At 42.6% G+C, this 286,345-nt stretch overlaps 15 protein-coding genes and 1 long non-coding RNA gene across 22 annotated transcripts; 9 read left to right on the top strand and 7 right to left on the bottom strand.

Moving 5' to 3' along the window:
• Positions 1–60,363: 60,363 nt before the first annotated feature.
• On the bottom strand, positions 60,364–66,170 carry fbxl15 (F-box and leucine-rich repeat protein 15). Its single transcript, XM_035402031.1, has 6 exons — positions 66,113–66,170; positions 64,383–64,520; positions 63,570–63,729; positions 62,807–63,309; positions 62,110–62,349; positions 60,364–61,765 (listed from the first exon to the last, which is right to left on the bottom strand). The coding sequence occupies exons 2-5, from the start codon at positions 64,406–64,408 to the stop codon at positions 62,160–62,162; spliced, it is 879 nt and encodes a 292-aa protein (XP_035257922.1). The 5' UTR covers positions 64,409–64,520; positions 66,113–66,170; the 3' UTR covers positions 60,364–61,765; positions 62,110–62,159.
• An 81-nt stretch (positions 66,171–66,251) lies between these two features.
• gpx9 (glutathione peroxidase 9) lies at positions 66,252–69,423 on the top strand. Its single transcript, XM_035406672.1, has 5 exons — positions 66,252–66,994; positions 67,261–67,354; positions 68,228–68,358; positions 68,745–68,875; positions 68,977–69,423. The coding sequence occupies exons 2-5, from the start codon at positions 67,282–67,284 to the stop codon at positions 69,032–69,034; spliced, it is 393 nt and encodes a 130-aa protein (XP_035262563.1). The 5' UTR covers positions 66,252–66,994; positions 67,261–67,281; the 3' UTR covers positions 69,035–69,423.
• A 1,568-nt stretch (positions 69,424–70,991) lies between these two features.
• On the top strand, positions 70,992–73,610 carry ndufb8 (NADH:ubiquinone oxidoreductase subunit B8). The gene is made up of 5 exons (XM_035403055.1): positions 70,992–71,144; positions 71,637–71,763; positions 72,218–72,317; positions 72,753–72,908; positions 73,457–73,610. Exons 1-5 carry the CDS (start codon positions 71,054–71,056, stop codon positions 73,547–73,549), a joined length of 567 nt encoding a protein of 188 aa, XP_035258946.1. The 5' UTR covers positions 70,992–71,053; the 3' UTR covers positions 73,550–73,610.
• A 1,762-nt stretch (positions 73,611–75,372) lies between these two features.
• On the top strand, positions 75,373–94,217 carry sec31b (SEC31 homolog B, COPII coat complex component). 3 transcript variants are annotated; one of them, XM_035405347.1, is made up of 27 exons: positions 75,373–75,523; positions 76,889–76,991; positions 77,097–77,220; positions 77,688–77,883; positions 78,286–78,381; positions 79,389–79,529; positions 79,881–80,023; positions 80,152–80,251; positions 80,602–80,763; positions 81,174–81,326; positions 81,542–81,775; positions 82,148–82,222; positions 82,358–82,450; positions 82,950–83,040; positions 83,445–83,623; positions 84,204–84,330; positions 84,780–84,925; positions 85,059–85,232; positions 85,988–86,149; positions 86,641–86,827; positions 86,942–87,331; positions 88,236–88,274; positions 89,655–89,716; positions 90,531–90,656; positions 91,084–91,203; positions 91,768–91,839; positions 91,960–94,217. In XM_035405347.1, exons 2-27 carry the CDS (start codon positions 76,913–76,915, stop codon positions 92,137–92,139), a joined length of 3,651 nt encoding a protein of 1,216 aa, XP_035261238.1. In that variant the 5' UTR covers positions 75,373–75,523; positions 76,889–76,912; the 3' UTR covers positions 92,140–94,217. The 3 variants fall into 3 exon arrangements, 2 of the variants coding, with proteins under 2 accessions (XP_035261238.1, XP_035261239.1); XM_035405348.1 differs by lacking the exon at positions 88,236–88,274; XR_004764032.1 differs by lacking the exons at positions 91,768–91,839; positions 91,960–94,217 and having other exon boundaries at positions 88,236–88,308; positions 91,084–91,105.
• A 2,473-nt stretch (positions 94,218–96,690) lies between these two features.
• Positions 96,691–107,690, top strand: LOC118220956 (acyl-CoA desaturase-like). Its single transcript, XM_035405454.1, has 6 exons — positions 96,691–96,861; positions 97,076–97,343; positions 98,539–98,669; positions 101,410–101,615; positions 102,144–102,376; positions 103,967–107,690. The coding sequence occupies exons 2-6, from the start codon at positions 97,109–97,111 to the stop codon at positions 104,164–104,166; spliced, it is 1,005 nt and encodes a 334-aa protein (XP_035261345.1). The 5' UTR covers positions 96,691–96,861; positions 97,076–97,108; the 3' UTR covers positions 104,167–107,690.
• Positions 107,691–112,726: 5,036 nt separating this feature from the next.
• On the top strand, positions 112,727–120,021 carry LOC118219098 (dnaJ homolog subfamily B member 12-like). Its single transcript, XM_035401983.1, has 8 exons — positions 112,727–113,149; positions 113,582–113,738; positions 114,934–115,079; positions 115,323–115,496; positions 116,519–116,598; positions 117,311–117,420; positions 118,593–118,765; positions 119,438–120,021. Exons 1-8 carry the CDS (start codon positions 113,017–113,019, stop codon positions 119,557–119,559), a joined length of 1,095 nt encoding a protein of 364 aa, XP_035257874.1. The 5' UTR covers positions 112,727–113,016; the 3' UTR covers positions 119,560–120,021.
• Positions 120,022–122,313: 2,292 nt separating this feature from the next.
• On the bottom strand, positions 122,314–124,421 carry ddit4 (DNA-damage-inducible transcript 4). Its single transcript, XM_035398965.1, has 3 exons — positions 124,263–124,421; positions 123,793–124,033; positions 122,314–123,636 (listed from the first exon to the last, which is right to left on the bottom strand). Exons 2-3 carry the CDS (start codon positions 123,980–123,982, stop codon positions 123,143–123,145), a joined length of 684 nt encoding a protein of 227 aa, XP_035254856.1. The 5' UTR covers positions 123,983–124,033; positions 124,263–124,421; the 3' UTR covers positions 122,314–123,142.
• A 3,688-nt stretch (positions 124,422–128,109) lies between these two features.
• anapc16 (anaphase promoting complex subunit 16) lies at positions 128,110–132,640 on the bottom strand. 2 transcript variants are annotated; one of them, XM_035406702.1, is made up of 4 exons: positions 132,365–132,640; positions 131,596–131,752; positions 130,026–130,100; positions 128,110–129,361 (listed from the first exon to the last, which is right to left on the bottom strand). In XM_035406702.1, exons 2-4 carry the CDS (start codon positions 131,735–131,737, stop codon positions 129,252–129,254), a joined length of 327 nt encoding a protein of 108 aa, XP_035262593.1. In that variant the 5' UTR covers positions 131,738–131,752; positions 132,365–132,640; the 3' UTR covers positions 128,110–129,251. The 2 variants fall into 2 exon arrangements, with proteins under 2 accessions (XP_035262593.1, XP_035262592.1); XM_035406701.1 differs by having other exon boundaries at positions 131,596–131,757; positions 132,365–132,638.
• Positions 132,641–132,862: 222 nt separating this feature from the next.
• Positions 132,863–150,146, top strand: ascc1 (activating signal cointegrator 1 complex subunit 1). Of its 3 annotated transcripts, none has more exons than XM_035406699.1 (10): positions 132,863–133,187; positions 133,486–133,585; positions 133,701–133,798; positions 134,079–134,257; positions 134,510–134,643; positions 134,903–135,022; positions 135,702–135,826; positions 137,028–137,101; positions 139,306–139,451; positions 149,326–150,146. In XM_035406699.1, exons 1-9 carry the CDS (start codon positions 133,067–133,069, stop codon positions 139,420–139,422), a joined length of 1,068 nt encoding a protein of 355 aa, XP_035262590.1. In that variant the 5' UTR covers positions 132,863–133,066; the 3' UTR covers positions 139,423–139,451; positions 149,326–150,146. The 3 variants fall into 3 exon arrangements, with proteins under 3 accessions (XP_035262590.1, XP_035262591.1, XP_035262589.1); XM_035406700.1 differs by lacking the exon at positions 149,326–150,146 and adding an exon at positions 140,948–141,667; XM_035406698.1 differs by lacking the exon at positions 149,326–150,146 and adding an exon at positions 140,945–141,667.
• Positions 150,147–152,495: 2,349 nt separating this feature from the next.
• spock2 (SPARC (osteonectin), cwcv and kazal like domains proteoglycan 2) lies at positions 152,496–193,812 on the top strand. 2 transcript variants are annotated; one of them, XM_035406696.1, is made up of 11 exons: positions 152,500–152,901; positions 172,790–172,798; positions 174,088–174,133; positions 180,647–180,761; positions 182,182–182,287; positions 183,287–183,401; positions 184,671–184,790; positions 186,212–186,430; positions 187,529–187,591; positions 188,714–188,851; positions 189,418–193,812. In XM_035406696.1, exons 1-11 carry the CDS (start codon positions 152,713–152,715, stop codon positions 189,564–189,566), a joined length of 1,269 nt encoding a protein of 422 aa, XP_035262587.1. In that variant the 5' UTR covers positions 152,500–152,712; the 3' UTR covers positions 189,567–193,812. The 2 variants fall into 2 exon arrangements, with proteins under 2 accessions (XP_035262588.1, XP_035262587.1); XM_035406697.1 differs by lacking the exon at positions 172,790–172,798 and having other exon boundaries at positions 152,496–152,901.
• A 4,766-nt stretch (positions 193,813–198,578) lies between these two features.
• On the bottom strand, positions 198,579–200,401 carry LOC118221303. Its single transcript, XR_004764085.1, has 2 exons — positions 200,275–200,401; positions 198,579–198,746 (listed from the first exon to the last, which is right to left on the bottom strand). It is a non-coding gene; the product is annotated as an uncharacterized LOC118221303 (long non-coding RNA).
• A 1,356-nt stretch (positions 200,402–201,757) lies between these two features.
• On the bottom strand, positions 201,758–213,724 carry ppa1a (inorganic pyrophosphatase 1a). Its single transcript, XM_035398787.1, has 11 exons — positions 213,507–213,724; positions 212,531–212,595; positions 207,443–207,496; positions 206,084–206,203; positions 205,714–205,800; positions 204,817–204,943; positions 204,432–204,559; positions 203,314–203,399; positions 202,850–202,919; positions 202,397–202,436; positions 201,758–202,211 (listed from the first exon to the last, which is right to left on the bottom strand). Exons 1-11 carry the CDS (start codon positions 213,565–213,567, stop codon positions 202,180–202,182), a joined length of 870 nt encoding a protein of 289 aa, XP_035254678.1. The 5' UTR covers positions 213,568–213,724; the 3' UTR covers positions 201,758–202,179.
• Positions 213,725–215,846: 2,122 nt separating this feature from the next.
• LOC118219897 (neuropeptide FF receptor 1-like) lies at positions 215,847–221,996 on the bottom strand. The gene is made up of 4 exons (XM_035403388.1): positions 221,677–221,996; positions 220,516–220,836; positions 219,837–219,936; positions 215,847–217,627 (listed from the first exon to the last, which is right to left on the bottom strand). Exons 1-4 carry the CDS (start codon positions 221,681–221,683, stop codon positions 216,835–216,837), a joined length of 1,221 nt encoding a protein of 406 aa, XP_035259279.1. The 5' UTR covers positions 221,684–221,996; the 3' UTR covers positions 215,847–216,834.
• An 8,989-nt stretch (positions 221,997–230,985) lies between these two features.
• On the top strand, positions 230,986–252,601 carry LOC118221957 (zinc transporter 6-like). The gene is made up of 15 exons (XM_035407432.1): positions 230,986–231,169; positions 231,764–231,810; positions 233,297–233,383; positions 234,837–234,921; positions 243,071–243,113; positions 243,359–243,424; positions 244,178–244,258; positions 244,421–244,456; positions 244,714–244,808; positions 248,088–248,136; positions 249,534–249,653; positions 249,849–249,951; positions 250,404–250,451; positions 250,678–250,746; positions 251,032–252,601. Exons 1-15 carry the CDS (start codon positions 230,986–230,988, stop codon positions 251,554–251,556), a joined length of 1,638 nt encoding a protein of 545 aa, XP_035263323.1. The 3' UTR covers positions 251,557–252,601.
• A 13,298-nt stretch (positions 252,602–265,899) lies between these two features.
• On the bottom strand, positions 265,900–267,731 carry LOC118221623 (forkhead box protein G1-like). Its single transcript, XM_035406853.1, has 2 exons — positions 267,602–267,731; positions 265,900–267,220 (listed from the first exon to the last, which is right to left on the bottom strand). Exon 2 carries the CDS (start codon positions 267,180–267,182, stop codon positions 266,145–266,147), a length of 1,038 nt encoding a protein of 345 aa, XP_035262744.1. The 5' UTR covers positions 267,183–267,220; positions 267,602–267,731; the 3' UTR covers positions 265,900–266,144.
• Positions 267,732–274,306: 6,575 nt separating this feature from the next.
• On the top strand, positions 274,307–284,917 carry LOC118221292 (acylphosphatase-2-like). Its single transcript, XM_035406236.1, has 4 exons — positions 274,307–274,491; positions 275,411–275,427; positions 275,681–275,790; positions 283,514–284,917. Exons 1-4 carry the CDS (start codon positions 274,329–274,331, stop codon positions 283,626–283,628), a joined length of 405 nt encoding a protein of 134 aa, XP_035262127.1. The 5' UTR covers positions 274,307–274,328; the 3' UTR covers positions 283,629–284,917.
• Positions 284,918–286,345: the final 1,428 nt, after the last annotated feature.

Here is a 286,345-nt window from a genome sequence, read left to right as displayed (position 1 = left end):
GTTATTACTATTGGAAGATTATAAAAATGATCCTTTTTAAGTTCAGTGAGCCAGTCCAAACATTCCTTTTATGTTAATAAAAAGAAGGGGTACTCATAAAAGGAGTACTCATAAAAGTAAAAAAAAAAAACACATTAATATCTGCAAAATAAATAATGACCCTGGAAATTAATATTGAAGTTTATTGTGAATTGAACAGTATTAAGAACCGCTCGCTAATAAATATTATAATCTAAAAAGGTTAGCATAGGCAGAATTTGTGCAGTTCCCTTATTCTTTTTTCTGAATGATCAAAAAGACACATTTTTCTTATTTTTTATTTTAATGATATATAATGCAAAATAAGGGTGTTTTTCTTTTCAACACAGCTTCACAAACTAGTACAAAAAGTGCATAAATATCAGTAACAGAGTTAACTTCACTGCAGCTTGCTCATAGATGCTGCCATGCTCCACGCCAACAGACATCCTCCCTGAGCTGGAAATGAACAATTGACCCTGCCCGCTCTTCAAAATGGTGCAACGTTGTAACCTGAGGGAATGTGTTGTCATCCAAATGAGATAAGTTTATTTTCTGAAATTTAGCATTTGTTCCATCAGGCGGGGAGGCTATAAACCTCAAGAAGGATCAGTGGGGAGTCGGGCTCAGCACATGTGGCGAGAATGAGGAGCCATGGAAAGGTTTGGCCACCGCCCAAATCTCTGCCTCCACCTTCTGTGCGGGCCAGCCTTGGAGAGCAGGAGGCGGCAATATTGTGGAACAAATTTCCACTAATCTGAGCCTGCTGGTCTGTGGCTCCGGTGGGGCCCCTCCTCGCCGCTCTCCGAGATCGGCCCGCGTTTACCCTTCACACTCCGACATGCGGCGCGACGGAGGAGGGGACCGGGGGAGGTGAGCGCCGCGGGGACTCCCTGCCGCTCCTCGGCTCGCCGCGGCGTTCCCGTCTGAGCGCGGCGGCGAGCCCGGGAAACGGAGCGGGCCCCGAGTTTTCGCGAAGACGGCGAATCCGCCGCACGCGGGTCCCGCGGGACGTGCCCGCCGTTAAAGTGCCTGCGCCAGGGGCCCCCGGTTATACCCGCCGCGGTTTGGCGGTTTGGCTTCGCCCGCGTACGGCGCGACTTTCCTGCGCGTCTGTCGAGCGCTGTTCGTAAAAAACGAGTCGAGGGCACGTTTTCGAAGACCTGAAAAAAAACCTTGAAACGGCGGTTTGGACGCGCGACTTCCTGCGCCGCCACCGCCGCCACCGAAACGCCGCGGGCGGTGAGAGAGAGCCGAGAGAAAGCCGATGTCCTTTAATCCAAATAACATTAGACAGTGCATCTCGGAAGTCGAATCCTACAGCTCCCCGAGGAGAAATAGCAATTACCGACACTGAGTTAACACATTGCTAATGTAGGCAGCACAAGGTATTTCAGAGCTCTCCCTTTCACTTGTTTGTGTCTTGTTCGTTATGAGCTCAATGGTTTGAAACGACGGAGGGGGGGTAGAGATCGGCGCTTTCCGAATGCACAAAGCAAAAGCGTGCAAAAAAACGTGCGTTTTTCTCCCCTCTCTACTGTACGATTACCTTCCCTTCCCCCGGCCCCCGAAACCAGCTGCGCGGCGTATCATTTACAGTCGCGGACAGCGTGTTAATTTTCCCGCGGTCGCGGGTCGAACGTGGACGCAAAATCGAGAATTTTTTTTTTTTTTTTTTTCCCTCCGCGGTCCCTTCGCCAGGGGGACGGCAACATCTTGATTATTGCGGGGTCCCTTCCCCTTCCTGGACCGGCAGGGATAAGCAAGCTATCCCGCCGTCGGAGTCCCCGGGTTGGAGAGGGGGCTGAATCCATCAGCTCGCAGTCATTTTTTGCCGCAGCGAGCAAAACCCCTCTCCAGGCCAAGGATTGATAGAGACGGGGAGAGAGTGGGAGTGATGAAATGTATCATGAAGACATAATTATTCAGCGTGATGTATTGCGTTTTATAGAACTCTTCCAGGCGCTCCGGCTTCCGCCTCATACTTCATCAGGGACACGCCGGCGCTGAGTGGCTCCTGCCACTCGTTATTAATCGGAGGGCCTCTCCGTTCATAAAGGAGGGAAAGGTTTATAATCAGTGCGAGCGCTAATGGCAACCTCCATTTTATTAAGCGTCCTCCAGGTTATCGGATCAACAAGTGCATTGTCCCCAGCCGTAAACGAGCGCCACTTATTGGTCGATTCTTGGGGCACGCCTTCTCCCTGATATGTGCTACATTGGCTATGGACATGGATGTAGATAGTGTGAATTAATTAGCCGTTTATATGGCGGTGCAGTGGTCGAGTTAGCATGGCACCCAGTGAATATAATTCTGTACCCTGATAACATCCTCAGCTAATAAATGTGTTAATTCCCCAAATAATTGAAATCGTAATATGTTTTTCCATTGTTCATACGAACAATATTCATTCGAATGATGTTTTTATAGTAAGCCTTATTAAAATGAATCGTTGTGCATATCTTGGAACGTCTATAAACAATGTTTTGCTATGAAAATAATTTTAATGGATGCGATGTTGGTGTTTTCATTTAGACACAAACAAGTACAACCAAGTACAACTAGCACAGCGCATGGGCCCCACCGAAAAGCGAACTTCTCCTGATATAATTTCCACTGCTATATTATAAACCAGAGAAAATCAATCTTTATTTATACCAATCACAATAAACTCAAACATACCCTGAAGCCATTTTGCTGCTTCTCTGCATAGAGGCCGTGCCATCAATTTTTTCTGCGTTCATTCAGACCCCTACAATAGACGTCTACTGAAAGACTAACATACAATGAAAAAGCACATTAAAACACTCTTCATTATGTGTTGAATGTTACTAAAATATTTTAATTATGGTCATAATGATCATAATCACAATTAGAAATCTGCAGTAGGAGGTGTAATAGTTGCGGTTTCAATAGCAATATTGCTCTTATAGCTTCGGCACAGAAGGTGGCACGCCCATAAAAATCTAAGAAAATAATGTAAACAGAAAACATAATACAGCAGCGAGAGGGCCATACCTTGACTGTTATTAATTAATTATGATCCATTTTGTTTTTTTGTTTTTTGTGGCCAAGGATTTCCAGACAAAGCACAGGAGAAGTGATTTAAGGCTTTCAGTAATGTTGTAGTACATGGGCATTAATTCCCTGCAGGCAAACCATTTGAATTATATTACCTAGACAGGACCTGGACAATGGAAACAGGGGAGGGGTAAAATAAAAAAACAATGAAGGCAAAAGCTGCACTGAATGAGCGCCCAACAACAGGAGCATTTTTATAACGGGGCGAACTGTGTCTGAAGACACAGTATGATTATCAGGGCAAAATTCATTTGAAGCCAGTAAAACAACCATTAAAACCATTCCCCTGTGCTTACAGTTTTCCCTTTATGTTTGGGATAATTGCTAATTGTTTTTTTTAATCTACTTCCTTGAATAATTCAGTCGGAATTGTTAATCACAACAGCTCCCCTGTTTGCATTGTTATTGAATACATGGGGTAGCGGCCTTAGCAAATCTGGACCCGGGAAAGTTTTATAATTGTCAATTTAATATCTCGCGAATGTTTTCGACCATATGATGAACATTATCCCCTTGGTATGCTCAAAGAGCTCAAGTTCACAGAGCTTTGACCACTGACAAGAGGTGTTATGGGGTTTGAATTAAATTAAACAAAAATTGTTATTTGATGCTTGAAGACTATAGCCCCTCCCTTTCAGTTTTGTGATTTGTCCTTAACACGTGATACAGTACATGAGTTGAAATGCTGTTAACCTTGTTCTTATTAATGACAGTTAATAAGTCATTCTCACCAATGTGCTAAAATGGCCTTCCGTCCACATGATTTCAAACAGATTCACTGTTGCATGTTAGTAGGTGCCTGGTCACAGCCAAAGTCACTAATGGAAGTAAGTAAATGGAAACACTGGTGTTGGAAGCTTAATGGCCGATATGCACTTGACAACACGGTGGTTTGTTTCCTCTTTAACCTCTATTGTCCTCCGTCTTCCCTCCTCTATCATTCTTTTCAGCAGACAATGAATGCTCTCCACCAGAATCACTGCATATTTACTGCTGAGTTGTGCACTTGTTACTCGTTGTGCTTTATTGCACACTTACCACTCGGGCTTTGCAGAGACTTTGGTTCGGTTTGCGATGAGATTTCCTCCGTCCTACCCTTTTTCCCCTGACCCTCGACACCTCGCCTGTTCTGCATATTCTGCGCAGATTGGCTGGAGGCATTTTTCAGACATGCTGCATGTTGTAAGCCCTCTCTGCTGTGTGACTGTAGGGTTAAGTTCACCTTTTTTCCATTAATTTAATGCCAGCTGAGAGTGCATTCACGTGAAGGAAGGAGGTTAAAAAGATCGCAGGGGTGGGGTGTCTGTGTTAGAAGGGAATGTGTATGCGTTTCCCCAGTTTCTGAACTGTTGGATCTTTCCTACTGTGATGTACACTCCATTCATATTCATTCAGATCATAGAAATAAAAGTATTTCAAAAATTCAAATGCTTCATTTCTTTTTAAATTTACTATATTGTCTGTATTTACTTTAATGCAAAATATTCAACAAGGAACTATTTTTTTATTGTGGAGCTATACTTTACAGCTACAGATTTTGGTTGTGTTTTCCACACCAGGGACACAAAATGTAATTTAAGATACTTATAGCATCTTTGCATGTATCTCAATTTTCAATTTTCGATGTCTTTTAGAGTGCTAAAATGTTAACACTGCCAACAAAAAACAATTATTTCAGTATGTTGTTTTGCCTATTTTATGAAAGCAATGTGTATACAATGCCTGTTTTTCGTTATTTTTTTATGTTATGTGGCTTGTTTTTAAAATTGAGCCCGTTAAACATGTGTATCTTGAAGAAAAAACAGATTAGATGGAAAGCAACTTTAACACTTCATTGCTTTAAGTGGCACACAGTATTACATAGAATATGTCATATTATCATACAAAACAGTGGCCGCATCACTCTTTAAACCAATAAAACCAATGCACCCTCGAGATGGCCCGGAAAAAAACAGAAGTTCGACTTGTTAACATGGCTGAATTTGCAGATCATTGTTTTATGTCAAGTGAAGACCGGTTTTGTCATTCGAGGTGTCTGGGCCAATTTTATGCTAGGGGGATGAGATTACCATAGCAACGGCCCGGTCCCCCAGCTGTCAGGCCGGTGTGGAGATGGGTGCTGTGTGCATGGAGACCACTTAACCTCGGCCACACTTCAACTTAGGAAGTTAAGAAGCTGTTCGAAATCTGTACGGAGCCTGGCTTGATATGTAGACAATAGACCTTGGTGTTAGAAAAAAAAAAAAAAAAAGAATGCCTCTGAACCAGCCAGGGAATACATGATATATGTAAGAGCTCTTCATGCTTAATGAGCTATCTTATTAATGGCTTGAACGTCATCTCATAAAGCGTGAGGAAAAACAATGACTCTGTTCAATTAAATCCTCTTAATATGCTGCGGGTACCTCTTGAAATGCATTAAATGGGCGCTAGTGACAGTAGAACCCCTGCCACCGGTACTCGGGAGCCATGTTTCATGCTCCCGATGACTGATTAATCAACGGAGCCACCTCACCGACCGCCGTTTGGGCAAATACAGTGCAGCTCCAGTCTGCGGCTTGTGTTTGTGTCTTATCTTTGCGCCTTTTTCGGTCTTGGCTGATATTTCAGCTGGGCAGCCATGGCTGTTAACAAAAATAAATATGATGCCTGCTCGAGGATGTAGAACAGGTTCAAGCAAGGATGGGGTAATTCAATCTGTCAGTTACAGTATGTGTGACTTTAATCTTAACACTGGTGTCTTTGCATTGGTGTCTTTTAGTAACAAATATCGTTATTAATAATAATTATTATTATTATTATTATTATATGAAAAAATGTATAACAAAGAATACTAACATACATTTCTCACACAATTTCAGTTGTGAGACAGCCTTTGACTGACTACGGGATCAGGGGATTCTGATCGAGTTTAACGATACTTTATGGTGATACCTTAATTATATATTTTTGCAATTAGAATTTCTTTGTCTTTCAGGCAATTCTGTGGAAATACACAATCCTATCATGTAAAGTCTGTCTTCTCAAGTATTTTCTTTAAGATATGGCTGTAGGTAGATTTAGGTACATTGAAGGAGCCCCTAATTTGGACAATGGCTTTTTGAAACTACATACTACAAACCACCACACATAAATCAGAGTAGTGTATTAGTTTTTCTGGATGTTTTCTGTATAAATAATAATGAACAAGTGCAAATTATTTAACAATGTTTTTTATAGATATTGTTAAGTACTGTCGCAAAATGACTATCGTGTCTCTCAGGGTTGCGGTCAATTGCATTTCAGTTCTTCTAATTCAGTAAATTAATTGAATTCAATTAAACGAAAAATCCCCATAATGTTCTATGAGGATTTTTCTGAACAATGAATTGAATTTCAATTAATTTCCTAAAGTGACTGGAATGAAACGGAATTCACCCCAGTTCTCCCGTGTCTCTGCTTGTGAACACAAAATGTTTTTCCTGTTTTGACTGATTAGAACACGGGAGCGCTCTTAATGACAAGCCAGACAGTCGCATCAAACTTTTGTTCGCCAAAACCACCTGACCCAGGTACTAAATGACTGATGCTCCTTAAGTGATGTCACGGACCCAAAGGCGTAACATATGGGCTCCGTGGGCAAAGCAAGGTTACAGAACACAATTTAAATATGACACCATGATGCATAACTTTATAGCAGCGCCGCAATTGGTATTCATTGCTATTTGCAAAACGGCAAATCCGGACCTTTCTGCGGAAGGTCATCTCCATATTAATCGCAGCAGGCGACGCTCAGATGAGTGACGGTGTATTCCAAATGACCAAGGGGAGCGGTTGGGCTCGGCTTCAAAGAGGTTTCGCCGCTTTCTGCTGAAAATATTGAGCTAGTGTTTCTTTCTTTCGTCGTTCTTGAGATATGCAAGTGATGAAACCATCTTGATTCTGTTTGTTGAAGTCAAGGAAAAGCCACAGATTAGCCCCTCCCTCCTCATGATTGCTGTAGTATCCTCCTTTTCCATCCTTTCTTGAAGCGCCATAAGACTGCGTTACAGGGCAACTGAAGGTCAGGGTCACAAGAATGATCACTTCCTCATGTAAATAGGAATTATAACTCTGGTGAGGGAAAGCGAGTCTCAAAAGACACTTCTTATATATAAGCCGCAGCAAGAACCAAAAAAAAAAAATGAAGAAAGATCATCTCCATTGATATTTTTCACAGACATCTTTGTCTGATGGGGGATATTTGATGCTGGCACTTTGTCTTCTGACCCTTTTCATTTTTAATATATTTGAGTAAGCTGTCTTCATGCTTTGAGCGGAAATGTGTCTCTCGCCTGTGAGTCACTGTGACTGGGCGTATTATCGATTGGGTGGCGTAATGAATATTTGCCGCGCAATCGTCTCGGTAACGCGTCCGAGACGAGACGGAGCTGGCAGTCACCGCATTCGACGATTAACGCGGCGTTCTGGTCAACGTCCAGACGAAGAAGAACTCGCGTGGATACCCTTTACGTTACGGCGTTGCAAATCACATCGGGGGAAGAGCATTTGCTAAAAGAGCGTAATGTAAAAGAAAAATCTATTTAAGCAACGTCCCTTAAAAAAAATTGCTTTGGGGGGTGGGGGGTGGGGGGGTGCAGGAAGAAGAATAAAGCAGTCTTGCCATGACTTGTTTCAAGGACCCGGAGTGTATGTGCAGAGAAAAATAAGCACATCAAGTCATTACGAGCTAAGGAAAAGCTATTGACGGTCATCTCTCTTCCCGCTCACAGTCATATTCTGTGAGCGTTAGGAATAGAGAAGAAAAATGAGGTTTGTGCACAGGCCCACTTGCACATTCAAGGCACGCTTTACGAAAGGCAGAGGCAACCAAAACAAGCTCCTCTCCGGCTCCTGTTTCCTTGGCTGGCTTGAATTAAAAAGAGGAAGATACAATTTTGCCAGCCTAGTAAATACGTTTAATCTCGTGTTTCAATTAACAAATTCAAACCAAATGTGTCGATGGTTACAAATAACTACAGTTTGCGGCAGTTTTTTCCCTACCGGTAAGTAAAAAATAAACAGATTCCTGCCCCCGCATCGAACATGCGGCACTGAACGGCTGTCTTTTGTCGCTTTTGTTTTTTTGTGGTTTTTCTTCTTTTTCTTTTTTCTTTTTTTTTTTTTTTTTTTAGGGGAGGAAATTTCCGAGGGTCGCCCTTATAGTGACACATATTGTGTGTGACAGAGGTCAGACGGGAGTGCCCCGGTGTTTTGAAAGGGAAAACGCCGCATTGTCCCCTCCGAGTCCCTTCTGGGTGCGAGTCGCCATCCAATCAAGCGTCCCTTTTCACTGCAGCTGGTTTACAGCGTGCGCGGAGGCGACGGCCTGCCTCCCCCCGCCCCCCCCCCCCCCCCCCCCCCCCCTACCCCCGCCCCCCTCCCCCTGCTGTCCTCAGGGACCCTTCAGTGGGGCTTTAGAGGCCAAATGAGGTGTAAGTCTATTAAAAGGGAGTTTGTGCGGCGTTCCCGGTCCCTGTGGGGGCCTCAGCCGTGTCATTCAGGTGTGGCTAATTTCCCCTCTGTTCCACACACGCGGGACGCCGCCCCCCCGAGCCAGGCTGAGCAGGGTCGGGCCGGGCCGGGCCGGGGCGCAGTCGGGAAAAGGGAGAGCCTTTTTCGGACTGCCTTTTTCTCCGAAATAATCCGTCTCTTCGCACGAGCCGCCTGCCTCTCCTCAAACCGCCGTCTGAGAGGAGCCAAGATGAATCAAGTGTCTGTAAATAGCTTTCGCGGAGTTGCGGCGGTCGACGCGCGCGGCGAGAGAGGGAACTTAAGCGAGCAGAACGCACCCCTCCGCGCCCGCGGTTCTGACGTTCGCCGGTTTTACGGCGTGTTTAATAATAAACGGCCCCGTTGTGTCGCCCCGGCTCTGTGTTGCAGGGGGGGGGACAAAGGGAGTGCTGTGTCAGCGTTTCCGAGGCACGCGGGGAAAGTGTGTCCGCATGGCCCGCGTACGTGTTCCCCGTGCACATGCGTGTGAGAGGGCATGCAAGCGCCGGAGCTCTGATCTGAATGTTCACGTGTGAAAAATGTGAGACACAAAGTTCTCCTGATATGTGTCATGTGACTGGACCTGGGGAACATGTATGTCTTTGTACCGTTTTGTGTATACAGCCAGGCAGCATTCTCAAGAAGCATGATTAACTTTTGTTTGAGTCATCAGCATTTGAAATACCTAACTTCTATTCCTTCTTGGGTTTACAGTATATATTTCAATAACCAGTTTTCACCATATGATAAAACCTATTTAAATGGGATGTAGTAGTGCTTATCAGATAACAGTCTTCGCAGTGTAGCACATTGGAAGAAAAGCAGAATGAAATTCAGTTCCAAAAATATGATTAACGATATGACTTTCTGACTGCATACTGAACAATTTTTCAGTGCAGCTCTTGTACTGTGTCAGCTACTCAAGGTTATGATAGTTGCCCTTACAAGCATCAACCAGCACTTAGATTAAATTTCTGGCAAAGACAACCTTCTGTTTGTTGGTTCTCCGGTGCATAGGTTTCAAGGGCTGCCAACCAACCAAAAATGGCTCCTGAGTCACTCAGCCTGTAAATTTGCTTGCTCTGACACGGATAGTTTGAACTAGGCTAGGTTATTAGCATCTATGACTAAGCGTCTGCGGCAGCAGAGCCCATTTCCATTTGTCACGCCGATAAAGGTAGGCTCAAGTTGACAAACAGCTCCTGCGTATAAGAGCTCCTCTAGCAGCACACCAGACATCCACAGGTTTCCAACTGTCATCGGAAATAAGCCTGTGCTCCATTTATGGATAGCTGTCCTGTACTGTGCTGTGTGGATGGTAGTGTGGAAAATAAGGGTTATCAGTCCACTCTCACTCACTGTGTTCCCTGTGCAGGTACAGGTTGGGGATATGAGATCACAGTGCGGGTGTAGGTAGCATAGGGGAGGTGCTGGCACACATAACAGTTTCAAAATGGGACAAGGTGGGATAGAGGAAAATAAAGTAACGTGCCAGATGCTGTTTCCTGTAGAAACGACAACAACGAGGCAGAGTGAAGAAGCGGAAGAGACAGTAACACAGAAGAACAACAACATGGTGGAGGGAAAAAAAAATTTTTTTGATTGAATTGTGGCGAGAGTAGGAGGAGAGTTTAATTGATCCCCCAGAAGAGATCAGTGGAAGTATAGGAAGAGAGAAGTGGCTCTGTGGGAATGGTAGATAACTCTGGACGGCCCTCGGGCTGAAGTGATTCACACAATCATGGACAAGATGATGATAAGGGGCATTAATATCATTAGTCTTTCTTGGTTTATGAGTCTCGCAAATGGTAGAGCAATTGCAGGTGTAAAATCATATGATTTGTTTTTTTATTTATTTTTTGTAGGATAATTCCTGGCATGCAAATTGACGCCTCACATCGGCTGCATTAGCATTAGAATTTTTTTAAACGGAAATTTAACTTTATTACACAGTTTTGTGGGCAGTGGAAAAAAAGATTTAAAAACTAACTGTGTTCCAGTATGGCGTCGGCCACATTTTCCTGCCTTGGTTTGGCTGCACTCATACCCTTGGAAGGCAAGGTCAATGGCCGCCATTGCTTGGTACTGAGTGATCGTCTTCACACAATGCTCAACCAAAGCATTCCATTCCTTCTGAAAGATTATAATGCCCCCACCCAGAGAGCACCAATCGTTGTCCAGTGGCTTAAAGAGCATGACACTGAGGTTTCTGTACATGTCATGGCCTTTTCAGTCATTAGACCTGAGCCCAATCGACCGTTTATGGGGTATTCTCAAACACCGCCAGAGAAAGGGCCTTCCACTTCCATCAGTTAAGTGGGAATATGTTGACTTTCTTTTAGGAAAATGGTACTGTATTCCTCCTCCAGAACGGGTGGAAACTCTAAGGTGTATACAGACATTCAGGCAGTACTGGCCGCACATGGTGGCCCAACATGCTTTGAAGTGACTTTACTGGTGTTTCAACTACTTGTTCAGTTCCTACCTTTGATATTCAGACATATCATATGCCACCCCTATTTTAAAAATGGTTACTTGCATGTTTGCTAAAATAATATATCTATATTATCAAAAAAGCAGGCTTCATCGTACAAAGATTTTGCATTGTTATTAATATTAATTCAGTCATTCTTCTAGTTAATATCCTTGAAAGAATGTCTTACCTCCGCTATATTTTGTACGGCTGTCCCCTTAATCCCCAGAAGCAAGAAAAATTATTTGCAATACATCATCCCATATATTTAATTTCAGTTTGTACTATATGTATTATAAGAGAGAGCTTGGAAGGTAACAAAAAAAGGTTTAATTGCAGTGTACACTCTGCCAAGTTTCAATAATTCAGATAAGTTTGTAAAGTAAATGGGACCTATACTTGACTAACCTTGAGTAACACTGGACTTTAAAATGTAATAAAAGGTTGCAGTTTAAATCTGCAGCGCTGCAAGTGTCAGGGCTAATTATTTGTGATTCTGAAAGTGAGCTTCGGAGCTTAAAATTTTAATTTGCTATTGATTTGCTACTTAAAACACCCAGCTCCTATTCATGCCATTATTACATGGATGCAGTACTGCCAATACCCTGAGAACACAGGCACGTCTAGGTATGAATCCTGACAGACTTTCATTACACGGAGAAAATCAGCATTCATTTTTATAAAGGACAAATCCATTGGACAAAGGGAGATTATTCCACGTAAGCCCCTACCTGCCATTTCTGTTCCTATGTGTCACCAACCCTGTGTGTGTACATTTGGCGTCCACATTTGAAAGTTAGGTTGGCTTCCTTATTTCTATACCTCTTCAGTGTTAGTGTGCCCAGTAGCCATTTAGCATTATGTTGCCAAGCTGAAGACTTCTTGTTTCCGCACGCAGACGCTGTAAGGTAGAGCTGGGACCGAGGCTCGCTCGCTGAGGTAGTGCGCCAGAGGCTCGGAATTCTTAGCCCATAAAACGGAAGCCAGCGCTGAATTGGGAGTGATTTGTTGAGAGAACAATAAACCTGAGCTGATAAATATTTTGACACGCTGAGTGCTGTTTATCAGAGGGGCGGAAAGGGAGAGAGAGAGAAGCAGATCATGACTGGGAAAAAGGGAAATGTTTAAAGATAAACAGAAGGGAACGAGGTGGAGGCGATGCTTCAGTGCCTGTGAATTAGAATTAGTGGCATAAATTGATTGAAAATTGGGAGTAGGCAGAGCGGTGTAATGTTACCCCAGTCAGGGTGATCGAAAGAGGCCTGTTCATCACTCGTCGCCTGGCATTTTCATTCCGTTCCTACACCTCATGGATCCCTTCCCACAAAACCTGCCGCTGTCTACTGTACATAGACATCCAGTGTAATATAAACGCTTTGAAAGCAATTTCAATTTACAGCAATAATCAGCCATGTTCGCCAACTAAGACGACCCCAGACATAAATTTGGACAGGTCTACCTTTTAAGCGGCAATTTTGTACAAGCACTTTTTTGATATTACAGATTTTTTTTTTTTTTTGAGTAAAGCTTTTCAAATGATCCATGTTGCCATAGCATCTTATCGGTATATCTGCTCTGAAGCGAATATTAGGCACATTAGAATAAATCTAATGAAATGGCCCGCTACAGGACCCCGCAGAAATAAGGTGATAAAACGGAACCTTTAATTCATTCAGAAGCATCCAAATTTTTATTAAAAAATGTAAATATAGACAATGTTTTGTGGTAGGTTATCCATTCAAGGTGCTCTAAATGCTAGAATACATCCAAGAGATGGTTTTCAGGAGCGGCTTCACAGAAATATGGTTCTACTGAACAGAAGCAGGTTGATTACATTTCTATAAAACCTGACCAGAACAGCTAGAAAAATATCAGAGTGAATGAGGATGCTGTTTAAATGCAGTGCCACCCATACCCACTACATAAATGGTACCCATATCGGGGTGACCCTCACCATTCGATACACATGACTACTTACCAAAAACCTCCCAAGGATGAATTCCGCACATGTAAATTTTCAACGCACTTTTTTGTCACCTGAACTAATTGAAAAAATAACACGCAAGGTCACAGAAGCCCTGCGAATCCCAGCACAGTTTCTTTCATCGAGATCTGTTCCTTTTCTCAGAATAGAGTGCAAGTCAGAAGGCTTCCACTTTTCTAATGTGAAATGGTATGGTTTTTTTTTTTTTTTTTTTAGAGCACAGTGGATTATGGGAGGGGGGGTGGGCGCCATGAGATTACAGCTCTGCGTGTCACAGCCTGTATGATATTTGTCAGAAGTGACTGAGGTCACCAGACCAGCGCTGACCTTTGAGGGCCCATTTCTGTGATGGGCATTTGTCACTCTGTGGAGGGCGATATGCAGTAATAGATTATTGACCAGCTCCCTGCAGTCTCAGCACGCCATGTGGTCTGGCTCCTGCTGACCTCTTTATTGCACCAGCAGGGCCCGCGCCGCAATCAAGAGGTCAGGACTCCAAACAAGGACAGGACTGCACACTCCCAAATGTAAACTCTCTGAGTATTCAGAAGAGAGGCCCAGCAAATGGATTATTCTGTACTTGTGAAATGATACTAATATGTTATGTAATATCCTACTACTACTACTGCTACTGCTACTGCTATTACTGCTACTACTACTACTACTACTACTGCTACTGATGCTGCTGCTGCTGCTGCTGCTACTACTACTACTACAAAAAATAATAATAGTAATAATGATAATAATAATAATAATAATAATAATAATAATAGTAATAATAATGTCTTTCAATAGTGCTGATTATAGTAACTATCATGCAGACATAAACAGAAAGTTCGTCTTTAGTTAACTAAATTAAAAAAAAACATTTTTCCGATCTGTTTCGGAAGAACTTGTGATTTTAGGGCAAGGTTGTTGGTCTAATTTAATTCAGGGTGAGACAGTCAACTGCGTCTTATGCAAAACGGCCCCATAAATTGCATAGAAAGGAAAGCATGTGTGTTTTCAACAGTCAAACAGATGACAAGAAATTATCGACGTTACATCAGTTAATTGACACTTCGTCAACATTTTGGCGACATACCTAATTTGACCAGTTGGATGGTGCCTTTTGAGCCCATGTGGTAACAAAGCCAAATTAACCTTTTTAAGACTGAAGTACCAATCTGGTACCTTAATCACAATCACAGTACAGCAAAGTACTGAATTGGGCATTATCGCAATAAAATTTAAAAAAACGAAACAATAAATAAATGTCAAAGGCTTCCATTGACAAAGTTCCAAAAAACGATATGAAAAAAAACTGCAGTAAATTCATCTGTAGGCTTTGTTTTGTTTTTGGCTCAGCCTGGGATTTTTAATTGTTTGATAATTCATCTCGGCGCACTAATTTACCCCCCGTCGTCAGCTTTGTATGTCGTACCATTTTGTGAAACATTCCGCGGAATTTTAAATGAGCTGGTGGCATAAAAATGCTCTCATCCAGCTAAAGCACCTATTTATGGGCATATTTGTTTGCTTTTTCATCAACATTAACCCTTTGGGCAAATGAGTGCCCATATGTGATGCTTTCTGACCAAGAAGGATTTTCTGCAAGTCTGCAAACAAAGTGCATTTGTTTCCGCAGCATGTTTTTTACTGCCTAAAATATTGTGAAAAATATAGGTTTGCTGCCCTAATTATTCATTTGTGCTTTCGTTCCATTTTAGTTTATTGTTAATTCTGCTGTGTTAACAATTTTTAACAAAGTTTTATTCATATTCTGCTCCAGTTCCAGGGGCTCAGTTTATATGTAATAATGCTGTCATTCTACATAAGCTTCAAAATGCTAGTCTTTTGCAAAACCTCTTTTAATGCCATGTAAAAATTCTGTTTCTGTTCTTCCTTAGTTCATTAAAGGTGGACATAAACCCATTTCTACCATGCCTTGACACAATCATCTGTTCAGTTAGCTCAACTCATTTGAATGCCAATTTGACTTCAAATTCACATTCGTAATCAGCAATCTGCAGAACATCAACCACAAGATGCCGTGAAAATAAATGCTAAGGTACAATGCTCAAAATGCACTGATTTTAAAGATTAGCTATTGGCCAGTGTCTTCTGACTAAAGTGGCGATGTGGTGCTTGGCCAGTCATGAATGTCATTGAATCAAATGGGCATACGTGTCGGTCACATGTATAGTCAATGTGCAAAATCTACAAACATTCTGTTGGTTAATCCAAAATACTGAATGGGGCACCAAAATAGTGGGATAATAAATCTCTGTATTGATGAAGAGATGGACTCTAAATTCGTTAAAAGCAAGAAAGTTTAATTACACAGCTGGTCACAGGAGCACAAGCATGTTACTAAATGCTCAGCAAACACTCATTTTAGTTCTCTATTATACAGATTTAACAGGTACATTTGCACTGGATTGTCCGAGGAGGTGAGGTGTTGGACCTTGCCTGATCAGTTCTGAAATATTATTGTTGCAAGACATCCCCGTAAAAAGCCAGACATTATAGCATTGTCTACATAATTTCCAATATGCAGACACACAGCATCGTGTCAATGTTTTCAGACCAAATGTTGTGCTCCTGTAAATATATACTACAGACTCACAATACTAACCCAAAATTTTGTTTTCAGAAGTAGAAAAGCACATGTGTGAATGAATGATATGAATATGGTAGATTTGTTTCGTATTTTGCCTAATATGGAATGGAATTATATTGTCTATACCAGCAGCGCTGAAAATGTGTAGCTTCGAGTTTTAATGAACAGAACCACGTCCATGATGGCATTAACTGTATAAACCTGTAAATATGGAAATATATAATATTTGTTCAGTCAACTGTCGGACCCCAAATTTTCAATGTTCAAAAGTATACGTTCGATTCATATTTTTTACAGTCTTCTTTTAAACTAAGAGTCAAACGTAAATGAATGTAGCGCGCTATTTTCCCAGCTAAAAGTAAATGAATGCAACCCCTGCCGTATTTTTGGCTCGGTGTTGCAATTCAGTGTACCAAACGTGCCTTTCCGATCCTCCTCTAACTGCTGTGTGAGATGTGGCACACTAGGTCCCCAATGTGTCCCTCTCCACCAATTCATATAATAACTACCTGCTGTTCTGATACTTCTGGCCTGCCTGTCAAACAATTCAGGGATGTTTAGTATTATTGTACACCCTCGCTTATTTCGCCCCAGGAAGCCTATTCATTTCAGAAGAGCCTTTTCCTCTTCAGAGGCGGGCGATGTAGTGAGCAGATATGCTTATCAATGGACAGAGAATAACGGCGGCACTTCACTGCTGACTGTCACACACGTTTACACACGCAAATCCAAAGCGCAGGAACAGGTGTACAGTATGTTTATAATAGACGTAATGCGGATGAAACACCAGGCATTCTCATTGCTGTAATTAGTGGATTAACATTGGCACACAAGATCATATTTTTTTTTAAGGAGTATTGTGCTTTTGAGTGGCATTTTTTAAATTAATCTTCTAAATTCAGCTTGGGGTCAGGTAGATAAAATGTCAGATATTAATACTCTTGACACAAATGGGTTTGAAACCTGTTCTGGAAATACAACTGCCAGGATTTGGACTGTGTACTGGCATCAGATGGGCATGGATATTCGGGTCCAGTTCCATTTATTGTGTACCAGAGTAAAATGTTCTGTATGTGTCCAGAATCTAAAAACATTGTGTCCACATCAGTTAAAAGAACTGAAGTAATAAATAATAATAATAATATAATATCCTTACATTTATATAGCACTTTTCCAAATGCTCAAAGTGCTTTACAGTGAAGGGGAACTGACCGCACCCACCACCAATGTGTAGCACCCACCTGGGTGATGCACGGCAGCCATTTTGCGCCAGAAAGCTCACCACACATTAGCGTAGGAGGAGAGGGAGAGAATATTTATTTAGCCAATTATATCTGGGGATTGTTTTGGTGGCAAGTTTTTGCAAGAGCCAGATCTGGGATTTAGCCAGGACAGCGGGGAACCCCCAACTCTTAGCGATAAGTGTCATGGGATAAAATAAGAACTGGCTTACTCTTTGTGTTTACTGTTACTACTGGAACTGAATTGCTTTTTATTTACATATAATAATGCATGGCAACTCAATAATATTAAATAATCTTGTTATTTGTCAGCTCATTTTACAAGCTACTTATTTAGTATCTAGTAATCTAGTTAACCACATAAAGGATTAGCTAAGCAATTACAATTCTGTTCCAGTTGTCTGAAAGTAGCACGATATTAGTTGCAAATGATCTTCAGTGAATTTCTGATGAAAAAAAAGTTGCCATCCGTAAATAAAATATGAGAGAAAGATAAGGACTTTATTTACCATATTAAAAAGGGTTCCCTGCTGGGAAAAACAATGATCTTGCTCTTTATGTATTTCTTTGAAACTTGTGAATATAATCATTATAAAACTGTTTTCAAGAATGCTGGAAATTTTTAAGTAGCACATGTCAATATGTGACTAGAAAAGGCTTGGATAGGATACTTTTGTGAGATATTTCACATGTATGTACAAAAAAAAACCTCATACCTAATACTTAAAATGACATGTTAACTAATTCAGAGGCTTTGTAGAGGCAGCACCAGTAGAATAAATCACAGAAAATTAACCCCTCTCGCTGCTCGGCATAACTACCAGATGGCAGATCATATCCGTGCACAATAACAGCTGTCATTTTAAGGTAGCGCCTCACTAGTTGATTTTGTCTTTTGGCACTTCGGGATAATGAGAGGATTTTCTAAAAACATAATAACAGAACTGATGTGTTCTTTAAAGTCAGATGAGCATGAGGCAGCCTGTTGTTTCTTAGCCCCTCTCCGCGAGCGCTAAGGAAGTGTTCCAGCGGAGCCTCAGTCAGCTGAGTATTGCGCATGCTACATTGACTAGGAGCGCTCCTCCGCAAACCCGAGGTGTCGCGCAAACAGCTGAGGCTCCCCCTCCCTTCCCGGCGTCCTCCAGGAGAGGTAAGTGGAAGCCGCGAGACGGGAGTCCCTGGTGCCTCCTTCAGCTGCCATTCCTTTCAAATTAGAACTGAGTTCTCCAAATAAATTCTTCATTGCGGGCCCGAAAACGCGGCAAAGTTGCATTTTGCCCAAGTGCCGGCTTGGGAATTCCCACTCCTCCCACATTTTATTCCCGCCATTTGCATGATAAAAGGCAAAGTCTGGGGGATGAGGCGCAGAGCTCGCCTGTTTCCATCCATTTATTTCACCGCTGACATCACGGGGGCTTCCATCGGAGTCAGCAAAGGGAAAGCAGGAGGCCCATTTAAATCCCCGGGAAAAGGTGGCGGCTCTCAGCAGCATCTACCGGTATCGCCGCCAGAGGAGCTATCGCTCTCTGCGAAGCGCTAAAGCGACAGGGAATCATTCGTCCCAACAGGCAAAATACCAATGATTCCTTCATCAGTCTTATGTCTACTGTGGAGCTACATGTTATTGACTATTGTTGCACGGCTAATTTACAAATTAAAGAGTGGTGTTCCATATCCATACTTACTGCATAGGTTCTCATTCAGTTAGGATGAATAAATCCATTTGGAATTCATATAATACATATGGTGTTGTCATTGGCTCTCTTCTCTGTTGCGTTTTGCTTATTAGAGCTCTGAATATTTGGGAATACGCTCTAAATAATCTAAATACTAATCTGTAGGTGCTGTTTTGTGGCTAATTGTTTGTGGCACTGTGATTTAATCTACTATACCTGTATGGACTGTGTGTGGCAGCCTCACCAGGGGGTACGTTGGTAGTTGTCGTGTTACTCAGAGAGGAATGGGTCCAGCTGGCAGGGTTTGTTGTGGTATCCTAGTGTTGTAGTGCCTCCTCTGGTCAGTCAGGGTCCTGCGCCCATGAAGTGTACTCCTCCATCACAACGACTGCGCAGCTCAGCTGGTGGGCTTCATAGTGGAGAGGAGAAATGGCTCACAGCAGGAGCACCAATGTGTTTTATCAGGCATCACGGAATATTAGTCAATTCAGGTATTAGCGTTTTGGGATAACCGTGATGTGCACAGATACAAGTAACCCAAAAAACTGCAACTTTCCCTTTAGAAAAATATGCTGTATACATTTTTAAAGGCTGCCAAAGACTGCTCAACTTTCAGATGTATTGTCATCTGCAATCCTGTTAGCTATGGAACTAATTTAACAAACGAGGTATGATCTCCCTCCTGCACAACGTTGTACGTTTATTATTATTGTCTTATGTGTTTGGTAACCCCTGAAAATCTGAAAGAAAAACTGGGTTTTTTGGGGGGTTTTTTTGGTTATTTTTAAAGGCACGACAAGGCGCCAGCCATTACATTCACATCAATCAGTATTTCTGCAGTATGCCTAAACCAATTACAAAGTGGAATGCTTCAAGCCAAAATTGATCATTGAAACACCTTCCATCTTCCCTGCCTACTCCCACACATTAAGTCAGTATTTCAAGAGTTGCAAATTCACCTGAAGTGAAGCCATTTCGTGAGGATCGTCCCCCAACAATGACCTGGAGATGCCCTCTAATACAGTGCGGGCGACAGCTTTTCCTGGGCAGCCCCTTATACAGTTAGTAGGCTATGAACCTGTGCTCCTTCAGAATAATGAACAGAGTTTAAATGCACTTTAATTGCATGATGTCCAATCAGACCAGTGTAAATCCCAACTGCCTCATTTACCAACATTCTAATTCAACCTCACCTAACCAATAAAAACACTCAAAAATGAGGGAGTGCTTCAGTTAATTATAGATGGAATTAAACACAATCAAAGTAACAATTTGTTTTAATTTTAATGAAAGTGAACGTTGTTTCCCTACATAAAATGTATTATATGGAGTTATTGTGTTATTAATAAATGCAAAATTTGTCTTAATCATTCAGCTAGCTTACTGGTGTTTTCCGAATATTCTTTTTTTTTTGACTGGATTTATATATTTAAGATTTATATATGCAAGGACCCATTAACAGCAGTACATTTTTATGTAAACTAGTTTGCTAAAACAGCAGTAACAATAATATCTAGCTAATCGTAACCACAGTACATTCTCAGATTAACTTGTATTGGCTGTTGGACAGAAACTCGCCAAGTTGGCCAGTGCTGTTCAATACATTAGCTAAATCAGCTGGAAAATTAATATTTGCTGGTGTATAAAAAACAGGGTCCTGATGTTTCCCTTTCAAAAAGGGAGAGACCACATCTCAAATTTGTTTTTAGAATATGAACACCCAAACAATGCAAAACCAACCATGAATGTCAACCACCTGACCCGACTGAACGACAGAGCTGGGTGTAACTTAAGAATATTAGCATAAATCTATTTTTTAAAAGGCTGATTTTCATTTAGCATAGCTTACATTTTGGCCCTAACATACTCTCTAATATACCCTCCTGTCCTCCCCCCGCCATTTATTTTAAATGGTATCCTCCCCCCTAAAGATTAATTGAAGCTGGAATAAAAGAAGATGGCTCCCAGGGGGTGGCCCACTGTTTGTTATTCATGTTGGTCTGAAAACGGCAACAGTAAATCCTCTAAGTTGTTGTTAAGCTGGGGGTATTACCATATGTGTGCCATTTCCATAGAGTGACAGACCCTCTGGATCAACTGGGGACTATTGATCCTGCAGCACTCCATTTCAAGTTAATTGTGCTTGAAATGAGGTGCACACGCTCAAGCATACCTGCACTGGGAAGAGGTTTATTTATTTATATTTGCCAGACTGTTGATGTCGAATAAACTGAAAATATTCAATTCTCATGTCTTTTTTAATTTCCCTCAAAAGCAAGTTCTGCTGAAGTACATTGTATTGCGATCGGCCTAGCTTTTCTCTCACTTTCAGGCTGTTAGGAGGTGTGTGATTGCTGATCAGCGATTTGTCAAGGATCCAAGAGAAGACCCCATGACAATTGTTATTCACGGTGCAGCCAGTTCGTTCTACTAAGCAGAAAGGCATTATGTTACATCCACAAGGCTCTGCATGGGCCACATCTAATGTCTTAACATAGGAAAACATTATTAAAAAGCGCACAGCAGGGAACAGGGAAGTGTGTTGAGCAAAGTTCTCCCCTGGCTTTGCGTTTGATGATGAAGGACCAGTTTGATGGCATAAGAGATGCCTTTGGCCTGGACGTTTGACTTGGTTTGGATTGGTCAGTTCTCTATAATGTTGTTGCTGGAATCTGCAGTCTGTCGTGACTTGTTGGCTGAGTGAGCTTTATGGGAGGCTGGACTTCAGTAATGCTCTGTGAGACAACTGTAGACCGAACAAATTGCTAACTATATTCAATTTATGTTCAGAGGCAAACACTTGCTTCAAAGTGACCTGGAATAATTTGAAAGAAATTTTGAAGAAATTCATAAGGGTTGAGGATGTAGCAGATGCTTCCTAGTGTGTTGTGGAGGTGATGTTTATTATTTTATGGTCTTGAGGTATTACTATCAATAATCACTAACAATTTTAGTGATCTAATAGGCATATCCGTGAAATCTGATCAATTAAGGATCAGAGTATATAATTTGATTTATTTTTTATTTTGACTTTATAGTGGTAACTTCTATTCTAATGTGATTGCAGGGCATATGCCAAGTACCTCAGCAGACATGGGCCTAGGAGAATAAACAGCTCAGGGATAGATTTCTCTGGGGTCTTCAACAGCAGTTATACAGTAAAACAGTTATACATCTTTGTAATTGACTTTTATTTGTTTATTTGGCTGGCTACCTTACAATTCAGACATTCACAAGATTGTTCATGTTACATCATCTTTGTAGTGGTAGGTTTTAGTTATCTATTTAGGTAAAAATGACCTCATGCATCGTAAGCAAGTGTTAACATTGTGTGAATCAATCTGACTTTCAAATGTTTTCTCCTTTGATTGCAATTTGTCCTCGAATGGAAACTGCGTCAACTGCTGATTGTGATCGAGAAAATATCACATCGGCATCACGGCGTAATTGGCAAGTCCCTCAAACGAGTTGCTAATAACAAGCTAGATATAAACTTGAAATAGAAAAAGTTTAGTGTCCCACTTCTGCAGAGCATTATGGTCAAATTTGTATGGATTTGCCTTATTTGACAAGGATACACTGCAGAAAGTTAATCTTAAACTGAAAACTATTGGGAAAAGTATTAATAATGTAAATAACTCACTATTTATTATGCAGACATAGCCTACTCATTCTCTTCTTCAGCTTAATTCAATTTGAAAATGGGCATGTTTTTAGATTTGTCCACAACAGGACATCATATATATATATCTACTACATATGCAAGCATGTTTTGAAATAGTTACATGCCTTTTATTACTTTCCCAAACATATATAACATACATTTTGAACCACACATCTGATTCACCCACACACTTCCACTTCCCCATGCAGACAGAGGGAAACTACTTCGTAAAAACACTGTGCAGTGAAATTGGAGAAATACCTTCTCTTCACACCCTTGAGGTGTTTGTGATATCGTACAATTAGCCCATAGTATTTATAAACCTAGGGTTTCGCAAGTTATGCTGTACTTATAACACCAAGTGAGCATAATTAACAGTTCTGTCAATGAATTGAGGTCCCGTCTCCGCATTCCGTGTCTATTGGGGTGTTTCCAGGCTGTAAATAGCGCTAACATAAACTCACAGGTTACGCGGGGGTCATTCTAGCCGTGAATTATCAGTTCAGGAAGGTGTGATGTCATGGAGTGCTCCTCGTCGCTAGCGCTAATGTACTGTGACTGCCCACTGTACACGAGGAGCTGGTGCTTTTTGAAGCCGTTACCACAATTTATGGCACGCTCAACATTCTTGTGGTCATTCCAAGGTGTTAACTTGTTCTCTCCAGGAAATTATTGTCATACTCAGCCATGCAGTCTTGGCCCGGACAAAAGTGGCAAATGACCATTTGTCAACCTCGTACCTACTCTAATTTCTTATTGGATATAGATAAGACACCCTTCTTTAAGCAAGAATCAGTAGCTTTTTTTTGTTCTGTTAAATTGATAACTTGTGCATCTTGAAGATTGTGGGTAAATGTTGTGGCTCATGGTGAAAAATACTGCAGTGAAGTCAGAACAATGCAAGAAGCTGAGGACAGTAAGTAGGGAGTAGGCCTCCACTAGGCCTCCACAGAGAGTCAGACATATCCAGACCACAAAGAGTTGATGAACATTCTTAACCAACATATTACTAGGCAAACAGAAGTCCCTATGGGAGTCAATCCGGGGTTACCCAAAAATACAAGACACCAGGTAACATTAGTACTTCCATGGCAAACTATTTATCTGGCACAAACAAGAAATGAACACTCCACTGATATAACAGGGGAGAAATGCATGATATATCATTGCTCAAATGTGTGTAATTTGCAGATATCATAAATATTGATGTAATCACTCTGGCGATGTAAATTCTTAAAGATTTTTTAACGGTAAAAGCAAATTGTGAGACTGGGAACTTCTACTCAAGCAGATTTGGTTTATCTATGTGAGTAACGGTTTCACAATACTGTATGCTCATGAAGTATTCATTTATCTTCAAAGATCCGAAATGATGTTTGCCAAAGTATATGTATAGAAATGACCTTCAGTCAGAACAGTGCATAAATCTTTAAATCTATTATGCCATAATAAGATGATGATTTAATGATACATTATAATATAGTGAAACATAATTGATATAAGCTGTAGAAAAGCTTGAATCAAAATTAATTAACTGACATCAAATTCACCAGCAGCACTGGTGCTCATCTCTCAGTTAACTTATGGAGAAATATAGTAATATTTACTGGAACACTCAAAAGGATTACTAGAATAAGGAACAAATGCATTTATATCCTTTCAATGTTTGTGTGAAAGCCCAGTTCTCTTAATTTAAATGATTTCAATGCAAATTAGCATCATTCAATTAGCCCCTTGTTGTTTTTCAAGGCATGTCTTAAGTCATCAACTATGTCAGTACAATAGAATTCATTAGCATTATAAGTTACTAGCGTCCCTGTTTCTTAATGAGGTGTATATAATACAAGCGATCGGTGGCATTGTAGTGCTCTTGACCAGCCCATATTACGAGGGATAATGTGAGGGTTTTCATCATATAGCAAGCAATACTGTCTTAATTTGCAGCATCCCATAGCAATTATTTGATTTTAAAAATTGAGACAATCACAATGCTACCAAGAGTGAAGAGTGATAATTGTTACATATTACAACACTAGGCTGCCCTCGGTCTGTGTGAGAAACACAAGCATTCAGCATAAATTACGTTTATCCAAACAGCACCACCATTTGCTAGGAGTAATTTCCAGTCATTGTCATAAATGAATGACAGCATCTTCATGTTAAGATTAGCATGCAATGGGTATTTAAATAATAAAACGTTATCATCAAACTATCGTATCTAAATATTGGATATCTCAGATTCTGTTTTCTATGCATACATGCCCAAAATAGAAATGTTGCCTTTAATCACATTTTCATGACACAAAATAACATTTTAATGGAGAATTTCTCCTCCATTTAAAGTAAATTGGATTTAACTAATATCTTATTTGAGATGTTCTTACTGTAAGTAAATAAACACAAACAAAATGTCTATTTCTGGGTGTGATGTGTGGTGCTCTCCATAGAGTGGCCAACATTTTTTGGGCCATATATTATTACCCCTGCGTGGATGGGGGTTCGATTCTCCATGGCATCTTCTGAGCTGTGACCCCCACTCTACCTGTTACACTCTCCTTTCTATTTGTCTGAATAAAGCTAAAATGTGAAAGGATTGCACTGTCTGCACTCTCATAAAGAAAAAGAACTTCTGCCGCAAGATCCCATTTAGAAGTAAAAGAGGCTTGGCTGCTCTTTTCAATTTATGTGCAGTGTGTCTGTATACACAATACTGAGTAATCATGGATCAAGCTTTTTGTTGCAAAAGAAGTCTATTCATTTTACCCAAAATATATTTTCTGTAACGTGTTCACAATTTTACCTGACTACCATACTGAAAGTTCTAGATAACAAGATCCTACATGGAATAATTTGGTATTTTAAATGAGATATATTTAATTAAAATAATACTTTTGAGCACTGATGAACATGAAGTGAATGTGAATGCAAAATCTTCATGAATGAAAAATGAAAATGGAAGTCTTAAGATTCTTGCTCTCTTCAAGCATACCAAAACCCGAAAAACCTTTCTTTCAATTCAGGTGTGAGTCTATTGAGCCATCTTCTGAGACACTGTGTACTTTTCCAGGGATAATGCCGCTGCTCTCTTCTTCAGTGCAATCTGGTCTGAGAGAAAAATCCAATCAAAAGCCACTGATTTCTTCCTTCTAAAATGTTGAGGGGCCTCTCATCAATCACTGCTTTACAGTGTTGATGGTTACATTTTTTGTCATTTAATTAGCGAGTTTGTAGCAAATGCTACAACATTAGAGTAAAATATTATTTTACTGTAAAGGTACTGTCAGAAATGTAAAGTTCAGAGGTTGCAGCTAACAATTTCCGATTGGTTCTCAGACCAGGTCTGGAAAGTTGTGGCAAATGTTGCTAACACACACATTTGTCATAGCAGGCAGGGGTATACCATTAAGAATGTTATTAATTTTCATTATTTAAGTTCAAATTGTGGCTACAGGGTGGCTCATCCTATTAAGCCTCTGTTCTAGTGTGTGGATGAGTCCCACAGGCGGTTGTTGAATCTGAAAAGTGCCAGTGATGGTGCTTAATTGGTCTTAGCTTTGCCTGTGGAGAAAGGGCTCTCAGTTGTACTGTAGTGAGTGTCTGCGTCTCATTGCATTTCTGCTGAAAAGGTGCACTAGTTCTTCACTGAGGTCAGTTATTAAATTCTTTTTTAAATTCTTCTGCATTGCATGTTTTTCTCTTGTTGTATTTATAGTCTCATATGCACATGTTCGTCCTCTACATCATGATTACTTTTTTATGAATAGTTGACATTGCTTATTTCCGTTATTTACAGTGCGTTAGCATTTTGTTGGTGTCAACAGTGCAGCATACTGTGAGTGGAAGTTGAGACAATCACAATGCACAGAAGAAAAAAAAAACAAGGTCCCTCAACCATCTCTCTGGGGAGATCATCTAATATAATATGGCAAAGAAGAGGAGCTGACAGAGAGTACATGAGCAAGGATGTTACACTAGGTGAGCACAGCCAGGACAAAGAGTACGATGAGGAGGAGTGGGATTATAATGGCAGACTCATAAACATATTTATACATTTTAGCAATTCAAAGCTCTGAGCATATATCAACGATTCAGGAAGCTAAACATCACCGTCGACATTAGCCTAACATTTTTTATTTTCTTTTTTTTTAAATCAGAATGTGCGAGAGACGCCAGTTAATATCTGCTCTGGAAGCTTTCCAATGTCTCTCCGGACTCTGTATGAATTCCCTCGCTGGTATATAATCATGTCAATCTGAAGTACAGGCAGTGAATCACGCCGTTTTTCAGTGCTCAAGCAAATGTGAGCTCGCATGCTCAAAATATTTCCGAAGGGGGAACATAGCCTTTCGATGACCCCGTTTCCCCTTGACACTAACAGAGTGGGTTCCAAGCTAACCAGGCATGAAAAAACTGGCAGAAAAGGCCAAAAAAAACTGCTGAGAAGTCCCGATCAGGCATTACACTACCCTTCAGCATGTTTGTGCATTAGCTTATGACTCAGCCAAAGCTCCCTCTTCAACAAGTCATATATTTCTTCAATGAGGAACAAACAACACGGGCTAATTCAGCAAAAACAAGGTGAAGCACAGTGCAGACATTTATGTAACCATTCAAGAGGATTATTCCACATAAGCCAATTTCTTGGCCAATTTGAAACTTGTCAGGGTATATGCAAAGCAGCATATGCTTAATCATCAATGACTGGGCATTGCTCTGGCCAATAAAAATAAAATAAAAAATAAAGTGAAAAAAATAAAATGAAAGTAAAATGAAATAAAAGTTGAAAGATGGCACACTGTATCATTTCTATCAAAAAGCAGACAAATTCAGTGTATGTTGCACACACTGCATAAGTGCCAAATGACTGTAAAATTAAAAAAGATATTAGATAGCAAATTATGACCATATAAATCAATCTGTTCATGTCAAGTGGAAATGTATTAGTGTATATTATAAACTGCATCTACAGACAGAAATGCAGACAATTATTAATATATTAACATGCATATACAGTATAATCCCTTTTAATGTCAATACATTTAACAAACATAATGCTCATTTGGCTGACAGGTATTTGTACAAATGTAGGTTGCATGTTTGTTTTTAGATATGTCTGTACGTTTGGTGTCACACCACCATCATCACAGTACCAACCTGGGCTTTCCCCAAGTTACCTGACTGTCCACATTCTATATATTTTGATGTATGTACTATATGTGTACATACTGCATATGCAGGTTCTATACACAAATTTTAAAAAATGTTAACTTAGTGTACAAGCTGGTTTTTATTTACTAAGACTTAATACTAGTCAATTCAGAAATATGCACATAAACACACTGTGAAAAAAAAACACTAGAAGAAACTAAACATTCAGACTGCACATCGAGTGATAAATGTTCACTTTCTAGTAAAAAAACGTAATGGTCTCCGGTATGGACCAAAAGAGTGGCGCTCTCCGATTACCAGCGAGCGTGGCTGCCAGTTCCTAATCCTGCAGAAATCTCTCTGACGGAGAGCGGCAGCGGCAGAGCCGAGAGAGAGAGAGAGGAGTCAGCCTGGCAGGGAATGTGAAAGAAACGTTCACTGCTCCCTCCTCTGGAATCCGAGCCACTCTGCAGGGGAAACGGACCAAACGGGGGGCCCCCCAAACAAGCCTCATCTTTCTAAGTAATTACTTTTCTCTTCTGCGGGCCCGGGCCCTTATAAGCCCATTTCTGTTACAATATTAGATATAAACAAGTAAAAGGGTGTAATGGATCACATTAAACAGGCCAGCATATTGAGGCAGGATTTAATTTGCATGCCAGATTAGCCTGCCATTGGTGGGGGCAGCGCCTCGGGGCACCCACTTCATTAATAGGATCTAGTCTCTTAAAATCCATTAAGTCAATTGAGCGGACCCGTATATAATCTGATTTCAAATCCAGCATGAAAACGCTTAACCGGTAGCCCCCCGCTCCGGCCTGGCTTCCGTCTTCCCCCTGCAGCTGCTCGCTGCTCTGAGGGAAAGCCAACTGGTCTGACAAGCCACCAGAGGAGGGGATTTCACTCAGGAGGCCCACACGTGACAGCACCCCCCCACCACCCCCCCTCCCTCCCTACCGCCACCGCCACAATCCACCACCGCCCAACAGGATAACTTTCCTCCACCCGCCAAACCCACCGCACCCCGCCTTGCCAAAAAAAACTAAAAAATCAGGCATTAGTGTCAGATTTAGAACAAATGCTCCTGAAATCTGGAAAAAGAAAAAAAAACATGGAAACAAAATCCCAGTGTAGGTCATTAGAGTTTATTTCTGTGCACATTAAGCCACATTAGGGTCAGTTTTAATTTCTGGGAAATTGCCATGGAGATTTTAACGAGCGCAAGTTATTGATTTAAAAGGACCCAACAAAAACCGCAGTTGGCTAAAAAAAAACATAACTAAGTATATAAATAAATAAATAAACAAAAAATAATTAATAAATAAATAAATAACCAAAGTGAGAGTTGCTCTCTTGCAGTGACCGCATAGAACAAATCAAAATTTGTGGAGGGAATTAAAGTGGGGGGAGGGAGAGAGAGAGAGAGGGGGGGGAGAGAGAGAGGGTGTCAGGTTGACCTAAATCCTTGTTTGCGCGCCGGGGCGAGTTGCGGGGAGCACTCTGCTGGAGGCGTTTTGCTGCCGCTGCGCGCTCGGAACACACGGCCCGACATGGTCAGCGTCACGCCCGAGCGACCCGGCCCGCCGCAGATAAACACAGCGTACACACTCACAGCTGGGGCCGGCGGGGAAGGAGCATCCACGCTACACAACTGTAGATTTGAGGCGAGCGCTGGGGGGGGGGGGGGCATGTTGGGGGAGATTCATACGGTTTATAATTGGGAGAGAGCCCGGAGAGGGATGAAAAAGGACCTTTGCAAATTCCTACAACAGCCAGGGCTGGAACTGAGGGCTGAACTTTTCGTGGTTTGGCCAAGGTGGAGGCTTGTGCTGCTCAAATGATATGGGAGCAGGTACTTGCTCTCTTCTGGCAATTTGCGCCATTCCGTGTTACAACGGTAGGCTGCACAGTTTCTTCGGAGAACGTTATCGACATTTTCCTGTTTTCCTCTTCTGTGAAGGAGCTTCATCGCGGGAGCGGATGTGTTTGAGATTTCATTTCTTTTCCGTGTCACCACACTGATTCCAAGTGTGACCGTGTTCTAATGAACTAAGATGCAAAATTATTGCAATTCCAAACAAGGCCGTTAATCTGAAATGAGTTTTCAAAGTCTTATTCGATTGCGATTGTGAAAACATGGTACAGTGATTTAATGCTGTTTTCTGCACCCCTGATTTATTACTTGCATCAGCCAAGCAGTGCTTCACCTCAGTGTGCTGTGGTAATGTCTTTGAACCAAGAAGTATTTGTCACATTCTGAAAGACAGACTTCAAAACCAGTCTCGGAGGAGAAAAATACAAAGAAACTTCTTACAAGTGTGAAATAATACTGACCAGCAACAACCTTGGTTCCACATGGGAAAGCAGCTCATAGTAATCTTTATCACAACTCACACGTAAGTTGGAACACACACACATACGCACACACACAAATATATTTTTAAAAATTCAGTAAAATTATGTTACATTTTGAATCCCAGGGTGTTTCAAATCCTGGGGTCTTTCTTTGTGGAGTTGGTATGTTCTACACGTGTCTGCATGGGCACGAAGACATGCAGGTTAGGCCACTTGGAGAGCCTAAATTGCCCATAGGTACTGTATGAGTGTGCGAGTTAACTGTGTGTGTGCCCTGTGATGGAGTGTGTGTGCCCTGTCCTGTCCAGGGTGTATTCCTGCCTCTCGCCCAATGCATACTGGAAAAGGCTCAAGCTCGCCCATGCTGCCCCCCACCCCCACCCCCCCAGTCCTGTCCAGGAATAAACGGGTTAGATAATGGATGAATGAACCATGTCCCATTAATCGTTTTGGTGAAATTACATTTATAATTAGTTTCTCTAGTGATTTTTCCTTGCCAACAAGTCACCTCATTTGATTCAAATGAAATCTTATCAACATTTTGGGTTAAGTTGAGCATTCCCCAGAACAGACAGTGACAGAAAAATGAAGTTTCGCATTACCCTCCACATTTTCTCCACATTATTTGCAGCAATAAAAAATACGGCAATAAACCCTTGAGGAGTTCACTGATGTGGTACAGGATAGTTTCACAGAAGACAACAAACAACTATGTCCATCATTCCAATGTGCAATAAAAATTAAAGTTCCAAATTCAGAATTAACCTCAAATCGTCCAGGCATCTGGATAAAAATGTCTAAAGCTAAAAGTTTGTAAATTAATAAAGATATAATGTTATCTTCTGTAAATCAAATTCAATGATGTTGTCAATGTTGAAGTAATTGCATTGTCTGAGTTCACCTGAGATGTCCTTTAGTGTTTTTCAAGTTGATTTTGTTGGATGCGCCTTTTTTTTTGGTAAATTGTAAATGGACTGCATTTATATAGCACTTTTATCCAAAGCACTTTACAATTGATGCCTCTCATTCACCAGAGCAGTTAGGGGTTAGGTGTCTTGCTCAGGGACACTTCACCACACCCAGGGCTGGGATCGAACCGGCAACCCTCCGACTGCCAGACAACCGCTCTTACCTCCTGAGCTATGTTGCCCCCATCGTACTGTTTGTGTGATGTAACCGGATAAGTATAGTTCATATTATATCTAAATATATTATACTGCAACAAAGCCAGATAACATTTAAATAACTGAATAATTAACTTTAACAAGCTCTCCTGTGTAAAACAACTTATACTTTCCTGCTGTTGCATTTGTTTATTCATTTATTCACATATTTATTAATATTTTATTTATGCATGTGTCATTTGGTGGGATAATTGGAAAGAATGAAGAACTGTCGCTGTGACAACTGGTTTTTTGCTGGAAAAAGTATGTCAAAACTGAAATTCTTGCTTAGACCCGGTAGGCCAACATGAAATCAAAACATACCCTGTGATCTCAGCAAGCCTCTCATCCAGAGTGCTCAGCTACTCGATTCAGCCATAGTTTTGCCAAATGGAAGATTCACTGATGGAAGAAAAAGAGTTTGAAAACGTCTCCTCTGTGGCCATTCTCTCTTCGAATGGGCCCTGTCTGCAGGAGACAGATTAACCAGAATGGGCCGGGGAGGGCTTTGAAAGAGACGGCGGCGCTTGCTTTCTAAGTGGGCTGCGTCTTACATCTCAGTGCACCCGTGATCACGGTGGCCGCGGACCGTAACTGCTTATTTTGCTTAAAGAGGGGAAAAAAGAAAAGAAAAAACTCGGTCCCTTAAAAAAAAAGTGGATGGGGGGTATGAATGACATTCCCTCAAAAGGTGAGGGAGACTCATCCCTGTGTAAAGTACGCCGCTGGCTACAGGTCACTAGCCACTGTCTCCACTCAGCTGTAAATACCTAGGCGGAAGCTTAACAGAGAATGTCCTGGGGCCCATTTTTGGCCCTAAGGACATCATGCAGGGCCCACTGCCTAAATTAATTTCACACAGGGCAAGATGTAAAGGCAGTGGTGACTGACACACCCTTTCTGTTTACACAAGTTTTTTTTTTTTTCTGTCTATTTTGGAAATTGATTTTAAACGTAAAATAGTGCTCACCTTCCTCCTTGAATTAATACACATCTGCGGTTAAGGCACACTTGTAATTCATACTTAGTTCCCCTGGCATAGACTGAGAAGTGCTGTGTGCCCGCTCTGATTAATATTAACAGATTAAGCTGGACACTCTTACTTGAATTGGATTATAAGCAGCGGTGTCAAAATATAGGGCTCTGTTTACTGTAAGAACGAAATAGCATTTGAAAGCTAAAGCCGCAGGAGTTTGGAAGCAATAATAATTAATCATTTTGAATAAAAGGTGCTATTCAGAAAAGTATACTGTCAGGCTACATAATTATTTTTATTTGTTTGACGACTTTTCTCATACAGCCCACCATCCTCTGTAACCACTCAGTGTTGGTGGTGGGCATCCTAAACGCTTGTCTAAGAGAATTTAAGTACCAAACCATGATGTTATAAGTGAAACGTTTTGACCACACATGAACTGCCCAAGGTCGCAAACTTAGCAAGACCTAAGAGGAGATTCCCGAGGTTGTCTATGACACACTCTCTCAGAAAAATTGCCTAAAAAGGTAGAAGGCTTGTCACCAGGGTGGTACCTTATAGGTACATACAACTGTACCCCTAGCCATGGGTTTAACAATTCTATTTACCTTTTTTGATTGTAAGGTACTCATTGGTAGCCAAATAGAACATTATAGTACTTTCAGGGTACATTTGGGAAATTTTTCCTAAGTGAACAATGATTTTTTGATTTTTGAGAGTGCAGCCCAGGATGACACTAAATTTCACTTTGTCACTTATTGAAATTTGATGAAGTGGCATTTTCAGCGTGTGTTTGTATAGTGAACAGTGACAGCATTTTAAGTGTATATTTCTGGGCGTGTGACATCGAATCAGTTTGTAGTCATGTAGTTTTAACACCTGATATCTTTTTTCATCCTTGCCTGTGCTTCCCTGCTGTCATCTTTACAGTAACAGATCTTTAAAGAAACTGATGTTGACTCTTCGTTCTGCCTGTGTTCCAGTCACTGCGGTGCTTGAGCTTGGAGGCCTGCCTTGCGTTGACACACAGGGGGGTTTCATGTACTCCGTTGTTCCAAATGATATGCTCCCAAACGGGGTGTTAAAGCAAGAGAACGATTCCAATACGGGGACCGCCGTCCACTTCCCTGCAAGAGTGCCTGTATTACCTCATGCCCATCACTGATTAATCAAATATCGGGATATCCTCTGACAGTCGCTGCTGATCTGTCATCCATAGAAACACGGCTGTGCAAACCAAGGTGCAAAAAGCACATTTTAAACACACGCATCCCTGCCGCCAATTGCAGCTTTAATTTAATTTGTAAAACACCTTTGACAAAAAAAAAAGAAAGAAAAAAAAACTATAGGAGGCAATTAGCCGGATTTCTTCCTCAGGACTCCACTTTTTCCTAACCTTTTTGGAATGGTTATGTCAAAGGATTTATCCCTCCGCTGTGAGGTCCTCCCGGCTTTTCAAAAATACACAATGGGAGGAGAGTCGGGGGGGGGGGGGGGGAATGAAATCCGCTGCTGAGGATTTAGGCACTTATATAACTCCCAATTATAAAAAGTTCTGCGAGCGGCCTCACGGCTCCCTGCTCTGTTTATATGACTCACAAATATCTAATACTGAACAGTGCGTAATGCCGGCGGGCCCACATGACTGCCGAAAAGGCCCTTTCGCTTTCTGCCCCACTGAGTCGGGCATAATGGGCGGCTTGAAAGGCCGCGAGCTTAAACCAGCGACGCTAACAAAGCCTCGGTGACTTGCGGCGAGCGCCGCGCGTTCCCAGGAAGTTGCCCGAAAAACTCGTTTTCGGGAGCGCTCGGCTTTCCCTTTAAATCGCCTTGACACCCCCCGCCGCGCACCGCAGTTTAGACAACACGTCACGGGGGGATTTGCCGGCGATCGAAATAGAAAACAACCGAATAAAAGACGTTCGGGATGTGTTGTACTCCGAGCACCGGGGAAAGAACACAATACAAATGAATAATTTAAGAAAACGTAGTAACGAACCGGCAGCCAGTTAAACTGCACACCTTTACAATTATTCCAGTGACAAATTTCAACAGTTCTTGACGCTTTTTTGACGAAACACTTTTTTTCACTTTTGTAGCTATTGTGGTAGGTTAAGACATGAGCTGTGCTAACCCAATTTCAATTGCTCCTAAAAAAAATTGGAACAAGATAAATATATTTTTAACACAGGAATGTGAGTGGGGGCTGGGGGGGTGGGAGTTTTTGTTACCTTTGATTAGCACAATCAAGTGTATTTTATTTGCCTTTTTATTTCTACGCATTTTTTCATTATGTTATAATAATAATGATAATAATAATAATAATAAGAAGAAGAAGAAGAATACACTGTGTTTCAGATTTAAAAACCTGGCTTCACAGCAATTTCATTGAACGTCCTTTGTGTCAGTGTTGTAAACTTCTTTTTTTACCACTGCAGTCAACTATTTTAATGAGTCTGTGTAGGTTTTTCAGAGCAAATGACTGGCGTTCTTCTGTAATAGAAAGTTATAGCCTATGGATCATGGTTCTTATGATGTATTTTACTACTTGTTTATTAATCTTGAGGAATAAATACTTTTTTCACCTACTGCAGATTTTATGCCCACTTCTCTTGTTTTTTTTTTTGTTTGTTTTTTTTTTTCTTGGACTGCAACCATGCCAAGATTACCTACAGCCCATGGAGCCTCTTGAATTTTGTATTTTATGTCTATATTAATTTCATGTTTTAAACATGCTTTATGCCCGCTGCTGTTGGCAAGATGAATTTCCCCGCCGTGGATCAATAGAGTATATTCTATTGTGTCATGATCTAGTACTGTATTAAAATCACGTCGCAGTTTAGCCAATGGCTTCTCTTTAGCATCCTAAAAAGCCTCCTCTTCCCCAGCAGGTCCGAGCCATGGGGCTGAATGTTGGAACATATATCTAAAAACGGAGCACGGCGTTACCTGGGTTTGGCTACGAATGTCATGCCTAATAAATCCAATAAAGTAACAGGCTTCTTGTATGACAGTAAAATCCTGAGCTTAAAGTCCTTAGAGAAGAAATGAAGAGGTTTATTAGTTTATTCTGTTTTCTGCTTTGCAAATCTTTGTGTGAATATGCACGCTTAGCTGCAGCAACATGGAAAGTAGTTTACTAAAATAATAACAGTAACATTATTTGTTAGTAGTTCAAAAACATGTCAGAGGGCAGAGATTATTTTGTTGTTCACTGTAAACAAACTGAAGGCCAAAGCATATACTCAAATGTTAGAGCAAATGTATTTTGCTTAATAATACACGAAGACCCCCCAGACATCAGAAAAATACTCTGTTCTGTACAGGTCAGGGTACAAACTTGATACACCTGAAGTATCCTGTGTGGAATTTCTGGCATTTGCCTGAATTTAAACCCTTGTTCTCTTAAAAGAACTGCGAGATACATTTTATAATTGTGCCACACTGAGTCATTGAGAGAGGCTGCCCTCTACCCCAAAGCTGTCTCTGTGTCCCTCCCTCCCTCCCTCCCTCCCTCCCCCTCCCCTTCTCCTCTCAGGCCCACCTTAGCGTACCTGTTTACCTGACACTGGGTGGTCCCGGGCCCGGTTGAAGCCCAAGCCCCTTTCCCCCTGCAAGATGCAAGTGTAGAGTAGCTGTTAATCCGATTTCAGGAAACGGCCAAGGCCTGCCTCTGGTTTCCAAGTTTATATCTTCACCGCGGTAAAGAGGGGGTAAAAGAATGGGCTGAGGGGTGGTCGCAGGGGGGCATCAGTCAGCGAACGTTCCTAGCCAAGGCTCTGAGACCACCTAACCTGTGGCTTTTATTGCCGCCCCCCCCCCCCACACCCCCCACCCCAACCCCCGTAATGAGGGGGAGGAGGTGGGGGGGGGGGGGGGGGGGAATATTACCTTTTCACCGACTGCGCCTACCTAAATACGCTTTGCCCCCACGGAGACATTACAGTGGCCAAGCATAAAGCGGGTTTTCATGGAGCCCTCGCTTATCTGGCCTCTGAAAGTATGTGAGACATGCCTGGGAACAAAGGCCCGTCTCTGAGGCGCGGAGCGGGGTGAGGGGATCTCTTTCACCGGCCACAGATTGCCCTGTGTTTCCTTAATTGACAGACCCTGGCCGGGTTTGACAGAAATGACATGCAGCTGGCTCGGGCCCTGGGCCTTCCAGGTAGACCACCTTTCAGCAGGAAAATTGTCTTCAATCCACCTCATGCGGAGGTCCCGTGGAGGTCTCTCTCTCTCTCTCTCCCTCCTCGCCCACTGTGAGCGCCAGCTCTGTGTATTCTTTCGGGCAGGGAGCAGTGACATATTTTGATATGGGAAAATACTGGAAAAACTGAAGTGCTCCACCGTTATCAGCATCCATAATAACATACTGAAAGAAGTGGGGGTGGGGGTGCTCTATATTCAAAAAATAGGCATAGGCTATATTGTTTCAGTGTTTAAAAAGAAATTTTGTGGAGCCAACCTGGAGTTCACCCACAATCACCCCTATGCCAGCTAGTGAAACCCACTCCCTTTCCCCTATAGGACCCTCCAAGCGATACATTTTACCCCCAGTCAAATTTACCCAAGCTACAGACCAGGGACAGTTTCATTTTTACTATGGAATTTACAAATACATGAATGATTCTGTATTATTTTGAACATGGAAAATATTCATTATGAACCTACAGTGAAAATGAATAAGAGTCCACGCAAATGCACAGTTGTACACAGTGACCCAGAGCACAGTTGTGCACAGTGACCCAGAGCACAGTAGTACACAGTGATCCAGAGCGCACAGGTAGTGTGTGAACCGTGAGAGGGGAGCGGTTCTTGAGCAGAGCGGCCCTCTCTGAGGAAAGCATGGCCTCAGCTGGTCACACACAGTAATGCAACACCGCCTCCGCTTTCTCTTTTTTTAAAACCGGTGCTCGATTTCAAACAGTTACTGCCCTTCTCTCAGACATATATGCCACCTTCAGAACATCTGTACTATTATTCCTGATTTTTTAAATGATTACTGATTGCTGCAAATAATGAGAATTGTAATTAAATAACTGTACGTGAAATTTTAAAAATTGATTAGAGAAAAAGGAAACCAGAAATATTAGACAGCATAGATGTGGACACAAAAAAGTATGACTCTTTCTTGCAAATGAAATAGTGTGTGGATGTACAGCACAGGGACACAGGACCTTGTATGAGGGTGCTGTGTGACATGCTCTGCTTCCGCCATTGTTGCGATTCCCCCGGTTCGCTGCACGACTCCGGCCAACCCAGAGGCTTCGGCTCAGCGGGAAGCGCCATGGACATATGGCCGCTGTCGCCGCGGCTACCATCATCCCACGGAAGTGGCTTCCGCGCCCAGCCCGGGAGCGCGGGGATCGGAAGGGGGCAGATCGGCGTGTTCCCACAGACACGGGAGGGTCGGGGCCGCACGTGAGCCACTTCCTGTCTTACCCCAGAAAGCACAGCTTCCTGATAAGAGCCGCCCGGCTCCTCGGGGTCAAAAGAAAAGCCCCCTCTTATTGTCATGGACCCTCTCATTTACGCACACCGAGTCATCATCGTCGTTCTCTTCCTGGGCACGAGGTGACCTTGGTCCAGTGCTCTGTCAAACAAGGAGAAGCCCCATAAGTGGTCATAAAGGGGGTCACTTGTTTGTAAATGGGGCCTTGCCTGACAAAAAAAGGTAAATAACAGGGGTCTGAGAATGAGTGGTGGGTGTGAGTGAGGAGAATTTATTATGTCAGCCCACCATTATCTGAAAGGGTAACGGTAGCTATTTAGAGCTAACGTGATAAGTAATGTGACCTCTGACCTGCAGTCCAAATTGAGCTTTATTGTATTAAAATTAAGCTGACAATCAAAAACTTTGATGACGTGAGGCCAGCTGTCACAGAGGAACAGGTAGGTGTTGGCCCTAAACAGTATCTATCCTTCAGTCACTGCTCTTCTAATGCAGTCACTTATTTGAGCAGTATACATTAATGGATTTATTCAACCTTCATTCGAAAGACAGGGCTGCAGGGATCATTGTCTGCATTTCTAGCATTTAGAAGTACACCCAAGGACACATTTAGTTTACACACATACACTTCTCTCTTATGTTGTAGGACGTGGAATTGTCATTTTCCTCTGACAACCTCCTTTAACAGGAAATATGTGGTAAAACACTACTGGCTCCCAGCACAAATGGAACATTATTTCATATTTGCCAAAAATGGTAACAGAAGTGCTCTGACCAGAAATCAGGTCTTTATCTGCTACATAGTAGCACGACCAATCTATAATATCCTGCTTTATATATTGGCCTGGAGAAAGTACATCCCTTTTCAATTCTGATAAACATTACTTGTAGGTCCTTCAAGCAGCAGATATGTAAAATATTTTCCATCAAAATCTCTGTGTACTGTATATGTAAAAATGAGCATAAAAGCTGAATAAAGTGACATTGACTATGTATTTATTCTCCAGGAAACAAGCGAACCCGATTGAAGTACAGGTCCATTAACATGTTTGGAGCTGTATTAGCTCCAGTCACTCTTTAGTCAATGTGGACCTTTGGGGGGTATTGACCAAAGCAAACAGCACACTCAAATGTCCTGCGCAACACAGCGGACTTATCAATAGAAAGGATTTCTTTTTTTCTTTCTTTTTCTTTTTTTTAAATCGACGTGCAGGAGGCTCGCGAGACGGCCTTTCAGTGCCATTGTGTTTTTAGCGCGCGGAGGGAAGGGGGCGGGCGGGGGCCTTCGCGGGGGCGAGGCCGCTTAAAGGACCTCGCTGGTTTTTCTTTGCGTCTGCGCTCACGCAGCGGAGGGGCCGAAGCCGGGCCGAAAGCCGTCTCTTCGCCCAGACGACGTCAGCGGCTCTCGAGCGAGCGGCCTCCCGGAGTAAACAAGCGCCGCTCGTTTAAGGCCCCTCGTTATGCTCCAGATACGAGATCGGAAGAGCGACTCTCGTCTCAAGATCGTAAAAATGCCATTGTGTTCTCAGGAACACACAACCTAAGTGGAGGACGATCCCATTGGCCGGTTAAAAGGTTATTTTGTCCCCAAGTTTCCCGTGCGGCAGCACACTCATGCAAATGAAACAACAGTGTGGTAATAATCTACCTGTTTGTACTTACCTGGTTAAAGAATGACAGCAAGTGATTTTTGCCTGGCAACGGCATTGTGTACACTTATTGTATAACCGCATCCCCTCTCACAAATATTAAAGGTATTAATTGCAACACAGTACAAAATATTTAATCAGGATGTTCTGCAAAAAACACTGAGTGAATTTTTTTTTTATTTCTAATTTCCTCAACTCTATCAAAGGCTCCATTGGGGAGAGAAAAAAACAAGATTAAGAGCACACAAATGTTGTGGAAATTGCATAATGTGCCTACAGAAGTTAACAAGTTTGACGTAAATATATGATTGAATTTTTCCCAATGGCAATTGAGTTTTTCTGTATTCTCCTTTTGTACCGAAACACTGATCTGCAGACACACAGATTGTAGAAGAATCTCACACACCTCTTTTGTATCTGATAACCTAAAATCCGTGTCGCTAAAGAGCCACGTTGCATGGAAATATAAAATCAGCCTGAACAACTGCTACCCCCAAACATCTCTGTGAGAAATCCTGCATGGTGGTTTTATTACAGAGCCATATGTCAAACATGTCAACATTTAAATGCAAGATTTTGTAAGAGAAACTTGGGAATTCACAGTGAGTGCTCACCACTATTTTTTGGTATAAAATTAATAATTAACAATTTCCATACAATTTAAAAATATGTTAATTTGAATCAATATCCTCAATATAATATATATAGAATTTATTTCAAAATGCAGTAAGTAGGACTATTTAGCACTGATAATCTTCCTTTTGTATTTTAAAATAATAAGATGACTGGCACGGTGCAAGAGTGCAGTACTCTGCATGTAATGTGCAATGATCAGAATCAATGTCATTTTCAGCTCGGTTTTCATACAACTATATAACTAACTGCAAGACACCAATCTAGATCATCCTCCATTAAAGCATTGCAGGAGAGCCTGCTGAGATGGTCCAGTTCTTCAATATAATTAGCCAATGGCCGGCTGCTGGCTGTGTTTTTACCAAGCGTTAAATATTACTTGCTCCGTTACCCGTTGAAATCAAATGGCTAGTATTTTTCTCTTCGCTGAATAGTTAGTGGGCTTCGCTACTGTGTGGTGACACTGGGGGGGGGGGGGGGGTGCAAAAATGGAAAGGTCAGGTTCTGTTTTACTAGTTTTATAAGATTGTATCTAGCTTGCTTGTCAATTATCAAGAATATTCAAAAATATATATTATATTATAATTATCAGAACTACTATGGTTTAAGTGTATTATTAATTCTGCACAATTCTTAATTGAGCTGACACACCTCAATGATACCTTGCTTATGGGAGACACCTTCCTATGCTTTCACAAGCATAATAATCGCTTATGTCAAACTTTATGAAATATTTCAAAAACATTATATGTGGCTGTAGCGGTTAAAATCAATATGTAGAACTATATTATCAATGGAAAGAGCGCCCCTACATAATTTTGAGACTTGGTGCTTATGTAAAAACACCTTAAAACATCTTTCTCAGGCATCAGTTAAATGTGTTATTTTTTTAAACCATAGCCTAGTTCACAAGACTTTCTTAGAAATCAGCATTATCATATGTGTGGCAGAGCCTTCAGTATTTCACAGGAAAGAGGCCAGGGCTCTGATTCCTTAGTGATCAAAGAGCGAGCAACACTCCTCCCCCTGACCTGGCACTGGACACTCATTTTATTATTCGGTATCGAGAGCACAAAGTTGTGCTGTTAAAGTTGGGTAAAGATATAGCCGCTTTATTTACGCTATGCTTTATTTTGGCTCTGGTGGTTCGTAACTGTAGTTGAAGTGCAAATGCGTAGGGAGAGGAAGAGTTAACCCTGGCTGTGGAGGGTGAGAACACAATGGCGCGGGTTCTGGGGTCTGAAACTGTAGACTTTAATAAAGGCACTGATGGCAAATAAGGAGCTGCCATCGGAGTCGGGTTACCAACAACAAGAACCTCATTATACTTCGGCCTGTTTATTACTATATGAGAAAACCAATACTGTGAATTAAAAAGAAGGGAACCACCGCCTGCTTTTGGAAATATAACAGTACAACCTGTAGTGCTGGGCTTTCAAGAGATCAACGGAAACAATAGGTTTACCTAAAGGAGTAAAAATTAGCAGTCCAATGTGCAGGTAAAGCATGTGAGATATAGAGTAAAAGTCTTCAAGAGTGTGGCTGTAATACAGAATTTTAGAATCCATAGAATCATTATCTGAACATGGTGCTTTTCATAATCTTTGTGGTGTGTTCTTAAGTATGGATAGTTATCATTCATATTAAGTACCCTCGGACATTACTTAGCAAACATACACCAAGAATAAACCAACATGCATAAAAGCAACATGATATAATGTTACATCCATTGTAAGCCCTAAGCAGGTTGTGCGTCTAGATCCAAGAGACTAGTATTGTTTGTCATTAAGACTTTATGTCTTGTAAAGTAGGATGTCTTTACTCCATCAGTAAATCTTTTCTGAATATCATTTATCCAACATACTATACACCAGCAACAAGCATAATACAAACAAAGATGAGTCATACACAAAGTTTCATGCACTATACATTTCCTATAGGAGTATGAAACAGACCAAGAAGGACGGCATGCAACCAAAACCCTGTCAAGTGAAACTAAACAAAACACAGCAGAAAAGGTCTCTGTGGTTCCTGGACTGACATAGCTGAGATTCCTGGACAGGGGGCTCACTGCCTGATGACCATCCCTAAGCTTCGGCCTGTGAACAAAACAAATGAGTTGTCTGGAGAAGTCCTCGTCATCTTGGTTTGGTGCCAGGACTATTCCTTCCCAGCCACCTGTCTGCATACAAGTGCAGACACACACACACACACGCACACACACATGCACACACACACACACACACACCCACACATACTCATGCATCCGCACACAACACACACACACAGACATGCACACACCCACACACACACACACATACACACACACACGCATGCATGCACACATACACAGACACATATACTCAAGCAAACACACACACAGTGGCATACATGCACATGCACACATACTGACACCCACACACACACACACACACACACACACACGCACTCACACATGCACACACACATGCACACACACACACACACACACCCACACATACTCATGCATCCGCACACAACACACACACACAGACATGCACACACCCACACACACACACACATACACACACACACGCATGCATGCACACATACACAGACACACATACTCATGCATACTCACATATACTCAAGCAAACACACACACACTGGCATACATGCGCATGCACACATACTGACACCCACACACACACACACACACACACATACACACACACACGCATGCATGCACACATACACAGACACATATACTCAAGTAAACACACACACAGTGGCATACATGCACACGCACACATACTGACACCCACGCACACACACACACACGGCGCACTCACACTTTCTCTCTCTCACGCGCAACAAAAAAAGCAAAGTTTGGAGAGCCGCTCCTGTGGGCCTCCCGTTTAGGCGCAGGACGGGTCACAACCTCCCTCTCCATTTTTTCCCGAGGCTGCCGGGCTAATGAAGTAACAACAAACTGGGCCTGCGGCTAATTTGGAGTGGCACATCCTGGCCCCTCTTGGCCCACGGAGATGTGTTTCATTTTCTCTTATCAGTGCTTCAGTCATGTGGCTTTCCGCTTGGGCGCCTCTGTCTTCCCCCATCGCCGCGCTAATGGAAACTTCGTTAATGTCATTAATCTGCGGACCAGGACATGTACTAAACACACATTGGGCTGTTTGTGCCGGCTTTAGGGAAAAATGCCAGGAGCTGTTTAGATTTTTGTGGTTTTGCCGGGAAACGGGGATGGTAGGGAGCGTACGTCGTATCATTTCTTAGTATCAATCATAGATTGTCAGATGCAGGTAATTTGTATTGAGCAGTTACGCTCTGATGCAAATAATATATGTTATTGCTGTGAATGAGCCACTTACTGCATAATATACAGGACAAGATTCAAAGACATGTTGGCATCCATGACTGTAAAAAGCCCAGGCGGATTATTAATTCAAACGACTGTAATACGGGTGACATTATAATTGACTCTTGTGGGAATTAACACATGATAGCGAGGGGGTCCTGAACTTTCGAATTATACTGAAGTCCCCAAGAAGCAGAATCTCACCAACAAATCATTTAGACTGGGGTGAGCGTGTTTGACAACTCTAATGAGGGTTCGGAACAAATATTCAAAACAGTTCAACAGTCAGTGCAAAATACAAATAATTAAATGTTTGATTTGTATGAGAAGGCTAACCAAGAGCTATGTCCTGGTGTAATCATATCACAGAAATCACTTGCTGATTATTATTTGAAATATAGTTTCTAAAAAAAATAAAAAACGAGATTTGGTCCTAAAAATATAATATTCCATCTATATAGTCCCAGATTCCTGCTGTAAAATAAATGAATAAAATGGATTTATGTAGTGTGTGGCCAAAAATGGCTTGTAAAGAGGACAGCAAACTGACCCCTGCTTCCCTTAAATAAAAAATGAAAAATTCAATTCCTTTGTAAGAGAAATCCTGAAAATGCATGCTCCAGTGAAATTCATATTCAATAATTTATGTAAAGTATCATGCGCACGCTGCTAAAGACAGATGCCAAAGCATTTGTTGATGGAATAAATTTCTTTTTGCATGATTACTGAAGTATCGCATACATCACGCATCATTGTGTTTAAATTATCGGGACAAATACTGCCGCAGCCGGGGAAAGCAGGTCCTTGCTGTAGTGCGGCACAATGCAGGAGCTCACCTGTCAGCGGAAGGCTTTTAAGAGACGCGCCCATATATGGTGATTTGTGCGATTTCGTTCACAATGCATTACCCGACCATTTACCCCGGCGTGGCCTAATATTGAGGAATGCGCGTCAATTATTTCTCCATTCAAATTCGCCGGGCGCAGCGGGAGCGCGCAGTCGCCTGTAAATTAAACAGTTCCGAGGACGTCTGAAAAATCGTAATGGAACTTGAACTTTACAAATGGCGGCCTTTGGCGGGGGGTGGGGGGGGGGACTGTAGCGGACACCTTTGAGATTAGCCTTTGTTCAGCATGCAGTTGGGGGAGGGGGGGGGGAGAAAAAAAGAAAGAAAACTTTGTACATAATAGGGTCTCCTCCATGATTGAATCTGGCTGCTGAACTCTGATCCTTGCTTGCTGGAGGACACAGGTTCAAGACGTACTCCATTTAAACAAGCCCGGGGAGCACAAAAGGGAGGGAGAGGAGAATTCTTCACCCCGCTTTAATCCTCATCAGTCCACACCACAAGACAGGATTAGACCCACATGCAGATTAGATTTAATTTGAGGCCATACATCACAGCTTCCTTATGTTAACACTGGAGGAAAACTATTTAGCGAACATTTAGTTTTTTAAACTCTTAAAAATGATATTTTTTACAAAGCGTGTGCTTTATAACAACATGTTTATCAGCTTCAAAGAAACAAGCTGGTATTTTTCTTTCGCACACAGTGAGATCCGATGAGGGACAGCAGTCGGCAGCAATATATTTCAGTTAGGAGATTGAAAAAGCAGTTGCATGAAATCAGATTGTAGCTTCCAGCAGGGAAGGCTCCCGAGTCTCTTAATGGACGTAAGGGTAAAGGGGCTTTGTCTGGTTCGCGGCGAGGAGAGGGGAATCCGCCCTCCGTCCTTCTGGGTTTGCTTTTGGCCGAGGGAGCAGGACCGAGCTCCACGGTCCGCCGTCCAGGGACGCGTCACGTCCAGGAGTGTTTACACTGCGCCGAGACCGCTCAGGCATGCGGTTCTAAACATTCATACGCTCATTGCCACAGAATGTCACTCAAGTGTCATTTACCTCTCCTTCACTGACAGGGCGACTAAGAATATTAGGCAGGCTCTCCGCATTGAAGGTGTATCAAAGAAAACAAGTGGGGGGGGGGGGACATCTGGAGAGCCGTTAAGCCCTCCTTAGAAAAAAAAAAGAACTCCCAGTTCAGGAGTTACAAGTGGCCACTTTGAACGCCACAATGGAAAAGGAACGTTCATGTCTTACTCGTGTGGTGTGCTGCGCTGCGCTAGTTCGCATCATACACGTTTTTTTGTGGTTTTAAAAGGAAATGGTTTCTGGACATGGAATATCAATACATGGGGGCTTGGCTTGAAGTGAAAAGTAATCGTTGCTCGGTCTGAGAATTGCAAAGTTTTAACATGGAAGTACAAGTTTACATTTTTTGTGTTATATTTTGGATTTAAAAAGTTTATTACGCTTACACCTCTCAGAATCTGGGGGGCACTTTATGCATAGTGTTGAAGTGTACTAAGCAAAAAAAAAAAAGAAGGAGATGTTAAAAAGATCTGACTCCAAGGCCATTCTTCAGATATTAATGTTTCTGTATTTCCTGTCAATTGTGAAATAGACATTCAGTTTGAGAAATCAACAAGATACCTATTAGCCTTTAACTTTTCAGGGGTCTCAAAGGAAATGATCATTGAAAAATGGTTTTCCACTTCCGTCCCCCGTCTAAAGTCTCTGTGGAGGTTCTGTGGGTGGCGAGAAGGGGGTCCGAGGGACAAAGGAATGATCCTTTCACCCAGAATTAAAACAAGGGGCCACCAATAAAGCAGCCTTAATGACCGGCCAGGTGACTTGCCGGGGCCACGCTAATTAAAGGGCCTGCATTCACCCTTTCTGCCAGCCCAGTGAATAGGCACTGTGAGCATCAACTGTCATAAAGTTTCATTCATAAAAAAAAAGACAACGGGAGGGGGGAGAAAACATCTCGATGAAGAGGGATGGGTAACCTATGGGACGTTTCCTTTTGTGCGGCGCTCAGCTTACAGGGCCAAATGGCAGCAGGCTTAGCCTCGGAGCTGGCTGCCCGTGTGGTGTGTTTCCCCCCCGCCCTGGCTTTCTCCTTCCTCTCAGACCGAGTAATTAGGAAGATCTTAATGGTTTTGAAGGTTATTAGTGTCTAAGAAAAGCTTCAAATGTCAGTTTAATTAAGTGGCATTCAGGGGAGCTCTTGTGTGGCTGTGTCACCCATTCTCTTAAACCTTGTTGGGGCACAGGAAGAAAAATGGTCCCAGGCATGAATGTGCACAAAGAAGGGGGACTTCCGAAAACAGGCCCGGCCCGGGACCGGGTGTCTGGAACGACCACATGACGTGACCCTCAATGAGCACGGCCCCGACTGCTTTAAAATACCACACATGCACCCAAATGTGTACACACATATGCCCCCTACCCCCCCCCCCAAAAAAAAACGGCTTCTCCAAAATAAATATGCCCCTAAATTAAATGTTTTTGGACAGAGTGATTCAAAACATATCTAATGCTTATTCATGCAGTGTGTAAAATCCCAGATTATTTCTTGCTTGGCTAATCCACATCCGGTTGCCGCGTTCACAAAGCCACTCTAATGTTCTCATTAGTTATGCTTCTCTGGTGGCCAAAAGACTGATCCTAAAGTCCCAGAATCCTATAACTGTAAATGTGAATGGTTGGAGGAGATAAAATGCATCACGTAAATTGAGAATAGGCTAGTTCATCGAAAGGAACACGGCAGGAAAGGTCTGTTAATTAAAAATATGAAAATGAACAAAAATCTCACATATCTACATTTTTTTCTCACCTTTTAAACTTTTCAAAAAGCCTCTCCAATTTATTTTCTCCCCAAATGGGTGTGCTTGACTGTTGTGTATATTCATGGTGTAATGCATACGAAGATTTCCACTGTCACAGTGAGCATGAAGGACAGTTTCTGTGTCTTCAGTGGTCCCAGATTTTTTATTGAAGTATTTAATTATTTACAACATAAACTATGATTAAATTTGAATTATGTCAAAATATTTTGATAATGATAATATTTGATATTGCACACAGACACAAACTCTCTCACACACGTACCTCATTGTAAAACCATAAATTCTGGTCTATGTATATGGAATCTGGATGCATTTTGTAGTATTTTAAAATAATTTTTAAATTACACATTCATTGCACATATGCATTATTGCTTTTTGTCTAATAAAATGTAGTCTACAGCATAGCCGTTTGTTATGGCACACAGCATTAACAAAGTGTTACACTAAGGCATGACAACAAGAGAGCTATAGTACTAGAGTTTCTGATAATACTGAGCTGTGTGTGGGATTTCATTGCAAAGGTCATTCCAAAATATTGGAGCCTATTATCCAAGTTATTTTTTAAAACATCATAAGCTATTTAATTCTAGTAAAGTTGCCATTCACTTGAAATGCTGAATGTATGTATGCCATCTCATAATATTCAAAGATTGGTCAACACTTGACAATATATGAATATAGATCAATTAATAAGGAGTAGGGCCTTCACAACAGACTCAGTCGTATTTGGAATGCTGGTATTATTTTTGAACTGTGTGCAGTAGGACATTGGACTGTTTTTCAAGAGGAAAAGCCTCCAGTTCCATGCGGGGTGAAGGAGATAGAAATTGACTTTGCACTCGAGTGCACCAGAACTTCCCATAAAGGTTCAGTAATGTTTAGATCTGGTGATTGTGGAGGCAATGGAAGCCATTTGACTTCCTCCTTGTGTTCACGAAACCCCTCCTGAGGTAGTGTATAAGGGGGTGCCTTTATCTTCTTGGAATATGGGAACATCACGAGGCAACGGTGTTTGCACCATAGAGTGCACCTGGTGAACTCTATGGTGCCAACCAAAAATTTTATTCTAAAAACAGCAAATGAAAAGTCATTCAGTAAATGTTTATTTATGCAAACAGTCCTTTCTCTCCTGTTTCTATAAAAAAAGTGTTGTTATGCAAATGCAGATTTTTCCACGAGACATATTTTTAAATGTGACGTAAAATGGCACAAACAAAAAAATTTTATCAATTTGTCCATTTGTCAATGGCACTCTTTTGAAATATGCTTCACAATTCCTTTACCTATACATCATACAGTGGACAAAGCCCTTGAAAAATGTTGTTTTTCTGACATCTATGTGATGCATGCCAACTTGTTGCAGGGGCAACATTTTCAAATAGTACTCCTTACACCATTGAAGTGTACCTTGTGTGATGAAAAGCACAAAAATATTTTCTACCTTATGGGAAAAACATAAAGACTGTCAAGGGCATCCGTGTGAACAAACTTTGAGCGTATTGATTTCTCTGTCAATTAATTCAACTAATTAACTGTAATTGTTAGCTGCAGTGGATGTCATCCTGACCTATCTAGCAAATGTTAGGTGCTATCACTAATATCAATTTGTCATTAGTCTATTACTCTATAGCAGTCATTATCAAATTGAACAGCATCAATCATGCTGTTAATCACATAGATATTTCCAAAGAGATTGATTACCAATATAAAACAACAATGTGTATTTTGGACATTTTATTTATTTGAACAATGTATGTAAATAAGCTAAACTAAGTTTAACTCAGCATTAAATAAACTTTTAAGTTTAAGTTGGAAACCTAAAGTTCAGTCGTCAGTGAAGGCAGGTTTAAAGATTGCAGCAAATCATTCATCGGTCAGTTAGGTTTGTTGACTGCAGTTAACCAGAACACATCCTTGAAAGCTATCAAAACAAGTGCACAATATCCTCCATGAAGAGACAATGCTATCAATATTGAGTAAATGCCATTTTGAAACCATTGAGAAGAAGCTGGATTTCTGAACTGTTGCAGCTTTTGAGAAACAAAGGGGTGGTTTTGGCACAGGTGTGTGCAGGCGTGGGACAGGAGAGTAAGGTGATCTGATTGCCGAAGGGAAACAAGTGTTTGTGTTGTGAGGCCAGTGAAAAGGGACAGGCACATGTAATAAGCTGTTCTGTTAGGTGTCAATCTGCGGACACAATGAGCTTTTCAGCGCGACGGAAACTCTGACTGAGCCTGCGGGGGTTTCAAAAAAATGTACTAAAGCCACCGGACTTTCCGCTGCGTATTACAAAATAGCACAACAAAAACGATAATGCCCAATAAACAGGTCAACAAATACAAAGCTTTTCATTAAGCTTTTCATTTGCGTAATTCATATATTCCCGTATTATTTTATTGATTCTGAAGTGTTGTTCTTTTGTGCTATGGATTAAAAAATAACATCGCCTCCAGAGTCATACAAGTTAAAAATTGTTCATAGTTTCTTGTTCTCTCAGATTGCTTCTGGCACCATCTATGAGCAACTCTGCAAGCTCTCTTTACCTCAGACAGTACCATCAGAATCTGCTGGGCTACCTTTGGCAAAGCAGCCCACAGCTTCATACTTCATTTAGGGCAGGTCAGTGAGTGGAACCAAGGCCGGAAAGCGAGGGACTCCGGCACATAGAAAACACTCAGAGCAAAGAGAGAGAAAGAGCTAAACAATCACAGAAGCCCCTTCTTTAGTAAGCATCTGAAGCAATCGACATTCAGAGATAAGATCATGTAAAATGTGATGTGACCATTTGCTGTCTTCCTGTCCTTTAATAGCATTTACACACACATAATTCGATAACTTCTACCTGCCCACCTGAGACACAGCCATATACAGAGGTTGGGAGGGGGGAACATTACAACTTTAACTCAGCCCAATCTGATCCCCCAGAGCTCCCCGGTCCAATTAGAACAAAGGATGCCCCGGCATTCGTTAAAGTATTAAGCGCTTCGCGCAGATTGAATTGTTTTTTTGTGTTTTTGGACGTCTGTTTGCTCACCGTGATGCGGCCTTATTTATGGATGGCCCGAAGTGGAATTGACATACTGTTCCCTTGTTTTGACTGGACGCTAATGTCTTGTGTAGATGAAGAATTACACCGAGGTCCCCTTTGACAGGAGACAAATGGCCGCTGACCTGAAGATGTAGAAAGGTGAGGAGCCTTTTGGCAGTGCAGAAAGTTGAAGACACCGAAGACATTTCCTGTGTGGCTTATGAACCGTGCCGCGCCGGTTATTGGCAAGAGAGTATCGGATAATGACAAAAAGTTCACCAGCGTTTCCAGCACTGACAATTGTCATAGAATATATGTATGAACAACTAAAGAAATTCATTGATAAAAAAAAAACTCACTCCAATTCCTCATTAATCAAATATTTAATTGACAGTGTCTTATAGCCAAGGGGCAAATATAATAGTCACTTTTAATGTGAATGTTATATAGAGATGAATTCATTTCAAGTACCCTTTATTCATGGATGCGAGGTGTGGCAGAAACAGTAATCAGTAAGATTGTGCTATACATTTTTTCTGTTTGCGTCTACAGAGATACTTGTAATGCATATACATGTAATCCTGGAAGTTGTTAATAAATGTGTTTCTTTGGTAAAAGCAGCTAAAAATAAATAAATTTTAAAAAAGCTATAACAAGTTCTTTTTATTTCAAATGGCAGGAGTAACTTAAAATTTTAAAGAAATTGTTAAATTTTTCAGTTTAAACAATATTTTTTATAAAAATAATGATGTCTTAGTTTGTGGTAAAATACAAAATTAAATAAATTTCTGTGTTCTGTGAATTGACAGACAGCTTGAAGGCTGAGAACAGAATGCTGTGGGAAGCTGTTTGGCCTGTTATTGCCCTGGTGTTTCCCCATAAGTCGCTACTGAAGTCGCACTTTTGGAAAGGAATGACACCATCACGCAAGAAACTAACTGGGAGTAACCTACATAACGCAAAAACAGATCAGGGGAACAGAGAAGGCTTGTTATTGTTTTGGTAACCTACTGTAGTTCAGCTTACTGAATCCAGCTCAAATTTGTGAAAATCCATCATTTTAATATATTTGGCCAATAATGATATGGACATTTTTTCATTCCTTGGTTTTGGCATTTTTTAGTTGTATTGTCATTTCTGAATTTCTAAGTGAGTTGGCTCATTTCATGAAAAATACTAACACGTTTACATTTGTGTGATATCATATGGTGCCACAGTCTTTTTGATCTTCTCATTATTAACTCCTCGCATGTCCACTCCCAGCTACTGTAGTGCATTACTCCCCCAGTTGCTTCGTGTTGAATGCAAATGTTCTTGTTCTGGTTTTATGTGATTATTATTATTGTAAAAGAAAGAATTGTGGTTCGGGAAACTACAGTATAGCACTTTGAAAGCCCTTCACAAATCAAATTTATAATGTATATTGTTGGTGATTAAGTACTTAATTATAATGAAAAAGAGAATGTGATCCATGTCATGTTATTTACAAGTCCTTATTTGAACATAAATTGAGTTTCCACTCACGTGCCGATCAGCTATATCTCACTAAAGCAAGTGACAGAAGTATGTCAGTTGAGTCCCCTGCAAATGGTTCATTTGGATATAGCAGTGCATGTCACTTTTTTGGAAAACTCAGGACAAAATATCAGGAATAATGTCACAAGCCATTTTAAAGTACAAGATCCCCAATTTAAATAACACACTCCCTTTCTCCCCTTTAAAATCTTTTGCGCGCCCCTTTCACCCGCGTGAGGTGAAAATAAAGGCAGAGTGTGTGACAGTGTGTGACACAGGAACCTCAGAGCGGACCACATAGCAAAAGCTGACAGCCCTGCCACCACAACAGATGTGTTTTTCCAAGGGGAGTCTCTCTCTCTCTCTCTCTCTCTCTCTCTCTCTCTCTCTCTCTCTCTCTCTCTCTCTCTCTCCCTCTCTCTCTCTCTCTCTCTCTCTCTCCCTCTCTCTCTCTCTCTCTCTCTCTCTCCCTCTCTCCCTCTAGTTGGCCACACTCACAAGAGGAACTTAGGTGCCTTCGGAAAACGTCCAGAAATCACAGAAATCAGGCCATTAAACAAGAAGCGCCATCTTTCAAATCCGGCTTCATTATATTTCCTCCGACCGAAGTTTAAATAAAAGAAAAGGAAAGAAATAAATAAAAGTTCGCCGGGAGCAAAATTACATCTTCAATAAAAGAGAACCAACTTCATTATGCCTTAACATAAAAAGATCAGCTGCTATTGATCCATAATTTGGACAAGTGCCACACTATTGACAGGAAGACAAAATATGTTAGAGTGACCATGTTTCAAAAATTCCTCCTGTACACTCAATCACTGGAACAGAAATTGCTCCATGGTATATAATAACACCACCATGTTCTTTATTTTCCCCGTAGATCAATGCTAATGTGACGAGGGCTCCAGAAGATGGATGTGGCCTGTAACATTTTTAACCCTTTGACTCCCGAGCTGAGCTAGAGAGGCAGAACAGCACTTTTTTTCCTCCGCACGTTGTCTGTAATGCTGCGACTAAACTGCACAGCACTGCTGAATGCTGCAGCTGATCATGTGCTGCTGCACTGCAAATGCGGTTCTGTGGAAAGTATCGTAGGTGAGATAGTTCTTCTTACAAACATGCTTTGTGTTCTGTGGAACTAGAGGTGGTACAAGGTACCCTTGCATAACTTTTGTTTTGCTGCTTTGTTCATTTACCATGGTCAGTGCTTTTTTGTGTTTTATCCCATTGCAAAAATAGTTGACAATAATGATGTTAGTTTTCAGTGAATTTAAAAGCTATATCCTGGAAAAAGTCAATGTAAAAACAAGAAATAAATAAATAAGTAGATACACAGACACACACACACACACACATAAAGACACACCCACACACACAAACACATACACATACAGACACACACACACACACACACACAAACACACGCAGCACAGTCTGTGCTGACATTATCAGGTTTTGCAACTCAGAGAATATCAGCATTTCACGCCATAATTTCAAATTCCTCCCTGGGCCTCAGATTTTAAAAAAAGAGGCGCGTTTTACAGCGCGGCGCGTCTCTCTGTACACTTCGGAGCGAGGCTTTATGGTCCACCGTAGCATGATTGGCAGTAAACTGATGTTGCGCCGTGAATCAAATCTGATGCGGAATAATGGCCAGGTCGGCCTAAACGACTGCATTGTCTACGGTCGTATTTCTTCCTCACCCTGACTTTTCGGGGGTAGGGGGGTAGAACAGAAGCCGCCCCCGACGCTCCCTTCCCTCAGACAGGATCTAAACGGGCGCCAGACGGGAAGGCGAGGCTTCTTCGCGGGAGGCTGGAGAAATCTGTTCTGATGGCTTGACACAGCTCCAGGCCCGGAGCCTGGTGTCCTGGCCCAGTAATTCGGGCCAAAGCTCCGCTACGGCTCTCCTTAAACGCTGTGATAATGTGCTACCCCTCTCCGTCCTCCGCGCTGCCTCCCAACAGCTCCGCCGCGATGGTTATTGTTGCCAGCCGTGCTCTCGCTCCTACATTAAGCTCCGGCAAACAGAGATAATGGCGAGCCAATAGCAGAGCAATCTTCTTCAGGAGTACACTTTATATAGCGCATCTTTAGAGAGGAAGTCATTGTGCACTGAGCAACCAGTAAGGAGTCATATATACCAAAGAGCTGTTTTTCTTCGGCATAGCAGGGCATGTTTTATTTTTTAGAAAGTGAATGTCCAACTTTCGCAAATATTTTATTCATTATATCCCAAGTGATTTATGCACATTAAAAGTATCCTGTATGTCATTGTCATTGAAGCTGTTACCTGCCTAGGGATGAAATTTAGCTTGATAGCTACTTCTGGGACAGTCAAGTGGCTGCCCACTGACCCTATCACATAAATTAAAAATAAATAAATAAGCTGAGACAATCCTCAATGATCAAGCTAGGAAAAATTTGACTATTAATATAGGAGGTGAGAGTATATTATATTTGTATACAATTACATTTTTTGTTTGTTTGTTGTTCGGATCCACTTTTTAAAAAATCAAATTCCAACCTTCACAAGGTTCTTATTAATGATGTCACAGTGAATCAAACAAGCCACTACTTTGTTTGGATCTTTGTTATGGCAACCTTCAGAATTCCGATGTTTAGCAGTAGACAAGAAATTGTGCATTGCACGGTCCGGTTATTATAAGACCCTTTTTCACATGTACATTTTCCACTATTGCTTTAAGCATCAAATATGTACCATGGCAAGTTAATTTTTGTTAACTTTTGTTGAAGGTGTAAACAGAAGTGTAAATATTTTCTCACTAGAAATAGTTATTATTATTATTATTATTATTATTATTATGATGAAGGATTACAAAAAGTACACATTTAGGAAGCCAAATAATTCTGACATTTCACAAGAGTCAAAATTTCTTATGGTCCAATTAATCCCTAGAAGTGCACAGTACAGCCAGTTCTACCTCACTATGCACAGTTCAGACCAAACTAATAATTCCACTTTTAGCTACAGAGTAATTTCATTTGAGATATTAATTACATAAAGCAATTACATTTTGCTGCAAACCACATATTTGATAGGAAAATACAATAGAGCACAAATGAGAAGCCACTATTCCTGAACCGACAAATCAAACATTAATAAAAACTGTTCCACAGACAGCTCATGATATTACTGTCAAAAAGTTGGGTAAGAGGTAATTAAGGCAGCAATAAATAATTCTCATTGTCAAAAGAGAATTTAACAAGGGAGAGGAAATGAGAAATCAAGTCTCGGTCTCTTCCCATTGTCTCTGTTAAAATAGCTAAATCCTTTCAAAAAGTGAGATGTGTTCGTTCTTCTATGATATGCATGACTTCAACTCAAGGTATAAGAGCTCTAAACATACTCTTGAATTTGAGAAATCAGAGTGCTGATTCTTTTCCCACATGCAATATTTTATATACTCTTGGCCTTTTTGAGATAAATGGAACAATGCTGTTATATGACTTAACAGTGATTATACATCAAAAATGTATTTACCTTTGCATTGAACCATCTCCAAAGCTTAAATTTGTCATTTATAAAAGACATTTGTATCAACCATGTGGAGCAAATTATGCATTATAAGTGATAGAGGACACTTTCCTATACTATAATTTGCTAATATAATGTTTGTATGACCAATGATGAAAGCAATATAAAACTACACAAAGTATGTCAAAATCTTAGAACTATATCATATACTTTACAAATCAACTTTATCATTGAACTGATCAAACATGCTTTTTTCCCAATACAGTAACGCACACTTTCATACTGTTTACTTTACCCCAATACCCAGTTCCTTAAAATAACAGGAATCCAACTTCAATAAATTGAAAGTCCCATTAGTGCAAAATGCATATACTACTCCAGATACATAATTGTATTGCTTTAGATCAACAAAAAATAAAATATATATGGTGAAAATATGCAACAAAAATTTTTTTTTTCAATTTGCTGAAATGTAAACAGTGCAATATAAATCAGCAACAAAATGCCTGGCCCCTGTGATGGAACAGTGTAACGAAAACGAACAGATTTAATAAAGAATTGCGCAGAAAGAGACTGCTCCACATCTAGATCCGGGAAAGGTCCCTGCAGCCCTCTTATGAATATCTCTGTTGGTGCACCTTGAGCCCCTGGTCGCCACCGCGGCAGATGGAGCAGACCGTGCCATGAAGTGGAAAATAGATCTGTGTTTGTAATGGCAAGGAAGAGGACTCGAAGCAAGACTCTACAGGCTGCCGGGCTCGCAGACGTGAGTGAAGCCTTGCCTGCCGGTGACATTGTTTAATGTGGGGGAGAACGGCGTGCCGCTCCTCTGGATATGGTAATGCAGGTGCGCGACGGTAAACCCGATGTAGGGCAACGTAAACATCCGGTACGTGACAACCTGGGGGTTTCAGAAACCTGCCCGTTTGGAAAAATGACACTATGCAATAGCCGAAGAAAGGAACTACCTCCGCAAAAGAAAAGCTACAAAAATGCATTACATTCTATGCCAGGTGTAACTTTCTAATACGATGGCCTTTAGGTGAAGAAAGTTTCTCTTTGAAAGTGAAGAATCCATTACAAATATAAAGTAATTTAATGTGTACTTTGCTTTTAGATGTACTCTGGTAAACACAACTAATTCTTTTTTTTATGTGAAAAGACTTTTGAAAACTATCATCTATCTCATACATATTATGCATTGTGAGGGACCGACCTCCCAAATATTTTTTGCATAAATGACACTATAACTCAAGGCTGCCATCTAGTGTTTAGGTCCAGGTCCACAAACACATCATAATTACATTTCACATGAAGTTACATAGGGCCAGGATCGAACTCCTCCTTCGCAATTTTCTGAGAAAAGTCTAAAGTGCTAAAGTATACCAAATAAAATAATGGCATGCACTTTTAAGAACTGAGGATTTCATCCAAGTAATCAACTCAAGTCAAAATTTTTTACAGAAGTTAATAGCTAACTCCTTAATCCTGCAATGTGAAATATCCCTGTGCCTTTTTACGCAAATTCACCATACCTGTTTTTTTAGCTGAACGGTACAACAATTTATTTCAGTCTAAAGCAAAGTCAGATTGTTTGTACTGCACTGTAAAGCTTCCATTTTTTCCGCTGTTAAAATAATGTGTTCTCTCACAATAGATATAGGAGATCTTGAAAGTTTATTTAATTTTACACTCTCATTTCACTTTTTGGCTTGACATTTTTTTTTATGACAAACTTTTTGCATGGTATATGTAATAACAATTGAAAACTGTAGTGATTTGTTGGCCTACATTAAATCAAAATGCACTTTTAGTTTGTAGATGCTAGTGGTCTCCTTCCCTCTGTATTAAGTTTGATTTCTATATAATATGATGCTGATTTTCAGAGCAAGATGTTGCTTTTCATGGAGAAAACATTCAAATGTCATCACAGTTTTAAAAAAATGTTATCTCTTAATTATACCCTGTAAACCTGCAAACTGTGTCTCAAAGGACTTATTTTTACGATAAAATTATTTAAATGGCTAACAGCCAAACAAATTACTGACCTTCCTAAAATTATTTTTTGTTTTCCACTCACAGTATCATTGTTCTTGGGTAGGAATCAGTTCTTGTGCACATGTTCAGTTCTAAAATTGTAGATGTAATTTCTTTATTTTCAATGGAATATTTATGCCCATCTTTTCTAGTCAGATTAGGGTATGTGGTGATACAGGAAAAGTAGACACAGGGTTTTCTTAATGAATCAGAGTTTAAACATGTTTTACTTGTCTTGAAGTTACTACCTGGTGAGTCCACACAGGATATTTAGTATATTAAGGTATTTTTGCACACATTAAAAGCACAGCAATGAACATTAGACCAGGCATACTTAATGGATTACGAAGTCAGAAGGTATATCAAATGATGTGAATATTAAAAATGACAATGATTCTTTTAAAATTAAACCAAAATTCACATCACAAAATTGTTTGCCAAATATGGTTTGAGGCACTTGGGACAAAAGCAGCATTTTTACCAATTTAAAGCAGAATATTTGAACAAGCGACTGCATGAAAGGGTCAGAATGATCTACCGGAGACAGAGGATGTTTCAACAGTTTGATTCCGGAAAAGAGAGAGCAGAGAACAGAACAGCACATTGGCAGGTACCCGGCAAGAAAGAAAAATTACTGGTCTAAAGATTTTTTTTTTTTCACCTGACCTACAAAAGCCGCTCCTCTCTTCCCAGGTCTTAGCGGTATTGAGTGTTCTGTCAATGAGCCTGACTAGATGGAAAATTGTGAAAGCTGCCTGGGCAATTCGAGTATGCGCAAACCGTAAGCAGATAGCTGCTGAGCACTGTTTTTTTCTTATTCTCCCTATTATGCCAGTATCATTAAAGATCCATCTTCCCAGAAAATATATAATGCTCTCCCACCACATGTTACATGTTACTAAAGCAACAGTGTTTCTACAATGTCACAACAAGATTGTAAAAATTTTGCTTATTAATTTTACCTGTGAAATCATAAAGTTATGCAACACATGTTAAAATTATCCAGTTACTCTGCTGTTAGGACACACATATACATATAAGTTTATTTACCTGTCAAAACATATGATCAGCTTGCTTATGAATATTCAAAACGCCACAAGGTCACTTAAGAAAGAAAAAACATAAGTATTCAAAAGATTTTCCATGTATTATTTATTATGTAAGTGCAGACTTAATTCATCTTTTTTAATTGCGCCCATTGCGATTTGGTGACTGGGGAATGACTGGCTTTATACAGTTGGTGCTGAGATATACGTTTGCAATGTGTCTATTTCCTCTGAAGGTTTGGTGATGCTTGCTGTGCGTGCTTGCAGGGTAGTCATAAGCCTCTTGAGCCAGTCACTAAATATAGCCTGATAAACAAGTACAACATTTGGATGGCTGCATTTCCCTGGACATACTGTGTGTGCTTTATTTTGATTTTGGAAAATCTATTGCATTTAAGGAAGGAGACATATTTTGTCTACACATTGAAAAAATACACAGTATCTAATATTATAGCTATATTAATATTAAAATACATAGACATGGTGCTATGGGAAAATGTCACCACTGAAAGTGTATTTCAGTGCCTTGACAAAATCTCTCTAAAAATATTTTATTTAAATAAGAATATATGAGTTCACAAAACAGGGCCAACAAGTGCATACATCACCATTTAAATGCTTACTTTTTTGTGTATTACTAGTTTTTAAAATATACATTTGTATCCATAGGGAAACAGGTTCAAAATAAAACTTCAAATGTATTCTCATATGAACCGAAATGATACTTTGTATTTGAATATTATTTTAATAATAATGATAATAATAATTGAACAATTGAAATTATCGTTCGCGCAGAGTCATGCATTTGTATTGACTGGCCAACAGATGGCGACATCTTGCCATATGATTGGTGAAATTCTACGATCATGTGTTGTGACAGGTGAAAACAGAGGTCATCTGATTTTATTGGTGAACATAGATAGGTTACGTCCAGGCATTTTGCATATAATACATTGGCTCCAGCATTTTAACCAGGAGGTCTGGTTGGATTTAAATTATTAAACCCATTTGCAAGTAATAAACATTTTTGGCAAATAATGCACAGATATGTGCTGCTGAAAATTAGTCCAGGTTTTTTTTTTTTGCATACTAAGCTAATGAAAAATTGACTTGAGTTTGTGCCTGTAATTACCATGAATTTACCTGAATCTACATATCTCCTTGACCTTTGCCATCATGAAGGCACACAGAATGTTTCTGTCTAGTATCGGTCTGCAGGAAGACCAGGATCCAGGCAAGGTAGAACTGCTGGATACATCTGTCTCCAGTTTATCACATTGAGGTACCAAAATGTAAAGGTTAGAATGGTACTGAGTACATCCAATGATTTTTTCTTTCATAAACAATGCTCGGGCAAAATATGCAAATAGCCTAAATGTGAAATATAAACACAATAAGGGCTGCTGGGTGGCTCATCTTGTTTAGACATTGTTCTAGTTCATGGATAAGCCTCATGGTATGGCATTGCAACAGCACCCAGCAGCCCAGGGAGGGCAAGGTTTCAGTCAGCTGGGATCAGAGCCTCTCATTGCTCACTGGTGACCCCTGCTGGTCACTGCAAGTAAGCTGGTTGAGCTACATGTGAAGAGTGTTCCTCCAACTCATATCCGTGCAAGCCTTACCGAACTGTGCTGCAACATCACATGCTTCCGAGGAGAAAAATGCTCGTCTGAGCTCTCCCAAATCAGTAGCAGAGACTGGCAGTCAGTGCTGATATGTATACAAAACATTACGAAGAAATCATACTGTAATAGGAGTTGCAGCTGAGTAAATGTTATTCTTTATGATCACCTAAGCTTAAACTGTTTGACCTAAATTGACTGTGCTGGAACGTACAGACTAATCCTTGTCTTAGCATTCATATGTCTCAAAAAATCTAGGCAACACATAACTTCAAGGTTGCAACGATACATGAATGAAATTGGACAGGCAGTGATCACATGTGGAATGGGGGGGGGGGGGGGGGTGGATATTTGTTTTCAGAAAGGCATTAGTAAATTGGGCTGAAGATGTTGATACTTGATGATTCATGTTGCCCGATAATGGCTGACACCAAACGTAGAGATAAAATGGGGTGATAAAATAATGTTCCGGAATAGATATGACGATTGCAAATACCCAGAATGAGAAACTCCGTTCTATAAAAACATGATAGATCTTGAACATACTTTTTTGTTCAAATTAGAAGGCACTACATTTGGATGAATGAATTGCTGATTAAAAGGTAAACCTTGAATTTTTAAATGTAAAAATCTAAAATTGACTGAATCTTCTAGCACTCCAGTAGGAGCGCTGGGCTATTCAATTAGTCTGTTTTGTACCTTCAGACAAACGTTTCATTATGTGCCAGGTGTGAGTTTTGTAAGGAGATTATCTCACTAGTACAATTTTCTAATGAGAGGGTTTAACCTATTAACAAAGAACATGGAAACAAAGGAATGCTCTGTTCTCTGATACACAGAAGAATACCGTTGCACTGAATCAATGGTTTCCTAAAAAGCCATTCATACTATTGTTTCTACAATGGCATATAAGTAATTTAGAAAAGACACACAAACACAGCATATCGTGGTCATAAATAAGACAGTTTATGATCTCTCATACAGCTCATTGCATATGAAGTATTGCATATGCCGTTACATTTGCTCTCATTCTTCCAATTCTGAAAACCAAAAACAGCAAACAATGTCATGGTTTAAATTACATCAACTTTGTCAATAAAAAAGACAATTCATATAATGCACATCATAATATTTACAATTTTTCCAAGCAAGTATTTAAACTAAGACATTTATTCTGAAGTATGAAACAGTGAATGTGTACAAGGAAAACCGGGTCCTCGTTCAATAAAAGAGAAATAATTTTTGAATAATTTGCTAATTAAATAATGTCTAAACAGGCCATTATCATTTTGTACCACTTCCATAGTCCTGCAGTGTTAATCCCAACTCTTACTTTAAAAAAATATCCATAAATCTCAGTTGACAATAAATTATACCAACGCATTTTCATTTAGGTCCAACAGGTTAGAGTTTTTTCTGAAATTGAACATCAGACATTTTCTTCCAAAAGGAAAAACTGAATTGTAACACCTTTACAAATAAAGCTAACCTATATCAGTTCCGAAACAATGACTAGGGTGATGCTAACAGTCATAAAGAGGACTACAGGGATATAAAGAAATATTAAACAGGCATCAGTCCTCTTGAAGTTTATATTGGTGTGTCTTTTAGAAACGATCTTTTAAGACTGCACAGAGGGATGCTTTCAAACGAAACAAAGAACACTGCACTTAAAAAATGATATACAATACACCTGTCTGGCTTTACACATTGTTCAAAACTACCTCTTGACCTTCACCTCAAACATAAGTCGAGGTGCCCAGGGTTCAGTTTACTTTTCACTCTCAAAATACAAAACCCCTAGGGCACAGTTTGAAGTAAAGCCCAAGTGCATCTAAGAACTTAAACCATGTTTCAAGATGCCTCAATTTACAGACGAAAGACTGCTTTCAATGCTATCGTGCTACAGAATACACTTAAGCAAACTAGCACTACAGCATGCTTCTCTATGACTATACAAAACAAATGGACTGTACTTTGGTTGCATTTGCCCTTTTTTAAAAAAAATGTTTAAATTCCTATTTAAAGCCATGGATAATGGTTTGTGTCAATACTGGTGAAACTATCTTCTGCGTTGTAATACACAAACTCACATTGGAGTTATTCTGGGAAAGTGATTCTTCGTCGTTAAGTATTAAGTCTGAAAATATATCTAATATGTATCTGTTAATATTACATATTTGATCTAATGCTGCATTTCTACAACAAGAATAAATAATTGACACATTGTACAGTGTGTTTTCTGCACGTGTATTTCCTTATAACATGTATTATAGCATTCCTCTTCTGGTGTGCCAGCACACAGGATGTCTCTGAAGTAGTACCGTCTGCAGTATAGGAGAAAACCTGCAAGTCAATGAAGCAGCGGGGTCAGGAAAAATGCACTGGGGAGCACAAGCGTGTAACACAGGAGTTAAGTGAGGTCAGGGACACTAGCTGGACTCGTTTGTAAAGGGATAGTCTGAACTCGGTCCAAATGTTTTGAACACATGTCAAGTCTTCCTTGAATCCCATGTTGACGACAGTGTCCAATTTCCTCATGACGTAGATGATCATTTGTGCACGTGTACTACAAAAAAAACGATCCGGTACTGCCAATTGCTTTCAACTGTGAATGTTTGGAGTTGTTAAGACCACCAAAGCTGGCAGGTCACCCAATCTTAAGATTTCCCCGCTACACCCGGACTTACCTGGTCAGTGTTGCTAGGTCCGGTGGGGCAGAGATTTGGCAGGCCTCTGGCTAGATCTGGAGGTTGATGAAGGGGGCGAAGCCCACCACGTCCTGCAGGAGAACCAGCGCCCTCTGCAGGGGCGGCTCCACGTCTATCTCCACGTTGCGTTTGCGCAGGACGCCCAGGCTGGACTCGGTTACGTTGTGGCAGTGGTTGACCTTCAAGGACTGCAGTTTGGGGCAGTACTCCGCCACCGTCCTAACCGAGACAGCAGGGACAGCAGGGACAGAAAACGTGAGGAGTGTCTGCCAAATACAGCCGGTCACATGCAGCACCCCTCCAAAACGTCTTTATCTTTTGCAAAAATAGCAACAAATCTGCAATTGAGTTTTTAAAACTTTTAACATTTTAAAAACTCAACAACTTCAACATTTTAAAAGGGAATACGTTTAATATCAAATCTTACTTATAAATTTAATGTATCTGAAACAGATTAGCAACACAACTGTTGTGACATTCTTGGCACAGTGTCAGCCAAAATCCTAATCAAAATACCACATTTTAGTGATGTGCCCACTGTCCCGCTACTCGAAATGTGATTTCTGAGCAGAAATGACCCATTTTTGCCCAGTGAGACCGAATGAGATTCGCGGGACTAGGATTGGGGGGGCGGGGCCTGCAGATGCGAGGCAATTAGCCAGAGGCGCCGCCGCACCTGATAGACTCGTTGCGGACCCGCAGGCAGCCCGTCAGGTCCAGCTGCTCCAGCTCCCGGCAGTTCTTGGCCACCTCCTCCACGGACGCGTCGGTGATGTTGGCGTTGACCGCCACCGACAGGGACCGGAGTCGGGGGCACTTCTTAGCCAGGTAGCAGATGGCCTCGTCCTTGAGCTGCCGGCAGGCGGTCAGGTCGATGGACTGCAGCCCCCTGCAGTGGTCGGCCAGGCTGCGCAGGGACAGGCTGTCCACCCACTCGCAGTGCGCCAGGCCCAGGTGCCGGAGGTGGGAGCAGCTCAGCGACACCGCCACCAGGGAGTGGCGGCTCAGGCACACGCAGCCCCTCATGTCGATCCGCAGCAGGTGCTGGTTCTGGCCAATCACCGGCAGCAGCTCTTTGTCCGTCAGCCAGTCGGAGCAGTTCTGGAGCGCCAGGTTCTGGAGAACTTTGTTGTCTCGCAGCATGGAGCAGAAGGCCTCCTTGGGTATGCTGTGACCAATCTGAAAACACCGGGAGGCATGCCATAGCAGCCTTTATTTTAACCTTCTCACCCTTTTTACTAATAAATCCGAATGGTTTCAGTCTAACCATCTGCAATAGGTAAGCTGTTCTCAACAGTATAAAGACTGCAACAAAGACAGAACACTTGCTTCGTGCTATGATAGTGTGAGTAATGTAGCCCATGTGTTGGGCTATGTTAGGACTTCATTGATTTACCTAAGTTACAATATTAGTTATGCCACACGGACGCATCCATTACCTGGGTGAAGTCAAACGTACGACAGTTAGCCAGATAGACCTGGATGAGCGCATGGAACTGCTTGCTCACTCTCTGTAGGCTAATCAGGTGGCGTAGTGGAAGGTAGCAGAATATGTGGGTCACCAGCACATCCTCCCATGGTAGATCCAAGAGCTGGTACCTGGAATAAATTGCCAAATGTTAACAATTCTGACACCCCTGATTTCTTGATGAAGCAGTAATATATTTCTCTGTGTATATAATGCATTATGTATCTAGGAGTCTATATCATAGATAGCTTGATAGCTTTAATTGCCGGCTCTTGTCTATGTGTCTGAGAATGTACCCTGAAATACATTATTTGACTTAATTCAATCAAATGGAATATCAGTTAATTAGATTAGCCTCAGCTATGTACAAAAGTACAAAAATGTACAAAGCAACATTCAATGTACAAAGCTAAATATTTTTGGCTCATAGAGGAGTATTGGCAATGTACAGCTTGCATTCATTTCCATTACAGTAGCTAGCCAGCCCAATAGATGCAAAGCTCAGACAGTTGTTTAATTAATATTTAACGTACAAATGTGATCTGATCTACTTTCCCCTTAGAGCGAGACAGCAAAATAGGTAGTTAGTTTGGCCCTTCTCACTTGCTGGCTAGCTTGTTAGTTGCCAATAAGATCAATAATCATTGACAAGCGTGCACCGACTCAGCCCAATTAAGGAAAACACAATAACACGGTAAAACACCAGACTAGCAGGCGAAAAAATAATGCGTATATCACAACTGATCAGTGATAAGCAATGATAATGTTTAGAAAGGCATCGTACTTGCGCCCCCCTATTCCCTCTTCCATTTTTTAACAATATAATTTTCTAGTCCGCAGGAATAAGCTAGCATGCGATCTGACTTGTTAGCAGCAGCGTTCAGCACCGGTAAGATCTTGCCAGCTTGTACTACTGACTCTCAATAGGCTTATTTCACGTGGCCGCCATTTTGAAATTTTCCTATGCGAAAACGAGGCTATGGTGGGAAGTGTTCTAGGAGCGGTGCCTACATGAAGCAGAAAAGCGATTTGAGTCGGTGATGCTACTATGGCATATTGTTGTGTACCACGCTGTAAGTCGTATCAAAGACGAGAATGTGATCAAGGCTTGTCTTTCCATCGATTTCCGAGTAATCCGGACACCCGTCGCCAGTGGATTGCCAAGATAAGGAGAGATGTTGGACCTTATTTTCAGGTAATGTAACGAGCTAGCTAAGCTAGCGTCTAAGTTAGCTAACTTATCGTTAGCTTACCCTGATAATAACCTCCAAAAGTTCGTAAGATGAATTACACGTCAACACTCACCTTAACACATCTCTCATCTCAGATCACAGACAACACAAGAGTGTGCTCCAAACACTTTTCCAAGGACTGCATATTAAGATCGCTTACCGGTTTGGACAAACTGAAAAACGGGAGTGTGCTGCCTTTGTTTACATGGTGTCAGCCCAAGACCAGAAGGACAATTCAACGCTTCCAGAGGTAACTGTCATCTGACATTAGCCAAACCATTTCCGTATCAGCATGAAAAAGATAATAAATGCATTTAGATCAAACCTACTAGACTATGCGTAAAAAACGAACTTTCATAAATCTCTCTCAATTTGTGTGGACAGTGCTGCGACGAAAACCGCGATAGATTTACCCACTAGCCACAAATGTTCAAAATGTAAACAAGGCAGTTTTCACGGTCGGGAAAAATTTTATGACACCGTTTGCTGATTAGCTAGCACGCCGGCACAGCCTACGGATGGCAAAATCGTTAACTTACCTTCGATATCAGTAATGTACCCCTCTATCCAGTTGCTGTATCCTTTCAACAGCACTGTCGACACAAATTGAGAGAGCTTTACGAAAGTTCGTTTTTTAAGCATAGTCTAGTAGGTTTGATCTAAATGCATTTATTATCTTTTTCATGCTGATACGGAAATGGTTTGGCTAATGTCAGATGACAGTTACCTCTGGAAGCGTTGAATTGTCCTTCTGGTTTTGGGCTGACACCATGTAAACAAAGACGGCACACTCCCGTTTTTCAGTTTATCCAAACCGGTAAGCGATCTGAATATGCAGTCCTTGGAAATGTGTTTGGAGCACTCTTGTGTTGTCTGTGATCTGAGATGAGAGATGTGTTAAGGTGAGTGTTGACGTGTAAATTCATCTTACGAACTTTTGGAGGTTATTATCAGGGTAAGCTAACGATAAGTTAGCTAACTTAGACGCTAGCTTAGCTAGCTCGTTACATTACCTGAAAATAAGGTCCAACATCTCTCCTTATCTTGGCAATCCACTGGCGACGGGTGTCCGGGTTACTCGGAAATCGATGGAAAGACAAGCCTTGATCACATTCTCGTCTTTGATACGACTTACAGCGTGGTACACAACAATATGCCATAGTAGCATCACCGACTCAAATCGCTTTTCTGCTTCATGTAGGCACCGCTCCTAGAACACTTCCCACCATAGCCTCGTTTTCGCATAGGAAAATTTCAAAATGGCGGCCACGTGAAATAAGCCTATTAACACAACAATGAGTCACCAAGCACAAGTTTCCGGGTTCATGTGTACCCTTGTTTTGGTTCCGAACCGTGTGTAAGAAACGCACCCCCTGTTTCCAGTCGTTCCACTTAACGTAAAACGTAAAACAAAATGTTACTCCAAATCTGTGGCACGTAACGAAAATGCAGCGAAACAAAATTACCTCTTGGGGATGGAAAAGCCACTCTTTTTCGACATTATTCTTTGTATTTTGTTTTCGTCCGTGGTATAGTCGTCATCATCGGCAGTGATTAAACCTACATGTTTTATAAAATGGCTTTAAAACATATTCAACTCACTCAGCCTATTTTTTAAAAGATTCTACGTTTATTTATTTATTTATTTTACTTTCCACATCATGTAACGTTAGGTATTGCAATCTTTCTAAATATTAATGTTTTCTGCTGCAGTAACAACTTAATTGTTGAACAGCAAGTCTTCATCTGGGGAAGAAATATTTTAAAACATTAATATTAAATATATTACCTGTTCATTGAAAAGAAGTGAAAACACGAGACCTGTCAGATTTGCATACCCATGCTAATGCTTGAACAAATGGCCATTCAGTTCCAAGCAGAGACACAAAGGAGTAAATCATGCTGAACATTTGCTGACCGAAGAGCTATGGATATCTGAATGAAGAGGGGTGACAGGGTAGTGACTAGACATGTTCTACTGACTAAAATGGCTCTATCTGCATGTGCTGGACCCCACTCCCAGTGTCCTATAATGGCGGGCACATCCATCTATGATTTCACTGTTGAGACCCTTGAAGGCCAGCCTGTTTCCCTCAGTAAATTCAGAGGCAAGGCGCTGCTCATTGTCAATCTGGCCACCTTCTGAGGATCTACAATAGAAGAGGTAATCATTCTGTGCTGTTTGAGAGTAGTGATTTCTGTTAGATCTAAATGTAGCTTGTGTCAGTGAACACGCTACTGCCTTTTTAGTTGTATAACCATATTCCATTGTCACTAATGTTTTTTTTGTGTTTTTTTTTCTCATGGCTAAATGGATTGGTATAATTGCTATGTCAAGTTACTCTTTCTAAAGTTACATTATTTGTATGTTTGTATTTGTATCTCCACACTTAACTGAAATCTGTCCTGCTTTTTTGGCACATTGTCTAGTATCACCGATTGAATGCACTCATGGACATGTATGGTGATCTCAACTTCACTGTGCTTGGATTCCCCTGCAATCAGTTTGGTCTCCAGGCACCTGGTGAGTGCCCGCTGATGGTGAAGACATTTTCACTGTAACAGTCTGTTTGGCTACCTGGCAGTTGATATTTCTATCATTCAATTTTTATGTATCTGTAAAAGAAGAGTAACTTCATTGAACTGTGATTTATGAAAATAGGCAATATACTAACATGTCACTTAGTAACATATTGCTTTTTATATTTGCACTAGTGTGCGGGATGATTATTAAATGTTTAATTCTTAGTTATAACAGATGATCTAACAGTTGGGATAGCAGTACAAGTGGCATAAACTGTAAGATTGACTTTATTCATCTATGAGTTTCTAATTTGGCTTTAGGGTAAGAATTAAATACATAGACATTCTGGCATTCACCTCCAGATTTATTAGATATAGTTTCTGGTTTTCAAAAAAATCTGAATGCAGTCAGCAGTCCAGAAATCAGAAAATGTAATTTTCAGATGAGTTAAAAGTATTAAACTCAGTGGAACAGATAAATCAGTCTTAATTTTTGGACTGAAAATATTAGCCGATTAAAATAAGGAAACCACAAAAAAATATATTATTTTGATAGATTCCAGTATGTCTTGTTGTTGTAGCCATGATTTGTCTATGTTCAGTATAATTTTCTGTGATATTAATCAAATTACATTTTGTCACTAATATCTGCTTTGGTTCTGTTATGGTGACCAAGGGTAACAATGATAGTAAACAGTGAACCTATTTTCTCAACAAAAAATGACAAACAAAAAGGCAGTCTAAATATATATGTTTAAAAATATCTTCACTTATCAGTCTGTATTTCTGACCCTAAATATCAATTTTACATGGCTGCATAGCATATTTTATATATTGCAATAATATTATTTGTATATTGCCTCCTTTTCCCCAGAGGGAAATCATGAAACCCTCAATGTTCTGAGGTGTGTAAGGCCAGGTGGAGGATTCATCCCAAATTTCCCCATATTTGGTAAGCTTGAAGTCAACGGACAGAATGAAGACCCTCTCTTTACATATCTCAAGGTATTTATTCCATTGTAATTTCACTGTTCCACTCCATGTTACATGTCCTACACATAGTGTGTGTCTTGGACCATACCACCTACAGTTCGGGGTAAAAATATGTCCTTTCCTTTAATTCCAGGAATTATTAATGGGATACATAAACCATCTTTTTTACTTGTCACTTGTCATGTCTTTGGTATCCAATGGTAATGAATTTAGTTCAATGTGCACATATATGATCTGCTGCTAATTATCCTCAGCAGTCAGTTTTACTGTTATGAGCAACAGTAAATCTCAGTGCTGACAGTAATTGGTTATTAGTTGTTACGTTCAAGGTGAACTCACATAGGGTATTACTTTTGCATTCATTTTATACCACGGCCATTTGCATTCTTTCCCTGCAGGAGTCACTACCTTACGTCAACCCACTGATTGGAGACATAAAGAAATTCTATTGGTCGCCAATAAACGTCAACGACATACGCTGGAACTTTGAGAAATTCCTCATCCATCCTGACGGCATACCGTTCAGGAGGTAAGATACATAAAACTGGACAAATAAATAAATGAATTAACATTTTGTTCGCCCCTTGAAATAATGCTTAACTGACGCTGCGGATCTTCTGTTTCTTGTAGATATGAGCTGCACACCCCAATCACGGAGGTGGAGAAAGATATAGCAGAGCTTCTGTAGGGTCCCGCCCTCACTGAAGAATGTTCCGAAGGTCACCGTCTTCACCCGGGAGAGGCAGTGTGACGATCCCTCAGCAAATGCAGATGTGCACCTGAGCTGGATCAGATGGGATGGGGAAGAGCGCTCAGAGTTTCAGTGCATTCACTCGGAGCACTTGTCCCGCCAGCCTCTCACAGTGATGGGTCACCTTCACATGCTCTTCCTGCTGTTCTTTGGGCATCCATTTTGGATGACTGATTGACAGATCTGAGTAAACCCTTTCTTAACAGGAAAAAATACTGTATCATCCATGTGATTTATTACAAAATGTGCTGTGTTTTTTTACTCCAACTAACTTCATTCATTCATCTAATCATTTTGGACTGTGGTCTCAATCATTTTAGCATGTAAAGGCACATAGAGATTGTGATAAAATAAAGTTTTTAAAAACCTGTGTGAATAGTCACTATTTTGACATCAGCCTTGTAAACACCTTTGACTTCTTGTGTTCTACAGTAGAAACATCCAGTGAAACCAGAAAGGTCTATGAGTATGAAATTATACTCAGGCATATTTGTTGAATGATCATGGATTGAACATTTCCGTGCCTCCTTTTTTCATATGTGGTACATTTTTCAAAGGTCTCTTAGGAGTCCAAATTTAAATGTAAGTTACTTTTTGACAGATCATAATATCTCTTCCCTTACCAGACTCATTCTACTGAAGGGCTTTAAGGACAGAATAGAAACAAAGAAAGTAGGATTAATTGTATTTCAAAAAGCATGAACAGTTACAAAAAAATATTAAATTATTTATAATTATTTATATAATTTATTAATTATTATGTGCAAAAATGTTAAATATTAAAAAATTAAATGTTGATGTTTATACATCATTTATGCATTCACACACAAATGCTTATTTGATAAATAGAACTGATTTATTTAATAGTTCAGCCTGTAAGAGCATATGCTACTACAATGCATCATAAATGTAGTCAGATATATCACTAGCAGAAATGCTCATATAACCACTTGGTACATTTCTTTCTGCTTTCTTACTTGTTTTAAACAGCAGCAGTAATTAAGAGATGTAAATGGTTACTACCCTGAAAACTACTGTATAATTTGCCTGTTCTGATAGAGAACTGATAATGGATCTATACAGGATTTAGCCGCAGAGCTATGAAGTGTCTTTAAAAGACCCTGAATTGCATTTGTGGATGTAGAACTACAATGCACAAGAGCTGCAACAAAGCCCTTCTCAGGTCACATCTGAGACAGAAAGAGAGAGAGAGAGAGAGAGAGAGAGAGCAAGGGAGAGAAGGAGAGACAGAACGGAAATAATCACATGGGCAGCCACAGGGAACAGGACGAAACACAGCCTCTCAGTGTGAACTCTGTAATATTAAGCAGTTGGTTGGCACCATTTTCCCTCCTACTTGCAGGAGAAGTCAGGAGTCGGTGGTGTGGAAGAAGAGGCAGTCATGGCTGGATCCCTCTGACAGTCCCACAGCCAGATGCTGGGAGAGGCTGACAGTGGGCATGTCTGGGATGTTGTTCCTCTTACAGAGGCCTGTACGGCTTAAAGGCTAAATAAGGTCTACATATTTTGTATAACCGACTTGGGTCTTACACCACTCTCACAGTGTTACCAAGAACAAAATATTGACAATTTTACTTTCGTAATTCGACAAACATTATGGTGCCCTGAAATGGGGGGCTATTCATAAAAAGTCCTGCCATTTGATTTAATTTTAAAAGCTGTGAATCTTCACTTTTTACCACATGTGAATTGTTTGATTATAAATCAAAAATTGTACAGGGTAAAAAATAAAAAATATGTCTTTGTCCCAAACATTATCAGGGGTGTTGTATGTGTGTGCGTGCGTGTGTGTATTTTTGTATTATTATTATTATTATTATTATTATTATTAACAATCAGCCATTCAAGATTCAACTAGTCTCATCTGCCTTGCTTTCCGTAGTCTCTGTTTTTGCGCATGCGTCCTTCAGGCTAGTTCAGAACTGTTGTTTCAATATGGCTTCGCTCGGTGTCCGCCGGTGGGCCCGGGCCCTTACCAAGGGGAACCGGCAAAGTATTACAGCTCTTTTAGCTGGGGCAAGGGCAGGTCTGTCAACTTCTTTATGTTACTTCACAAATTAGTTGGTTTCGTTGTTTCATGATAATTCTTCGCTGAGTAAAAAGTCGGTTTGCGCTAACGACCAGGAAGGTTTAACCTTGGTGTGTACTACTAGCTAATGCTAGCTAGTTTGGTGGCTCAGCTGCGTTGGTTGTTATTCTTTATTACATAGCGTTACCTACAGTTATAAAGCTGGCAAATGTTACTACAAGAAAACAGCTACCAAGTAGCAAGATGCTAGCGGGCTCGATAGCAGGGAATTGTGCATTTTAAAGAAAACTGAGGCTCTGCTGTTCATTGACGTCAGATAGCTTGCTACTGTTATTTATCAAACAAATAACCTGTTTTCCTCCGTTAGCTAGGCAGGTGGTTTCATTCTTGCCTTAGACTACCTCGTAGGTTTCTTGATATGATAGCTGGCAAGCAGGCTAATGATGATACCGGTCTAGGGTGTAATATTTTGTTTTAATATCATTGTAGCCTCTGGAATCTCAAAAGACACGCTGCCTGGCCCATACCCCAAGACCCCTGAAGAGAGGGCTGCAGCCGCTAAGAAGTACAATATGACAGTTGAGGATTACGAGCCATATCCAGATGAGGGCATGGGGTAAAATATTAATCCTCTTTCCAGGAGCTAGCTGTGTTGGTCTACTGCTGATAGTTGGTTAGTAGGGTGATTGTTAGATATGGGGGTATTTTTGTCTCAAAAATAAATAAATGTAGCTGATTCACAAACAAAAGCAACAGATCCACAAATTAATGTAGCTGATCCACAAATAAATGTAACTGATCCCAGAATAAATGTTGGTGATCCACAAATAAATGTGGCTGGTTCGCATTTGTGCATTGCCTGTCATTTGCATTTATTTGTGAAAGAAAGGCACGATTTGCAAAAAATTCTGTTTTTTCTTCTAGTCCCGCCAATCAGATTTTAAGACATCCTTTCGCTAACACCCACACTACTCCAAAATTTATTTATTTATTACAAACTACAGTTTTGTAGTCTATTTCACAGGTTGCCTGTCTACTCATAATCAAATTTTATTCATATTTTTCTATAGTTTTGGGGATTACCCGAAGTTGCCTGCGAGATCCCAACAAGAGAGAGATCCTTGGTACCAGTGGGACCACCCTGACCTCAGGAGGAACTGGGGAGAGCCAGTATGTGTGAAGATTTGAAACCATGATATTGCTTGATTCAAAACGTGGGAAATTCAGAGTTGGGAATTTGCTTAGACAACTTACAATATGCATAGAGTGCTTCAATTTGTTTTGTTTTCTGTTGGCTTGTGCATTTAATGGAATGTCCTGTGTTTATTGATGTACTTATCCCATACAATGAAGTCCAGACTTTGAGTGACCAGGTTTCAGTGACTTCAGCGTGTCACTGACAGCATCCAATTTCGCAGTTAACCAGTTAGATTTTAATAGTAGAATTTTTTTTAAGTGTATATCCTGTTAACTGTTTGTGTTATCAACTGTATGATAATAAATTACAGATAAGTCCTTGAAAACATTGAAAATTACCCTTAAAATTAAAATTGTACTTTCCCAGAGTCATCTTGAAATCAATGAATATGCTTTCATTTTTTACAGCTACACTGGGATTTTGACATGTTCATAAGGAACCGTGTGGACACCTCCCCCAGCCCCGTTGACTGGCCAACTATGTGCAAACACCTGTTTGGCTTTATTGGGTTGATGTTGTTTCTGTTCTACCTTGGAGAGAAATTTCCTTCCTACCAACCTGTGGTGAGTGTGAAACATCAGTTATGAGGCATTGTATTTAGGTGCATTTGAGGGATTGGTACTTTGTTGGTACCAAACAAGGCAGTATACCAAAACACAAAATCCCATGAATTACAAGTTAGCCCCACTTAATGTGTGTCTCAACAGATGAGGGGGACAAAATACAGATGTCTTTGCTTACCTGTCAGTGTATTAAATGATGGGCACTCCATCTTAGTTAACATAAGATAATAGAAATGTAGAATAAAATGCTGAATTGCAGATTATTCAATGTTAAGTAAAGTTTTTTTAATGAATTCAGTAAAGAATTTAAACATGCTCACACACTAGTGAAACTAAAAATATTATTTCTTGCATTACAAATCCAGTGTTGAGTATGAATGGCATGTAGTCATCCATTCTTTTTCTGTATGTGTGTAGATTAGAGAACCACAACTAAATCTTTGGTCCTTGGCTGTTTTAGCCTGTGACACAACTGTATGATTTCTGATTTCTTCTTTTTTTAAAAGCTGGAAAATTCACCAATTTAAAAATTACTTTCTCTATTTCAGGCTCCTAAACAGTATCCCTACAATAACCTGTACCTGGAGAGAGGAGGTGACCCTGAAAAACAGCCAGAAGAAGTGAAACATTATGAAATCTAACAATTCCCATCCCTTTGACTCTGTATATGTGTTACTTTAATAAACGACTTATGACCAAACAGTACCGTTCATTTTTGCTTTCTGGCACTGATTCCGGTGATGCACTGTAACCTACATAAGAACTTTGTCATAAAATCACCTGATTTATGCTAATTTGGTCGCATAGTTTTCCTGAGGAAATCCATCATGATGACCACATTTGGGGATGTATGTGCCCCTGATCAGGCACTTGGTGGTGCTATAACACTGAGAATAAATGAAGTGTTTATTTAGGCCAGTGGTTCCCAACCTTGGTCCTGGGGACCCCTTTTTTATGCTGCTTTTTGTTTCAGCCACAATTGCATTCCTAGAATTTTAACAAGCTGTTAGTTTTTTCTTAATTAGGTGTTTAGAGGGAATATTTACCCTCCTAAGACACATTGTCAGAAATAGCTATGCATGCCATGTTCACATTGCGTTAAATAATAATAAAACTGATCAAATTAAAGGCTTAGGTGCATTAATAAGCTTCTAATTAGTGAAAGTATGGACACATCCACTAAAACGAACCTTTTGGTAGATAATGAAGAATATAATGACAAAGCAAATGATAATGAGCCAAACCTTCATTGTGGTAATAAATTCAAGATAAAATAATATGAAAGAACTTAAAATGTGTGTTCAACAACCTAATTAAAATCCTGTTGATTCACCTCAGTCTTTAATTTTATAGTTTAAAATGTTTAGCTCTGTAAGAAAAATCCATTACAATGGCCACCTTTGGTATGCTTATATCATTGATCAGGCACATGGTGGTGCTAAAACTGAAAATAATTAAAGTGGTTCAGTGGTTCCCAGTCCTGTTCTTGGAGATCTACTGTCCTGCAGGTTTTCACACCAAATCCTATAGCATTCAGTGACTAGAGATGTTGTTGGGCTGCTGATTAGTATAATCATGTGTGCCAAACAAGGGTTAAACAGGATTGGGAACCACTGATTTAAGTGTTTCTATAGTGTATTTCCCTGTTAGTCAAATCACGGTCCTTGAGGGTGAAGAATTGCTAGTTTTCCACATTCTCTTTACCTGGGAGTCAGGTGTGAAGACAGTCTGGGAAATAAGAAGCACAAATTGTTCTGTTAGTGTATTTGGAGTTTATGGCCAGATTTGAGTATCCATGGTGTATTTATTGCATACATGACAAACTGCCTTGCAGAGGTGGAAAATCCATGTACAGAAAGTAAAAGTCATCCCCTGCATTTTGCTCCAATCACATGGGTTTACTAATTAGCACAATTCTTCAGCCATGAGTTTGAACTAAGTAGTGAAATCACCAGGCCGAGTTCATTGACGGGAGAAACACATGGCAGGATTTTCCACCTTAACTGCCTTGTAGTTATTATTACCTCAGAGTCAACAAAATAACTTAATATTTTAAAAGTAATTTATTGGTTATACAATGTGACCTCGCACCCAAGTGGTGTAGTGACATTAGCCGAGTATTTAGTTTTTCCTAAAGTGAACGATCCCTTTCAGTTCCCATATGAGGTAGGGACCGTGTATTTAGCTTCAGTATAGATCCACCTGTAAAATTTTTACAATGTTCATATGAAAGCTTTGTAAATAGTTCAAGTTAGACTACTCAGTCATAACACATACATTTAAAGTGCGCACAGTTTCTAACACCTAATTGAGGACAGAATAACGCCAAGATACGAAACAATCCCGTTCGTCACTTTGGTCCATGTTTCCTCATTTTGCCACGTCAAGAGAATGGTGTGCATGTTTTTTTTACATCTGTTTCGTTGAGGTGTAACTGGGTGAAACTGACCGGCTTTTGTACGACCGTGCCGTACTAACCGTGCGGCCACCGTAGCGAAAAAAACAACACATCCTATCGACGTTGACGTAGGAACTGCCGGCGTATGCCTTTTTCTCCAGAATACATAGTGACAACGAGCTAGCCATATAGCTGACTACGATCCCCCACCCCAACTGTGAGTATTAATACATATTTTCAGAAACAACTAGATGGCTCATTTGTATTTACAGGTCTACACGTATATACGCGTACTAAATGTATCATTACATTAGCTACTTCGGTTGCATTTAGTTTGGGTGCGCAGTTTAGCATAGCTAGCCATCTAGGGTGGAGACAGTATCAGAGATCAGATAGATTTGAAGGCCCATATTATTTCCACACATTACTCAATATTTCTAAAATTGTCTAAGCGACGGATGTACGGTCATCGTGTATAGCTGCCTAACTGAAACTTTCTAATATATTCTCGGTTAGCGATAAAGAAAAGCTTACACCTATACCTACTGTTAACAACGCAACGTTGCATAGTGAGCTCTCGCTAGCATTTCAAGTATTGTATGTGTGTAACGCTAGCTGGTTGGCTAGCTAACTGACTAACTTTTCTTGAACCCATCCTATCTACGGTTGTGAGCTAAACTCCACGTAGTCTAGGTCTGCTTGCCAAGTTACACGTTAAACTATAGCAGCTACAGCGTAGCTATCTCGACAGTAAGTTCAGCTGGTGTTTGTAGGTAGCTATTAACCAGACCAAAGCCTGTCGGTAACTATTATTTTAGTTAAGTTCCTGAAATCCGTTGCCAGGTGGGGATTTGCTAGCCACATGGCTGGCTGCATTATGAAGTTATCAAAGTGTTTGTCTACCTGGCAATCTTGTGATCATCTTCGTGAACAACTTAAAAATAAAATGTTCACTGTCACTTGTTTAAATATGGAAAAGTGTTCGAATATGTATCTTACATAGTGAGAAGTCATATTGTTCTTCCATGCTTTGGTTTATTGCTTGCTAAAGCTAAAAAGGTTAGCTTAACAGACAGCATAGTATTATATTACGTTATCTAAGTTACCTTGATTTGTTCATTATGGCTATGTTTCATGTCATTGGAATGTCAAGTTGCCATGCGAGCAACTTGGCTAACCGTGTTAGCTAATCTGCATATTCCTCGCTACAAAGGGAAAGCAATGACAACACTGTAGATATATGTTTGTTTATATCAGACTGAAATAATTTGTGAAAACTATCTGCGGAGCCCTTGCCCATTTTCAGATTGCTTACCTCTTGTTGCAGATTTGTGTCAGTGTTTTGAACATTTAATCGTGGTTCAGAGGAAACGCTTTTTCTATATGCTACTAGCCACGGGCAACGTGTCTGTAAAATAGTTATTCAAATCTCATATCGCTATGATTTGCAAAGCTTTGTGCAAATAGTGCTAGTGCTTTCTGCGTTTTGATTTGAAATCCCATGTTCTGACCTCTTTAATTATTTTTACATTGTGTCATGTTTTCTGAGCACACCTGAGTTGTCTTGTGTGGATTTCGCCAGAGGCTCTTTTGCCGACTGAGGAAGATGAGGCTGAAGGAGATCCAGAGGACTGCTCACCAGGCATGGAGCCCTGCCCTACTCCATCCTACGTACCTGGCTACAGGTAACTGTTCTCAGTTTGTTCAGCACCAGTACAGCGGTCAATTCTAACAGCGGTCTGTTGCTTCGTTTGCAACGTTCCTGAATGCTTGTTTATGTCTACGTACAGGTACTTCAGCCCAACAGCTGGATGCATCGTTTAGCACCAGTGCCGCACTGGAGATTTTTGAAATGGATTTTGCTGATCCTTCGCAGGAGATGAAGCTAAGAGGAACACTGTCCACCACCAACAGGTGAGAAACTGTGACAACAGGCAGGAAATATGCTAACATAAGTTTCTGGCCAAAATACATTCCCAGCAAACTAGGTTGAAATTGCAAAGGATACTGAAAATTAAATCTAATCAGAGTGTATGTTGTTCTTCTTCTTCATTTTTTTCTGAGGGTTTGTTCCACAAAATCTAGATACCTGGCGCTAGTGCTCTCGGGCCGTCTTGTAATGTTCTGTTCAATTTTCAATTCAGTTTGTTCCCATTCTGTAGGTTTACTCTGCCTACTAAGCCTGCAACGTGTTAACAGACTGGAAAAGTTAGAGAGAACTGCAGGGCAAATCGTGCATGTGCATCCACTGTCCTGAATTATCTGTAAAGTGGTCCAGTGGCATCAGAGGTGGCATTGTCTCCCTGTCTGGTTGAATAAGCTTGTCCACTTGATTTGATTGAGAAGCCGACATTGATATGGATGAATATCTCTTCTGTCAGGTTTCACAGCCTCATCTGGGTGAATTTCGGAATGGGAGCAGATGGGTCTGCTGGGAGACTCATTGGAGGAAGTGAAAATGGTGTTTTAACGGTTTACAGTCCAGACGAAATATTAGCGTCTGGAGAAGCGGCGATAATCGGGCAGTCTGAGAAGCACACTGGTCCTGTGCGAGCTCTAGACTTCAACCCCTTTCAGGTAATCCAAATTATGAATCAATTATTAATTATTAATTGTTATGATGATTCAAATTGGGCACCTGGAAATATAATGTTGAGCTGCCTGAAATGGATGGATAACCCTATATTAAAACATACTGAATACTGTACTGTGGAAAATAAGTTCCTGAGGCATTCTATGTCTATATATAGGCTCTCTTGTTTAAAATCCGGTTTTGCATATAGGCAGTCAAGTCAGAAAATTGCATGTGATTTGCTCATGTCGATGTGTCATGCATGTCAAGCAAGTTCACGTGTGTAGTAACTTTTTAAAACAGTTTCCTCTTGATTTTATTTTCACTTGAAGTGGGTGATTTTAAATGGAATACCATGCACCCCCCCCCCCCCCCCCCAAAGTACCATGTTATGCTGTCTATTTCAGAGTAATCTTCTGGCATCAGGAGCAAATGATTCCGAGATATATATCTGGGACTTGAATAATTTCAGCAATCCAATGACACCAGGGGCAAAATCTCAGGTAAATATCTGTGTGCTATACACTGTCTACAGCCTCTTGGAATGGGAAAAGGCTGTCATTTTGTTTAGTTATGATCCTTTATAGCAGTTATTGACTTATAGTTCTCCTGTACTACCAGTACTAGCAGTATAGTTACCGGTGTAGTTTAAAAAATTTTGCCTGGACTTTTTTTTCATTTGATGTCATTGTTAGTTTCATTGGCTTTCTGTGGCAAACTATTTTGTTGAGCGATCTTTCTTCTCTTTACCATGTAGCTCTGTGAGGTAAGAACGAAGGCTCTTCGGCGGTATGGAGAGCTGTGTGCTGCGTGTGTGTGGTGCACGGTGCATTGTGGCTGTGTGCTTTAATGGAGGCGGAAGCTGTCTCCTCTTCCAGTCGCCTTGTTTTCAGTTAGCATGTTGAGCACACACAATACAAGCCTATGGATCCGGATTTAATAATAAGGTTATGAAATAAGTATCCATTTAATAATATTACAATTATTACTGATTTGAAGTTGTTAATTAGATAAATATATTTTGTTATGAGGTGCATATGAAATCTGAGCCGGTGTTTCTCCATGGTTTTCAATGCTGTGCATTTAAGATTTCATTTCTAGAGGTAAGCATAACCTCAGTCCACAAGAGCATCATAGTGTGTTGTACATTCAGATGTCCTCTTTGTAGCATGTGCATTTGAAACGGTGCAATAACGGATGGGCTGCCTAAGAAAAGATTCACTAATCTGGTTAATTAGAGAACTTGAAACAAGAGTGCATTGAGGAGTTATTTTACTGCATACAATATATGCACTGATATTAAAACTGATTCTTTGCAAAGCAACACTGCCACTGAAAAACATTGTTACATAATTTCTGATATCTCTGAAATGCATTAAGCGATTGAGTAATTGCTTTATAACAAGTTCATGCTAAGTAAAATGTAATGTTAAATCCATTGAGCGTAGATCGTTACTGCAGCTTTTAATAACCTGTTAATTTATTCCTGATTTCCTGCGTCTAATTCCAGCCTCTGGAGGACGTCAGCGTCGTTGCCTGGAACAGACAGGTCCAGCACATCCTGGCCTCGGCAAATCCGAGCGGAAAAGCCGTTGTCTGGGACCTGAGGAAGAACGAACCCATCATAAAAATCAGTGACCATAGCAACAGGGTGAGTTCGGGAGCTGAAGCGTCACATTAGCGAGGTCTTAGTAGCCTGCTACCAAATACTGTGTGTTCCGTGTGTCTAATTGACAGTAAAAGGGCAGGCATTGTGATTAGGCCCAGCGGGGGTGTCGGTCATCCTTCAGGGATAATGCAGAGGAGTCTGGGAAGCGGATTATTTGAATGCATTAATGAGCGGAACTTTCTAAAGCACTCATCCTTGACCAATTTTGGGTCACTGTTTTTTTTTGTTTTTTGTTTTTTTAAAACAAAGTTCCAGTAAACCAGAGAAAGCACCGCTGTGCGTGTTGTTTTGGTACTGGTTGTAATGCCTGTTCCGGTGTATTCCGGGCTCTAGATGCACTGCTCCGCCATGCTGTGGCACCCAGAGGTGGCCACACAGCTGGTCCTGGCCTCAGAAGATGACCGCCTGCCGGTCATCCAGATGTGGGATCTGCGGTTCGCCACCTCCCCTCTGAAAGTCCTGGAGAACCACACCAGGTGAGGGGACAGCAGTGCGGCTGGGTCAGCTGGCCCTTGTGGTCATGCCATGGCGAAGACGATGCTTGGGCACGGCTTGCGTATTTTTCACATGTGCTTGACGTTCGAACACGGTTTTCTCTCCTCAGGGGAATTCTGTCCATCTCTTGGAGCCAAGCCGACCCAGAGCTGCTCCTGAGCAGCGCTAAAGACAACCGCATTCTGTGCTGGAACCCCGGCACCGGAGAGGTAATTCTGCGGCGGCGGCTTCGTCTTTTAGCCAGGCTAGACGGCAAACAGATGTGACAAGCAGCAAGGTCTCGCTAGGTCTGGGCTTGCGGTGAAATGTTTCAGAGTGATGGAGCGTAAAGGGGTTCAGTCTGCTCTGTCAGCTCACAGACTACAAAGATGACTTTTGAGTTACAGAAAGGCAGAACAGACGAAAAACAGTTACTGTAAAATAACTGCACAGCATCCTCTGCTGTACCCGATATTAACAAGGAAGTCACTAAGTAAAAAGGTTAAAGGTTAGGAGTGTGTAGCCGATTGGGCCCTATGAGGATGTGATGTTAACTGAATGCTTATTGGTCCCGTTCCAGGTGATATATGAGCTGCCCACCACCAACCAGTGGTGCTTCGACGTGCAGTGGTGCCCCAGGAACCCGGCCCTGCTCTCGGCGGCGTCGTTCGACGGGCGCATCACCGTGTACTCGGTCATGGGCGGGAGCCTGGAGGCGCAGCAGAAGATGGGCGCCGATAAGGTGGGAGAGCCGCTCCGCGCGCGCTAGCGCCGGCGCTCGGCTCAGCGATGACATCGCTCGCTTCCGTCCCTCTGTAGCAGTTTGGTAGATGAGTGTGCTGCAGTGACGCGCGCGGTGCGAAGACCGGCGCTGCTTTCCTCAGCGTCGGCCCAAATAACCAATCATTAGCCGGAGCAGCTGGAGATTCAGGTTCAGTTCCCATATGGCGCGGTGCCCTTGAAGCCTTGAGCGAGGTGCTGTACCCGTGTTCAGCAAATATTCGGCTGCATTCGTATGCAAATATGAGCAAATATGTTAGTTGCCCTAGGCAAATTATTTATGATTAGAAATTTTTTGAAACACATACACTCAAAAAGTTGACGCTGTCAGAAGTTGACTTGTCAAATGCTAATCGTGTCGTTGTGTTCCAGATCTCCTCCTCTTTCGACAGCATGGACCCCTTCGGGACAGGGCAGGTGCTCCCCCCTCTGCAAGTCCCTCAGCCTGCGGCCCAGACCACAGTGGTTGCCCCTCTGAAAAAACCCCCCAAGTGGGTGCGCAGGCCGGTGGGGGCCACTTTCGCTGTGAGTACCCCGCCTCGCCTTCACCTGCTGGTCTCCCAGCTTTGCTGCACTGATCAAAAGCTACCACTAGAGGGCACTCTCCTCAGTACACCAGCACACTGTTTGCTATGCATTGGGAGGGCCATTTACACCCATAGCAAAATATATATTTGTTTTCTGTGTGAGAGTCTATCTCAGTGCCTTAATGCATACTGTTTCATTGCTGTGTGCTGCAGTTCGGAGGGAGGCTGATCACCTTTGAGAACCCCAAGCCCCCGCAGCAGCAGCAGGGGCCGCAGCCCCTCCCCAGGCTGGTGTTCGTGAGCCAGGTCGTCACGGAAACGGAGTTCCTGCAGCGCTCGGGCGAGCTGCAGGCGGCCCTGCAGTCGGGGGCCTTCAGCGCGTACTGCCAGGGCAAGGTCCAGAACGCGCCCAGCGAAACCGACCAGGACATCTGGAGGTTCCTCAAGGTCTGCACGGGCTGGGCACCCTCTGGAGAGGCCTCTGTGTTCATTAGGAAAAATTACTCAAGTTCTCCATATACAGAAATACTCAGACTGGCGTTTGAAGAAAACACAAACTGCTGTAGAATTTCATAGAATAATTTTATAGGGAATTCAAGAATTTCACTCTTGGCTCTGTGAATGCTACTGGAAAATGGTGAATAAAATAAATCTGTTCTCCATTTGTGAGGGAAGTTTCTCTTCTCCATCTGAGGAAAATGGCAATTAATAATACTTACAACCACTAGGTGTCACTGTTTCCACCTGAGTATTTCCAGACATTTTTTAGAATCAGCCATTGTTTACGTTGTTTGGGTAACTGATTATTTGTAACTGCAGGTCAACTTTGAAGATGATGCCCGTGTTAAGTTTCTTCGCCTCTTAGGATTCAGTAAAGAGGAACTTGAGAAAAAGGTAATGCCATTATGTTTATTGATGTGATATTGTTGACCGCACAGAAATGCTTTATCTCTGTGTGAAGTTCTGTTTTTGTGTGAATGCTTGGTGGTTTGTGTTAATTCCTCTAACTGCGCTCGCATTTCAATCCAGATTGCCTCAAACTTGGGGAAGGACTTCTGTGCAAACGGACACGGAGTGGATGCCAATGACCTGGCTGAGAAGATGCAGCTTCTCTCTGCTCAGGTGAGGCTTTCCTCAGTCCCAGCCTTAAGACACAGAGGCTTATATATGCCATAATGATGCTCATTTTGATTTTTTAAAATGTAACTTTAAATGCATCTGTTCATTTGGCTTGTACATTCAATTTGATATCACTGCTACAGTTGCCAGCATCTGCTTGCAGACAGCATGTTCTGAGCTGTCAGGCCTTCGACAGATAAATTGAACCTGATGATGTGAGAGCACTCCCTGAATGCACCGTCTCCGCATTTAAATTTCAGCAAAAACTCTGCGACATTGTTTTTGCTGTGCTCGCAAATTTGTTGATTGAAACGACTTGTGCCTCTGCCCTTTTGTCAGTCTGTACATTTAACAGCGTGTTTTTTTGAAATTTGAAAAAAAAAAATTTTTTTAACAAACTAAGAGCATCAGCCGAGTTTATTTTCTCTGCAGAGAACAATAAGAGTGAGTGTGTGGGAGATCTGTCAGTGTGTACAGTAAGCTGTTCTGTGGTTTTGCTCAGCGGGAAGATGAGTCCAGTCCTGTGGCAGACTCGGACTTCTTCAGTAACCTGCCCAAGGACAAGCCCAACTTCCAGATCCCAGTCTCTGCAGGTACTCACCGCACACTCTGTTTTTATTACTTACCTGCAGGTGTCACTGTTAGAGGCCTGATGTGTAATATGTTATCTACAAATATCCAGACATAACACTTACTGGTGTGTTTGATTGTATTTGTGTTTTAATTTTAATTGACAATGACCCACTAGTTTAAAAAAATTATTTTGGCTCGAGTAGTATTGTGTTTGTATCTTGTTTTTTGAAATAGTCTTTTTTGCTGTAGACTAGCATGCTTGTTAACTGAGATTGTTTGGGTACATGTAAGCAACCACATAATTACCCTCCTGAGGTCAAATATTAAACAAATCCATACCCACTAGTAGGGACCGTATGAAATAGGTTTTTCTATGTATCGTTGGACCTCCTGTGATTGTCTTCTTTTTTTTTTTCTCTTGAAGACACCGACGGGCTGATCAGCCAGGCCCTTCTGGTGGGTAACTTCGAGGGGGCCGTGGAGCTGTGCCTGAACGACGGGCGCTTCGCTGAAGCCATACTCCTGTCCATCAGCGGAGGGGCGGAGTTACTGAAGAAGACCCAGCAGAGATACCTGGACAAGCAGAAGAGCAACATCTCAATGGTGAGTAGAGAAACGCCTGCTGTAACATGCTTCATATCTCATTTTCTTTTTTAATTGGTTGTTTAGTACACAAATGGTTATGTTAACATTACTCTAATGCTCCTGTGCAGTTTTCCGCTGGGTTGTGAATGGTTCTTCCGGGCAGGGTATTGGCCCTGTTGACGGGCTTCTTGTCCACTGAATTTGTTTACCTCACGTGTAAATGACTCATGCAAACACTTGCACATAGAAATAGCCTGCCAGTGTATGCGGTGTCAGATATCACAATGAGAATGTTTTACTGGCGGTTTAGAGCCTGTAAAGGTTACTCTATTTTGTTTGTCAGCACTGCCCACCGAATGGTATTTAACCCTTCAAGGTGTGAGGTCACAAAAATGTTATTAGAATGTTCTTAACTGAACATTCTTATGCTGATGTAACAATCCCTACTGGTAATTGAAAGTAATTGAGTTCTAGATCACTGACTTTTAGAATGTTGACAAAAACATTCCATGAAACCTGCTCTTCAAAGGGTTAATGGGCTGAAAGTTCTCTGTCAGTCCCAGGAAACGCATCACTTACGGCCGCTCTCTTTCCACAGCTCATATCTTCGGTGGTCACCCAGAACTGGCAGGACATCGTGCAGAGCTGCGAGCTGGACAACTGGAAGGAGGCCCTGGCGGCCCTGCTGACCTACGCCCGTCCCGAGGAGTTCGCCCCGCTGTGCGGTAAGGCGCGAGGGGGCCGCGCGGGGGCGGAGTTCGCCCCGCTCGCTTGGCACGAGTAAATAAGCAGCAGCCCAGAGACGTTTCCTCAGGCGCACCTGGGGAAACGCCAGCCCCCGGGCTCTGGGGGAAGCCCCTGTTGTTTATGTTATGAGGCACGTGGGGTGGCTGTGTGGCAGTGTAATGCTTTGGGACCTGGGCTCATAACTCATTGGCTGTGGGCTCCCTTCCCAGCCACTGTTGTGCTGCCCTTAGGCAAAATATTGAGCTGTGAATATGGAATGTATGTAAAAATGTAATCTCTGTAATTCCCACTGGATAAGAGCGTCTGTGAAAAGCCTAGCGCGTAAGAGTAAAACGTACATGCTGTGAAGGCTTTGAGGGCCTTGGCTGTTTTAACAGCGTTTTTCCTTTCTCCTTTTTCTCCTTTTCTCCCTCCCTCCCTCCCTCAGACACCCTGGGGGCCCGTTTGGAGCAGCAGGGCAAGGAGAAGCGCTGCCTGCAGGCCTGCCTGTGCTACATCTGCTCCGGAAACATCGAGAAGCTGGTGGAGTGCTGGGCCCAGCAGAAGGACTGCTCGTCCCCCCTGGCCTTGGAGGTACGCGGCCGGAGGCCCGCGGAGACTCCGCCCCCCTCAGGGGGGAGGGGCTTGCACATGTCGCAGGCTTCAGTGAGCTGTGGGGCGGCGGTCGGACAGCGCAGGCTAACCGGCGTTTGCGTGTGGTTGACAGGACCTGGTGGAGAAGGTGATGATTCTGCGCAAGTCCATCGAGCGCCTGCGCAACGGGGAGGTGGCCATGCAGAGCCCGGTGCTGGCGCACAAGCTGACCCACTACGCCAGCCTGCTGGCCGCCCAGGGGAGCCTGGCCGCCGCCATGAGCTACCTGCCCGCCAACTCTAACCAGGTGAGTCACACACACCCGCCAACTCTAACCAGGTGAGTCACACAGACCCAGCCTGGCCGAGCCATGCTATATTTGTCTTTGGGACAGTCTGCAGTTGAACTAATTTGGCATCTTGGTTTTGAAACTGGGCAGTGAGCTCGTTGGTACTTTGAACAGGTACCTGTGAACTTTTGGTCACTGTTTAAGTTTAGTGTTTGTTCCATTACATAGGGAAAACATTCACTCTTCTTGCTGAAAGTATCAACCGTTTGAAAGGCAACGTTCTCTTCTGCAGACAGTGCTATTCAGGGACACTTGCTTGGGGCAGTTGCCATGGGTATTTATTACACCCAGTAAAAAAGGATTAGCTAAAACTGAGCACAGTGATGAATTTAATATTCGTGCTGTAAAATATTTTTGCATTAATTTTCCAGCCGATGTAATCTGGTAGGAAAAGAAATTGCATGGCCGCACAGCCCATTGCTGGCAGGCCTGTTTATCCTCCAGTTACAGCACTGTGGTGTTCGTGTCGAATGTTCCGGAAGCTGCAGTGACTCTGCAGTTTGTCTTGATCTTATCTTTGTTTCAGAAACTGCTGAATGCGCCATTTTCTATGTCTAATGCCGTTTAAACATTCTCATATTTGCATATTCAAGAGTTAATGTGTGTAGAATGGAGAAGTGGTTGTGGGTTTTTAGATAGCGGTTATGCTACGTTATGGCTAGCACCCCCTGCTGGTGGAGTGGCCTAACGGGTTTCGATACGGTCTCCCGTAGGAGTCGATCCAGATGCTGAGGGACCGGCTCTTCCACGCTCAGGGAGAGGCCATGGAGGGCCAGCCCCCGCCGTTCCCTTACCCCAGAGTCTCCGTAGGGGGCGCTCCAGACACCCCAGCACCCGCCGCAGTGCAGCCGCCTGCGCAGAAGACGCAGAAACAGGTGAGGACAGGTGGTGAAGGGTTGCAGGAAAATTCCGGAATAGCAGATAGATGTTTTGTATTCATGGGCAGAGGCATTCTGCGTTCTCTGCTGTGCTGTTGTTTCCAGCTGGGGTCCTGTTTGCATGTTAAGCTGTGCTCTTCATTTGCATATACGCTCATCTAGTCAGAAAGGACTTGGACCTCTTCATAATATGCGGCAGTTTTTCCCAATTACATTGTACTGTGCAGTCCTGAATTACCCATAGGAGAGTGCTGAATCCATTTTTTTGTAAATTGGTGAGGTGTGCAGATGTAGCCGCATTCCAGGTCTCAGTGCTCTGCCCAGCCTGCAGATGGGATCTGTAGTTAATTTGTCCACATGTAATGACTACAATTTGGTGACTGATTTTAGTTGGATGTTCACACTTGCAGAAGTGCCCTGCTGTGTGCCCTGTTGTGTGCTGACTGGCAGAGTCAGTGACGCTAATGGCGGTTGGCTCTGTGTTTCAGGAGCCTTACCAGCCCGTGATGGCCACTCCCTCCCCGATGGGAGACTCGGGGCAACCTTCCATGCCCAGGGTCTTCACTCCACAGGCTCCTCCCACAGACCCCATGTCCCCGCCTCCTTACTCCGGGATGCCGCCCACCTCTCACGGGCCACGCCCACCGTACCCCCAACACCCCGCCACCGGCCCAGGTACTGCTCCTCCTCCTCCGCCCGCACGCTAGCGTTGGCGGTCAGTGGCGGCACCACGGTCAGCTGAAGATGTGTCCGTTTGTCGTTTATTTTTTTTCTTCCTCTCCTCCTCAGGATTCCCGTCGTTCCAGCCGTTCAATCCCGCGGCGGCGCCCCTCGGCGGTCAGGGGGGCTTCCCCCCTCGCCCCGCGATGCCGGCGTCCAGCCTGGCGGGGCCCCCGCTGCCCCCGTCCTCCGCCCCCAGCCTTCCCAGCATGCCCGGCTCGGGCCCACCCCCCGCCGGCTTCATGCCCTCCGCGACCATGCCCACCAGCCCGCCGCCGTCCGGCTCCCAGCTCGGAGCGCCCGTGCCCATGTTCCCGGGAGGGCACCACGCCCAGGGCCCCGCCCCTCCCATGCCCTCCGCCCCCTTCAACCCCCTGGCGCCGGCGTACCCGCAGGGAGGCCCCGGAGCGCCGGGCGTAAAGCCCTTCTCCGGCCCCGCGTTGCCCCCGCCCCCCACAGGTAACCCCCCTCATCGGCCCCCGGCCCCCTCTGTAGACCTGTGCCTTCTACAGGGAAATATACAGCTGTTTAGTGCAGCTATATAAAATGACTCCCCTTTAAGAGGTTTTTACTGGGTACATATCTGTAGTATAACTCTTAGATAAGGACTGCACTATGTTTGGTATTTAAGGGATTATACCAGTTGCCATGCACTATATTACTTGGCTTTGTATTGCCTGGAGTTCTATTTCTGAGGTTTGAATTCATCAGATAATTGGTTCCCTGTGAATTCATGAAACTGTTGTAAGTGCGGAGATCCACCCACGGATCTGCAGTCGGCCTCGTAATTGGCTGCTCTGTCGCTAGCGGGCGGGCTCCTGAACTGATGGAAGGGAGAGATTCCAAATTGGGATGTAAAAGGGAAAGTATGGAAATGCATGTACCTTTGGGTTTTTCTTTTCGACATTCCGCGAGAGTGCGGGCCATGAATTGCATCCCACTGCGTAAAAGCATCTGGGCTTCACACTGCCTGGTCTGCCTGTCTGAGCCAGAGTCCAGGTGGCGGCCTGTGATTGGCAGGCTCAAAGGCCCGGGGCGGAGTCAGACCAGGGGGAAATTACTGCTTTCCAGCAGCAGCGGCAGCTGTCTGGGTCTTTGAACACTGTGTCTGGTCCCCACCCCACACAGTTCCAAGGCAGACAGATGGTGTGCTGTTTGCTTACAGACCCGCAGTGCATTTTAGTCTGGAGGTAGGAGCAGGAGCTACACTCAGTACAGGTCACATGGGTAAAGGGTGCTAAGCCAATGAACACCTCCGGAACTACAGGAAGGTCTTGACCTTTTTAGGAAGTGTAGATGTATGTTCTGAATTCCTGTTGGTCTCTTCTGTACACATGTCCCTGTTGTTTGATTTGATTTGCAGGACACTTTCCGTGGCTGCAGTCCCGTTGTGAGGATGAAGGTGACAGGATTAAGTTAGGACACAGCCGTAGAGTGTGAGGCAAACGCGTTTGTGAAAGAGCTGGCTCCCGCCGCTTTTCGCTAGCATTCAGTTCTGCTGCCATTTTGTTGCATTTTGGCCCAAAAAAAAGGATTTAAAAAAAAAAAAAAGGAAAAAGATTGCAGCATGTACTTATCTGAGGGTGGAGTGGTTTGAGGTGGCTTTGAGCGTTGGTGTAATTTTGGGATGTTTTCAAAATCGCATGAATGCTTGACACTACCAGCAGGGTAATCCACTGCTTTTTCCTGTTATGCTTTATTCCGTCTGTCAGAAAAGACTGAGAGGGTTCAGTTATTAAACAAGCAAATCTTTAAGAGCAGTAGTAGCAGGCATCATCTCACTTGTTTTTATTTCAGGATAACTAAATTCAAGATTAATGCTAGCTTATTATTCAGATTATTTTGATGATAGGTCATTATTCAGAAAGCATTGAAAACACCGACACCAGATGCCGTTCATTGACATTTAAATTTGAAGGCAGTGCGAACAAGACAGCAAAAATCTCCCACTTTATTCCAAGTTGAAGTTCAAAAATAGACGAACCTATTCGTTGACTTATTACACGTGTATAATTACAGGTTAGGCAAGCAACTGCTTATTTTAAACCGGTCAGGCTTTCTCCCCACACTCTGCCTTCATATCTTCAAACGTTCTTCAAATTCCACAAATTCAGCTTTACGTTTGCGGGCCACAGAGCCTGGTTTGTCGAGTGGGGGCGTATTTAAAGTGCTTCAGGAAACTAACCGAATGAGCCTGGGTTTTCTGCAGTGAAGGTGAACCAATGAACCGTTTACTCACAGTTGGGTTTGGACGTGGCTGTGTGTCATTATGGCGGTAGTGTCATGTCACCGTGCAGCACTAGGGGTGTGTACTGAAACCGTAACCGTGAGCACTGGAATGTGATTATGGTTTGGCTGTGATCTCTTTCCTCTGCATGGAGAGCCTCCTCCCATTGGTTGCCTGCGATTCCTTTTGCGCTCTCTCTGTGGTGATCGCTGGGTCTCAGAGCCACGCTCGTTCACAGATGAACATGCACACACTCACTCACGCTGCACGCACACACTCACTCACGCCGCACGCACACACTCACTCACCCACCCACACACAAACACGCACGCACCCACACGCACGCACGCACCCACACACAAACACACACGCACGCCGTGCGCCCACACACACGCACGCACGTGCCTACATACACGCACACACACAGACACATATGCACACGCATACACACACACTTGGCTTGGCCTGCTGCTGTGTGTGAAAACCTTTTTGCCAGGTCCCAGGTGCTCGTGGACGCTAACATTCCGTTCCGTTGCCCCCCCCCTCCAACTACAGGGAGTGCTCAGGAAGGCTGGAACGACCCCCCCGCTGTGCGCGGACGTACCAGTCAGAAAAAGGTACAGCAGGACGCTCGTTTTCACACGCTCCCTCATGTCTTGTCCATCCGTGTGGGGTCCAAAGTGCACGTCTGACACGATGGGCCGGTTTCAGACGCAGATTAAGCCATGCCATTTTGAATGGAGGTCGATACAAAACTCAGTTTACTCCCTGACTACGCTTCATGTGTGTCTGTGAAACTGCCCCTGAAGGTAGCAGCTAGTCTGCCATGCTATTGCATTGGTTCCACAGGAGTACAGTATCCTTGCTCCAGCTAATTATGCGTCTGTCACGTGCATTCCTTTTTTGTTGAATAGAAACCCCGATCTTTGATCCCGACGCTGTAATTGTATTGAGTGGAACACACATGGTTTTAATTCGTTAAAATGCTATATAATTAGGTAACACTTTGGCAGTCTGGAGCTGGAAAAGGGCTCGTCAGACCTCAAAAATGCATTTTTTGGAGTGTAATCGGGTGTTTTGTCATCAAACTTGGAGGTAAGGGCAAAACATAAAAATTTAATTTTAGCAGTTCAATTCCCATGTTTAAGAAATAGAATGTGTCCCAAAACGCATTTTTAAATTGACTTTTGCAATGCCACTTTTGCAAACTACTGTAACGGTGATTACAGTAGTTTGCAAAAGTGGCATTGCAAAAGTCAATTTAAAAATGCGTTTTGGGAGACCCTGAGGTGCTGTCAGTGGGGCCTCTGTCCGTGCTTCTTTTTGGGGGAAAGAAAGAAAAGGGGAAAATCTGGTTTCTGTTTAGAGTTTATTCCAGCTGTTTAGGAAGTCCTACTCAGGGCTTGACGGCTCGACTGTGTTTCTCTACAGCTTCCCGATAACTACACCCCCCCGGCCCCCATCACCGCCCCGGTCATGGGGTACTCCGCCGAGCCGTCCCACCCCCACGAGGGCGTCCAGGCCCCGCCGGGCGCCCCCCAGGAGCCAAGCGTCCAGGTGCTGACACACAACCCCCCCATGACTGGAAAAATAACGCCTTAGTTTATACCAATATGCATCGTTGGCTTTAAACTTTACTGCACTTGATTGCATTGAAGTTTTTTAATGGGAGCACAAGCATAATGCCTAGAATGAAATGAAATGAATCATTGGATTTATATAGCACTTTTCCGAACGCTCAAAGTGCTTTAGAGTGATGAGTGGGAACTCACATCACCCACCACCAATGTGTAGCACCCACCTGGTAGATGCACGGCAGCCATTTTGTGCCAGAACTCTCTTTACACATTAGCTTAGGGAAAGCTTGCAGACTTTGTAAGCCCTGGCGGTAGCGTTTGGTTCTCATGTGACCTGGGCCCCATTTTGTAGCACTAGCGTTTTAAAATGGAAGGGGTGCGGCTGACTCCTCCCTCCCCCTCTCCAGCTCCTCCAGCAGCTCCCCGCAGAGAAGGTGGAGCAGAGGGAGATCCCGGCAGAGCACCTGGTCCTGAAGAGCACCTTTGACGGGCTGGTGCAGCGCTGCCAGCTGGCTGCGGGGGACCCGGTACGCCTCGCCTCCTTGCCCCCTCGCCCCCTAGCCCCCTCGCCCCCCTTGCCTGCTCACACCCTCGCCCACTCACCCCCTCTCCAGGGCCATACAGGACCTGCATGGGCCCCAATCTGCTTCATTTTCAGTGTGGAGACTTCAAGGCTCTGATGGTGCTTCCCATGTGAAAAAAACAGTATGCTGAAGTATGCTATTTTATACTTAAGAATACTTGAAGTATAATAAAAGTTTATATAAAGTATGCTTAGTATACTATTTTTTCATATGGGTTGATATGCACAGATTTATTTTCTGTTTTACCTTTTTAAATGTAGCCATGGCAACAGTAGCTTTGTTATAACAAAATTCTGTTGGGAATCTTCAAAGCACACTGTATCCCTGATGTACTGGATACTGTGTGAGGTGTGAGATTGTCTGAGCTATCTGAGCTATTTTTGATTATGAGATCATTCATTTACAAAGATAACTTGGGAAGTTGTCTTCAAGATCCTTAAAAACTATAATTTTGCGATTGGAAGCTGCATGACTTTCTAGTTATGTCTATGTTTCTCCACCCATCAGCAAACAAAAAGGAAACTGGATGATGCGTCCAAGCGCCTGGAGCACCTGTATGACAAGCTGAGAGACCAGTCGGTAAGGGCGAAGCATGCGTTTGTCCGTTACGAAATGAGCTAACCCAGTTCCACATGTCCTGTGCCGCGGGTCAAATGCAAAACTCACGTCTGCCGTTGCCCCCCCCCCCCCCCCCCCCAGCTGTCTCCCAGCATCCTCGCCGGGCTCCACGAGGTCGGCCGCTGCATCGAGAGCCGCAACTACCAGAACGCCCTGGCCGTCCACACCCAGATCGTCAGCAGCAGCAACTTCAGCGAGATCTCTGCCTTCATGCCCATCCTCAAAGTGGTCGTGACCATCGCCAACAAGCTCAGCATTTGACCACGGGGGGGGGGGAAAGAAACTGCTAATTTCAGTGTTAAAAGATCCTTATAAGTTATAAATATATATATAGATATTTTTTTGAGCGGTTCGGATGTGCTTTTGGTGCTTTAAATGATAACATGCTGCAGAACCCTGGCTTTCATTTATCTTTTCCCAGGGTTGGTTTTATCACATGATCACTTGCAGGCTGCTAAAGGGCTTTTTAGTTGGGCGACAGTTATATTGTCACAAGCGCAATTACCGTTTAATTTGCTTTAGCTAAAACTGCGTTTCGTGGGGAAAGGACACTAAGTAGGACGAAGAGAAAGTGGGTTGTGTAATGTGGGGGGTTCTGAGTGCAAGCCCGTGCACTCTGGCCCTGGAGGTAATGGAGGTGCTTTTGGCCGCACAGGGTTCTGGAGATAAGGTCACTGCTGGGAGGGGCAGTGAGATGTGGGCACTGAGCTGAGTGCCCAGCACTAACCTTGCTTCTGGCTTGGGAGAAAACAGGGAGTTGGTTATTGCAACACAAACCAAATGAGGGTGGGTGTGTGTGTGTGTGTGTGTGTGTGTGTGCGTGTGTGCGTGTGTGTCTGTGAGTGCGTGTGTGTGTGTTTGTGTGCGCACATGCATGCGCGCGCGTGTGTGTGCGCGCTTGTGTGTGTGTTTACTAACGGTGGAATGTTAACTGATTATTTTAACCGAACAAAATTATTCTTTAAGAAATTAACCAATACAATACTGTACCATAAATATTTCTCATCTATTGTAAACTTACCTAAAGCATGGTCAACAAGTGTTGCCATCTTCCATCAAGAATTACACAGGAATTTTGGTTACAGCTTTTCCTTAAAATAATGGTTGCCATGATATTTGGTTAGATGTTCAGTCAATTCTTTTTGAGCAGCTATGGGACGTAGAAATGCAAGTTTGTTGAACAGCTATTGTAATATTAATGGCTGGTTGTGTCCTGAGTTTTTCTTTTTCTTTTTTTTCTCGGAATTGCCGAGAACCTTTGCTTCTAAGCCTGAATTGGCTATTCTTACATTGTGTGATTTTGTTGTACCCCTATGTCTATTGCTGTTCCTTACTTGCACTAAAATTACATGTGTTATGTTTTGTGCAGACTTGAATATATTATCAGGCATAAGGAAAGTAATATTTATTATCGCTGGGCAACAATTTTGGTGCAATTTACTGAAATCCCAATCATTTGATAATTGGCACTGATTGAAATGTGGTACGTTTGTCAAGTACTGTGTGTGATATTATTCTGCTTACCTTTTACAATGAAATGCAAGGACAAAAGATCTTTTTTGGTTGGATGATGTGTAACACTCCTAACACCAAATTCAGATACAGGTCTTCTGAACTGAGTATATTAATGATTCGTTTAACGAGAGCAGCTGTATTTGTGACCATTTATTTGTCGAATGACTGTGCGTTGTGTAGGCACTGCCTCTTCCCTTAAACATGCTTATTAAGTCTTTAAACACACCTTTTTAATACAGCCATTTTGCCTGGTTGATAGGAAAGTACATGTAAATGCCATGATGAGGACAAAAACGATATATACTGTAGTCTGTGCTTGGATTGATTGAACCACTGACTGAGCCAGGTGTTATAATGGCAGTCCATTATGTTTTACAGCCAGCGTGCTTTACTTTCCTACAGTTTCACTATTTGACTTATTTAATCGTTACCATTCCTGACATTTGCACCCTGTTGTCAAGCTGGCTTCTCAAAACAAGGCTAACATCCACTTTCATTTTTTAAGGCACGTTATGTTGATCTTCAGAATGATGCAAGTGCTCCTTTGAACTGAACGTTTCCCGCGTTTCGTGTGCACGGTGAAGTAACTTACAGTACGTCTGCCGGGATTTCCTGTGTGGCCAGTGAGAGCGGAGCGAGTTTCGGGTTTAGCCGCGCTCTTTAGCGTTGATTGTGTTTTGTCGGTCATTCGGAGTAAGGATCGTCACCATCAACAGAAGGCAGTGCCTCTGATCCCTTTTCTGCACAGGTATTTATACAGTCAGTTTTGCCAATGTTGTCTTTCAGTGCTGTATGTTTTTTCATATAAAGCATTGTATTTGGAATTGCTTGTTGTGGTGGGTTTTATTTTTTGCTCCACATTCTTTTCCCTACATGCCGAGTGTACGCCTGACTCCCCACCAACTGTCTTGTGACGTGCACCTCAACTCGGGCTCTTTGACCTGGCCTTAGCCTTCTCGCTGTACCAGAATTACAGTCATCTATCAAAAGACTACTTTGATAATTTCGGTTTTAATTTAATCGGACACATTTCCAATGTGTTTTTAAAATTCATATTAGACGCATGTTCACTGGTTTCAGTATGAATGATATAGGTGTAGGCCTTCTTACTCCCTGAATGCCAATGTTTCATCAGTCTAATTGCTGTGTATGTACACTAGAGGGCGCGCACACGCTAGGTTTCTAGTATGCTTTTATACAGTCTGCTGTTATGTCATTTTATGAAACGTTTATCCTATCTTTTTGTATTGGCCATTGATCGCATAGCTCGACGTTCTTCACCAGTTGTGTTTTTTTTTTGTTTTTTTTATTTTTTTTTTTAGTTAAGTAATTTGTCTATAAACTGATGAATTCTGTAAAAGATTTTGAAACTCATGTTCGATACAAAAGCGATGACTTGAATGTTTTCGTGTGTTTATTTGAAACATATTTTCGACCATATTCTCTGTTACATGTTAGTGCATTGCCTTTTGTTTATTTAAATTCGCTTCTACATTTGTAAAGTAACCATCCACAATACTTAAATGGTTTATATAGTGACCAAGCTGGCATGGATTCTTATGGGCAATGTTATATTAATTTCAGAGGACAACATTTAATTTCAGGCATTTGGCAGACGTTCTTATTTACATTACATTACATTACAGGCATTTGGCAGACGCTCTTATCCAGAGCGACGTACAACAAAGTGTATAACCATAACCAGGAACAAGTATGACGAAACCCCTAGAGAGAAGTACCGGTCCAAGTACAGGGAACAACCGCATAGTTCAACTTGGACCCTGATGGTTAAACTGATTAACACTAACAACGAGAATTTTTTACAATCCATTTCCACAGGTGGGTATTTACTAAAGAAATTCAAGTGCCTTGCTGAAGGGACAATGATAGGTGCCCCCAGAACGTACAACCTTGCATTAGCGAGCCCAGTTCCTTAACTATTAGGCTACACCAGTGTATTGGGCTACACAGCAAGGGTCTATCTATAGGCTACTCCCAACAATATAGCATTTGTATAGAACACGATTCTTTTTTTTTTTTTTTTTTTTTTTTAAGAAGACGTACGTTTTAAGAGTGTAGTGTAAAAAATAATGAATTTAGGAATATTTTTGAATGGGGTCCCGCTTCTGAGATTCGAACTAATAACTTCCAGATTCAGAATGCAACAGCATTAACGACTACTTTTCACTATCTACGACATGATATTAATAGGATTGTCTGGAATCCCCCATATCAGTCTCTAATCTGTTTATGCTAAGCAGTTGGCTAATCTGCATTTACATTGCGCCCTGTGAGAGTAGGCTACTGGATGTTAGGCTAATTACTGAAGGCTGAGAAAAGGGTCTTCGATATATTAAAACCGTTGCCATGGATTTTCCTCATGGTTTAACGCCCCTAGACATACTAAATCATACGACTCTGGAATTAGAAATAAATAAAACTTTTAAGTCGATATTCACCAACCTTCTATAGATGTAAATTAAGTGAACACATCTCGCCCCCGAGTTTTCAGTGAAATATGTCGTGATATTCCTAACCATCTTGTAAAATTTATCAGGCATGTGGGAGCATAGGTTGCACAGTACAGTTGTAGTTAAGCTGACCGAAGTCTTGCTATATACTTTTCTCGTGTTAATAGATCACATAACTTAAAGGTTCACCGAATTTGGGTCTAGTCAAATTGCTACTGCACGCTGTTCGTACAAGGTAGTTCCCGGAAATGCAGACGTACGACCTACCAGCCGTTCTGTTTTGTATTGTAATATATGTATCGTAATAGCCTACACATTTTTATTGCCTACTAAATGTGTTTTAATGTTGCTGTTGTACATATTTGTTTAATTTGTTACCAAAACTTGTCAGAATAGTGTGCACAACCTAATAAGGCGTGAATTGTGTGCATTTAAGGTGCATGGCGTCCATAATGTAGCCTATTTGAAAACGCGCGGACCGTATCAATGTTTCATGACCATGAGTTGTGCTTTTGGGAAACGAATCGGACCACTTGGTGAGTGTGAAGTAAAAATGACCTAATTTTTCATGGGTAACTCATTGACATTGACTCTTGGAGACTGACCGAACATAGCCTATCATGTCGGAACAGAATGATTACATTGCTTCATACATTTATTATGCAATTCAGACGACTTCATCGTTTATTTATCTCTTAAAATAAAAAAAAAAGCTGGCTCGAAATGAATAAGATTGTAAAACAGCAGATAGTAGCCGACCAATGAGGTTTTCCGTGTAAGGTGGCATCAAATTCTGTTCGACCAATGGCAGTCTTTATAACATTCTCAACAAAACTAGTCTAGGCTGCATCAGGAGCTTAGGTAAAAGGCACAACGCCGGAGCACTGATAAATACCCGTTATTGTTTCGTCGTGCACATTTCCCAGGTAACCTACGTTCAACTATTTCAGTTGATACATTGTATCAGTCCACATCTATTGCAGCTTCTTCTTACTGGGTAAGTGGAAATGTATATACGACATAAATGTGCGTGGGTTAGGTTTCATTTATGCCCACTTTCATTGATAATAATGTTTTACGTATAAAAAAATGGGATGGGTAACAGCTTTTATATAGTTTCAAGTACTTAAATTGAATGCATTTTTAATGTTATACTAATGCAGTTAACGTTTATTTCGGAAGAATGACAAAATGTCTGCTGTCGATTCCAGTTCATAGGCTATAGCAAAATTCCGGTAGAAAAAATGACTGAAGGAGAGGACCATGGCACGAACCCTGCGAGGCACGCAAATGGAGATGTCGTTGCAGAACCTTCGACCGCCGAAGATGTTTTTGACGACACGTACAAAGAGAAAGAAGGCCCAAAACCACCGATACAAATTGTGTGGAAAAACGTTGCCTTGATGAGTTTACTACATATAGGAGCTCTGTATGGGCTGATCATTTTTCCATCCGCTTCTACTTTGACCTTGGCATGGTGTAAGTATAAAACATGTTATATTTACTGATTTATTTACAGTTACATTTCAGCGCGCAATGCTTTTCTCGCATTCAAAATGGCCATTGCAAATATGATTGCGGAAAAGGTACTTCGAAATGGGATGCTGTATGTACTCGTCTTGCGTAGCTTACTGTACTGATATTGTGCTGCGTAGTAGGTGATCGCCTCTCTGGCTGAACTCGAGTCCTGGTGGTGAATCGTGGATGTACCTTACACTATATGACGACATTCGTTCATCATTTGTAGGTCAATCTTCTGTAATTGAGGAGCCTATATACTTGCTCATATTTTTATTTTTAAAAATGAATGGGAGATTTGGGTCTTTCCGTTATCGAATATTTAATCTCTAACCATGGACGCATGGCCTAGCAGAATTTCGAATTTGTTCCGTTAGTAGGCTATGGATAAAGAATTATGATGCTTTGGACATGTTTCAATCGAGCTATCCAGTGCCATAAAATAATATTTATACATTCTCTAAAAATTTAAGAAATAAAACTAATATACTGACCAGTGTATTATGCTCAGGCTTTGCTTTTAGTTTCCTTTTTTTTTTTTTTTTTTTTTTTTTTGGTTCAGTCCCTTGAAGTCATTAAGTAGCCTACAGCTGACTGCAGTTCCTTTAAAGGAAACTTCTAATTATTGACCTTGATGCACAGAAGATTTGTGCTATTTATCCTGCTGGAACAATTTTATTTTGCATGAGGTCATATCTATATATAATTCTTATTTAATGTTTTTGAATATAAGCATGATGTATAGAAGTGAAAATTGGAACTCTGCAATGAATTGCATTGTGGATCTAAATTCACTTACTATGATGTTGAATGCACACAAGAAAAGATGTGGTTGTGCCAGACCAGATGTGGTTGTAGGTTCATTTTTTTCCCTGGATGAAGCCGCATCATAATCTGTTAGTAGAACAAAGAACAACATGCAGCTGCAATAGACATTCTATTGTCAGTCGGACCGTCTGACAACAGCGGCCTTCTTAACTAGCATCTGAGCCTGTTTTTTTTTTTTTAATTATTCTGAATTCTCACGTCCAATGGCAAAATAATTTGACACATTCCGAACAGCAGCATTGAACAGAAATACAAAAGCATCTCAGTGACAAGTGTACCGGTAGTCACTAGCTGAACATGTTGTCCTCTCTCTCTTCTCTCTCTGCAGCTGTGTTTTGCTTTTTGGTAAGTGCTTTAGGAGTGACCGCGGGGGCACATCGGCTTTGGAGTCACAGATCCTACAAAGCCTCTCTACCCCTTCGAATCATCCTTGCCACAGCCAATTCCATGGCCTTTCAGGTAAACGCACCTGACCTCTCTCACAATATGTACTGAAGGGGAGACTCAGTATGACTGCCACTGTTTTTTTCTTTACCCCATTTTTCTCCATCATTATAATCTGTAAGCTTATATACTCCTCCCTAAGTGAAAGGATGACAGGGTACCATGCACAAATTCATACATTTCAACAAATTCAAACTGAATTATAGTTTGCGAACAGCATAACTGCTGTCCCTTGTGGAAATCTGCCCTGTGCTAGGGTTAATGTTGGATGATTATGAGTTTGATTGCACCAATAATGTTGGCTCTGTGACAACAGGAAATATTTTTATGAACTGTTTTTACAACACCAGCAATCTATGGCAGTAAATACTGTACCTTCCAAAAGTATGGCAACAGTAGAGTGAAATTGTTTTTTGTTTTTTTGCCTTGTACTTAAGGCAATGGTAACTAACCCTGTTCCTGGAGATATACCACCCTCTAGGTTTTCACTTCAACCCTAATTTGGCACACCTGACTCTATTAATTAGTAGCTCAACAAGATTTCTAGCTGGTGGATGAGGTATGCTTTGTTTGGGTTAGAGTGAAAACCTATGGGATGGTAGATCTCCAGAAACAGGGTTGGTTGCCACTGACTGAAGGGATTTGGATTTGAGCTGAAAAAAAGAATGAGACAGTCAGTTTATTTCGTGGTACTTAGATGCATATGTTTTACCATTTTACAGCTCTATTTGGGTTCAGTCCCACATTTTTAACTGGGCAAAATTAAGTTAACAGGTGAACTTAAAAGTAAATGAAAGCAATAAACTCTAAAACTTAGTTGCATAGCCCTTAAATGTAATTACTGCATCAAGTCTATGACCAAGTGACATCACCAAACAGAAGAGAACAGCGGACAAACTGGTTATATCAAGTGCAGCAGTTTGGAAAGTCTTGAAAAAGAAAGAAACCACTGGTGGAATGATGAATCCTAAGAGCTGTGAAGAAAAACCCTGAAACAACAGTCAGTGACATCACCAGCAGCCTCCAGGGGGCAGGATTGAAAATATCAAGCCACCGTATGCAGAAGACTTTGAGAGCAGAATTATAGAGGCTACACTACTAGATGCAAACCTTTCATCAGCAGCAAGAATTTAAAGGCCTGATTAGAATTTGACAGAAAATACAGAGGTGAGCCAGAAGAGTTCTGGAATAAAGTTTTATGAGATGAAACAGATGAGACCAAAATAAACCTTTACTAAAGAGATGGAACCACTCATCTTTGTTGATGATTTAATGGAGGATGGCCGCAGTAGGATGAATTGTGAAGTGTACATACAGATTTTGTCTAGCTAAATATATACAGGGGAATTCCTCCTACCTCATTTGGCGGCATTTCATCCTGCAGCAAGACAAAGACCCCAAAGACACTGCCTATGCAAAAAAAAAAAAAAGCATTTTGATTTTTCAATAGGGAAAAAGTGTAAAGTTTTGGACTGGCCAAGTTAGTCACCTGAAGCATGCATTTCAGTTGCTGAAGAGGAGACTGAATACAGAAACCCTCCGAAACAAAAATCAACTGAAAGCAAATGCAGTGAAGGCCTGAAAAAGCACTTCCAAAGATGATACCAAATGTTCGATGATGTCAATGGGTGGGAAGCTTGATGCAGTTATTGCATTTAAGGGCTATGCAACCAAATATTAGACTTTTTTTTTTTATTTACTTTTAAGTTCATCTGTTAACTTAATATTAAACAGCTGAAAATGGGAAGACTCAACACAAAAACAGCTGTTTCCGTAAAATGGTCACACATGCGCGCACATAAATACCATGAAATAAACTGTCGGTACTTTTGCCTCATATTCATGTTTTTATCTCAAATCCAAATGCCTTAAGTTTATAGCAATGTGTGTGGGGGGGTACGTGCGTGGCGTCTCCTTGGTGCCACCCAGCCACTCCGACATAAACACCGGAAGACAAGAAAGAGCGTTCGCTAATCGCGCTGCTCTGCCAGGCAGCTTTTTATAGCTCTGTAACTAGCCATAGGCGCAGTGGGCATGTGGGTGCTGTTGGCCCTTCATCAACCTGGAATGAGAATTGGAGATTTGCTTCATCCCAGTCAGGCCTCCTGCGCACGTTTGCAATATTTGCCATGGTGTTGCGGTGTATTCAGGATAGCATAGCGCCCATATAACCAGATGCTTATCTTACCTCCGGAGGAATCTCCTGGGTGGCACCAATCTCTCCAGCCCACTCACTGCCGTTCTTCTGCTGATTGCTGCAATGGAGGGCTTGAGCAACAAGCAGCCATAAACTAGTCATATATAGACTAGAAGAGCACTACAGCCTGGAGTCGGTCCACATTTGTCCTGAGCTTTATAACTAACAGTCAAATCCAAGGGTTAGTTTTTTTCTTCGGGAACATAGTTACGCAAACTCAATGATAGCCCAAGTTAACTCACAGAAGTTAACTCTTGCATTTATTTATATTTAAGTCAATGACTGGGGTTTATTAGATCTAGGCCTACCAGAAGTCCGTTTCTGGTCTGTATTTGTTTTTTTTTGTTTTTTTTGTTGCGCTCCTCTTACTGTAGCTTAACATCTGGTGAAGTTATGCCCCCCCCCCACCCAACCCCCATTCCGTTGCCTACAGGGAACTAATGCATATATTTTGAAGTAAAAGCCCCCACTGTTACTTTTGTTTTTTTTTGTCTTGCTGAAACTCCAGTGCTCAGAAGATATCATTTTTACCATTTTGCTTATTTATCGCCCATGCAGAATGATATATACGAGTGGGCTCGGGACCACAGAGTTCACCACAAATACTCAGAGACCGACGCGGACCCGCACAACGCCGTTCGGGGCTTCTTCTTCTCTCACATCGGCTGGCTGCTGGTCCGCAAGCACCCCGACGTCATCGAGAAGGGGCGCAAGCTGGAGCTCACCGACTTGAAGGCGGACAAAGTCGTCATGTTTCAGAGAAAGTGAGTGCCATTTTCTGCTCACTCAGCCATGCTGTGTCTTGATCCTTATTTTCCCCAGTAAGTTCCTAGGAAGATGTGACTGTGCCTATTTACAGTAAACCCTTACAGGTAGTCCAGAAATTCTCTCCCTAAATATAGAAGCACTACTGTGTACATTATTGTTGAAGCTTACCATTTCCACAACACTTTGCTAATGAATGCAAATTAATGACCAAATAAATTATAGAATATGTTTATCATTAGAAATAATGTAGCTGGGAAAGCTTATTTTAATCAGAGCAAATCAGATATTACTTATTGAAAGTGAAAATGTGCTGATAGGTCAATGTGTTTACTGGGCTAGTGAGTATGTTAAGTTGATTCTGACACTTCTAGTTATACCCTTGCTGTCTCTTAAGAGTGTCAGCGTTAGCATTTTTGTAGTACAGCTGCACTTTTTAACATATTAGAAAACACATCTGCTAACAGGATGTGATGTAATGCTTGGCTTTATGATGACGTAACACCACCTGACCTGTCCCTCTGCAGGTATTACAAACCCTCCGTGGTGATCATGTGCTTCCTGGTCCCCATGTGGGTGCCGTGGTACTTCTGGGGGGAGAGCCTGTGGGTGGGCTACTTCGTCCCCGGCCTGCTACGCTACACCCTGGTCCTCAACGCCACCTGGCTGGTGAACAGCGCCGCCCACATGTGGGGCAACAGGCCCTACGACCACAACATCAACCCCCGAGAGAACAAGTTTGTCACCTTCAGTGCCATAGGTACTTACATTTATTTACTTCAGTTTTATTATCGTTATTTTGTTGTGTTTTTTTCTCAGAAGCAGGTGACATTCTCTGTGTAGATGCTGCTCACATGAGAAGTGGTATGGTGGTGAAACGCAGGCTCATGTAACATTTGAATCTCACTGCTGTGGTACCCTTGTTTTAATGCTGCAACTTTGACCTCTGTAAACTGATAGCAGGTTATCTGTTTAAGTCAAATATATAACTTAATTAGCATAACTTATCTTGAGAATAATATAATATGGTAGCTGAATGCAGTTGATCAAATGGTATGGAATCCTTAAAATGGTTTCATATTATGTGGAGTAATACTGGTACTGAATATTCAGGGTGCATTCAGGGCCTTGTGAAATTCCTGTTGCATATACAGATTGAAATTCTCCTGGAACTAACCTTACTGAGGGCAGATCTTGCTTGTTTTGGCCAGTAGTAGGAAGTTGTTACACCACTGTGTGTATTTCCAGAAGCAGGTGTATAGTCCTCTGTGTTTGCTCTTCTTATCTGCTGCTTTTTGCAGAAGGTATACTGACCTCTTAGTGAAGCCAATTTATTCAATGACCTGCAATGGCACTCTTGAACCTCTCTTAGTTGCTTGATTTTAGTTCCATTCATTTTGCATTTTTTGCAAAGGAGCTTACTATGCAAGTCTTTCTTAAACATTATGATTTTGCCATATTGGTTTTTATTTGCAGAGATGTCTTTTCCTATTTACTTAGTATTTATTCCACTTAATGGAAAGTATTACTATTATCATATGGTAAGAAAGAAAATAGAAATGAAATAGTTTACTGTTAACTGTCAGAATTGTGCGCTGGATTCTAGCATCTACATTTAAGGGCCCCACAACCTCCTTAACCTCAGAACTTACAGCAACATGATGAAGTTTTGAATTTTAAGGATGTTTGGTTCTGTTTAATTTTAAACTGAAATTGGTATCCAGGTCAGGCAGCTGGTTTTGGTCATGATAGTGGTATCTCTAGTGAGAAACCCAGGATATATATAGGCCATGAGCAGTGTATCTTCAAGCTGTCCTTTTCTTAAAGAGAAAGGGGCAAAAAAATAATGGGTTCACTGATAACCAGCATAGTGTTCTCCCATAAGAAAGTGCAAGCCAGCATTATTCCTTATCAGGAATTATGCTGAGATTTGGACCTGCTGTTTTAGATTGTGAACCATTGTATTTCACGTAGAGCATCTCAACAAATGAAACCTGACTTTTATTTCTCTGAATTAACTATTGCTGGCTTCACAAAATTTAACAATAATCGGTTAAGACGGGTCTTGTGCATTATGTCAAAAGCTGGGTGATTATATATTCTGCATTTATTGAAAACAGTATTGATGTGTTACACCTTCCATGTACACTGCAAAGATTAGTTGTATTTACTTTTGTATTTTAAATGAAACTACCAAGAACATCCAAAAACTTCCACGCTTATCTATTTCAAATTGTCACTGCGCAGCGTTTTATCTGATTGGACAAATATGAACAGATGTTAATATTAACGAGGGATTGCCTCGCTGAGTGATAAGCTGCTAAACTACTGTTTGCCCCCGTGGTTTCAGGAGAGGGATTTCACAACTACCACCACACGTTCCCCTACGACTATGCAACCAGCGAGTTTGGCTGCAAGCTGAACCTCACCACCTGCTTCATCGACTTGATGTGCTACCTGGGCCTGGCCCAGGAGTGCAAGAAGGTGCCACGAGAACTGGTCATGGCCCGGGCCCAACGCACTGGAGATGGCAGCCACAGAAGTGGTTAAGAGGTTCCCAAATTTACAAAAAAAAATCTAACGACAACCCGACATCCGAAATGAATAAAATGAAAACACACCGCAGTTTCTTGGGGGGGTGGGGGGTGGGTTGGGAGGGTTTACGCTTCTATTGTGCGGCCACAGCTATGGCGTCACGCCCAAACGTGCGACGCTCCTTGGGGTTCATGTTAGCTTTAAGGGGTTCTAGATCCTATGTAATGTTGTAAATTTTAAATTTCTTCTTAACTGCAGCGTTTTAGGACTTGGTGTGGTGTGAGGTGGTTAATGAAATCCGCCGTTAGTCGGACGCTCCCTTGTGCTGTGTTGGGCTAGGGTCTGTTGCTTGTGTGGTCACCGGAAGGGGGATCTCAAAAGCTCTCGCGCTGGACAAGTAAAACTATTACATGCTCCTTGCTTATAGCACAGGCAGTCAGTCGAGTCTCTGAAGCTGCAGCCAACATTAATGGAGAAATTTATCTCGATAAGTGCAAAGCTATTTATTAATTCATTGTGGCACTTGGAATTTACAACGTGCGGTGAAGCAGTCAGTTGTGTCCATAGCTTTATTTCAACTTGGGTCGCATACAGCTCAGTGTAGAGGTCTTTTTTTCTTTCGTTTTTGAGTGATGATATTAGAATCGCAAACGTCTAACATTTCAATACTTCTCTGCGCCCGAGCCTGTTAAAAGTGGAGTTCTAGAAACAGTGGGAAAATTCATTTCAAATCAATATATTTATTGATAGAACTGCCTTCAGTCTCTTGCTTGCTCTTTCCAGCAGTTTTAAGTTATTGGTATGTTTTACAGCAGTGTTTACCACAGACACCATTATCCGCTCATCCACCAGTATTGTTTTATAGTGGGCTTTAGCAAGGACATAATAATATTAAATAATTAATGAAGGCTAAGCATACGAAGAGGATAAGTAACAAATAGGGACATAATTTGGACAGAGCAGGGACTGGCTTATAGAAAGCAGAGGCAAGCTTCAACCTTGCAGACAGCTTTATGAGATTATGTCAAAGTTGAATGTGCCATGCAAATGACAATTACTCTGGGTTATTTTGAAATTGAGGCCCACATATTTGAACTGTGATTCACATTGAACCCACCGTACTCTACTGTAGTTTGTAAACGGAAACTTTAGTAGTTGTATCTGGGGTCATAAAAGCTCATTGAAACATGTGCAGTAGCCTCAGGTCAAAATGTTTGTTCAGATGGGTACATGTATGATTCTTATTTGCCATCATGTAATTACACTAACACAACAAAAAAGGATGTGTAATCTGTCTCATATGCAAGCTTAAATTCATGTATGTAATTGAATTCAATTGTTATCCAGTTTAAAAAGGTGTGATTAAAGCATTGAAGCAAAGTCTGAGTTACAAAAGCGATAAGCAAAGTGGTAAGCAAAGCTTTAAAGTATGTAGAAAACATGGCCAGGCTTCCTCCCCAGTTAGCTGAGCAAAAGTAGTGCAGTCTACAGAGTTGTCTGAACTCTTTTTTTGGGATGTTAGTGAAGGCGAGTGGACTGTGAAGGTGGTGATTGAAAATGGCCGAACGTTAACCACCAAAGGCATAATGGTTGAGCAGCTAGAACCGCCTTCTCAGAATCTGGCCAATGGCCTGCTGCAGGGTGTGCTGTTCCCAGATGGCCAATAGCGAGGAGAGCGTGTCTCCAGATATGCCGTCTTTGGCTTCGGAGACTAAAATCAAAAGTGAAAATTTTTAATATGGCTTTAGGTTTGGATAAAACATTAAACCAATCAAATGATGCTTTGAAAATAATGGTAAATTGCATGTGATGTACCTACCTGTCTTGTTTCAGTTGAAAATGGCACCCAGTCCATTGGGACCTTCTGAGATTAGGGTTCAGGTGATTGGTTTAAGTTATGCCAATGATGTCTGTTTTGATGAATAGGCCCATATCACTTACAAATTTAGGAACCAGCCTTCAATTTTGGTCTATTACTGTACACATTATTCAATGTGTTATAAGCATGCCAGGTTTAATGCAAATTAGACCTTCTTTTAATGACTTATGGTGAAGTATGTACTAGCAGCCTTACCCCTTCTCTACTCCTAAATTTAGTCATAACATAACATGGGCATATTTACCAAATTTATGCAATTTCTTGTTCAAAGCAATTGGCAAACCGAAATGAAACGCATAGCTCTGTGTTGCTGTCCAGTTTAATGAGTCAGGCTCTTAAAACATTGAAAGAGCACTGACGCTAATATTAATAAGAGCACTTAAAATCTGTTATTTATGTGGCCCTCTAACAATCCGTGTTTTAGTTTTTAACATAATTGAACTGTGGCATACAGTACCAGTCAAAATGATGAGGTGCTGGTTGAGGAACCTTTTCTTCATAAAACAGTCTGTTCACCTGTTATAATGGAAAAAAATTACCTCTGACTGTGCAGCATGGCAAAGGAGCCTGACCACATTGTTGCACAAAAGTGCCAATCGCACTATATTCAGCTTTTACGAGATTTAAAATCATTTTTTGAAAATTGCTGTACACAAACAATAATTGATATTTATTGTTATTTGTTGTTGTTATTTATTGCGGATGCAGTTGCTAAGAAAGAGAACGGTTCAGGGAAAAACGGTTTTTAAATGTTCTACCACTGGTTCTGCTATCTACTAAAGTTGGTTCTTCGCTAGCATCCGGCCCTTTTAACCGTGTTAGCTCTCTACATTGTTGTGATCCAAGGGAATTAGAATGAGGAGTTACCTTTTGTTTTCTTTCTAGATATCTGAACAATATGAGTCAGGAAACAGTGCCCAATGCCTTATGACTTAAATCCATTCCGTGTTCCTGCTTTCAGCTCCCATCCATGTTATGAGACAGTTCCTGTAGTGGAAGCGGAAGCTGAGTATGAGTTCAGTAGCAAAACTGTAGAACTGTATATAGCAGTGTGTCTATTAGTCAAGAGAGGACTGGAATGTGTGATTTCCTACCAGGGCCAATTGTTTCAAATGTAGAGAGATGTGCCAACCTTGGTAATTATTTTTTTTAAAAACACACAGGCTTGACATTTTTGCCCTAAACTTGGAAACAAAAAGGTGCTTTATTTTGTCTGTCTTTAAAAAAACTGCAAGTGAGAGCTACCTTTAGCACTTACTAAATTCCAAAATGGCCACATAACATATGTATTTCCCTCATGATATTCAGTTATTTAAAAGAAATGTTAATTTTCTGTAATGTAGAGGGAACAAAAACGTATAATTCCTAGCATGTTATAATGTGTGTACTGTAGTTCTGAAGTACAATTCAGAAGTATTTTGAACTAAAAAAAACTTTTAATTAAATGAATTACTGTTGCTCTACCTTTTGCAGTGCATTTTTTCCAGTGTTAAATTTTGAATGCCTTAAGAAACCTTATTGGCACATTTTGCAAGGAATGTTTTATGCACTGTAAATTAAGCATATTTTCTATAAGGTGAAACAGGATACTGTGTTTTTTGTTCTTTTGTTATAATGCCACAGTAATTTCTTTTCTTAAACAAATAAAAAAGAAACTCTCTTCTTTGTCTAATCTTTTCAAACAAAAAGTAAATGTAAAATTTGCTTGAATAATTAGAATGAGGCTACACAGTTGAGTATTTTGACCACATCAGCAAAAGGTAATGCAAAAGATCAAACTGTTTCCCCCGAGAGAGTTGCTTGTGAATTGAAATTCAGAAAACATTACTTAAAAACAAACCGAAAATATACCTAAATCTCAAAATATTTCGATTCTGGGCATGGGCAAGCGTAGTCAGATCACATTAACCGGTGGACATTTTGACCTTGGATTTGCTTTTCTGTTTGTAATGTTTCATTGAGGTAGAAATCAGATTAAACTGAGTGATTATTCAGCCAGTTGAGGAGGATTGTCGAAAAATACAGAAACCCACACAACATTCAAGCTTTGAAAATGAACATAAAACACTAAATAAATGTTTTAGTGTAGTTACTATTTCTATTCTGTTTTCTGCTTCTCTGTAATGTAATGGAAACTCAAGTTGTATTTCATGTGTCTTACCATTGTTAAAACTGGGCTGACAAAAGAAATATTTATATCCACCATCAAGAACTGACTTCATTGAGATAACATGGTATGACTCTGTGATGTCTGCATACACGTCTACATGTCTTTTCTTTTCAAATTATGAAGTATAAGAAAGTCTGAATGAATGTATTGGAATATACCATTGTTTTGTCTGCTGTAGGCTGTGTTGGGCTCATTAAGAACACACCTTTCACATTCACCCTATTAGGGAAAATGCGTTTTTTCATGAAACTCAGAACAGATTTACAGCTTTATAGGAATGGCTTTTGTCTCTTGAACTCATACCATTTTAATGGTGATAGGTTACTGCAGTTCAGCCTCCAGTGTTTATTTGTGTGCCATGAGGGAAGCTACTGTATGTTCATTTCAGACATAACACAATCCACAGTCCAGAACCTTTCAAAGGTATTAGCGCTCAGGCCAGAGAGCACTAATACAATATATCACTTAAGATAATATTTGTTTTCCCTAATTGAAGTGTGCATTAAAATCATGAGTAAGCACATTTATACCATGTAACCTAGGGAAGTCCAAAATGATTGTTTCCAGTTCAGTTCATGCTCCAGTGCTTCAAGTCATTCTTTCCTCCCAGAATGTTGTAACAAGTAAAAGTTCATTTATATGGCACCTTTCAAGAACAAATTCACAACGTGCTTCACAGAGGCATAAAAATATAAATGAATAAATGTTATATATAAAAACAATAAAGCAGTCATAAAAACAGAGCCACAAAACTAAGACCAAGCAGAGACTTCAGCTGAAAGCCGGTCTGTACTGGTGAGTCTTCGACTGCAGCTTAAAGGTGTACACAGTGCCCACAGGTCAGAAGTCTAAAGGAGTATGCACAGTTTGGGAGCCACTGTGGCAAAAGCCTGGTCTCCCTTTGTTTTTAATCTAGATCTGGGGATTGCCAGCAGCCTTTGATCTGAGGACCTGAGGGACCTATTGGTGGCATGAGGGCACAGAAGCTCGCTAACGTAGGCCAGCGTCTGCCCATGCAATGTCCTATATGTGATAAGAATTTTAAAACATGTCCTGAATTTGATGGGAAGGCTAAAATGGGTTTAAATGTGTGACCGTCCGTTGGATCTTGTTAATAGGCTGGCAGCAGCGTTCAGGACCACTTGCAGACGGTCCAGAGAGGATTTACTGAAGCATGAAGCAAGGGCATTGCACTAGTCCAGACGTGAGGAGACAAAAGGGGGCATAATCACCTCCAGTGTTATTGTGATTCTAGGCCTGTGCCATGATTACATCTATCACCAGTCCATTTTTTCTCAGAATACTTTTAAGTATATGTGCTTATGTATAATTATATCCTGCCTTTTTAAGTTGATCTACTCTCACTGAAATTAGCTTGAAGTTGATGTGTCCTCTCCGTCTCTCACCCTGAAACTCAAGCTGCATGTAGTGCTGTTCTCCCCTTTCAGTTAATCATATCACATGGGCCATAGTGTAGATGCCAGAATAGAACAGAAGATCATGCAGGAACAGGTATCGAGAGGAGAAAAAATAAGAACCAGAAGATCATGTTTACGCTATGTAACACCATAGAGCAGTGCAGTTCATTTTCAGAGGGAATGTGACATTCGTTTTAAAAATGGTCACGATAGTCAGAATCTAGTTCAGGACGGCCACTGTGCCTGTTGGCTTTCTGTCTTTTAACACCAATGATTCATTTACATTGTGGATTGGCTAAAGAATCCAAAACCCTTGTTCGCAAGGTCTTAATTGGGTGCTTGAAAAGAAACCACAAAAACCTGCATACAACAGGCCTCTAGGGCTTGAGTTGGGCATGCCTGTCCTAGGGGGTCCTCAGTGTCTTGTGAATCTTTTCTGAACTTTCCTACAAGAAATTGGCCTGCTGGTTTGAGACCCCACCACAACCTTCATATTGAAGTCAGACAATGCCATTTATACACATTAAATAATTAGTCCTCTTCTGTGACACACAAGAAATGTTCTACATGTATTTTGCCATGGTGCTACCTCCCCTTATGCCACCAGATATGACGGAAATAGAAAATAAATGTGTGGACACAGCCCCTGGAGAAAATGGGTATTAAAAATCCTGGACAAATACAGACTGCCCAGCCATTTCCTGGAAATCACAGCACTGATGTGGACCCCAGAGGCCAAGGACGGGAGAGGGAGGAATATAAAAACATGGAGGCCGATCAAGGAAGAAAGATGGTCGCCTGCAAGGCTCCCAAGGGTGTTGTGAAGAAAGCTTAGGACTGGGGCATGCTGCTGATATCTAGTGTTCACCTTCCTGGTGCGTCCTGGCATGAACAGAAGAAACAACATTTGACTGTTAAAAACAAAAGTGGCACATGCATGCATCCAGCTATACACACAGGTGCAGGGTGCGAGTAATTCAAGTAGAGGGTCGAAAAAGAATGTACCTGCGAGCTGTACATTGCACCCTATTTGATCTGCAGAATTTGTGAACGTCACACCCCATGGACTTAATTTCCCAAACAACCTGATTCAGACTGTCGCTGAAATTAATAAATCACTGTGGTCATTCAGTATGCAGGTAATTTTTCCCCCCTGTGCATGTTCCCAACAAATTGCCAGCTACAATGCACAGCCCAGGTGGATGCTATCTTTCAATGGTAGGTCTTATTACACTTTCACTGGACAGCAATGAGGAAGTCCATGAAGCAACCAAAAGGTGTTAAGAGTACCACTATAATAGATAAGTAATAATAATAATTAAGTGTATTTTGATTTATTTTTTGCAATGGTCTAGTTTGCAATGCTCATAAATACTACAGTTTTAAATCTCACTGCCCTTGTGGACCCTGCAAAATCTGTGCTCGACTACATTGTTGGCAACTGCTGTAATTCTAGCTCCCTCGCCACAATGGCAAAAGCAACTGTGGGATAAATGTCTGTCGTATCAGCAATTTAATTGTTTTTGGTCAACTATTCAGTCAACCCTCTTATGAAACGATCCGTGTTCAAGCAGTCACACGGGAGTAATGGATGACAGTTTCGGTTTTCTTTACGTTTAGCTGCACCTATTTTATTGTTAAATTGTACAAAATCTTGCTAATAGAAAGAGGTCTCACAGAGTGTTATCTGTATCTCAATAGTTTACAGATAACAACGAGCATTATCAGGCAATGTGTCGTGCTACATAGGCCTATAAAAACCCATAGACAAAACCAGTTGGGAGGCTGAAAAACATAGGCCATCTAATCAGGAGAAAGACACGTGCACAGCCTAGAAAGAATCTTTGAAAACCATACTGCGGCAGCTCTGCCAAATATTTCGCTAACTGAACTGGAACTCAGCCTATTTGAAAGAAAGCCATCGTCCTTCAGGCGGGTTTCTCATGCTTATGGACACACCTGCCCGATGAGGAGGTGTTGAGGACATCCTATTGGTTCTGGAGTGGTGGCGCTGTCACTTCTTTCCATCCGCGGTGCAGTCGGTGGAGTTACGTCAGTGAGCTCCGAAAAAAACTGTCAAAAGGTTACTGTAGGTCAAAACTACCTTGGGAAATTCACACGCCGCTTACAACGTCTGATCCAACAGAACCAATCAGGAACGGTCCTAAACTTGTCTGATTCACCCTTGACCAATCCTAATGGTTGTTACCTAAATTTGGATGAAAGTTATTTCGCACTGTGCAAACCGCAGATTCGTGTCTACTGAACAGGACATTCACACTATTGACAGGAATCCAGAGGAATATTAGTAATTTCTCAAGAATCCAGAAATGTAAACCAGATTATGCTTTTCTAAGTAAAATTGAAGTTCTTGTTTTCTTTCTTCATTTTATGCAGACCCCACCGTTGCCTATCAAACATGGCCTTCGTTAAAAAGAAACGACTGAAATAAATTGACAGTGTTTACCTCGGCAAATTTTGGTTATTGAAAATCAGTGTATAATTAGCTGTAGTAACCCGTTCGTAGCAAATCATAGGTTTTGTAATTAAAACAATAACCAAAGGCAATAATAATAGTTTGCATGTAAGTGTTACTAGTGTACACTTGATCAAGGTAATTAATCCAGAATTGTTACAAAAAACAGTCAGATTTTTGAAAATTATGAATCCCCCCACCCTCCTCTTCGACGTATTTGAGATGCATAAAAGAGATATCAAAATGTAGGCTACCTTTGTCACAGAGCAAACGTGTGGGAAACGATGAAAATACACACATTGAACATCACAGAGCTCCATTGCACAACATCATTTTGAATATAACTTTGTCTGAGACATATGCCCGCAATCTGCTAGTGTATGAAGGCTAGACCTACCCATTCAATTTTTAAATGATCTCCTACATGCTAGAAATTATCGACCAAGGGTAACAATATCTGATTCCAAGATTATTTTTAAACAAGGTCAGCAAAGATCTTAATCTTGAGTCTTGACCAGTATTATAGTTAGCATTTCAAACCCACACATAACCCTGGGTTATTTGAGTTTAGCTTGCTAAATTTGACTCTAGCTCCATCTACAGTTCAACATAGAAGGCTAAAACAGATGGACACGTTCTGTAGCTCTTTGCCATGACATGGTCATGTCCAGAATTCAGTTCAAACTGCAGCGCATACTTGGACGTGTTTCATTTCAATAGTTGTCTTTTTTGTGTAGTGTACGCAACGAGAAAGTGTGTTAGTTTAATAATATTTTAGGTTCCTGATCCTTATTTTATTTTTGGACGGTCATCTCGGACTGTCTGACCAGATTGCAAAATGCTCTACAGCTCTTCGCCGTGATGTCATCAATGAGCGCCGTCCAGTACGAATTATTTAATTATTTTTATTCGTTCCTTCGTGATGGGAGTAAACAAGGATGAAGCGGATCGCTGCATTGAAATTGCAGTGATTGCGCTTAGAAATAACCAACCAGAGAGAGCTCGGAGATTTCTAGAAAAGGCACAACAACTATTTCCAACGGATAAGGCTAAGGGTAAGCATGACACCTGTGTAATGCAAACTGACAGGTCTGAATCACTGTTGGTCAGGGGCCGTCAGATGAATAAACGAGGAGTAACTGAATATATGAAGGTAGTTTATCTGTAATTTAGCTAGCTAATACGTTCAGTACAGCTTTTTTGGGCTAAATGTGATGCACATCAGAATGCTTCCGTCAATATAATAGGTAAATATTATTCTATTGCATATTACGGCGGTCTGCAGTAACATCGCACATTCGACTTTATGGAATGTTCGTCTTAATGTGTTATGTACATTTGTGAATATGATTTTAACAGTGACTTCGATTATCCTGTGTTGAATGTATGTAAATGCACTGCAGTTCAGTTTTCTGACCACGTAAGCTGGCGAGCATCACTGTGTAATGTATGTGACAGTGAATAAATCATTCGGAATGACGTTCCAGCGCTGCTGGAGTCAATAACACAGAATGGGCAACCCTCCAACCAAAGTGAACCACCGAGAACCAGCGATGGTTCCGGCCCCAGGCCCCGGCGACTCAGGGAGGACGCCACTGACACAGCCAAATCTTACACTTCAGACCAACTGGAGTCGGTAAAAAGGTACTTTTTTGATAATTTACTGATTGACTTGACAACATGTTACAGCTTCCTGTGTTAACAAATGTTGAAGCTCCTTGTGCTAAGAAAAATAATTTTAAAAGAAATAAATAAAAACATTTCCCAGTCAGTTCATCTACATATTAACACGTTCCACTTTAACCTTTCCAAAAAGTTGCATGGTAAACGTCTTGATTGTATATAATCCAATAAAAATGTATTTTGTTTTCAAATTGTACTGTGTGAGTTGATACACAGGGATGCCTTTGCTGTGCTTAACTCCTGCTAGTTGTACTTACTTACATCCAATTTAAATGAACTATAGTGTATGCTTCGTAAGGCTAATTGAAATGTTGGCCCAGTTCGACCAGGGAAAGCAATCCTATCTCAGACTGTCTAATCTTACCATGTAAACTTTGAGCTCATTTAAATTAGTCATTGAAATCTTACACATTTTTTTCTTTGTTTTGTCTAATTATTTTATAATGTAAGTTTATAATGTAATCTTGTAAAAAAAAAAAAAAAAGAATTCTCCAATATTATTGCTAAATTGAGCAACTGTGTGTGTTTGTGTGTGTGTGTGTATGTGTGTGTGTGGAAGTGAAAATGCAATCTTTGTCTGTTCAATCAGAACCTAAACAGATTATGATCTGATTATGTTTATGATAAAATATTAAATAAATATTTAAGCCGTATTTTATTTGTTCTGATCCATTTCAGTTTATATATGTTGGGGGGAGGGGGTCTGATTAAAGTACACATATTTGCTTTCCTCAAATCATATCCTCATATGATTTTAGGGCCAAAATGATGTCTAGAATGTAAATATCTGCATGAATACCTCTGGACCTCTAGAAAGGTAGGTGATTGTGTGAATTTCACTGTATTCCTGTGGATCAAGACAGTAGCTTTTTTTTATTTTGTTATACATGTTAATTTAGTGGCAAAATATTTCAGGTGGACAGTCTCAAAAAACTTCCCCAGCTTTTGAAAGATGAAAGCACTTGTGGAACATGGAGTCACATGACTGTTGGTGAGCTTGCGCACGTAGGCAGCGTTCAGATGAAATTCAGAATGATGAGTTAGTTGCTTTTTTTAGGTTGTGCACTTGTGTTTCATTTTAGCATATTTAAGACTTCAGATTTTTTTTTCACAACAGTGTTCCTGTCTTTCTTGTGGTTGTCTTGCGTCCTTGCAGAATAAAGCAGTGTAAAGACTATTATGAAATTCTTGGTGTTGACAAAGATGCCTCTGAAGATGATCTTAAAAGGGCTTATAGGAAACTTGCATTGAAATTCCACCCAGACAAAAACCATGCACCAGGCGCTACAGAGGCATTTAAAGGTAACCATTCAAACTTTCCCTCTCTTTTGCAGCAAAGTACCATGATCTCATCTATGGGTGGCAGTATTGAGTTTTCTGGGTTTTCTTACTCAAAATAGATTCATTGTTTTTGATCATACCCTGCAACACTCTCCTTGTGCAGCTTTATTCTGTTTAAAATAGGTTGTGATTTTCCATTGCTTTTCAGTTTGCCTTTTTTTTCAGATAACTGTTTCACTCATCACTCTGATTTTTTTGCTGCAGCTATTGGAAATGCATACGCTGTGCTGGGTAACACTGACAAGCGGAGACAGTATGACCATGTTGGGGAGAAGAAAGCACACCCATCTGGGGATGACCGCATGAATGACGACTTTGAGGCAGACATCTCACCTGAAGACCTGTTCAACATGTTCTTTGGGGGTGGCTTTCCCTCGAGTGAGTCTCAAGTCTCTCTCTCTCTCTCTCTCGGATTTTGTAAAATTTAACATTTCCCAATTAATTGTTATATTTAGTCATTTAGACTGCTTAGTATCTGATCTTCTATCCACTCATGTTTTTCTGCTGGTATCTGGTTGTGTTCAATTATATGGGCAGTCGTGTTCAGTGACCCACACCCGTGTTTTAATAAAATCTCTATTACAGAGTTTTATTACCTTGGCCTGTGTTGGGATACAGTTGCATGAAATGTGGCTTCTCATGTTATAAAATAATATTTTAGAAATTGTTGCTTTTTGAGATCCACAAGGTAATATTCAGTATATAATAGCATTTCACAGAAGCTGACAGTAAAACTTTTTTTTTTTATGACCTTGGTTCTTGAAATTCTTTTGATCTTACCGCCAGTGATTGTAATATAGTGCATACTTAATGTGGTTTTCAGATCCTGGGTGGAGCACTGCTATCCTACCCTCAAGCCATGTACTTTACCTAAATTGCTCCTATGAAAATACGAGTGTATGAGTGACTAAGTGTGCAAGGCAAGAAAGAATAACAATGGGACAATTTTACCGCAGCATTTTTAAATGGCTTGTGCCATTGATGTCTGATCAGGACTGCTGTCCTGTCTCCAGCTATCCTTTACATCTCAGACAGCTTTATTCCCCTTGCAACTGCAAAAGGGCACACAGCCCTTGATATGCAAATGAGCCGTTTGATTTTGACGGGCGCTGTTGCCGTCATTCCTTGTAAAAAGCTGTGGGAATTGCAGGGAGTCGCAATGGCAGAGTGACGTAGAAGGCAGAAGGCTGAGAAAGAAGCTTCATTTCCTGTGGGGAGGCATTTGTTTAGAACAAAAAAAATAAATATTGCTAGCCTTTGATGTCCTTCGTGAAATAATTACCTTCAGTTTTGAGCAAGAACCAGCGGTAAAGGCAGCCAATGTCACTCTTTCTCATTATGTCTCCTGATGCTATAACATGTTACCTCTGTAATGTCACCTCTGTAATGTCTTCCTTAAGGTAATGTTCACATGTACAGTAACAGTCGAATGCAGTACACCTATCGCCAGAGACCAGAGAGAAGACAACAGCAGCGGGATGTAAGTGAAATATTGAATTTTAGTGATACAGAGAAACTTATTTTGCTCAGTTTTTCGCTCAGTCACATCTTCTCTGAGCTCTTGGGTCAAACTAAATAGAGTCGGTTCCATAGTCCATCCTCTTTACATCGCTTGGCTAAAATAATGTGGGAATTGATTTTTGCTTTGACTGACTTTGCCACTTGGTGGCGTTTTATGTCCAGTAGAGACTGAACACAGAGGGTCCGTGCACGCTTGGGTTTATAAAGGGGTGGAACTGTAATCCTATTTATCACTTTTGAGCATTAACCATTAGTTTATCGTTCAGCTTTTTTGCCGAGTTCAAAGCAGTGAGCACGGAGTGGATTTGGCACGCAGAGTTAGGGTGGAGCACATACTTACCGTTGTGAATTTGTATGCCGCTGCCTGATATTTGTTAATGTAAGTAAGTCCAAATGGCTTTGCGCTTTGATAAATCCCCTTTGCCGTGTAGCTGTTTGGGTTCTGAAGCAGTTTTTGCAGATGTTTTTTTTTTTCTGTGGGTTCTTTTTAATGAGGAGAGGTGGGTGTGGGTGGTGTACTGGGCTGTATGTGTGTGTGGGGGTGTTGTACTGGCTTGTATGAGTGAGTGTGTGTGTGGGCGGTGTACTGGACTGGTATGAGTGAGTGAGTGAGTGTGTGTGTGTGTGTGTGTGTGGGCCTGACCGCCTGCTTGTCTGTGGGCTCCATGCAGGGGGGCCTGGCCCTGTTTGTCCAGCTGATGCCCGTCCTCATCCTGGTTATCGTCTCGGCCCTCAGCCAGCTGATGGTGTCCAGCCCCCCCTACAGCCTCAGCCTCAGGCCGTGAGTGCCCCCCCCCTTAAAGAAAGGTTAAATCCAGCCCCCCCTACAGCCTCAGCCTCAGGCTGTGGGGGCCCCCCCCCCCCCCCCCCTTAAAGAAAGGTTCAATTCAGCCAGCCACAAAAACAAGTTAATTCAGTTGAACAACCTTGTAACCTTGTGAGTATTGCAAGCCTACTTTAGTTTCGCAAACTATGGTGAGTTTGTCCTCAAACTGGACAGGCTGGAATGTAACTGGGCTCAAACACACCTACAATGACCTAAATGTTAATTATTCTAATTCATCTGATACAATTGAGCATTTTCTATATTTTTTTCCCAAATATATGTGCTGATCAATTTTCTAGGATTGGAAATGCTGTTCAGGATTTCTAGGCTTTTTTTTACTCCCTAATCCCCTTCATTGGGATTTCAGAAGATTATAGATTTACTTTTCCAACTTCTGTCCGAATTGATTGGTTCCATCTGCTGTCTGGAAAAGAAACTGACAGTGCACTGATGGAGTATAGTTGACCAATCCTGTGTAAATAGATGGCCATTGTTTCCTCAGCTCAGGGGCCAGTTAATCAATAGTTAATCTCATCTTCCATTTGAGCAGCTTTTCCCTCCAGTTCAGGAGTGAACTCTTCCCTTGCAGCAGACACAATGGCCACACAGTAACAAAGCTGTTTAATTCCCAGGGGTCTCCTTGATGATGGCAGCATTTAATGCAAACGCACCTTTTCCTGATTTGTTTCTTTAACCCTGTTTCGGATATGGCCTCTAGCCTGAGGAATGTGCATTTGCAGGGACCACCGATATTTACCAGCAAAAAAGTGTCGTTTGGAGTTTTGGAAAACTCTGTGGTAATTGTCTGAGTGGCTGCTTTACTTCCACCAATATCCTCCAAACCAGCTTATTGATCGAGGCCAGCTTTCACCTGCGTTTCCTGTTTCCTGTTTCCTGCTCAGCTCCCTGCTGTGAAAAAATGTCTTTATATAGGTCTTCCCAGCCTGCTACCCACAAATTAGCTAATAATAGGGTAGTTGAGGTAAAACAATGCAGATTTTGTCATGCACTCACTCTATTCAGACCGTTCTTTTTTCTTCTCCATTGACATGGCTTTTCTGAACATCTGTATGTCCCGTGTGCTCTACCCACTGAGTCTGAATGTACCCCCCCCCCCCCATTTGCAGGTCCGCAGGCCACACTCATAAGAGGCTCACTGAGACTCTAAGGGTGCCTTACTATGTGGGGGACCAGTTCACCAAGGAATATAACGGAATTAACTTAAAAAATGTGGAGAGGAGCATAGAAGACGATTACATCTCCGTCCTGAGAAACAACTGCTGGAAAGAGAAACAACAGAGTATGTTCATTTAGAAACCAAGTCTACAGATCTCTCCCTGAGATTACATTACTTTCACTTAACATAATTTTTTGAACTGTTAATATATAAAATATATGTTGAGAACCAATGGAGACATTGGAATGTTTAGATGTCTGATCTGAAGTAATTACTTGCTGTTACGTGCTGTTACTGCACTGTTGCTGTTAAGTTTTTCATGTACATTAATATGCAGATTTAGACTGCAAATCACTGCCCTACCCTTCTATGAGCAATTAGAGGCTTTTGTGCTTCGAGAGCATTTCAGCACGGAGCAAAAGCCAACCATTTAGCCCCTCTGGTTGCGTCATGTGTTGCTTGAGACCCACACGCTCAGTCACTTTGATGCAGTTCAGTGTAACTTGAATGTAATCATAAAGAGAGGGTTTAACCCGGGTGATAAATGTAGTAATATTTTAACCACTCAGAGTATTTAGCATGTCAACATTTTCATGAAATTTAGCTTTAAATGGACTTTAGCTGTTTGAGGTACCATTAATGTCTCAGATAGCCAAGTCCCTATTGGACTTTATGTCCTTGCGCTCTAGTTCCATGTTGCTTATCCGATGCTACAGTAACCTTTGGTATGAGAGTTAATCCAGACTGTGTGTAAATGGTAAAATAATTTACAGTATAATATTTCTTGTCTTGCAGAGGAAGGCTTGCTGTATCGAGCTCGATATTTCGGAGACAGTGATTTGTACCAAAGGGCTCAAAAGATGGGAACTCCGAGCTGTTCCAGGCTATCTGAAATCCATTCTTCCCTACATGGTTAAAGATGTCATTTCCTACGGACATGCGAGCAGATTTAGTCCCAATACAGCCCTCATATAATTTTGAAAATGCCTTTTAGTGCACCATTTGAGATGCTGTATAGTGCAACCCAAAATTATTGAAGTCATACTAATAATGACTTTATCTAGTTCTTCTGATTAACAACTGTGAGCTTATTTAAGACTTTTCAGGATCACCAATGCATTTATATTGGTTTTCATTTTTAAATAAGAATGTTTATATACTATTTTATTTTTAATGGTTAATTTGAATGTTTTTATCCCCAGAAGAGTAATTGTTTCCAATTTTATTCAATCCTTAAATGCATTGCTTTCTGTCATTCTGATTAAGGGTGAGACATGTAATTTTTATTGTAATAGTGAGCTTGGCTCATATCTTTAAGGAAAAAAGCTTAAATAAAATATTTCAGAGCTTTTTTGGGGTAAGAATGAACTTAATGATGACATATTTGTCTGCATCTATGATTACAAGTTTTGGGAATAATGTGAGGAAATATCATTTTTACAGCACATAGCAAGGGCTTTTTCACAGATGCACATCCTTTTAGACCAGCAGATCATAGTTGCAGTTTCACTGTAGTCAGGGGAACTGGTTTGTTTCTAGTTGCATTGAGTTCTTCCTGGAGTTGTGGTGCAGTTTTGTGGCAGTTCTTGCTAGACAACACAAGATATTTGTCTTCTGCTTCTTGGTCTTCCTGGTCTTCTCCTGTTAACATTACTGCCCATCAGCTGGAATCGTCTGAGTGTGTACTGAACACTGCACCTTGAAATCTTCTTTGCAATTTTCCAAGTAATCTTCTTGCCTCAATGTTTACTTGGCCCTGCACATCTAACCCTAATTCTTTCTTCTTTGCAATATTTCTTGCAACTTTAGTGCCTATTTTACTTGCACAACAGGCTAAAGGTATTAGGCTACCTGGGGTTTCGAAAAAGGAAGATAAGATTTCACTCAGTTTAATTACTCCTCCAGCCCAACCCCCTCCCTCCACCTCCCACTTAGCAAAATGATTGGATAGACTTCCAATAATTAATTTAAAGCCAAAGGAGGCCATTTCAAGGAAAGTCATGATTAAGGTTACCTTTATGTAAAACTCATCTTATTGTATCATTGTAGGTAGAAATTGGAAAATAAGAAGTTTGTACTTTGGTTTGCTATTCTAATACATGTCCACATATTAATTGAATTGTTATATAGGCCTACCAAAATTTTTTTTTTTTTAGTTACAGGTGGCCTAATACTTGTGGCCTGTACTGTACATACATAGCAGTCTCTGCAGTGATATCAGAATAAAGGCTTTGGGGTTTTTTGATAAACAGCTGTTTTTTGGACAGGATATAACCAAACAATTTTTCTAACTTCAAAATGTTTTTGGAGTGCATAGTATTGTCAGAATTAGTTAGTTCTTATTTTTCATGACATTTAAATGATGAACGTTTTGGAAATTTTTACTTATGTCAGAAAAAATGACTTAATTTAGTTTAAAAACCTGAAAGTGTGCGACAGAATATACCATCTATTTAGACTTTGTCTCTTTAAAAAAAAAAAAAAAACTGCAGTGTGCATATCGGTTGTGAAGGCAGCCAAGAATTGAGAAATAATTTTGGCACCAAAATATTCCATTATTTATTTTGTACTTTATCCAGTACTTTGTTCTAACTGGGGGTGGGGGTGGTAGAAGGAAATTTGGTGAGCTGTCAGCGGGTGATTCATGAATGAGGTCCTGGCGTAAAATGCTAAACTGCGAATGCAGCACGGGACGAGCGCTTCTGCACGTTCACAAAACCAGCCTATTGGGACTTGACTGAGGACTTGTGCAATTCATAGGGAATTTGTAAGAATGTGTAATTCGATTATTCATGTTCTTATAAGCAATCGGTAAGAAGCACAAAACTAAATCTTCAAAAAAAAGAATGTGCAAAACACGAAGACGTTGTTTTTGGGACCGTTCAAATTGTTATTTTTGTCATATCTGTTATTAAAAGAAGACAGAACTTCGCAGAGGCCTAAAAATACATATAATCTAGTCTTTAAAAAAAAATGTCGGTCGAATGCAAGGTATCGTTATAGTTCCATTTCATTTTAATTAGTACAAGATGGAGCGTTTGAGTTCCTATAAATTCAAGAATATGTCAAAATGAATCGACATTGGGATGTGCACAATCGATAGTATTTTACTGTGGGAAATTTTCATTCCCATAGATCAAAATGGACTGCATTTTTGTTTTTCCAAAAGTAGGCCTACAGCTGGTATTCCTTTCTAACGAGTAGTTCATTGATTAATGTCACTAGCAGCAGATCCCAATCAGCCCCAGATCTTAATCATTCCCTCATTACTAGGGAAGACTCAAAACAAACAGCAGTACTACGGTTTACCATTTACGAATATGTCTGAAATAAACCATCTAGCCGTATTCCGGCCCAGGGCGACAATTTCAGCATAAATTCAACTTCAGAATACCAGGGATCTCAAATGCTCTTCACACCGTATTTTCTAGACCTAAACTGGCAACTGATTGAAGGGAAATTACTTTTATTTTTTAATTATAAAAAAAGAAACCAGGTCGTGTGTGCTTCAAGTTTCTCAATATGTGATGAATATATACAAGCATTGTCCTTTGAACAAACAAAACGGAGACAGTTTGTGAAATCCGTATGCAACAGATTGTGTTCAATATACTGCTTAATTGGTTCAGGTAGGTCATCCTAAATCTGAACCGTAAAGACAAATCACAGCATTCTGAAAAAAATAAGTTTATTGCGCATTTTATTACTTTAATGAAAGTACAAAAACAGTGCAATATGAATATTTGAATATCAAATAAATTAAGAGGCACAAGTGAAAGTTAAACAGAAGAAAAACTAACAGTAACAACTGGGGACCTCTGGTAAAGACCGACTGGCCCATTAACTGGATGCAAGTAACTTTGAACATTATGGTCTCATTCACAAAACATGCCCATTGGAAGCCATAGTATAAACTGTTCCCATACAATATAAAAAGTGTCAAATGGAGTAAATTAAAAATGGAAACTTTCATAATGGTTCAAATACGGCTACATTACCAAGGCTAGCTGCCATAATTGGGTTTCCATGGAAACTGAGGTATCCGATCAAAAGATGAAAAAGCACCATTTACATTGCTCTCAGCCTTTTACAACTGTTTGCAGAAGTGCAGAATCTACTGCAGTACCAAGAGTGCTGCTTATCTGTGAATCTCATTTAATGCTTATCAATAAACATACTTATTTTTCATGAACCTATAAAATCAGAAGTGGAGACAAAAAACAGATACCCTAGGTCTTGGAGCACCTACGGAAACCCATCCAGTGATCATGGACATGGAAATGCAACAGGCCCATTTCACAAACACTTTGATCCAACAAGAACAGAACAGCAGTAAAAAAATTACTCAATAGCCCGCTGGACTATCGTTACAAACAGCACATTGAGCTCATGCCCAGATGAGCAATATCCATAAGCTATCCAAGGCAATAAGCATCAGTCATACTAACTCTTCTACTGCCACATGGCTGTGGTTAAGTTCCCTGGCAACAACATTGGGCATCAACATTCTTCAATGAGCAGCTCTTCGGAGCTATAGAGTTTCTTTTTGATCACTCTGAATCCAGTACTAAGTTTCAGGGCATGTTTCACAGTTGGCGCATCGTGCGCCCGCGGGGCAAAGAGGCCCTGGATCTTGGGCCACAGTCCTTCAGATTCCAGCCTAAGTACGAGCGTAAGCTGGAAGGTGGGAACGAGATACGGGTCCACGGCTATTTGCTCTACGCTCCGACAGACGTCATCCTGCTCCACACACAGGTCGATCAGTGCCCCCCGCAGGCCGCACGGCTCACTCGCTGCTAGGTGACGAAGTTCCTGGCCGATGTGCTCCAAGAGCTGGTGCGGGATGAGGAGTTTGGAACATCTTAAGGGCCCGTCCTTTGCTTCGGACAGACTGCGTGAAATGAGCTCCACCACCTCCTCACATAGTGTCTCTTCCATGGGGTCGTAGAACACATCGGAATCGCATGTGGACACATCAGACATCAGGTCGGACCCTGAAAAGAGAAAAAAAAGTTGCGTCATTAAAACCTTTCATCCACAGGCTACTTTAGCTTTTGGCCTACACAATTATTTAACATCAACCATTTAACAGTGCAGGCTATCGACACAAATTATTTTGGAAGTGACCATACACGGACACAGATGCTTACCAGAATCTGAACAATCACTCCGGCTGCAACTATCACAGTCAGAGTCAACGCTCTGATTTAAGCTCGCCCCGCTGAACTCCGTAAATTTTTGCACCAATTTCCCCCAGGAGAGACGCTTTGAGGTGCCATCATCAGTAGGCGATGGGGGGAAACCGCCGTCGTTGACCAAGCTCGTACAATGAACAGGCATGATTTGTTCAGGTGAAATTATCCAAATATTCAACACACGGTCACCTGTTATCTGCGGGAGACAACAACAGAAAACACTGAGTGTTAAGTGTGAAATGCATTACGGATACAAAGTTAGCTATATAGACACAATCACATTCAAATATTGCTGTATAGATCTGACGATACTATGCAAGCGATAATTTATATAGCAAACTATATATTAGGCTACATTACTGCTAAGCGAATTAGAGCTACCGCAAAAGCACATGAAGTGACTAGATAATCATGCGAATACTTACATTACGTTCGTTTAATGTGAGCTGTATTGTGGCGTTTCCAGAATTTTTGCCATGCAACACTAATCTTGGATAACAAAAGACTGCTGTATGGCTCTTCACCTGCGCAGCCTACCACAAAAGCGTCGATGAGCCACTGCAGTCTTTTCAATAACAAAGCTGTTTAAATAGCTTCGATGCAGACTCCACGAAGGACCGCCCCGCATTTACTTTTTAGCCAATCAGGCTCTGCTGCACGTTCCTCGCGTACTATCCTGCCCGGTAACATTGCAGCCTAATGGGGGTTGGGGTGCTAAGAGTGACGCCAGGACGTTTTTGGTGATAATTCATGAAAGGACAACAAAAAAATTACCGGCTCGTTCAAAGTAACACGTAGGCTCTGAACGTGTAGGGGGGTAATCAAAGTGATCGACTGACTATATTGAATTTCTGTTTTTTTTTGCAAGGCTCAATATTTTTGTGATTTTGTTTATTGGAAGTGTGTGGTAGCCTAACTTTTGCATACCGTTTAAAATATTGATTTGAAGAAATAAAAGTTGCCAGTGGAAAATTGCTCTTTTAATTGAACACACACAATCCATGTACTTTTGAAGTGTAAAAGTGCTGGGTCTACATTTTTGTAGTGTATGTACTTTAGTTGTAACCTACTGGAAGAAAAGTTTAGCCTGTATGCTAGCTATAGCATAAAGATTTAAAATATAAACTCTTGATCTTTGCACAGTTGCTAGTGATCCTTTGTGTTTTCATGTAGCCTGTTTCCATGTTTAAAAAATGTCTATTATAGAGCATAGGCCCTACAAAAAATGCATTTGTGATTAATTTAGAGAGGTTCAAAATAGTTGCATTCCTTGACGAGTTTTTATGTCCAATATGATGTGGAGGATTCCAGTGATGATAACTGCATGTTGCAAATTTTACGTTTTTTATTTATAATTTATACAAAATTAACGTAAAGTATCTTAAAAGTAGCAAATGTGAACAATGCCAGCCTACTTCAGCTGTAGGCTCTGTAGTCAGACAAGGCCTCCACAAAGACAGGAATGCACACAGGGTCCTAATGCCTGCCGTGAATCTTTCACCAGAGAGCATATTGCAAGTAGTATGATGCAATATTACATAATGTACTTACACTTTGATAACATCATATGAATAACATAGAAATGAAAATGTGAATTAATAGCATTGTTTGTCATGCATTTAAATTCAGAAAACATTAGCACTTGTTTTAATTGTAACATAACTCTCACTTGCAAGTATTTTAAAAGGCAGTATATATGGATTTTTGAACATCACATATTCAAAGTTCATTTACTTAACTTATTTTGTTATGGTTTGTATTAATACATGTATAAAAGCAGAAGGCCGACTGGGGCCAATAAAAACTCTGTTTTAGGTTATGGGACTACCAGTCCAAGTAGAGTGACCAGTTCCTCAAAAACATTTTGTTTTATACAATGTTTTGTCCTGAATGCTATATCATCTTGATAAGGATTTGGCAGGGAACCTATTGTTTTCTTGTCCGCCAAAAGGCGTGGTGTTCTGTTCTGAAATCCAAATACAATCTGTCGTTTTCCTGTTTATCCTTTTACAGAAATCGTTGGGATAAAATGATATGTGGAGTTCACATGAATGCATATGTTCATATCTACTTAAAATTTTAACATTGAGATTTTTTATTGAACAATAATAATAATAATAATAATTCTATTTTTATAGAAATTGAATAGGCTCTTGTTAAATTAGAGGTATGTAGATCAAAGTAAAACAATGAATACTATAATAAAATATCTTTCCTTCTTTTTCTCTTTAAAGGTGAAAGATTCATCAGTTGCAGTATGCTACAGACATCAGTGTAAGTTACCAACACCATATCACAGATGGAGGCAGCATACTGAAACGTTGCAATATTTAACCTCATTTCAGTAAGAATACTCCTGTGTGTTGAAAACATTGAATCTTTCTGTTTTTTTTTTTGTTGAAGAAGTCAGGATGAACTATTTAGATCTTTGTCACTCCAGGACTGGAGAAAGATTTCTCTGCTCAAAAAGCTGACGGTCCAAATCAAAAAGGAACGCCCTGTCTTTTCAAATAACTGCTCTTAGAACCTGATTGGCAGTCTTTCAAATTTTATTTACATTGGCCGGCTTTCTCTGTCTCTGAAGGAACAAGCTAATTGTTAAGCAAATATTTTCGCCAGAGCTCTAAGGTTTTATCTGAAATTAAGATTTAATCTCTACAAAACTGCACCTTCCTTTTCATTTCACTGCAGAAGAGACTGGTGCATTTTGATACTGTACTCCCTCCCCGTACGCTGTATACACACTTTCATACCATTGAAAGCCCGCCCACAGAAAAATAGAAAGTACTGGAAGGCTGACAACTATCACAGATACACTGTATTCAAAGGTCTTAGTCAGAGGAACTGACTGTACTCGTCTGCTGACGGAAGAACTGTGAAAACAAATGGGTGTGTTTAATTTAATATCGATCTATCCAGTTACATCCAGTTATAATACATAAACCAGTGAATTTACATTTCTGGTTACATCATCTATGTAACCAGTAATATAAAGATTGTGAAATGTATTACGAATTGTGCAACCATTTTTTAGGCTTTGGATATTGTAAAAACCCAGGCGATGTGATTATGTGATTTATTAGCACTATTTTAACAATTATGCAGAACTTAAGTTGTTATTTTGAGCCCCTTCATTTTTGAGACAATAGCCAAATGCAAGATCAGAGAAGAAAACAGTAAGATAAGGATGGCTTTAGGACCCAGAGGAGTCCTTCGTAGAAGCCGTTTTGTGGAACAGAAGTAGACAATCATTTCAACAGAAGAACAGAACATTCTGTTCATTCTTGCTCGGACCTCAGTACTGTTTTGACTTAATTTGCAGGGCAGAATAAGAAAGCGCTTCTTCCTCAATTAGTCATGTAAACTGGCTCAAGAGCACATGTAATGTAAACAAGGATGGAAATTTTCAGTTTTGCTCACAGAATCGTAAAGCCATAGCATAATGAAGTGCGGTGTTAGACTCACAAACGCGCAATAGCTTACTTAAATATGGCCATGGCATGGTGTCGTCATGGGAACAGGAAAGATGGGTTTGGGGAGAAAACAAAGGCTACCTGACTATATGGCCTTGTGAAAAACAGAATCATCGGGGGGTTGTTTACCACCAACCACCACCCCCTCAGCCTTCTCCTGTTTCCAGCCCCTCTCTGCAGACTAGCAGCTGTAAAGACAGAGCGGAGGGGGGCTGGGGGAGGGCCCCAGACCGCAGTATTAAAATTAATGAGAGACGGCATGGTCATGTGGAAAAACAAAGACATATCCCTGCAGATGCAGAGGGTCGCCCTGGATTTTCATTGCCCTTGTACTTGCAGACTGCGGACGTTGAGCAGTAACAGAAGGTCGCATAATGGAGGGTAACAATACATAAACAGGCAGGCTCTTTTGTCCAGAGGAAGGAACGGATGCTCCTTTTGTGTTTTCTTACGTGTGCTCTCAGTAATAATGAGCATGTAAGAAATAGAATAGCTGCGATTAAAGAACAAAGACTGACCACCCATCCCCACTGCAATGTAGAAACGCCATAAAAAATATGCTGGTTTTCTACCAGTCCAGGTCCTTTATGCATAAACAGATCTATATTTCCTGTACAACCAAAATATTTTTCACTGTTCACATTTGTGTTTATAATGGAAGCAGCAGTTTATTAGTGTAACTGCCACTATTGTAGGATTGCATTGCATTACTATCAAATAAAAGACATCGGGTGACAATTCAAAAAGTGAAAACAGGAAAATTAATGTGCTTGAGATTGCAGAATTGTAATAATATTGATAATTGGTCAGATTACAAAGTCTACAAATGTAGAAGAAAAAATTCACTTGTGTTTCATAGTGTTTATTAAATTTATGGATCTAGTTCTACCATTCTCAAATTTAGTTTCATTAAGAAAAGGACACAAGCCTCAATTGATGGCGTGGACTGACACTGTTGACAAAGCTCATTTTTTCAATTAATATGGCCAAATGCATTTAAAAAAATACTTGTGACTTGCACAGAGGGTTAAATATCTGAGTCATCCACGTCCATTTTTGTTGAATGATGTGGAGATGTCTTGAAGGATTTTGGTGAACCAAATTAATAAATAAAACACATACACATGCACAAAAAGATTACATAGGTAATTTTAAAAGCTTGATTATTACTGATACAGTTCAAAAACTAATTCTAAACTCGGGGGGGGGGGGGGGGGAATAGAACATACAATTGATGCTGCTGAAAATCTCATAATTACATTGTCAGTACTGGAAAAAATAAACAATTCTGTTAATTACACAATCATACCAAATACAAAAAGAAAAAAAAGTTATTGAATTGCATTTACGTATCCAAATAAAATAAAAGTTTCTGAAAAAAGACTGTCCATTGACATACCATGAGACTTTAGTATTTAAACAGGAAACAAGAGTTTCAGGTGTGAAGTAAGAGACATTCTGGATCGAGCTAGAACCTGTGTCTAGTTCTATGTGCTTTCAGAACTGGTCATTAAATGTGGAGGTTTGACAAAGGCAAATCAGAACTGACAATCTGAAGCCACCGAGCAAACAAAGGAGGACAAACATGCCTACGCATGCCCGCTTTCTCCACTGGTCTACTTGCTTCAACCATGGCCATTTCCTTTGAAAGCCACAAGAGCTAAAAATATCTTTGCAAGATGTAAACTTATGAACATTAAAAAGAGGTCTTTACAATTTGCTAGGGTGTAATGCAACAAATGAACATTAGACGAAAAATAATTTTGAAATTAATCTGATGGTCCTTTTGACTGATTTACGGAGGGAGTGCCAGCCATTTAAACACAAAGGGACAAAGGGGACGCTGGCTGTGGTTGCTGATGTACGACCTCTTCAAACTGAAGTCTTCAGAAGTTCTAGCTTTCTTGAGCAGTCCATATGTCAGAAGGCCCACATCTTTGCTTATGAAGGTGTGAAACCCAACAGCTGTTCGATTGGTTTATACCGCCATTCGTCTGCTTCGAGCTCCTCAACCAAGCTTGCTAGTTTCTCCATGCGAGACACTTGTTGATCTGGGAATAAAGACAAATATTAACATGCAATTTTAATGTTTTCTACAGATAAAAACTGGTCAAAGGAACCAGCAAGCTATACTTTATACCATCAGTTCACTTAAATTAATTGGAGCCAGTTACAGACATTCTAATAAAATTGCCCCAGGAAAGGCCAAATGGATTTACAATTCAATCCAACCCTATTCTGCACAACAAAACCAATACTATAAAAATCATCTTCAGTTACTGTACCATATCTTCAGTAAATTGCTGTATTGGTCCCTAAAACAGTCAAGATAACCTTTATGGTTTTCATACATACAGGAAAGTATAAAAATGTTACAAGTGGCATATTATGGCACAATTTTTCCACTGTTTTACATTAACTGGAGCAGTTAGTGAATTATTCTAGGCATGGACATAAAGATTGCAGAAAATTTAATTAAATAAGGCAGACCTGCCATTCTGCATATTCTATCCCATGGGTATTTTTGCCCTCTCTGCCACAAGAATCCTGACAGAGATCCACAGCCCAGAAATGGATTGAAAACTTTATATAACTCCCCTCCTTTGTGTGGAAAATGATAATCATATTGACATTTTATCCATTTATACTTTCAGTTTTTTCAAGTCCTTTTTTGAACAAGGAATGTACGAGTCCTTTGCAAGATTACACTCTTACCATGTTTCACCTGCTTGAGTGTAGACGCAACTTGGTAGCTGAAAACAGACTCGCACAAAAATCTATCAGAGCCATCTGAAACACAAAGAAATGCACAAATGATCCCACCCTGTCCATTTTCACACAGACTTTTCCATACTCTTCTTACCAACTCATGTAGTAGCACGTGGGGGGAAAAAATGAGAAAAAAACCACTGTGCTTGTGTAACAAGAAAGGCACATAACTGAGCATGCAACAAAACTAGGCTAACTCTTCAGCTGGAAAACATGATTAAGGAGAGAAGACAAAAAACACCATTATGCAACTCATTACCATTACAGGCCATGGTAAGCGAATGCGTGCCAGAATCTGACGCTGCAGCAGGGATTACTGACGAAGACAAAAACCCCAATAACGTACACAACAAAACAAAAGGCAGAGGGCTCGTTCAGCCGTGCGAATATCCCCTCTGCCGTTTGCCATCTCTTTGCCCTTTGCTCACCCAACTGCCTCCTGATGCAAATCAAGGCACGTACACTGAAGCGAGAGTTCACTTTCCAGGGTTTTTTTAAACATTTTTTTAACAATATCACTTCAGTTTTAATGTATGTTTTTGATTGGTGCAGTGCGTGCAGCAAAGGATATTTTAGATATTTAGACATTTTAGACAACCTGCCAACTTTACAATGGCTGGTACAGGGCACTTAGAAGTTTGCGGTGTTTACACCGAAACAAACTGATGTTCATGCTTCTAATTGCAAGTAAAGACCATAAAATAGATTGTTTCGTGTTAATGGCCTCTTGAAAACATATTGTTGCTGTACAAGCTGCTTTGGATTTTCTTTGGTACACCACAAGCCCTATACCTGTCGGCAGGTCATAAAATTGCCCAAAATATCCTTCATCGCATACACAAGAAAAATTCTGGGCCAACTGAAAACATATACTAAATCATAAATATTATTTATTTTTTTTAAATACAGAATGGGAACTGTCTCTTTAAATATGGTGTTTGACGCAAGGGAAGTAATTGGGTGGAGGCAGTCTGCCAGACAGCCCAGCGCTGTTCCTTTTGTGTTCTGCTGTGCAGGCACGTATGAAACGCACAAATTTGGGGGATGAATCAGCAACTAAGCCCTAGTCACCCGGGTCTTTGGTGGGAAAGCACATCCTCATGTTAGCAGATGAGGTGTTGACCTACATAGAGGGGAGACCAGTGCATAAATTGATTAAAGTGCAAAAATTGATTCAAGCGACAAGGACAAGCAACTTGCTAAAGTCTTACACCACAATAATCAGGACACGTTCCAGTTGGAATTTGTTTGTCATAAAATGAACATATCCCAAGTTTCACTAGTGCTCAAGAAAAAAAAAAGAAACATATTTGTGAATTTGAACAAGCTTATTGTAGTAACTTGTAGTAAATTACAGGACTTGCAAAAAAAAATCTGCTGAGTGTGTCCACTCCGGATTAGAACTCCTCTCTAACTGTACCCAAATCAATATTTCATTACAGAGACCTATTCCCGACAGAACAGATGTACAGTAGATATAAAGGTTATCAGCAAACAGGGCAGACTTGTGACGGACCTTCCATCATTTCTCCGGCTCCTTTGGGATATGTGTAGAGTACTTTGCGAGGCGGTATGAGTTCTGAAGCACTAAATCCTGATCCAGTGACAGAGCTTCCGCTGACCCCCCCAGCTGAAGAAGAGGAGGAAGATGCTGCCATCCCAATATACTCCACCTATACTGCAAAACAGTAATGAACTCATGGTTATGGTCATTCAAGTAAACAAGGTTGGTAGCTAGCTTGAACGGCAGACACAGCAGGAGGGCTGTTATTTATCCGTTCCAAATCTAGTTAGCTAGCTATGTCACATACTTGGTATGCAACTGTTATACAAAGTAATGTTGGCTGGCATTAACTAAGTTTAACAAATTCATTTATATGGCTACCATAGTCAGCTGACTACATCAGCTCATATGTATTCTGGCTTCAACAAGCAAGTGCGCACAGCTGAGTGGTGAAACTGCAGATTCTTACGTTGCTGGCTAATTAGCAAACATAAGCTACAGGGACATACAGTGGTATAGCTAGCTGGCTGAGTGTCGCTACAGGTACTGTAGTTAGCGTTATCTAATACAGTGGTAGCTAGCCAGTCTACAGACAACTTATTACATAAGCGAATCAATCGCTGATAAGTTAGCATATGAGGAAGCCTGGCTAGCTAGGTCTAAATAACATCAAAATGTCGCAAAGCGAATGTGTAAAATAATGATTAGGTCTAAGACAATAAACGGAAATGGCGAAACATACTATGCATAGCTAGCTTGCCCTAGTTTAAACATTTGTTACCTGTTTTCAACGAATTATGCCGACATCAACCGAGAGACGTACGTTATAGCTGGACTAAGTTACTAGCAATTCAACTAGCACTAGCTGCAATAACACCACGGTCGAAATGCTTTGCGGCTGATGAATACTTTAGACAACCTGATTTACGATAGTCTGCCGTGTGTCAGAAAGTACACGCAAACTGAGTGCTAGCCATCATAGCTACACTACATAGTTTATCTTTTTAACATCCTTTGATGAAGTCCTGAAACAAATTAAGTTACCAGGCCCACCTAGTAACATCAACTGTTTGCTGTATTGGTAAGATTTTCGTAGTTCGCTGACTGACTAGCTATCGAATTGACAATATCACCAAAGGCAATTACTTTAACTATTCAATCTATAGTAGAGCAACTAGAATGCAAGTAAAGGCAAACAAAGGTGACGAATTCAATTGTCGAGTGCTTGATTAATAGGGCCACGTAAGTTCTGCCAATTTGGTTAATTAGATACAGTGTGCTGACTATAGTTGCTTGCTACTATGGTGAACTAGATGTGTTAATTTGTAACTACAACGTTAGACTACTTGGCTAAATCATTTGAGAATCCCAGTATTATTTTGTACAAATAACATAGACTGTTGTTAAATTGTTAAGTTGTATAAATAAAAGCCATGATTATTTTCTGTGGTTATTCTATTCTAACACACAGTAAAACTTTGAAATGGAAGTTTTACGACCGACCCTGATAAACATCAATGGAAGGATTTACAGAAAAAACGTCATCAAAGAACAGGTTTATCAAGACGAAGACGATGAGGACGACTTTTCTTACTCAGACCCGGGTAAATAACGTTAGTAAAAGTGAAATAGCCACCCGTCAAGCGTCCTGTTGAACACATTGAACACACGTTTTAAAATGGCCTGTCTAAGCAAGCGTGTTTACAGGACGTTAATTTAAGTTAAAATAATTTAAAATCATAGTCTTCTTTGGGCCATACAGTACTCCAGTTGTGCAAGTGCAATGTTATACAAATTAATTAATATTTAAGACTGTTCCCCCACGCGGGATGACTGCATTCACCTAGTGGTCTCCTTTAAATTAAAGCTTAGATTGTTTGATAAAACTCTTTCTGTTTAAAGTCGCTGCCCAGTGCACGGACGAACCCTGTGACACATTCAACATGGAACAAACTGAGAAAGGCTTCCGTTATGCCATGGATGTCCCCAGTGTCCTTTACAAGTAGGCATGCATGCATCAAAATATTGATACCGCACAAAGATATGTTATATATTAACCCTAAAGGAATAACAAGGCAATAGAGCTGAATTAAAAATGGAAGGTGTTGTTTTTGCAGATACATTATTGGAAAGAAAGGGGAGACCAGGAAGAGGTTGGAATCTGAAACGCGTACCTCCGTTAGCATTCCCAAGCAAGGAGTGGAGGGACAGATAGGTGAGATCTGGATGAGAATGTGCTGTTTTTTTCTCTTTTTGTCAAGCAGGACAATGTTGACCTTTGTATGCAATCGGTGCTTTACCATCCTACTTTCTACACATTGATTCATATTTAACAAAGTTGTAGTGAAGAGAGTGACGTGAGGCTTCCTTGTATTTTTAGCTTTGTGATTAAGACAATGGGGTTATTGTCATTGGCTTGTAGCTATTGTCTTTTGTGTGATAAGATCTGACTTGTCCTGACGTGTGACTGAGTGTGTCTCTCCATCTTGGCTCAGTGATCACCGGTCAGCAGAGAGGAGCTGTGGCGTCAGCCGTCACACGCATCGAGGTCCTGATGGAGAGCTTCCGGAGGAAGCAGCCCTTCACACACTTCCTGTCATTCGCTTTGAACCATCCTCAAATCCAGGAGCGATTCTTGAAGTTTAAAGAAGAGGTCTTGGAACAGTGTTCAGAGGTGGAGAATATTTATATTGTAGCCAGAGGAGTAATAGAACTGCAGCTTTAAATTTTGCGTACAACTTCAACAAATTAATGTGAGTTTGGTTGTTAACCTTATCGACCATTAATACGCAAGGCCTGTGCTCACTGAGGTAACTGCACTGATTGATAAATGCTTCAAAGCAAGGTGTAATGTTAATGGTGGGACTATAATCTCCTACCATATATGCCTTTAAGTAATGCCAGATTTCTCCCTGTGTTTTTGAAGGATAGCGGAGTTGACAGCAGCATCTTTCAGAACCCAGCAAAGCTCCACCTGACTGTCGGTACCCTGGCATTGCTCAATGACATGGAAGTGAGCAAAGCGTGTGAACTCTTGCAGCAGTGTCAGGAGCAGCTCCAGTGGGTCCCAGTCCGCATGTTTCAGTCTACTCCTGCTCTAATAATGCAGTAGATACTATGGCCAAAGTTGCTACCGCCTAATTTTAATTATTCCATTCCAGCCTGTATAAAAAGTATTATTGGTTGCATGTATGGAAAATATGCTAACTACCATAGACAATGACCTTTGTGAATGACATAAGATTACTGAAGTTTGGTGAAGGCATTGTATGAGTTACTGGAGGTCAACTCGTTCTCTGTGTACGCTTTGATATTTCAGAGACATCACCGGGGGCAAGCCACTTCCCATGGAGGTTGTGGGGCTTGAGTACATGAACGACGACCCAGCCATGGTGGACGTCCTGTATGCCAAAGTCCAAGCGAAGGATGGGTCAGACAGGTGAGAACTTAGCCTGGTGGTCTTGGCTCTCTGGGAGCTTGCCTTGCCTTGTGGAGGGGCTGTCTTTAGGCATTGGGGTCTTGCCCAGTTCACCGTGTGGTCCTTAGTCATTTCTGCCAGTTTTCTTTGAATGAAGCTGTGGTAGCAACTCCATGCACCACAGCTGTGAACAAATTTATGAAAAATGTGATAAGTACAACCAATATAGCAGAGGAATATGCTGCTCAACAAATGACACAAACGCACAAAACATATTTTAAACTGTGAGAATCATATAGTGGACCAGGGATTACAGTCTGTAAGAAGTACTGTCATGCTGAGCACAAATGCTGTTGATTGCTGTTGATTGCTTGTTGTCCGTCTGTTTGCCTCAGAAAGCCTCACACAGTATAACAGTCTACAGTCAGCAACCCTTGTTCAGAGGTGTAAAATCCAGGTTCAGAAAGTAGAAGTCCTCCCCAGTATTTTGTTCCGGTCACCTGGATTTGCTAATTGGCACAATTCTTCAGCCAGATGGTGGAAGTAATTAGTGATATAAGCTGGCTGAGTTGGAAGAAACACATGGCAGGATGGCAGTTTTGTTTTCTGACCCCTGAACTTTCCACCTCTGCCATTTTGTTTCACCAGTGAGTTTGGTAAGGTGGCGCATTGTTTTCTGTCCGCTCTGTTTCCTCTGCAGGCTGCAGGTTATGGCGGACCAGCTGGTGGAGCACTTTGTCGCGGCGGGTCTGATGGTCCGGGAGTGGGACAGAGTGAAGCTCCACGCCACCGTCATGAACACGCTGTTCAGGAAGGACCCCTCAGGTAGAGCCCTCTGACCCTCCACCCAAACCCCCGTCAGGTAGAGCCCTCCACCCAAACCCCTGTCAGGTAGAGCCCTCAGACTCTCTACCCCTCCCCCCAGACCTGCCTCAGGTAGAGTCCTCCACCCAAACCCCCCTCAGGTACAGCCCTCAGGCCCTTTGCCCAAACCCCCTTCAGGTTTGTTTTCGCCTTTAATATCGGCAACTAATTCAGACCCAAGAAACCAGGTGGGGTGAGTTAAATGTGTAATCGACTGCTATAATTGAGTGCTGAATAACAACCAAAACCAGCAACCCCTGTGACTCACCAGGATCAGTAACAAAGATCACTGTTATGGAGGGTGAGATTATATAACAAAGGCAAACGCCCTTGGGGGGTATTCTATTTCACAGATAAATGATGAGCCTGGATGAGCTGAATGGCCTGTGCTGCTCATTATACATGATGTTCTTGTGTTGTGATTTTCTCAGAATCGCTTATTCTCCAGCCTGGCCATGTAGTTCCAGACGCACTCAGCAGGGGGCTGCTGCGAGCTGCGGGGAGTCCGCTTTTCAGCTGCAGTCCACAAATAGCCGGCCGTACCTCCGTATCGATCGGCTTGCCGCTGCTTTAGAGCGGCAGCTAGCGCACAGCGCTTGCGGGGAGGCCGGGGAGCTGACCAGCAGCGCAGGTTTTGGATCAGTGAGCTCAAAACAACATCTGCGAGTGACCTCTCCCTGTTTGTGACCGGAGCGGTAGCATGTTTTCAGCGCCGACAATGGGCTCATTCAGTCAGGAATGGACCATGCCCAGATTCTGCTCCTGAACATGAGTTTGCACAGAGCTGGCTGGGCACGGAGCACAAAGGAAGGGCTGGTTCACTCCGAACTGTTTACCGCTGGGGAACAGTGGACGTTTTGATTGAGCCCTGGTTTTTTTTTTTTTTGCGTGTGTTATTGTGTCTATGTTGACATCAGGGCATCCTTGTAATTATTAGCTTTGCAGTAACGCAGCCCTACCCACTTCCCTACGAATTCTTCCTGATTTGGTGGTCAACATGCTAAAAAAAAAAAACAGATCCTGCTTCATTTATAGAATTGTGGTACACCCAATACATATCCTGACTCTTTTGGTGTATTTTATCTGGATCTCATCACACCTCAGTAACATAAGGTCTATTTGTTTTGCATTCATTTTAATTCAACTTTTTTCTGTCTTGCAGCTGAAGACAAGGGTGGTTCGGGAAGGCCGAATATGAAGGACAGAGAGGCTTTTGATGCACGGGGTGTATTAAAGGTCAGAGCAAAACAAATCAGCCCCTCCATGTAAGGGAATGTCAAACATGCGGGTGCTAATGATAACTTGTCTTCGTGTTGTGTTGACTGGCGATGTGCAACCTTATTAGCGCTGCCTGCCCTCTAGTGGTTATATACTAGAACTGTCATTTTGTGGATAAACAACAACAGGGTCTTGCCAAGAACAGGGGTGGGCAATTCCAGTCCTGGAGGGCCAGCTTGTATGCAGATTTTTGTCTCTACCAATTACCCGGGCTTCACGACCTAATTGGCTGTATACACCAACACTGGTTTACTCGTAGATGAGATCACAGCGAACATGAGAACAGTCTTCGGCTATCATTCATGCGCTTATCAAGAAATGTAGCCAGATGGCGTATATGTTATGGCTAATTATGTAATTAAGACCAAAAGTTGGCATGAAAACCAGAAACAGATATGGCTCTCGTTTGCCCACCTCTGGCCTGGAAGCATGGCACGAAGAACAGCTTAGCAGCGCATTCTGCGAACTGGGGATAGAAAAAGCGTGAGATTGATTAAACCGTTTCTGCGCACACTTGAAGAAACGGCAACGTGTAAAAATAGCAGTCACTTTGCCAGTTCAGGATGGCAGCTTTTGCGTACCTATGAAGCTTCTGCATGCCTGTGAAGCTCCTGCATGTCTGTGAAGCTCCTGCATGCCCGTGAAGCTCCTGCATGCCTGTGAAGATTCTGCATGCCTGTGAAGCATGTATGGGGGTGATATTGATGGGGCTTTTTGCACGGAGGCAGAGATCACATGTCCGTTTACCACTCCTGTGGCGAGTCGGGGAATATCGCGTGCCAGTGGAAGTGTGACATTCCTGCGGAGCGAAACGAAAATGCATGTGCCGTGAAACCGGCGACTCGTTCTTCAGTATGAATATGCTAACAAAAATGCATATTCGTTTCAGTATGGATATGCTAACAAAACGCATATTCGTTTCAGAATGAATATGCTAACAAAACGCATATTCATTTCAGTTTGATTATGCTAACAAAATGCATATTTATTTCAAGAGGTTTGGTGAGTTTACCTCTTATGTGGATTGAATAGTCCTAAAAATTCATTTCTTTTATGGTTGGCAGGGCTGAGTATCCTGTTGTTGTCCCCTGAATTTAATCCGACAGACAGGCTCCAGGTCTGGTTACACCCACAAAGCCAACCTATAAAAGGAGATGGACAGACACACACACATCTCTCCCTCTAAATATATGTGCACCTCCATACCAAGGGTTCTGTGTTTTCAACCATTACAATGCAAAACACAACATGCATGTTTTCTAGTGTCAGTTCATTCAGTTTTTATTATTTCCTCACTAATAATACCTTTTTAAATCCATTTTGTCTTTTTAATTTATTTCAATGGAAGTGACTGCAAATAAAGGAGCTACTTTTATAAAAGATTACCAGCCATTGTTTTTCATTAAAGATGAGGCTAAATATTCAAGCGTTTGGACATACTGAAAGCGTGTCTTGTAGCCAATTAGCCGAACAGAGCATGTGCGGGCCGCCCATGTGCATCATCGCTCTGATTGCTGTGTCTTATTCTTTCAGCTTCACCGGGGGGCGGGGGGGGTGGGGGGGCGGGGGGAGGGAGAGAAATCGCAAAAGAGTCCGTTAAGATGACAAACAGAGCGTTTATGATCCTCCTTTACACAGCAGAGAAGTGTCGCTGGAGAGCCCCCGGATTGTGTTCAGTAGGCAGTAACCATAGCAACGGCATGTTTGCGAGAGACGGCCCCCTTCTTGTCATTCTGCGGCTGCTCCTGGAGTGGAATCCGAGAGGTGGCAAGAGCCTAATGTCTGTAACTGGCTCCAAATGGTACAAAAAAAGAAACAAGGCTAATTAGCAATCCAGTAAATAGCCCCAATAGGTTTAAAGGGATACATCTGGGTCGTCATAATCAATGCCTTTCAGACTGCAGTTTCACATGATTGTTTTGCATGTGCCCAGTGTCGGGGGCACCGGTCGTATTGTTTTTCATCGCTTGGCAGCGCTCCAGCGAAAATAAGCGCAGATAAATATCCCACTCTGCACGCACGGGGCAGAAGCTGTCGACGGAGAGGCGGATTTGTAACAGTACCTGGCTAACGTGGCTGTCCGACACGGGTGTGTCATCTGAGGCAGCCCAGAGTCGCAGGGTAATAATGCTCCATGCCTTCCTCTCTCCCTGTCCCTGTAGAAGTTTGGCACCTTCCGTTTCGGAGAGTTCCAGCTGAACGCCATCCACCTTTCCCAGAGGTTCTCCACGGACTGTTCCGGCTACTACACCTCGTCCGGCCTCGTTCAGTTGTCGTGACGAGCCTCGCCCTTTGGCCTCCAACTGTGGTAAGAAATGGACCGAAAGATTGGTGACTGACTGTCATGGTTGAGCTACTGATCTCCCATGCAGACCTCTGTTGTTCGGGCATAAAGCCCTACCTGCATTTCCTTGGCAGGGTTTCAGCGTGCATTCAAAACCCTTGGATGATTGACTGATACTCACGTTCATTCCGAGCCTGGCTGCAGTGACTTTATTGTGGGTAGCCTAACTGCCCTTCTTCAATGATTTGAGCAGTTGATTTTAATGTGGGCAATGTTCAACATGGCCAGCAGATGGCATGGTCGAGCACAGCCGATATGGCGGTTTCAGTGACAAGAATATTGTTTCTCAGAAGAAGCCTCGTAAATAGAGTGCGTGACCGTGTGAGCGCGCTGGAGGGGGAGTAAGTTATAACAGCCGTGGCCAACGCCGGTGTCGGCCTTGAGCCGTGTCCAGTGTCTTATAAATACACTTCCTCTGCCTTCGCGCGAGTCGAGTTTGGCAGTGAATCAAACCGGATTCAATTAAAAGCCGGATTTATTGCCGGGCAAATCCGAGAGCCTTTCTGTTTCCCCCGTAGTTTTCATGTCGGATGAAAAATGTTCAGAGGCAGCATCTGGTAACGCATGCCTTAATTCCTATGCGCATTTTAAAAAAGAGCTGATTTTCTGGGGAAGAAACAGGTGTTGAGGGAGAAATCTGGCAACCCCCTTTATCATGTTGAAATATTTTTACTTTTTGTTTTACGATGATTGATTTTAAAACGAAATAAAAACATATAGGGCCTTAGTCACTAAGAAATTTAGCTGTTGCAAGGCCCTTTAAACCTCCAAAAACCAATAACATTACCTGTGATTGGTCATGGTAGTTGTTTCTCATTTGTTTATATACTGTAGTGGCTGCATATGTCCTTATACTGCTATACATTAAACACACACACTTTATCGTGTGTGTGTTTAACATAAGTGGAATTTCATTGTCCCTCCTGTCTGTGATTCATTTCAGTTCAGTACCATTCTATCAAAACACAGCAAACAGAAGCTTAGTCTAAAAAATGCATATTTAATGCAAGTGTATTTTTCAGTCCTAGACGTGAAAGATTTGAGTGCTAAAGAGTACGACCAACTCCCACGAACCGCCTATTGGCTTTTTTATGCATTTCTATGGTACCATTATAGAATATGTAACCCACCTATTTCATTTTCAGTCCTGAATTGTTAGCATTAACATTAGACATTTAGGAGTTGCTCAAATCTAGAGCAACGTCCACAGCTTTATTTGAATTTAGTATTATTATTATTATTATTAGTAGTAGCAGTAGTAGTAGTAGTAGTAGCAGTAGCAGTAGTAGTAGCAGTAGTGTTCATGTACATGACAGACAGTCCTGAGCTTGTTCTCTTGTCAGAAATTGACTGTAGTGTGGTCGGAGGTGCTGCCCTGTCCGGAGGCCTGTGTCAGCAGCCAGTGTGAGTGCGTTGGCCTGGAACGGCCTGGCTCGGCCTCTCTCTCTCTCTCTCAGCAGGTCTCACGCCAGGCTGTTCTGCTGGGCTAGCGTCTGCTTAGCATTCAGGGGAGGGAGGCTGGGTCACCGGCAGCCTGCCTGCGTTCCTGCGAGCAGCCCAGAGCCCGCCCGCCCGCTGTCACTGCTCCTCCTCCTGCTGCTCGAATTCAGCAGCTCGGTCACGCACGCGCCGCTGCTCTCTCTGTCTTCCTGGCCCAAATTACGGCGCGGGAACGCCCGCTGATGATCGCGCGGGGCAGGGGGGACGCTGCGGCCGACCCCCGCCTCCGTGATTTCGCCCGGCGTTTCGTCTCCGGCCCGTTTCCTCCCGAGCCGTGGAAACGGGCCTCGTTGACGCGGCCCGCCGTTCGGTCCCGTTCTCTAACGGGCTCCGGCGGATCAGCGTGCGGGGGGCCCGCCCCCGCGTTTCGGCTAAGTCCCGTTTTATCCGCAGGGGGCCCGAGCTGACCCACGTTTGCACCGGGGCTCCAGATTGATGCTCCATCAACTCCGTAACCGCTCGGCGCAGATTGAAACGTCGGCAGCGAAAAGCATTAGTCACCTTTCCCCGGGACAGGAGATGGATTTCGTGAGCGAAGGAGGCGTAATCATGGTCTGAACGAGAAGACATGACATGACTAACAGAAATGGGTTTCTCCCAAAGTGTTGCAGTGGGACCAGCCGGTGAAATCAATTGCCTGTCGATAAGCCTGTCCATTAAAATAATTGCTATTAAATGTTTTCCAGCATTTCGGGGAAATTATTTTCAAAACCTTCAATAATCTGTCTATTAAAAAAAAATGTTTTTTCAGTTATTGTGGTGCTGACATCACCACAGTCAGCTCTAGTGTGCCAGCTCTGAGGAGACAAAAGTTCTTCAGACTGCTCTGTTTTTAGAAAGGAGGAGCCTTCATTAGGCCCTGTCTCAGAACTCTTTCACCTTTCTTGCTTTACATTGCATTTCGTTACAGACATTTAGCAGACGTTCTTATTCAGAGAGACTTACACAAGTTTTACATCTACATTTACATTGCATCCATTTATACAGCTGGATATATACTGATGCTTACGGTTAAGTACCTTGCAGGTTAAGTACCTTGCTCAAGGGAACAACGGCAGTGTCCTACCCGAGAAACGAACCTGTGACCTTTAGGTTATTACCCATTATACTACATTGCTGCCCTTCACTTGCTCTCAATGCCTTTATTTTTGGAAATTTCAGTGTAATGTAGCAACTTAGTCTGAGGTTTTAATTGTTCAGATCCTTTCCTCTTTCAAACCATGAAGAAAAAAATCATCCACCCCACCCCAACTCAGTCAGCAAGCTCTTTGCTTCCTGGGGTGAGATACAGCAACAAGAACCCTTGAGGTTTTCTGGTACTCTGTTCTTTTCAGTAGACCTTCAAAAATTAGCTGTTGTTAATTTGTGCCATTATTACAGCTGCAAAACTGGTAGTGGTTTTTATTTGATCTTTCTTGCTCAGTATTTTAGCTGCTACTGATTAGGGTTCATCATTTTGATAGAGCGCATGTAAAATTGATGGCTTGGTCTGTGGGGCCTGGCGTTAGATCTCATTTTGATACCCTGTGACGTGGAAAAGAAAAGCTGTGAGTTGAAACATAACATAATATAATATAACAGGCCGTTCAGCCCAACAGTGCTCGCCAAAGGAGAGGAACCTCAGGAAAGGGTTGAGAAAGGGTTAATGGCAGCGTGGTCGCAGAGCGAAGCACTGCAGGCTTGTGCCACGCGGTACGAGAGGAGAACAGACCGCAGGTTCTCTCAGACGGGAGAAAGAGAATGCCAAACGAGTCGCTGTGCGAGGGGCTCCTCATGCTCTCACCGTTCCCGAGTCACGGCGAAATCCAGCGAGGGAGGCGGGAGCTCCGGGAATCGGCCGCGGTTTCACCGGCGCATGTGGCGACCAGGCTGCGATTTGCTGACGTGCTGAGAGTGGTGAGAGAAAAAAAAGAAAAAAAACCCCATCTGCCCCCCCCCCTGCTCATGATGGGGAAATCACCTCCACACATTCACCTTTCCTCTCTCTGCTGAGATGAGCAGAAAGACACAGGCGGCCGTCAGCGCTAGTGTCACTGTGAGAACCGTCTCTGTTCGAGGCCTGCTGTGCGCTCAGCCGTTAGAATGACAATTATTCTCAAACCGAAATTGCACCAAAATAAAAAAAAGTGGGACTTCACAAGGAAGGTGAGAAATCGCCCGAACGGCGAAATTAATTTGGGGACCCATGTCCTCGATGTCCTTGAGAGAAAGGCAATTATGCTCGTCAGCTTTGAATAATGCATGTGCAGTAAATGGTTAAATAATGCATTTCTAAAAGCCGTGCTTCACATACACGCATTGCTGTAAGCCTTCCATGTTAGCAGGACACTGCTGTGTAATAAACACAGGTCAGGGTTCCTCAGGTATACTGAATGAATGTTCTGGCTAATTTCAGTATACCTGAATTCAAGTTGCTGCATCCACCCATGTCAAATATGCTGGCAGGATGATGCGTATTCATTATTGTGATAATAATTATTTTGACGTTTAAAAAAAAAAAAAAAAAAACGCCCTTGCTGTATATACGTAGAATGACACAATGATATATGAAGTAATGATTGACACAATCCATACGTTATCAAAATGTGAATGAAAAGACAAAATCTGTGTAAACCAACGCATGGTTAAGGAGCTAATTATGGAAATGCATTCCTTGTGCAAGACGTTGTGTACATTTAGGGCTGAAAATAAACCGAAAATAATATCTGTTGATGTGGAAAAATATGGGTTTGTGTAGGAAGCGGTTGTGGCTAATTAGCAGGATGAAAGATCAAAGTGAACTGAAGGCGCTTCATGAGCAATATGTAGGAGAGTCACTAAAGGTTGAGAAATGAAGAGGATTCATTTTAAGTGCTGTGTAATTGGAAGAATTCTGTATTACCTGGAGAGCTGGGAGTGTTGGAAGGTTGGAGAGGTTTACAGCCATCAACATAAAATATGTCCAACTAAAAGACAGAAGAGGATTCGCTGGTGTGCATTTACATTGCTGCATGCAGTAGTGGATCGGCATCTGTGTTTATTAGTGGACTCATTCCTCTCTCACACCGTCTTATGTCGATACAGGTTGCTCAACCAGAGCTTGACACGGTTTTCTGACAGTACAGACTGTTTCAACCCGCTAAGTTCAAATCAAGCTTAAGTCGTTTGAAAAAGGAATTAATTGTGCTGACAAGTAACCAATAGCACAGTTGCAATAAAGTTTCTGCAATTCCACTTTATATACACAAACACCATATAAAAAAAATCCAGACAATGATATTGAATAATGTAAATTTATTATTTAAAAATAAAATTAAGTGATATTCCTCTAAGTGAATATTGAATACGTGTTAAACATGAGAAACATGTCAGTATTGTGTTTCGATACATGTTTATTTAATGTTAATTATTTTAGTTTTGGCATGACCAACAATTAGGCAACTATGATATTGCATTAAACAGGAAGTGAGTGTGAGGTTTATTGTACAGTAGTACTGTTCTTTCTGTGTGTTAATGCCTCCAGTACTATGAAATGTGGCGAGTAACAAGATTACGGATTACCACTTCTTCCAACATGGCTTCAGGTGGATCCATCTTGTACGTGCTAACTGGCAGGTGTAATCGTTTTTATTTTTAATCGGTGAATAGTACCAGTCTGGCCACAAGTTGGCCATATGAATGCTTCTGTGGGGGGGGGAAAAACTAGTATCCATTGTACATCTTTGCCGACATCTGTGAATATCGCTTAGAAAGGGCGAGATCATGTCCAAGAGGAAGCATGTCTGGAATACAAGAGGGAAATCTTGAATGAAGTGCTCACTTTCGAACGGAAGGGCAAGGCAGACAGGGTCTAGAAAGGTGAGGTCAACAGAACAGGATGAAAGCACGAAGAGCGGTTAGATTTTGATTTGAAGTGGCGGAAATGCTTCCACAAAGACACGTACAGTACGGCCACTTACATTAAGATCAGAAGGGGAAAGGTTTTAATGATGGATCTTCAGCGTAGGGATAATAGGAAGAATCAGTCAAGTATGAAGCACCAGAGGACCCAGAGAGGGTGAGCACAGATAAAATAGCAGCTGACCCAACACAGGGCCTCGAGATTCTCTCATTTTCTAGCAGAATATAAATAGACTTGCTTTGACTTCACGTGTGTTCACAAGAATTTCAATGTGCTATGTGGGGGACTGTGTATTAAAAAGGGCTGTGATTGCAACCCAGATCACAAGATAAGGATGTACATACCCTCAAATTAAAGCGGACAGTCTGCATTTGAACCTCATGTTCATTGTTTCATTTCCAAATCAAATGTGCTGGAATACAGAGCCAAAACATTTTTTTTTTTTTTAAAGTATCACTGTCCAAATACTTATGGACTGCACTGTATTCGAGTAATGGAAACTATTAAATGACATATTAAATGACTTATTTTGAATGGTATAACAGCTCTAAATCAAGATTTCATCTCTTTCATAATACAGTGTGCTTTTCTTGGATGTTCTGTTTTTGAAATCTGGAAAAGAAAACATTTAGAGAACATATGACCTTTAATAACTCCAGAATAAAAGGATTGTCAAGCTGTTAATGCTGTTCATCCTACAGAAAATTGATTAATCTGTTCATTACTTTTTAAGGTCAGGATTTATTCTGTGCATTTAGTCTCATCTCTTTAAGGCCTACCCCCCTAGCTGATTTAATCCATCACTATCAGTTTGGGTAGTGCTTATGCCCTTTACACTGAAAAAAAAAAAAAAAAAAAAACAGTCACAGTTTCTTCTGGTTTAAAGACTGATTATAGTGCATCTTCCTAGTTGAAGATTCCTCACATATTGTCAGTCTAGTCTCTCACTAATATTACCAAAAGACTGCTGGCCAGATAGCCTGAAAATGGATTATATGTCATTTGCTAATTTTAGTTTGCTGAAAAGACCGTTGCCCGGCCATCGCTCATGTGTCAGCTGCCATTGTTTCCGACCGATGACATGTCTCGGATTGCCCACTGTCTACTGTTGGCGTGCGTTCCTGATAGTATTTGCCAAAATTGGCCAACACGCTTTTAACCGTCTCCAGATAACAACGATTCCAGGCCGGCTGGTGTAATATTACACAACAGCTAGATATTTCTGACGGATAATGCAGACATAACAGGCCTGTGGCTGGTTCGTAGTGGTGAGGCGTTGTGTTTGGGTCTGCACCAGAACAACGAGCGAATCACAGTAAGGGACCACACGAAGAGCCACATATGCTAGTGTCGAAACATCTGTCACATACGAAAGTAAAAAGTTGGGGAACTGATACGTACCCTTGGCCAACTGGGACTGGGATGTAGATTTTAGGACAGAGTGGATGTTAGTTCTTTATGTTTCAGCTGAGGCCAGCTACTGGAAGAGTTTAAAATGAGGACTCAGGCACCTGGGAAAAAAAAATTTGGGTTTACCCCAGATTTCCAGTTCTAAGAAAACCAAGCAGGCTGTGCAGTCACAACACTCAGCACCACCGCCCCAGATAGATATAAAACCACTCGCTCATGTGCAGTGGAATGGCTGATTGAATAATCTTGCCCCTTGGGAGATTGTCACTGATGACAGAGCAGGAATTTCTCAGGAGGTTGTTTATTGTAGACTAAGATTACTGGTATAGAATAGATTGCACAGGACTATACTGATTCTGATGCTTTCTCAGTTATGTCTGATGATTTCTACAATAACCAATAGCAATGTTGGGGAAGCTTTGTTTTCTCAGCAAGTGCTTCAAGATGTGCTTTTTCCGGAAGCCCTATGTTATTCCTAACCACCATCATTTACTGAAATAAACTAAATCTATGGAAGGAAGATATAAGGGAGCACAACATTGTTAGCTTCATATTAAACAGTTTGTATTATCTTCTTATGTTCATTTCATATAACATGGGTATTACCCAGTGGATCAACTTTAAAGTATAGATTTAAAACAGCAGAAGTACAATAGCTCAACTCACCATAGTATGACTAATATTACTAAAAGGCTTGCAATCGCAGGCTACCGTTTGTTCATTTGTGTAGCGTTATCTAAGCAATGTAATGTTTCAATGCCTGTATCAATAGGCCAAACAAGCTTACACACGTTAAGCTGATTCGAACACTTGGAATTGTTATTGAATTAAACGTGTTGTGAAATGAAATGTTCCAGGCATCGTGTGTACAGAGCAAGTAGAACTCCTGCACATGCGGAGCGGTCTTGCGCAATTCAAAATCTGCATCGTTCCTCTACGCCGCTGAGCTCTTTGTGGACATATGAGTGACATCTCAGCTCCAATGTTGTCTGTAATGCTTATTGCTGAAACGCCATTTGAGTTAATGGATGTGGCTGCTGGTGACAGCGTTGTACAACCTAAGAGAACCTAGATACCGCTCTATCTAAGAGAAAGCGTAGCATGTGGAGAAGCAGGATTGTCATGTTCTGTAAGTGGACAGAACCCAGATTATCTACCACAGAAAATGTCTGATCATCCTGTGAAGTGTATTACCCCTTGTTTTATTTTGCTCTTGTATTATTGCCATCTGATCTTGAAGAGCATCAGAAAGATTGCTGTATTCTGTGGGGTAACTTGAACTTTAAAATGTGTTTGTAGTGTTATATAGCAACTTTCATGAGTCAAATGAGTTCCTTTTAGCTGAAGAAATAAGTAAGTCTTCCATAAATAAATCTGTCTGTTTACAGTTTACCTTCATTGCTTTGTCTGTTTATTTTGTTGCATATCATTGCTTGAGTTATAGTACATGACATATTTCGAATTTGAGTGATCAGCAAGAGATTAAAGGAATGACAGTGTAGCACACAGCCACTGACCTGAATGCTGAAAATAGCTGAGTCCTCAGAGGTGTACGTTTTTTCATATTTTTTTTTCTAATTACATCTCGTTACATTACACAATTACATTTGAGATCCACAAAGCCCGTTGTCCTTCTTAGCGATAACACAAGACATCAAACATATGCTGTTTTTCCTGAACCCTTTTGATTGACGCTTCAATAAAGGGGTATTGACAGCTCCCAGCATCCGACAGGCTGTAATTTGAATGATGAAAAGCAGCAGAACTGCATCACGTCTGACTTTACTGTGAAGGCATTGCATGAATGTTATGAACTACCAAAAAAAAGCAGTACCATTCTGAAATACAGTTTAAATGCTTCGCTGCCTATTCAGTGCAACCTGGGAATAGATGTATGCCGGGCTCTTTCTTGTGCACTCATGCATTGTTCCATGAAATCCCGGGCCTGCAAACTATTTTTGCACTTAAAAGGGAAGCACCACAAGTGCATGTTGTTTACCAGTTCCAGTGGTAGTCAGTCTCTGTACATTCTAGACCAGGAAGGTTGAGGCTTTGATTGTCAGTTGGGGTGCTGTTGTTACAAATTGCTTCAATAAATGTTTGGCTGTTTAAATGTCCTAGTTAGTGTGTCTGCCAAACAAATACAGGAAAATACTACTGCTAGTCCTACCACTACCACTATTACTGCTAATAATAATGACACAAAGCTACCTTTGATTTGTGTTGTGTGTCATATTTCATACTTCGATTGGACTTCACCACTGATGTTACCAAATTAGGTTTGTAGGTTACTCTTTGATAAACAGGTTTTATAGGATAATGGAATAGTGAACAGGAAACACCTATTAACAACAAGGGTCCGATCAGGCCCAGAAAATCTTTAATGGTTAGAAACTGATTTTAACAGAATATCTAACGTATTTTATGTGCCTCTGAGATCCTTGGCTGCTATAAATGTTGATCTTAAGTTGTACTCAGAATAATGAGCATCCGAGCTGAAGTAGATTTCAGCTTGGTAATGGGGTTCGTTACAATGCTGTTCCCTCTGAGACCATTAAGCATTCAGAATTACGGGATTCAAAATAGTGGTGCTCATTGTACAGTTTAATTGAGTGGGGAGCTGTGCAATAAGTGAGAATGTTTGTGGCAGGCATGAGCAAATGAGCTGTATACTTTTTTTTTAACTGGAGAGATCTTTCATTAAAAAGTCTACAATTTCTGACACTGTATAACACATTTATAGCTCTGTCTGTATCCTGTATCCTCACACACTACCATAAATCTGTTATGAATATATCAGATTAGGCCTACTGGATAAATGCAGCCGGCCAAATTGTCTACTAAAATATGAATATCTTCACTCATTTACATAATGCTGCACGAGGACTTGACTTGGCCACAGTAATTGCTGTCTGGTGTTTGTGTGGTCCGGCGCTACCCATTACTCGCATGCTGATCCTTTCGATGGCGTTTGCGATGCAATACCCAAGACTAAACAAATCTTGATCCAATTAATTTTTTTTAAATGCTGATTTTCATGTCTTGCAGGAATTGCGTCTACGGGGGCAGACGGTTTCCAGCGCATCCGTGTTTGCTATGCGGCGCGGCTCCTCAGCTTCCTGTCGTCACGTTCTGTGCCGTGCGGCGGGCTGGCGGGCTGGCGGCCCGGCGCTGTGCCGGGCTCCGCCGTTCTGCCAGACACGTCTCGGCTACGCATCGCACCGGTGCCCCGCTTCCAAAACGCACATTTCCATTCCGGAAACGGCTTTTCCGCGGCTTAATGGGGAATTCGTTCAGATTCACTGAATCTCAAACACATTCAGGTCTACGGGGGGGGCAGACGGATTTCACCCGGATATTTTGTATTGTTTATATTCTGAGCTATTTACTTAATCTTTTCAATCTGACTACAAAAACTATAGATTTTCTTTTTTTTCCCCTCCCACAGACATTTGGGAAAATGAATTCAGGCTTATGAGGCTGTGCATAAATAAACAGATGATTATGCAAAATGCTTGAGTTACTAATTAACATCAATCTCTTTAAAATTCAGGAGGCATATGACTGATTAATTGTACACGGATGTGGGCTTGTCTGCAGTGCAATAAGATGAATTGACTTCTGATTGTCTGGTATTTTTCTCCTTATTTAGTCCTATTGGAGCATAACATGTTTGTTGCTTATAACATTTTGTTTGTCTTTGTGAGTCTAAATGATGAGGTGCATAAATACTGGAATTTGCCACTTCATACCTATTTTTGTGCTACATGAATGTTTTAACCATAAGTGGTTTTCCCTATCAAGAATTTACAAGATTGTATAGATACTCATGCATCTATAAATTCAATTTCCCTGTGTGCAATCATGTATATATTTGAGTTGAGATGTTTTTTTATTCTCCTGTCTTTTGTATGTAAACTGATTTTGTATGTAAATCTAATCACCAAATTGATTAGATTGCGTCTTCCGTACGCCGCCTTTTGAGGGGAGGACAAAAAGCTTCCGAACGGAGAGAAAAGATGACATCAGTTAATCTGCCGTTTCAATTGAAGGAGTGAAATAGGTTTGTTAAAGTCCCCCATGGGCGCATCGTTGGGAGCAGACCCGCGTTAGAACAGGATAGGTGCGTCTGAGCTATTCCTGGCTGGGTGTCGACTCTCTGGCACGCCCCTTCCTGTGCGCTATCAACAAGAAGGAGAGAAACACAGTGTTCGGGCCCAGCATCCAAACTTAAAGCACCCTCTTTCCTGAAATGTTTCTCCCCAGCAACACCTCTGCTACAGCAGGGTATGAGCGCTTAGTGCAGAGGTTACGAGCCTGTTGTGGGTGGGACGAGAGAGGAAGTAGGATTACTCCAGCGTTGGCTCCTCACACATTAATTCTCCCCGTGCATCAAGATAATCCCCTAAATATGCTGTGACATAAACAGCTCTAAAAATAGGCTGCCTCTGATTCCTAAAGCGGTTTGTCACGGTGGCGTGGAAGGGCTTGCCTCCCTGGTCATGGCGGACCATGGCTCAACACGCGCTACACACTGTGCTGTCAGCTCATTGGCTGCCCGCTGTGGGTAAGAGGTGGATCAGGTCAGTAAATACAGGGCAGTACTACAGAGAGCAGCAGCATCCCAGGTGCAACGTCAGCACAGCCCAACAGGGTTCCATAACGCCCGCCTCATCCACTAAAACTAACTACGCCAGAAGGAGGGTCTTATCCTTTTAAAGCTTCTTACCAGGGTATCAGTGTTTTTCTGTTTTCGGTCAACTTCAGTATTAATCTGGAAAGTTTCCCCTCATGAAATGTTTTTAAAAAGCTGCATTCAATATTGATGCATGGAATTCAGCCTGACTGTAAAACAGAAAATTTGATTTTTCTGTCCGCTCTGTTGAACCGAATCCCTGGTCCGGCGTGTAGAGCCTCGGTCAGCTCATAGCACTAATTGTGACAAGATGGATGATGATCATTAATTACTGAATCTCGTCGATCGCTACATTATGTTGACATTTGCAGCTGGCAATCTCGGCAGGCTCCCCCCCCCTCCAGCAAAGCAGGGATTCTGCCGAGTCAGGCAATCGTATCTAATGACTCAAGTTTGTTTTTCCCCCATCTGCATCGTCACAAGCTTGTTTACACCCAGATCCAGCATGGAAACTGACTGATCAGCTTCAACAGTAGAGAGTGCTGTAAATGTACACGTACAGTAGTCATTTAGCAGACTGCACCACACCACCAATACCCTACAACGCAAACTTCCCAGAGTTAACCATGAAATGAGATCTGCTTAATTGGCACGGAAACATAGCACAAACAGGTGAGCAAGGAGGCTAATGATGAGAGTCACTGGCTTAGAGATACCAGGATTAGGAAACCAAAAGTACAATCAAATGAGGACAACTGTCGTTAACACTTACCATGGTTATTTACAATAGCGTATTTCTTGCCCAGTTGTGCATAGGCCTGGCCTCGGTCATGTTGGAACTGCGCTCCACAGACAGTGGGCATCAAAACATATTATTATATGCCATTATATTCTACTGATATACAACTAGGCCTATAGGTTGTAGTGTTTTGCGTTACAGTCAAACATAATCATAAAGACAAAACAGCTAAAAAATATATATTTTAAATTAAGGATAACCTACAAACTGAGAATGAACCAGGCTACCATCCCTCATATACAAAACCTCGATATAAAGTTAAGTATCCCTTGCCCATCATTATGTCCAATTCTTTTTCTACATTAAGTAATCTGAACCCACGATTAACTCTTCTGTATTTCCATCATACTAAATTGACTAAAACTCAACTCAAAATCTTCAATTGCAGGGTCTGGCATTTAAAAAAAGGCCCAGCCTATATCTTATACACACACTGGAAATATGATGTAGATCTAGGCCTAAACTTCACGCGGAATGTGAACTTTTTAACAAACCGATTTTACTCTGCATTAGGTTATCTCAGGCCACTTTAAATAATGTCTTTCTGCGTGTCGAATTAAAATACTGGCCTTGTAACTGTAAACTGAATGTATGTCACACACAGAATACAGCATCCCATTTACACACTTACATTACGGTATGCAGGTGTATCAGTGGTCCCTGGCACTCAACTTCCTGAGACATTATCTGCAATGGTAGGTTAGGTCTCCATTCCGTTTCATGCACTTCATTTTAAGAGTGTTAAACATTAGGCAGTAACTTGGCGTAATCACATTTGGCTACAGTGCAGTGCGCACCTGCTCGCCACTATTCGTCAACGCGGGATGTGCTATCGGACTTGCGCTGCGTCGCTCTCTCTCCCTCTCTCTTTCTCTCTCTCTAGCAGTGCCTCTGTAAGGAGAATCTTATAATCAGGTCACATTTCACCGTAGATCTCTAACCAAGAAGAAGGGAAGTCAGCCAGCGTGAATCGCATCTACGAAGAGCATCACAAGCAGCCATGGTCGGGATGAGAGATCTGGGGTATTTTCTTGTCCCCGTCCTGGTTCTGGTGGGGTCCTCGATGCAAGCGGACGTGAAATCTGGAAAAGAAGCGCAGAATGCGGGGAATTTCATGGAAGATGAGCAATGGCTGTCCACCATTTCCCAATACAGCCGCAAGATCAAACACTGGAATCGCTTCAGAGACGTGAGTTCGCTATCTTGATTATTTTAAGGCATGAACAGTTAAAAAAAAAAAAAAACGTTTCGTCAGCTAGCCTGCGAGTACATAAAAATTTGTACAACCTCGGTAGCTAGATAAATTTTTTACGTAGCCTAAGGATTTCACATGATATTTTATCTATGCGATTAAATAGTGTTAAGCCTATAAAGCAATTATAAACGTTTCTCATTCGACACGATCTTGGTAGGTTACGAACAGGAACCAAGCATGCTAAGTGGGCATATAAACAATGGTTGGTTAGCAAAACTAACACTGTGAATTAGTAAACAGAATGTGATGCATGCTTGAAATGTTGGGGGAAAAAAACCTTTCATGAATGTCGGCTACACAGGTAGCTACCCAATCACGACATTTTCAAATAGCCACATTCAATTTGTTGTGTCAGTATTTGTTGACGCTTTCAAATATTGTCGCCATGCGTAAAATATGCTATGCAACAAAGTTTTGGGAATTAGCCAGCTATGGGTAGCCTAGCTACTGAAATTCGCTTGGCAAAAGAGGTTAACTAGGGAGTCAATGGTAGTCGCTATGTCAGTAAAAAAACTGTTCAGTTGCTATCTGAAATGCATGTCATTCAAAGCAGTTTCTGGATTTATGTCATTTAGGCTACTGTTTTCAAAGCAATTTAATTAGCCGAAGGGAATCGGGATAATGCTACATAATTTGGGGTTCAAAATGGCTAGCATAATTTTTTTTTATTTTGGTCATTTAAAATTTATTGCAGAAAATCGTGAAGCGATCCACTTCATAAGCTTATTTTTGTTGTCGAAGGTGAACTTCGTCTGCTAATGCAAAGTCATGATTTGACCGTAGCTAGCGCGTCATGGATGTTTTGAAGTAGGCTATGCGATGTATAGTTTTTCATAATAAAATGTGCATAATTTAGTGGTACATTTGCGGTAAATCATACAAATACACATTTTCTCTCTGCTTTATTTAATCGATAGCTGATAAAATTTTACTTGTTTATTATTTCATCTATAACGTTTGTAAATTGGCTACATTTAGGCTGAGTCTGTTCCTGGCCCTGCTTACAATACTTGCAGCAACAAGATCCTGGAACAGTGTAACAGTTCATGCTATACAATCGTCGGCTACAAAATGTTATCACAGTACTACATGTATTATAGCCACTACTATTAATTAGGTTTATTTCTGAGGCCCTTAGTCTAGGCGGTTTACAAAATATAGAATTGTAAGCATACTGGAATTGAAATACAGGTCTGCAGTCGGTGTAAGTGGCAATGTGCAAATAATCAACTAGCAACCCCCCCCCCCCCCCCATGAAGTATGAAATATTACGTGATTCAGAACGCAAGGGCAGGTACCTCAGCCGAATTAGCTTACAGTGACATATAATATAATACCTAGATAATTCAGTTGTGGCCAATTGTGCTATGAATAATTAATTAAACGCTCAGCTTACACTGGTTTGTACTGCTGGTTCAGGCAACACGTTGATGGTATTAATGCTCTCTCGTGCCTAATTTAAGAATGGAACTCGGATTCAATATATATTGCGCATATATACATGCACATATACATACACACACACACACACAGGACGATTGACTACATGTTCAAAAGAAAATATAATTTGCCCGTGTTTTGTTTTTAGGCTTGTAACCATAATGTATATTGTTACTGCCTACCATGTTTGAAATCTTAGTGCAACAGTGTGCTACCTTATATTTGATTAAATTTGCCATTAAATATTTTGACAAGGGAAGCAACTGTCTGTGTGAATTTAATAAATCAATTCAACTTGCAAAATGGAAACTGAGATTTGGTTTGAAATTACGAGTACATTCTCTAAATTTTGCTACATTTGTGGGAATTAAATTCCCTGAAAATAATTCATGAATTGGAGTGCTCAGTGCAGCATGGATGGCTGCTATTCCCTGGTCTAATATTCCTGTTAATGGGAACATGACCTATATATACAGTCTAGTCTCCACCTCTTGCAATTTGCCAGTTAACTGAGATTCATAGCCACTGTGAAAAACAGCCTTCATTGGTGTTGAAGGTAGAAGTAGCCAGGAAGTGACGCCTTTCTCTCTGTTCAAGGAGAGTACTTCTTAGAAATATCATTGCACTATCAAAAATAAGGACAATCATTTACACATTGACTTTTAATGCTAACAGTTCTAACCCTCAGAGCAGGATCAAGCAAATAATTCCCAAGATGTGATTGAAGATGTACACTCTGCAGAATCGTTCAGGGAATTAGTCAAATTGCGAGTGGGGAAGGATTAAGTATAAATTAGAACAGCGTTATAAGTGGATAGGCTTTGCAGCTCTACATGGGCAACTTTGATATTCAAACCAGGGCCTTCAGCAGCCTCTGTATTCCTGAGATCAATAGTTATTGATTGGCTCACACCGCCCTCCGCATATAAATGTGTTTTACAGCAGCTGAACATTGAGGAAATACACAGGAGCTCCCTGGCAGAATATATTCTCCCCCCCCCCCACTCTTTTTTTTTTCTAAATCAAAATATTTAAAAGAGAACAAGCGCCGCTCTTTGCTCCCGATGGAGTTGCAGTCCGGTTTTGTTATCGGCTGCGAGATGCGATTGATTTGTTTTTCCATTTCAGAGCTGAGAACGTGAGTCACATACGTGCCACTCTGCTCTGTGCAAGTGTTTTTTTTTCCCCGGAAGATGTACCTTATCATGCGGCAGGTAAGGGAGAATGTGCTCCCTCTGCGCCCCGCTGCGTGGCACTGGGACCTGGCACCATGCAGCTTTCCTTTGGGGGGGGGGGGGGGGGGGGCGGACTGAAGCAGGCACACTAGTGCTGATGATGGGGAGTATATGAGAGCACACAGTGTGGGGGGTGGGTGTGGGGGGAGGGCTCTCAGGAGGATGGCAATAAAACAGCGGATAGTAACCGCTTTGATTCCTGGCATCGCCTTGACAACTTTGGTCTCCCTGCGTTTTGGGACTCTCAGCTCATTTTATGCACAGTCTGGTGTCTCCATTTTCCTCTGCACCAAAGTACTTCAGATTGGGAAAGGTGATTACTGACATTTAATTGTAAGCCATTTTCAAATCATGAAGCATATTGATGAAAGTAAATCGATGGGAGTTCTCAGTACCATACATATATATTTAAGTGTTTTGGCAGTTATGCTTGGGCCAAAAAATTAGACCATTTTAACTTCTGTGGCTTTAAGGAAATGCACTTCAATTGCACTGTTTTTAATCTCTTGAATAAACTCATAGGCTAGTGTATGAGATTATAAAATAAACCCCTTGAGATTTCTGAACAAATATCAATTTTATCTCTCGGTAGTTTGGTCTCCTCTGATCGCTTCTAATATATTCAGTGCCAAGGTTTCTGACTAAAATTAAATTTAGGCAAACTATTATTTTAACAGAGCACTGCACAGACTTATTTTATCATTTCATTTAGCCACTTAAGCACATCACAAATGATGTTGGTATATAATGCCATTTTTTATTAGGCAAATCACATTGCACAAGTATTCTTTACTTATTAAAACAAATTTATGAATCTGAAGATGAACAAAGATTTTTTACTTTTGTACATTCTTGTTAAATTTGCACAGTTGCTCTGTATAATGTTTTTTTTTCCATGTATACTTTATGTTCTAAGTCTTTCCTACTGTTGGATTACCTGTGCTGGCACACATTGACTGAGTGTGACTGGCAAAATTTTGACACACCAACATCATTAAGAACCAAAAATTTTATCCCAAGAATTATTCAATGCAACCCCATTATTCAAGAGAGCAGAGTTCCTTGGAAGGTTGGACCTGAGCAAACTCAGTACACAGACACAGACACAAACTCAGACACAGTACATGTGTCCCGAGATCGCCACCCTATTCACACACAGCGCGCGTACGGGCGGATGAAAAAAGTCTGCATATCCCATCGGGCCGGGTCTTACTCCGCGACGGATCGAAAAGCCGCACTGTTCTCGTATATCTATCATCCTGTCACGAGCCGTCCCCCTGCAGAACCACGTGGTGCGCCCGCACTCTCCCACGAGCAAACCGTCAGCGCCGAGCCGAAAACAAATGCAAATTTTCCCCGCAAACTTCCTGCCCGGGTGACATAATAGAGACAGAAGACGTCCTCCTGTCATCCAGCTGCCATCCTATAATTCTCGCTGAAAGTGTTTATCCGCGGCAGCTCGTTATCAGAGAGGGCTCAGGGCTGCAACTGAGGTAACTGGCCAGAAAATTGCGATCTGGCCAAGTGTTTGATGTTATCCGTGGATTTGGAGTGTAAACGAGCCTGAAAATTACATTGTTTCTGTAGTAAGGTGAGAGGGAAAAAATGCATATTTTGAAAGAAAAAAAGTATAATGATGTTTTTCTGAATTGGTCATTTAAATTCTGGTGTTGAACGTATGGTATTACACAGCTGGTATGGAAATGTAATTGTTCTTTGATGTGTTTGTTTTGGTACCGAACAGCAGACAGAGTTCCAAAATCAAAGGTACTGTTTTTTATAGACTGGAATTCGAGTTAGCTGAACAGTCTCTGTGAGGGGAGTTACTCCTGTGGCCTTTAAAAAAACCTTTTTAGTAATTACCATGGAATATGAAAGTGCATTCTGTTAATGTTGTAAAAAAGAAGTTTAGGGCCTTAAGAAAATTTTAGATGAAAACCTCCCATTCTTTCTTTTCAGTTGCAAAATGAGGAAACAAATCCTGACAAAAATCTGTCACGACTAATGTGTTTTTCCTTGTAAATGCGATAAATATTAATTATCTTGTAATTATAAAGATTAAATAGTTTCTATTAAACACACAACCTGTAGGATCAGACTGATGGATTAGTGTGACATGTTTATAATGACCGATGTACGCCTTGTTCAGAGTGTATTTATAAAAAGGCGCTTTGCCTTGTGCTAAATGCTAGATTGGTTTTTTTAATGACAAATTGAAAGCGAGGTGCTTGTGCCGCAGGAGAAGGGGACAGAACGTCAATGTGAAAAATGGCAGGGAGGGGAAATTTCCTAGGTTGCTTCTCTCCCTCAATTTGGGATGCCCGATTATGGCCTCTCCTATCACGCCAGTCCACCGGCTGAGCTGAGAGAGTCACTGCACCAGAGGGCTGCACAGCTCACTCAGGGAGAACGCATGTGCTTGATGGATGAGTGGAGTCGCAGTTACGAGTGAGGTGGGGATTATCCTGCTGATTGGATCTCTCCCTCCCTGGGCAATGCTATGGCCACTTCGCCGACTGAAATTTTTTTTAAAGGCGTGGCAGTATTAATCTTTAGGGTTGGGTGGTAAAATCCTGTTCATTGTCCAAGTCATTTAAAACCTGTTGTCTTGACGATGGCAGTGTATGGTATAAAGCAAATCATACTGGAATGTGTTTTAGAAGGCAATATAGTTATAGTTGTTATATACAGTAGTTGCTACTATTCTTCTATATGAAGAAAATATAGAAAGGGTATTCTGAAAATTGACATCACATAATAAAAAACACAAATTGTTTTGTAATGTGAATGACATTTTCGCTGTTGATTAAAAAAAAAAAATTTTTTAATTTTTTTTTTAGTTTGAAGTACCACTATACATCCATTCATTTCCAGTGGAGTGGATTAATGAACAGTGATATCTGTAAAGCCAAAGGCATCACAAAGCCCCTGGGTTGTCTGTCCAGCTGAGGCGCTTGTGAAACGATGGGTCTCGTGGTCTGGATCGATCTCAAATGTGCCGGTGCCAACTGCGACCAGCTGCGCCGCAGGGCAGCGCATAATTGCCCGCACCGTCTCCCGGGGAGGGGTGTCATTTGGCACGGTGTGCCCCGACTTGCCATTTTCTGTTTGCGAGGGATGAAATTTGGACTGTATGTTCACGATCAGTGTTGACTTCATTTTGTGTCAGTTTGCTACCTCTGCGTGGTCTGTATTTGCAGAGCTCTGCGTCTGAAGCAAAAAAATGTCATTTAGAAATGAGACAAAACCATTTTTTAGCACGGCTTGAAATGTTAGCATTGGAAAGAAAAAAGAAAGAGAGATGTTGTTTTTATACATGTAAAAGGCTCACAGGGATATCAATCTGCCTCAGTAATATCTTCTCACTGGCGTTTTTCTCATGCATCCCCATTTTCAGGAATGAAACCTAGCCTCTTACCAGCTACACTATATATGTATTGTGGGTGCACCCAGAAACTGGATCTGAAGTGCAGCAGAAAAAGATACAACATGCTGTGTGTTTGATATCTAACCTCCGAAATGGCCATTTATTTCTCAGGGTCCTTATAAAAAGAACAGCTAAATTAAAATGAATACACTGATGTAACCCTCCAGAAACTCTGAGTGCTTTTTCAGTCCTGCCTCTTCAGAATGCCATTAGATATAGCCTGTCAGCATCCACTGGGGTTCATCCCTATATACTGAGCCAATAGGATGCCTCCTACAAAATGAAAGCCCACTGTCACTCCACTAATTGGCTAAAAGATGTAGTCTATCCATTAGGGCCGCTGCCTTACAAAAAGTTTGAGACGGATATATCAAGTTTACAGCCTTTTTATGACATCGGAACAATGTAAATACTTTTTTTTTTTGTTCTCTTGCATGGTTCCAAACCCACCTGAATTAGGATTTTGTTCTGCTGTAAAAGGACTTGTGTTATGCTGCATTTAACTTTCTTCCATCCCATCTCAGAAAGACATTTGTATTTATTTATGAACAGTTATTGGCGGAACCTTTGAATTTGTAGTGACCTTGCAGGTTTTTTCTAACATGTACAGATTGGCAATAGCCAAACACCTCCGCTCCTCTCTCTGCCTCTTTCTCTTTCACAAAGAAAATGGCGATTTGCTTTACAGCACACAGATTTTGCCTTTGATGAGACCCAACCAAGAGCATGCAGTGCCTGGAGTAATGGGCCATTTTCAGCCTGTAATTAATTGATAGCGTCGGAAAGGTAGCGCTCTCATTACTTCCAAAAACCCACTGTGATCACCTCGAGAAAACAGCGTTACCCCCCCCCCCCCCGCACGCAGTCACAAGGACGCCTTATTCCACTCCCGATTCCGTCGTAGTCCCTGTTCAAAAACGAACGAGGCCGCCAGAGCGAAGCCGCCTCCGGTCGACGAACTTCCCCTTCCGCCCACGGCCGCGCGCTGAAAGAGCTCATTAACGAGCGCCGCGATGCCCCTGGTCCGCACGGGGCTGCTCGAGACTGCACCTGGTATGCCGCTGCTGAATTTTTAATGAATAGAAATTGCTACATCCTTCCTTCCCAGCAAAATGGCTTCTCAGTTCCTCGGCCTTTTATCATTAGCTTAAGAGCAGTGTGTGTTTGTGTGTGTGTGTGTGTGTTGTGGGGGGGGTGGGGGTGGGGGGGCTTGGCCCCACAGAAAAGACTTCCACTTCCTGTTCTTGTTAATTCGGGGGGGGGGGGGGGGGCTGATGCCTGGGAGAATCTAAATAGCATGTCAGACTGTGTCCCCTTTATCAGTGGGATCTGATGCCGGGTTCTTGTCTTTTTGTTTTGCACGTATGATTGGTAAAAGGACAGCCTGAGGGGCTTGTCGTGACTAATGTCTACATGTACGATTTAAAAAATTTGAATTGAGTTGTCAACAAAAAAAACAGCATGATTTAATTAATAATTTATTATACTACAGGCACTAAATGATAAGGATATAAAAAATTTGGCAATGCAGGAACATAGGATCTTTGTACAAGTAAATAAAGGAACACTGTTGGGTCTCTAATGACCCTCCAATACTATGGTGCGGAGCATTTATCAGTCATAAGGCATTTTCGGCACATTCACTCCCACACAAAAATACTCACCGCGTGAGAGAGTACAGATTGCTAAGGGACCATGATCTGCCAGCAGGAATAATTTGATTCATTTTGCCGAAATTCAGGATGCGTCACGCCACACATTTCATTCATTGGAAAGTCAACATTCGGCACACAGTAAACACCGCATTTAGGCCCGAGGTCCAACAGCCACTCGTTTTACTCCACCACACTACGGTTGGTTATGTTTCGTCTGCAGCGATTCCCAGGTGAAGGCGGTTCCTCCACACAGATGCTCGTGCCAGCGTCTGTTTCCTCGTGACATACTCGACGGAGGAATGCAAATGATCGTGATGGAGAGATTGCTCCAAAATATAATTGCATTAGCATAATGTCATTTATCACAAGTGATAAACGAGACAGATTATGAAGCATGTTATGCTGTGGTCTGGTGTTCTTTCAGCAAGATGTGTGAAACAGGAATTATCGAGTGCAGGAAGTTGAGTGCTGCTGAAAGATATTCGTATTGTTGTGTCGCTTTTTTTGTGTGAAATATGACAGTAAATGTTTGCATGACTCGTTGAACTTATTAACACCTGTATAATTCCAGACCACATTTATGGTATTGATGGAAATGCTTTCTAATTAATGTTTTTTTTTTCACTTCTTGGTGGTCACAACAAAGGCATTTTAAAAAAGAAGAGCTCTGCCGATAGCTAAAATTATTATCTAAATCCAAATAATGAAGTAAACAGAGCCTTATTCTGTGTCTACAGAATACATTGGTAAATTAAAACATTTGTAAATGAAGTCTGCTGCTGTTCCCGGCTCTATCTAAATAACCCTGTGACTCTGTTGAAAAATGAATGAGGCTTAATGATGTTTTAGAAGTAAATAGCCAGGCCGCATCCTGTGCTGTGAGGCGCAATTGAATAAAGCAAGGCTTGTGTGAGCATATCTTTCTCAATACACCACACCTTTTTCTCAACGTTTTTGCCTACATTCAGAAGGTAAGACTTCCATGTTTGTCAGAGATAGTGTGTGCGGTACCTGCAGCAGTGCCGGAACCTCACCTGTGACCACCTACTGACCTCTGTACAGTAAAACGTCCAGTGTTAAATCAACTCAGACAGTGTACATGGTCGATCTCTATCGGTCTCACATGTGCTCTGTAGGAGTTTAATTAACGCTGGACATTTTGCTGTTCGCTGCCTGCCAGAATAGGGCTGTGTGCAGTGCAGCTGACCTTCCTTTTATCCCCATACTGAGATTTCAGCTCCCTGTCAACATCTGTGCGTGTGGCCAGAGACACGAAAATGAATTGATATTTAACGGAGGATAATGTCATCTGAGCTAATCGAATAGAACGCTAGGTTCCAATTAATAGCGCGTTAGTTTAAAAAAAAATTTTAAAAAAAGCAAAGGGAGTGAAAAAAAAACGACAGAAACCAAATGAGCTCTGATTACTATGTACAAGACACTGGCCGGGGTCAGAATAACAATGCAGCCATCTGTGATTTTCTGCGGCGTGCAGCGGCTAATGAGGTTCACCAGGCAAATGAGACGGTGGAAGATTTGTTGTGATTTTGTTGTGGGCACACACGTGCCGAATTTGCGAAAATAAATAAAAATGTCGAAAACGAGCTTCTAATTGGGACGGTCGTGCGTTTTGGTGGGCTGTGGAGGCTCGATCAGATAAGATCTTTTTGCGAGGTGGTGAGAGAGAGAGAGAGAGAGAGGGGGGGGATTGAGTGAGAGTGAGGGGTAGAGAGAGAGAGAGAAATACTGCAGTGATCCTCGGCTACCTTTGCGCAAGCGTAGGTGAGCCTTAATTGAGCGGTGCAAACCGTTTCTCTTACTCTGCAACCGGAGGAAGAGCTTCCCTGCTGAAGAGGGATTTATGTCCTCAGACAACGGGGGGAGTGGAGCACGGCTGCACTGGCTGGCGTGGATGTTCCGGCCCCGTGACCGCTGCTGCCCCCCCCCACCTCCCTTCCGCCCCGCCCCCCACCCCCACACAGCCCTCCCCCACCAGCTGCAGAGGCGGAGCTTAAAGCGCTTCCCGCTGTCCTTCCTTTTTCAGGAAAATTGTTCAAAAAATCATCGCGCCGGCCGTCGCTGACGTCCCCCTCCCTCTCCCTCAGGTCCCTTGTGCGCTTTGTCAGAGCTCGTGGCACGTGCCTGTATTTCACGCTAACGCACGACTGCGTTGTGACCAGAGTATCTGGCCAGCGAGCAGCATTGAAACGCCAGGCTGAATAATTAGCCGATCCGACGTTCCGTTCTCATCCCCTGTGCGTTATTCCACTCTGGAAGCAGTCGATGAGTCGTCTCCGTTCCAGGTGACGAAGATGAGTCTCTGTTCTGCACAGCGGTCCTCGGAGATGAGCGATGAACTGGCTCCGTCTCCATGACGGCAGCGGTACGGCGGTCGTAGGCGCGAGCGCATCGACGGGGCTCGAACCTGACGAGCAAACAGCCCTTTCTGCAGGCGGCAATTAGGAGGCCTTTGTGTCGTCTAATGTGGAAACTACAGATCCCTGCTTCCCCTGTGACAGACCCAGGCTCACTGTAAACACTGGGGTTTTTACAATGGAAGCTGAGGTTGGCTGAAGATGCAAGAGTTTGAGCTAAATCTGTTTGTATGAAAAAGAAATGTGAAAGACACGCCTTGACCACCCACCCACTCCCCCTCCTACCCACTCACACATACGCGCACACACACACACACACACACCACCCACTCACACACACACACACACACACACTCACACACACTCACATACGCGCACACACACACACACACACACACAGTCTGCAGTCTCTCTGGTGGTGACAGAGTGATTGTTTTTCTCTTGCTCCTGCTGGGTTAATGGACTTGGTCTTCAGGGTCATGTTGCACTGGCGTGTTCCCACTGTTCTCCTCTCCTCACCAGCAGTGCTGGCAGCACAGGCAGTCCCCATCCATGTACTGTACAGTGCTGAAAGCATGTTGCCAATGGAAACTAACCTGGCACAATGCATTTACTGCGTCACAAGCACCCCCCTCCACCACACACACACGCACACATGCACACTCGCACTCTCGCACAGACACACAGATTTTTTTGTCTATCACTGGAAGTGAACCAGGCCCTCCAAACCGAACAGGACAGCTGTGGCCGCATGACCGGGTCTGTGTGAAATGGGGACTGGGGAGGAGCGCGTTCGGGTGTCCCAGTCCCAGCCTACCTTCGACGTAGCATCGCCCGAAAGCCGTAGCCCGAGGGCTGGGCTGCTTTCTGATGCGGGATGCATCCCCGGGGGGGCTCTTGCTGCTGTTATCTGTTAATGATTTCATCTGCTCACAGCACCTGGCCCCCTTACTGCACCTAAACCCCCTGTCACAAACCCCCCCACAACCCCCCCCCCCCCCCCCTCCTTCCTTTTCCCTGGCTCAATGGTGCTTCTGCTCTTTGATATTGCTGGAATGCAGAGCAGCATTCGCAGGCATGATTAATAAAAGGAGTCTTTCTGCTGGAAGCCACGAATGTCCTCTGCGCGGTTTTAAATGGCGGGAACGGGTGCAGCGAGCGGCCCGCGGTCTGTCAAACTCCCCCGGGGACGGGGACGCCCCACCTTGGGCCGACCTCCTCCGTTATCATCGCCGCCACCCGGGACTCCGCCCTGCCGCTATTGGCCCGTTTCGCACGGCGCCGCCCAGCCCCCCGGCTACACCAGTGGTGCAGTAAACGGCTTCTCTCCCGTGCCAGGGCGGTGTAATGGGCATACTGAAGAGTCATTTTGAGATGACCCTAATCAGGAAAATTGTACAGCAGGAATGGGCAACAGAGCAGAATCGCTAATGGGGTTTTTCTTCCCTCTCAGCTGAGGGAGTGCATCTGAATCTCGTTTTCTGTTGATGTGCCCCACCTCCCCACCCCAAACAGCCAAAAGGAGCGGCCTGATCGCGGCTCGACATGAGAGTATCCGCGAGCCACGATGGAATTTCGCGGGGAACAAAACGCCGGATCAACAGTGCCAAGAGCCGCGGCGAAGCAATTTGTGTTCCTTCCCCAAACAGATAGGAGTGAAATTAAATTCTGTACGACCGCATGCAGAACTGAATCCCTGTGATTAACTCCCCTGAATCTGTCTGCCGCCGCGAACAGTGATTAGCTCTGCCCACTCTCACGCGCATTTTGTTCCCTGACTGAACGGGTGGTTCTGTGCACCGCAGGATGGTAACCTTGATGCGCTGCAAAATAAGACCTACGTTGTGATCGTGGTCGGCCATCTAATAAAGATGCGCATATGCAAGTTGAAAATGCACTGTTTCTGTTATGCTGGCTTGGTTGCACAGAGATGGAAAATGGCATGTTTGTTTGCGGAATGTCTGCACGTCAGCGTTCCTGTTCTTTCCCCCGTAGCTGCCGCCTCTTGTTTCTCTCAGATTGTGATTATTGTGTTTATCGTGTACCTACTGAATGTTACTTCACACGCTACACCGAAAGGTCAGGTGTAATGATGTGGAGCAGGTAGATCAGAGGGAACCGTGAGCTGTAGCTCGCTGTCTTTCAGAAGGTCCGCCTGACAGATAGTTTACATCTAAGAACAGATTGTGCCTTGTACCTCAGGGAAAGGAAAATGCGATTTGACACTGTGCTGTCTGAGCGAGAACTACATAAATACATTAAGATCAGGTGAGTTAAGCACAATTCACTGATTATGCCCTTTGAAATCTTGCTAATAAATTAAATCGCAAAAATAGCAGTTGGTGTTGTTGGGTGGGGTGTCCTATTAAACCTAAGGCAATGACTTGCCCCTTGGACTGTAATTGGGATCCTGACCAGGCCAGTGCCACCTACGGTCTGTTAGCCCCACCTCATTGGCCAGTTTTCCTCTGGCTCATCACACAAGAGCAGCTCCGCCTGCCAATCGAGAGCCTGCAGTCTGCCTACATCAGCTGCGCATGATGCGCAGTCGTCCAGCGATGCGACTGCGCCGCTAAACGGCAGTGAGAAGAGAGCTGCCACGGGGCTGATGGGATATTTCGGGGGCGAGGCGATTGCTCATGCACTCACTCTGTTATAAAGGGGCTGTGGTAGAGATGGGATTGGCCCACAGATACAGTATACTCAGGTCATTTCGGATGATAAAAAATAGGGGGATAAAGTTTCATTGAAAAAAGAGAAGACAGAGGATGCCAGTAGCTAACCGCATCGATGCAGTGCTCCGCCTGACCTTCAGGTCACTGAGACCTGCGATGACATCACAGGACTGTGACACAGAAAGGGATGTTTACCAGTATCTGCAGTCCCTTTGACACGGAAATTTCCATCGCCATCGCATTTCTCTGACAACTTTCTGAATCTTGATTATTGTGACCAGCAGTTCCCTACAGGCATTGACTGCTATTAGTGACTCATTTTATTTGCAGTTCTTTTTAAACAGAGCTTATGGTGCATTCATTGACAAAAAGCAATTATAGGCTGTCCATTCTATGCACGGATGCTCAGGGTGTATGTGTCTATGAGTTGTATTGTAAAGCCTGAGTCAAGGTGGAATTCGGTGATTGCTGTTTGTGTAAATGGATGAAAGCACAGCGCTTTGGCGTGGGGCTGTGATTGACAGTTATCTTTGAAGCAGCTCGATGTGAAGCATCAGCCATTCTGTGAAATGCCAGCGGAGGGTCTGACGGACTGCAGTCCGGCCTTTCTGAAGAGAACGCTCCCGCTGCAGGCCGGTGTGTGGTCGGCCTCTGATTGGTTTACTCACAGCGTGCATCAGCAGACATGCCGGACTGAAGAGGTATATGAAGACGTTGGGTGGGCGAGGGGTGGAAGCCGAGCCTGGGGGTGGGGGGGGGTGCTGGGGCAGACTCCACCCCCTGCTTCTCTCGAGGTCTCTCGACCTCACCGGGGTGGAGCGCTAAGTGTTCTTTTTTTTTTTTTGGAGAAGCGAAACCCTGCCGTCGTTCTCCCGGCCCACCCGGCCAAGCCGCAAGTTCTGTCAGAACGACCACATCGAGCGTCGGTTCGTCTGGTTCCTTCCCGGCCTTGCCCTTGCCTCCCAATCCCCCCTCCACCTCCCATGCCCCCCGTTCTTCCACGTCGAGAGGCGCTCCATCTGCGCAGTCGAAGAGGAGGCGGCGTGCGGCGCTTTCGATGCCGTCGCTGAGCTGGTCATTAGAAAACCCCGGTCGGAGGAGACCCTGCTCAAAGCACAGCGCTCTGGGAGTCACACCTGTAGTGCAGCGTCTTGCAACGTGAGAAGCCAAAATAAAAATAACGTGTACTGGAACATTCTGGATGTTCGCTGGAAGTCACGATGGAAACTGGTCTGTGTGTCAGCGTCATCGCAAGGGACGTGCCCATAGTAGTCTGCAGTGTTTATTCTCCTGAACAAGAGAAAAGGGAACTGAATGGGTAGCACTGTTGGTCATTCTTCAGAAACCGTCATCCCTCTCCTGCATTGATCACTCAGGGAAAACAGGCAGTGAGAGGCAAGGTGGAATTCGACAGGCTAAAGAAATGAAGGCTGCCCAAAGCCCTAAGAACCATATTGCACCTTACTGAAGCGAAATGGGATAGGCGAGAAACCTGTATTTTTGTTTAAAAATAAGGAATGCTGTCCAGTGGCTGTTATCCGTTGAAAGGCCCACGATACAGAATGAGCTGGTATCACTCTGAACAGATGGAAAGGGAACAATCCATTTCTGTAAGTACTTGCAGTCACTGCAGTGTGCAATAATGCTTTTCAACAATCCAGTCTTCGAAAGGTCAGAGGGGATTGCTTAATGTGCTGCTACTCTCCTCCTTGTGTTCAATTGCCCATGACCACTGGCTGTTTGTTCTGTGTCCGTTTGATTGGAATGCCTATACGTGCGTTCCTAGTGCATGCGAACAATTAAAGGTATTCGTGCCTGTCTCCTTTCTGTATGTTCTGCACCTTTGCGCCGTCTGTCAAGCAATGCATTCCTCCGCCATTTACGTTCGGTTCGAAAGCGCTGTCAATCTGAATGAAAGTGGCCTGCGTTCGAGGCGGTATCATTCCGGAATCGCCGGGCCAATTTGCGCTGCATCGGTTGGAGAATAGGACATGACAGAGAAAAAAGCGGTGTCACATTTGAAGAGGTTCGAAAAGAAAAAAGGAAGCCAGGAGTCTTATGCTGTGAAGGACATTGTTGTTGCGCAGAATATAGCACTCCGCAGTGTATTACCGACACCGAGCCCCCCGGGGCAAAACGAGCCTGCAGATTTCAGCTCAGATGATCACTTTAATTAAACACTGTCGACTGCCTGGTCTGCTATTCCCACAGGCCTTCTTTTAATGGATATGCTCGCTGAAAGAGAGTCTTCGACAGGGAACGCTGTTAGTCATTTTCACTGATTGACACGGTTCTACCGTGTGCTTCTGCTGTCTGAACACTTACCACTAGTGAATTTTTGGGTGTGCGCCAACAGATACCGGTCTGTTTGACACCCCCCTGTGTGTCGTGAATTAGTGGTGCCTCTCTGTTGATGTGTCTTAGATCTGAAATTTTGGGGAAACTGGAAGGAGATGGCTCCTGTCCCTCAGACCCGAGAGTGATGTGTCACAGAGCCACAAAACGGATCAGGAGAAAAGAAGTCTAATAATAAGAGGAAGTACACCTGCAAAAATTATCCGGCGTGAGCGGCGCGGGTAAATCTGCAACGGCATTAGCTCCTTGGCAACCACCAAAGGGCATCATGGGAAATATGCCATTGCTTCCAATTATATCCGACTCCAGGCAGGAGACTGAATGCACCGCAGCAGGCGACTCGTGCCCCTGGGTATTGAGGGCTTGAATGTTGTAAACATTATCGCTGTGTCCAGACTGCAGCAGGACAATGCGAATTTGGGGAGATAATGTCTGTTTAGAATGGGGCTAAACCTTAGGGACAGGGGCAGGGCAGGGCATCCCAAATATCCCAAGCTCATGAAGAGCTGTGGTGCACGCTGTAAATGTAACAAGTGCAGTGTGTAATTCGACTGGTATGAATGCATATTGAATGTTGCTTTTTGGCAACAACTGAGTTAGGGATCTCAGCCCTTTGGGTAGGGTTATCGGATTTAGAATTAGTCAAAACCAGATAACATGCACAGCTGGAAGCGTAATCGTGAACGACGAGGGTGGGGGGCTGTCAAAACCGTTGGCGGGCCCAGGGTGGGCCCTGTGGTGGACTGGCGTTTGGGGGGGTGACTATTGGAATGGATTACGGACTTGGGGGGTGGTTCAGATGCACATACGTTACAAACTAAGGGTAAATCCTTTCAAACAACTGCTCAGACCAGACAGTATATTGTCCGGTCTGGACCACAAACAGGACGTGTACAGATAATTTGGAAAATGGACATTCCGGTTGAAAACGCTACCTGCGGGTTGAGGCCCGTGGTATGGGCTGTGGCGCGATTTACCGCAAACTCCTCGGCAGCTATAAGCTTGTGGGCGGAGCGAAACTCCACCTCCGCGAAAGCTGCGTCCAGCAGGGGGCGCAAATCATGGTGGCGGCGATGCGCTCACAAAGTCCCTGTCGCAGGAATGACTCTTTCCGCACGCCTCCCGAAAGGCTGACGCGGCTTCCTCAGGGCCCCGGCGCGTCTGATTGGCTCTCTCTCATTACGGAAACGCGTCTGATTGGCTCTCTCTCATTACGGAAACGCTCGTGAGCGTGGGCTCATCGATCAGCCGGCGTTTATCCAATCTCTCAGGGAGGAAAAAAAGGAAAGCTCCGCAGGGAGAGGTGCAGAAATTAAGCAGCGTGATGTGCCAAGTGCGAACTGGAGGACAGATTTCATTTAGCATAAGGCGTAAGGTGTCACCGGTTATATCGCGAAACACTTTGCTTTCCACGAGTGATTAATTTCTCTTTTTTTCTCCGTTGCAAAGGACAAAAAATTCATTGCTTCATTGCTCTTTATCTGAAGTCCATTACAGTTTGTTCCAGATGAAGACGTTGTGTATGGGTGGAACAGTTTCTAATAACCTGACCAAACAGACAGCTAATAGACAATGAAACGCATGTAGGTAAAGGCACATTACAAAAAAATGTCCTACATATTTGTTTCTTGATTTAAATTAAGACTAGCTATCATTTAGTGGAAGCAAACTGGAGTTTTTGATTGAGCATTGTGGCCCACTGCTACTCATACGAGCTCATGTGAGATACAGAAGCTTAGCTGTGGGCATGTTTGAGCCGTGGCGTATGATGGATCGTTGCAGTGAGGGGATGAAGATTTCACGGCTACATTTCCGTGTCGTTGCGGGTTTTTCCCCCTGGCTGGGGCTGGCCGTGCTTCGGTGCGATCACGCTCCGCGCATTCGAGCCAAGATGGCCGCCGCCCGCAAGACGGTCACCCTCTGCAGCGCGACAGAACCCAGCCCGGCGGCCGTTAGCGGGTGGCGCATGGGAGTTCCGCGGCTTGCCCAATCAGCGACGGCTTTGAGGGTCGCTTTCACGCGGCTAATTGGCAGAACGGGGCCCGAGACCGCGGTGAAGGCCGGGGCGGTTCGGAGGGGCTAATCGCGCGGACATGTTGTTCTGCGCTGAGCAGACCGAAACATATTGTGTCAGGTGCGGTCGGCGACGTCCCGGGGCCCTCCGCTGAATGCGTTAGCAGAAGGCTCCGGGGCAGCCTGCCCGCCCCTGTTCATCCCGCTGTCCCTGGCGGGCACCGCGGTCAGTGCTGACCTAAGTTTTGCAACTTGCCGTGCAGCGCATCATTAGCGGAATGGGTACACAAACGACACGTTTACCTGAATAAAAGGCAGTTGACCTTCTGTTTTTGGCCCCTCTCGCCTGCGGGGCACTGGAGACGGAGATGTCGGAGGAGGGCGCGGTATTTCCGTCAGTTACCGTCCGGGACAGGTAGTCGGAGGCGTGAGACGCGAGGGCTCCGGATTGGGGGGCGGCTTGGCCCGGGCTCCCTGCCAAACCCTGTCAGGCTAAAACCTGAAGTGGCCCCTGGAGGACAGACACCGCATCTGGGGTCCTGCTGATAGTCAGGCTCCATTAGGCAGAGATCTGTAGGACACACCGGCTGCGTTAGAGCTCTCCACGCAAAAAAGGCGGGAAAAGGTGGGCTCTCCGATATGAATCCCGCTGCTCGAGGGATCCTGCAAGCGTGACCTCTGAACCCCTCGCCCGATTCTTCCTTCCCCAGTTTCCTACTGCGACTGTAAATTACACCATTGACCCTGTTGCTCCTTCCGATGATGTAATCAAAAGCGCCCATGCCGAATGCACAGTTAACAGTGTGCATATGACACACTAGTGTTTATGATGAAGAGGTCACAATTTGCACCTTGTAGAATTTCATTTGATCGAAATATTGTTAACTTCCCCCGTTTCGATGGCTGGAACCTAGAGCGAAGCTATTTTTTGTCACTCGGCTATATGGGAACAAACACATTTTAATTTGTTTTTGTTCCTTACCATGCCTGATGGAAGGTGGTAAAAAGAGAGGAGACAGGCTGTCTCCATAGACCTTAAAAATAGCTAAATGACAATGGAACGGGGTAATAGAAGACATTTCCGTGGAAACATAGCCATTAATCAGAGGTGCTGTACTGTACTGGCTGTTATAATTTTGGAACAGACAGAAGAACCTGCAGTTATGTGCGTTTAATAACAGGGATCTGTACAGCCTCTACCAAAAAAGATTGATTGCTTTGCTCGTTTTTGTAATGACGGGTCCGTAATACTCAGGAGTCAGGATGTATTCGGTACTTATTGTTATTATTATGTGGATTAATGCAGAATCAGCTACTCGGACCAGGGTACTGTGGTGTGGCAGAGGCTGCAGTGCTGTGCATTTACTGCTAATGCGGCACTCCAGGCCAGCCCAGCTGGACAAGGTTATTCTCCATTAGGAGCCGTGCTCCGCTCCCCCCAAAACAGAATGGAGGGAGCTCGCCTTCTGACAGGTACGGCGCACGCGCATTACTCATCCAGAATCAAAAGGGGGACCATTCACCATGGGCCATTTACCACGCGAGGAGCACTGGCATCGCGCAACGCCGATGTAAGGGCGGGCCAAATTACACTGCCGACCAAGAGAACATTTCCTTCCGTGGAATGGCCTCCGATGTGAAATCCCAAGGCTCCGGTTATGATCAATACTTATTTCAGGTGTCACACTTTACAACCTTCCTGCGCCCTTTTTTTTGGCGCGCCCTGTATATGCCGTAAATTTTTATGGTGATATATTTTACATTGGGCAACAGCAAAGCTAAATGGACTGATATTCATTTCTGAGGGGGACTTCACATTTACTAGCACGAGGCAAAGAAATAAGTCAAAGGGAGGTATATTTCTTCCGAGTTTACTAGGCAGTTAAACTGCGAAACAAATATGGGACCTCGGAAGTATATACGCGTCTGACTCTCATACGCATTCGAAGAGAAGTGTTCTTTTATGAATGCTCATGACAAAAATGTTTATGCGTCGCTAGCATATTTGTTTATTTGGTAAGAGCAGAATCCTTCTTCTTAATTCTTGCTGCAATGGTATTTGTAATATTCCACGTGCGCGTGGAGCTCGTTCTTGCACGGGTGCAGCCATGTGGCACGTTTGTGTCGTAAAATGATTATTGAGCGAATAAAATGGTAATTACTGTCATTTTGTGATTATTTGTTCGTGCGACTCCTTACCAATGCTTGTGAGGCTTCCATTGGGCTGTTTGAGCACACGTGTGGCAACCAGCTACTGTCTGCAGAAGACAGTGCTTGGAGGACATGCATAATCACGTTCCTTTGGGGTGGAGGGGAGGGGTCCTATGGACAGGACCCACACCAGCTCACAGAACCGGTGGCTCATCATCCTTTGTTAATAGAGCCTCATAATCTGCTCTGAAATTCTCCTGCGTTTTCTCCAGGGGGGATGCCAGAGCAGGCTTATATTTGTAATCAGCACGCATCAAAAAGATGACAGTTTAACTGCTGCCAGGCTGGCTGTAAAACAAAAGACTCGCCCTTGGTTTGTGCGCTGCATGAAAAGCAGGGAATTTCTATTGTGAAGGGAGTCAAGTGTTTTTTTCCCCTAACTGTCTCTCTCTCTCTCTTCTCCCTCTCTTTTTTCTCTCGCTTCTCAATACCCCAGGAAGTGGAGGTTAGTAACAGTTTCTAATCCTGTGCTGTGTCTGTGTCACTCTCCCCCGATATCTCTTTTAACCTGAGGTGTGGGAAGATCTCCAAGACTCTCCAGACTGCAGATGTTACCTGCCCAGTTCAATCAGAGCAGTTAATGTCTCCATTAGGTTGCAACAAAAAAAAAAAAAAAAACGGCGCATTGGATTCTAGGGGTGACACTTGAATCAAAAGCCACTCTGACATTATTCTCAGAGTCCGTATGTACATAGATCTCAAGCAATTCTGAGGATTACTAGTGGAATTTACACACGTTTGGTAAGGGTCACGGTTTCTAAACTTAAGCCCCTATGAAATCAGATTGACTGGGAGTTAATCGTTAAGATTAAGCACATCTTCGCAGTCGCACGTGAGAGATAAGACAGAGATCAGACGCTAAGGTGCTAGTCACCTGGGTCCGTCTGAAAAAAGGCGTTCTGCGTGCAGCCGTTCTCGGTTTCCATGGCTATGCATGGAAACAGGACCCAGGTATTTTCTGAAATTCTGCAGCGGCGTGTGATGCGTGTAGCAATTCTGCACCGCATATCGCTGGGGACCAAATCGAAAAAAGCCGAAGTTGGATTTCAGTGAAGCGTGCCGAATTCCCTGGGAACGGCAGACGCCCTCTGCGAGGGAGAATTACTGCTCAAAGAAAGACGTTTCTGCTCGAGACGCCACGGCCGCCGTCGGCTGCAGAAATCCCGAGGCCTGTGGATTGTCTGGTCCGAGCTGATTGGCGATCGCAACATCTGTTGTGAGATTTCTGGTGCCAAACGCTCGCGCCGCGCAACCGGTGTTTCGCGTAGTCTGTGTCCTCCGTAAATACTGCTCGCTTCTTGGAATATTTCCCCGGTCCTCCTGAACGTCTTCCAAAATGACTTGCAGGTGTGAATTTGTTTTTAGAAGTGTGTATCTGGTTTTGTTTCCTTTTGTTGTCACAGTAATATTTTGATGCCAAGCCCTGTCCATGTGATTCTGAAGTCCCGTTGTCCACCCACTAACTGTATTTGCATGGAATACTATTTTAAAGAATTTTCCATTCTAAAACATTACTGTGCAAAGGCAGAATATACAGCTTGCATAAAAAGGCATGGAAAAATGACATCATAAATATTTAATTGCATGGGATTGTGTTGCATGATTGCATTGTGGTGTAACATTATTGTTGATGGGACCGATGTGCTATTCCTCTTTTCTTAAGTCTCTGCAAATGCACTGGAAACTGAACTTTAAGGGAACATTAACATTTAAACATTTTACCTTGCTTCTCAGGACGATTACATCCGAACTTTGGAAGAAAACCCAGGCTCTGATGAAAGTAAGTAAGATCTGGAGGTTATCGTTGCTCAGCATACAATACACTTTGTTGAGGAAATTAGCTATTGGGGTAGAAATGCAGCATATGTGCTATTGAAGAGATTGTAATTGAACGGAAGAAAGTATGCTGTGCTATCTAATCTGTTATCTTCTGATACCCTTTTCAAAAACATTTCAGGTTCTGCTAGATTGCCAAAACCATACTTAGAGTATCTATCTGTTCCATCAGTTTTAATGATGTATTGGTTTGGTTCACAGGCTTTTCAGTTGTTGTATGTTAAAATGTTGCTGCTGGACATCAGATGGGGCCTGGGTTGTTTCTCTGCCAGTTCAATGAAGGTCAGGAAATTGTTTACTCCTTCCACGGAAATCGCTTGTTAATCAGAAGATGAAACAGTTCAGATTTGGAAGGCAGGAGCACATTCTGAGACACTCTATAAAACTTTATTTTCATAAAGGTCTGGCCTATGCTGTTTGTCCTCAATCACCTTTGCTGTCATTTGCATTCACGAGTAAAACACACTCTCCGCACTTTCTATTAATGGCTGTAAGAGGACGGATAAGCTTTTAAAGTGATGTAGGTCATCTTTCTCTCATCTTTCTAATGAAGAGCCCTTTCTTTGGATGCTCACCAATGTGGCTGCTGACTAAGTGACTTCGTTCTTCGCACATATGCAAATGGAATTAATAACGAAAACTATGTTCCATTTATTTCTAAGCGTTAGCTTCGTGTAATGGCGGAAGCATTGGATGAGGTCATGGGCTTTAAAAGCTGCCCCTAGATGCACAAATCTTGTTGGATAAAATGTCATTTTTGGAATTTGGGCAAAAATAAAGTCTTTGGATTGGAGGAGTCCATTAGCAAGAGACATACATTAATGCGTGCGTAATTACTACACTGACTGGATTCCAGTAAAAGCCCTAGCGCTTGATTTAGCGCCACGTAGCTCGGGCTGTATTTCTACTGAACGCGAATCCGCTACGTGTCCTGGCTCTAACCCAACAGGACATACGCAGAGGCTGTGAACCTGGTCGTTAGGATTTCCTTCTTAAAATTTTACCCCTCGTTTGTTCGTGTGTTCCGTTTCCCTGCATATCTTTACATGTAAATCTTCACAGGAATATTCCTGCTTTTTGGATTTAAGGAGCTGCATTATCAAATCATCAAGTATATAATTCATAAATCTTTTCAAGATTTAACCCACAGGCTTTAACTGCAGTGAATGCATATATGCACATGAGCTTTAATTGTTATCTATTCTTGGAGGTTTTGAAAAATACTCTTGAGTGCACATATGGACTAGCAGTGGCATTTACTGTAAACCATCGTTGCTGTAGGACTGCACAGTTGGTTGTTGAATACCACAAGCTGTACTGTCAACATGTCATCTGTACACAATGCTTCTGTGCCACATGGTGGTGTCAACACTTGGTTATAATATGCCAGAGACAGTATGTAAGACTACGCCGGAAAGCAAGCATTTGTATATTCCTAATATTTCATATGTGAATGAAATGAGGGTTCGACTGGGAGGGGTTCCTAGCCTGCGATTGGCTCGACTGACCACTTAATGGGCGGAGCCGTCCATCGCTGATCGATCGATCGATACTCGCTTTGATTAAATCCGCGTGGCCGGCGGAGCTCGATCGCCCTGCTGCCGGGTCCAGCCGGTGAGGGGCGGTCATGGGAGTTGTCGAGCTCAACCCCGCCCGCTCCGACGCATTTTAAAGCGGGGGGGTGGGGGGGCGGGGAAGGAAGACTGGTGCTTCCAGCAGCGGCCCTCTTATCCTCTCGTCTGCCCGGTTTACATTGGGAATACTTAATGTTCCTCCGAAACGCCTTCGCTTATGGGTGCGCCGGGCGGCTCATTTTAATAACATTGATCCGCCTCCCGAAGGGACCAATTCCGCAGACCTGATTGATCTTAATGATTTAGTCAGGCAGCGGAACGGAGGACGTCTGACAGATTTGTTACCCGGCCATTACCAAATCAGCACCATGCCTCCCCTTTAAACGCGGATGATAGAGACGTCAGCCTTGTGACACGAACCAAAGTAGCTTCGAGGGTTGGCGCTGCGGTTTTGAGAGGGTGGGCTAACCGCCAATTAGAATCTGACGAAATTGTTTCAAAGGAGAGGACTTATTCATGAGCTCCGCCACATGATTCCTGTTATCGTTGACATTTTAGTCAAAAGAAATCACGATTTCTCCCTTGCCACTTGATGATATTTCAGCAAACTGCTTAATCTAGGTGCTAGATAATCAGGAGAGCATTTTAGCATTGTTTAAAAATAGTATCCGTTGGGTGGCTCATTCGGTTAAGGCACTGTGCTGTGCGGCATGGATGAGCTCCGTGGTCTCGGATCAAATCTGGACCATGCCAGTGTCCACTGTGGCTGCATGCATGGTGACATGTAATTCGTGATTGCATGGATTGCATCATATGGTAGGATTCAGATAATTATGGGTCCACTTCATTTCATTGCTCTCTAGCGACCCCCACTGGCTGTGCGGGTGCCCAGGGACTGCATGCCAAAGCCTCATATGAGATGTCTTCCTCCGACTCAACTCTATAAGCGCTTGACTGTGGTGTGAAAGGAAGTCGGCTGATGAAACCAAGTGTTTCGGAGGAGAACCGCAGCCGTCCTCACTCCCCTGCATTGGCAGGGATAATAACGCATGAGAGTGGCTGCAATCAGTGAATGGACATTCCAAATTAGGGTGGAAATTGGATGTACTCAGCCCAATGTTGGGCGCCAAATTCATTTTTAAAAATAAACAAAAACATGATGCCTGCTTTGGTGATAATATATTGGTTAAAGGCTCGTACAAAACAGCTGGCTTTGTTTGCCTTAATTTTGGAGAACTCAATTCGTACTTGGCCGTTTTTTTCTGCCCGGTCGTTTTAATGGATATCATCATTAAAGTGCATTGTAAATGAAGCTCCAGATGGAATGTTCTACAGCGGTGCCTAATCTCAGTGAAATGTTCTCAGATGCTCTTATTGATTTAGCCAGAGACCACCAATTATGCATTACGATATGAAATAGCCCTCTAATGTGACACTAATTGCAGCTCCCGAATCAAACTGGTTCATTTTCGTCTGTCATATAAAATATTAATTGTTCGCTTTCCTGGTCTTTGCAATGAGAGCTGTCAGATTAAAGTAAGGATTACATTAATTGAGTCACAAGTCCTTTGCAGAGTCAAAGAGGCTTAGTAGTGTGCTGTCAGTTTTAACTGATTATTTGCACACATTGGAATGTTGTTGCTCTCCCTGTCCAATAAAACTGTTCCTCGCCGCTGAACCAGAAATAGATTGGTGTTGAAGCTTTTTGAAATCATTTGGGGGGGGGGGGGTGGTGGGCAAAGCAAATGATTGAGGGTTACGGTTGAATGGGTGAACACAGCTCTTGGCTGAAGGAAACCCGTTTTTGAAAAGGGTACTTATACATGGTCCACAGCAAAATCAGGCTGGACTCAGTATTGCTTTCCTGTTGACAAATTAGCTCAGGATTTAGAATTATAGCAAGTCCTGGATGTCCTGTTCTGGCAGAGAGATTGAGTGCTGCTGAGTGTAAACAAATGATAGAGGAGATGGCTGGGTAAAATGGCACTAGCCCTTAATGCTGGTTAAATCTACCCTGTCTGGCGTTATTTCTCGCTAAGCGGAATTGGGGTGAATTACACATTTGGGGGACTTGCTCGCTCGTGTTTTACATTGCGAGCCGAGAGCTCTTGGCCCTAGACAAGCTCTGAAGAGACCAGGGCTTTGCAGGAGCACACCTCAAACCACAGTCCAGAAATTCTACTGTCAACACAGTGTGCCTGTTTCTATGGAAACGCCATATTTTTCATGATTAGCTTTAAGCTGTGGAAACCTGTTAAGAGAAGTGAAATATCCTGAAATACTGTCTGTTATTCTGTGTGTAATGTTGTCAAGTCTTTCAAGGTTGAGGTGAGTAGGTGGACCATTTTTATTTCTAAATATCTTTAAGAGTAAAGAAGGATTATTCCCTCTGTAATGCAGTCTCCCGCTGGATTGAGTGATTGCTTTAAAGCCAGCGGTGTCATTGTCTCGCCATGCTCTTGCCTCATGAATTTTTTTCTTGGGTGGGTGGAGATCTCAAATTCTGCTTTTCCCATCTCGCCGATTTCCTTTTGAAATGAGACAGAAGGCTGTTCTGATCTCGTCGAATGGAGAATAGGTGCTCCAAGCTCCAGCTCCCTCCCTCCTGTGAGAGGGATTAGGGCTTTTTTTTTTTCTCCCGGAGATGGGCTCACGCTCCAGTCTGGCCTGTGTATACAGAACCCTCCGGAAGGTTCCAGAAAGGAGTGAGTGACACACACACACACACAACATGGATTGCCGCCATCTTGGCAGTGTGGTGCCCCTAGTGTCACCCGCTGATGTGCGGGGTCGGCGGAAACCGCTCGTCCGCCGATCCTCGTCAGCGCCGCGATTAAAATGGCTGCTGCGTGAATGGCACAAAAATTGCCGATAAATGGCCCCCCTCACAGAAAACAACGCCCGTCTCTCACTGCTTTGCTCCCTTCGTTTTCCCCTCTCCCCCGGAGGGGGCCGGCGAGACCGGGGCGGAAGCGCGGAGCTCTCTCGTCCGGACAGCAGTCCGCCGGGCCAGGCCGCGGCCGGCGCCATCAGTGCACGCGAGTTCCGGACTGAACCATCCGGCCCGCCGTCGCGGGGAGACCGAGAGCGAGACGTGACGGAAGATCAGAGAGACGCCATCAGTCTTGTCGGAGGAGCTGGCTATCAAACGGAGGCCCGCGGAGACCGCGGCTGCTGCTGATGACTGTGCAGATAATGATGCGTTTCCTGTCTCTCTCATGACGAGGCCTTTGGATTCACCTTTAATGTCTGATTGACGTAGGCAAGTCCACTAATGACCTCCGTGTTCGTAATCCTTGCAGTAGTATAATGCAGTAGATCCAAGGCCACCAGATCAAATACAATCATCAAATCAATTTGATTTTGATGGCCCTTCTTGCAGAAAACTGTCACAAAGATACGAGAGGCAGAAACGAGCAAAAACAGAGCAAGAACCAGGCCTGAACCTCCAAATAGCAAGCGTGTGTGCTAAAAAAAAACTCCCTGTGGAGAGAAAAACCCTTAAACGGAGGTGAGAAAAACTCCCTGTTGGGAAGAAATCTCAAGAGGAACCCGGCTATAGAGGGAAAGCCCATCGTTTGCTGGCCAGCCCTGTGTTAAGCAGCAGTAGAATGGGTGTAACAGAAATGTAGTAAGGGATCAATCAGAGCAGAACAAATTAATGTATCACAGTTTTTTTGCAGGTGCTTCATCGTCTTTCTGTCGAAGAGAGAGTTTTTTGCACCTAGCAGATCATTTCTTTCTGTCTGAACGATGCTCTGTTTCTCTTAGATCAGTGTTAAAGGGGATGGGCCGCAGTCTTTGCCGATTGAGGGTAAAGGGCAAGCTTGCTGTCGTTTGCTTCGCAGCTGTTTTTCAGGGCTCGGCGTCTCGCATCGGCGGATTTGAAAAATAGATCTGCGCGACGGTGTCCCAGCGAGCGGAGCAGTGACACAGCAGCCTCTCCCACAGAGCGCTTCTGCGTCCCCAGCGTTTCCTCCCCGCAGTGCAGACCAAGGACTCCTTTTCGTTTGAACCTCGCGTCGGTTTAAGATGTGCACAGCGAGAATTCTTCGGCACTTCGGAATGAAAGCTGCTTTTGAGGCGGGGGTGGAAAGTCTGTTATACCTGATTAAATATTTTCAGAAATATTTTTTGGAAACGATGAAGAATTCCATTTGCTGTGTGTGACCTACCTATTGGTTCTACCACATGACACAGTACCTAATCAAATTTCACCCCGAAACAGTTCCCCTTGTGTTAAATCATTTTTCAAAACGTCAGAAAGGCTTTGTGTAGGTATGAGCCAATGGTAATCTCTGCTAAACAAACTGTATTTAATAATATAATAACTAGATGCATAAGTTATATATGTATATATTTCGTAATAGGATATAGTAGGAATACTGGCATATTGGTTTTATATTGATGGTCACTAAATGACAGGATCATATTGCACATATGTTGACATATGTTGCACATACTGTATGTTGCACATATCCACCACACATCTTGTCATGTAATACATATTTATACTTGTCTCTGATATGTAAATGATACATTGTGTCCATCATCTTGGGTTTTTAACAGTCTGAAGACACGTCGTCCTCAGATGTGTGCCTGACATTTTGCCTCTGCAGCTATGCTTTGCAGCGAGAGTCTCGGCTTGTTAAGGGCTAATCCTGCTGCGGCAGACGGGTCGATTGACCGATCTGTTTATCAATCACGGGAGAGCGATGCGTTTCGCCGGGGCGGACAGTTTTCCTCCGTCCCCTCCCTCGTTCCGCACGGACGCACGGACGAACGGGCGAGCGACGGATCGGTGACGGATCGGCGTCCGGGGGCCGGACGGCGCCGTCTGGCCGCTGCCTAATTCCTCCTGTCCTCCCCCCCCCCCCCCGCAGACGTGGACACCACCAAGGACCCCTGCCAGAAGGTGAAATGCAGCCGGCACAAGGTGTGCATTGCCCAGGGCTACCAGAGAGCCATGTGTGTCAACCGCAAGAAGCTGGAGCACAGGTGGGTGGCGTTCTGGGGGGGGGGGGGGGGGGCATGGGGGGCATGGGGGGGGGGTGTACGAGCAGAGACCAGACGGGCGTGGGAGTTCTACGGTTGTAGAAGTTTACGTTTCTCTGCGTGTGGGAGACGGTGTAGTTGACAAGCGGAGTAGAAGGTGTCGTTGTCATGGTGTAGGAATGTCAGTTTCATAGTTTGTAGGACCAAGCTACAAGAAAAGGAACAGGCGCAATGGTGTTTACATGTCATTGGGCGTGGGAGGGCATGTTGGCGTTACAGTGTTTGTGACATCACAAATGTTTTGACACTATTTGTGTAATTTTCCTCTGCTGGCACCAGGATATTATTCTTGCGTGCTGCTTGTTGAGAGCCCCTGTCAACATGTCTTGGTGCTAGGGCTTATGACAGTGTGAGTAAGCCTGATGAGAGATGAGTCATTTCAGCACGAGGATGTTTGCCGCGCTCTAATTGCATTTGACTGAAGCGTAGTCATGTGCTGTCAGTGCAGGGCCACCAGACTCCAATGGACAGCTGTCATAGCGTGACCCTCGCACACAGTCCCCGTCATAATCCTCACACCACATCTCCTGATGTTTTATACGTCTTCCATGAAGTGGGAGATTCTAGCCCGAGCATAATCAGAAAAATTAATGGAGCGAAACGTTATTACCTGCAAAGTATATCTGTGGTGACGGACATTTATCTTTTTCAATAAAAGAACTTCATCTGGGAAATCACCCTTGAGATCTGAGAGTCCCATTTTCTCTCTGCGACTGCGGGAAAATGGGACGTGGGTACTGAGAATGATCACACCTTGCCATTCCACTCTCATTAAGTACACTCTCAGTAAGAGCACTAATGCCTTTTAAAGCACCCGTAGTGGTGTGTATGTGAGGCTTTTTACGAAGCGTGACGATCTTAAGAATTAATTCCCGATGAAGCGGCGAAAAATTTCCTAACGGAGATGTGTGTCGGACTGCCAGTGGAAAAGGACAGATGCGCTGTCTAATCTCCTGTTTGTCTTTCTTCGTGACTGTCAGCCATGGCCGTCTTGATTGACAGCAACAAAAAGAAAAAAAAACATTAACACAAACCGTCAGGCAGTAAATAAATGTAACATCTGCTGTGATACTGGATGTATAAGTGTTTCCCCCATACTAGGATTTGTTTGCCAAAGATGTTTTCCCCATACTAGAAGATATTTATGAAAGATGCGTTTTCCCCATACTAGGAGTTGTTAACCATAGATGTGTTTTTAATCCATTCCAGGGGTCGTTTACCATAGATGTGTTTTCCCCATACTAGGACGCATTTACCATAGATGTGTTTTCCCCATACTAGGAGGCGTTTATCACAGATAGACTTGGTAGAAATGGTTCCGCGCCAATGTGTTTGCTTTGGTTTCTTGTTTTATTTCCTGTAGGATCAGACAGCCAGCCCTTAAGCCTCATGAAAGTGGCTGTAAGCCATGCCCTGTGTCTGCCTCCACGCCAGTGTGTGGCTCCGATGGACACAACTACGCCTCCCAGGTAAATCACGGCCTGTGTGTGACAGCAGTCCCGTGTACAACCGTTAAATCCAATTGCTCGGAACAGTTAAGTTTTCTGCATAATTTTCTGCAAGCCTTTCGAATATCGGATTGCCTGTCATTACGCACGGCAGTCTTTTGCTGTGAAGCAATGAAAAATGACCCCCCCCTCCTTCTTTCCTTCTTGCTTGTCTCTCATTTCTTCATTACTTGCACGGCTCTGCATTAATGTACGAATTAGCGGCTAGAGGTTCTCAGTTTGTCACCGGAAGCGGAGGGGACAGGCTCGCCAGATTTATGCGGGGGAATGATTAATCGCTTGAGAGCATTTGAATGGCGGCGGGAGCGTGGCGGCTAGCGCTCGGCCGCTTTATTGATTTATGTATTGTTTTTAATTTGACCTTGTTGAAGAGGCAGAGGGAAACGGCTGTTCGCTTCAGCCTCCTCCACGGCTCCGTGTCTCATTTGAATGAGCGGTTCCCTTCGCCGCGGTCACCTCTGTAAATATTTTATCTGGATCTCGGCTGGGCTTTGTGTCCCTTGTCCCGAGCAGCGTAAGCTAAAATGGTGCCACTGCAGCGCGTCAAAGCTGGGCGTGGATTTTCTGTGTGTGTGTGTGTGTGTGTGTGTGTGTGTGTGTGTGTGGTCCTGTGCCTGCATGTATGTGCGTGGGAGTGCATTCCATCCGCGTGAATTTGCGTTTGTGTTTGCACACATCAGCGTGGATGCACGCGCACGTGCGTGTGTACTTCAGTGTGTTTGCGAGTGTAGCCGCGTGTGTTTGTTCGCATGTACGATAGCTCTGGGATTTAGACTCCCCCCTGAGTCTGTGTGTTTGTTTGTGTGTTTGTCTGCGCTTTCGTGATTGCATTGAGATCGATGCGTGTGTTTGCGCATGTGGGCGGAATACGCCCGCGTGCATTTTTCCGTGCGCCTGAGCTGTAGATTAATGCCTCTGTCTGTGTGTGTGTGTGTGTGTGTGTGTGTGTGTCTGTTACAGTGCAAGCTGGAGCAGCAGGGATGCCTCACAGGGAAAGAATTGACTGTGAAGTGCGCTGGCCTTTGCCCCTGCACCACTGATGCGATTCCCACCTCCGACACGCAGGGCAAACATGGCAAGTATCTGCGATGCGCCTCGAACCTCTACCTCCCTCTCCCTCCTGCGGCACACTCTTTTAACCTCAAAGTCATTATCCGGCTTATTTCAAATTCTCCACCGTTCCCCCGGCCTCGCAGTCCAATTGAAGCTTTTGTGTTTACTGTGGATCAAAAGCTCATTCGGAGCAAGATGGTTCCTTGAAGCCAAAGTTAGCAGAGCAGATTTAAAGCAAAGCTTTTGAAGATTCACTTACAACTTTTCGCTGAAATATGAGGAGATTGGAAGGCTCCCATTCCTCGGAGTAACATTCCGCCATAATCTTTGCTCATTTGGGTCTGTAATGAGCAATTACGGAGATTACTCCACGGTTTTGTTTGCAGGTAGCTTCGGCTTAATTAGAAAAGCCATTTGTGATTGAAATATTGATTCCGTCGTCAGGGAATTAATAATTTAGCGTGAGCATTCATCATTGCTAAACCCTACCCAATTCATTGGCTATGCATATTGACGGAGGGGGGTTCTGGGGGCTGTCGATACTTTGGGAGGGATTTTATTATGATTTATGCGTTGTATCTATAACCGGATATGTGGGGATTCGTTTCAAATGGGAAGCAGCTTCCAAATTGGAAATGGCAGGTTCTGGCTGGTTATTTTCAGCACTTTTCCTTCATCTCGATTCCATTGGGGGCTCTCTTGATTTACACTAACCTAGTGGGGATAAATTACACTCTGTGGCTTGGCAATGCACAGTTTTCTACGTTTATTTTATTGCCAAACTTCCACAGTGCAATGTGTTTCTGCTGTTTATTTGTATAGTTTGCTGTCGAATTGATCTGATTTCATATGTTCCATTTTCAATAGCCTTTGAAGAACCTCCCAATAAATTATATTGTACATCTCAAGGGCTTTTATTATTGAAAAATAATTTGATAATGTAGTATGTATCAGGTCAAAATGCGAAAGGAAGTCTAATGTGAAAATGGACCCAGGGTCCAGCTAGGACAAAACGTCCTCAAAATGTTGCTGCCATGTAGTGGCAATGTTATAACTCTGACAGAACATTCCAGTAGCATTGTGAGGACCTCTTGTGCTAGCCGGGGAGCCATCTTGTTTTTTTGCGGGCCCAGTGTTACCCCAGTGCGAGCTCTGAGCAGAACCGCAGGGCGTGCCCTAGGGAAGGCCGGTGCCTGTGCTGATGCGGATATCTGAGCCCAGCCTCTCTCTCCCCCCCCCCCCCCCCCCCCCCCCCCCCCCCCCCCCCCCCCCCCCCCCCCCCCCCAACCAGAGAGCTGCACTGGGCAGGACCTCGCAGACCTAGGCGATCGCCTGCGCGACTGGTTCCAGCTTCTCCACGGCAACGCCAAGCAGAACAACTCGGGCAAGCCCGGCGCCGGCACAGCCTCGGGTGAGGACAGGGCCGCTCTCGCCCAGCGTTGACCTTTGAACCCTATTCAGCGCTTGTTACTCGAAATAAGTGTGGGGACAGCTCTCCGATCTCTCGGGATAGACCGACTGTGTTTGCCAGGCGTAAAATGTGATATGATCTACGAGCTAATGCAGAACTCTCGAGATAAGCCAAATCGCATTCTTTTGAAGGGAACTGTTCAAGAATGTACATCTGATATATTTCACGATGTTTATGAAGTAACTAAATTCCGACCCAAACATTCTGATATGTGTACAATGAGCCTATATTAACATTGAGTTATATAATACTGTAACTCTAATTTATAGTCATTATAAAGGGACAAATGGTGTCAAATATAAGGTACTTCCAGAGGCTGAAACCCCTTTTGTCTACCATTGATACCTTAGACAGAGGTTTTCTCTGCAGTGAATTGAGCTATACTAAAACCTGTCCAAAGAAAAATGCGGCTTTTTCCTTGGATAGTTCACTGCGCACATAAAGGCATTGTTCACCACTGGCATGCTTAGTATGCGAATCCCAGAAGGAGCCAGCAGATTTCATCACCCACAATGCTTTCCTGGACACTAACGTCAAGTTATGCGCTCGGTATATAAACTATTAAACTGAAACAATGGACACAAATAAGAAAGTTTAAATTAACTGCTTTGGCAATTAAAGCTGATTGGCGCTTAGCTGTGTGGAAATGAAAGACTGATTATTTTTAGGCATTTCTGTTGAATTAAAAATGAAATTGAATTGAGGTTTAAATGTTTCCACACCAAATAGGGTAATTGTGCCATTTTTACTCATTAAATATAAAGTTAGAAATAGCGTGTTATATTTTATATTAAAAAAGGTTTATATATGCATGAGATTGAATTTGTGTTGTATTGTTGGCTTATCTACAGTTGAAAATCCAATTAATGTAGTGGTTGTCATTAACCAGATTGTAGTGGCTGTCAATAACTGTGTGTGCCAACTTCCGTGGCTGTTTGGAGAGCAATGTGAAGGTAACAAGATAGACAAACAGTAACATAGCCTAGCCAATGTTTATCTGGTCCTGTTTATTCCTTATTTAACAAATGAGAAATCTGCTTCAATAGTCTTCAATCGTAAAAGTTAAAAGCTTCTAAGGTTAATTTCTGTTAATGTACTCATCCATAATTCATATGTATGCTTCTGGCACAAAATACGGAAGGCGACCTTTCTGACCACTGGGCCACAGAGAAGTGCTCGTATATCAAACATGCCGTTGGCTGGAAATAAATCAGTTCCTGTTTGTGGAAAAGGGTCAGTTCAGTTCAATTTATCAAAAGAACTGATATTGTTCCCCGTCAGCTGATGCTGTACTTCTGTTATTGCTTTAACGTGGGATTTACGGCTAAGAGGTGACATCATTAATTTGTTTGCGTCGGCAGTTCTGGACAAGAGCTTGGTGGCGAGCTGCAAGGACTCTATCGGCTGGATGTTCTCCAAGCTGGACACCAACGGCGACCTGTACCTGGACCAGGCCGAGCTGGCCGCCATCAACCTGGACAAGTACGAGATCTGCATCCGGCCCTTCTTCAACTCCTGCGACAGCTACAAGGACGGGAAGGTGTCCACCGCCGAGTGGTGCCTCTGCTTCTGGAGGGAAAGTGAGTCCGGGGGGGGGGGGGGGGGTCTGCTTAAACATACATTCGCGCCACTGCGCTTCTCCCATGCAAATGTTTCTCCCCGGATTCACAGCAGGGCGGGTTTTTCAATTGGTCAGTTACATATAAACCCAAGCTGATTGTCTTGGGGGAGAGGCCAATGTATGAGAGGAGTTTGCCAACAGCACAGTGGCCTACAGAACATGTCCGGTGACTGGCTCCCAAGTCTTTTGGATGAATTTGATGCATGCAGTCTGAGAAACAGCCTTTTCCGGCAGTTACTGTGGGGGTGAGTGTAGCCTTCTCACGATCGTTCCTGCTGCGTGGAAAAACTGATTGCTTGCGTCGCTCGGCAGAAATAAAGAAAGCGAAACCCTCTCCCACGCACTCTGACTTGTAGTCCGCGTTAATGGGTTCGCGCATTTCGATTGGAGAAAGTCAGCCCGCGCCTTTGTGAGTCACTCCTCTGTTCCTGGACCTCTGACACAGTGATGTCACAGGCCTCCCTCCGCAGCCGTGTGGCAGCGGTCTTTGGGGGCACCTTCCGAAAAGCGCTTAGGGAGCGTGTTCCGTCACGCCAGGTCCCTGGCGCCCCCTCGCTGAGGGGTGTGGGGGGTGGGGGGGTGTATCCCCTGGTTGTTGACAGCCTGGCTCCCAGCTCACTGGAGTTCAGGCCTTCCCTAGGGCACACCCTGTAGCTCTGCCTGGGCACCGGGGGTGTGATTAAGACCAGGACTGCCACGGCCAACAGCCTGCCTGGGCAGCTCTAACTGCCCCCATGCTCATCCTCATTAAACACAACAGGGCTGTTTCACCTCTGACTCTGGAGTGCCCTCATTTACCACAGAGCGCTCACCCAAAACTGTAGATCGGACAGTCGCACAAGATGAATATATTAGGGGGAAAACTAAGTGTATCTGATCCGTGTTCCTGAAAATGAGCGCAAAGTATATGCTAAGTATTTCACTCTCTGTATATGATTTGTATAAAAAATGTGTTGGAATCTCTCAGAAGCTCGGTGAAAGAGGTAGTGTAGGTCTGGCTGTGTTGCAGAATGGCTTGATTTTGGTAATGAAGCACAATGACCCCTTTCTTCCTCAGAACCCCCCTGCCTGGCAGAGCTTGAGAGGATCCAAGTGCAGGAAGTGGCCAAAAAGAAGCCCGGTACGTGTCTTCAGTTATGCACGCGTGTGTGTGTGTCTTTGCATATGTGTTTGTATATTTGTATACGGATGTGTATATTTGCAGTATCTGTGTGTATGGGTGCAGGTCTGTGTATTTTTTGTGTGTTTGTGTGTGTGTGTGTGTGTGTGTGTACACGTGTGGATATATATTTGTATATGTATGTATGTATATGTGTTTTTGTATATGGCGGTGCATACGGCCTCATTTGTGTGTATGTGTGCATATATGTTGACTGAGGTTTGTGTTGATTCGTGTTGTGTGTGTATATGCGTGTGGGTAGGTGTATCTTTGTATAAGGGTATGTTTGTTTGTAAATTCGCGTGTTTGTTCATCTATCTGTGTGCGTGTATATGTAACGCTGCCTCCGGCAGCAGTCCGTGGCTGAGGAGGTTCATTAAACAGATCACAAGCACGAGGCTGGGATTACCTCCTAATCAGGCTGGGGATTAGGGAGCTGTACTAGCAGCCGGCCTCCCCCTGGCTCCGCACAGGTGCATTGTGGGTGCTGCAGACAAGGAAACAAAGCGCACTGCCGCTTATCCGCACCGTGCTCCTTCGTAAAAAAAGCAAATGTGCCTTCTCTGAAGGAGACTTGGACATGCTTCCAGAATATTCTATGCTCCGGCATTTGCTTTCAGTTCACACCTCCCCTTGTCTTCTCCCGTTTTTTTTTGTACTCTGAAATATGTTTTTGGAAACCCTGTGAAGTGAAAGTCAGGTTTGACAGGCACTGAGGAGAGTCTGTAGAGAGGGGCTAACAACAGTAAAAATCTGCCATAATCCTAGAGCTGTATCCCGATGACAGCCTAACTGCAGACATCCCACAAACCCTCTCCTCCTCTGGCTTTTCATTGTTCAATCCCGCCAGTTCAAGCCCACATCCGTGTATAGGTATTTTTTGAGCCTGTAGTCTACCCTCCCTAAATTGATTTCAGTCCCACTGCCGGGACTGAAGACGTGCGCCGCTTCTCAAAATGAGTGCCGTTTAAAAAAAAAAAAAGAAAAAAGAATGGCAGTCCAGAATGGCAGATGAGGTACGTGGGGGCGGGGGGGGGGGCGATGAATATTTAAAGCGGTGCTTTTTTTCGTGCCGTTTGCCAGGGATGTACATCCCCAGCTGCGACGAGGACGGGTACTACAGGAAGCTGCAGTGCGACCAGGGCAAGGGGGAGTGCTGGTGCGCGGATCAGCACGGCTCCGAGCTGGCGGGCTCCCGGATCCATGGCAACCCCGACTGCGGTAAGGCAGGCGACCCGGGGGGGGGGGACCCGGGCGTCGCACCGCGTACGCACAGACACAAGGCCCCCCATTCTGCACAGAGAGCTCTGGCGCTCTTTATTATAGCGGGGAGCCCGCGTCTCACGGATGCGCCTCATTTGCATTCCAAAGGGCCAGGTTGCCTCTCTGAATAAGGCTTTTAAAGATAAGGTTAGCTTCATCAGACATGTTGTTTACCAGAGATATTCTTTGTTTGGCGTTTCACTTAATGTGATTGCGCCTGTTCATTTCACTGATGGACTTTAGCGATAACAGTCTCTCCTTAATGGTTGCAGATATTAATTCCCTTACTCTGGGATGTCACCTTTATTAATATTCAAAATTCAAAAGTAAGTGACTATGAAAAGAGTGAGTATAATATACAGGACATGCAGTATTCGCAACTCTATATATATATATATATATATATATATATATATATATATATAAAATCAAGGATTATAAGGCTGAGAAATAAGAAAAAAACATTCAGAGACATAGGCCAAACCTTAGGCTAACGAAAGTCAATGGTTTTGTCCCTCCTCCAGATGAACTGGTGGGCTATTCGGGGGACTTTGGCAGTGGGGTCGGATGGGAGGATGAAGAGGAGAAGGAGGCAGAAGAGAATGCAGAGGAGGTGGAGGAGGAAGAGGAGGGGGAGGCGGGAGAGGCCGATGACGGAGGATACATCTGGTAGAATACGACACGAGGAGACGTTGGCTGACGCTAACCGGCTCTCCCGTTTATGGAATTAAAAAAAGGATTGTGGGAACTAAAGGGGCAGACATCTTTGAACCAAGCTGAATGACTCTTGGGGTGGGGGGGGAGGGGGCAGGAGGGTGGGGGGGTACCTACTTGACCAGGTTTGGTCTTAAATATGTGTGACACTTCATTATTTTTCTGTTTCTTGTGCAAGAGAGGAGTTTCCATTGAGCAGTCTTAGCACCTGGAGTCACAAGCTCTTCAGGCCGTGGGAAGGGCCACAGTAAACAGCGCTCAGGCTAGCGATGAACAGATTCCTGTGCCGTATGCTTGTGCCGTGCAAGTACAATATACTACCAGCAAGCAGAACAGCCCAATCTGCAGGACAAATTTGTGAGCGTTTCACGGCAAATGATTTATAATGAAATCTGAGATGTAGCGAACAAGCCGTTTCGCCGCCTTTCCAGATCCGCCAATATTTCTCGTTTAGGAGGCAGATTGACGTTTATGTCCCGGTTTCCGGAGGATGCGGAGGGGGAGGCGTTTGGCAAGGGCCTCGGCAGATTGGTCCTGTCCCGCGTCGCGCTCGTCCCCGCGGACGGCGGATAACCGTCGGCGAGAGAGATGGGCGGGCCCCCGCGGCCACGCCCCTGGCCCGGTGCTGCCGTCACGGCGACGCGGCCGTCCGCAGCTCGGGAAGAGGGGTTTGTTCGCTCGCTTGTCACCGGCTGACAGGTCTGGAAGCAGCCCGGGCTGTCTGGGTCCAGGCAGCTGTCCCTTATTAACAGGACACAGTCAAGCCTGTACAACCCGCCAAATGCGTCGCGGCGGGGGGGCGGAGCTGGCTGGTTCCCGGGCTTATAGAGGCCCGTGGGTGACACGGACAAAGGCAAGCTAGCTGTGTGACAGTGCCGGGGTGGTAAAATCAGTCCGCGGCGGTTGGCCTGAAAATCCTTCATGCTGCCGAGGTCCTTCCGGGTGGTTCTATTGTTTTGTAATTACATCTGTGAAAGGGTGACCTGCTGGAAGGAGGCTGGTTGTGTTCCTGATGTTTCATAAATTCTGCGTTTGTGATGAAAGGAATTGAGAATTCATGAATTGCTCATAGCATTCCCTCCCTGGGGACTGTCTTAGTAGCATCTTTACAGTGTTTCCTTTGAGTCTCAATAACCATTGAAAGTGGGGCATGTTGGAGCATTATTAAATGTGCCTCTTTGGCTTTACCCAACTCTCTGAAGTACAGAGTTCTGTGAAATGCACTGGAACCAATCCGATCCTGCGTGACAATGAAAGGATTTCAACGTTAATGGAGTCAAATCCAAGGCCATTACAATGGTTAATCGGTTGGACTGGCTTGTCTTAGAGGTGTGATGGTTTTTTTTGGTGGAAAAGCTAGGAGCTACATACTGAGAACAGTCCTGTGTTGCCTGAGGGGGACCGGTCAATCTTTGAAGATCCCGTCTACCCTGATTTGATTGCCACCGTTATGCCAGTCATTTGTGATGTCATAAGCGCACATCACTACTGTAAGGACTGGAACCAACTTAAGCAACCACAACCCTGGGCACTAGTATCAAGCTGCTGAATACAATTCGGACACACGTACACACACACACACACAAACACTTCATCAAATGAGATTGGTTTCAGATTGTTGTGATGGCTTTTGTTGAAGTGTTGCAAATAACAAATAGCCTATATCCAATGATGATTCAAAATGAATATTTGCAAATTTGCTATGATGCTGTTGTGATGACTTGTTACAGAAAATACTGCTTCTTAAAATCTAATATCCGTATTGAGGTAAATTAGACAATATATATTTAAAAAAATGTTGAACATTGGGCTTCAATTTGACCACCTTTTTACCTTTTCCCACAAGCATACGGCTCAGTTATGAAAGCCTGTTGCAGAGATATCTTTCTTAGTAGTGCAAGGAACACGGTTTGTTCCATTGTAGTGCTTTACATGAATAATAAATATCTGCGTTTGTTACCTACGGTGGTAATAGAGGGAAACAGTAATGTGTTTCAGGCACACTGCTTAGGTTATGAGAAACAGGGTCATTTAGTTAGGTTTCGTGCTACTGCTAAGCTGAAAAATGTACACATATTCACATGTACATAACTATAAAATGTGGTATGAATAAACATGACACAATCGTTTTTGATTATCGTTCTATTATGGCTTTTTTGGTATACGTTGAACCGTCATCTTAAAAGGCTTTTTTCGTTTGTGTTGCTTTGAGAAAAATTGCCTCAGAACCTTTGGCTGAAACGTGTCGGATCCATCTTCTGTTTCGAGTTTTGTGATGAAGGTGGTATCTGCCTCTCAACCAGTCAGTTTAGCATATGGTCACCTCAGAAATCCTCTCTCCTGTTTGCTTTGGAGTACATAGAAAAACACCAATGACAGCCCTTTAAACGAAAGACAGTTTTAACTGCTACTAAATCTCACTTTTAAGAATGTGCCACTTAATGCTCTATTTTCATCATGCTACTTGAATTTTTTTGTTATAAAAATGTGTATGTTACTTGAAGTTCTGTGTGTATACTTGAATACTCACAATTAGCTATTCTTTTAATGGTGAGTAAATTGTAACCATGTTCTTGCCTGCCATTGGTAAGGTATATACATTAGAGTGTTTCTAGTATTGCATGTTAGTGAACAAGAATGTACTTTTCATTGGCTGAGCACTTTACCATTAAATGAAATTGGTCTGAGATTTATCCTATTTCTATGTTATTTTACACATGCAGCCAAACTTAGATTTCAAACTCTTCTGAAATTCTGATTAAAGTTTGAAAAGTACATATTTGTAAATTAAATGGATTTGCTGAAGAAAACGTTTGTGTTACTTGTGGTTTAAAAGTAAACTTTTCACATTTTCCTTGTATGCATACTCTGTTCAACTGATTTTAAATGACTAGCATTTTGAAATATGTATTACTGATAACATGCATTTAGTAGAATGTGTATTCGTTTTAAGGCTACACACCATGATAATATTTTATGTGTGTATGTGTGTGTGTGTATATATATATATATATATATATATAAACGCACATATGTACACAAAGATGTTGTTTATCACATTTGAATGCGTATGTGAAAATAGAAAAGAAATAATATAATTTACTGTTGTCATGACTTTAATATAAAACTTCTCCAAAAATCCAATTTTTTCCAATTTGACTTTAGTGCATTGGGATTTAATGAATGATTTTGCTCTCTGCTGGCTGTACGCCAATGTTGGCCACTGATGGAGTTTCTTGGGTTGGCAGTAACATCTTGCATGTTTATATTATGGAGATAAACAAGTGTCGTAAATATTTGCCTTTCAAAAGATGGCAAACGCATACTCACATTGACAATGCTCAAGAGGAATTATTTGGATACAAAATAAATTATGATTAAATGTGTATTTTTGTGTTCACATCTAAAAAAACCCTAAATGTTAATGTCACAGATTTTTTTTGCAATTGCGAATTACATACGTTCCATTTTTGGGTGTGTTTGCAAAAACCCCCCTGCCCTTTTTACAGTAAAGGCACAGGCAATCGGATTCTGTGAACAAGCTGTTTTAATTCCAGTTTCAGTTTTATCATCTGGCAAAGCTCACCTTTAAAAAAAAAACAAAAAAAAAAACAACCTTTTTCCATAAGGGACCATAAGTTTAGAGCTCTGGTTCTTTCTGTGATTGTGTCCGGATATAATCATGTTTAACACACTGGCCTCAGCACACCAAAACATGTACACTAAGTACTGTAAAAACAAAAACATCCACTGGATTCTGCTCAGATGTGTAGTCCTACTGGCCACAATGTGTGCAGTGAAAACACACACTAACCTGGCCTTTCAGTGATGGAAAGGTATTGCAGTACATTCTACTGTAGCCATTAGTGAAACATATTCAGTGATGGATTTAATTGACTTTAATGAAAGAGAAAGGACTGGAATTACATGAGACAGTGACGAAGGACTGCATTGGACAGCACATCACACAGGCCTAGTGGTCTTCACAAACAGTAGACATTTTTAACACACAGCCCTGAAAGAGAAATTGTTAGTAAGCTGTTTTAGATTTTACAGTACCAATCTGCTTAATGACATCATCTTCAGTCAATAGTGCGCATAGAATGTAAAATGAAATGCTGTGTACTTAATGTGACTTAAACATAATTCGGTATATTATACACTTAATACACTCTATTTGATAATAAAATAGTACCATAACCATGCCTCGTTCTTATGAATCTTTTCTGTTGAACTCTGGAGTGTTTACCATATTACACTTTTTAAAATTCTTACTATTGCCACTTCTGGGACAGTGGAAAACATACAGTGCTCAATGTTCAATGTGATATTGCAAATTGTCATAAATCTGAGTAGTGTGACTTTTTTATTTCAAGTTTAGAGAAAACTATGGGACAAAGTCTTCTATTGCATTTAATTACTGCGTAACAAGTTCTTCAGTTCACATGGGGGGGAAATCACAAATTATACATATTTTATTAAAGAGCAGGAAGCTCATACACCCATATTAGATCAAGAGGAATATTAATTAGATTATGAGACACTTGAGAATAAAAATACAGTATCAAAAAAACATGTTCACATGCATGCCTGTCGAGCTGAGTAGACTAAAATAGTTAAATGATTTAAATGTTTCAAAGGGATTGGTCCAGTGGGTGAGTTTAGCCCTTGGGTACTTAGGAGGAGCTCCATTTTAGGGTCAGTTCACACACAATAGTGGTGACTGAAAGCTGTATTTAATGCTGTACTCTAGAGGGCAGTAGTGATCATTACATTAGCCGAGAATCTGCATGGAATGCCCTGGAGTTGCAATGGATATCACGCTGGACTCCTTCAGGCAGGAACTTTGCTGTTTTGAGCCAGTAATGTATCCCAAGAGTCCACTTTAGCTTTTATAACTGTCAAAGGGAGCACAATTAACATTTGCCGAGGGGACTGAATTGGATCCTGGCAGGTCAACCTAATCCCTTTCTGAAATTTGTCGAAAGAAAACAAAAATAACCCCCTTGGGGCAGCTTCTGCAATAACTAATTATATTATATATTTTGCGTGAAGCAGAAATATTAAGTATAGCATTGGTACATAAAAGAAACTGGAGAAATTGTATCGTTCTATAATTTCTCTTTTCCGTTCCCACTAACTGTAGAAAGTACGTCTTCCTCTCTGTTGCCTGGGGAACGGTGTGCCGCACTTCCCCTGCACTTGACCCACTGCTGACAAATGTTAAAGGAGAGGTGGGCGTCAGCTGAACACAGCCTATAGAGACGCTCTGTTCGTCGTGTTCTCTGCCTCAGACAACACAGGGTGTGGCTGAGTCATGACAGAGGAGACAGAAACAAAGCTCTCGGAGACAGGGCTGTCACCGCGGTGAGACTGAGGAGCCACAAGGTACAATCAGATACTGAACAATACACCAGGACACTGAACTGCATTAATCAGTCAGAGAGGCCAGTAAAGTTTCTGCAAATCAGGCCAAGTATGTTATTAACAATTTAACACAGCCTTGATGATGTGACTGACTCCCAATGCCCTGCAAATTGTATTCTGTGGAGGTGTATTCATGCCGGGTTCTTGGATGGCAATCGCCGAAACCACAGTGCTACAGGAAGGACAAATGGACTCCAGACCTGACACTGTTTACCAAAGGGCTCCAAGCTTCTTCACACTGACTGCCACAGCAATGAATTCATTGCCACAGGGAAAAAAAAAAGGATGTTCACACAGCTTGTGTTTACCAAGACCGTGAGCCATGTTTATCATGGAAATGCTCTTAACATGAATCACGTTGATGCTTTCCCTCGTGTGTGTGTGTACACTGTAGGCTTAATGGTGAAACAAGGTGCTTACTTATTCTGACTTAAAAAAACTGCATTTTGGGGAGGCTGTACATTAATGGTTCCCGACCTTCCTGTTTGCAGCGCCTCTTACCATATAGAAATGTCTTTCCCAACAGAGCTCCGTAACAAGGCAAATTGAAAATGAGGACGGCGATGCAGAGGACTGCGACTTCAGTAAATAGCCATGAGAGGCATAATTGTGTAATGCGCTGGGCGTGAGTTATGAAGTTGCCCTGGCTCTGCGAGCGATGCTAACGAACGATAAATAATGTATTAGCATAATGAAAACTCCAAAGCAGCTTTTAAATCCAGAGTGGAGCCAAGTGACTGCAAATCTGACTGCATGCCAGCGGCCCCGGAGGATTCACACAAAAAACAATGCGTGACATGCAGAACGAGGCCCAACCAAATTTCGTCGGGGTAACAGCGGGGACGTTACACGGGAGAATGTGGATATCCTCCAAAAGGGCTGGGCATTTCTACCCTCAGCCCTGGGCCTGGCAGTACTGAGAGAGGAGACCTGGCAAGTACTGTACCATCCTGTCACAGTGTGGCAGTAGAGAATTCACACCAGCACTACAAAATTAGACTCTCACAGCATCACAGCAGTTATGCAGCAGAAATCCTTCCAGTGATGTTCTATAGGACAGCGCCAATTTTCAAAGTGATTAAGCTAAATTTGCCACACATTAGGATTTGTCAGAACAGAACAGAACATTCCAAAAGGAGTCAAAGATGCATCAAACGAAAGCGATTGATCTTGCAGATTGAAAGATGCTGCAATGCCCACAGGTAAACAAAGCTAAAGAGCGGCACCAAGCAGCCTCATCATAGGACTGACTTAAAACTATGATGAGGACTCATGTTTGTCATTATTTGGTCAGGGATAGTGATGGATTATGATATTCCCTGGGACAACATATTCAGGGACTATTGCTTCACTTACACAGGAAATTGACTGTCTAAAGCAGAGTGAGAGACTCAAGGTGTATTTAGTAAATCCGTAGCACCTGATTCTGGTTCAGACTGAAACCCTTGATGCAAAGACCATGTAAAATTCATACAAAAAACATACATTTATCGGTCAAGTGCCAAGACAGCCCCCTGCAGGTCTAAACGTCATCTGCAGTCATTTTCAAATGTTCAGATTACTGCTAAAGACACCTTATATAACACATTAAACACCTATGAAACATTACTTGGTAATCAAGTTCATGTCTAAACTAAGGGCACGGATACATACATTTGCACTGCTATATTAATTTGACATTAAATTATGGTCTTAAATAAAAGAATCTTCTCTCTTCTGTATACATGGCCCAGAGCTGACCCCCTTTGTTCTGATGCGGTATTGCACTCACAAATATTTTAAAGCATTTTTGGGTAAAACTTCTTGGGTAAATGAAAAAAAAACATGCTTTGTACTGTTAGTCTAATTAAAAGCTGTGTTTCCATTGAAATGCTATAATAAATTTACGTTGACATTCTAAAAGCAATGACAAAAATCACACAGAGATTTTTATTTTTTTGCTTTACTTGGAAAAACAGAAAATTCTAAATACTCACTTGTCCCCAGGAAGATTATAAACGGCTTCCATTTCCCACTTTCCATTTCGCCACCATCCAGCTAATGCTATAAGCCAACGCAGTGTATGCGTAATGGGAATCATTCACACTTGACTTACCCCATTACAAATTCCGAAGCAGGACTCGCAGAGATACGTCCCTCTTGTATGACAAGAGCAAAAGGACGCCACCACGCAGCTTTAATAATGAATGCGCTTCAAGTGCCATTTGCTAACCTCGGGAGAAACCGCGTGTCGTTAAACGCGATCCTAGTAGCACGCATCCTAAGAGAGAGACATGGTGTTCTAGAGTGATAAGGTGATGCAGGTCATATAAAAACAATTTCTGTATCCTAACTATAGTATCCTCAGCTGCATTGGCAGACACCCAGTGGTTTAATGTATTGTGTATTGTGCAGCTGCGACAATGGAGCAAATAATTACCATTGCAGAGCATTGCAATTTACACTTAATTAGGTATACCTGTTCAACTGCTCGTGCACCTGTTCAACGCAAATATCTAATCAGCCAATCACGTGGCAGCAACTCAATGCATTTAGGCATGTAGACATGGTCAAGACGATCTGCTGAATTTCAAACCAAGCATCAGAATGGGGAAGAAAGGTGATTTAAGTGATTTTGAACGTGGCATGTTTGTTGGTGCCAGACGGGCTGGTTTGAGTATTTCAGAAACTGCGGATCTACTGGGATTTTCACGCACAACCATCTCTAGGGTTTACAGAGAATGGTCCGAAAAAGAGAAAATATCCAGTGAGCGGAAGTTATCTTGGCGAAATGCTTTGTTGATGGCAGAGGTCATAGGAGAATGGCCAGACTGGTTCGAGCTGATAGAAAGGCAACAGTAACTCAAATAACCACTCGTTACAACCGAGGTATGCAGAAGAGCATCTCTGAACACACAACATGTCGAACCTTGAAGCAGATGGGCTATAGCAGCAGAAGGCAACCTGGCACTAGCAAGGTGTACCTAATAAAGTGTCCGGTGAGTGTATGTAAAGCACTAGCCAACTCAATACTTATATGAGATTGAAAAGTCTGGCCCATTGATGATAGTGATGATGATGATAAGTTGAAGTGGGGTTCTGTTAAAATGTCCTTTCACACTATTTCTTAAACAGAATAATAATCGTTTTTACATTCAGCACATACATGTACAAGTGAGAAAAGATCAAAGACTGATCACAAAATGATAATTCATATTCAGTTATCTGATAAAACAGATCACACAGAAAGGCAGTAATTGATTAATATAAGCATTAGGCACTGGCAGTCAGGGCCTGTGGTTAACAATGCCTGTGTGTTTACTCTTTCTTTCTTTCCATGACAAACTGCATTCATATGTTACAGTATATGTAAAAAATAAATTAAACAAAGACATGCATAAATATCAAAAACACAGCCCATATAATGGACAATGATAAAACATGTCCTATACAACTGCACAATACTGTAGTCATATAATAAAATCTGACTTAGTACTGTCATAAGATGCAGATGAAGCAAATTAAATTTTCTGTTATGTAATGAATTTTACAGATCATTCGGTGGTTACAAGTAATCTCCCTTTTATTTATCCTTGTTAGGGTCTACCAGTTTACTGCCATATTCATTCAGTATCTGCTAAATAAATAAATAATGTTATATGAGCTACACATCCACAAGAGAGCAGTAAAAGACCCTTTGAATAGTTCAGAGACTGGAGTGAAAGTGCTGCACCTGGAACAGAAACAGATATTGAGCCTTTGGGTCATGAAGTTTTTTTAATTAGTTTTTTTTGTATCTTCAGCACAGTTAGATGTCTTTGTTCAGTGGTTTTAAATATCAGTCCAACCCCCCCACTTTTCGAATGGGATGGGGAACTTGGCAATCAGAGGCAATTACTTTTATAAAGAGCCTTATTTAAGAGAAAGCAACATTGTCCTCTGAAAGCTATTCGTGTTTTAGAGAAAAAAATGAATAGATTAAGAAAATAATTGATTATTGCAGTTAAGACAGCCATTTAACCAAATTGTTGCAAGGAGATTGTGCTCTTTAAGTAAAAATGGCCATGGTGTTAATTTGTTTCTTCCAGCTATGGATAACATAACATTGTAGTATATCCAGTTGGTAACTCATTCATCCAGTCCTGCACATCCTGGGTTACCCTTAGTGTAGGTTTTCATATAATCACTTTAATTTTACATCTATACCTTTACATATTGTAAAATAATTGTGACCGAACTTTGCGGGGGGGGGGGGGGGGGGGTGTATTCCTTGCGGTGTCTGATGTTGTCACCACTTGTTTTATGCATAAATCCAAGTTGGCACACTGCAGCCAAGCGACTGCACTTGTGATGTTCACAGCAATACGCCTTATCAACAAAAAGATTGTGCTTTGCTGTCATACATCACACCTGACATGAGGGTTATCAAATTCACATTTTCTTCATCTGCATATATATGGTGTGGTTTCTATGACTGACTGATGAATTAGACTCCTGGGGAGTGCAATCTGCTTTGCTTTGCCATCTACTGCTGTTATATGAACAAACTATAAACTCTGATTTTTTTTTAATTCGCTTGCTTGCTTCATTCAAAAATATATTTTCCTCAAAAAAGAGCAAATTGAATAAAATAAACCGTTATTGCATGCATATAGTATCTAGTGTTCTGGTACTGCAGATAAAGGACCAAAGCATGAAAGAGAATGTCCCATTTAATTGATGTTATTTGCACACAAATGCAATAATTATTTGGGAATGGAACAGTAGTGTCATCTATTTCCTCTTTAAATTCTTTTTATCTGATAGCTCACTGAAGCCGTTTTTAAAATGAGACCCTTGTTGATGTAGAATTCCCAGGACTAGGATTTAGAAACATGAGCCTCACATATTTACAGGCTAAGCCAAGTGTTGTTTTCACTTTTATGTCACACTATATTCAAAATAACATAGTTACTGCTGACTTCGTGTCATTTGCACCTGAAAGAGGCTACACTAAGCTCCACACCTGCAAATGACAGCTCCAGCTTTCAAAATTTCCTTTCCAGGACACTTTCCTACATTAACACACCAGGCAGAAAACTCTGACACCAGCTGACATTTTAAATTACATAAATAAGTGACAGTTAGTTTGTAATTGAACGCACTGGAACACAAATGTCTTGGCATTTCCCCGAAACATTTAGAATCGGCAGTGTATTAGAAAGGAAGCTATGATACTTGACTAGTTACAACTGCAGAAACAGAACAGAAAAATGCCTCACCCTGTCACGGATGTTCCAGTATACTTCTGTAGTCTGTTTTTAAGGTTTCGTAACCCACAAGACCCCCTCAGCTACTGATCAAAGTAATGTTTCATCTAGAGTATAGCCAAAGCCTTGCCATCAGGCCACTGACACTGGTCCAGAATGCAGGTACTCACCAGCTGTTTCAACCAACCCAAATTCACACGTCACACCACTTCCTGCCTTGCTTCACTATCTTCTGGAAGACAGCAGCGTCCAATGCAAGTCACTTACACTGGCCATGTATACATGGGGGATTTATTGTGCCAGATTTAAATAAATAAATAGAATGAACAAGATCCACAATTATTTTTCAGAACTTATTAAAATGATTGGTTCAGAAATAAATGCAACTGATCCACAAATAAATGCAACTGATCCACAAATAAATGTGACTGATCTAAAAATAAATGCAGCTGTTCCACTACTAGCTGTTGTAGCTGGTTCACAAATGAAAATAATTGGTTCACAAATATGTTCTTGCACTTGCAAACAAATCTCTCCCGGAAAATGATTCGATGTGCATTTATGCATCCCCTGGCGCGTGTGGAATTGTTAGCTTTCATTTTCGGATTCTTGAGACAATCCTCACAGCAAAATGTGCAAATAGATCCAGAAATAGGTTTTAGGCTTTAATTTAGAAATAGTCCTGTAGTTATTACAAAGGGTGGGGTCTCCCCCGTATGAAAGGGGAACAACAATCAGATGAACTAATCTTAGGGATAACATCAGTTTCAAGGGTCAGATTACATATATACGTCAATGGCTCTGCTATGGCATTGGCTGTCAATTTCAGAAAAGCTGGATCGAGGTGATCACGCCAGCAGGATTTTTTTGGATCTGAAACTTTCAGGGCTAGTTGTCTAACCATGTTAAACATGTTAGACATGTTCTTAGTTTCGGTAAAATAACCTTCTAAATGCTGAAACTGCACTCTGAAAATTGTGGCTGTATCTTTGTTGAGTGTTGCTCCACTTCCTACTTCCTGTCTTTGTTCCTGTTGTGCTGAAGATGGAAGTTAGGTAATCTCTGACTAGGACTGGTTTACTGGTCTGTAATTCCCTCAGCAACATCTTTTTTTACAGTTAAGCATGTATATTGAACCTATATTCTATCAGTGTATAATTCCACAACCTTGTTTATAATTTATTTAATAAGTTTATTTGATCTTAAATCTGATTCAGAGTATGTTTTGATCTTCATTCGTCGATTCCACAAAGTTACTGTCATAATGAATAAACTTAGGATTTTGTTACTTGTTCCCTTGGGTTGTTATTCAAATATGTAACCTGTAGGAAAAAATTAGGATTCAATGGTCACACACAATCTGAATGTGTTCCCATTCACACAGTCCTTGTATGGCAGTGTATGCATGAAACAGCACAGTTGTAGAGAAAGGTTATTCAGACATTGTATGATTTTTAAAAAATCTGTGTAATTAGAAATGGAGAAAGAGGTTAGCCAATACAGTTCTTGATTTATTTGACAGTTTAAGATGGTCCACTCGGCAGTGAATTGCATATACAATAACATAATAACTGTTATGCAAATAAAAATCAGATTAATTTTCATTTGCCAATTTGAAACAACCTGACACTGGAAAATCCTACAGAGGTGTACTCGGACAAAAAACAGGTGATAAATCACAGGAGACAAAAGTTTCTTGTGGTAAATGTCACATATGACACTGTGTAGAGATATGCACAAATAAAGCTTAAATAAAGTGAGGCATTTTTCATGAGCTGCAATTATGATGTCTATCATTTATTATCCATATCCTAACTTAAGTGAGATCATGTACCATGCACAAAAATATGACCGTTTCAAGTACACTTCCTAAAGAGAGATGGAGTTTGAGTCCACACCTCAGGTCTTCATGTATGGTTACTTTTTCTCATAGTAGTACCATTTGTCAACTGAAAATAGAAACAGAAATTTAAACATATTTTTGGAACATCTGTAGCTGAAACACTACCACAGGTAATGGTAAATTACCATGTCCTTTCATCAAAGAGAAACTAAAATTTTTCCATTAAATTATGAAACTTTAAATTTTTATTCATTCAACAGAATGCTATTTACTTTCTATGTTTCTACACACCTGTTGCTGGGATGGGATCTTCGTCATCAAAAGAGGGTGTCTATAAAAATAAAACAGAAAGTGAAAAGTTTGTCAACCAAACTTCTTTAAGAGCATATACTGAACATAGTGTTCATTCTGAAAACAAATTAAATCCTTGTTAGACAAACCAAGCATATATAAATCTCTGCTACACCAATGGCATTTATGCTAAAAACACCTTGTCATCGATTAATATTAAGCGATACGTTATTCGCCATAATTACAGTGATACCATTCCTGAATAAGCCTGTATGGGAATATGAACAACTGTTGAAATAGTTATTGTTGACATTTTGACTTAAGCATCAGATAATTAGTAAATACAGGCTGTGATCACATGACCACATTATTCCGAGATTTCAAAGGTAAGGTCTGTCACATCACATCAAGATGAATGATTATACCTACAGTGGACATGAAGAAATTACTTACTGCATCAACAGCAGCTTTAGCATCATCATCTGAGCAGCAGAATGGGCTATCAGAGAGGCAGGTGTTCATACTGCATTAATAAAATGAAGAGTGCATAAATATCTTCACATATTCAATCAAGGCACATTGGCCCATTTTGACACAATCAATATTGGAAATTAATCATTCGACTAGTCCAAGTCCAACGTTACCGGCAGAAAGTCAGACCTGCGGAGGTCTACAGAAGTCATCTTTTTTTAGCATCTGAAATTATGTCCGAAATCAATAAACATTTCCGACTTGAAACGCAACCACAGCGCCAGGTCAGATTCTGCGAAGCCTTAGATCCTTAGATGCATTATGCACAATCAATTGCAGATGATAAAAGTTTGAGGAAATGCCAAACCTCACAGGGCATGTTACACATGAAAGGCACTGAAGCCCTCGCAGGAAAGAGAGCATTACATACAGATTGCATGACTCACCGGTTCAGGTCCGCGGCATCAGTCTCTTGAGAGATAAGTGCTTTCCAAAAGCCATGGGTGCTCTTGATTACGTCAATGGCAAAGTCCTGCAGAGAAACAAAGCCCAAACTGTATTGTGCAAGTATGTTGACTTTTCGTCAACACAACGCAAAGAGAATAAATGTTAACAAACGCATATGCCCTATGACTGTACCATTGCTTGGTTAGGAACAAATGCCATTATTATTATTATTATTATTATTATTATTATTATTATTATTATTATTATTATTATTAATATTAATAAACAGAAAATACTGATATCCCAGGAAACAGGTCCATCACAGTAACAACATTAATTAAAAAAATTACAAAATAAATCTCAGTAACAATTTCAACTTGCCAGACATTTATATTTGTTTTTACTATAAATAGGACTTAATATACACAGAATGAAAAACTTGTACAATATGATGCCAACCAAAAATAAATGATACAGTCAGTCATTCTTAAAATCTGGAACAACTCATTTAAGTCCGGCCACACACAGCAAATGCAAAACAGAGGTCTAACACTTTCAAGCCTTGAAAGTGATGAAACAACAAATTTAATTTAAACAAGAACAAAACAAATGGTTGACAATGGGAGTAATGTTTAAAAAATGGCCTTGGGGAAAAGCAATGGATGCTGCTTTGCTTCCATACATATTCCCTGGTAAAAATTTGTATGCAGGGGCATACATAGATTCATATCAAGAAATGACAGTCCCTAATGGCTGACTGTAGCATAAGACTTACAAAAAGTAAACAGGCAGTAGCAGAGATGCACAACAAGCTTACACAACAAGTTTGTTACATACAACATACTGAAAGATGCTAGTCAAAACATTTCTAAAAATGCTTTTCCTTTCTTATGTACAACACATACATTTTATGAGGTTTGTAATTCATTAGGATTATTCAAATTAGGATTATTTTACAACACTACAAATGACACGTATAGTAGAGTGGTTGTGATTTGCTGGAACCTCACTGACAGGGGATGTGCGAGAACGAGCATCTTCTGATTTCAAGGCCCGTTTTAAATGAATCTTTTTTGCCAGTTGCCTTAACAACAGCACTTCGTGGTAAGTTCATTACCTTATCTTTGAACTCTCCGTTGAACGCAAACTGGTTTTCAGGTTTCCCATCAGGAACTTTGTACCGTTTAAACCAATCCACCGTGGCTTCCAGGTAGCCCGGCTTCAGGCGTCTCACATCGTCGATATCTGTGGGAATCAAGCGCACGTGCGCAGGTACACATAACTTTGGGCACAAACTTTCATTTACTTTTTTTTTTTTTACCTTTATTTACCCAGGGTCGGTTCACTGAGCACGAATGCTCTTTTGCAGGAACGCCCTGCTTCACACTCATACACATTTACACCTGGGAGCTGCCCAGTACAACCACAATCCTCTATTGTTGGCCACTGAGCAGCTCCACATTCACCTTAGCCTGTTATTAACGTCAAAGATTTGCCCATACTGTCAAAGGCCTTGGCTTCAGGGTCTTCCACGTTGATTACGATGACTTTCCAATCAGTCTCGCCCTCATCGATCAGTGCCAGAGTGCCCAAAACCTTCACTTGAATAACTTCTCCACGTGAGCACACCTTAAGTGAAAAAAAAAAAAATACAAAAATCATTTGAATTGCACTTCACTTGCTCTAGATATATCCTTGAATATAAACTGAGCCACACATTTAACTTTATTAATATTAATTAATAAAGTAATTAAATACACACCTTGATCATTTTATTCCAGTTGCTTGTTGTCAGTTCCCACCCCCTCCGTTATTTTACCCAACTCCACCAGTTTTTTATTTTTATTTTTATTTTTTGTTTACTCCACTTTACCTCTGGACATCCCTGGGGTGATAACAATGATGCACCGGCACTCACCATTAGGGGTGTTCAAAGCCTTAAATTTCTAAACTAAATGTTGGAATATCCTTGAGCTTGCCACGCAATAACGGCTTTCTTAAAAGCCAAGGATGCCCTATACACCAAGACTTCAGCCCACTATTTTGGATTGTTTTACTCTTGTTTAACCCTTGATATGCAAGGAATACTGATGAAAAGCTGATGAAAAGCTGAGCGTTTAACTGAAAAAACTTACGATCGCCATTGATAAAACTCAACCTATAAACATTAGGAAAGCGGGTCACTGAAAAGATAGCAGGTTACTGAAGAGGAGACACAGGATTTACTGTACATACATTTTATTAACCATAAATGAATAATCATTAATGATCATTTCCTTTAATGCTCAGTAGAATTTCAGTATTTTCATGATGAAGAGCTTAGTTCCAAACAAGCATACATTATAGAGCACAAAGGCATTATACTATATATTTGATAAAAATCAATAATAGGGCACTACCTTGTTACCAATATCACAGATATCTATGGGGTCATTGTCCCCACAACAACCAGTGTCCCCATCTTTGTGGCACGGATCTTCCCATGTCTGCCAGGGAGAAATAGGCCAGTCAAAACAAAATGGAGCAGAAGCAGTCTCGGTTAAATGAACACTGAAAAGGATCAATGCGAGGATTAGAAACAGCCAAATTAATTAGATTTGCGTTCATGAGGACAAAATCGCTAATTATTATGAAAATAATCACAAGAACCCAGGCTGTGAGTTAATTTTTGAGCCTTAAGTATTCGATTAACCTTTAGAGCTGCGACCGTGGACCATGAACATCAAATTCCATTAAACAGGTGCCAAATCTGGCCCGGAAATGACCTGCCTGAGGAATCGCTCCGTAGTTCCAGATGTAACCTTTGTGTGGAAACACATTAGCCACGTAGCGCAAACGGCCCTTTTTTACATCCTGTTTCAAAGGGTTTAGCGGGTCCTTGGTAGCAATCTGAAAGAGAGAACAACATTTATCCGACCCATCTTGTGGAAATAAGTAATGGAGAATTTGTAGTGCATTGGAAAATGGACGGTATTGCATTTGCAGGCAGAAGAGCATGCACCTGTGTATTTTTCTATACTTCTCAGAAATGACAGGCTGAGTTTAATTGGATTTCCAAGATGAGAACACAACCTTTCCATTTCAGTTCATGAGGCAGCAGTATGAAATAAAGAGCAAGAAACCTCAAAATGCCATCCACCATTTGATGTGAAAACCCACTTCACTTGAAAAGGGTAGACTCTCCCACATCATGCAGATGATAGTTTCCTACTGCAGGCAAAATTGATAATACAGGAACATCTTCAGGCAGTTTCCTTTATGGAAGAATTAATTTCCTCTGAACTACCAAATATACACTGGCACTTATCGCCATGGTAATGTTCAGTCGTGCCTAACATTTACGGAGTCGGGTTGAAGCTGCAACTTTCGGAATGGCTGCCACGTTGTGAAAACATTTTGAAAATTTTAACACCCGCTGGTCCAGCCCACAGGGAAAGAGAGACACACCTTTTTCAAAGTAACTTAATGTCACGCCATTCTAATTGTATAATAGGGTGCTGAGTCAAGCAGTTATATGGCAGAGCATGTGCTTGGACAGCCAATGCTCTGATGTTTATTCCAGTTTTACAGCGAGCTCTATCCAGTTTTCTCTTCTTCTTTCTGGGATTAGATAGCACCAGTGATGTAGGAACAAGCCATAACCTACTAGATCAATTGCTGAAACTCTTTCATTCTTTCACAGCACATCCAGCTTTCTTTCTCAGCGCATCTAGCTCCGTGTATCCTCATGTGAACGCGCCAAGGTCAATCTCATTGTAGGCTGGTTCACAGCCAAATGTCAGAGACAGGGCGGATCACATTTCAAACCACTTGGTTTTGAAAACAAGAACTTCGGCCGAACCCCTGGATTTTTAAATACGGAATTTGAGAGTATAAACACAGTGTATGGTACTGGAGTTCTCCAACAGCAGCTCTATGATTGCTACCAATTAAGCATGACTGTTCCCTGATATCTTTAAAAAAGTAACCTACTGCAGCTTTAATTAGACACAGAAAGCTAATTAAGAAGCCCGTCTAGTGCGTAAGACACCCACAACCAAACATTATGAGAATTGCAGCACTTATATGTATATGAGTGTGTGCAAGTCCACAAGTCCTTTGCGCTGCTAATATTTAAATACATCTCACCTCCATCTTGGCATTTGTCCATCTGGGAACTTCAATCACAGCATGGAAGACATTCTGAATGGGGAAAAAATGTAAACAAGTTATCTAAAATTCAAAATCTAAATAATTAAAGTATGAACAAATATACATTATTGCCATGTGGATAAACTATTATGAATAGTTCACATCTCAGTTACATTTAAGTTTTTGAAAAAAAAAAAAACTTTTTCCCAAATGGAAACACATTTTCAAAAACTAAATGGAATTATAAAGGGCATCTGTTTTCCTGCAAGACTCTTCAGATTTGCCGGTAGCCTGCAGCTGCATGGCATTAATTTAATCTGAGCTGAGTCTGACTGTTTCTACCTCAAAAGTTTAGCCTAACAAATAGTTCAAATTTGAGTTTTTCCACATCCCTGTGGCTACAACTTGAGTTAATGAGTTTTAGGGTTTTAAATTTCCAGGGGATGTTGTTCTGCTTTAATTACCATATTTTTTTTCTTATTAAACAGGCAGGACTCACCCAAAGAGCAGTGTGTGTGTGTGAGTAGCCTATAATTAGATTGTTTTGCGATACGTTCTAAAATATAACAATCCAGGGTCCTTTTTTAAGCTTGGTCGAGCATTTCAAGCAGTGCTCACATAATTTAAATTTGTGGCATGAGCAAAGAACCCAAATCCAATCCACTAAAAACAGTATGGCCAAGATTCAAATAAACTATTAGCCAGCATGCTAACAGAAACACTGGCTATTGGCACAGCACCAGATTACAATAGTACTGTATTATGAAAGAGAAAATATGAAATGACTGTCTTTTGAAACCTAATGTATCAAAAGACCAATTAGAGTTTTATCAAGTCTACCATCTAACACTACAGAATGCTTTGCTAAATAAACAATATAAAGCACATACTCCATCTCAGAGCATAACTTTATTTTCTAAAAACCTGAAAGTATACAAAGGAAACACTTCATATTTGGTACTGCTGCAGGAGCTATCAAAGTCAAGAAGAATCATACACATTTACTTCACTCCTCAAAGAACACAGAACCAGGAATTGGAAATTCATCTTTCATATTAGCCATAGAGTGTGTAGGTCAATGGTCCAATTTCAATATATTGTTTCCAATCAACAAAGAGGATGTTTATTTATAGAACTAAAATACATGCATTGTCAACAAGGAATGTTCATGCCACATCATACGTCATATGAAACGTATATAAAATTAATTATCATACACAGTTTTTGACACGCACAACTCTTTTTTCCAGCAGTGTGTATACTCAAGATCTTACCATGGAAGTATAACATGAATTCATTAATCCACTGTAATGGTAAGAGCAATGTGACCTTTTCACATGTGTTTGTAATGCCAAAATTAGCCATTAGCCAATCAATGTAGCTCAACATGAATATGTAATACAAATGAGAATGAATGCTACAAGAATGTGGCGATGGTAAGTAGCACATAGCTGTATAGGAGAGGGTATGTAATTTATAGCCAATGAGCTTCTTGCATTAAGGCATGGAACTACTGAACATGTTTTTTCCTATTATGTCATCATGATTAGTTAATTCTTTGGGTTTCTTCGTGAATAATCCTGTTACAACCATTGAATCATTGATGAACTTGGAATTTTTAGAATCAACAACGCCCACTCCAACATATTTGATTAGCGGCAGTCGGGTGAGTCAGTTCTTTCGTGCTTCCGTAGAGCGTAGGGCATTCACAGCCAGCTACTTCCTACATGGCAAAATGCTGCAGCGAACATCAGTGATAGCCAATGATCTCTGAGACTGTGTCACATTTAGCCAAGACAGGGGCATAATCGTGCTTCTTAGCCTTCATGTTTGCTTTCACACCCTGCCTAGAGCTCAGTCCCTACAGCATGGGTAGCAGTGTAGCATAACGACTAGGGAACTCGGCTTGTTGTAACTCAAAGGTTGTTGTTTATATTCCCAGCTGGAGTGCAGCCATTGTACCCTTGAGGAAGGTACTTATGCTGAACCACTTAAATAAAAATCTGTCTGTGTAAACGTATTGTATGCAAAATTATATCTGTGCAAGTTGCTCTGGATAAGAGCGTCTGCTTAAAGCTGAAATGTAACATATTTTGGGTTTGGAATCTCTTTATAGAACATAATGTGGACTTTCTCCATCATCCCTCTGTACTATATAATCATTATAGAGTTTAATAATGGACTGTATTTTATATAGCGCTTTTATCCAAAGCGCTTTACAATTGATGCCTCTCATTCGCCAGAGCAGTTAGGGGTTAGGTGTCTTGCTCAAGGACACTTCGACATGCCCAGGGCGGGGTTTGAACCGGCAACCCTCCGACTGCCAGACAATCGGTCTTACCTCCTGAGCTATGTCGCCCATAATAAAATGTCTCCCATTAGTTTTATTTAGTGCTCATTCTTTTTTGATTATTGAGTTTAGTGATGTTCTCTATAGGGGAGGTCCTTGCATAAGCCCTCTTGGGTTTTTTAACCTCTCTTGCACGTATTCTAGAAATCACTGTATGGTTCGACTAAGGATGAATCTATAACTGTGCAAAAAAAAAAAAAAAGAATTTTCCCATTTCTCCTTACCTAGTACAATGTCTGTACATAAGATACGATACGATACGATACAACTTTATTGCACTGAAATTCATGAAAATCCTTAGGCAACTAAACTTGTAGATGTTTCTCCAAACATTACATCATCTGTTCCCCTTTTTACTTTTCACTGTCTTTTTTTCTCTATATTGAATCTGCGGCAGTAACATACTCTAGGCAACCACTTTTGATCATTTATTTTAAAGGTGATGTTTCAGTTATTCGTTTCACATTTAGATAACTGTCTATTACCTCAGATGTACAAGGCCTTAATGAAGTATGTGAGACAATCAATGGGCAAATCAGAGGCATTAGCATTTCCGAGACGCATACGAACATGAGAATACCACAGTGCCACAGTGATTTCATGTCACACTGAACTGATTGTGATTGCAATCAAAGAAATTCATTTTTACGGCATTAGGCGAGCAGGTCTTCAATATTCAATCAGATATTCAATCAGCGTGGTGATATTTGGGTGACTCCAAAAAATACTGATTCAGTGCTCCCTTATGCTTACACAGGCAATCAGGTTAAAAACATACGTCAGGAAAAGTGTGGCAGATGCTCACATTACTAACATCAGAATTAATGAAACCGAGTGCACACATTGCAAATCTTCACAACAAAAAGTAATTTTAGAGAACCGTGTGTGGTGATATTGTGGCGGTTAATGGAGTTGCCATCTTCACAATGCAAATCGCATACACTTCTACAGTTTTAAAAGAATTCCATTCAGTGCATCATTACCTACTACCTTCATTACTTATCACCTGAGTACATTACCTACTGCTACCAAAGCAATCTAACAGCATCAAAAAAAAAAAAAAAGATTATAGGGAGAACCACTAGCACTATCGACAAGCACGACAAGAGAATATTAATTAAAATGATTCCCTATCCCTCACACACCATTTACCAAGACTGCTGCAAATGACTGCACATGTTGAGTCAAAAAAAGTTGTTGATTTTACAGGGTAGTTACTACAATTACTATAAAATATAGTACACTCTAAAATAATTAAATGTGTACAGCTGCAAAATACATGTTTAATCACTGTGATCGTTATTGACAGTTTGCCTTGAGCATTTGGTGCTCAGAGCAATGGAGAATTCAGACAGTTGTCATATTCAGAACCAGAACATGTTCAGAATTCAGAACCATGGGCCAAGACCCCGACAAAAGGAAGCACTGTAGGAATGCAGTGTTTTCCGTGGTTCCAGGTACTCTTCCCATAACACTGCAGAATGTGGGAGTTCATAGATTTTTATTATTTATTATTAGTTTCTCTCCCTTCCCCCCCTCCCTGCCCAATTAGTTTCCTCCTCACGTGTGGGGCGGCTCAGGTGCAAAACACGTTATTATCCATTTCATATATGCTTTTCTGCGTACACGGTTCATTATCATATGGCTAACGTCAGTATGCTTGCGAGGCAGTGTCTCCTTCCTGCTCTCCACAGCCAACGCGGCCACGTGTTTGCTGTTCTAGGGGAAAACCCTATTCCAGGTCTGGGGTCAGATTGGCCTCCCAAGACCTGGACGTCCAGGCCTAAATAATGAGCGACCCCGGCTCCATGCCTCTGGGAATGAACTATGATGTCAGAGGCTGCAGCGTGGCATTGGCTGTAACACACCCCAAGGACATTTCAGGAGTATATATATGGAGGTCCTGGGACCTCGCACTCTTGGAATAACCTCCGCGTATGCCTGTCCCCTGCTGCAGTTTGTATTAAATATGATTATTACCTTCGGCTGCTGACGTCCATCTATTCCCTGGAATTCCCCACAACTGGGAATTTCATCACAACTAACAAGCCATGCAGCCTTGGTGCTCTTTCAGTATACAGACAGGAACCTCTTCGTCTCGCCTTATATGTACAAAACACGACGCAAAAATCACCTAATCTAATTGCCTAATTGGGTCAGTTATTGCTTGGTTACCTTTCAACATTAAGTGTGGCACCGAGTGAAGGAAAATATCACCCATTTGTCAGCTTCACATCTAGGATTTAAATAAAAGATTTAGGTAAAAGTTCTCCGTGTACGCGTCTCTAACATATCATATTCAAAGACAGGAAATGCCCTTTCTTAATAAGATTGTGACCATATACCAGTTGATTGTTATTATAACTGACAAATGATCAACATGTATATCTATACTATAACATTGCTATAGTTGGAATGCCTGTTGATTATCAAATATAGTGCAACTTTATAACTTTGTAACATTGCAGAGGAGTAGGAGGGTGTGTCTGTAAGTGTTAGAACCACTTACAGTGATGTTTTGCTACAGAGCACTCATACAGCAGCACATATGCTGTAGTTGAACAACCTGAGTCAACAAGCAATGGTATAATTGTAGGCAAAGTGGAAAAATCTTTTTAAAAAAGGCCACGCTTTTCAATTTCTATGAAAATGGAAGCCTGGTGATGGCTGAATCAAAATTGTGGGAGAGAAAGATGGGAGACTCAATTTTGAAAAACAAGTATGGCAGGCATTACCTCAGCTTCATCTGCATATATTGGTATGTCATGGAATGGTGAAATATACCTTCCTTCTGAATTTTCTGTAGAGACAAGATAAATAAAATTACAGTTGCATAACTTGCTTTGTTGTGTTATGTATACAAACAAAAGCAAACAGACTGCCATAGCATCCCACTGTACAGTAATACCGTTTTCACTCCATCAACGGAACATCATGGGCTACAAAGTAGTCAAGTCACAGAGCTAATGGGGTAACGTTTTACATTCTACATCAACCGCAATGTGATAAGGAAAAGCATGTCCTCACAACCTTACTCAGGTCAGTGTACTGAAGGTATTCAGGAATATACATTTTGATTTATGTTATAGCCTACTACCAAGTAGTGTTGCTACCTGCAATAAGCCAAATTACACTGACAAAATCAGGATGTGGACGGTCCATCTTCCTGTACAGGTAGGCCACTTCCAACAATTCATCAGAGTGCGTTTGAGTTTCAAGTCAGAGTAAATAAACACGCTGAAAACATATTGGGCGGTAGCCTAATACTACCATTACAATTACCTAGTTGATAAGAAGTAGCCTAAACATTTTTTTAAGAACTCTAATTTATCAAAGCGTGTGAGCGTTAGTTGTTAAGACTACTATTTCCGTTGAGCTAACACGCTAAGTCGAAGGTCTGCCTTGTATACTTTAAGTTAATTTTAAGTAGCTGAATGCTTTCCGTCAAATGACACGCAAATCATTGGCATAGCTGTCAAGGTTGTCTTTATGGAAGGCAGGCGGCCTATCCCTGTCAAGTGAAGGTAACGCAGTGAATGACTAGGGCTGACAGGACTTCCCAATTTGACAATCCCCACTGCTAAATAACATCTTTCTGTTCTTAATTCTAAAAAAAAGAATACACCGGTGGTATACCGTATTTTTATGTGCAGTGCATGGATATAATGAAGCTGGACTTGACGGAAGAAAAAGTGAAACCGTTGCACTTACTGAAGAACACTCTGTAGTCCTGTGTATTGCGCTTTCCTCTCTCTTCGATTGTGAAACTCATATTGATTCCGCGCTACAATCGGTATCTTGGAGCTGGAGCTGTGGTTCTTTTTAGCGCCGTTTGTTTGTGCCCCAGCCTAGCAACGTTTGACTACCTACCTTCCACTTCCCTATCCCACACCAGTGACCTGACAAATCAATCCTACCGATTTAAATCCCAAAGCAACATCTTAAAGTACAAGCTCCTCCCCAGACTGTCAGTAGCCACGTAAAGTGAGATTACACTATTTGGTTTAGGGATGGGTAACTTACATCAGGTCTCAGATATGAATCCAAGATTTAAGGCAAATAAAAGCACTGCACTGTAAACAGTAATTAGGATTGAATTACGTTCACATTTAAATAGGCTAGTCGATCGTCTGTAGACTTTAAAACGGGTGCGTTCAGTGGGTTCCTATTAATTAAGTATAAATTCCGGCAGAATATCATTGGCTGTTCAAATTTGTTACAAACTGGGTTTGTGTTTTTTTAGTCTCACCTGGAAACAACGTGTAGAATAGTCTTCGTCTGCAGAATTTTTTGAGCTGTTCGTATCTTGAATCAAACTGCGGAATCTTTCGGGTTTTTTTTTCCAACTGTGGACGTACCGTGGTAACAGTCAAAAACAGATGGAGCTGGCTGTGTTAGTGATAAACCAATTAAGATCAGGATTAAGTGTCTTGCCCATGTTTCCCCGCTTGAATGCTAAAGGAATCGTTTGATAAGGTACTTACGTTTCTACTTTAGACACAGTAAAAAATAGGAGTCAGACAATCACACGTTGTTTATGGATTATTTAATATTGACCAGTGCATATGCCTATACCTTTGCGTAGGCCTATATATGTGCATTGGTAAATCATTGTTTGATATATAACTTAAATTAGTTAGACAAACAATGAAGAGCAGTCATATAACTGTCCATTCGTTTATTGAATTTATATGTAACTTGGTTAGAACGGTTGTATAATTATTTTCCACATAATAAAATATTTTTTATCAATATTGAAAGGACCAGCACATGTAACAAGTGTTATTGGAAACATATAAATAAACAACATACCGCTGTAGGTTGACAGAAATATATATTTTGAGTAGACATTGACAATGGCTGAACAAAATAGTAACAAAATAGTAACAAACATTTCACAGTTACTGGCAATAAGCATATGATCAGTTTTCAAAGGAGAAAGAATCGGGGCATGTAACTTTTTAGGAGAGCAGCAGATGCATTACGTTAGTCTGATGACTTAAAGCTAAGATAAACTTAATAAAGACAAGCTGTTACCCTGCCCCCTACAGTACACAGACTAGCTGTCTGCAATCGCAAAACCTTTCATAATAATTAATTCTGGTAAATGCAAATATTCAGGACTAAAAGCATGTCTTGTAGATTTCCATATTTATGTTATTTCACTTTTGTACAAGCTACTGTCAGAAAATTTAAGCTGTACACGATCGACTGCTCTCAAGCATTTGCAGCCAGGTGACTGCAGCTGAAACCATAATTGCATCATTGTGGCCCCAACGGTCATTGTGTCTGCATGCATGAACAGGCCTTCAGAGTACAAACCAACACTTCCTGCATTGTACGCAACCCTCAGCTGATGTCAACATCCAACCACAGTGCAAGCAGAGAAAGAAGTAATGATACATTGAGAAGCAATTACAACATCAAGAAAGAACAGAGTCATCACAAAATGATGGATTTTCAAAGATTATGCTGAAAAGAGGTCTGAGAGAGCAGTTCCTGCATCCATTGTGTGAGGTCATTGATGATGTAGGGGAAGAGCGGTGCTGTATTCCTACTGCCAGAATGTTAATACAGTTTCAAGTAAAGTGCAGTCAGTGCTCAAAACAGTAATTTTTTGAGCTAGCTAGCTAGCTACACAACTTATTTGTCAGTTAAAAAGAGTCACAGCATTGACAAATTAAGTTATTTAAGTCAGTATTCAGCATCTAAATTCATATATATATATATATATATATATATGAATTTAGATAAGGAAACAACAGTGCTGGCAGTATATGAAATTGTTCATAACATTTATCTATTGTCATCTTAGCCTTTTCACCAGAATAAAAAGCCAACACTAATAAATCATAGTTAAAATGACTTATTTAGTCTGAGAAATGGCTCGCTTGTTACAAGAAACTGAGAGAGAAAATGATTAAATGTAATTAATTCATTAAGCTGATTCATAACATAATGCTTCCTTGGTGTAATTTTGTAGTTCAGCATTTCAACAACATCTTAAAGACACAGGAAATTGAGGCAAGTGAAACATGAAAATAGCTGAGTTTCAAGATACGTTTAAGAAGACAGAAGCATTGTACTGACATGGTGACTTGCTGTATCGATGCAGACAAAGACCCACACGTGTGTATATATAATTATTCAAGTATATGATGATTGGAGTTGACGATTGAAAGACAATGACAATTCATACCATGAACAGAAATGACTACTTTCCATATTAAACCAAAGTATAGTTCTTCTCAACAACATCATTGTGAGTAATTTGTCTAACGTGGAGAAGTGAAGCAGGGCATTACATGCATCTACTCTGGGTGTTTGTCTTATGATCTGCAGATATTTATGGGTGAATTTTTTCCCTTAAAGGGACGGTTCTCTTTCTGGTGTTTTTGATAATATTTCCGTTTTAGTGCATAGATGACAGTTTTTGTCTGTGATGAAGGATACTTTAGATATTTACAGTAGTTTATGACCTGTCAGCTTTGCAGTGGAATTAATATTATTAATATATTTTACCATATAGTGTCAGTGGTCACAATAACGCAGGATTGCCAAAACGCAAGAAATTAAAATACACTGCATTCTGTAAATGTAGAAATTCCAGAGTCTTTTTTCAAAAGATTACAAGTGATGGCTCAGACTTGAACCACAACAAAATAATGACTCCTGTTTTTCTGAGCAAATCGTTTTTTGGTGTCTGACATTTGTGTTGTTTATTGATCATACTATTCACACAGCCATTGGTAGCATTTCGAGACTCAAAGAGAAAGCAATTCATTTGAATGAAAAGTCAAAAACTGGATGCCATGAGCTAGCTTGCTCAACTTGAGTAAATTAAAGCAGAAATCGCTCCCAGGGTTTTTTAATTATTAGCCCATGTGGCAAAAATTTGTTTTGATCAGAATGGCAAAGCATTATTTGTAGCCTACTTCATTTCACTCAAAGTAAGATAAGTTTAGTTTTAGAATTACAATTCACATTTTCTCTCGATCGCAACCTTGCCACAGGATGGATAGATAATTAATTACGTTTTCTAATCAAGGTCTTCCAGCACGAGCTCATTTTGTTTTTTTCCACCGTGTATACCTTTACGCTTCCTGTTTTCGTGACTGCCAGATTTGTGAGGCTGGACCTCCACAAAAACACGGTTATGCGTCCTCCTCTTTGATGCTCTGCGATGGCTCCGCATCTTCAGGAAGCAGAGCTGGAACCTGAAGGCCGCCTGGAACCCACGCCTGAAGTTCTCGTTGAAGTAGCCAAAGATGAAGGGGTTGACGCTGCTGTTGAAGAAGGCCAGCCAGTGGGCGAAAGGGAAGATGTAGACCGTCACCAGGTTGAGCTGGCTGGCGGTCAGGTTGCTGTAGTCCGTCAGGAGCATCAGGGTCCACAGGGGCAGCCAGGTGACCGTGAACAGCAGCGCCAAAAAAATCAGCATGTTGATGACCCTGATCTTCTTCCGGGAGACCCTGTGTCTGTCGTCGTCGGCGTGGGCGTCCCCGACGGAGGCGGCGGACCTGAAGAGCTTGAGGGCGATGCAGGCGTACGTGATGATGATGAGGGTGACCGGCGCGAGATAGATGTGGGAGAAGAGCACCGTGGTGTAGATCTTTCGCATCTCCTTCTCGGGCCAGGCCTCCCAGCAGGTGTAGAGCGGATAGGTGTTGTTCTGACTGTCCACCATGAAGTGGTACTCATCCCTGGAGACGGTCAGTATCACTGCAGATGGACACATGATGATGACAGCCAGGGTCCAAATAAACGCAATGGTGACAGAGGCTTGTTTTTGGGTGAGCTTCTGCTGAAATGGGTAGATGATACACCGAAACCTGGAATACAAGAAGGAGAGATGTTTATTCCACCTCGGGGGTTGGGGGGGGGGGGGGGGGGGGGGGGGGGTGTTCATTGGTGCTATGCATCATTCTTCACTTATGAATTTTCAGGAATACTGTTTATTTAATTCAGGACAGCAGGTCTGAAGAACATTGTTGTATTTTATTTTTCTTACAGAGGATGATGTGAAACCCAAATTCCTGACTCACTGATAATTAAAGATCCCATGGCACTTACTGTAAATAGTACTGGATTCCCTAGGGTCCTGGCAACATTCCAAACCTGGATCCCTCAACCAGCCGCCTAATCATATCCCACTTTAATTGGTTCCGTCGTTTCCTCCCACTGTACAGCAGCTAATGTATGCTGCTGTCCTTCACGCTGGTGGGTGCTAAACATTGTTAGCAGTTGTGGTGACTTCCCCCTTTACTCTTAAAGGGTGCAGTTCATTAACAATAAAATAACGTTATATTTCCACTTGCCTGCCGTGCCGTCTATCCATCCAAATAGTTTCTCCGTGATTTGACAAGTTATTCTAAATATCTGCTGCAACTCATCCTGATTCAACAGACCTCAACGGTGCCAATCTTTGTGGCGCTCAAAGTGCCAGAAATTTCCATTCGAAAAGCTCAACAGCAATACTTTCCAAATATAATGACACGGTTACTCACGAACATCGACAGACTTTGTGGGGTTTCATCAAACACTGCTTTCTACAGAATTATACCAAATGTGTATACCCATGCAACCGCTCAAACAAGGCACAGCGGTATTCTGGGGCGCAGTGTCGACATCGTTAAGACGAAGAATGTTTTCAAAACAATGTTGACACTGTACCCCAGAATACTGGCGTGCTTCGGTTGAGCCGTTGCACTGATATTCAGTAGGCTACAGTTAGCGTACTTCGGTAGAAAGCAGCTTTTGATGAAAATGCACAACATGGTCTGTTGATGTTTGTGAGTAACCGTGTCATTATATCTGGAAAGAAACATTGCTGTTGCGCCTTTCGAATGTAAATGTTTTGGCAATTTGAGCGCCACAAGCGCTGGCACCATTGAGGTCCGTTGTATCAGAGTGAGCTGCAGCAAATATTTAGAAAACTCATGAAATCTCAGCGAAACTGTCTGGCTGGAGAGATAACTCTGTGCACGTGTAAATATTGTTTTATTTTATTTTTGGGGTTAACTGCCCTTTAGGTGCTTTGAGATAATGAGATAAAGAGCACTACATAAATGCAATCCTTTATTGTTATCACTGTAAACAGTAGCAGCAATGAAATCCCCTCATAATTTCAGATAAGATTAAAATGTTGATTGTATGCCCCAAAAAGCTATTTAGATTTTGGTATTGTTGCATCAAGTATGGATGTGAAAAACATTGATGTTACTGTTGACCAGGATGCAACTATTGACACACACATAAAAAATATCCAGAGTGGCTTTCAGTTATGGAACTTAGCACAAATTAGGTACCTCCTTTAATTAGGGGATGCAGAGAAACTTATTAATGCATTTGTCATGGCTAAGCTAGTTTACTGCAATGCCCTGCTATCTGACCACCTTAATAAGAGCCTGTAGTCATAGAGTATTGTGGGGAAGCATCCTTTCCTGATGGTCACCCGTGAACTGCTGTAACCCCACTTTTCCTGGACTGACTCTTGATCAGTGGGTAGGGCTGTTTCCCTCTCATGACTGCATACTGTATGCGCTCAAGCTCTGTCCTTTTAGTTATGCAGCTATAGAATACTACTGGATGGGCCACTTGTTGGCATAATACCCAATTGGTGTCAGTGTCGCTATGTACTGCACATCCCTAACTGCCTGCTCAAAATTTTTTCTCCCAATACCGGGGGCGGGGCATGTGGCCCGAATGCTGTTGTCTGGCGCCGCCCACTGCTGCCACCTGGCCTCACCCACTGTCCCAGCTGCCACCTCAGGGCTGCCACCTAGCTGCTGATATATTGCTTAACATGAACAATGACTGATTTAAACCCACAACCCCGTGCTGGCCCAACCCACCACAAGGTTTTTTTTTTCCCAATCTGTCTAATCAAGGGGGTTTTCCCCTTGCCACCATTGCCTTAGGTTTGCTCTTGTGGGGGTTTAGGCCAGGGTCCATTGTAAAGTGTATAGTGATAGATGTTTGTGAAATGCCCTATGCACATAAATTTTATTCGATTTATTGTAAATAGGGAGAACAAAGAACCTTTCCACTGCAATGGCCACAAGGGTGAAGACAGATGCTGACACCGATGCTCCTTGTATTAGGCCACTCATCTTGCAAATAAATATATCAAACGGCCATCCTGTAAATCCAGAAGAGAAATATATTCCACAATGCTATCATAAAACATACTTAGCACACTGTTCTTCAGGTAGTTTCTAAGGTAACTGAATTAATACAAGGTAAAGTACATTACACATACATTGTAACATTCCATAGGTGCTCTAAGTCAAAGGGAAAAACAATTTCTTTTGATTGTATTAGAATGATATTTCTGAGATGTGTGCAAAGGCCACTATATATTTTACAACAATGCCTCTACTGTACCGGTAGTACAGCACCGGACTGTGCAAGTGGCGCAGATGATGCCGGCAAGATCACAGGCATCCAAATTGCCAGAAGGATTGCTATTTAGAGGAATGGGATACGCTGCTCACTGAATCCTCTGTCTCTGGTAGATGCTATTGCTCATGTTGTGGTCCCTTCATTCTAGACACCATCGGTGCTGGTTAAATAAGACTCGATCCTTATTGTAGAGGCAACAGGGTGCTAAGCCCAAGTCCGTTCGCAGCACCACTGGGGTGCTCCCTTCATTTGTGACAATGTTGTGTTGCAATACAGTTTTTGTTTACTTCAACACACATCCTTTTTTTTTACCTACCTGTTATTAAATTGTCCATAAGGGTAATAGGCAAGCAAAATATGCCTACAAGGAGATCACTTATGGCCAGATTTAGAATGAAAATGTTAGTGACAGTCCTCATCTGTTTGTTCTTTAATAAAATGAAGCAAACAACTATGTTACCAGTCATGCACAAAAAGAAAATCAAGATGTAGGCGAAGATAAATATAATTGCGACAGGGAGAGAGTGTTGGTAGTATGTGGAGAAAGTGTAATTGTTCATGTCCTGCAGGGTTGAACCGTAGTGTCCTTTTTTCCAGTCCAATGAGCTCATGTTGGGAGATGGAAAAACAGCTGAGCCTACAACAATGAGAAAGGAAAAAGCATAAGCCTGCATCTTTATTTTCAGTTTTACGGCACTCAACTATTTTACCTTGAGCTGTCGATTAAAGCTTGTCGATGGTCTTTACAGAGATTGACACTATCTAATTAGCATGTTTAGAAATCACAAAATCTGCAAATGGGACTTTCAGACACAGGAAAGAAATTAGAAATCAGCTAATTTTGTTGAGAATGAAACATCCTTTACCCGAGACCTGTAATTACACAAAGAACCTTCTTTTTGTACAAATGTTTTAGCAGGATATTTAAAAACTCTCAGAATCAGTTGTGGAACATTACACATGACAACATACTGAACACTGTTCCTCCGCACCTTATTTCCCCCCGATATTGCTTGGAATGGAGTCTGATGTGGAAAGGTCAGAGGACTAATCAGTGCAACAAACTGTAGGTTTGTGAAAATCTGCAGCTTCGCACAAAAATCCCATTTGCCAAATAAAATGCTGAAGACGTAATGAGTAATACGAAGATTTTACACCACCTGTAGACAGCTGAAAGTCTCTCTACCTCAGCTGCACAAAATACATGGAGCATGTGGACTGTCGTATGCATATTGCACATGTAAACACATTTTAACAATTGCATTGTTGTATTGACTCGCGAACTACCATTACACTACATCAACTTCTTATTACCAAAAGTAAACAACCACGTATCGCATATTGCTACATTAAATTAAAAGTAATATGCCACATCATATAACTTGTACATGCACGCCCATTTTTACAGATGCGAAATTAATAGAACATGTTGTAGACAAATAATAGTATTATTTAAAATAAAACAAGTAATTCTTACCTTGCATATTTCAAAAATATCTGATGTGCTGGTCTGAAGATGACAGATCAAATTTTTTAAAATCCTGTTTCTTCTTAAAATATATATTCTCAACAGTCTCAAGAAGGTATCATAAAATACAGAAAAAGTAGCATAGGCTGATGTCATTTGAAACCTTGACATAGTAATTTTCAAGTACGAAATAAGGGAAATATCGATTTCTCATTGCGTCTATTTATGTCAATCCATGTCATTGCGTCAGCTCAATATGAACGAAATCATGCATTTTACTGATGTGCTTGTACAAAAATATGAAAATATCAGCAGTCTACTTTCTACCTTCTTTCGCGATCAGATGTACCGCGAGTTTGAGCACAGCTTTTTAAAAAGGCTACGTCTAGAGCAGAGCCCCTCCCCTCGACTACTTCAGTTGCAAATCAGACAAGGGGGATACAGAGTAGTCTCAAGAAATTTCCACGCCCTGTCAGCCCTGATACTGATCAACATAAGTGCTATTTAACTTTTCGTAGATTTACAGGCGCTTTCATCTTCAAGTTGGGTTTTTGTAATGTCGGTTAATTTGCGTTACCCTGTATTGTTCGGTTACAAAAGAGCTTATAATCAGTTCTTCCAGCCTGATTTAAAATTGGCTACGGGTCCTGTTTGCCAATTTGACGCATTCCGCTCAAGAATCCTCAAAAGGTCAGGCCGCCAGCTATCTTGCAACAAAACTTATGTCTTTATACAACGACGTTTATATACAGACTATGACACACCCTGGAAAAAAAATCCATCCAGGCAATATGTGTGATTGATTGTTTATACTCAATATCATCTACAAAATTCTCAACAGTCAGCAGTTTCTTCCAATGATTGGAGTTGATGCATTTTCTTTCCACGTTTTGCTCATTTGGCAAATGCAACAACAACAGTAGTAATAATAATAATGATTCCACAAATTCCTCTTATCATACAAAAAACTCACACCCGGTCATCTTTCATAATAGCAGATGGGTCACTGAATGGAAGCAACACTGTAAATTTTAAGTAACGTAGCATTTAATGCTGTCCAAATGAGGCAGGATCTGGAAGAGCTATGGACCAATAGTTTAATTTCCTCAGGGGAAAAAAGCACTGTTCATAGTACTTTCAAGTACTACAGTCTAAGTCACCGTACAGGTCAGCCATTTGAGTAATTAACTTACTGGAAGAGGACACTTCAAATCCCGTCAATCCGCTGTAACTCTCATAAATGTACAGACTAGAATTTATTTACAATTGCTTTACAAAGGTACACTAATAATGCTGTTCTTTTCAACAGACGCAGATGAGGACTACCATTAGAGGGCTTAAGGACTCATCTGTTCCAATGACATGAAACTTTGAAGACTATATTATACCATTTATACCACTTACCATCAAGGGAAATATTTAAATGCGTTCAACATAGTACTTAAATGGATTATGCTGAATGCATTTTAGTAAAGGCTGCTGACCACTGTCCTGTTGACAGAATATAGAAACTGGACCAAATTAATGGGCTAGGATTTTGGCTAGGAGGATTTGAGAGTGGCATTGCACATCAATGTATCAATGTATCACATCAATGCAAATACTCAATGTATTGCAACTTGCAATGACAAGCACTGCCACCAAGCACAGTCAATCATGAGATTTAGAGGTAGCATGTTTCCTTAAATATATTGTGGTTACTCTGTTACTAAAAATCTGATGGAAATCACCAATGCCAAATGGCCAGTTGGATAATCAGCTCATAGAAGTCATTGCTTTTCCCATATTCTTGCAGGATAAACTTCAGCTGTAGGCTGTGGGCTTTGATTTCATCATTATCTTCTATACAACCATGTGTACTGCATAGTATGCCCATGAAAGGATTTAATGCAGTATTTGCAATATGTACTCAAATGTCGTCACATTCCATTTATAAAATCATTGAATGCACCAGTCTTACTATTTCTGAAAAAGAGTTGCGTCAGAATAATGATCATTGTTGAATGCTTGGGAAATTGATGCTTAAAAACTGAGAGACTCCAGAGAGTATAAAGTTTCGAATATAAAGTTTATACAATACATAGAATTTGCATTATTCCACCCAAAAGGCATTCTTATTTCATTGATGGTTAAAAGCTCAAATTTGAGGATTGATGGAAGCTAAGACATTTTTGTCCACAGGACTGGAGTTTGAGAGATTTTCTCATCTGGTACTGTAAAAGAAATGAGCAAAATATTATGAAGTACTGTTATGACATAGCACCAACTTCCTTTTCTGACTCACATCAGTAACTAAATCTGAAATAACAGGGTTCTGCCTCTAACTGGGCCTTCTTGTTAATTTTGTTACAGTTAATGGATACCATTATCATCTCACATCTGGTTCATTAGACCAATAAGGGAAAGAATACCTAGAAACGTTATACCATAGCAATGGAACCCAAAATGCCACCTTCTGACAACCGATAGACAGAGTTTGTAATGGAAGTTGTCACAACAGTAATGAAGAATGAGAAAAATTCACCCTTGCTTGGAAATTATTTCCCCAGTATAATTCTGAAATCCCTGGAATTTTAGGTTTTAACAGTCATATACCCAAGGCCCCTTTTGGTCTGAATGAAAATACTGTCATCTGGTGAGGTCCCGAAAATCTGCATTTTTCAGAGTAATAACTGTCAGTCTGAATAGTTCTTTATGCTTTCTTAGCAGCTGGATGTTTTTTTTTCTTCTGATAACCCCATTCTAAACTTCTGGAAGACATCTGGTGACTGAACAAATATGCAGCAGCTAATATAAGGAACTGAGAATTCCCTTTCACTATAAGCTATTTAATTAGTTTTAGAGAAGAAGCCAAACAAAAAATCTATCCCATCAACATTTATGATTATGGAACTCTGTTAGGAATTGTGTGCTATTGTGGTAGATACTGTGTGGAACACACACAACAAAGAAAACCAATACTGTTTGGAAAGACAAAGGGAAACAGGTTCAAAAGGATTTGTGTTCCAGGAAATGGATGGTGAGAATTATTACATTCATACTTTAACTGACCATGTCATTTTGCTTAAATAGAAGAATGAGTGAGCAGAATATTAAAAGAAATTGGTTCGCCAATTCATGCAATGATCAGATATCATTGTCACTGTATTTAGGTATGTCAGATAATTAGACAATTAATGCAACAAAAAATACACATATTATCACAAAATGAAAACAATGAAAATAGCTATAAAAACCGTGCCAATATAGCACAAAACTGAACTATGTGCTATATTAAATTTATTGAGGGTCCCCCAGTGCATAATTTGTGACACATCAAGTCAATATATCACTTCAATTTAAAGTTTTCCATTCTCAATACCCTCAAAATACAAAATATCCATTTCAGGCTGTCAATGAAACCTCTCTAAGAATGAACACTTCCTGTTACATTCAGCAGCCTGGGAATATCCTTAGCATAATTTCCATTTCTAGGTGATGCAAAACAAATTCAAATATTTTGGAGTTCAGGTTTACGGATAAATTCAATGACCTATTCCAAAATAACTTCCCTCTACTGTTAATAAAATTAAACAAGACTTTTATCACTGGACTCCGCTTCCATTATCATTATCATTGTCCATTATCTGCTTCCATTATCTTCCCCAATTTTCAATTCTACCATTGGGCAGCTGATCTTCGTACTGTTACAGTACTGGTCTCTTTTATGCTCACTACGTTGACCCTCTGAACGGTTGCAAATTGAATCCTCTTGCTGCTATCTTGCCTCCTTGTCGGCACTTATGCGCTCCCCTCTTAATTACCCCACCTCCTCATATGCTCATAATGTTGTAGTAAGAGCCTTTCTTAAAATCTGGAGGCAGTTCAGAAAACATTTTGGTTTCCAGAACCTCCCCCACCTCTGCTCCATTGGTGGATTAGATAATGCATTAGAAGATAATGCATTTCTAACTTGGTTCAATCTGGGTATCAGAGCACTCAAAGACTTGTACTGTATATTGATAGCCCTTTTGCATCATTTCAGCAACTAGCAGAGAAGTATTTACTCCCCAAGAACCATTTCTTTAGGTACTTACGAGCCCACAGCTTTGCCCTCTGCTTAAATCCCCAATTACCTTCTCTCCCAGAGGCCACAGTATTAGATTTGTTAAATTTTTTCCTCTACCCACACCAAAACATTGATTACACAGCTTTACGCTTTAATTTACTCTTTACAAACTACTTTAACCTAAACTAGAGATCAATGGGAGGAAAGATTTGGGAAAGGAATTTACTGAGGAGGAATGGGAATTTTGTTCATTCATTCTCAGTATGCGTAAGATATGGTTTAATCCAGGGAAAACTGCTATTGGATCAAGGTCAAGCACTCAAAAATTTACTAAGAAATAGATCCAACATGTCACCGATGCCAACAGGCTCCTTGCATATAGCAAATAAAGCAAATTTAGTATTTGTTATTTTTATAATTTTTTAGTAGGCCAAATTTATTTATCTGTTTCTATTTGTTTTAGTTAATCTGTGATTCTGGGTGGGGGGGGGGGGGGGGGGGGGGGGGGTGAGAAACACAAAAATCACCTAGAATGTCCCATGATTACAAACTAACATTACCCCCAAAAAAGCATCCAATACTTCAATACCATCAGTAAACAAGCTACACATTTCCAGGATATTAGTATCCGAGTGGTATTTAAATGATTTTCACTTTCACATCACCAAGCAATCAATCAATTTATAATTACACCAGCTGACACCTCCACTTCACGTGTCATTGGCCATGTTAGCAGGAGAAAACCTGAATCACACACGCAAATCATTCATAATATGTTGAAACTGAAGTTCATCCACTTAATATAATTTTCATGGAGCACTATTCATCAGGTAGCTGGGAAGTCTTATATGAAATTATGTACTTGCCTTTGAATTTTGAAGTTGTAAAAGGTCTCCAGAGGAATTAACCCCATCTTTTTTAACCTCCATTTTTTCCTGAAACATGCTAGTAAAATAAAAAATACATGCCAATTCATGTTTCCAAGACTACAATGATCAGTTTGGTGACAGCAACCTTGCGTTTCTTTGACCCAAAAAGAAATTACTATTGTTGCAGACCAGTCCCTGCATCTTTACCACAATTCTAGAACAAACTCAAACTATGGAAACACTATCTACCCATCTACTCTGTTTCCTATCTCACAATCCCACCCTTTCCTGAAATTGATGGACTTAGTTACCCTCTCAACAAATTCCTCCCCTTGCCTTTCCAGCCTACTTAGCACCATCTAGTCACTGCCAATAAACAATCTTACAAAGATATATTAAAAAAAAAACATCACTCTAGATCATCAAAGTCATGTCTTGCTCAACTGTATAACCTAATGGTCACATACATCCTATACAACAGACAACCAAATCCCATGAATATGGGAACACCACAGTGCATTTGTAGCACAAAAATGCATTGGCCCATCCACTACCTAGCCAAGCTATGCATCGGTTCTTCCACAAGTTCACATTCTCCTTGCAGGTTGCTGTACAACTGCTCAGCTTTAAGCTGACCTGTGTGATTGTCTACATGCTCACAATGAAAATGCATGCAACTTGCAATCAGCTTATTGCAACAGGTAGGTAGAGATTTTGAGGTTTTGGGTCCCAAGTGCACATCAGTCCATCTATTCCCCAGCTGACTGTGCGCAAAATGAGAAATGTGCACAGGTTTCAAAAATCCCAATATTTTACAGATTCATTGCGCCTCCTAAACACTTTAAGGGGCCTTTTCTGACAGCGGACAGCTCGCTGGTTGATCTGTTCCAGAGAATGAGCCAATTCAAGTTGTTTGCTTTTCATTTTAGGATGTTAAAATGAGCGCGGCAATCAGCTGAAAGCTGGAAGCTTGCACGTCTCCCTGCAGGCATTCTGACTCGATGCCAGAAAGAAACATTTACAGAATTCACCTGTCACCTTTTTCTTTTCATTTGGGTTGTCCCTTTGAAGGGTTGTCAAAGGCAGATGACACAAGGAAGAAATGCATTGCAGGAAGACGCAGATACATGAAATTGCCACAGACATCACAATCAGAGTCAAGGCTGTCATCTGAACAATCCACCTCCTAGCGTTCTGTCTACTGCCTTACAGGATCAGTCGCTTTATTTTCTAACTTATTTTCTAATTTGCCATCCCATGCACTGCTTTATTGCATCTGTGAAGCCCCAGAGACATGAAGGGAACGCTTCTGTCAGTCCGTGCCATAATTAAATTTGCCAAAGGCATCAGTTATGACATTTTCTCATGAGCATAATGCAAGTTCAAATGCCAAGGCAATACCTTCCGTCTAAAAGTAAAACTCTGTGAAACTGTTACATAAGTAACCAACAAAGACACACTTCAGAATTTCACGGCTCTTCACAAATGTTTTTGTTTTTTTTAACATGGAAAAGCCACTATTGCAGAGTCTTGCGAGCTACAGTATAGTACATAATGTTGTTTTCTATACAAGGCCCACAGAGCACACCTTCCTGACACTTGCACTAAATTATTAATGAATGTACATGTGTGGAAAGAACCCAATAAAAACTGGAAGGCAGAGTAGTTATTTTGTGCTCTGGTATTTTCAAGACTTGCTGTTAAAGGCCATTAAGTTAATTTAAATTTATCGTCTTATTTCCTTGATAGCTTAATTTTGGACTGGTCGATGGCAAGGTTGGGCTGGTTGTGTAGGCATTGTGCCATTTGTCATTGACTGTTATCACTGTTTACTCTCTCTTTTTACATTTTTCTTCCCTACTTCTGTGCTATTTTTGTGTATTTCTGTTGTGATTCTTATTGCATGTTTGTGTTTTCATTTTATATTCATAATGCTGCAAAATTAAAGTGATCATGGTTTTTGTGAAGACAGCCAGTGGCAAGCAAGCACATAATTTATATCATCACATAATGACCAAAACTGAATTTGCCAGTACATTGGATTTCATCATACTTATACCACACTAATTTAGCCATGCAAATTTCACGTGATCAGCTGTGGGCAGTGCTTGTTGATTTTTCACAGGCGTTCCTTGGCTTTTGTGGTGCTTTGTATGGATGGAATTTAGGGTGAAGTTACAGCCCCTCTGAGGTGGAAACAATAACCAGCGGTCTGAGTCTTTGGCATATGATTTTCATTGTGAACTCATTCAAGCTTTCGCTTCAACCTGGCTGGCCAGACTGTGGAAATGCTGCTATTGTGATTAAGCTGCGGCCACAAGTGGGGTTGCTATGGCAGCACCAGTGAGTATAATTTAGGCCCAGCCGCAGCGCGGTCTAAACAAGCAGTCTGACTGATGATGAGCTATCAACAGGGAATGTGAGGCAACCGCAATGATCTAATAAAGTGCTTGCTGTGTTGTCAAATCAAGTTCTTAATGAAAAATAAGAATCCCATTCAAACCTCGCTGAAAGCTTTAACATTTATCCATGTATCGAGAGTGACCACAAATTTACAGGCAATCTATGACGGTAATGAATCTGATGAAGCTAGAACTGAGTTTAGTGTGCATTTTAAATGGATACGATGTAGTATCGTGTAACAGAATGCTTCCTATGCAGTTTCATTGCTATAATATGCATCCCAAGTCCCATTGGATAGGGTGGCACCCTAATTTATTGATTATTTATTCCCAATTCCTAATGAGTTTTCATTCATACTTACTAGTGATCACCGGATTGATCTTTTCAAGAGTGCATAATTTCAGCGAGTCTCTCAGGGAATGTGTAAAATTTGTTTCTACCCAAATTGATACTTCTCAAATTTTGCAGTTCTCCTGCTGCATCCAGTAACTTTCGGAAAGACAACTTCAAATAAATACAATGCATTTTAAACCTGGTGAGCATCTAGTCTACTCACTGTGGTCATGAATGATCCAATGGCAATTACTGCAAAGAACAAGGATTCCCCGTGTCTAAAATTCAAACCTAGCTATCGCAATATGATGAATTCGCATCACCGTCTCTCATCTCAAATGTGTGGTGGGCATTCTGGCACAACATTTTGATTATCTGGTTACTGTACCAGGTTTTATAAATCTTCGTATTTGTGCGATGATTCTGGATGCTATGTATTCTGCATGTTCATTATATATACTGTAAGTGAAATGTATACAGTACAACAGTTCCACTTCCAGCCCAAATCATTTTTGATGACTCTAAAGTTGCATGGTAACTATGATTTCTCCTAAAATGACTACACATTGTGAATAAATTTACAAGGCTTTGCTGAGACAATAATGACATCTGCTGTTCTACTGCAGAATTGTCCCTATATTCTGCTAATGAGGAAGTGCCATCAACAGTGGCTGGAAATTCTAAAATACTGTATATGATCCCTGTGCATGTGCATGGCTGCTGATTTAATTGGGTGAGATGGAATTTTAAAAAACTGTATTGGGTGGTTCATTTTTCCCCAACTGTAAATCAAACACAGGACATGGGAAGTAGGGTAATATATTTATTTGTCAAATTCTTGATTAATGTATAATGAGTTTCTCAATCAAATGAAAGACCTTTAAAGAAAGACACAATAATTTGCTAGCCACCCTACATATGCAACAATTTTAAGGTTTTGTGTTTGTATTTTTGTCTCAGTGTTAGACTACTGTTTCCACTTTTGGAAAACGCACCCCATTCGAATTGCCTGTCACATTTCGATATATGCAGTACGATTGTAAAACAGATGTAAAACGTTTTTGACGTGATGTCTGAAATACAAGGACATCAACAGCAGTTTTAGCTGGGATCCCTGAGGGGAAAGATGCTTTAGATTTTATAAAATGTCAGACTTGAAGGTATGCATAAAAATATTCATTTGGATTGTCAAATTTTATTCGGATTTGACTGAAGGGAAGCAAGCCATTTTCATCAAATAAGTTGCACCCTTTTTTATGACAAAAATGAAAACAACTATCAGTCAAACCAGCAGAGAATGCTTTATTCTTTTTGAGAGGTATAAGTGATGAAGAGAAAGATATTCTGCCAAGAAAATAATGAATATTTCTCTGTAGAGGGGTAGCGTGGTGATGGTGCAGGCTGCAGGCAGAGAGAAGAGGGAGTGGTTTAGTCTGCCTGCATTTGCAGCTGTAGGTATTTAGATCATTGGCCTTAACCTTTCTGTGTGCGACCAAGAAATTCTACTAGAGACACACAACCGGTACAGGGACCTCAACACCAAGAAGTTATGCTGAGGCTGTGGTCGTGCTTTATTTTACAGCTTCGCGTTTACTCTTCGCTGAGGTTTGTCCCTTGCCAGTCGCCGTTGCCGGTAAGCTGTTTTGGCTTGAGCAGTGGTCCAAAATGGCGATGGACTACGCGTCCACGTCCACAGCTGGGCTTTCCTACCAAAATGTTGGGGATTACTACCCCAGAAAACTCGGCCCCAAGCCCGATGTTGTTCCGTGTGGAGTGACCGAGAGGAAAGTGAGTCCACTGGACAAACCTGACATGGTGGCGGTGGATGTTATCAGCATCAATGAACCAGGTAGGCTTGCTAACACTAGCCGCTAACGCTTTTAGTGCTAATTTAGATTGGAGACTGCTTGTACCAAACTGGTATTTCAGCCGATCTGGAAGCTGTAAGCGTGTAAAATAGTTTGTATTTATTTTCTAAGCTGGTCAGCTACGTTACATTGCTGACGTTAGCATCGTTCGCGCTGTGACTGTTTATACTTCCCTGGCCTGGCATGTCAGGGCGAAATACCATCCGACAGAAAGATTGACATGGCTAGTGCTAGGTATCCTCACAGTCAATCATTCAGGAACAACGTTCCCCGTTGATTGTTTATAAAAAAATAAAGATAACGTAATCAAAAACACGATCTTACTTCCTACGAACGTTTGTACATAAAATTTGTTTTGTTAGCTATACAATATGGGTCATATAACAGTGCTACCTATCCTACTTGCGCTGTACTGTAGCATACCTGCACCAGGAGAACACATTTATTCTCCAACTTTAGCGAAGACTATTCTATATATTTAATAACCTTGTATGATAAATGTTGTGTTCCGACAAAGCCTTAATTAGGCCTGTGCTGTGACTCTTTCATGCCCTTTCTCTTGTTTGTCTTTGCAGATATTCCAGTTCACCGGAAAAAGCAGGAAACGGATACGTACGTTTTGGTGAGTTACGATTTCTCAAGAATTTCGCAGTTCACATATAATTCGAAAAAAAAGTTCATTCAAACGGAAAACTGAGCATCTGGCAGTGTAAACAAACGGTGGCATTTAGGGGTCCAAGCAAGAAGTCCTGGAGCCCTATTGTTTTTGTTCCGGTTTTTAAATTATTTCCTCTGTCCTAAAAGTGTTTGCACAGCAAAAACTGCACCATAATAGAGCGGCTTAATTTTCCAGGTGGGTTCCCATACCCACCCCACTACTCAGGTAAGTAAACTTACCCAGATTGGCCTGATGGTGATGCTGTAGGAAGAAGCTATCTTTTCTGGGCATAAACTTTTGAACCGTTTGGTATATTGTCACTTTTCCTCAGATTCCCTGGCCCATAACAAACAAATCTGCTTCAAGGACCCATAAAATCTGCAAATTTTTATTTTTTGATTAATTTTTCATTCACAATCAAAAATAAAAACACGTAAAATGCATGCAGTGGTCACCTTGTAAATGGTATGATGGTCACCTTGTACCAGCATACACATTTTTTAGAACTGGCCAATAGGGAGTGCTACAGTAATTCATCAAACTTTTCAGTATTTCAACAATATTATTTATCACGCTGTTTGCACTACTATCATGAGATTTATATCCCCATACATGTCTCTGCACGGAATGCAATTTTTCCTCCATAAACTGTCAGGTCTGCCATATTTGATTTTCGTAGTTACTTATATTAAATTCACTAGGTTCATATATGTAATGACAACTGGCATGGTTGTGCTGCTATTTCCCACTAGATGTCAGTGTTGTGTAATTATCAGGTTAACTGAGGTCTTTCGTTTTGCTGGGATGTGAAAGATCATGTATTGATGCATGTTTGCTAACAGCAGATCCAGTCCCAGTCCTTTTAGGCTTTTGGTGTTTTGATCCCAGATTTGCACTGGGATTTTCAGACTGAATATTTGCAAGGCATCATAAATCTCACAATCCTGTGTGTTAGTCTGAAGTACAACAGAATATATCCTTGTTTAAGTAACACCTATTTCGGATTATAATTAATTTGGATGTGGAGTTAATCAGAGATGCTAATTAAGTATTATCGTAAATTGCTTTAATGAGCTCCTTATTAATCATGAGTAATTTAAGTGCAATTTCATTGTACCTGAAGGGCTCAGTGCATTGCCCAGTCATAAAGGGGAAGGCAAAACACTTAACAGGAAAATGTGATGCTGTTAAAGACGAAAGCATAGCTCTCTTAAAAAGGGGAAGGTGAAACGGTATTCTAAAGGGCCAAGCGTAAATCTTCTAAGGAGGCAGTAGAACTCTTTTAAAAGGAACTGGCCTGATGCTCTTAAAGGGGAATGCCGAACTCTATTATAGTTGAATTAGCCTGATGCTCTTAAAGGGGAATTCAGAACTTGTTTAAAGGGAATTGGCCTGATGCTATCAAAGGAGAGAATGTACTGTATCCTGTTTATGTTTGTTTCCGCTGCAGACTTCCTTTCAGCCGTTCCGTCGGACGCACCGGTCTTTCCTGGGGAAGTTTAAAGCAGAACTGCGGCTGGTCACTGGAGACAGACGGGTGAGTGACACTTTCACCGTGCGGAGTTAGCGCTGCTGTTATACTGCTGTGTGCAAGTCTGTCGCCCATCCAAACCTGCCTTCGCTGTATATGTGCCGTTATAGCTTGTGCTGTTAGTGTATGTGCTGTTAATGTATACGCTGTTGTAGTGTACGTGCTGTTGTAGCAAATGTGCTCTTAGTGTATGTACTGCTGTAGTGTGTGCACTGTCGCAGTGTGTGTGCTGTTAATGTTTGTGTTGTTGCAGTGTATGTGCTGTTGTAGTGAAAGTGCTGTTAGTGTATGTTGTAGTGTATGTGCTGTTGTTGTGTATGTCCTGTTAGTATGTGCGTTTTTATAGTCATTAGGCTTGCTCTCCTCCTTCAGGCAGCAGTTTTGGTCTGTCGTGCTGATGCTGCAGTATGCTAAAGCCTCCGCAGGCTCGTCCTGTGTGGAAGCCCACATGTGTAGCATGAACAGCCATTTTAATCACCGGCAGAGTCCTTTCTGGACTTCGCCACATGCAGGCCTGAGAGATAGATATAGATTTCAGGGCAATATAGCTTATTTCCTCTATGAATGTTGGGTTCAATGAAAGGCTAACCCTGTTTTTCCCCAGTTTGCTAGAAGCACCTCCCGCACAGGGCGCTAACGATATTGATACACGGCTGCTGTGCATTGTCTCTGACGGGCTCAATCCCCTCTTTAGGAATTATGTGAAATGTGCTCCATCTGCCAGTGTCCAGGAAGTCCGCTCTAGGCTCGGGCCTGGGGGGGCACGTGGGGGAGCGGGGGGGGGGGTGGGACGGAAGGGGCTTTGCTCTGACCCCAGCCTGCGTAAGCTGCTTTGGGATAAAGGACCCATGAATGAGGGGCCCATCTGCTGGATAGCTGGGTTCCAGCGCAAGGGTGTAGCGCACCGGCCGCATGGCCCTGCGCCTCCACCCACTGCCTCCTCCCTGCACCTCCTCCAGGCGCCTCCGCCCACTACCTCCTCCCTGCGCCTCCTCCCTGCGCCTCCACCCACTGCCTCCTCCCTGCACCTCCTCCCATCACCTCGACCATGCGCCTCCTACCTGCCTCTTTGCCCATGGCCTCCTCCATTTGTCTCCTCCCTCCACCTCCTCCATCCACCTCTGCCTCCTCCCAGCACCTCCTCCCACGGCTTCTTCTGTGTGTCTCCTACCTCCATCTCCTCCCTCCACCTCCGCCTCCACCCAGCTGCTTTCACACTGCAGTCAGGTAGCTGGTCTGGAGCTAATCCTGCTGCGCTGAAGTCTGTTGGTCTGGTTGCGTTTTAAATTAAATTTTATGCTCTCCTGCTGATTTAGAGTAACAGGTGGCAGATGAAAGGTGAGCTGAAGGAGATGTCTCTCAGTGACAGCCTGATCGTGCCTTTCCGCTGGCCCTCCTCGGGCCGTTGCTAAGGCAACAGGGTGGATCCATGTGAAATTGCTGTTAACGTGTTTTTCAGTCCTGGAGGATCCTGCTGTTTGGCTTCCTGAACGTGATCTGCACCGGCTGCCTGCTCATGTGGTGCAGCTCCACCAACAGCATGGGTGAGTTACTACACCCTTGTATCACCCTATACTACTATCACGCCACCCTTACACCACCAAACAGCATGGGTGTGTAACTACCCTTTATCTTTTAGAAACTAAAAGGTGAAGTACAGAAATCGCAACAGTTTGGTACAATATGAAACCGAACTGCCAATCCCCCCACCCCCCAGACCCCACCAACACGCTGAAAATATAATCACACTGTAAGAAAACGTTGATTGTTTTGAGTGGTGAAAGATAATGAATTTGAAAACAAGGCTTAAATCCATTTGCGAGTAATCCTCCGGAAAGCCGATCGATGCGGGAGCAGAGCTGGGGAAGAGGAGATGCCTGCATATCGGGCAGAAAGGGTCGCTCGCGCAAGAGAACGCCGACGTCGATATTCCGCCAAACAAACACTGCTGACCGCTGGGGACCGCGCCCATCAATACTGATCCTGGAGCCTGGAAGGCCTCAGAAAGATGCTTCACATCCTGCTCATTCCTGGAAGTAAAGAATTCCAGGAGCTTCTTTTTTTGCATCTGAACAGAATGCTTTAAATACCCACAATGCACCCAGCATGGTATGGCGACATCATATATCAGCTTCTTTCAGAGGCTGACGTGGTCAAGAAAAGTTCCCAAGTGTGGAAGTGCATTTTAATTTTTACATCTTATTTTTTAGGCTAACATCTGGGAAGAGTTTGGTTAATTTGCGGTCGACCGTGACACATAAACCACTTGCACGCACTTTTATGGAACAGAGGGCACTCGAGCACACGTTTAGAGCTCGTCATCGTGGAAGGCCGTGTAAGACACGCGTGCGCTCAGCTGGCACAGAACCCGCCTCAGCCCGTCGTGAAGAGAGGCTTCGTTTTCGCTCTCTGTTTGTACGGGATGTTGAGCGCTCGCTCTGCCGGGCTCGTGATCGAGCGGTTTGTTTTTGCGGGGGGAAAGCGAGCGGTCTTTTCAGAGCGGATGAGCGGGCGAGGGGGGGGGAAACCGATCCGGCGTCCCGGGGCGCTGCGGTGCCTGTAAAACGGGAGACGGACGCGTCCTGGAGGACCGGGTTTGTCATCGTCAGCGCTCCCCGATCAAATTCTGCACCCGCAGCTTATATCCCATTACAAGCCGTTGGAAATGTACACACTTAAACTTGATATCAGCATTCTTTTTAGTCTGTCCTTTTGTTTAATCTTGCCTCATTAGAGGGCATACATATCCTTCTCATGAAGCTTTCCGGTTGAACATTGTTACTTCTATAGATCCTTTCTGTATGGCATGTTTGTGCCATAACAGATGTAAATGCCATACCACACAATTCCAATACCATAGATATAAATGCTGTAACAAAGATCTACGTGCCCTACCATAGATTAAAAAATCCCCCATCTTATCTATAAATGTCATACCATAGATATAAATGATATACCATGGTAAGAAATGCCTTACCATAGATACAAATACCGTTCCATGGATTTATGCCCTTATCTGAAAGTGCATCTGAGAAAAGTACTTGTTAGGCACACTAGCGATTTTAATTTGACTTAAAATATATTTATTCTGTAAAATGAGAGAAATCGCAGACCTTACATAAGCCATTTTATCGCAATAGGGTTCTCTTATTGTACATTGCAACCATTGATTAATGTGTACGTGAAGTTACTGAAATTATTGTACTAGGGTCGAATATCAGTATCTAAGAGTAAATATAGCAGTATCTAACAGTAAATGTCAATATTCAACAGTAAATATCAGTATTTAATAATGGATGTGGAAGAACGGTTTTAGTGAAATGTATCAACCGCAAACCCCACTGAGGGCAGATGCTTTAAAAACTGAGTTCTGAGTTGCTTGGTCCTGACAATTGAATTGCTTACCTCTGATACCGGTCCTGGAGTTTGATTCACACCTCCCTGATGAGGGTCCTGAGGGTTTTCCCCTTTAAAATCAGGGCAGATCCTCTCTGGGATGGGGAGTGCTCAGAGAGTGACAGCTGACCCCAACACTGTGGTGTTCGCCAGCACGGGGCTCTGAACACATGCTGCTGTGTTTGCTTATTATGACGGTATTTTACCTGTCCCCCTCGTCTAGTGAACCACAGTCAGTGGGGAAGGGGGGGGGGGGGTGTGGGGGATTGGATAATGTGTGGTGTAGTCCATAGGATAGTTGACTCTGGCCGTATACAGTGAAGCCTGGCAGTTCGATTCCTCTGCAGGGCACTTTGCTGTGCTGTTTCTGTCTGCAGTGCTCTGTGCTGTGCCCCCGTCTGAGTAAAGTAACTGTAATGCTGAAATGAGGAGGTTGTGGCATCATGCGTGGCACTGACCCGAATAAGCCCGTGTGGTTGTGTAGCGCCGGGCCCAGGCCGGCCCGGAGGCCTCTGGCCTCCACGCGAGCTCGGAACGCAGGTGCAGAGCGGGGGGAGTCGTGTCAGACTGTTCCGCGCGTGATGTCACAGGCGGGAGGGTACACGGTGTTCCGGGACTGGCCTACATTCCGCTCTTCGGTACATCGCGTCTGCGCCACAACCGCCCTCCCCCCCCCCCGCCCGAGTCCGCCCCTGTCTCGTCTGCACTGAAGATTACCTAACGGGCCCGCCCTGCACCTCGTCCCCGCGCTCGTACGCTCACCCCCCCCCCCCCCGCAGGCTTTCGGCACTTCTGCCGGGACAGCGTGCCGCGCGGTGAGCCTGCCAGGCCGGGACAGGGAGGTCTGCAAACACAAACCGTCTCTGTGTGCTAACGATGTTGTTGTGCCTCATTTAATCGCCCAATCATTCGTGCTCATATTTGTAAATAAGAGGACACAGGCCCAGCTGTAGACTACAGTGCCGATCAGCGGGGGGGGTTAGCGAGCTCTCTTTTCTCTGTTTAGCATCAAACGGCTCCAGGGTCACTCCAGAGCACACGAAACGCCGCTGCCCTGTCCCCTGCTTAATGGCACCTCCCAGCCAGAGACCACTGCTCTGGGCCCCGGAGCGACGCGTTAGCCGTTAGCATCTCTGAAACGGGAACGGATCAGTGCTGTCACACACCGCCCCCCTCCCTCTTATTTAAGCACAGCCCCTTTTGATAAACAAACAGAGGCGGTGCGGGGTCGGGTCGGGTCAGCGCGTCGGTTGGGGGGGGGGGTGTGCTTTTTTTGCGCTGTGCTTTTTCAGAGCGGCGCTGAGAGGCGCGCGTCTCTGTTCCGGCGTGTTCCGCCGTCTGCCATGTTTGTGCAGCTGGGGGAAGCCGAGCGAAAGGAGGTCAAGTGCCTCGCCCGCGGCAGCCCCCGCCGCCCCACCCCTCAGACGCCCATGTGACCAGGAACAGGGCAGGGGGGGCGGGCGGGGCGCCTATTGCACCCCCTTCATCCTCTCCCAAAGCACCCACCCTCCATCCGAAATCACTGTGTGTGCATGTGCTACATAGCCTCAGCTAGCTAACAATGCTAACAATGACGAGCAGTGCCCAACAGCGCACTGGACTCGCCTGTGTGTTTGTCTGCTGCGTAGCCTCAGCGCTAGCAAACAATGACAAACAAAGCAAATATTACCATTTACCCCACCAGAGCCTCTCTGCTTTCACTTGCCCTTGAACAAACACAGTTCATTATCACTGAAAGATTAATTTGGTTACCTGATTATAAAGCAAACTGAAAATATATTTGCCTGTGTGAAAAGATTTATTATTATTCTTTTTACCACACTGGATATAACCAGCCTGTAATTTATGTATGTGTGTGGTTCCTCTCTATTGTATTAACTTAAAGGGATGATGAGTTTGGTGGTGTCTGTGTTATTTCAAGATAAAAGATGTGGGCATCGTAATCTAAAGTCAAGAGAAGAGGAGACCGCACACGTCCTGTCGGTGCATTATGATTCTGTATCGCGTATCGTGGGTGGGGTGGGGGGCTGTGGCAGGCGGCGGCGGGGTGGGTGGCGGTGTGCAGTTTCCATATGATGAGCCTGAATGGAAATCCACACTGACATGCCTTGGCTTTGACCAGTTTGAGAAAGTGACATCATCGGGACCTGAAACATTAATACGAGCGTAGCTGTGCTTGTCCTGCGGGCCTGCCTCATGCATGTATTCATTACGGCTAACCGCAGGGAGCGTGCCGTCCTGAGGTAACAAACGGCTGGGGAACCGCTTGTTTTTTTACAGAATTGCGCATTTTGATCATTTTATTCTGTCTGTCGCATGTGTGGTCTGGGGGATCCTGGAACCAGGTTGCATGATGCCTGAGACCAGGCCGCATGATTCCTGCAACCAGGTCGTATTATTCCTGCAACCAGGTCGCATTATTCCTGCAACCACATCGCGTTATTCCCGCACATGTGCAGCTGGCTGCGATACTAACATTTAAAACTGCTTTGGCTGAAAACTAATCTGTGTAAGTTCATTTTCAGCATGTAATTTTCTATGTGGAAGATTTTTTGTTTTCAGTCGGCCACTCGCTGGCTATTTTTAGATCCCTGAGGTCTTCGTGAATCCATGTGAATTATGTATTATTGCCATTTGAGATTAAGGTTTATGCCCGTGGTGTAAATTAATATTGAATGTACTCTTAAAGTGATTGCACAGGACTACACGTTGACGGGACTGTACTTAATGTGAATATGGACGCGATTGAGACCCAATACAGTTATTGCTGGGATGTGCTGGAAAGCGCTGGTAATCCTGCCTGGGGTGATTGACCTTTGACCCCGCTTTTACTAATGGAGAAACATATTAATCTGATTGGACGCGGCATGTTGTGGTCACATGGCTCACGTCTCCAGCATATTCGTTATTTTTCCAGGGCCGCAGACGTTGGGTCCCGTGGCCAGATTCAGTTCAGTAAAGCAGCTGGTCTGACCCGCTGGTCTTGCATCCACAGGAGAATTAAGAGTCGGCGTTCTGCTCGTAACACAGATATGAAAGCTGAGAGATCCTGTTTGACGGAGGTCAGAATTTAGCCTTCGTTGGACAGCGTCTGCGTTTCCCAGCTTTTTGAATGATCTGATCGTTTGTTCTTTTGTTCAGAATGAACTCTCCTGTCCTTCAGTTGTACCCATTCCGTCAGTCAATAGCGGCTCATGTTAATGACATAATTGTTTCAGTGGTTCATGTTAATGACATCACCATGTTCAGCAGCTTGTGGCAATGACATTGTTTTCAATGGCTCATGTGAATGGCCCCATACTTTTCTGTGCATCATGTTAATGGCAGTAAACTCCAAGCGACTTTTCGAAAAAGATTCACTGGCAAACATGCAGGCGAACACCGTGGTCAGTATACTCAACACAAACTCCATGTTGTTCATTATATATATCACTCCACGCTGGGGGTACAGGAACTTGTGCAGATTTTCCCAAATTGCTTTGGACAACTCCGGAATGCTTTATGGAAATTTTGTGCCAGTAATTTGAGCACATTTTGTTGTTTTTAAAATATCTGCATGATCAGTCATGCAGATAATGATATCCTTGCACAAGTTAAGGAACTCTTTGTTCAAAAGTATTAATCTCAAAAATATTTACCCTTAGTTTGGCTAACACGTTAGATCAAACTTTCATGCTAGAATGAAGATTTAATTCTTCTATCTCGGCAAATTCTATCTCCTGTATCTCATCTAGACACGACCTGCTACCACCTCACAGTACAGAGATGAAATGAACAGAAAATGGAAGTTGAACTCTGACCTCGGCCATTGAACCATGACGCAACCAGCCATGTGATATATGGATGGGCCCATTACAGACACTGGGTGGTCTGCGAACTGGTGGGTCTGTGTACTGGGGGGAGGGGGGGGGGACTCGGCACTCCCACGACGACCACGCTGCAGTGCCCGCACCCTCTCGCGTTCCCGAACCCGAGCCGCCACCCCGCTGCCAACAGCGCGGGCCCCGCCGCCACTTCCTCTCAGCGGCTCGGGTTCCATCCTGCCGGTGCCACGCGCCTATGGAGATCTCACTTTACTGAACACACGCCTCTAAAGATCTCTCTTTACTGAACACGCGCCTGAACATGCGCCCGGAATGGAGGGGTGGGACGGTGGAGTGTGGGGAGGGGCCACCAGGGTCTGACCTGTCATTTGTCTTCCGTAAAGCATCATGATGGATCCTCCTGCCCCCCAGCTGGAAATAACGGCAGGCCCCAGTGGAGTGGGCGGAGCCTCCGTTGGGCAGAGCCTCCATGCCGCAGACAGCATTAAATATTCAGCTCAGAGCTGGTTCAGTTTACCGCCATTGCGCTTGTTTTCCTTAGTCTGGATTGATCTGTACTGTAAACATACACAAGTGACCTTTGTCTGCTCGGAGCACTTTGAGGTCTCTCTCTTTTTAGTGGGACAGGACAGGGGGGAGGGGAGGGCGCAGTTTGGGAGTGACTCTCTTCACAGCATCCAGAAAGTGTGCTGCCCTGCTGCCCTGGTTTAGCCGGCTCCTCCCGGTCCGTGCCTCTCTCCCGCTGAGTGACTTAGTGGATTTAGTGAGTCGATTAAACATTGAACATGGAAACAGAGGTGTGGCTCTACCTCCATTCACATCTCTGTTAATCCGTTTTAAAACACGTCCAGCTTACCCAGAGCGGGTTTGCAGCCCAACGGGAATGTCCGATCATTGTGACATACTGGCCAATGGCGGCTGCAGAAATTACACACCGCTGCATATCCGGTCCAATGGGACAGAGAGCTGTACGGCAGCGCACTCTCAGAATTTAATCTGGCCCATTGTGTCACATGTACAGGCCGCATGTAATTCCCATGTGCCGACATGTTCTGAAAGATGTCATGGGTGTTGTTTGCATGTTCGGATGAGGGTACGCAGACGTGTGCAGGCTGAGGGGAGCTCGAGGGGGTGGGGGGTGTGAGGGGGTGGGGGTTGGGATTGTGGGGGGGATGTTTGTTTTGGAGAGCAGGGCTCATTTTTAATACAGTACATTCATTCAGTCAGCTAAATCTCTGTGTGACTGTGTTTGTGCTGTGCTTTGGTTACTGCAGTAGCTCACGTCCCATCTGTGCCCTGCCCTCAACTGTAAGACACCGGGTTCCTGTTTCAGAGTGATTTCTGCTTTGAGTTATTGAATTTTTTGGAACTTGAGATAGAGAAGGGTCGAACGCACTGCACTTAGATTTGGCTCAGGTGTAGGGGCGGAGTCATTAACCCCCCCGCTGTCATATTTATCAGTGCTCATACCCTACACTGTCCTACAGGAGGCCGCAGACAAGCTTGTGTTCCTCCCACTTCTGTCACACTGAAGTTACATTACATTACATTACAGGCATTTAGCAGACGCTCTTATCCAGAGCGACTTACACAACTTTTTTTTACATAGCACTTTACATTGTATCCATTTATACAGCTGGATATATACTGAAGCAATGCAGGTTAAGTACCTTGCTCAAGGGTACAACGGCAGTGTCCTTACCCGGGATTCGAACCTACGACCTTTCGGTTACAAGCGCAGTTCCTTACCCACTGTGCCACACTCCGTCCTAAGTTCACAAGTCAGGCGCTCTTCATGTGCAACTTAACAAGCCCGCAAATTCCTGGTGGGCCAGAGGAGGTCACTAATGAGCACTGAGATGCTGTCATCCTGCCCCGCTGAAACCCTCCCATCCCAGGGCGACGCTAGAGCCAGTCACACCTCACCCTGTTAAACTGCCAGCCACCACTGGCACGGTCCGGGTTCGATACCACACTGTGGGGACTGTAATAGTATTAGAACTGAGCCTTTACAGGATGATCCAGCCAGCAGCTCCTAGCACCCTTATCTTATGTAGGCTAAATGCAATGATTGTGTGAGCACACATTATGGTTTTATATGGATGCTTGCTGTATGAATTATGGGTTTGTGTTGTGTTTCAAGGTTGGCAGAAGTTTACTTCTGTTCAGTGCTTTTGGGATGCTGCATATTTACTCGCTGGTCTGGGAATGTTGTTAGGTCTGGTGCTATTTACAGTGCAGTAAGAGCCAAAGTGAGAGGTTTCTCTAAGTCCAGTCTCTCTCTCTTTCTCTGTCTTTCCTCTCTGTCTCCCTTCTCCCCCTTCTCTCCCCCCCCCAGTCTCTCAGTCTCTGTCCCTGATCTGACTCTTGCACCCCTTGAACACTGTGTTTATTGACTGCATTATTACAGTCAGTCTGTTGTATTTATTATTTTTGAAATTGATATTATGTTTTTTTCCCTCTTTCCTTCCAGCCTTAACTGCCTACAGCTACCTCACCATCTTTGACTTCTTCAAGTAAGGTTCTCTACCTGTGTGCGGGAGTGTGTGTTCTGTACCTGTTTGCAGGAGTGTGTGTTGTGTTCTGTACCTGTGTGCAGGAGAGCGTGTTCTGTAATGTACCTGTGTGCAGGAGTGTGTTCTATACCTGTATGCAGGTGTGTGTTCTGTGCCTGTGTGCTGGAGTGTGTGCCCTGTACCTGTGTGCAGGAGTGTGTTCTGTAATGTACCCCTGTTCTCTCTTGTACCTGTTTTTTCTCTAGTTTGATTACCTGCCTGGTCAGCTTCTGGGTGACCATGAAGAAAGCCAGTCCTGCATATTCCTTTGGGTGAGTGGTCTAAGCCAGCAGGAGCACCCCTGTGACCATGCGTGTCATCTAACACACTGAACTCATTGGGTTAATTCATTCCAGTCACTTATTTTCACTGCTTGAGGAAGAGATGCAAGGATGAGAAACGAGGACGTTTAGTCAATCTTCAGTTTGAGGTGATATCAACTCACTGTGTCTCTCCAGCGCTAACGCTAACAGGGCTTTATCTCTAGCACTGTCTTCAGTCTTGGGCCCTTTGACCTTTTGGTGTTGAGAGCGCTGATTGCACTGAAAGCAGCTTTGTTGCGGGTAATGTTCTCAGTAGTGCCATGCAGTGGGTCAGATACCTCTGTGTGTCTTATACACTGCCATCCAATAAGAAACAGGCCTGCTGTGTGTGCTTTAACAACAGGGTCAATTTCTATATATTCATATAGAATATACAGTATATACTGGTATATGTGTTGTATATGTATATGTGTGTGTATATGTAATGTAGGAATGCACGACCCTTTCACCTTCAGAAAGTCTACAATATGTGACCGGGATAAAGAAAAAGTTAGATAAAATGGCGTCTTTATCGGTGTGTCAGCTGACTTTTAGCGCTCGTGTATTTCCTGTTTGCTCTCCTTTGACATGCTTTCTATCTCACAGATGTTCAGTGTGGCTTCAGTGAGATATGTGCTGTATTTAGTTTAGTGTGAGAGTGTGATTATCAGAGATACGGTGAGTTGGTAGCCTTTCTGATAGCGTGTGATGTTTGGGCTCCAGGTACGAGAGGTTTGAGGTTCTGGCAGTCTTCGCCTCCACTGTATTGGCTCAGCTCGGAGCTCTTTTCATCCTCAAAGAGAGGTAAGAGTGTGTGTGTGTGTGTGTGCGCGCGCGCGTGAGTGCATGTGTGGGTGTGTGTGTGTGTGTGTGAGAGAGAGAGAGAGAGAGAGAGAGAAAGCGAGCGCCTGATATGCTATGTGTGTTAGCATTGCTTTGCTAATTAGCTGCTCTCTGTTTCTCCAGTGTGGAGCGCTTCATGGAGCAGCCAGAGATTCACACGTGAGTGTTAAGGTTCCTTTTCCAGTGTGTTGAGGGGCTCCACATCTCTGGTGCGCATCAGCGCCCCCTCTGATGAACTGGGCACCTGCAGTCTGCCTGCACAAGCGGCATGTTGCTGTGCTGTCCAGAGGTGGCAGCAGTGAGCATGTGCACCCTCCCTGAAGCATTCTTAAGTGGGAGGAAGCAGGGCCGAAGTGAGGCATAAATAGTTTTATTTATGATTTGGGTGGGATCCACGTCTCCCCTCTTCTGTTTAGGGGTCGCCTCCTGGTTGGTACTTTCGTGGCTCTTTTCTTCAACCTGCTCACCATGCTGTCCGTCAAGAACAAGCCCTTCTTGTACGTCTCTGAAGGTAGGACCAAACTCCACAAATCTTAATCTGTTTGGCGTGCAGTAGTAAGCCTTCCAAACAGCCTTTTGGCATTTTGAAATTGCTGTGTTCGTAATATATTATTAGATTTTGTCACAATTCAATGACTTATACCTGACCCCTTCATTGATTTCGTATGGAAACTCCGCTAAATTTTCCCTCTCGTGAGTTGGATCTGTCAGCTGCCTAGGCGAGATGTTTACCGCTATGTTCCATGGAACACTGCTGATCCCTGTCAGTACGCAGGGTCAGCCAATGGAGATGAACTCCGGTGTGTACTGTGAAATGCAATACCCAATTTGGCCACCAGAGGTCTTAGAGCTGTTGTTGTATCCTGAGACAGGTGAGCTTTCAGTTGTTAAAATAATCTCTGCGGGTCATGAGGCAGCCCTCGGGTCAGGCCGAAATGGCGCTGCACCCTGACCCTCGGAGTGGCATTGAGAGCAGCACACACCCTTTTTTAACAGCAGCGAGGTGTCACCGGGTCTTGTTTGTGTGTACACACGCGTCGTTTTGTTGTAGCTGAACGGAGCTGGAAACCGTTAATCCAGATTCCGCCCATTAGCGCTTCTCTGTCCGCATCGATTTACGGGAATCCGATAACGCGGCGCTTTGCGCGCGGTCGCTTCGGTCCGCGTGTCTGTCACTGCCGCGCCGTGTCACGCCCGTCTGAGCACGCGTCGCCGTGGCAACCCACTGTCCCAGTCCAGATCAGCAGATCGAGAGGAGTTACGCAACTGGGGGAGGTATGGGCAGGGGGGGCCTGGGGTGACTGTATGGGGAGTTGGGGAGGGGGGGCAGTAGCCTTCCTTGGCCCCCCCCAACATTGGCCAGCCCTGGGGCCACTGGAAGACTGGCCCCAGATTACTGTAGATTAACAGCTGGTCAGGGCTTAACCCAGGAGAACAAAGCCTGAATGTGCTGTGCTGCTATTTGGCTGATCAAACTCTCTTAGCAGTGTTCACCATACGTACAGAGGGGATCAGCTGTGTTCACCCTGCGTACAGAAGGGATCAGCTGTGTTCACCCTGCGTACAGAAGGGATCGGCTGTGTACATTCTGTGTACAGAGAGGATTAGCTGTGTTCACCCTGTGTTAGAGTCTCACTGCATTCAGCTGCATTGCAGACTCACTGCATTCAGCTGCATTAGAGACTCACTGCATTCAGCTGCATTACAGACTCACTGCATTCAGCTGCATCAGAGACTCACTGCATTCAGCTGCATTACAGACTCACTGCATTCAGCTGCATTGCAGACTCACTGCATTCAGCTGCATTGCAGACTCACTGCATTCAGCTGCATTAGAGACTCACTGCATTCAGTTGCATTACAGACTCACTGCATTCAGCTGCATCACAGACTCACTGCATTCAGCTGCATTAGAGACTCACTGCATTCAGCTGCATTGCAGACTCACTGCATTCAGCTGCATTAGAGACTCACTGCATTCAGCTGCATTACAGACTCACTGCATTCAGCTGCATTAGAGACTCACTGCATTCAGCTGCATTGCAGACTCACTGCATTCAGCTGCATCACAGACTCACTGCATTCAGCTGCATTAGAGACTCACTGCATTCAGCTGCATTGCAGACTCACTGCATTCAGCTGCATTAGAGACTCACTGAATTCAGCGGCATTACAGACTCACTGCATTCAGCTGCATCACAGACTCACTGCATTCAGCTGCATCGCAGACTCACTGCTTTCAGCTGCATTACAGACTCACTGCATTCAGCTGCATTCCAGACTCACTGCATTCAGCTGCATTGCAGACTCACTGCATTCAGCTGCATTACAGACTCACTGCATTCAGCTGCATTACAGACTCACTGCATTCAGCCGCATTGCAGACTCACTGCATTCAGCTGCATCACAGACTCACTGCATTCAGCTGCATTAGAGACTCACTGCATTCAGCTGCATTGCAGACTCACTGCATTCAGCTGCATTAGAGACTCACTGCATTCAGCTGCATTACAGACTCACTGCATTCAGCTGCATCACAGACTCACTGCATTCAGCTGCATCGCAGACTCACTGCTTTCAGCTGCATTACAGACTCACTGCATTCAGCTGCATTACAGACTCACTGCATTCAGCTGCATTCCAGACTCACTGCATTCAGCTGCATTGCAGACTCACTGCATTCAGCTGCATTACAGACTCACTGCATTCAGCTGCATTACAGACTCACTGCATTCAGCCGCATTGCAGACTCACTGCATTCAGCTGCATTAGAGACTCACTGCATTCAGCTGCATCACAGACACACTGGATTTATCTCTTGTTTGTTTTTGTGGTTATTGGACTAAAATATCCAGGCGTTTAATCTGTTACCCACTCAGTACACAAATAAACAAAGGCTGCGGTCGATCCGCTTGTAGAGCCGTTGTGCAGATCCCGGTCGTGTGTGCGGATCCCCCCCGAGGGCCCCGCCGGGCCAAACAGAGCCATGTGACGCTAAACTGCTGTGACTCCGCGGGGCTGCGCCCCCCCGTCAGACACAAACACGTCAAACGGCATCTCCAGCCAAGCCTGTGATCCTTCCGGAAGGGGGCTCTTTCTGGGCCGCTTCCCCCCCCCCCCCCCCAAAAGGGAAACGGGGGGCAAACGCGCGTTAAAGACGGAGGGAAAACAAAGGCGACCGAGCCGGCGGGACCCCCGGGGGGCCGGCTGGGCGCTGGAGCGGGGCGGCGCTTTTTTAGGAGACAACGAGCCGCGGCGCGCCGTGTTTTCGGTGTCTGAGTGCTTTGTGCAGTGAAAAGCCATTTAATGAGAGCGGCTCGGCTGGCCCGGCCCCCGTGCAGCTCCTCATCCATTAATCAAGCAGCGGCGGGCTGGGCTGAAAGCCTATCCGAACGCCGCGCGCTTGCCAGAAGGTGGGCGTCGTCCGCCCAGCACAGGAATGGCAGGTCGTCTGCCCTTACAGTAGAAGAAGGCGTACTATAGGTGTCTTGAAGTGGGGGTGGTTATCAGGCATGTATTAGGTGTGCATTAAGTGTGTAGCAGGTGTGCATTAGGAGTGTAGCAGGTGTGTATATTAGGTGTGTAGCAGGTGTGCATTAGGAGTGTAGCAGGGGTGTATATTAGGTGTGTAGCAGGTGTGTATTAGGTGTGTAGCAGGCGCGTATTAAGTGTGCAGTCGGTGTGTTGAAGTGAGGGGTGTGTAGCCGGTGTGCGTTAGGTGTGTAGCAGGTGTGTAATTCCTACTCCTCTGGTCTCTCTCTCTCTCTCTCTCTCTCTCTCTCTCGCACAGCCGCCAGCAGCAGTTGGCTCCAGGAGCACGTAGCAGACCTGAGCCGCAGGTAAGACCCTCTCTGGGTGACTCGCCCCCGGTAATCCCCCTCGTCGGCTTCATGGCACAGACAGTCCTGGGCCCGGCATGTAGACATCTCAGCTTATGCCCATGTAATAACTTAATTTGGCCAGTGGGGGAGCTGTTCAGTCCTGAATGACGCAGTAAAAGAAAAGCCTGACTAGTTATTAAAATTTTAAAAGAACACCATGTGCTTGTTATAGAGCCTGAGTTTGTGGGACAGGCAATAATAGCATTTTTTAAAATCGTTACTCTGGGTGACAGGGGCTTGTTTTGACATCCAGTTTGAAGATAATTAATTTATGAATGCAGATATTGTGGAAGTAGTGGGCATATCTGTGGTCTATCTCCCCGTGGTCTATCTTCTGTCTACCATCTATGGCCAATCTGCCTGTGGTCTTTCTATCACCTATGCAGTGTCTATGGTGTACCTGCCTGTGGGCTGGGGATCACTCAGTGTACATTGTGCAGATGACCTCCTCCATGAGCTTTTTGTGTGCTCTCATAGCACAGGAAACCCATGCTGGGGCTAAACTATTTCCCCTGCTCGCAAACGCTAATATCGCTAATGTTCTCTGTGTGGTTTATTTTGTCTCGTATTTTGATTTACTGTGATATCAGGTCAAAGTATTAACAGAATTTAATGCTCCCCGTTTTCAGAAAACAACTCTTTCCCCCCAGCCGCCAGATTCTCTGTTTGTTTGTCTTCCGCTAATCCTGCATTCATTTTGGGTTATTTTATTTTATTTTTGTCTCAAATGGGGGATTAAAACACAGCAGACATCGCAGTGAAAGCACAACTCCAGTGCCCCTCCGAATACAGAGCCGTCCTTAAGCGATGTCTAGCACTGCTCCGTGTCCTCGCGCTGGGGAGATTATCATGACCCCCCCCAAATAAAAACAAAACAAACAAATGCCAAAAACACAATCGGCTCTGTGCAGAATTACAGAGGCGCAGCTGTAACAAAGATAATCTCTTATAGTTGGAACAGTTTTTTTCCCTTACGTTCGGGCACCGATCCAAAACCTGCTGTGCTGTGCTACATTCATGCTGTCAGACACAAAGGAAAGCATTCATTTTGAGCTTCAGTGATTCTTTTTAGGGTATTCAGCAAAAATGTGTTATAGGTATACTGTTAATAGAAATGATTGCTATCATCCAGGTGTGTTCAGGTGTGTCCAGGTGTGTACAGGTGTGCTGGGGTGTGTACAGCTTTGGCCTGGTATGCTGAGGTGTGTGCAGGTGTGTCTTGGTGTGTTGAGGTGTGTGCAGGGATATGCAGGTGTGTCCATGTGTGTACAGGTATGGCCTAGTGTGTCCAGATGTGTACAGGTGTGCTCAGGCGTGCGCAGGTGTGCTCAGGAGCCTTTCTCCTCGTTTTGCAGTCTGTGTGGGATCGTCCCGGGCCTCAGCAGTGTCCTCCTGCCACGCATGAACCCCTTCGTCCTGATCGACCTGGCCGGGGCCCTGGCTCTCTGCATCACCTACGCGCTCATCGAGATCAAGTGGGTCCCGCCCCCCCACATCGCCCCATCCCGCACCCGCCACCCCCTTGGTGGTTTGTGGGTGATGTGTTTTAGTGACTACAGTGCAGTGGATTGTGGGTGATGTTTGTTACAGTGACTACAGTGTGGTGGTTTGTGGGTAATATATGTTACAGTTACTACATCGTGGTGGTTTGTGGGTAATGTGTATTACAGTGACTACAGTGCAGTGGACACGGCGTCTGCATTCGCCATCGCTCTGATGACATTCAGCACCATGTATCCCATGAGCGTCTACAGCGGGAAAGTTCTGCTCCAGGTAGAGGACACAGGCTGTTGCTAACGTAGCCACATTCATTTTCACTGTAAAGATACAGCGTATTATTGACCGATGTCACTCCTGAAACGTGTTAATGACTTCTGGGAAATTGTACCAAACACCTAAATCAGTTAAAATCAGGAGATAAATGACCCAACACTCTTTTCTTTTGCCTGTCAGCACCCTGGTGGACGAATAGATTTACTCATAATGATTACAGATCGATTTACTTGCATCTGTGAGCTGTTTTTAATCTCAGGATAATCATTTACCCAAAAAAGCAGCTCCCCTAATTCAGCTGAAAAGCAAGCACTCCCTGCCTGTAGAATTAACAGTACGAGGAAGTAGCTGACAAGCACCCCTGGTACCCTGTTTGACCCTGTACTTCCCCAAAATATACCATCCCCTCACCTGGAATTAACCTACAGCTACCTTTTGCTTTCCTTCTCCAGACCACACCCTCGCATGTGATTGGTCAGCTAGATAAACTGCTTCGGGAGGTAAGAGTCAAAACGCTTTTCATTGATGGGAGCCACCATCCCATCAGAAGGGCTCAGACACTGAATACACCCTTTAAACTGTGGGATGTTTTTGGGGACAGGGGGTACTTCCTGCACTCCTCCAGATTGAGAGCTGGAGTGAAGCAACGAGCATAAACACACACGTTGGGGAAAATGGGGGTGCGTGTTTTTAAAGTGTGGGAAATTGTCCTCTGTCCCCATGCAGGTGTCCACACTGGACGGGGTGCTGGAGGTGAGGAATGAGCACTTCTGGACCATTGGATTCGGCTCACTGGTACGCCCCCCTCAGCTCAACCCCTTTCCCCCTCACCCACAAATCCACATATCAGGGTCTTCTGAGGGTGTGGTGTCATCATTAGTGTAATGAGGGTATAGTTTAGCAGTAGTGTACATAGGGTGTGGTTCAGCAGTATTGTACAGAGTGTGTGTAGTCTGGTTAGCTCAGTTAGCTACCCATTAATAATGGGTAATGTGTCTGTCTGAATGAAGCCAGTGCTTATGTAACTGCTTCCTGACCTCTCCTCCCTCTCTCCCTCCCTCCCTCTCTCCGCTCCTGCAGGCGGGCTCTGTACATGTCCGTATTCGGCGGGACGCCAGCGAGCAGATGGTTTTGGCGCACGTGACGAGCCGCCTCTCAGCACTGGTCACCGCGCTGACCGTCCAGATATTCAAAGACGACTGGACGCGGCCGTCCTTAGCGACCGGCGTGCTTCCGGCGGGGGCCATGACCCCCGTGGAATACGGGGTCCCGCCCGGACCCCCCAAACACGCCGAGGAGGCCGACCCGCTCACCTCCACCCCGTCGAAACTCAGCAGCCCGCCACCCGAGTTCTCCTTCCACACGCCCGGCCGACACGCGCACCCCCTCATCCTCCCCAGCGCCCAGCAGCAGCACAGGCCCCACAGCCTGGGGCTCGCCTACGGAGCCGGCCCCTACGGGAGCATGCTCGGGCTGGGCATGGCCAGGCCAGGCGGGGCGCCCGGCGTCCCCCCGGCACAGGGCTTCAGAACTGCTTTGGGCTCAGTCCCGCACAGATACGGAGCCCAGCCTGGCTCCACACAGTTTGGGCTGTACCGGCCCTGATCCCGGCCCTGATTCTGGCCCTGATTCTGGCCCAGCCCACTCAGTGACCAGAGGGACAGAGCAAGCGGAGCACATAGTATTTATTTCCATGTGGTTCAGACTTCCAGATTCTTTTTTTTTTGTTGCCGTTGCCTCCTTGACCGTTGTTTTTTATATGCCATTATTATTCCTGAAAACTGAAAATGTTTCTGAGAGCACAAATGACCGAACATGTAAGAAAAGTACCCTTCAGGCCATTCCACTAAAGATGACTGGTGTCTTTCTGTACTTAACTTTGTATTATCAGGTAAAACTGACTATTATAATTAAAAGGTTATGGACATTACAGCTTTATTTTGGTGTGAGGTGGGACCAGCAATGGGAGTGGTTTCTTTTTGTATCATGTGTCCTTAAAACAGAAGCTCTCTCTCTCCCCTGCCCTCCCTCTTTCTCTCTCTCTTCCTCCCTCCCTCCCTTCCTCTCTCTGTGGGGTGAAATGCAGGATTTGGGGGTCCCGCTGCATCACAGCCCCATAATCCCCCTGAGAGTTGTCTGAGCTAATGAAGCCCTGATGGTTTGGCATTGACCCTGGCAACCTGATGGGTTCCAAACACAAGACACGGGTTCTGCTTTAAAAAAATAAAAATGTAAATAAAGGCATACTATTAAGGATTTTTACCTTGGAAAATATTATAAAATAACCATGTTCAGTCATGTCTGTGATGCACTGACAGTCCAGGCTCTGTGTGTTTGATGTAGAGAGGCTGTGTGAGTCCGACAGGTGAGCCAATGAAAAATACGTAGAAGATTATTCAGATTATGGGTGTTTGTTTGTTTTTTTGTTTGTTTGTTTTTCTCTCTCTAGAGGACTGTCCCCTCAGCTCCACCCTCACCCTCCTCTGTGGCTGGGATTATTTGGGAATAACACTAAGTCCTGTTTTCATCAGTCTTTGCCAGCGTGTGCCAACAGGATTGGCCTGGATTGCAGACCGTGTACCTCACTAAAACTTTAAACTGCTCTTTGCTCCTCTGACCTTGCTACTGGTATAAAATATAACAATTGGTTCATTGCATTCCATTGCAATACATTCTGTTAGATTACATACGTAGTTTCAGTATGGGAAAGTTGAGAAGTGCTAAAAATAATCTGTTGACATCATTCTTGTTGCCCAAGTAACCCTTTTAAGCTCTCCTGTCTTCCCTCCAGCAGCCCCATTGCCTTCTGGGAAGACTTCTCCAAACCCTCACGCATGTTCGCAGGTACATGAGCACTGAAACCTTGACCGCAAGCATTCGCTCCTGGTCGCGCTATTGGTCAAACAGACACGTTAATCTGTTCCTGTAATACTCCCCTCTCAACAATATATCACCAATCTCTTCAGTTTCTCAGCTCCCATCCAGTCTATCTTTCACACAAACCTGCTGTGTGAAGTAGGATTTGGTTTCATCTGGTAGAGACTTCATTTGCTGGCCTATTTGTTTCATGCATAAGCCTGTATTTAGTTTTTTTACAGTCATATTTTGTCATAATTTGACATTACACCTTTAATTCTATTTTCGCAATCATGGTTCGTTCCAATTTAGACACCAGAAGAATGGTTACCTAATCCTTTCAGTTAACACGTGGCATCCTATAACGCTCATAATTACAGTATGATCTGAAATCAATGCCCAGTCAATGTGAAGGATTGATGTCAGCATATATGAGTGATTGTGGTTGGAGCTATGTGTAGCCTAGGCATTTGTCGGAGAAGCTGAATTATGGAGCTTTATTGGCACAATCAACTTTTGGTTTGCGGGGATCAATATATTTTGACATCCAACTTCCCCTGTTTGGCCTTCTGGCGTTGCCGGTGGAGAACACTGCAAATGTTTTAACGGAGTCTGTGTGTCAGTTCAGCTTAACGTCAGGAGCCAGGCACTAGCAGAGAGGAACTCACCAGCAAAATGTTTTTTTAAATTTTTTTTAAAAAAAGCTCTGCCTTAAATAAATAGCTTTGGGAGGCCGAATTTAACTGTTAAAAGTTCTTTGCAGAATAAAACAGTGGAGGGGAATCTTGCTCCCAGAAATATGTACGTTTTACCTTTGTTTGTACTAACGAGGGTGAATGGTGCTTCTCTGCGGGGTTTTAAAATGGACGCAGCTGCTGAAAGTATAGATCTGTCCCTCAGCAAAAGGCTGTTATTCCCAAAGCGCTGCGAAAAAAAGCAAAGCTGTCACATCTTATGAGGAGAAACGGTGTCGCCGGTGCTGGGAAACCTTCCCTCAGCACAGTAAACAACTTACGATTAAGTCAGCCGTTGTTCATGTTCCAGACGTAAGATGCCCCTGCGTGTTGGGCCGCAGACCTGAAGGATCTGACTCATGTTTGTTGGGATGTGGGCGGTTTGCCTAAAATATGATCCCAGGAAATGAGGACTCGTCTGTGTGAGTGTGAGGGACAAAAGCACACAGAAACACGTAAAAATGGGCTCTTTGCCGTGACTGTGTATTTTGCACTGGAGTGCGAAGTAAAGCTGTCCTCCCCCGCCCCCCGTCGGTAATCGGTAAGTAAGTGTGTGTGCGGTGATGATGGCTGGTGGCCAAATGAAGGTGATGTTTTCTGGACCCCAGTGTGAGTGGGCACTGCAGACAGCGGTGGGGAATTCGGATCTCCCCCGTCCCGGCTTCAGAGCACCTCCTGAGCAGGAGGAGATGGCTCTGCTCATTGCTGTCTGTGGCTCAGGAGCTGCTGGGTGAGACCAGGTCACCGTCGCAAGCTCGCCGGAGCAGAATGCGCTGCTTTGGGGACATCGCGTCTGAGCACGACGAGCAGTTAACCCCCGCCTAGCGGCCGCGCTACTGCTCAGGCAGAACCTGCCATTTTGGCTCGCCGCTCACACAGAACCTGCCATTTTGGCTCGCTGCTCACATAGAATCCGCCACCGCAGCTTAAAAACCCAGCAAGATGGTCTGCGTATATGCAACATTGTTGTACCATAGAGTGGCCTAAAAACATGTCATTTTATATTCATGTCATCTTTCAGTTTTACCTTTGGTGATACATGTAATTCTTTATAAATGATGAGAGGTCTTAAGAATTCATCTTGCACTGGTTCTCCGTGAAAGTTTGAACCAGTGTACAGGTTAAATAAAAAAGTGAGTTCAAGGTCAATTCATTATAACAATGTAAATTGTTTTACAGTTTGGAGAAGACTTGCAGCAGAGAGACAGGGTTCCCCACCCCTGCTGTAAGCCCCCCAGCTGCAGTCAAAATGAATCCATATGCAATCGGTCTGACCCTGAGTACACTTTCCTTTTCGATACAATAGTATGCAATCATTGTTAGCGTGTGTACCACGCTGCTGTTGGTGTGTGCGTACCATGGTGGTGTTGGTGTGTGTGTACCACGCTGGTGTTAGTGTGTGTGTGTGTGTGTGGGTGTCTCACACTGGTGCTGTTGTGTGTCTCACGCTGGTCTTCCTGGGTGTCTCACACTGGGTGTTTTGACAGGAATCGGCGTGAGGTGTCAGGAATGATTCCTGTCCCTCAGACTGTGGTGCTCTGCACATGGCACTTTGTCAGGAAGACGTCCCCACAGAACACTTTGCTTTGACATAGCTGTGTGAGTGTGTGTGTGTGTGTGTGTGTTGTGTGTGTGTGTGGGGGGGGGGGGGGGTTCTGCTGGGGACTCGCAGATGCAGTCTGATCTCCAGTCAGTTTGTCTCTCAGCTGTAAACATTGCATAACGAGGATTAGCCTCGCTGGGCGGGATATAAATACAAATGTACACTCTGTACAGAGCAGCAGTGGCTGGGACAGGGGGGGGGGGGGGGGGGGGGGGCGCTTGCCCTCCAGAGATCCGCTCGGTCCTGTTTGGAATAAACCGGGCTCAGACGAAACAGCCGAGGGGTTTGTTGGGCGTCCTTTGTTTCTCTTGCGGCCCAGCGCAGCTGAAACCGATCTCTGGCGGAGTGACGCTGACAGGAAGTGACACGCCGATTCACTGAAGCCACCGCCGGTCAAGGGTGGACTGTGAGCTGAAAATAGGGCAGAGATTCTCTGCAACACCAGAGATACACCTTTGTGCCCTGCATATAATTTAATATACTGTATATTTATGGTAGTTATGTACTGCTATGTATACAAGCACAGTGGAAATGGTTATGTATCATTATGAATGCAGCACATTAGAAGTGGTTATGTATGGTTATGTATGCAGTATGGTGGTTGTGGTTATGTATGGGTATGTAAGTAGCACAGTGGAAGTGTGTACCTCTGGATGGTGACATATTCCTCTACCTGTGAAGGCATGTCTCCAGTCATATAGGATCACCAGTTCCAGGTTTTGGGAGTTATCTTATTATGAGCTAGCTGGTAAAGAAGCCTTTCCTACCATTAGAATCCAAGGAGCTTTGAGGAGAGAGAGTGTTTTTCTTTACAGTAGGCTTGCAAGCGATAGTTTTTAAAAAAGGCTTTTAATTCAGGTTCGTGGTAAACATCCAGACTCACGTGAGGACCTGAAGATAATGGGAGTTCTGAGTGATTCACTAAGATCACACCTACAGCCAGAAGCTTACCGTACAGTTAGCCACAGACATGCACGTTTGTAGCTTAGGTTACAGACTTAGCCCAGTCCCATAGCATTGCATGTCATAACAGTGCACACAACAAGCACTGACGGTTCTCATTCAGGATATAAGGAGAACAAGGGGTTTAGCTTCCGCTGGCTAATATTAGCTAGCGTGTACACATGCAAAGACTTTCCTGAAATTGATCTTGACCTTGTTCTAGAATCTAAATGGACTGATCACTAGGTTGCAATGAGGTCAGCGTTAAATTACAAAAGATAAAACATTTTGGTAACGATGTGAAATACGACACGTGTCAAATAAAAACATCCAGACCTGTTGTCCGCCGGGGCACACAAGGCAGTGCTCTCACTCACAAGTGTTTAAGAGCTCAAAACAGACATTACACAGTGCCTCTTTAAGATTCTGGTAATATCTGAAAATCCTGTTCTAGATCCTTGAAAATGCTCAGCTAAAGACTTCACTGACATACAATGATATGAAAGAATGATTTTTGTTGTGAAAATAGGTTTTCTTTTGAAATTGTCAGCGACATCTTCGAAGGGTGGAAGTATTTAAAATAATTAATTGGCCTAGGTCTGGATGAAAGTGATTGAAACTGGCACGGTCTCAAAAACTGTAAAACCCAATCTTTCCATCTCTGTCTGTCTCTCTCTCTGTCTCTCTCTCTCACTCTCGCTCTTGCTCTCTCTCTCTCTCTCTCTTTCTGTCTGTCTCTCTCTCTCTCGTGCTCTGATTAAAGGTCTAAAGCAATGATTGAGCAATCTGCCATTTTCCCATGTGTTAATGAATGTTAATCTGTCAGAACTGCTTTCAGTTACAAGCACTTGGATGTAATGTGAAAACAAGAAACGTTAAATTTGTCCGATTAATTGGGGGCTTTAGTACAGCAGTAACCCATGTAACCTTGGTTACAGTTCTAGTTTAGAAAAAGACTTCCCGCATTAATTGAACATGCAGTCCTGACCATGACCTCATTTAGGTAGTAATCAAATGTGTTCCCTTTTTAGTGTTTAGTCACACCTCTCTAGGCAATGGGTTATGTATGCAGAGCAATATATTTAACACATGCCCATATTAATATACATATGATGTGAATGTATATTTTATATGGAATACTATGATAGGATATTCTTTTTTAGAATATTGTACTTAATTGTTTCCCTCAAATGATTTATTTTGTAACAATTTATTTTCAGTTTAGTTTAAATTTTTATTAATGTAAAATACTTTCAATTTTTTTAATTGGCTGATTGGCTGAAAGAAAATGAACAGTGATGGGACAGTGAGATTAACTTATGGAATGGAAGATTTGAGGACTTAATGCTTTGACTGACCTAACTCATTTATTTTTTCTTCTTTGTTGATATTGTAGAGGCTTTTACAGAATGTGCCAGTGTGGTTAAAATGTTGTTGGGGAAACTGGCCTGGCCCCTGTGCACTCACGTTGTGTTTCGAAGCCCCGCTGACAATATTTACGTCTCTTTGGGAATATTTCAGGGTACAGTTCACTGAGCGTGAATGGCGAGTTCACTGCGCAGTACGGTGTCTGCGCTGTTATTACCCATCAACCCCTGCTGGGACCAAACATTGCGGCTGGCGTGGATGGGACAGGACGGGGAGGTCTGTGACCTCTCATCCCTAACAAAGTGGAAAACAGGAACTGGCTCTGCGTCTTGCAGAAAGAATGAATGTTGGGTAATCAGTTGTAAATTATGCTGGAACAATAGTCCGTAGTTATTAGAGTGCCTACAGTTTGGAGAAATAAGGCTGTTTTGGTTTCTGCTCGGGCCACGCAAGATCGTTACCATGAAATCTATTATATTAAAATGGCTGATAATGTAGGATTACTATGATCTGAACTTCCACATGCCGGAACTCTCCCTTGCATGAAACAGAGATCATTTTTTGGTCAATCTCCCAGTCATTTTTAGTGTAAAAAGAAAAATATGAGTTAGCATGCTTTGTATATAGTAACAGGTCCTAATGTTGATACCTATAATCTATGGTAGAATCGAAAAAGTAGCTAACTTAGCATGCTGTATAGCTGTTGTAGCTTTCTAACCTGCTGCCTGGCTATGCTGCTATGGCTATCAATTTTGGCTGCTGCCAACAATATGGTACCATTAAGGAAGTGGAAAGCACCAGGATGTCTTACCATTCTAGCGCAATCCTCACCTGTACACAAGATGTTACAATCTGTAATAACGGTCAGAGCAGTGATTGTGTGCCACCCAACTCACAAAAGGGGGGGTCCAACTCCATATTGATGCCCATGGTTTTGGAATAAAATGTTCAACAAGCACATATGGGTGTGATGTTCAGGTGTCCACATACTTTTGGGAATGCAGTGTACATTCTGACAGTGGGAGCTTATGGTGGAGGGGTACGCAGGGGTCAGGCCTTATGGTGGAGGGATACGCTGGGTCCTGTTAGGAGGAGCCGCGCTGCGGCTGCTAGTCTGACTGCCAGCAGGGTGGCACTAATGCGTTTGCTTCCTTAGAAAAACTGTTATTCTTTGATGAGATCGATTTGGCTGCTCAAGCTGCCACCGTGGGGGGCCGATGGAGGGTGGGGCCGACACGCAGGGGGGTAGCTGTCAAGGGGGGGGGGGGGGGGCGGTGGCTGTTTGCTTAACCCCCTCACCCCCACCCCTATTGTTGCAGGGCAGACACCATGTCCTCATCGTTACGCTGATTAGCACACAAGATGTCAAGCATGCACGGGTGGTGTGTGTGTAGGGGAGGGGGGGTTGGGGGGGGGGGGGTTGGGGGGAGACCCCACCCCTGTGAAGCCCCGAACTTGGGTTACTTTGCAGTTTTCTCCTCCTTATTTTTCCTGACAATTTCATTATCACAAATGGATCAGTTCCACAATCAATAATTCTCCCCATTGGATATTTGGCTAGATCTGCTATTCTGCCAATAACAACATCTGATCAAAGTAGCCAATTGCTGGATACTTGGATACACAGGCGCAAAACTGACATATAAGGATGTGCACATGTGATGGTATTTCAGCCAACAGAACAGAACATTTGAAAAAAACTTAGTGATTGCCATTTGTGCAGAAGCTAACTTGCTTGCATGTGTGATCTGTCAACCTACCTTGTATAAATAAAGGTCAATAAATCAATAGTCTCTATTGATACGGTCAGTAACAGAGGTGGGTAACCCGGCTTCAAAGAGTAAAAAGACTGACCATGTATTTGCTCCACCACCATGCACTAAACCAGCTGATTCTAATTCGCATAACTCTTCACCATGGTAGGAGAACTAATTATTGTAATCAGCTGGTTTAGTGCATGTTGGTGGAGCAAATACATGGTCAGTCTTTTTACTCTTTGAAGCCGGGTTACCCACCTCTGGTCGGTAACCTCTTTTCACAACTGCAGTAACAGTGTTCTACCACTAGGACTGGTAGCAGGGTTGTGCTATGTAATAATGTATGCAAATCAGTTCATATTTCTTTAATCATTTATCTTTGGGGGTTGGCATATTTTTGGCATATTTTTGGCATATTTTTTCTCCTTGGGTGGAGCTTTGATGATTCTAAAGCCAGCCTCTTCTCTTGGGTGTAAATTGACCCCGCTGACACTGCAATTCAGAGCCACGAAATCACACAACGGGCTTGGGAAGGCATGCCGTCTGGCCTTTTTGTCCTCATTTGACCCAGACATGTTTTTTTTTTTTTTTTAATAACAGATTGATTGTCGCAGTGTGCATCTCACTGTGGGTGCAGTGTCGTATTTGTCAGACGTACCTCCGTGTCTTGAAAACTGCCACCTTTCTTCTTCACCCCCGAACCCCCCTCCCCACTGAATATGCCTCCTCCTTCCCCCCTCCCCCCTCAATATCGCTGTACAGCAGTCAATACCGATTTCCCAGAATGCTCAGGCTGGTCTTTAAATGCAAGGCACACCTGTTAGTGGGACTCTCATCCACTCCCAGCTTATCCCTCTGTTTACATTCAGCATCCTCTCCGGTGCAGTGGGGTGGAGTAAATTGCTCGCCCCCGTGTAACCTCTCATCCACTGCTGATGCTGCTGATGCAGACAGACAGCCAGGCCCAGAGGAGTACGATCCGGAGCAGAAAGAGGCGGCAAAACATTCTCGGCTTCTCTTGCATGAGTTGTCGTGAGGAGTCGCTTGACCTCGACTAACTTCCGATAATTAGTGGCTGCCGTTTTCTCTGTGTCTCAGAACTTCTGCATTCTTAATTTGCTACTTTTGTAAAGGAACTGCTTCTTCAACCTTAGGTGACTAGTTTGGGGAGGTCATTTTCATTTCAGGTCCTTCCTTAAATTCAATGTGCTTATTGATCCACGTGACTTTCTATTTGTTGTTCTTAAAACCACAACAAGGCTCTATAACTCTATAACTATAATTGAATTACTGTATTTAATAGTGGCTCTATTTAGATTGTACTTTTTAAAGGAAAACAGCAGAAATGATGTTCATTTGCGTTAATATGGCACACATCAGCCTGTTCCCACAATTCTCTGGGACATTTCAGATTATCAGCGCGGCAGGTGAGCACACAATGCAACCAAAATGAAACCAAATAAAACTAATAAATTAATAAATCAGCATGTTGCAAATGGATATTACAGTTTTTGTTTACACTTCTTGCATGTCTCAACTGTGCATAAAATATTGGTCATCACCGCAATGGATTAGACACTTACTTTACTAAACCGTAACTTTCATTAATGGATTTGAGCAGTTTTGTTATTTGTGGGCATAACTGGATTTAATATGTATTCATGAATCTGCCTTGTAGGAGATTTACTATTAGTATGATTGGAGCATCCAAATACACACTGTCCCTGGGGTTATTTTTCAAAATACACACACACACACAAGCCCCATTATAGAGTCTGCGATTTGACTTAGTGCCATTTTTTGACAGAGTAAATCTTCATCTCCCTTCACCTCCTTTTAACTACATATTTCATCCCAGTCTATAAAAACATATTTATTAAATCAGGGGTGTCCAGTCTTACCCATAAAGGGCCGGTGTGGGCCCAGGTTTTTTGTCTAAATCCAGCACTGCTTCATCGGATTCTACTTATCATTGGCTTGATTGACGACCATCATCAGCTAATTAGTTGGATCAGGTGTTGTAGGGCTGGGCTGAAACAAAAATCTGCACCCACAACGGCCCTTTCTGGATAAGATTGGACACCCCTGTTTTAAATCTGTCATAAAATATTTGTAGAAAGCAGTTTGTTTTCTGCCCTAGTTCCATTCTAGTGATTCAGTTGCATTAAAAAAAGCTGTTATTGACTTTTTTTCAGGAGCCAAATTTAATACAAGCTTCGTTTGTGATGTGTTCTGGCAATTCATGGTTGCTCCTGATCAGCTGAAGCATAAATCAATGCTGTTTTTCTTTTTTGTTATGTTAAAGATACATAAGAGCATTAACATAACAGGTAAGAGCCATTTTAAATACTACTATGTAATACAGTTTTTGTTTTTTAAAACTGATTTAAAATAGAGGAGTTGGACACAGGACTGCACTTATGTATTGAAGTAGTCATGAAACATTCAATATTTAGTATTTTTTAAATGGTTTCCTGTTGTTTTTCTCCTACGTAACATACAGTATGCTCATCTAGGTCGCATTTATCTATTAATATTCATATTTGTTAGTAAGTTTTATATTTACTTGCAACTTAAGCTACTTTAGCAAGTATGTCTATTTTATATATGTATATACGAGTTAGGCCGACTTTGGACCTTTTTCAATTGCAGAAACATTCCACGTGTATGAGACGATTTAATTAATTAAGTGGAGTGTGGCCCACTGAACCCGTTTTAAAACTGTTAAGAAACGTGAAAAATTACTTTACCGGGTTCGTTCGAATATTAGAACCATAAAGCTAGCTGCTGGTTGGACGAAAAAGAAGCGACCCAAGACTTGAATCTGGGTGGAAATTATAGTAACCTATAACCTTTTACTTTGGTTCTTTCTAATCGTAAATTAAGAATATCTCAGAATGTCTTTAGGTGACCTCATCCATTGGAAAAATATTTCTGTAGCCTAATGTTTAACCCAAGAGTAACGTAAGTATGTTAAATAATTAGCCTGCATAATGTTACCAAGCCCATCGCTCGTTACCTTTCACGAGTTCATTCCGGGAGTTGGGCTAGTATACCCTATTTAATAGTTGCTGTTTTCCGTGATTTACTGTGTTCTGCCGGTAAAAGTGCTATTAGCATAAAGACGATTAATATTTGACATGCATTTATTTCTTATAAATGTGCAGTTATTGTTTTTTGGGATATTCGTATAGCCCAGGTGGGCACAGCATTTTTGTGCCATTATGTTAAAACATTTTAATTTAGATTTTTAAATAACTGGAAGATTTGGTGAGTTTGGATTTATCCTAAATGACCGAGAAAAAATCTGAATATTTTTTATACATTGACATCGGACAACCGGCCATGTTTGCAACATTTGTTATTAATATTCGCTGTTTTTTTTTTTTTTGTGTGTGTGTAAAATACTCTTTGATTAAGCGCAATCTCTGTTAAACCGTAGCCTTTAATAAAATGTGACTTCAGGGGTCATTCATATTTCAGGAACGATAGCTGCATATGAATGAACCTGTCCTGGGCTTTATTATGGTACATTTTATATAAAAGGTGACGTGTGTGATTTTGTACACGCACTTCTTCTCACAGTTTGGTTTCACTTTTCACTCGCCAGCTCATTTTATCAAAGTTTTTTTCTCAGTCATATAAAATAGGCCTATTACATTTTATTAGAAATACTGCACTTTGAATTATGTTATATATAAGTTTATAGCCATAAAAGAAAGTGTTTATTATCATTTTAAATGAATTACGGTGTGTTTTTAATAGGTTGTTGCATACGTGATAGACATATTAATTGTCGGTAGATGATCTATAGGTCTAGCAAACATTAATTTTAAAATGGGGCGTTTGCAAGGTAGCAACAGTAGCCTAGTTAAAAAGTAGAACACTATAATTCGACCTTTATAACTAAGAAAATCAGTAAGTCTGCCATCATCAAATCCATATGGCTCTCCCATCGTGACTTTTCCTAAACATGTGTTCTGTTATAATTTCAATATCAATATTGCATAAGGAAATAAAGTTAAAAACACTTATTTAAATGGCCATGCACAGTCAAATTGACCATGATTTATCTTGCCTGCATGCTTCAGCATTTTTATCACTGTGTGTGGCATTGTTGCAAAAGGAATCCAATAGTACCCAGCTGCAGGCCCACAGTACAAGCCCATGGCTGGACGAAGCCTGCAGTAGTAGTTGGAGGTTTTAGGGCCTACCTTGTAGTCATGCAGCTGTCTGAGACATGAATAGGGTTGGGTATCGAAACCCAGGAGCAGTATGGCACTGGTTCCCATTATGACCTGTACCTATACCGAATCAAATTACAATGCAAATTTCAGTGGTTCATTTCAGTGCTGCCTTCGCTAACATCTTCACTAACAATCATCAGTGACAGCAAGTACTTTTAGCAAGCTAGCTAACGTCAAAATGCTGAAAGCAAAACTGTCCAAAGTGTGGCAATGACAGACCCCCCCGAGTAATGAAACAATATTATGTGGGGTTTGCATGTGAAATGATAGAGAATGTGTTTCAGAAATATAATTTTTGCCAGTTATTAGTTAGCAAGCAAGCTTCCACACAAAACAAAGATGGTGACCACAAGCTGAAATGGCATAACATGCACACTTTCTCATATGCCAATTTTCCCTGTGTATCCATGTATCCTGCAGTTGGTTAGTTTCATCAGATTACTTTGATCAAATATTGCTATTGGCAGAATATCAGAAGGTTTAGCTAAATGTCCAATGGGGACAATTATTGATTGTGGGACTGGACCATTTATGATGACAAAATCACCAGCAAATAGTAGAAGGAGAAAAATACAAATAAACCCAAGTTTGGGGCTTTATTGTGTGGACAAGTGAAGTTGTATCTGCATTCTGTGCGTTTTCATGAGGTCAGAAGGTACAGATGTTACTGCTCTTAAGGACTGACAGCCTGTGATCATTGTGGTTATTTCTGTAGGAAACCCTGGAAAGTGCAAAACTCTCAATGCTGTATAGGTTTGGGGCATGCCTGGCCAAGCCGTAACTTGGCGGATGGCATACCTGCCATCCCAATATTAATAGTACAAGTAATAGTCCTAATAGTAGTTGTAGTAGTAATAATAATAATAATAATAATAATAATAATAATTTGTCAACAGTGCCCGTATAAATGATATTTTAACTTTTATCAAACTTTATAATATGCTTTCCAAGAAACGATTTTTACCATTTCATTGAATCTTTTGGGATGATTGACTTTCAATGCAAAATCAAGAATCCGTTTCGAAGCCGATCGGATCGTTGAGCAGCCTTACTTGTCCTAGTTTTCCGTACAATCATTGAAGTGTAACTAGACCTGGGAGGCCTTAGATATTCAGAAGGTTGTAGTCCTATACACAATATATTTGATAATTAAAGTCTCATTACGCATAAAACTGTAATCCGATCAAAAATGAAATGAAGCAGTTGTCACAATTAAGTTGTCTTGACAAAACAAGCATCGTCATATTTTATTTTTTCCCCTTGACCAAGTTGACGTTTTTACAGAAACAGAAACGGGTACAAACTGTACAAATTAGTAACTCTAGAAACTAAAGGAGGAAAACGTTTAAACAACACTTACAAATTAAAGTCAGACATCAAGACAATGCTGTGTCATAAAATAAATAGCACTAAACTCTAACCTACATAAATGAAAAGATCGGATAGCCATCGGCCCACTGTAAAGAGGAAGGACGGGTCAGCTACATCGGATATACTACAGGTCGGGATTGTGCATTATATGCCAAAGGGTGAACTTTATTCAAACAATATCAACACAGAACGTATTTTTGGAGCAAATGAGATCGAACCAGAACTGTTTTCTATGCAACCGAGCCAGTCTTTGGTAATGGGTGGAATTAAATTGCCATTTTAACCGAATAACAAGACAACGCTTCTTAAACAAAGCCAACGCAAAGACGACACCCACCAATGTGAATTCGTGCCATGCACATCTTTTGCGTCTTTTGCACATTTAATACTTTCAAGATTTTGTGTCTGTAATTCGTATGGGAAACGCTTGGAACATTTTTTGCATTTCCATGAAGAATATGAGCATTCCATGGAGACGAAAAGAACCGAGATTTTTTTTTTTTTTTGTTAATTGTTCAAGAGGCGTTATTTGTTTCAGACTGAGAACCAGTCTTTGTGTTGTCTCTGCTTGCGCCTAGTCCGACAATGCAATCGGTTACATTTAAACATACAAATAAACAAACAAAGAAACAAATAAATAAATATATTTTACAGGGGAAACTGCATAGTTCCCATTATTGTTTCATATAATTTAAGAAATATAGGTCTACACTTTACGCTATAACAGTGCATTGTTGAAAAGTACAGGTGACCTGAATCCATTCAAACGCCAACTGTGTACACCCCTGATTTTTATTTAAGGCGCTTTTACAGTATGAAACACTGATTTTAAATAAACAAACCTAAAAAATAAAGTGTATATCAATAATTTAGCTGTGTACTATTTTATCTCATAATACGGATGAAATGGCAATGCAATTTAAATATATTTATAAATATAATACATTAACTGTTTTACGAAAACAAAACAAACAAAAAAGGCATTCGAGTTATTTACAACATATCAATATATTTTAAAAAATAACTGCCTTTGGCATAACGTAGGCTATTTACGATTTTAACTTCATAACAAAGGTAGCTATGTCGCTTTCAAAAAGACGCACGGAAGAAATCCATCGCAAACGGATGTGCGTGTATGTATGTATTTATGTATGTATATAGGGTCATAGCAGTTAGCGAGGAAATCGTCTTGAACTTGATTTTTAACACATAAGCTACATTATTACACTATTCGAGCAGTGTTACTGAGATAGTGACAGCCTCAGATGACCGAGAGCGCGTGGATTTCCCCCTCCGCGGACAGCGCGGGCTGCGGTCAGGTTAAGAAAGAATGAACTCTCTTTTGATGCGTCAGAACTCCTGAGAATCCAGTCGAAACGACGGGAGTGAATGGAGACAGCGAAGTTCTCAGCGTGTCCGAAATGAGAGTCGGAGGAGAGCTGGACGACACTCCAAATCCAACTCCAGTCTGCAGGGGCTGAGAATGCTGAGTCCCTGACACGAAATAGCCGTTGTGTCCCGGCAATAAACTGACGGGAGACGTGCTCGCGCCATAACCAGTTGACAGGTTGATCCCGCCTGTAGAACCTCCCAGAACCGGACGGGAAAGGTCTCCGCTGCCCAACTGTTCAACTCCGGAGAGCAGCGAACCGTACGCGTGCCCCTGGTTAAGAAATCCAGGAGTAGATCCATTATAATGGGACTGATGCAAAGATAAAAAGGGCGAAATCTGCCAGTACAAAGGGTTGTTCGCCCTGTCGCTCAATCCCAGCCCTAGCGGCGCGAAGCGGAGCCCTCTCTTTATTGCCAGTTTGCCCCTGGAGGTAGCCGACCGCCTCCTAAGTTTTCCTGTAGTTCCACCGATAAAGACGTCGTCACTCGAGGGGTCCAACATCCAGTAGTTCCCCTTTCCTGGATCATCGTAATGCCTCGGCACTTTCACAAAGCACTTATTGAGGCTGAGGTTGTGCCGTATCGAGTTCTGCCAGCCTTGTTTGTGCTCCCTGTAATAGGGAAAGTTCTTCATGATGAACTCATAAATGCCGTTGAGAGTAAGTCGTTTTTCAGGACTTTGCCGAATAGCCATCATGATCAGCGCGTTGTAGCTGAACGGCGGCTTGTCGTGTTTCCCATTTTTGCCTTGTTCAGTGGGTCGGTCGCCAACTTCGTCCCCGTCTTTTTGCCCCTCCATTTCCGTTGGATCCTGGGATTTTTCAGAATCAGACCCAGACGGGAGAGTACGCTTGTCCGGGACCCCCGCGTCCAGGTTGTCATACTTAGTTGGAAACAGTAGACTCTTGATGCTGAACGAAGTGGACTTGTGCACCATTGTCGTCTCTTTCTGATCTCCCATGCCTGGCGATTACAATAAGCTTTTGGGGTTTGTTTGTACTGGAAAATATAAGATCAAATACGATCGGATCAGGACATTGCATGCATGAAGGAACTTCTAGGACAAACGAGAGAGCCTGGAGTGGGACAGAGAAATTAGTAATTAAGGAGGTTCCGTCTTAACACTACATCATCTTGGAGGCGGAGCTAATATCGCGCTGAAATTTTTTACAATATCAACAGATCTTCCAACATCGAAAGAACGTGATTAACATTCCACATTTGCGCTTATCACAAATTAACGACGTGTAAAGCATTCGCGGATGACACACACACACACTCTCTATCTTACACCCATCACACACACACACACTGACACATAAAAAAATACGCACACAGGCACACACACGGACGTAACGAGCGCTGTCCAGTGCTGCTTACCGACGCTCGAGAGGAGCATGCTCTTCATCTGAGGTCGAGTCTATCCGTTGCCTGTGGTCTGTACACGTTGTACTTTTCCGGGTCGAATTCCTTTATACAGCTTATTGAAAGTCATGAAAGTGGCACGTGCATGGATTTGCAAATTTAACATTCATGTTTATTTTGATGCAGTAAATTTGAATAATGGCGCGCCAGTTTATTTCAGCAGCCTACCCATTTCCGGCTTTTTGCATTTGCATAGCTACCTGGTCAGATGTGTTCCCCTGATATGCTTAGTCTGAAAATAAGCCTGGATTTGCCCGTCTGAATAACAATTAAGACCTATGAGTGAGAAAGTCGGAAGCGTGTTCGCGTCTTGGGCGCCTGCAGTGTTTGCCCCTGTTTGTATCACACCCGAGTTCTGCGGAACTGCACGTGATGGCGCGCGGAGAGTATTTATAGGGTTGAACTTCAGTCATTAATCAAGTGGATTTTATATTTGCTGAAAGCCCTTCTTTCCTTGTATAATTTTCAGGAAGAGACAAAATGATCATCGTTCGACAGAGGGTAATGTTGGGCTACTCGTTGGCCCAAGTAAGAGCTCATCTTTCCTTTGAAACGCATTTTCCAATCCTTAAAACAATAATTAAATTATTTAATTATTATTTTATAAATATTTGTATAGCGCCTTTAACAAAGGGCATTGTCGCAAAGCAACTTTACAGAGATCTGAATCTGAACTCCCCAAGAGCAAGCCTATGGCGACAGCAGCTAGGAAAAACTCCCTGGCTAGGCAAAAATTAATTATTAAAAGTTTATTTGTTCTGTCTTCTTTCAGACATTTTAACTTAATTTATTATGGGTTCTGGCTGTGTAGATTGATCAAAAGCATTTTATATCAGGGGCCTCCAAAAGTATGATTACAGCAGTGTGAAAATGGTTATTTTTGCTGTATACTTAAGGCATTTGTATCTGAGATCAAAAGATGAACATGAGACAAAAATACAGACAATCAGCTTTTATTTCACGGTATTTACATGTGTATATGTTCTAGGATTTTACAGAAACAGTTGTTTTCTGTGTAAATATTAAGTAAACAGATTAACTTAAAAGCAAATCAAGGCAATAAACCTAATATCAGGTTGCATAGCCCTTAAATGGAATAATTGCATCTAGTCTATGACCCACTAACTTCACCAAACATTTGGTATCTTCTTCGGAACTGGCATTCCAGGCCTTAACTGCAGCTTCTTTCAATTGATCTTTGTTTTGGGAGCTTCTGTCTTCAGTCTCCTCTTCAACAAGTGTATGCTTGGTTGAATTTAAATCAGGTGACTATCTTGGCCAGCCCAAAATTTTCCACTTTTTCCCCTACTGCATAGGCAGTGTTTGGGGTCATTGTCTTGCTGCAGGATGAAGTGCCAGCTGATGAGGTTGATGAAATTTCTTTGTTCATAGCCAGACAAAACTAATGTTTACAAATTCATCCTACTGCTGCCATCCTCTATTACAATCATCAATAAAGATGAGCGAGCCTGTTCCAGAAGCAGCCATACATGCCCAATCCAAGACACTACCTCCTCATTTAACAGATGAGGTGGGGGGTTGTTTTGGATCATGGGCTGTTCCTTTCTTTCTCCACACTTTTGGCTTTCCATCACTTTGGTAAAGATTTATGTTGGTCTCCTCTGTCCATAAAACTTTGTTCCAGAACTCTTTTGGCTCATCTGTATTTTTTGGCTAATTCTAATCTGGCTTTTCAATTCTTGCTCCTGATGAGAGGTTTGCATCTTGCAGTGGTAGCCTCTGTAATTCTGCTCTTGAAGTCTTCCGCTATAGTGGCTTGTGACATTTTCACCCCTGCCCTCTGGTTACTGCTGGTGATGTCATTGACCGTTGTTTTAGGGGGTTTCTTGACAGCTCTTAGGATTCATCAGTCATCAACCCTAGTTGTCTTCTTTGAACAATTCGCAGTGTTTCTTTCTTTGTTCACTAGAGGTTTCTATCTTTTTCAGGACTTTCAAAACTACTGTACCCACTTTAGATGCTGTTTTTCTAAATTAATTATTCTGTTCTCTCAGCTTAGATTAGTCGTTTTCCAGCCATAGTTAGTTCTCTGGTCTTCATAATGGTGTATGCCTCTGACTCAAAATGCAATCTTCACATGAATACAAAGTCACAGTTACCACTTGTAAGTCACCTGTTAACTTGAGTTTGCACAGTTGAAAATAGGGGACTCAATACAAAAACTTTTTCTGTAGAAATTAACATATAGAAATAAATATTCATCTTTTGATCTCAAACCCAAATGGCTTAAATATATGGCAAACAGGGGTGGTTATATTGGATGAAAAGTATTTCTTCCCCGCGAAATACAGGTACTGTTGAAGAAAGCTGAGTTGTTCCATTGTTGTAAGATAAGCAAAACTGATGCAATCAGACATTTTTTCTGAATACCTTTTAAAATAGTAGAAATGTAAATACAATTACTATGATTATTTGGATTCTACTGCAGGCAAATATTCGTGGGCCATGCTTTGTTATGCAAAATTTTAACGTAACACGTTACATTTCAACCCGTTAATTGCACGATAAAGGAATCACATTATGATTAAAATAAATGTTATATCTGAATAAAAACTAAGCATTTTTTCTCTGTCGTCCAATCCACGAAATATGAGCAAAATAATGTCCCTACAGTGAAACAGAGATGATAAACTTTGGAGAATTAATTTTTAAAATAGTAATAAATAATAAGAAATGTGATTTATGTTAAAATACGATTATTTGATATGATGATTATTTTAACACTTGGCTTATATAGACAAAGTAGCCAATTGGCCTATAACTACCAGAATTAGCATTTAAGTAAAGCACATGTTATTTGCCTTGCTTATATTGACTATGCCGGCTCTGTCATGCTAGCATTTCTTTTTCTGGAGACTCAATGCAATATATTTAATTTGATGTGTGTGGACTCTGATAATTTTGAATAACGTAATTTTCAAAATCACGCTTTACGCAACACATCACTCTTTTTGGCAAGTCTCTATTTACCAGTAGAGTATTGTTTCATATTCGTATTCGTGCGACTACGCGGAATACAATAGCCCTGTATGGTAATATTACGCAAAGACACAACGGCATGTATTGGGTGTTTTCAAACGTTTTCAATGTTGACGAGTGGGCAAACTAGAGAACATTTATATTAAACTAGCATTACTAGGGTTTACTGTTAAGTTTCTCCTCCCGCGCTATAGCACGCGCAGCAGGCAGTGTTTCCCACGTGTGCCTTCTCAGTAGCGCCCAGTACCCACCAGCCACTTATGAAATGTCCATGGAACAGAGCAAAATATCATAACTGGTTTAGTTAAGGGGTCAATTTAATAGAACCCGAAAATGAAACACCTGTTGATATAAACCAGTAAATTTATGAAACATTTGTGCATAGCGTGCATTGAATAAAACAATATTTTAAGTATTCTATTGAGTGCCCTCATACTTGATTTTACATTATTTTATCATATTCTGTAACCAATTTTAATTCTCTACGCTATAATTTAAAAGGCTTGGGACATAAATTCTCTTGGGAACTGTGTCAGCCTCTAGTGGTGGATAGTTATATTGCAGGGAGCAGAATGACATGTGCTCCTCATAAATGTGTACCAGCATGATTAATCAAATGCAAATGAGCTACACATTGTAACCAATTATAAATCTGAATTTATCTCACTTAGTTGAAAGTACCTCATAGGAGTGGTGGTCAGGCCTGGAAATTGTAGCCAGTATATGCACATCTTTATCAGGAGTTTTAGTTAGTGTACATCTTACACAGAGACTGCAGTCAGTGCACGCCTTTCACAGAGATTTTAGCCAGTGCATATCTTGCACAGGAGTTGCAGCCAGTGTACATCTTTCACAGAAGCTGCAGCCAGGGCCTATCTTATGCAGAGGCGGCAGCCAGTACAAATCTTTCACAGAGACAGCAGCCAGTGCACATCATTCACAGAGACTGTAACCAATAAACATCTTTCACAGCAGCCGCTGCAAGTACACATCTTTCACAGAAATGGTAGCCAGTGCATGTAATTCACAGAGACTGCAGCCAGTGGCACATCCTTCACAGAAGCTGCAGGGACAATGTGACCTAAAAAACCTGGCAAACTGCAACACTCAATGTCACATGGAGAAAACACAGCTATGCATGAACTGTGGATAAATGGGATTATATCACCACTTGTCCACACTCACCAAATGTATAAAACAGTTTTGCCTTTCCTTGGGTACGCTGCCACAGGAGGTAAAACAGGCGGAGATTAGTAAAAAATCTGTTCATCTGGGGGGCAAAACATGTTGTTATGGAACATTTAAACAGCACAGATTCACGTTGTGCTCACTTGTCAGTTCCACTGCACTTCAGGAAGTGGCTTGTTTCCATAGTGTCTATCTCCATTCCCTGCAATGTCTCTAGATCCTGGGACTAGTGTTTGCAGCGGGGCCCTTAAATTTGAGTCACACTGCGATTTTGAGCAGCTTGCCACTGCTGACCCGGAGCTACCTGTGACTCCATTTCACTGTGGGACCCAGGCTGGCTGTGACTCAAGAGTGGGACACACAGGTGCACTTCCTGGCAGTGACTCACCCCTGTGAGATCAGGACAGGAGCCGCATGCTTTCCTCTGTATTTTCTGTCTTCATGGCTATCATCTGAACCGAAACATCAGCCCACCCCCCCACCCCCCACCACCAGAGTAACAGCCTCCCCCCCAGCCACCGAAGTGCATCCAGCATTTACAGCGCACCCTCCCCCCACCCAAAAAAAAAAAATCTGGGGTTTTAACTGAGGATTTAATAAAGCCGTCAAGCCTTTAAATATAAAAACAGGATGTGTGGACATAGTTTCTCAAGGGGGGGGGTGGCGGTTGTAATATCTTGGGAACATTGTAAACCCGTAGGTGTGACGTCACTGATGTCCTGGCTGTTAGTATCAGCCTTCTTAATTACCAGCTTAATGTATGTATGTTAAGACACATCTGCTAGGGGTTAAGTTCTGCAGCTCTCCCTCTCCCTCCTCCAGATTAGTGTGTGTTATGCTTTGGCATTAGAAGCTTAAAGCACAACTACTGATCTCATTGTGTTTTCCAAGATCGTCTGAATCTACAGACTGTCGAGCCAAGATGGCCCCTCCCCCTCCTTTTTTAAACTGGAATACTGGTCACTATGGCCAGCGAGCGCACTCTTCATTGGCTGAGTCGCATTATGAATTGTTGTTCTGAATTCTAGATACTGTAGTCGCAGCTCCCTAATCCCTTGGCATAAAATACTTTTTCCGCAAACACACTCGCACACAGATGCATGCAAACACATGCATGCATACACACACACATGCTCTCACACACATACTATATGCGCCAACACACGTGTATGCGTACAAACACGTGCACTCACACAAGGGAAGAAGTTAATGGACCGTGCTTTCAAAACAGGAAACTGAATCAAACTCATCTGTGTGATCATGTGATTTACTGAGCAGTGCTGGTTGGCCATGAGGTGGCAGGCCTCCCACTGTACAATCTGGGACACTGTGCTGTAAGAAGTGTCCTGTGGGTGAATTCCTGACTTGGTGTGATTACTTCAGGATCAAGGCCCAGTGCATTGCTGGGGACACTGTGTTGCCTTCTTTCACAGAGCACATATCCATTATTCGGTGAGCTTTCATAACATGTATGCGTTTCCTAAGCCACGAACATGCCATATTTCCACAGACTTTGACATACTTTGCAGATAATGAAACTTTTACTTGCCACTGCCATCATAAATTTACTTGGCTGACATCCATAGCTCTAGCAGAAAGAGCGTACCGTCTTTCTGTACCACAGAAAACTGCACATAGTAAAAAGCATTAAAAATGCAACACATCTTGTGCACCATATCAAATACATGAGGCCTGGGATATTTTTAGTACTCATGCAACATGTATAGACAGTACATGATTCATGCACAATATTTGCAGGCAGCTGTTTGTCCTTTCAGTCCATTAACTGTAGAGGTGGTGTTTGTCACAGGATCAGAATTGGGGTCCCATTCCATCACCCCTCTGCTGCAGATTTTCTTCCCTCATGTTGTACCAGAACCCTTAGACCCAGCCGATACTCAGCTCTTCATTCTTTGAGTGAGTGAGTGAGTGAGTGAATCAGTCAGTCAGTCTGCTATTGCTGATGATGAACCACTGTATTTCCTGAATATTCATTAATGGGGAATTACCAAATGTTAAAGAAAAAGTTAAAATAAAAAATAAAAAATAAAAAGGTTTAGCACTTATGTTTCCTCACGTGTTTTGCAAAAGGTGTAAACCAAGACTGTGTGCATTGTGTTTCCTGAAAACTGCTTGGATGCTTGTGAGGCTGCTAAAAATGAGATCTTACCAACATGTATAACTCCATATAAATGGTTAGCAGAAATGTATAAAGGTGCAGTTAACTTTCATTACACGTCAGAAAATCTGACTAAAGGATAATAATTTTAATCACGAGTGTAACTGAAAACGTGAACCGTCGGACACATGTTCTTATGTTGTGAGAATAATGAGAATATTGTCGTGCTGCGAAGACTATCGTACTTACCAAACCGCATGGCACAGAAAAACCTCAGAGTCCTGACAGTTATTTTTTTAGATCTGTCTGTGAGCGAATATCTAATGTGCAGCCACTTTAAGGACCGCGCGCAGTATAAAAATATCGTAACGCGAGATGCTGGGCCGAGGGGGGTGTGCCGCTTGTCTGCCAAGCTATACGAAGTGGTCCGGCCTTATTCTTTTGGAAGCTTTTATTTTTCTGGCAATGTCAGGTGTGGACGTTGGCGGAGGTGCAAAACTGACCTCCGTTGATTTTGAAATATTTGGGAATGTACAGGGTACGTACCCCCTAGCCTGTATCTGCTTACGCATGCTGTGTCTCACCGCGAGCGAGCCTGTGCCAGCCCTAGCTAGCTAACAACTCCGAAAATAGAACGGAGGGTGCATGGCTAGTGGTTCCTCTGCACTGGTACGCTTTCTTAATAGTGTGCTTATCCAACTAAACTAAGAGTTGATTGTAGTTTATTTAAAATCATTTCGCTTTATTCTCTTGAAGGAGTTTACATTTACCTGACAGAACACGCTACTGAAACCCCATATTACGAAACGTCATTTTCATTATTTAGTTATTAATTTTCGCCAGTTACTTTTTGGATCATGTTTTCAGTTATGTCGCCCTCTGCTGATGACTGCGTGTTTCTGCATGTGTGCGCTTGGCACAGCGATGGCTGGTGCGTCACAGTGGGTGATTCTATAATGGGAATAAAAAACCTCTTCAAAATAGAGCTATAATAAAACCAAAATACCATCATAAATGGTAAAAGAGAAACTGGCGTACATAGCAAGGGTACAATACATTTCATGTGGAAATACATTTTCTGTGTATATGTTGGGGTATGGATATTTTAACACAACAAATATATGTTAAAAAATGTATTTGTAAAATAATGTCAGAATGGTTTCATGTACACTGTAACTAGTGCATTACAAGCAGCTGCCGTTTTTAATATGACTGCTGTTAATATTAATGTAAAGTGCACAATATAGGAAAAAAAAAATTGTACTGTATGTTTACATGTTTTGTCATGTCATGAACTCTGCCAGGATGTACCAGTGAATCTTGGCCCACACATTGGAAACCACTTTTGTACATAAATGAGTATATAAGGGAATCTGATAAATTGATGGAAATTCAATGCCATCTGATTATGACATGTAAACATGGCATGATTGATTCATTTTCATTCTTTTTTGTAGGGGTCTGCTTCAGAATGGTAAGAACATAGTTTATTTTGAAATTAAAGCTAATACAGTTTGTGGCTAATGGCTAATAAAGCCATATTTTTAAATCAGTCAAATACAGTGGAATCCACAAGATCGTGTGTGTGTGTGCGTGCGCATGTGTGTTTGCGTGTGTGCGTGTGTATGTGTGTGTGTGTGTGTGTGTCTGTGTGTGTGTGTGTGTTTGTGTGCGTGTATGTGTGCATGTTTGCATGTGTGTGTGTGTGTTTGTGTGTGTGTTTGCAGTACACTGAAGACCAGGGGAAGAAGCTGGGTGTGAATGGCTGGGTGAAGAACACCAGGCAGGGTACCGTGGTGGGACAGGTACAAGGCCCCTCTGACAAAGTCAGAGAAATGTGAGTATCCGTGTGTGTGTGTGTGTGAGAGAGAGACGGAGAGAGAGAGAGAGAGATAGAGAGAGAGAGAGAGAGAGAGAGAGAGAGAGAGTATGCATGTGTTGTGTCAATATGCAGTGGACTCACATGGTGTTACCGACACCACCTATTCAGAGTTCTGCCCTGTGCACATTTGTGCTCTATATTTCCAAGCATTCTTAGTGCACCTGGAGGGAGGGGGGGTAGCTTTGATTGATGGTTACCAGCCAAATAATTATATTTTTATTGCACAAATTAAGATGTATACAGTTCTCATCTGTAATTATCATACCATACAAATATATCCAAACTCCATGACGTGTATATCTGTCTTAATTCAGATTAAAGTCAATCATGGTTTTGAATGTAGCATTCAAAAAGAACCAGTGTTATAGTCTGCCAACAATGTACAGTAAATGGCTCAGTGGAGTTAGTCGAACACAATAGCTCTTCACAAACGTGCGGTCCGTTGCAAGCGCAGCAGAGCAGCCCTGGCTAAGTGCTCTTTCTGTATTACCGTAATGGAGACTTCAGCATGAGTGGTACTCCCAGCCGGAGAAGCAAGCACTTAATATTTAATGACCTTCTGCTGTGTGCCTGAGTGCTATACTTCCCTTTACCACCGGGTGTCACGCTACACCAACTTTACGCATGATGTGGAACGCTCTAGAAAACATTTCTCAACTCAGCCATATTTACATACACAGACACAGTGGTTTTAAAAAAAAACAGCGAATATTGTGATTTCCTCTTGCTTTGTTGCCTCGTGTTTCTGTTGAGTAGTGTTCTCCAGTTAGTGAAAGTGAAGCTATTTCTGCAGTGGGTTTGCTGTCGGTTTTTCCGCGGTCTAATCGCCGCTTCGTTTGGATTCGTTCTTTCCCGACCGTTCTGTTTCTCTTGTGGTTCTGATTAGCACTGACCATAAGAAGCGACGGCTCACGCGCGCATTCTCAAATTATGAGAGTGTTTCTGGCGTGATTCCTTCCATCTCACTCAGAGCTCACAGAAAATACGCTGCGGTTTTTCCGAAGCATTTTGGGAGCCTCCTTTTAGGCAGGCGTGTTTTATTATGTGTGTTTCGTTCCGGTTTGATAGGATAGTATCAGCGTTGGATCTGCACAGCAGGAGGGGAGTATACACTCCTCTCTAGAAGACTGTGTATGAGTGTGTCCCGGGGGTGCAATACGGGCATGTCTGGGTCCGAACGCCTTGTGGCAGTTAGCGGGATAGTAAGGCACGAGTCGCGGTCTGTCAAGTTACCACCTTGCACCATGGGTGCCTGGCGTGACAAATGATATGTGTGGTCATTTGGGTTACCTGTAAGTGGAACCCACATTATGGGGGAAATTCCCTCTAATGAGTTCCCAGTGTGTGTGTTCCAACGTGGGGAATAGGGACTAGGGTCAGGGTGTAGAAGTAGGTGATGTCATCGGTGATGGCAGTTCCTCTGGATGACATCATAATTTTGACAGATTTGAATGAGAACAACCCAGCAGGGAGGATCTGCTTTCTGTAGCCTGACCTCCTGCCCAGGGGAGGGGGCGGGACTATGCTAGGGCCCCTGTCTCCACAGCTGTCCACAGTGTGGGGTGTCTCCATGGCAACAGCCACTTCACTAGCTTTAGGGTATTTAGCGATCGTCCCAACTTCAGGGAATTGACAAATATCTGCTGTACTTGGCTGGAAGTCAACCATTTCCTTTTTCCAAAACAAGAGAAGCTGCTCTTTGCTAATGATTGTTTTGCGTGCGTGTGTGTGTGTGTGTGTGTGAGAGAGAGAGAGAGAGAGAGAGAGAGCGAAAGAGCAAAAAGGAAGACATGGTGTGTAATGCTCAATTCTACATTTAAAGAGTGGAGGGAGAATTTAATCACCAGAAAAGGAGGTGATCAACCTTATTAAATAGCCATAATCACGATCTTGTCATTTTTATATGTCATTTGACTCCCCAAACTGGACACCATTTGTTTTCTGGAATGGAGAGTTTGATACTGGTGTCAGTGATGCAGCAGACCTATAAGATAAGCGTGCATGCTTTGTGTATGTGTGTGCGCGCGCGAGCGTGTGAGAGAGTGAGAATAGCATCTGCACACACATTTGACATTGGTGACTGACTCAAACTGGCATCTCAGATGAGATGAAGAAAGTGAGGTCTTCAGCTCCACACCCTGCTCTGGCTCCAGCGAGCTCCGCGCAGCCAGGCGGTTCTGATTTGTGATCGCAGGGTGACTCAGACGCCTGGGCCTGATCCCACTCAGATCTCAGGGAGAGGGTGTAAACAGCCCAATCTGTCCCCCTCATCTGTGGAGTCATGATGTCATCATCGCACACATGGGCATAGCGGTGAAGCGTTTGGTTTTCGTCCCGCTGTGTCCCGCTGCAGACGTGCAGCAGACATGCAGCGGACGTGCAGCTGAGGTGCAGCTGTAACTGCGTTAGTTCTCCTATTTCCTGGCCATGCAAAGCGACCCTGCAGCGCGGCAAAGATGTCGTTGCCTTTTCCCCGGGGAGAACCCCCTCCAGACCCCCCCATCTCTGAACACGGGTCAGAGAGCGTCCAGGTTCAGCCTCGGTCACATGACTGTGCCGCCCAGGGAGCTGTCTGCGCTGCCGTGGCAACGGCCGCACAGCCGGGCCATAAAACCGCTATTTAAAGTCCCCTAATGTGGTTATGTGCTGGGTAACATGGAGGCCTGGGAGAGAGGGTAGTTTGGGGCGGGGGAGGAGGGAGTGTTGGGGGCGGGGGGGGGGGTGGGATCTGCAGTGTCTCTCCTGGTGGCTTTAATGTTCCACCAGATTCATCAATTTGATTTTTATACAGCCCTTTACATCAGAGCAAAGCAGAGTTCCGCCCAATACAAAGACATAAAACAGTGAGAGAGCGAGGATTTTATAAGCAGCCATTGTTTCAGCATTTCTGACCTTGGCTGGAAGGTAGAGCGATATCTGCAGGGATGGGCAATATCGGTCCTAATGTGTAACAAGGTTTTTGTTTCCACCAATTACCATGGCTAAATGAGCCAATTGTGGTGCAATCGTGGATTAGATCAAAGTAAAACATTTCATATAGGGACACAATAACAGTGTTTGGCTGTCACTCATGTGCCTATCAAGAAAATGTCCAATTACATAGAAGTTAGGGCTAATTCAGTAATTAAGACCAGAAGTTGGCAAGAAAACTAGATACAGATATGGCCCTCATTGTTCACCTCAGGTGTACAGATTATCTGGATACCTCGTGGAGAGATACCTGGGTACAGTTAAGAGATGCTGTATCTGGGTAGCAGGTCAGTGTTGGACTCAGTTTAGACTGGGTGCCTCAGCTGGGGACTGGCCCTGTCGAAGAGAGGCTTATTTCCTCCCATCGTGCAAAGCGCCATGTTTTCTGGTTTGTTATTGTGCTGGAGCCAGTATCCAATAAACTGGAATATAGCTGCTCTCCATCACTGGCTCTGAGTGTTTGCTTTCCGGGAATTAACTGGATGAGCATCGGCCAATTAGAGGGGCCGGAGCCGTCTGCTTTTTTCTGGAGTGCAGCTGACTCAGAGAAACCTGCCACTCAGGACTGCACTTTACTTTGATCCCACCCGGTCAGACTTGCAGGATGGTTAAAACAGCATTACTTACACGATCACACACACACACACACAGAGACATAAACAATGCATCTGCATTGTCTGCATTATCACACGCACCTGAACGTAAACAGCATTGCCTACATTATCACACACACCTGAACGTAAACAGCATTACCTACATTATCACACACACACCTGAACGTAAACACCATTGCCTGCATGATCATACACACATGAAAATAAACTATTATTAAATACACACCTGAACATAAACAGCATTGCCTACATTATCACACACACATGAACAACATTACATTACTTACATTATCACACTCACAGGAACATAAATAACATTGCCTACATTATCACACACACACGAACATGAACATAAACAATGTTACCTCCATTATCACACACACACCTGGACATAAACAGGATTACTTTCATTATCACGCACACGCCTGAACATAAGCACCATCACCTATGCGCACTTGTGTGTGTCTGCTGTGTGTGTGTGTGTGTGTGTGTGGTTGCTGGGATACTACCATGGGTTCTCAGCTATTGCAGTATTGAGTAGCTTTTTTTTAAACTCTGGCCAGCTGTCTCAATAAGTAAGAACTGAAAATGCATTTGGTCATTAAATATTTAAACAAACAGAGCTACCCCCCCCTTCTCTCTCTCTCTCTCTCCCACTTCTATCTCGCTGTCTCTCTTACTGTTCCCCCTATCTTTCTCTCTTACTCTCCACCCTCTCTCCATCTCTCAAGTCCTTTGTCTCTCTCACTCTCCCCTTCTCTCCATTTATCCCTCTCTTTCTCTGTCTCTCTCCTGCCCTCTCCCTCTCTCTCTTTCAGAGGGCAGGCTGTTCTATCGGAGAGGTCACAGGTCAAAGGTGCATAGAGGTAGCAGAACAGCGGGGCCATAACCATATGCAGAATAATAATCACATTTGAGCTTTATTGATCCTCGTCAGTCCTACGTTTATTGACTGTAATCAGTGAGCTGGCTCACATTTCTATTGCGTTTCAGTTACGCGAGCAGAGCCATTTCCTGCCAGCGCTGGTGGAGTTATTAATAAGTATGACAGCATTTCGGCCACACGCAGAGCGCGCCGTGCCCCGGTCCGCGTCACTGAAACACTATCTTATTTCCTCATAGTTAGGAGAAAGGGGAGCCTCCTTTCCTCTGACACACAATGGTTGCTGTCCGGCAGTTGACACACCCGCTGGCCCAGGCTGTTTAGGCAGAGAGCTGGGAAAGTCACTCAGGGAAAGTGGACATCCTCCACGCTTATACACAATATAACCCCCCCCCCCCCTTTTCGAAACACTATTCCACACTCTCGCTCTCTTTATCTGTCTCACTCACTCTCTCACTCACTCACTCCCTCTCTCTCACACACACACTCACAAGCTCTCTCTTTTCTCTCTCTCTGTCTCTCTCTCTCTCACATGCTCTCTCTCTCTCTCTCATTTACTTATTCTCTCACTCTCACACACAGTCTCACATGCCCTCTCCCTCACATGCTCTCTCTCCCTCACTCATTCACTTTCCCTCTCACTCTCTCACACACACACTCTCTCTCATTTTAATTGGACTGGCCTGTTATTGTTACTGTAATTCAGAGCACAGATGTGTGTGTTTTTCCCTCCCTATTTCAGCACTGATACGGGCTGTTTTTCCCCCTCTCCCTGCCTTTTATGGCGTCTCCCTGTTTTTGTCCATTATGTGGAAAGCTCAGAAGCTCTGAGGTTTTTTTTTTTCTTCTCACAAGCCACAGGCTGCAGGATCGATCAGACCCCGCCTCCACATGCACTCTTACTGCAGGGATGTGGGGTCCCTGTTCCGCTGTGCTGCATGCTGTTAGCTGCAGCTCCGCCTTCATTAGTGTGTGTGGTTTTCCCTTCAAACCTTCCAATAACACAGCATGTCAGAATTTTACAGCGCAGATTGTAACAAGAATATTTTTGATGTACTGCATTGATGATGTCCACTGCAAATATACTTTTTTTTTTTTTGACATGTTAACATTTATTTCATGTGTTTAATCTGTTGTATCAAGAAAAGGAAAAATGCAAAGCATTTCTTGAAGAATAACTAATTTTTGAAAAAAAAAAAAAACAACTCGCACTCTTAACTTTGTGAGCGGAGTTCATCCGTTTCCCACAAAGCAAAATCTTGCTTCATTTTTGCGTTCACACAAGTGAAAAGGCAGCATCCTGCCAACGCAATGCAAAGGCATCATCGGTAAATATCAGGTGTGTTACAAAATGGCAGTCACTTTCCGAGGACAGCAGTTATTGCATAATTTCCCATGCGTTTAGCTAGCAAGCTTAATTACATGGTGCAAGTCCCTTGCAAATAGGCCATGCATGAGGAGGCCTTACCAGCTAGCCCAGATAGAGAATATGATGTAAGTTTGTATTATACAGGGAATAATGCTTTATAATTGCACAGTATTGTTGCCATTTCCCCCCATTGTACTCTTATGAATAATAGATAATACTAATAACTCAGGATCTTTCAGGTAATAATAATAACCCAGGATAAACCCCAGTTACGGACACACACACACACACGTGCACACACACACACACAAGCGTCTCTGCAAGCTCTCATCCAATTAGTCCAGTATCACAGGGTTTTCACTGGAGGCTAATTCACTTACCCACCTTGAAATGTAGCATAAATGCTTTAGCCTGATGCTCGGAGACAACCAGGCCGGATTCATGTTCTCTGACTTCATTGGTTAATGCTGTGATGTACTAGGTTCATCAGCAGTTGACATAGACACTAACATAAATTTACAAACAATAACTGAATAATTTAAGGAATTATTTATTTATATAATAATTTGAGATGAAGGTACTTACTTGAAAAAAAGTTTTGACAGTAAGCCAGGAATAAATCTTTGTGTTTAAGGCTCAAATGTATAAAATGATCTGGCAGTAAGGCAGGCATTTGTGGAACAGAAACATGACAACAGGCTGGTTAAGATACAGGCCTGCCAGCGTTGACTGTCCACGGACCGTGCGGCACGTCTGTACAGTGTGTATTTGTAATCTGAATGGCCTCAGATTGTGTTTTTGAAAGCACATGTTGTGGAAATCCGCTCAGTATCCTGTAATCTCCGGAGGCTGTGGAACTCAGCCGCTGGAGAAAGAGAGAGAGAGAGAGGGAGAGGCAGCGGTCTGTGCTCTGACCTATTTGTGTGTGCCCCCCCCCCCCCCACAGCCACCGTACAGCCACCCCTCCCAGTGGTGGATAGGTATTAACATGTACACACACTGTGTTTGAGATAGAAGGGAAAATAGCTCACACAAAATTGTAACTTGATGCTTTATTTAAAAAAATATGCACGTTTACTATTCACTGCTGTGCCAAAGTACACCTGTGCAAGATGATGAAGAGAAAGCAAGCTGGCGCTTTTGTTAAGAATGAATGTGCTTCAGTGCTTTGCAGACAGTGCGGGTGTTTGCAGCTGTTTCACTATGACCTCATTATATGTGGGCCTGCTTTGGGTAATTTTGACTGTATGGTGCCGTTGTGTGAGAACTGATACCCCTGCAGGTTACAGTTTGATCCTGTGCGTTTTGACCAGTGACGCAGTCCTGCAGGTTATAGTTGTTTTTGTGGGAGTTTGGTCTTTTTTGGTCACTCTGCAGTTCCTCCCTTGTAGATTCCAGCCCCTTAATGAGCATGCTCCAGGCCTGCAGTGAGCATGCCCAGAAACACCCCCCCCCCCCTTCCCAGCTCAACAGACGAGGGGGCTGGGCAGTAATCCGGACAGCCCGGATTAGGATTTACAGTCAATAATCTGGGCCTCCAGACTGTATGAGGGAGGATGGTGGACTCCATATGAGAAAGTACACAGTAATACCACTGTAATAACATGGTTGTTACATCAGTGCCCTATAGTGATTCGGTAAACTGGCCCTGTAACTTGCAGGTTGCAGGTTTGGTGGTCCGGGGTTGCATTGGGATCTTGTGTTTTTTTGGTAACCGTGTGGCCTGGTGTTTTTAGGGTGTAACAGACCTGTGTTTTGGTGTTTCATTGAGACCTTTTGTTTTAGGGATACAGTGAGGCCTGGTGTTTTGGGGTAACAGCGGGGGTCTCCTTCTCTTCACAGGAAGGCGTGGCTGAGCAAAGTGGGGAGCCCCAGCTCCCGCATCGACCGAGCCGTCTTCTCCAACGAGAGGGACATCCCCAAGCTGGAGATGAGGGGGTTTGGCACACGCTACTGAGTACCCCGAAACCTCTCCTCGTTCACAGTTACTGCAGGACCTCTGCTCTGCAGAGATAGGAGATTCAAGGTACCTTCACACCTAGAACCGTAATTATAATTAAAACTATAACAATACAGGCAATAGATTTGTCTCAAGCAAACAGAACCCATGTGTTCACAATACAATGATAGTGAAAAATGTAGCTAAAATTTTGTAACTATAAATTTGGATTGCCCCCAGATCATTTTTTTTTCATGCAGGTACAACGTTAAAATACCTTCAGTCCATCAAAAGTGAGTTCTAATGTGAAAAATCCTGGCGCCGAATCTTTAACTGACACACCTGTTCATTCCACAATAGATATCCCACCATTCCGCATATATTACTGAACAACAGTATGGCATCCGGTTTGAATGAGAATTTGAAAGTTGCCTTGTTCAAAAAGGATAATCCGGATTATGAAACTGCCACAAAAAAGGCTGACATTTGAGCAGGTGTTGGGAGATACCTCAATATAAGATACCTTTAATGTACCCAAATGTGCCGACTGTGCCTGTTCTTTATTTTAGAGAGTGAGTAAAGTAGTATGAGATTGGTGAAATAGCCGTCCTCCACCTTACAAAACGATCCAAAACCTCCACCTTCACAGAACGATACAGTGGAACATTGTAGAATGATATCTTCACAGTGTGTATGCTTGTGAAACTTTGTGTCCTTATAGTTGTCATTATTGTTTGTAATTGTAGCGTTTGGTGTGAAGGTACCTTGACCCAGAACAGTCAGAGATGAGAACAGCATTAGGCATGCTCTTTAAACTTAGAGACTGCTCTTTGAGTTATCACAGGTACTGCTTGGGCATGTATTCATTTAATACAAATGAAACTAAACCAAATTCTGCATGTAAATTAGGCTCCTAAAACCAGCAATTGGAATTCTATGGTTATACAGATTATCAGAAACTTGCAAACAACCCTTACAAAAAAATAAAATAAAAGAATATATGTCTGAATGTTTTGTGGTTCTGTCTGAAAATATAAATCACAATACCTGACACATAATATGTAGCATATAATCAAGATGTAATTATTAAAATATATCAGGCCTATATTGACAGTTTTACTTAATAAATTGCTGAAATATTGTATATTTGAACATGCATTAAGTTATTCATACTTTGCGGTGGAAAATGTTGTTGATGAATGTTGTTCTTATAAGTTGTTGGTTTACTGTGTTGGCAGCGTTGTTTGTTAGTAAACAGTCATGCCATAACGCTTTCATTAAAAAAAATAAATGAGAATTAAGGTCAAGCTTGTGTGCATTGCCTTGCTGTGTTTGTTGCTGAAATGTGAGGTCAGTTTATTTGGTTTCTTGATGGATTTGGAGCCAGTAAACACGGCGAACCCTGGAATGGGGTGTGTCCTCCTCTTCGAAAAACTCCCAACAACAGCAGACGAATCCCACTGGAGCGTTTAGGGAAGCAGTCTTATGAACCAATCAAATCACCCTGCTACTGACTACTGTCAATCATCCTGCCTGCCCTGATAATTTCACCACACACCGATTAAACAATTACACGGGGTAGTCACACCCGCAAATTATCATTCTTATAAACATTTTTTGGGCTAAGTGCTGTGATTCTGTGTTGATAGATTAGGACTGTGGTCTCTCAGCTTTATGGGTATTTACAGTAGCAGAGGGAGCCTCTTTGTGGGATCTGAATTCCTATGAGGCCTCGTTCCCCTCCACCACCCCCCCCCCCCCCCCCCTTCCCTGGGCCTGTCCCTGAAGGCTTGTGGGAAATCCTGAAAGGTCCTCTCAAATGGGCATCTCTCTGGCATCCGTTGGCACCAGATGTGAAGCCTGTGTGTGTGGCGCGTTGGGTGCAGGGACACAGGAGAGTACAGTGCGCTTCTGTTCGGTCCCGCGTTTGACGCTCTGCCAGGCGGTGTCGTGTGTCTTTCGGGTTCGAGTCCTGGCCCGTGTGAAAGAATGCGCAGAACCGTTCAGGAGTGCCTCTGAGGGGGCGGGAAGAGGTCCACAGCGTCTGGTACTGGACCGTGCATGTGTGTTATTTAAAGAGTCTTGTCTAATGTCCTGTTAGTTGTCTTCTGTGAAGGCACTGTTCCAGTGTGTGGATGGGCCCCATGGTCTGGTATCTGTTAAGGCACTGTTCCAGTGTGTGGATGGGCCCCACGGTCTGGTATCTGTTAAGGCACTGTTCCAGTGTGTGGATGGGCCCCATGGTCTGGTATCTGTTAAGGCGCTGTTCCAGTGTATGGATGGGACCCACAGTCAGGTATCTGTTAAGGCAAACTAGTATCCGTAGTAGTAGCAGCGCTAGTAGTAACAGCAGTAGTTGAAGGAGCAGTTGTAGTCACATGGCAGATGTTTTCTCTCCACTGAGCCAAGCCCTCTCTCTGGCTTTGTCACTGATACTTTATGTCACAACCCTTGTGCCTCCTGCTTACGGTGGCCAGGACAACAGGAGGCATGGCAACGGATTCACTCCCCGCATGGAGACTGCTCCTGAGTCAGGTGGTACACAGGTTCCCTTTCAATCCCCCACCGGTCTGCCTGGAACGTCACCTGGGACCTGCCTATGACAGACCAGTCAGTCTGTGTATTATAGTGCCGTTCTCTTCAGTCCCACTTTTCTCCCAGCATGCCTCACTAGGGCAGAATCTGTGTGTGTTGCCTGGCAGGAGTAGAATCCTCTTAGTGGGCAGAAACCTGAT

This window comes from Anguilla anguilla, chromosome 2, assembly GCF_013347855.1.
Source record: "Anguilla anguilla isolate fAngAng1 chromosome 2, fAngAng1.pri, whole genome shotgun sequence".
In the NCBI taxonomy this organism is placed as follows: Eukaryota; Metazoa; Chordata; class Actinopteri; order Anguilliformes; family Anguillidae; genus Anguilla; species Anguilla anguilla.
Note: the sequence above shows the minus strand (reverse complement) of the source record. Positions and strands in the feature narration are given on the sequence as shown.

Bases quoted from the DNA above. Each gene is read 5' to 3' on its own strand.
- spock2 (XM_035406696.1), top strand. From the start codon at position 152,713: ATGGTCGGGATGAGAGATCTGGGGTATTTTCTTGTCCCCGTCCTGGTT. The intron at 180,762-182,181 runs GTGGGTGGCGTT...TATTTCCTGTAG, and splicing joins CGCAAGAAGCTGGAGCACAG to GATCAGACAGCCAGCCCTTA. The intron at 184,791-186,211 runs GTGAGGACAGGG...TTGCGTCGGCAG, and splicing joins CGGCGCCGGCACAGCCTCGG to TTCTGGACAAGAGCTTGGTG.
- LOC118221623 (XM_035406853.1), bottom strand. From the start codon at position 267,182: ATGGGAGATCAGAAAGAGACGACAATGGTGCACAAGTCCACTTCGTTC.
- fbxl15 (XM_035402031.1), bottom strand. From the start codon at position 64,408: ATGGAAGAGGGAATAGGGGGGCGCAA. The intron at 63,730-64,382 runs GTACGATGCCTT...AATTTATTCCAG, and splicing joins GAGGGAATAGGGGGGCGCAA to GTACCAGCTCTTGGATCTAC. The intron at 62,350-62,806 runs GTGCGGCGGCGC...TGTCTCGGTTAG, and splicing joins GTCCGCAACGAGTCTATCAG to GACGGTGGCGGAGTACTGCC.
- anapc16 (XM_035406702.1), bottom strand. From the start codon at position 131,737: ATGGCAGCATCTTCCTCCTCTTCTTCAGCTGGGGGGGTCAGCGGAAGC. The intron at 130,101-131,595 runs GTCCGTCACAAG...TTTGTGTTTCAG, and splicing joins AGCCGGAGAAATGATGGAAG to ATGGCTCTGATAGATTTTTG. The intron at 129,362-130,025 runs GTAAGAGTGTAA...CTTTATTCCCAG, and splicing joins ACTCAAGCAGGTGAAACATG to ATCAACAAGTGTCTCGCATG.
- ddit4 (XM_035398965.1), bottom strand. From the start codon at position 123,982: ATGCCTGTTCATTGTACGAGCTTGGTCAACGACGGCGGTTTCCCCCCA. The intron at 123,637-123,792 runs GTAAGCATCTGT...TTCTCTTTTCAG, and splicing joins GAGTGATTGTTCAGATTCTG to GGTCCGACCTGATGTCTGAT.
- sec31b (XM_035405347.1), top strand. From the start codon at position 76,913: ATGAGGCTGAAGGAGATCCAGAGGACTGCTCACCAGGCATGGAGCCCT. The intron at 78,382-79,388 runs GTAAATATCTGT...GTCTAATTCCAG, and splicing joins CACCAGGGGCAAAATCTCAG to CCTCTGGAGGACGTCAGCGT. The intron at 82,223-82,357 runs GTAATGCCATTA...ATTTCAATCCAG, and splicing joins AAGAGGAACTTGAGAAAAAG to ATTGCCTCAAACTTGGGGAA.
- LOC118220956 (XM_035405454.1), top strand. From the start codon at position 97,109: ATGACTGAAGGAGAGGACCATGGCACGAACCCTGCGAGGCACGCAAAT. The intron at 101,616-102,143 runs GTGAGTGCCATT...GTCCCTCTGCAG, and splicing joins GTCGTCATGTTTCAGAGAAA to GTATTACAAACCCTCCGTGG. The intron at 102,377-103,966 runs GTACTTACATTT...CCGTGGTTTCAG, and splicing joins TGTCACCTTCAGTGCCATAG to GAGAGGGATTTCACAACTAC.
- gpx9 (XM_035406672.1), top strand. From the start codon at position 67,282: ATGGACATGTATGGTGATCTCAACTTCACTGTGCTTGGATTCCCCTGC. The intron at 67,355-68,227 runs GTGAGTGCCCGC...CCTTTTCCCCAG, and splicing joins GTTTGGTCTCCAGGCACCTG to AGGGAAATCATGAAACCCTC. The intron at 68,876-68,976 runs GTAAGATACATA...TGTTTCTTGTAG, and splicing joins GACGGCATACCGTTCAGGAG to ATATGAGCTGCACACCCCAA.
- LOC118221957 (XM_035407432.1), top strand. From the start codon at position 230,986: ATGGCGATGGACTACGCGTCCACGTCCACAGCTGGGCTTTCCTACCAA. The intron at 233,384-234,836 runs GTGAGTGACACT...CGTGTTTTTCAG, and splicing joins TGGTCACTGGAGACAGACGG to TCCTGGAGGATCCTGCTGTT. The intron at 244,457-244,713 runs GTGAGTGTTAAG...TCTTCTGTTTAG, and splicing joins GAGCAGCCAGAGATTCACAC to GGGTCGCCTCCTGGTTGGTA.
- ascc1 (XM_035406699.1), top strand. From the start codon at position 133,067: ATGGAAGTTTTACGACCGACCCTGATAAACATCAATGGAAGGATTTAC. The intron at 135,023-135,701 runs GTGAGAACTTAG...TTTCCTCTGCAG, and splicing joins GCGAAGGATGGGTCAGACAG to GCTGCAGGTTATGGCGGACC. The intron at 135,827-137,027 runs GTAGAGCCCTCT...TCTGTCTTGCAG, and splicing joins GTTCAGGAAGGACCCCTCAG to CTGAAGACAAGGGTGGTTCG.
- LOC118219098 (XM_035401983.1), top strand. From the start codon at position 113,017: ATGGGAGTAAACAAGGATGAAGCGGATCGCTGCATTGAAATTGCAGTG. The intron at 113,150-113,581 runs GTAAGCATGACA...ATGACGTTCCAG, and splicing joins TCCAACGGATAAGGCTAAGG to CGCTGCTGGAGTCAATAACA. The intron at 118,766-119,437 runs GTATGTTCATTT...CTTGTCTTGCAG, and splicing joins CTGGAAAGAGAAACAACAGA to AGGAAGGCTTGCTGTATCGA.
- LOC118219897 (XM_035403388.1), bottom strand. The intron at 219,937-220,515 runs GTAGGTAAAAAA...CTGGATTTACAG, and splicing joins TATGGACAATTTAATAACAG to GATGGCCGTTTGATATATTT. The intron at 217,628-219,836 runs GTTCTTTGTTCT...CTTGTATTCCAG, and splicing joins GTGGCCATTGCAGTGGAAAG to GTTTCGGTGTATCATCTACC.
- ndufb8 (XM_035403055.1), top strand. From the start codon at position 71,054: ATGGCTTCGCTCGGTGTCCGCCGGTGGGCCCGGGCCCTTACCAAGGGG. The intron at 71,145-71,636 runs GTCTGTCAACTT...ATATCATTGTAG, and splicing joins TTTAGCTGGGGCAAGGGCAG to CCTCTGGAATCTCAAAAGAC. The intron at 72,318-72,752 runs GTATGTGTGAAG...CATTTTTTACAG, and splicing joins GGAGGAACTGGGGAGAGCCA to CTACACTGGGATTTTGACAT.
- ppa1a (XM_035398787.1), bottom strand. From the start codon at position 213,567: ATGAGTTTCACAATCGAAGAGAGAGGAAAGCGCAATACACAGGACTAC. The intron at 204,560-204,816 runs GTATGGGCAAAT...TGATTCCCACAG, and splicing joins TGAAGCCAAGGCCTTTGACA to ATATCGACGATGTGAGACGC. The intron at 202,212-202,396 runs GTGTGTAGAAAC...TTCTATTTTCAG, and splicing joins AGATCCCATCCCAGCAACAG to TTGACAAATGGTACTACTAT.
- LOC118221292 (XM_035406236.1), top strand. From the start codon at position 274,329: ATGCTGGGCCGAGGGGGGTGTGCCGCTTGTCTGCCAAGCTATACGAAG. The intron at 275,791-283,513 runs GTGAGTATCCGT...TTCTCTTCACAG, and splicing joins TCTGACAAAGTCAGAGAAAT to GAAGGCGTGGCTGAGCAAAG.